Here is a 284,161-nt window from a genome sequence, read left to right as displayed (position 1 = left end):
CCACTATAGCTAGTGACCGTGGGCAAGCTGGGAAACAGAGGTGATGGTACTGCCCCCCGGGGTGGTTGAGAGTGCTGGTGTCTGAGCATTTGGTTCTCTGGGCACCACTGAACTGTGCTCACTCTCTCCACCCGTCGGAATCCAGAGGCTTCCATATAGCTCAGGAAGTGGGAGGGGGATTTGGGGTCCCCCAGGTTCCCGCCCTGAGCTACTCTTCCTTGGCCCTTCACTAAATAGCACCTTTATCACCGGCTGGGCCGGAATCTGGAAGGCGTCTCTTTTGTGTCCAGCCGGAACATTTTTCATTTCAAGCGTATTGTTGTCCTGGACAATGGCATAAAGCCGAGATTAGGTGGCTCCGGAGAATAGAAGAAGCCGGTGAAAAGCCTTCCGAGCACACTGGCACCTTTGAGCAGCTGCCCCTCCCAGCCCTCCTTGGGGCCACCTGCACCCTGTGTCAGCAGGAGAGGCCTGGTAATTAATTTTTAAATGTGCCATTATCATGCATTTAGGCAGTGGGCTGAACTTCCAGGTGGCTTTGACCTTTCAAAATGTTACAAGCATTATCAGCCTTTCTCCCAGGGAAGGACACTGACCCAGAGGCTACGAAAAACAGCAGCCTCCAGGGAGGGTCGGCAGCATCCTTTCAAATTCCTTTCCTTTCCCTTCATTTCACTTGTCATCTCTATAAAAGAAATCCACACACGCGTGCAACGCACTCTTTTATTTTTCTGGAAGTGAGGTACATTTCCATCTTTCCTGTTCCATATCCAAAGTAGCTGTCACACATACTTTTTCCAGTCCGCCCCCCCCCCACACACTTTCAAATTATGGTAAAATATGCATTACATAAAACTGACCGTCTTAACCATTTTAAGTGCCCCATTCGGGGACAGCAAGGACACCGCCACCGTTGACGTGCACCTGTCACCACTGTCACTCACCGACCTTTTCCATCTTCCGAAACTGAGACTGCTCCGGTTAAGCAGTTAAGCCTCCCTCGTCATTGTCACCTCCACTCTACTGTCTGTGTGATTGGGGCTCCTTTAGGAGCTCACTCACATCCACGGAGTCACACTATGACCAAGTTGCCTACTCCACACATCGTTGTGTCCCCAAGGTCATCCCGTCGCTGTGTCAGAATGGCCTTCCTCATCAAAGGTGGATAGCACCTCATTGTGCGGACCCCTCAAGCTGTTGGAAGCGATCAAAGATCCTCAGTAGGGGCTGGGGAGATGACTCGGGAGCTAAAGCGCCTGCCACTGAGCATGGGGGCCCAAGCTAGAATCCCCAGCACCCACGTAAGATTCCAGGAGGTGTGGTAGTTACCTTCTCGTTGCTGAGATAAAGCAGCTGATGGCAGGAAGGGATTTATTTGATTTACAGTCTCCATGGGCAGCTTCATGATGCTTCATGACGGCAGGAGAAAGTGTGGCATGAGCAGAGACTGGACATCACCTCTGCCAAAGCCGGTGGAAAACAGCAGCAAGAAAGTGATCCAAGGGGCTGGAGAGATGGCTTAGCAGTTCAGGCTCTTGCCTGCAAAGCCAAAGGACCCAGGTTTGATTCCCCAGAACCCACATAAGCCAGGTGCACAACAGGGAGCATGCATCTGGAGTTCATTTACAGGGCAGGAGGCCCTGACGTGCCCATTCTCTCTCTCTCTCTCTCTCCACCTGTCTATTTCTGTATCTATCTCTCCCTCTCAAATAAAAATAAAATATTTTTTAAAAAAGAAAAGAAAGTGAGTCAAGCTCTGGCAAATGGGGAGCTGGCTAGCACACCCCTAAGCCCAGCCCCAGAAACACACCTCCTCCAGCAAGGTCCCACCTCCCAGATTGCCACCACCTAGGGACCAAGCAATCAGACTGTATGAGTTTATGGGGGGCACCTGATTCAAACCACCACAGGTGGCATGTGCCTATAATCCCAGAGCAGGAGACAGGGAATTCCTGGAGCTTACTGACTCGGCTGCACTGGTGAGCTCGGGGTTCCTTGAGAGACTCTGTCTCAATAATGATGTGGAGAATGACCACAGAAGGCACCGACATCCACCTCTGACCTTCACATAACCACAAGACAAAGAAATAATTTAAAAGATTCTCAGGGCTAGAGAGATGGCTCAGCAGTTAAGGCGCTTGCCTGCGAAGCCCAAGGACTCATGTTCAAATCTCCAGATCCCACATAGCCAGACACAAGCACACAATGTCACACATGTGCACAAGGGGGCACACGCATCTGGAGTTCATTCGTAGCAGGCTGAAGGCCCTGGCGCCTCTCTCTCTCTCTCTCTCAAAAAAAAAAAGGATTCTCAATAATGAGTATTTCACTAGTTTTCAGGTTAGAAAGTTTTCTCCACACATTGCTTCACTGAGGCGCTGCAGTTCTCCTCCTGTGAGTCCCAGAGAACCTGCCCCATGTCCACGGCACACTGGCCATGCGGCTTGCTGTGGTGGGCAGAAGATGGAGACGAGAGAATCTAGGAGCTTGTGACAAGGCCGAGACTCCGGATCTTCCTACTGTTGCCACCCCAGTGGGTTTCAGGACCCCTTCTTGGAGTCCAGGAACAGGATTTGCCCTACCTCTGTACCCAGACCACTATCAGGGAGGAAGCTGTTGGTAAGATGCATTAGTTTTCCACTGGAGTTAAATAAACCACAGACAGTTCCAGAATGCCTCGCCAAGTGCCAGGATCCAGTAGGCCCTGGAGACACAGGGGTAAGGAGACCTGACTGTGACTAGAGGGAAGACTAGAGACAGGTCCACACGGTTGCCACACAGACCGTTCCTGGTGGCTGAGGGAAGAGCAGAGACAGAGGTCATATCCTGCCAAGGCAGGAGATGGCACACTCAGGGAGGCTTCACGGAGGACAGTCAGAGCAGGTCTTTGGGGACAAACTCTAGGCATGGAGGCAGGTGGCACATCCAGCAGAGGGGACAGGTCATGCATGGGCAGGCAGGACGTCTGCTGGGAAGGGCTGGCTGGCAAGTGGCAGGAGATGTTCCAACAAACAGGCAGGTGCCACCCTCTGCAAGACCCAGGAGGATGACAAGCCTGGAGCTCACACTCAAGCTTGAACACAACGGGAGCCAGGCAGTTTTGAAGGGAGACTCAGCAGTGGTGGCCTCCAAATGGCCACCACAAGGGCATGGAGAAGACGAAGCAGGAGCCATGAGGCCACTAGACCCACCCGGCCAAGGCAGGAAGAAAGACTGGCAAGATGGGCCAATCTTTTGAGGACAGACGTGTCCTCAGAGCTGCAGACTCAGAGCAGCGGATGTGTCACCAGCCTCTGCGGCCTGGGCAGAGGAGATGCCATGCACGCCAGCTCCTGGGGGCTGGTTGTACTTGCCCATGAGAGCCGTGTGTGTGTGTGTGTGTACATGCACATGCTCCGTGCACAGGCGTGTGGAGGCCAAGGAGAATTGGGGTGCCCTCCTCTGTCACTCTTGTGATTTGTTTCCTTCCGACTGAAGCTGGAGCTGCCATTTTGTTGCCCAGACTGGCTGACCAGTGAGCTCCAGTGGTTCTGTCTACCTCCCACAGGACTGGCATTACAGGCAGGCATAGCCACCCACAGCTGATTACGTGGGTGCCAGAGCTGGAGCTGAGGTCATCTCAGGCCCACTCAGGCTCTCATGCTTGTGTGGCAAGCTCTCTCACCCACCCTGGCAGATGGTGGCACCTGCCTGTTTGCCAGAACATCTCCTGCCACTTGCCAGCTAGCCCTTCCCAGCAGACGTCCTGCCTGCCCATGTATGACCTGTCCCCTCTGCTGGATGTGCCACCTGCCTCCATACCTAGAGTTTGTCCCCAGAGACCTGCTATGACTGTCCTCCATGAAGCCTCCCTGCGTGTGCCATCTCCTGCCTTGGCAGGGTATGACCTCTGTCCCTGCTCTCCCCTCTGCCACCAGGAATGAGCCATTTCCCCAGCCCTAAAGGGTGACTTGAATAAAGCAACAAGGCCAGGCAAGCTTGGCTGGGCTCCTCTGAGTGAGTCTGGGGATGTCATTTGGGAGCTGTGGAACCTTCTCTCCCCACCATCAGTTCAGGTTCATGCCTCTGATATTGGACACGTCCTTTCTGAGCATGAACTTTAGAAGCAACAGTCAACCTGGCTGTGAGCTGTGTGACCTCTCCGAAGCATGGTTTCTATAAGAAAATGACCATTTTGTATCCCAAGGCCAGGATAAGGGCAACTCTACTCCATGGTCCACCTTAATGATGATGTCCTCATCCTTGTTGCCATGGTCACACTACCCTGAGAGGTACATGTTCCCCCCCATTCAGTGCTCTGGTAATAGCTAGATGATGTCCAGCCAGCTGAAGCCTGGGCTCAGTGACAGCAGGAGAGTGAGTGAATGCAGACAAAATGTGATGCAAAGCAAGTCAACCCAGGGCACACCACACAGCCCACCCTCTGCACCCACAGGCTTCGCTCTGGTTGCACAAGTTCCTAAGGGGAAAAAAGTCCATGGTATTTATGAGCAGGTTCATATGAGCTCCAGGCCCTCATGATGTGTGTGTGTATGAAAGAGAGAAAGAGAGAGAGAGAGAGGGAGGGAGGGAGGAGGGAGGGAGGGAGGGAGGGAGAGTGCATGCAGTGGCAGCCATGCTAGAGCAATTTATATCATGGTAATTGCTCAAATCAGGGTGGCTATTTCTCCCAAGAGAACTGATGATTAAACCAGCATACCTCTGGCTAAACCTACAGCCCTGCTGGGTGACCAAGGACACTCTTCCCTTGGGTATATGCCTAAGAGAAGTGAATCCCGAGACCCACCTAAAAGCAAGTGCAAAGCTACTCTGAGTGGCTGGGCTTGTCACAGACCAAGTGCCCACTGACATTTTGAGACATCAAGCCAGCATAGGTGTTTACAGAGGATGGGAAGGTAAGAGGTCCGTGTCAGCTCGAGGCATGGGTGGCAGGCAGGGCAGTGGACAGGCACAAACCAGAAACTGCCAATTGCCCGTACAGCTTTGGGCAGCAGGCCCAGAACCGACGTAATGTAAACAGGTGGTACAGGACTCATGAAGATGCCTCAGCGGATGTGCAGGAGCTCTCAGACACAGTGTCCTGTACCCCCATACCAAGCGACTTGTTCTCAACCAGCCTTAGAGCCCAGCGTTCACACACGGCAGCTTCTGTGCCAGGAGCTGGACCAGGAAACCAAGACGGCTGTCCTCAGAGACAGCAGGAAAGAAAAGGGGCCATTACCCTCTCTCTGGCTCTGATGTCCAATTCCAAGTGTTTTCTGCACCGCAGCAACAAGGAAAACAGGAAGCACCTATTAAGGCTTATAAAGTAGAGACTCCCTCCAGCCACAATCAGGGTGGTCAAAATGAGCAAGCAAGCGACCACCCCGCTGTCAATGCAAAACACAGCTGTGCACCAAAGAGAATAAGAGGTCGTTTATTCTGTGCCAGATATGAGGAACTAGGTTGCTCTGAATAGAATGTTCTCCTGTGGAAGGAGGTTATGTGAACTTTTCTAGTCACAGAAGGAAAGACCGTCGCAAATGGAGGTATTTTCCAGAAACTTCAGCTAGGTGGCTTATTGCCGAGGGGGAAATCTCTGATAGAGGTCTGCTGACATTCTCAGCTTTAGGGTTTGTGGGGGTTTGAATGTAAGATGTCCTCCATAGCCTCATGTGTTTGTGATTAAGCCTCATATCCAGTCCCCAGCTGGTGGCAGTTTTGGAGGTGAACAGCCTTGCTGGAGGAGATGTGCCACTGGGGGGGGTGGACCTTGAGGTTTATTAGCCCAGCTGACCAGTGCCAGCTAGCTCATTCTCTTGCTATTTTCTGCCTACTGCTATGTCAGGATGTGATGCCCAGCCTCCGCTCTGCCATGCCTTCCTGCCATGATGAAACTTCCCCTCAAAACTGTAAGCCTGAAGGACAGCCAGGCCAACTATATCAACTGGGGCAATGGCGGCATGTCTGTTATGGGGGAAACCAACTCCTCCCTGGTTGGCATTGAGGCCTGCTCCACAGGAGGGGATTCCTGCCTGATACTGAAAACCTAAGTAAAAGCTTACGGCTTGGGAGGTCATAAGGCCTGGGGCGGGGGGAGGGACTACTACTGTTGTCTGGCTAAGTGGGTATATTATGCCCACAGATCTGCCCTCTAACTACTTGTGTTTAGAAGCTTACTCTAGATGGCATGACCACTGGGGAGACTCAAAACTCACCAAAGTGCTCAGAAGAAATGACAATGGCTTGTTTAGCAGTAAGTAAGACACCTCTATCACACCTCCCGAAGCTCAGGGACCACTGCAGAACAGGTGGTGGAAAGAATTTAAGAGCCAAAAGAAAGGGTGGAGGTGCTTTGCAATATTCCAGACACAAAGTGACTATGGTCTTCACGACCTCACCTCACAGTGGCTAATACTACCGACACAAAACCTATATAACAGGAAGGAAAAAAATGATGACATCAAAATAAAAGAGAGTCTAGTTGGAAAGAAGAGATTTGGTGGAGGGGGACTTGGGAAGGGGGAAAGGGAGGGTCGTAGGAGGGAACTATGACCATGGTATATTGTCTTTATGTGTGGAGGTTGTCATAAAAAGTAAAAACAACAGGGAGTGGTGGTGCACGCCTTTAATCCTATACTTGGGAAGCAGAAGTAGGAGGATTGATATGAGTTCAAGGCCAGCCTGGGACTACAGAGTGAATTCCAGGTCAGCCAGGGCTAGAGTGAGACCCTCCCTCAAAAGACAAAACAAAAAACTAAACTAAATGTTAAAACAACAACAAAAACTCAGGCTGAAGAGATGGCTTAGTGATTAAGACACTTGCCTGTAAAGCCTAAGGACCCAGGTTCAATTCCCCAGTACCCAGGTAGGCCAGATGCACAAGATGGCACAAGCATCTGGAGTTTGTTTGCGATGGCTAGAGGTCCTGGCATGCCCATTCTATCTCTCCCTCTCTCTTTCTCTCTCTCTCTGGTAAATAAATAAAATGAAATATTTTTTTAACTCTAAGCCTGAAATAAATCCTCCTCGAAGCAGCACCTGGTCAGGTGTTTTGTCCCAACAACGAGACTATAACTGCTCCAGGTGATGGAAGCTAGTGCTTGGCTGAGCACAAGGATAGATTCCAAAAGCTTAACTTCACAGTCACAAAGAAGTGAGGTCAGCGCACAGGCTGACAGGAAGCGGCTATCAAAGGGCTTTAGTAGCTCAAGTTCCTTTTGGCTCTCAATCTGCAACATCTCACCTCTTCGTAATCAAAAGTTCTAATCAGCCTCCAGGAGCTTCAACACAGTTGTGGCTCTTTTAGGGAGCCTCATTTCACAACACAATCCCTGCTGTGAGGCCTCTGGGCCTAGAGGGGTCAGTGCTAACACACCAGGTCTCACAATCAAAGGCTGGAGATGCCGGGTGTGGCGGCGCACACCTTTAATCCCAGCGCTCGGGAGGCAGAGATAGGAGAACTTCATGAGTTCAGGACCAGCCTGAGACTACACAGTGAATCCCAAGTCAGCCTGAGCGAGAGCGAGACCCTACCTCCAAAAAAAACCAAAAGGCTGGAGAGACTGCTTAGCAGTTAAGGTGCTTGCCTACGACAAAGGTGAGGCAAGCACAAGGTCACACGTGCCCACCAGGTGGCGCAAGTGTCTGGCATTCAATTTCAGTGACTGAGGCCCTGGCACACAAATTCTCTCTCTCCCACAGGCTTTCTCAAAAATAAAAAAAAAAAATTAAAAAGAGTCCCATCAAGCTTCAGACAGCAAGGATCTCACCTTCTGTTCACTGCCCCCCACTTTGAGAACAGAACCTGGTACACAAAACATCTGAGGTGATTGTCAAGTGACTATGTCCATTCAGGAAGCTAACCCTGCCAACTACACCCTGAAACCAGTCCCTGGACCTCGGCAGGGTCCCCAGCGTGACGAACACCACGCCAGCTCCTAGCATCACACTTACTCATTCCTACTCACTTGCCCAAAGTCCCAGGGGAGGGGCTGTGGGTGGGGGAGGGGCCCGGCTTCCTGAAGCTGTGAGATCAAGGCCGGAAGGAAGGTAGTGGGTGGAGTGACAGATGGACCTCCTCAACCGGGCCTTCACTGTTCAGCCCCTGGTAAGACAGAAGGACAACATTGGAGGATCCCAGTGAGGACCAGGAGGTTGCTCCGAAGGTGAGAAGCAGGCAGGTGTCAGTCCTGTTTTATGGGCTGCTCAGCTTCCTGTTTTGAACCAAGAAGAGGGACCTGAAGGAGTCATAACAATAGCAGGGAGGCTAATAGTCACTGAGCACTTCTGGAATGTTCTTTTTGCCCACATTTGACAGGTTAAGGAAACTGAGGCTCATACAGAAGAAGAAACTTTCCCCTAATTTTATATAGCTCCAGGAGCCCAGGCTCAGGATCTGAGCCTATTTCCCCAGCTAGGAGTCGGGAGGCTGTAGGGGAGGCAGGCAGGGTCCACAGAGGCAGTCTGGACAAGCCCTGGATAGGCAGTGAGTGCTGGGGAATGAGGCACGAGGCACAGAGAGGCTGGCATGCAGTAGGAGCCACCCACGGGACTGCCCTGGATGTCTGCCCTGGAAACTCACAAGGGAGAAGGAAGGGAAAGTTTGGGGCCAGCAGCTGGGGAGATGGCTCAGTGAACCTGAATTTGGATTCCCCAGCACCCATGTAAATGCTGGGCATGGTGGCACATGCCAGTAATCCCAGGGCTGGGGAAGCAGAGAGAGGAGGATCCCTGCGGCTTCTTGTCTAGCAAATCGGTGAGCTCTAGGTTCAGTGAGAGACCCCATCTCCTAAGATAAAGTAGGTAGTGATTGATAAGTAGACCTGACATAGACCTGTGGCCTCTACCCACATGCACACACATGCACACACATGCACACGCACCCGTACACATGCACCCTCCCACATGAAAACACATACACACACACACACACACACACACACACACACGCATGCAAACCACATCCACATAAACACACTGAAAGTGTGGAGTTACCGTAGAGCCTTCCTGGCACCTAGCGAAGTCGCCCACGCGCTTCCGTGTCTATCAGATGGGCTTCAGCAGTGCTCAAGGCCCAGAATCTTCTGCAGGTTCTGCTGGTAAGGAGCGGAGCAGTGCAGTGCTTTGCAACACTCCAGTTACCATCTCTCTACTGCCATATTCCAGCACCTACCTGAGTGTAGCTAATCCTGTCCCAAGGACCTGGTCTGGCTCCCTAAACCCCAAGAGACCAGAGTGGTCCTGATCTCGCCTGCTTTCCCCCACCTTCCCTGCATCTATCCTGTGTCCCGGTGCTGGCGACAGGTGACCTGTCAGCTTGCCAGCCACTCCCCGTGCCAGTGGAACTGACTATCACCTCTCTCAGCTCCTGGCATGGTCAACCTGGTCACTTGGCCCTCTGTGTGGGAGAGAAATTATTTTAAGATTCATCACATTGTCGGCAAACACCCCGCTCCTTCCTGCCGGAGAGGTGAGAGTTAAGCTCTGTTTGCTGTTATTTTCCACATTAACAACTGCTTTTTAAACATACGTAGAAATAAAAAGGGCTTATGGTACATTCGTTTTATCCTCCCCCGCCATTCTTTTTTTGTTTTGTTTTGTTATTCAAGGTAGGGTTTCACTGTAGCCCGGGCTGACCTGGAATTCACTGTATAATCTCAGGGTGGCCTCGAACTCACAGCGATCCTCCTGCCTCTGCCTCCCGAGTGCTGGGATTAAAGGTGCTCGCCACCATGCCCCCCAATTCTTCCCCTTAACCACAATGGTCACTTCTGTGAATATACAAGGTCCCATCATCCTGCTCCTACTTCCTTTCTTTTTTTTTAAATTTATTTATGCTTTTAGTACGTGTCTCTCTGCATATGTCCATCTTCCTCTTTTTTTGTGTGTGTGTCTGTTTTTCCGAGGTCGGGTCCTGGGGGATGTCCCTGGGTATCAGGGCTTGTAGTTGTTGGGGGAAGGGGAGTTGTGGGATTTTTTTAAAGATGTTTTTTTAAGGTAGGGTTTTGCTCTCGCCCAGGCTGACCTGGAACTCACAGCGATTTCTCCTGCCTCTGCCTCCCAAATGCTGGGACCAGAGGTGTGCACCACCACACCCAGCACCCTGGGTGTTAGTTTTGATCCCATCTTGATGGAAGGTTAGGTTGCCTCCATGCTGTAGTGTATTTTGTAACAAGTTCCTGGAAGTAGAATGGCTGGGTCAAAGGTCACGAGCCTCCCTGGTTACCACCTGCTGGCTCAGCCCTTCAACCTACCCTGTGCAACCTACCCTGTCCGCCTCCCCTCTTCCCATGAGCTCCAGTGTAGGTCTCATTGACAAGCCCATCTAAGGTTTGGCAGTCATGCATTTCACGCATTCATTCATGTTCTACTTTTAGCTAAGCTTCTCTTCAGGTCCTGGAGACTCACACAAGACCCCGCCCAGCCTTTAGAAGCCAGCAGCCTAGGTCTGAATCCTCCTGCTCCGTGAAATCTCCTGGGGCCTCCACCTCCCTCCTCCCCCATAAGGGGCCAATGTCCCCTCCCCAAGCCCCACAGCAGTCAATAAGGAGTTTGCGCATTGTCACATGGCTGAGGGAGATGTGCACCAGCATCCTCCTGAGAGACCTGTTCTGCGGCCAGGGACACAGCACTCCTGCTGGTCTTCCACTGATGGGACCAGGGCTGCTCAGACTTTTGTCTTGGGAGATGCCATATGTTCGCAGACAGTGCCGGGCTTGGAGGACACAGAGTTTGGGGTAAGAGACAACCTAAGGCCATGTTGCACTTAGCTTCATGTTGTTGACAGAAAGCACCTGACCAAGAGCAGCCTGTGGGAGGTAAGGGTTATTTTGGCTTACAGACTCAAGAGGAAACTCCATGATGGCAGGGGGGGAAACGATGACATGAGCAGAGAGTGGACATCACCTCCTGGCCAACTTTAGGTGGACAACAGTGTCAGGAGAGTGTGCCAAACACCGGCAAGAGGAAGCTGGCTATAACACCCATAAGCCCGCCCCCAATACACTGCCTCCAGGAGGCATTATTTCCCAAATCATCATTAGATGGAAATCTAGCATTCAGAACCCTAAGTGTATGGGAACACCTGAATCAAAATACCACATCCCACCCCTGCCCCCCACCAAACTGATAACCATACATGATATAAATGCAATGCATTCACCCAGCTTTAAAAGTCCCCACAGTTTTTAATCAAGCCCAATGATATTCAAACATTCCCATAGTCCAAGATCTTTTAACTGAGCTGCAATACCAAACAACAAACAAAAAAGAACCATAATGGCACAAAATAAACATAAACACTGCAAATGATAGCAAATAAATATTCAACAAATACAATATTTAATCAAGGCAAACATCAAACTCTGTAGCTCCAAGTCCAAGTGATAAGTCTCCAAATCCAATAATTCTAACCAGTGACAGGTCTCTGGAATTCCACTTCTGCCCCTCCAGCTAGGCTACTCACAGTCCCAAAAAACTTCATCTGGTGTCAGCAGCTCTTCTTGGCAGCCATCCCATAGTCCTGGCATCTCAGTTGGGTCTCCACTGCAACCCAAGGTTCAACCTCATAGCTCCATTGAGCTCACACAGGTAATCCAACAAGCCTGCTTCACACTGCCCATGGCCATTTCCAAACACAAAAACCATGTTGCAAATTCAATGACCCTCTCTTTTCTGCATTTGTTACGCTCCATAATACCAGGTGGGCTGCCAATTTGTTAATCCAGGGGGGAATAAAGCTGACTTTGGAGAACAGGACACTCCTTCAGCAATCAGGCCTCTTCCAAAGAGTCTGCATTCTTCCTGCTGTCCTGATGCAGGTCAGCTGGCCAAATTTCAATGATTATAATCTCTCAAACAGTTTCAGCTTAATGGACAGCAATTTCAGCCCAAAGACTTTATTTTTTCTGTGCCATATCCCTCTGTTCACACCAGTCCATTTCTACAAAATGCAACCATGCACAACTTCTCAGGATATGGGCATAACAGCAAGCCTCTCACACAAACTGCTTCTAGCCCAGTCCTCATAAGTCCTCATAAGTCCTCACCCTCATAAGCCCAACCTCACAGTCCATAGTTCTTACTACATTCAGGTCCTTCAACTCTGACCAGAATAGTCCATCAAGCTTTTAGAAATGCTTTGCAGGAGGATGTAGATGAACTGAAATCTTAACACTTCAAGGCGTCTCTTAGGCCAAGATTTCAGTTCATCTACATCCTCCTGCAAAGCATTTCTAAAAGGCCAAAGCCACAAAGTCAGGTTTCCAGCAGCAACAACCCCACTCCTGATACCAATTTTACTGTTGCAGTCAGGTTCACATTGCTGGCAGAAAACAGCTAACCAGGAGAAGTTTGTCAGACAAAGGCTTTATTTTGGCTTACAGACTTGAGGGAAAGCTTCATGATGGCAGGGGTAAATGATGACATTACCAGAGGGTGGACCTCACCTCCTGGCCAGCATCAGATAGACAACAGCAACTGAAGAATGTGCCAAACACTGGCATGAGGAAATTGGCTATAACACTCATAAGCTACATAGTGAGGTAAAGGCCAAGCTAGGCTACAAAGTCAGACCCTGCCTCAAAAACACAGGAGGACTGGGGATATGGCTCAATGGGTAAAGTGCTTGTAACTCAAACATGAGGACCTGAGTTCAGAGCCCAGGTAAAGTGCCAGACATGGTGGTACAGGCCTGTAATCCCAGTCTGGGGAGGTGAAGACAGGGAATCCCTAGGACTCACTGGCAAGGTGGTCTAACTAAATTAGTCAGCTGTAAGTCCAGTGAGAGACCCTGTCAAAAAGAATACAGTGGGGACTGGAGAGGTGGCTTAGAGGTTAGGGCGCTTGCCTGTGAAGTCTAAAGACTGATGTTCGACTCTCCAGGTCCTACATAAACCAGATGCACAAAGGTGAGGCAAGCGCCAGGTCACACATGTCCACTAGGTGGCACAAGCGTCTGGAGTTCGATTGTAGTGGCTGCGGCCCTGGCACACCAATTCTGTCTGTCTCTCTATCTAAAATAAATAAAATAAAATATTTTTAAAAAGGAATACAGTAGAGCTGGAAAGATTACTCAGTAGTTAAAGGTGCTTGCTTACAAAGCCTGATGACCCAGGTTCCATTCTCCAGTACCCACATAAAGCCAGATGTGCAAAATGGCACAATGCATCTGGAGTTTGTTTTCAGTGCCAAGAGGCCCTGGCATGGCCATTCTCTCTGCAAATAAATAAATAATTTTAAAAAAGAATAGAGTGGAGAGTAATTGAAAAAGACCTCAACCTCTGGCTTCCACATACACACCCACCAATGTGCCTGTGTGCTTACACACATACCAATATATATCACATTCAAATATAACACAACCATCTCTCTCTCTCTCTCTCTCTCTCTCACACACACACACACACACACACACGGATCCATGCTGAATCAGGTGGGGTCTGCATAGAGCATTTCTCAGGGATGGAAACCCATAAACAGAGCAAAAGCACAGACTACGCAGCCCGGAACCGCCCCAGGAGCGCTGAACCTGGCAGCCCCTACTGTGCCAAGCCACGGGGCTGCGGGCCTCTTTGCAGCCATGCTGGGCCCTTGAGGCCATGGGTGATGAGGAGGAGAGGCTTCTGGGAGCAGCCTCACTCCAGAACCAGCACAAGTTCATTGTCCTTGTAAGGCTCCTGCAGTGGGGGACAGGGACACCGTGTCTCCAGGCTGTCGCGGTGGCAGAGGCTTATGTAAGTTAAGAGGTGGGAACGTTTCCTCCCACAGTAACATTTCACAACCCGCCCTGCTCCCTGCTCCACCCTGTCATCGTGAGGAGCAGGGCCGCTGTCAGGGTGGAGGGGGTATTCAAGGCCCAGGTGGCCCTCGTCCTCATCTTGAGAGGGCCATCTGGGTCCTTTGTCGTCCCCCACATGGACTCCTAGAATCTGGAGTTCACTTGCCCCAGTCACTTGAGACTGTTTGCCGATGGATCCTGTCCTGACCCTGCTGGGGTCCTCCCCCAGCCTCCTGCTGTGGGCCCCCAGTGAAACAGACCTGATGGGATGCCCCTTCCGCGGAAGCGGTGTGGGTGGGGACTCGGGCTGTGCGGCCTTCTACGGCAATGGCGGTGCTGTGCCCAGCAGGATGCGAGGCAAACCCGCTGCTGGCTGGGCAGGTGTGGCCTTCAGCAAAGAACCCAGTGAGGCTCCTTCATGCCCTCAGGGCAGGAGAGCTGGTTCCTAAGGAGCAGGTCCCAGGAGCTGAAGGGAACAGTGGCCCAAGGAGCACTCCCAGGCTGGCCATCTTCTCTCAAGGCCCCGCTGGCTCTAGCATAGCCATCTCGGTTGTAAGGCTGGATGTCTCACACTGTCTGAGATACTCCATCCAGTGTGTTTCCTGCGACAGGAAAGGATGGGTGAGTCTGGGACTTGGAGCAGGGCTAGAATTCAGGAGAGACAGGACATTGGGGACAGACAGATCCCAAACAGGTGATAGTTTCACGTTGTGTAGTATAGGATGGCTGTTTGCAACTCAGGGAGGGCTTCCTGGAGGAGGAAGCGCTGGGCTGTTTCCTGGAAGACCAGCAGGAGCTGGCAGCAAAGCTCAGGGAGAAGGAAGGCGAAGCGCCCCAGGGAGGGGAGCCGAGGACAATAAGGAGACACACTGACTGGCCCTGGACTTCATGAGAAGCCTGGAAGAGTGAATTGGGGAGAGAGGGAGCCCTTCTGAGAAAGGTGAGAGGAGAGGCCAGTGTCGTTGACAGTTTCATTTGCCCTAACTCCTGGGTTGGGGGGAGGGGGGGCTGGGGAGAGATCACTGTCCCACTCGGCCAGCCAGGGGTCTTACCAGCAGAGACATTGAAGCCACAAAGTTGTCAGAGCTAAAAGCTCAGAGTCTGTGGCTCAGGGCTGGAGCACCGACAACTAGAGCCCAGGTCTCCAGAGCCTGGCTGGGCATCAGACTGCGGGCGGCACTGGAGAGGCAGTGAGAGTCAAAGGAAAGAGGCTGTAGGCCAAAACCATTACACAGAGCTCAAGGGAGGGAGAGGCCCCTGGGGCTATTAAATCCGGTCATTAATTTAAGAACAGATATAAACTTCCCTCTTGATAGCCACCGGCTGTCCCCAGAGGCCTGCTGCTGGAAGGCTGGATTCTGCTTGTCAGCGGCAGACGACAGGAACGCCATTGACATATGACAGCCTCAGCCCTAGGAATCTGCTTTCATGTCCTGAAGACAACAGATAGATAGTCCTGAAGACCTTCCTGTGGCTGGTGTTAGCACTGAGGGCTGAGGCCGTGTGTGAAGGGTCTGGGCAGGTTTGTTTGTTTGTAAGGTGCTTCAGGATCTTTCTCTAGGAAGAAGATGTGCCCAGGCAGAAAAGTGGCTCTGCCCGCATTGAAGCAGGCTTACATACATGGGTTTTACTTAACATGGTCCAACTCTGGGACCCATGTGGAGACTTCGACGCTCTGAGTAAAACTGAGAGACCTGGGCTGGAGAGATGGCTTAGTGCTTAAGGCGCTTGCCTGCAAAACCAAAGGACTCGGGTTTGATTCCCCAGGACCCAAGTAAAGCCAGATGTACAAGGTGGCTCATCATCTGGAGTTTGTTTGCAGCTCCTGGAGGCCCCTGGCCTGCCTGTTCTCTCTGCTTGTCTCTCTTCAATCTCTCAGCCTCTCTCTCTCCTTGCAAATAAATAAATAAAATAAAAATAATTTTTTTAAAAACCTGAGAGGCCTGAGGGAAACCATCCGAGTGGGCTGGACTACAGGAAGTGCTTCTACCCTAGTCGGCTTAGGGAAGCAGGTGGCCCTGGAGAAGCAATGCTCAGGTGAGGGGCTGTAGGAAAAGGGGCCCCAGGACAAGCCCATCCGGCTCCTGCTGAGAGCCCTTGAGGTCGCTGGACCGGCAGCGTGTAAGGATAGCCAGGACACGCAGGCATGGAGAAACAAAGTCACCATCTAGTCAAAGGCTGCAGCCACCGGCACAGAGCCAGACCGCCCCCCCCCAAGCAGCACGCCCCTTCCCACCTGTTCAGTGGGCTGCCCATAGGTCTTTGATGGGTGATGCTGATGAGAGAGTTTTAAAGCCCCCCCCCCACATACACACTGGTCAGAACTTCTGTGAAATGGAAGCTGGGTGTGTTTGGGGAGCTCCGTGAAGGTCATTAGAGCTGCATGATGCCTCCAATCCCCACCGACCCATCGGGACTCACTTCATTTTCTTCATCACACACCAGCCTCCTAGCCCATCCCTCAAACGAGCAATCTTGTTTGGATGCATTGGGCTGCCTCTGCCTTCCCCCGTTTTGTTTTGTTTTATTACTTTCCCCCAAAGTCTTTGCTGAAAAAAGAATCCATATGGGAGCCAAGTTGTGCCCAGTCTCTCTGCAACTGGATATGCTGCATCCCAGATCTACTCACACCTCCAGGGAGCCAGAAGATCACCCTGGGAATCCAGAGACGCGACCAGAGCCTGCTCTTGTCAGGGGATCTGCCTGGGCTGTAGGGCACAGGTTGGCACCTGCTCCTCAGCTGTCACCGCTCACTCCTGTCTGCCGAGCACCAAGTTCCATGGGGAATGAAAAGCCGACAGATGAATAGCTGCTGCTATTCTGTGCCGGTGAGGAAAGGGGGGGCTGCGAACAGAGCAAGGCTGCAATAAGCAAGGCCCTGTGGGGGGCGGGGGCCCAGCACAGGGACAGGGCCTCCGGGGTGGTCAAGCACAGGCTAGCCACTTTCTGCTGGCTGAAGATACGTGGCCACCATCGCATGGGGCTCATTTTGCATGAGGAGGACATGGTCCCTTGTTTACAGCCCACACGCCTCAGCTAGATTCGGGAAAAGAGCTCACCCAGGCATGTGCGAACAGCAGCTGGGGACAGGCTGGACTAAACATGTTATGGCATGTTCAGTGTCCTATGACCTCAATCGCTGCAATTCACTTGCGATCACATCACTAACAGAGGTTACTGAACCAGGCTGGCCTTTCTTCAGGTGAGGTCTACACTCCACCAGGGTTTGAGGGGGGGCCAGGGGGAGGCGGGTAAGAGAATGGTGCCCTTGAATCAGAGCCCACAGGGTTCAAACCCACGTAGCAATCACATGCCTTGGACAAGCTCTACTCGGGCCCCGGCCTCTTGCACACCAAGGCAGACTCACTGGTGACGCTGAGGGTGATCCATGTGGATATGGGTGCTCTGTGAAGCTAAGCTGCAGAGATGCCTCCAGGGCTAGGCACAGGCAAGAGGACCTTGCCCCGTGGCTCCCTCCCCCCAGCCCCCTAAACCTCCAGGGAAGGCGCAGCCCACGCACCACTGTCCAGGCGCAGAGTCAGAGCTGAGTCAGAGCTGCTGCTGCTTCCAAGTGGGAGCTGGCCTTGTCCAATGACTCAGCACATGGATGAGGGTGAGGGTGAGCGGGTGGCGGTCTAAATGGGGGGAGAACATGAGCTGTGTGCTGCCTGGTCATTGATTTGGGGAACTTCAACTCCCCACTCGCAGTGGCTGCAAACGAGTTCAAGATGCAGCCGGCTCTCCCCAGAGTGGTGGGCCTTCTGCAACCCATCTCACCAAACGCTCTCATGAACATGGCAAAGTGGCCAAGGAGCATGCCTAGACTTCTAGTACTTTCCCTGGTGGAGGGACATCCATCAGGAAGCTTTGGGGTTCCTCGGCAGAACCAGAATTTACTTCAGGAATCCCAAGTAGAAAACTGGTCAAGACTGGATCCTCATGCTGCCTGCATCCCTGACAGTCACCTGTGCCCCAGATGGCCACTGCTGCAGGTGCTGGTGCCTGCTGGTCCCTCCCATAGGCTCTAGGTTGAGGACAGTCACCAAGGATAGATTGATAGGTATGTTTAGCACTGAGAAATCAAGCTGAGCTGAGCTGGATGCCTCTTCCCTGACTAACCGTCATAGCACTGGAAAGTGTTAAGCAGCCTGCTGGGGGAGAAACGTCATCAACAGTCTTAAACAGCAGTGGCCCTGCAAGCTACATGGGCAGCCAGCCAGGCAAGATGTGCCAACTAGTGCAATGATGGCATGTCTGTTATGGGGAAAACCTATTGCTCTCTGATTGGACTTGAGGCCCACTCCTTGAGAGAAAGTCCCTGCCAGGTACTGAAAACCTAGTCAAAAGATTATGTCTGAGTGATATTAAGCCCTGGGGTGGGGGGTGGGGGGATGGGGAAACTACTGTTTGACTAAGTGGATATATTGTACCCACCAAACTGCCCTCTAAATATTTATACCTGTGTCGATATATAATGCTACTCTCACTTTGAGCGAGACACGCTTCTCTTTGCAGATAATGGTGACCATTGGGGTGACTCAAAAATGGCCAAAGTGCTGAGAAGTTGAAAGTGGAGTGTTCAGCACTAGGTGAGACATCTCTATCACACCCTCCAAGCCTCAGGGGCCATTATGGAAGAGGTGGCAGAAGTAAGAGCCAAAGGAATACTGTCTTCCAGACACAAGGTGTCCACTGCATTCATGACCTCACAGTGGCTGACACTACCTACACAAGGCCTGCGTAATAAGAGGTGGGGAGAGATGACATCAAAATAGAAAAGGGACTAATTAGAAATAAGGGATTCAATGGTGAGGGAAAGGGGGGGGAAAGACAAGGACAAAGGAGGGTGGTGGGAGGGGTGATGGTTAGGGTACACCGGGTATAAGTAGGGAGGTTGTCCATAAAAAGTTTAAATTATTTTTAAAAAAGGACTGGAAAGATGGCTTGCCTAAGAAGCCTAAGGACCCATGTTTGACTCCATGTAAACCAGATGCATAAGGTCACTATGATAGTTAAGGTGTTGTCAACTTGATCTGTTTAGTAATCCACAGAAATCCCTTCTGGGTGGGTCTCTAAGGTTGCTTCCAGGAAGGATCAACTGAAGGAGGAAGTCCTTCCCACAGAGTGAGCCCTTCATCCAGAGTGGGTGGCCCCTCCCAGATGGGGACTTCACATAAGGAAGCTCTGGGTGAAGAGAGCTCAGGACTGCTGAGGCATCTGACCATGTGGACTGAGCAGCTACCAGGTTCTGTGATTCTCGGGCCTGCAACTGCTATTGGACTACCGTAAACTAATCCAGTAAATTCCCTTTTTAAAATAATTCATTCTAGCAGTTCTGTTCCTCTAGAGAACCCTGACTAATACAGTCACGAATGTGTACAATGTGGTGCACACGTCTGGAGTTCAATTGCAATAGCTGGAGGCCCTGCATGCCAATTCTCTCTCTCTCATTAAAAAAAGATAGGTATCTTTAGCTTCCACTCCTCCCAAGGTCCTAAACCACGCTGGCAGCTTTCTTCCTCAAATGACTGTCACTCTTGGGGGCCCCAAAGCCTCCTCCCAGAGACAGCTGTAGGTATTTGCTGAAGGCTAGAGCTGATCCGCTTCAGGACGAGGTGGCCCAGAGAGAGGACGGTAACGTCACAGTCAGCCGTGGCTGCAGACAAATGGTCTTGGGTTTAGTTGGATTCTGCCTCCTCTGTAGATCTCCCGCTCCTGGCCCATCAGCGTCAGTGATTCAAGCAGGCAGGCCAGGCTCCTGCTGCCAGAGCTGCTTTCAGCCTCACGGGCTTTACAGCCAAGATGTCTTTCTGGTATTCGGCTCTGTTTCAACCCATTATTCCTCATTACTCTGCTGAGCCGCTCTTCATCAAACTTCTCCCTCCTCTGCCTTTGTGCCCTTCAAAGGCCTATAACAGGACTCATTTCTTGGCTAGGGGACAGGGCATCCATCTTCTTAATCTTCCCTCGTCTATCAACCACCTGGGCAGCCAGCAATGCCCACCTCCACTCAGAACTCTAGGGGAAACCCTCAGACCCCTAGCTCCCTCCTAAAAGGGGACTTATGCCCCCCTAACCTACTGGCCCCTTCATGGCCTATTTCCCATATTGGGTGGGGGGCCTGGCAGCTGCTCCCATGGAAGGCTCGCCAGCAGCTGCCGCTGCTGTCAGCAGAGCCTTCTCCTGGAACGGGGATGTCTTAAGCTTGTTGGGATCAATTGCCCGTGGTGTGACACTTAAGACCCCTGCCAGGTGGTTGACAGCTTCAGCAGAAGGGAGGAGCAAGGACTTTGTGGGCTCCCTGAGTCAATCCAAGAACCATGGCTTTGGGGGAAGGGAGTGGAACAGGGAGAGATGGAGTCTGAAGAGGGTGAGAGCTCAAAGATGTTGTCCTGAGCCCATGACTCCTCATCTTTAGGAAAAGTGCAGGACCAAGGCCAGCAGAACAAGCCCAAGGCTCTTTAAGATTTGTCAAGCAGTGGCAGATTCCTGCCCAGAACTGCAGAAAGGTTCAGAGTACGTGGGTAATGACTCCGGGTAAAGTGTTCGCTGCTCAAGTGTGAGGACCTCAGTTGGGATCCTCAGCACCCACATAACAAAAGGTGGGCATGGGGCTGGGTGAGGTGGCACATGCCTATAACCCCAGCACTTGGGAGGCAGAGGTAGGAGGATCGCCGTGAGTTCAAGGCCACCCTGAGACTACATAGTGAATTCCAGGTCAGCCTGGACTAGAGTGAGACTCTACCTCAAAAAAAAAAAAAAAAAAAAAAAAAAACCAAGTTGGGCATAGGGGCTGGAGAGATGGCTTAGTGGTTAAGGCACTTGCCTGCAAAGCCTAAGGACCCAGGTTTGATTCCCCAAGACCCACATAAGCTGGATGCACAAGGTGGCGCATGCATATGGCGTTCGTTTGCAGTGGCTGGAGACCCTAGTGAGCTCATTCTCTCTCTGCGTGTGTCTCTCTCTGTCTCTTTCCCTGTCTCAAATATATAAATAAAATAAAAGTTATTTTTTTAAAGTTGGACATGGAGGCATGAACATATAACCCCAGCCCTGGGGATGCAGAGACATGCAGATCTCTAGTTCTCCCTGGGCAACTAGCCTGGTCAAATCAGTGAGTTTCAGGTTCAGTAAGCCTTTATTTCAAAAAATAAGTTGACTTCTCTTTCTCTGCCTCCTTCTCTCTCCTTTCTCTCAAATAAAAAGAAATAAATTTAAAAAGGGGCTGGGAAAGATGGCTTAGCAGTTAAGGTGTTTACCTGAGAAGCCAAAGGACCCAGATTTGATTCCCCAGGACCCATATAAGCCAGATACATTAGGTGGCATGTGCTTCTGGAGATCGTTTGCAGTGGCTGGAGTCCCTGGTATACCCATTCTCTCTGCCCCCACCCCCCACCATCTGCCTCTTTCCCTCTTTCAAATAAAAAAAAATAATAATAAATTTAAAAAATAAGCCAGGTTTAGTGGTGCACGCCTTTAATCCTAGCATGCGGGAGGCAGAGATAGGAGGATCACCGTGAGTTCCAGGCCACCCTGAGATTACACAGTGAATTCCAGGTCAGCCTGAATTAGAGAGAAACCCTGCCTCAAAACAAACAAACAAACAAACAAAGCTGGCAAGCCAGCTATTGGGGAAGACACCGGATATCAACATCTGGTCTCCACCCACATGCACCCTCACATATACACATGCACCCACTCACATACGAGCACACATGCCCAGATGCACACATATCACATACACAGACACATGCCAAAGGAATTCATAGAGGTTCAGCTGGTTGAGCATCTGCTGTTCTGAGCAGAAGCAGTGAAAATAGAGGCTGTGGCAAAGATTGCAGCGCATGCCCAGTGAGCAGCCTGGAGGAGGAAGGATGACTCTGCCACAGACCCAAAGGACTTGGGCATCAGCAGTGATCCCCACACCGCGACAATGCTTGTCGGCAAGGCAGAAGCTCAGACCAAATCCGAATCCAGCACTAGAGCGGGGCCAGCTAAGCACCACTTATGGACAGGGTTGTGGAAAGGCCTCACTCCAGGGAACCACAGCCTGAGAATCTGACAGGAGCAAGGGTCCTGGCAGCCTTTGGAGGGCTCCGGCAGAGAGACGTCTGTCATCCTGTGAGTTGGCCGTGTGAACTTGGGACACAGGAAAATCAGGGAACATTGCTAGAAGAATCTACAAGTTTGTGTGTTTCTCTAGAGCACATCCCAAACAATCACCCTGGGAAACCAGCATCTTTGATCTATTTCTTCTCTCCCCTATACCCCCCTCCTACCCAATCACACACTATGCTAATTGCTCTGCAAAGCGAGCATGTGTTTAAATCTCATCACACATTTAGCCTTCCCTCTGCTCTCCGGGTCTTGCCTCTTGGACCTTCCTGTCGGAATTATTCCCTTTCCCAGCATGGGTCTCCCACACTTGACTTCTGTCAGAAGATGTCTTCATCTTCCTGCTAGCTCTACTCCATAGACATGCGAGGTGCACAATCGTCTTATTTGTGTGTTTTAATAATTTATGATGTCATTTTCCAGACTTCTGGCCTCTAGTCTTGCTGGTGAGGTCTTCATTCTAACTACCTTTCATGGCTAGGAAAGGTGTCTCCTCACTGGCTTCTTTTAAAACTTTATCTTTAAGCTGGGCATGGTGGCACATGCCTTTAATCCCAGCACTTGGTAGGCAGAGGTAGGAGGGTGCCACCTAAGACTCCTTAGTGAATTCCAGCCTGGACTAGCATGAGACCCTACCTTGAAAAACCAAAAATAAATAAATAAATAAATAAAATTAAACTTTATCTTTGCTATTCAGCATCACTATTATGGATCCAACCACAGATTTTTTTTAGAGAAAAAAAAAAACGCTTGCTTCAACTTTATTGTGCTGTCTGAACTGAAGTTCATGCCTCTTAACAATTTTGGGAGATTCTCAGCCATTATCACGACTCTCGTCTCATTCCGTATGCTGGAACTCCAAGTAGACCTACTTTATTCTTACTCCGGCCATCTCATCTCCATTTTCTATTTTCCCCAAGTGCTGGTCCTCTGTCCTACATTCCGGGTTCCAAGAATGGCTTTGGTTCCATCTTCATCTGCAATTCCCTTCTGAACTGGCTCTCCTCATTGCCCAGCCTGCCCACTGGCTTTCACATGCCAATTAGCATAGCTTTCATTTCCCATCATTCCCCTGGGCTCTTTTGACATCTCTCCCACCACTTGCAGAGTCTGCCTTTTCCTTATCCACACTTTTCACTTTTATTTCCTTAAAAATGTTAATTTGGCTAAAGATGTGGCTCTGTGGTAAAGTGCTTGCCTTATATTCCTGAGTCTCTGAGTTTGATCCCCAACCCAAGCCCCCCCAAAAAGAGGAAAAGAAAAAAGTTAACTTTTTAAATTCTTGATCATTCAAACATCTGAGCTCTTTTGATGCAGTTTTGCATACGGGGTTTCTGCTAACACAGGCTCACCAGGGATCGCTTCTTCCTGAGGTCTGCAATTGGAGAAGGTAAGTGAGTGTGTCGTACAGGAACAAGGGGACCAGGACAAGGGGATGTTCTGCCCTGTGACCAGGCCCACCAGCCCAACTTTACACTAATTTCTTGGGCCACTCAGCTTATGAATCTGAGCCCCAGCCCCAGTGAAAGCCAACCCAGGCTGGCCCATTCTCCAGAAGGATTCTTTGCATCTTCAATTACAGAGGCGGAGACAAACATGCATTCTTGTGATCTTTCTTTGCTAGGTGGTTTTTTTTAAATTTTCTATTTATTTATTTGCAAGCAGACACAGAGAGAAGAGAGACAGACAGAAAGAATGGGCATTCCAAGGCCTCCAGCCACTGCAAATGAACTCCAGATGCATGTGCTACTTTGTGCATCTGGCTTTACAAAGGTACTGGGGAATCGAACCCCTGTCATCAGGCTTTGTAGGCAAGTGCCTTAACCACTGAGCCATCTCTCCAGCCCAGTGGTGTTTTTGTTTATTTATTTATTTTTTTAATTAATTAATTTATTTATTTGAGAGTGACAGACACAGAGAGAAAGACAGAGGGAGAGAGAGAGAATGGGCGCGCCAGGGCTTCCAGCCTCTGCAAACGAACTCCAGACGTGTGCGCCCCCTTGTGCATCTGGCTAACGTGGGACCTGGGGAACCGAGCCTCGAACCGGGGTCCTTAGGCTTCACAGGCAAGCACTTAACCGCTAAGCCATCTCTCCAGCCCTTTGTTTATATTTTTTGCCTGTGTGCATATGTGGAGGTCAGAGGACAACCTTGTGTGTTAGTCCTTGCCTTATGACTTTTTTTTTTTTCTTTTTCTTTTTCAAGATAGGATCTTACTGTAGCTGGCTCAGGCTAACCTGGAATTAACTATGTAGTCTCAGGCTGGCCTCAAACTCTCAGTGATCCTCCTGCTACCACGCCTGGCTTGCCTTCTGCCTTTTTCTTTTTTTTTTTTTTTTTTCTTTATTGCCTTCTGCCTTTTTTTTTTTTTCTTTCCTTTATTGCCTTCTGCCTTTTAACGAGGCAGATTCTCGTGTTCACAGCTGCATTCTCCGGGGGAGCTGGCCCCCTCTCCACCTCCCTGTCCTCTGGAGGTACGCTGGGATCACAGATGCCCACGCCATTCATCCAGCTTTACATGAGTTCTAGGATCTGAACTCAGGTCATTGTGCATTGCACTGAAGGTGTTTTTGTTGGTTTCGTTTCAATAGCTCCTGCTCTGAGGGCTCAGCCTTTGTCAAGGGAGGAGGCAGCACGTGAGTGGAGGTCAGAGGACAACTCCAAGGAGTCTGCATTTCACCTTCTTTGAGACAGGCTGTCTTGCTACTACAAACAAACCGCCAGATTTCAGATTAACATCACACACGCTCTTGGGCATCAGCCTCTCCAGCTCCACGTCTCGTTGAGGATGCGTTAGGATCACAAAACATGCGCCACTTTGCATTCAGATTTACATGGGGGCTGGGGAATTGAACTGAAGCCAGCAGGCTTTACACACAAGCACCTTTTACCACTGAGCCATCTCCCCAACACCCTGCTCCCAATCTTTCAAGCTCAGAACAAAAGCCAGACGTGGTGGCGCACGCCTTTAATCCCAGCACTCAGGAGGCAGAGGTAGGAGGATGGCTGTGAGTTCAAGGCCACCCTGAGACTACATAGTGATTTCCAGGTCAGCCTCGGCTAGACTGAGACCCTACCACAAAAAGTCAAAACAAAACAACAACAACAAAAAAAAAAAAAAACAAGCTCAGAACAAGCCAGTACCTGCCGTTCAGTGCATGGCATCAAAACCCAGGAAGGCTGCTGTCCTCAGCCAAAGCCTTGGGCACCAAGAGGCCAGCTCTTGCTTCTTGCTCATTTCTGGATCATAGGAATGTCTCTTACTTCCTTCCAAAGTTAGCTCTGGTTGAAAGAAGAAATCAGGTATTTTCTAGCAGAAGGATTCTGTAGTCAAATCCCCCAGGAGTTTTGACTACAGAATAACGGGCCTCACTGCCTCACTTTCTTCTTCCCTCCAGGCCCTCAGCTGGATGGCATCCCCAGCTTCCCTTGCAGCTAAGCATGCTCACATGCCTGTGTCCTGTGGTAGAAGCAGTGGGTGCCATTTCCAGGCCTTGCTCATAAAACCCTCTTAGGCAACTGTCTAATCATCCAAACTCACAAGAAATGCATCTGGCTCCCTGGTCTCTGAACCCTGCTTAAAAGAGAGCTACCCAGGCTGGAGAGATGGATTAGCAGTTAAGGCACTTGCCTGTGAAGCCTAAGGACCCAGGTTCAATTCTCCAGGTCCCAAGTAAGCCAGATGCACATGGTGGCACCTGCATCTGGAGTTCATTTTCAGTGGCTAGAGGTCCTGACACACCAATTCTCTCTCTCTCTCTCCCTCTGTCTCTCTTTATCTGTCTCTAATAAATAAACTAAAAAAAGTCAGCATAAAAAGAGCTACCTGTCATGCTGGATATCACTTTAGTATAACCACTGAGACTTGGGGATACCTACCACAGAAGCTAGCACACCTTAGCTAACAGTCCCTCTTGTTGCTAGAATTAATATCTCACCTTCAGTGATCCTGCGGATTAGTACTGTCCATAGAATCTCTGTAAGGCTTAGAAGCATCCAAGGTGTTTATACAGCCCAGCTCTTGGGAAGCAGGACCCAGTCACAGGGCCTGAGAGTCCCATCCCACCACTGCTGCAAATGGAGCTGAGAAAGACGCCCTTCCGTCCTGGCATCTCAGAGCCCTGGGCCATGCCCTGAGTTGGCACAGGGTTTATAGATAACACGTGCATGACTGCTTTTAAGTAGTTCCCAGGTAGTTCAGGACATGGATGTAACACACAGGTGATGCCAGGACAAAAGGATGGTGGCTGTCATAGGTCTAAGGACAGGGGCTGCCCCACAGGACATGGTGCATTCAGGCTTCACTCCCAGAATTTGTGCTTAACACAGGAGCCCTTGTGGTCCCGAGCACTGGAGAAAGAGAACCAGGCAGGCCCTGCCTAGGTTGGAGCAGACGGGACTCTTAAAAGCAGCCAGGCTGGGCTGGAGAGATAGCTTAGCAGTTAAGCGCTTGCCTGTGAAGCCGAAGGACCCCGGTTCGAGGCTCGGTTCCCCAGGTCCCACGTTAGCCAGATGCACAAGGGGGCGCACGCGTCTGGAGTTCGTTTGCAGAGGCTGGAAGCCCTGGCGTGCCCATTCTCTCTCTCTCCCTCTATCTGTCTTTCTCTCTGTGTCTGTCGCTCTCAAATAAATAATTAATTTTTTAAAAAAAAGCAGCCCGGCTGCTCCTGGAGGGCCTGGGGCATGTTTTGAAGGTGGGTTTGAGGCCCAGAGCTTGCAAGACTACTCCATGCTAGAAAAATCTTGTCTTCACAGCCTTTAATGACAGCTTGGCAGGTGGTAAGTCTGTGTAAACATGTCAGGAGACCATCAGCCCCGCGATCGCTGTGGAGGTTCCCGTCCCAGCATGTACACTACCTTCCAGCTGCTGGGGACATTCCCGAGCCTGGCCTGTGATGACAGGCAGGAAGAGGACGCCCAGCGAGGACCTGACACTCACATCCTGCTCTGCCCCTGTCTGCAGCCGTGCAGGGGCATTGTCACCGCCTCAGACTGACCGGCTGGTGAGAGTCAAATGTAGTAAAACAGGCCACTACCAGCGAGGCTGGAGCTGGGATTTGAGCCCAGCCTTGACAGTTGCTTACATGTCAACCTAGATAGGCTACAAGGTTTGATCAAACACTAATCTAGGTATTTCCATGGAGATGTTTTGTTTTGTAGATGTTTTGATCTTCTGTGAGTTTACTGAAAACAAAGGAGATGGCCCTGGTGATGTGGGTGGCCTCATCCATCACTTAAGCAGGGATTTTTTTTTTTCCCTACTTGAGTCCATGGCAGGAAAATCTGCCCAATTTGCAGCCTGCCCTGCCCTGCCCCCCTCCCTAATCATGTCAGTCAGTCCTCCACCTCACCTCCATGTATGAAGTCATGTGTTGGCTAGTGATGTGGGCACATAAATGCATCATGGGTGACTTTGTCACAGTGCAAACATCACAGGCTGTCCTGACACCCACCCACGCAGCACAGATGCCTGCACACTCATCTCTATGGCACAGCCACCATATGCAGGCCATCCGTCATTGACAGGAATGTCGTTGGGTGGCACATACATGTCCTGTGTTGGCTTCTTTTTTTAAAAAAAATTATTTATTTATTTATTTCAAGCAAAGAGAGAAAAGAGAAACAGAGAGAATGAGTGCATCAAGGCCTCCAGATGCTGTAAATGAACTCCAGGTGCATGCACCACTTTGTGCATCTGGCTTTATGTGATCCTAGGGAATCGAACCTCGGCTATTGGGCTTTGCAGGCAAGCACCTTAACCGTTGAGCCATCTCCCCTGCCCCTGTGTTGGCTTCTTCTGCAGCACTTTGACCAAAATACCTGATGGAAACAGCCGAAGGGAGGAAGTGTTTAGCTGGACTCACAGTTCCAGAGGGTTTCCACCCATTGTTGCCCCATGTGCCTGAGCAGGCCAGCCTGGCATTGGGAGCATATGGCGGAGGCTCCTTACATCATGGCAAACTCAGGGGGGGAGACCAGCGGCCAGACCTCCAAAGGCCTGTACCCCCACCCCCGTGACCTGCTTCTACCAGCCAGACCCCACCTCTTAAAGATTTCTCAGCCTCCCAAAGTTATGTCATCAGCTGGGTAGAGAAGAAACAGTTCAAGACATGAGCCTGAAGGAGACATTTCAGATCCAAACCATGTCTTATTTCTTTTTTTAAAATTTTATTTATTTGCAAGCAGAGAGAGAAAGGAGATAGACAGAAAGAAAACAGGCATGCCAAAGCCTCTTGCCACTGCAAATAAACATGGGTCCTGGGGAACTGAACCTGGGTCCTTTAGCTTTGCAGGCGAGTGCCTTAATTGCTAAGCCATCCCTCCAGCCCCCATGTCTTATTTCTATGGAGACCCCTCCGTGATGGACCTCTGTACTTCCCACCTTGCTGCTGCCCTCTTAGCTGAACCAGTCTTGTGTAAACCTCCCGGAACTGAGCACTGGGACCCCAGGCACTGCCTTTCAGAAGATTACGGTCTGCCTCTGCCTTGAACTGAATGTCTGTGCCCTGCCTCCGGAATGTACATGTTGAAGCCCAAATTCCCAAAGCAAAGGCTCCCCAAGGGGACTTTGGGAGATGAGTCCATGAGGTAGAAACCCAATAACGGGAGAAGTGTCCTTAGAAGAAAAAGAGAGGGGCTGGAGAGACGGCCTAGCAGTTAAGGCCTGTGAAGTCTAAGGACCCAGGTTCGATTCCCAAGAACCCATATGCCAGATGCATACGGTTGGTGGCACATGTGTCTAGAGTGTGTTTGCAGTGGCTGGAGGCCCTGGTGTGCCCATTATCCACGCCCCCCTTACCTCTCTCTCATAAATAAATAACTGGAGAAACTAGAACTGGCTCTCTCCTCACAGGCACAGGGAAGAAGGCATGTGAGGACCTTAGAGATGGCACTTTTGCAAGCCAGAAAGACGGCTTCCTGAGGAATCTATCCGATGTCTCAGCGTCCACAACTGTGAGAAATAAATGCCTGCTGTTTAATGCCCCTTTCACCCACTCAGCCCCCTGGCCTATGGCAGGTTGTAACAGTAGCCAGAGCTGACTGAGAGAGTCCGGGAGGGAGAGTTCAGATTATACACCATGCCAGCTCCCACGAGTGCCAGGGAAGGGGGCTGAGAGAAAGAAGTGGGAGGCAAGCTGTGGCACAGCTAATTTCACCTACTTGATCTGTGAAGGCTCAGGAACTGGGTCTTCAGGAACGTGGGGTGATAGGGTGCCATGCAGGCTGGCAACACCATGGGCCCAGGCCAGGCCCCAAGATGTGGAAGTCCCAGGCTCAGCCAAGTCCGAAGGCACCACGATGTCCAGGAAGTTCTGCCAGCTTGGACTACGGGCTGACAACTTAATGGCTCTGGAATGCTACCTTCCCCATCCCATCCCCAGCTCATCCCGGCCTGACCCTCGCCCATCCAAAAGATAGGAACTGCAAGGTCGGAGACAGTGGGAAGCAGTGGCTACCCTGGTTGATTCTGGGCCTCTCTCGAGGAAGCAATTGGCAAGAGAAGTTCCAAGCAGCTTGGCTTGGGCTCACCGGGCTCCTGCAAAGGAAGAGTTATGACTGTGCTTGCTCACGCCCAGCCCACAGCTGCCTGAGGCCAGCTGCTCTGGAAATAAAGTGCCACTTAGAAGCTGATCAGCTCCACAGGGCATAAATCCCAGAAGGAAGATGAGGCCCTAGCTGAGAGCTGGGGTCACACCCCAGGTCACCCATCACTCACCACTCCTGCAGAGAAGGCCCCTGGGAACTGAGTGTAGCCTGCAGCACCCCCATCGCACTCCCGCCAACTGCCTTCTGATCCAGATGGGGTTCATGTTGCTCCTTGCCCTCTGGGCACCTCATCTCACAGCAGAGGCTCTGGTTTGTACGAGGTTTAAAAATTTTTAAAAGCCATGCTTAGTGGTTAAGGTGCTTGCCTGAAAAGCCAAAGGACCTAAGTTCAATTCCCCAGGACCCACATAAGCCAGAAGCACAAGGTAGCGCATGGGTCTGAAGTTCGTTTGCAATGGTTGGAGGTCCTGGTGTGCCCATTCTATCTGCCTTTCTCTCTCAAATAAATAATTTTTTTAAAAAGCCATGGAGGACTGGAGAGATGGCTCAGCACTTAAGGCACTTGCCTGTGAAGCCTAAGGATCCATGTTCGACTCTCCAGATTCCACATAAGCCAGGCACACAAAAGTGAGGTCAACGCAAGGTCACATATGCCCACTAGGTGGAGCAGGCATCTGGAATTCAACTTCAGTAGCAGAGGCCCTGACATGCCAATTCTCTCCCTTCTCTAAAATTAAAAAAAAAAAAAAATTAAGCAATGGAGAAGCTGAGGACTCAGGGTCACCAGTGATGAGCTGCCAGATGCACTCAGAAGCCTCAGGGCTCTGACAGGATAGTTCATGGTCACTTACAGTCTCCATACAACCTGTGGAGCCCGGCAGAAAGAATATGGCCCCTATCTGCCAAGCCAGGGCTGGACTCTGGACTTTACCTCCAGGTCAAGAGGTCCTGGATGGTTCAAGCCTCCTCTTTATATATATTTTGGTTTTTCGAGGTAGGGTCTCACTCTGGATCAGGCTGACCTGGAATTCACTATGCAGTCTCAGGGTGGCCTCGAACTCACGGCAGTCCTCTTACCTCTGCCTCCCGAGTGCTGGGATTAAAGGCGTGCGCCACCACGCCCGGCTCTCTTTACCTTTTTATTCCTATGCCCAGAAGTGAGCACACATGTTCACCCTTCTGAAAATGGCCAGGACCCATCCAGTCCACTCTGCCCAGCCCCTGCTCTCCTCGCTCCCTCTGGCCCTACCCAGCTCCTTCTGCAGTGTTCTCTATGCCAGGCCCCCAACTGGGGAGGGGTTTCGAGGTGGATTGACGTTTTCCCCTTGTAACGCAGCTCACGAGGACAAACAGCGTCAAGCAGCGTGCTGGGGAATGAGGCGGAGGAGGCGGATCTGGAGTTGAGGGGTAGAGTCAAGCAGGGGTTTAGGGGCAGCATAGGCTTACGGAGAGGAGAGTCGTCGATTTTTTCCTTCCTTCCTTCCTTCCTCTCTGGCTGCAATAACATGCATCAGAATGCATACTTACAGGGCCGGTGCACTGGGGAAGCAGGCCCATGTACCACTGGGGACACCAGGGACCTTTCCTCTCAGGACAGGCTAGGGTGGACCAAATGCCTTCCCCAGCAGGCACACAGCCCCGGGTTTGATCACCTGTGACTCCCAGCACTGCATAAATTAAGTATGAGATCCTGTTTTCAAAAACTTGGGGTGCGGGGCTGGAGTGGTGGCTTCGTGGTTGAGGCACCTGCCTGCAAAACCAAAGGACCCAGGTTTGATTCCCCAGTACCCATGTAAAGCTAGGTGCACAAGGTGGCTCATGTGTCTAGAGTTCATTTGCAATGGATGAGGACCATTCTTTCTTTTTCTCTGTCTCTCTTTCTCTCACTCAAATAAATAAATAATTTTTTTTTTAGTTGGGGAGAGGAGCAAACTAATATGAGATTCATCACTTTCTCATATTCTGGTAATTGGAAAGGAGTCACTGGCTCCAGCCCTCCCATATAGGAGGGGACTGGACAGGCCATGGGCTCCAGTAGGTGGAAGCTATTGTGAGCCTTGAATCCTTGGGCGGGGCATCTCTCAGAGGTTTTTTGTTTTGTTTTGTTTTGTTTTTGAGACACCTAGGCCTGCCCATCACCAACAAGGAATAATGTTCCTGGTTCCCCTTTCTAAGTATCCACTTGGCCACGTGGAGGGGATTGCAATGGGAGACACGGAACTGTGTCCCTCTATGTGTCCTCCTGCTGTGGAAGAGCCTCTCTCTATGGGTTTGAGGCTATCTGGACCCTGACCTAAAGCCGGCCAAGGCCCTGAGAGCCTGATCTTGCCCACCCTCCCAGGAAGACATGTCCTGTGAGGACACCACATTCAGCACATGTGGAGTGGGGCATCCGGAGGAGGCATGAGGAACCCACCCTGCTGAGCACTGTCTGGGGAGAGCACTCTCCCTCCCCCCAATTTGCAGAATCACGCCGCTCATCATGCCTGAGCTACCCACCAAGGGCCAGTCCTGGGCCACAGTCACCCGGGGAGCGAATGATAGGACTGGAACGAGATCCTGCCTTCTGCAAGGTTGCTGGGGACAAGAGTACGAGGCGGTGCACAGAGACCTCCTGAGTAGACTACGGCTGGCACCGGGCAGCCTTACTTAAGCTGCTGCCTTGGCCAAGATGGCTTGCTGTGATCACACGGGAGGCGAGAGCTGTCTGGGAAGCAGAGAGGAGTCAGACAGAGAGGGAGAGGCTGAGCGCACGGGGTGGGTTCTGGGATGCGATGGACAAGCCACACAAAGGTCAGGGAAGCTGAGAGGCCGCCGCAGGGCAAACCAGAGTGTCAGTGCCAACAGGACTCCCTGCCTCCCTCCTCCTCAGCATCTGCCAGAGGACACACAAAAGCTGCATCCCTGGATGCTCTGTCTGGCCCTGAAGATAAGGAGGCCCTGCCAAGCAGGAGCGGCAGCAGGGACCGTGTGTGGCCCAGCCAGGCCCCGCTGCCGGCTGGGAGGAGCGTGCAGCCCGAGGCCTGGGCCTCACCTCATGCCTTCACCCTGGAGGAAGCCCACGTCTTTGGCCCCAAGACAGCTCCGTTGTTCCTTGGTAGTGTCCCAACTGAGGGTGTGCCTCAGAAAGGGAGGTCTCATCCCACCAACCCTTCAGGGTCCAGGGCATGGGAAACTCCAGGGCTGTGGAAACTGCTCACAAGCTCCTTCCAGGCTGCTCGGGGCCCTGAGGGTCATCAGGAGGTGGGTGATTCCTGTGTCCCAGCACCTCTTCTCTCACTTTTTTTTTTCTTTTTTCTTTTGGTTTTTCGAGGTAGGGTCTGACTCTAGCCCAGGCTGACCTGGAATTCACTATGTTGTCTCAGGGTGGCCTCAAACTCAAAGCGATCCTCCTACCTCTGCCTCCAGGGTGCTGTGATTAAAGGCGTGCGCCACCACACCTGGTTCACGTTTTTGGTTTTTTTTTTTAATTTGGGGGTGTATGAGTGTGTGGTATCCACATTGTCTATGTGTGTGGTGTATGTGCACGTATGTATATTTGTATGCATGTGGGTGCACATGTGTGGATATTGGGTGTCCTCCCCAATCTCTCTCCACCTTATTCATCAAGACAGGGTCTCTCACCGAACCCAGAGCTCACTGATTCAGCTAGTCTGACTAGTTAGCTTGCCCCAAAACCTGCACATCTCTGCCTCCCACATGCTGGAATTACAGGCGTGTGCCACGATGCCTGGCATTTTCTTTTTTTACAGTTGATTGAAATGTATTCTTTCCTCGGATTCAGGTATGCAAGGAGAAGACCAGACCGGTCTGTAAATTTGAAGGGACAGGCACCAGGGCCACCCGAGTAGCAAAGGCCACCCGCTAGGTAGTGAGCGAGACTGTGGGCAGCCGGGGGCACTGCTTGCAGACCCAAGTTCCCTTCCTGCCAAGGGTTCCATTTCATTCATGCCAGGGCGAGGTGGCATGGGTCCTGTCCTGGGCCTCAGTTCCTTCGTGGCTGGCATCTTATATGACTGCTGGTCCTCATGCGTGTTTGGCAAGAGCTTTACCCGGCAAGCCGTTCCCCAGCCCCTCCATCTCACTCCTTGCTTCTCTCCTCCCGCCTTCACAAACGCTCTACGTTCTCTTTGGGGCTTTGGAAATAAAAGTCAAGAAATCTTGACAAAGTCATACACTTTCCCCAGGCAAATAGACAGGCGTGGGCTAAGGAGAGAGGAGGGAAGGATAAGAGAAATACCAGCAACATGTAACCCAGGTGGGAAAGCGAAGGAGCGAGGCTGAGGTGGGAACGTGAGACGGCATTGTGCAAAACAGCGCGGTGCCTCTCGCGTGCCACTGAAGCCCATGATCCCACTGAGGGAATCGCATGGGCAAGAAGCAGAAGCAAGAGCTGACCGGTGGGGGGTGGGGCGTCTTCATGTCACACTCCCATCAGCACTGCTCTCAGCTGGCAAAAGATGACAGCAAGCCAGTGCCCGTCGTGAACGGTGCGGAGCTCACATGCAAAGGAACGTTCCTCGGGTTGGCTCAGATGAACCTCGGGGACACGGTGCAGAAAAAGGACAAACACAAGATTCCACGCCCAAGTAGAACAGGGGACGGCCAGGAAAGTGGGGAGCTAATCTGTAAGGGTGGTACAGAGTTACAGTTTGGAAAGATGAAAGATTTTGGATAGGGAATGGTACTCCTGAGATAGATAGATAGATAGATAGATAGATAGATAGATAGATAGATAGATAGATAGATGTATGTCACAAGTATGCTGACTGCAGCAGAGCTGAGCACTTAACAATGGCTAACATGAGCTGGAGAGACGGCTCAGTGGTTAAGATGCTTGCTTGCGGGGGTTCAGTTTCCCCAGTACCCTCGTAAAGCCAGATGCACAAAGTGGTGTATGCATCTGGAGTTTCTTTGCAGTGGCAAAAGGCCCTGGCATGACCATACTTATTCTTTCTTCTCGCTCTACCCCCACCCCTCTCTCTCTCTCTCTTCTCTCTGTGTGTGTCTTTACAAATACGCATATAAATATGTTAAATGGCTAAGATGGTAAATAAATGTATATGGCATAATAAAATGTCTGTGACTGGATTAGTTACTTCCTCACTGTTGCCATCAAGGACCTGACAAGAAGCACCTCCAGGACAGCCAGGGCGAGGGTGTGGGCCGGGTGCACAGGCGCCGCCACCCCCACAGCCCAGGGTGTGTCTCTGCTCTCAGACAAGCAGTCTGGAGTTAGCAAAGAGTACGCGATGGCCAGTTCGATTCAAATGCCAGGTAGGCAACGAATGACTCGTCAGTGTCACTATGTCCCCAGACTACATTAGACATACTGAACACTACTAAAAAAAATTTTTTAATTTTTTTTAATTTATTTATTTATTTGAGAGCGACAGACACAGAGAGAAAGACAGATAGAGGGAGAGAGAGAGAATGGGCGCGCCAGGGCTTCCAGCCTCTGCAAACGAAGTCCAGACGCGTGCGCCCCCTTGTGCATCTGGCTAACGTGGGACCTGGGGAACCGAGCCTCGAACCAGGGTCCTTAGGCTTCACAGGCAAGCGCTTAACCGCTAAGCCATCTCTCCAGCCCAAAAGAGTTTTTTGTAGTCAATCCGGGTTCATTTATCTGTTTCATTTTGCAGTGCTACGGACTGAGCCCAGGGCCTCATGCACGCCACCACAGAACTCCAACTCCACCGCCTATCTCATATGCAAGCAGAACCGGGTATTTTGTCTGACGATGCCACGCTCCCGAGCCTCCTGTCCCTTATCCGGAAAAGGTCACTGCTGCCATCTAGTCTCTCATCCTTTTATCCAGCAGATCTCCCCATCTTGTCCCCACGAAGACCCCCCTCCCAGGCAGAAAGATGCGCCCTCTGCAGTTACACCTCTGCCCTGCCCCGTCACCTGCATGGCTTTGCGGGCTGATATGACTCACCTGGCGCCTGCATTTTCCTCCCTGTCTATTCTCTGACCCTCACTCCGACGCAGGCTCCACAACCACAGGGGCGCTGTCACCCCCGTACACAGGTCTAGCCTAGTCCTGGCACGCAGTAGACAAATATCCAGCTCATATTTACTGAAAAGATGACAGGGTTGCCTCTGAGGAGAGCCTGTCTACTGCAATCAGAGGAGATGAGGACTAGGATGGGGACTCTGCTCTGCACCCCTGCTGCTTCTGCACCCCCCTCAACTTCAGCCTCTGGCCACTGGGACCCTCTGCTGTGAGGCTCAGGGCTGATAAGGGGCCTGCGGGTCCATCCCACCCCATCCCATAAGCCCAGCCTCTGGTCCACACATTCCAGAGGCAGCCCTGTTACCATGACGACTGCAGCCCCGAGGTCATAGCGCTGGAAACCAGAGGATGCCTGCCTCCCGGAACGCCACCGCGGAGCCACAATCTCATTTTCATTACAGCCACAATAGTGGTTTTGCATAACGGTACATATATTAATACCTAACACGTCTGGGTTTATTTGGTTAAAATTCATGACTTCAGGTCTCAATAAAAAGTGCTGATGGGTGAAGTGTGTCACTTACAGCGGTCTTGGGTTGCTGTTGTCTTAAGCCAATCTCTCCTTGCCTTTGATCCCACAGCGAATGGGGGAAGGAGAGGGAAACGCACAGGGCTCTGCTGCCAAGAGGTTCAGACGAGCTCAAGGTGAGCTTAGTGCAGAGGTGGCCGAGCAGATGGGAGGTCACCCCAACCTCTGCCTCTGTGTGACTCATAATGTGCCATGCACCTCTCTGGGCCTGTCCTTCAGGCACAGGAAGAAGGGCTTTCAAAGCCCCCTGATTCCAAAGCACAGTTGCACAGGCTACACGTACTAAGGCTTGGGGCTGCCCAAGGCCCTGGGCTGGGAGGGGGAGTCATGGTCGTGGTTCTTGACCTGGTTCAGAAAAAGATGCTTATGTTGGGGAGGAAGAGCGAGATGGGGATCCAAGGAGAAGCACCCACCAAGCCATGGGCCACTAGGAAGACTTCCTGGAGGAAGTGGCTGTCGAGCTGAGCCCTAAGGGATGAGTGCTGGAGGGAGGGGGTGCAGGGGAGACTCTGTGTGGGCCCTGGTCCTGCAGAACACTGGAGGGTCCAGGTGTCCAGGGTCATGAGAGCCAAGTGTGAAGCTGGAATGGAGTTAGGGCAGGAGGAAGCCTTCACTCGACGGGCTGAAACCCCCTGGGCTCCAGCACTAGTCCCCACCGCTGCCCACCCCTGCCCACTCCTGCCCATGGGCCTGCGAACAGTAGGTGGGAGCTCAGAACATTCTAGTCTGTCCCGCAGTCTCCTGGCTGGTAAGGAGGGAGGTGCGGAGGCACGGCCACAGGCTGCACTGTTGCTGCTCACGCTGTCACCTCCTGACCACCGACCAGTAAGTGTGTCACAGGGAAGACAGGGAGTGTACCTGAGCCCCTGGTCACTCGGTGAGATGGCACTGGGCATGCACAGACCTCTCCTACCTCTGCCACCTGTAGGTTGAGGAAACAGGTGCCAAGCCAAGCAATCTAGCACTCAAGCAACAGGGATCCTGGGGACGTTGTGGAGCAGGCCTGGAGCCAAAAGGGGCATCCAGGCTGGAGTGGGAGGTGTGGCATGGGCAAGAGCACGTGACAGTCCTCAGCACCTCGCTTCACTCTGGCACCTTAATAAATTAGGGCTCCACAGTGTCTCTGGGTTCCTTGCATCCAGATCTGTCCTTCTCTGCTCCTCTGTCTGCTGTCCACACCATCTACCACTGTGGTGCTTTGATCCAGGTGTCCCCCATAAACTCAGGTGTTCTGAATGTCAGGTTCCCAGCTGATGGAGATTTGGGAATTAACGCCTCCTGGAGGGAGTGTATTGTTGGGGGCGGGCTTATGGGTGTTACAGCCAGTGTCCCATTGCCAGTGTTTGGCACACTCTCCTGTTGCCCTTGTCCACCTGATGTTGGCCAGGGGGTGATGTCCACCTTCTGCTCATGCCATCATTTTCCCTGCCATCATGGAGCTTCTCCCTCAAACCTATAAGCCAAAATAAACCTATTTTTTTTTTCCCACAAGCTGCTCTTGGTTGGGTGATTTCTATCAGCAATGCGAACCTGACTGCAACAACCACCAAGCCCCTCCACTGGCACGTTCCTCAGTCTCCCCTCCAACCACAGAGTCCCTGCTGCCTGGAGCACGAGTCCTAAAGCTGGACGGTCATGTAGGGACGACGATGCGACCTTTTGCCAGGGGCTGGCCTCTCCCAGACCCCTCAGCCAGATAGCCACAGCCCTTGCCTGTTTTCTCTTCCTCTCTTTCCTCCCTCCCTCCTTCCATGTCTCCCTCCATCTCTCCATCTATTCCCCCATCGTTCCATCCATCCAAGTTCCATCCATGGCCCCCACCTGGTCCCACCTCCAGCTCACCTCCAGGACAAAAACAAAGTGCTCTTGGAGCTCCGACTTTGTGGAAGAAACAAGCCTGCACTTGAATCCCCATCATGGCATGGGGGGGGCCCATAAAAGACCACCAAGAAGTAGGAGAACTCACATTCATTCTCAGAAGCCTTCTTGAAGCCTGGGACAGGGGGTCTCAAGGAGAGGACAGATGGGAGCACAGAGCTGGAAGAGGGACTGCTGGGGATCATGTTGGGAGGGGCCAGGATGGTATCTCAGAGCTGCGAGAGGTGAGGAGGCCCAAGGGGCTGGTGGGCACAGACCCCGGAAGTGATGTGAAAATCCAAAACCATTCCAGGCAATGGCACTTGAGTGGGTAGCGGTGACGGGAGAAGCAGAAAGGATGCTTCAGAGAGATGCAAGCTTGGCCATGGGCAGATGTCTGAGGAGCCAGAGGGAGAAGTCGAGGCTGCGCTCGGGCTTCCAGAGGCCACAGAAGTTGGAATATGTCTTCTGAAGCAGAGGGGCAGGAGCGACAGCTAAAGCAGGTCTGAGGCTTCCGTAAGGGCATTTGGAAGAGTCTTCCATGACAGGCTGAAAGAACTGGGCAGGGGGGCTGGAGAGATGGCTTCGTGGTTAAGGTGCTTGCCTGTGAAGCCTAAGGACCCAAGTTCGATTCCCCAGTTATGCACATAAGCCAGATGCACAAGGTGGTACACACATATGAAATTTGTTTGCAGGGGCTAGAGGCCCTGGTGCACCCATTATCTCTCTCTCTCTCTCATAAATAAATAAGTAATAGAACTGGAGAGGAACAGCTTACTGGCAGCCTTTCAGCCTCAGCACCCACAACCAGCCAGGTGTCCCAGGAATGAGGCTCAGGCTGGTGAAACACCGATCCAAAATCACACATCCCAAGATCCTGTACAGAGACTATGCTGAGATTCAAGGCTCTGCCCTGCTCTGTAGAGAGCCTGCTCTGCTTCCACTGTGAAATGAGGGTACGGGCCCCCTCTGGACCCAACCAGGCAGCCTGGGAGCTGGGGCCAAGCCTGCTCTCACCAACCCTGGGCAATAGCTGGGGTATGCACCAACACACACACACACGCACACACACACACCCTCAAACAGGCAAACACACGTTCCAAACACAGCCCCACTGACCCTGCCCCCAGCAATGCAGACATCTGTAGTAGAAAAGGCCTTTCCTGGGCTGGAGAGATGGCTAAGTGGTTAAGGCATTTGCCTGCCAAGCCAAAGGATCCCGGTTCGACTCTCCAAGACCCACATAATCCAGATGCACAAGGGGGCGCATGCATCTGGAGTATGTTTGCAGTGGCTGGAGGCCCTAGCATGCCCATTTCCTCCCTCCATCCCTCCCTCCCTCCCTCTCTCAAATAAATAAATAAAAATATTTAAAAAAAAAAAAAAAAAAAGAAAAGGCCTTTCCTAATAGGGCTTCTGACCGTCTCACTGATGGAGAGGAAATGAGGTTCTTTGCGCAGTACTGCAGTCAGCTCAAGTACCCACTGTGGCCCTGGCCTTGGCCTTTCCATCCAGTCACCAGCTGCACCAATTTCCGTTGTGTTCAAGAGCTTTTATAGCCTCTAGAAAGGGGATCCCAATGCCAAGATACAGACAGCAGAGGCACGCAGACCATGGGTGACATTGGGGCAGGGTTCCTAGCCTCGGGTCACCCCTTCCTCCAGGGTGGGCAGAGCCTTGGTCAGGTAGGTGTCATGCTTGCAGCCACACCTGCCATCCTGGTGTACCCCAACCCTGTAGTACCCAGACCCCTGTCAGCCCCTGAGAAAAGGTGACATGGCAGGGACTGGGGACAATCATAAGAGGCTAACGTCCACCTGGGTCCGCTAGCTGCCAGCTTGGCTGTTTCTATGCTTGCAGCTGGCCACCATCCAGTTAACTAGTCCGTCACAGGCCCTCTTGGCCTCCTGCTGAAAGGTGGGGTTGACAGCCGTGGTTCCCAGTGGGAGGGGAGAGCCCTGGAGCTCACTGCCTGGCACTCATTCCTTCCTCCTGGCAGGCCCATGCCATTTCCCGGAACCTTTGCTGCCTTTCTCCCTTGCAAACCATGGTGCAGGGACCAGACCCTCCCTGGATCCCAGAGGGAGCATGGGGTTCAGGTCTGTCCTAGGACAGTGTGTCCGTGCCATGGCATACACCCCAGTCCATCCTGAGGATGGCTGAGCCCGCCTCTTGCCCTAGGTCGTTGCCAGGCTGCCCAGAGAGAGGCGGGAGACATAGATGGTTTGAGCCCATGGCTGCTGGTGGCTTCTGGGAGGAGGGACCACACATAGAAGCAGTGGGGCCAAGAGGTGGAAGGACTATGTCTGTGACGCCTACAGCCCTTGACCCAGCTGCCCTGGCTTCTTTTTCTTCCATCTTCCTCTTCTCTTCTTCCTTTTCCTGCATTCTCTTCTTTTTTAAATATTTATGTTTATTTTTATTTATTTATTTATTTGAGAGTAACAGACAGACAGGCAGAGAAAGAGGAAGAGAGAGAGAGAATGGGCGCGTCAGGGCCTCCAGCCACTGCAAACGAACTCCAGATGCGTGCGCCCCCTTGTGCATCTGGCTTGTGTGGGTCCTGGGGAATGGAGCCTCTGATGGGGTCCTTAGGCTTCACAGGCAAGCGCTTAACCACTAAGCCATCTCTCTGGCCCTCTCTTTTCTTTTTAAGCCCACTTGAGTTGGGTTTTTGTCCTTTGTGACCAGGAATCCCACAATAGGAACTTGGGAACCAGGGTCAAAGGCAGATTTGTCTTTCCCCATGCCACCCCCCCCACCAAGACCCTGGCCACAAGAGGACCCTGACATAGGGTGTACAGAACCCCAACCACACAAGATAGCCACCCCTCCCCTGGGAAAAGCCCGGGCAGTCATGACACCAACCAGGTAGACAAAAAGCAGAGGCACACGGAGATACGCTTCTGGGGTTTTATTCAAAAACAACAGCGGCGGAGGCGCCTTGGTTTCTCTATGCCCGGGCCGTGTGGGCCAGCAGGGACCAGCGCGTTCAGCAACTAGGAGGGAAATTCATTCACGCTGTAGAAACTGTACAGTGAGTGGCCGGGAGTGCTAGAGTCACAGCAGCGGAGCCAGGCCAGGGACTCCCTGGACAAGGTGGCCTCTGCCTCCTCTCCCAGGCCCCAGCTTGACCCTGGCTCTGCCAGGGACACTGATTATTGCACAAAGACAAAAAAAAAAAGGGATATGTGTATCCGGGCTAAACAGCGGCTTCTAAGACCCCCCCCCCCAAGCCCTTACACAGCACAGCAAAGGGGGCTGGAGGAGGCCCTGGGAACAGTGACCTGCGGGGGGGGGATTTGGGGAGACAGGCAGGCAGGCTGGTGCTGCTCCCGCTCTGACCTCCTCTGAGGGGCTGCCTGGGGGCAGAAGGCGGAGAACTGGACAGGAAGTGGCGAGGGCGGGTCCCATCTAGCTCCGGGGCCCCTCTCTGCACATGTTGTGGTACGTGCCAGCCTCTACGCCACGTAGCCTGGCAAACAAGCGGCTTTAGGGTATGGCACCTGGGTCCCCATCCTCCCCACAGCCAGGCCCATGTGGATCGGGGGAGTTTGTGCTTTGGTGATGGGCAGGCATGGGCTGAGGCCACAGTCACAGGCCACAGTGTTAAAAGACAGGCCATCTGGCCAATCCTTGTCCATTGGAGCTCATCCTAGCCAGTGACTCAGAACGTCCCTGCTCCCAGACACCCACAAGAGCAAGATCAAATGTCTGGGGCGGGCCTTTAGGACCCTCTGGAAGCCCACCCTGGGTAAGACCTCTACCTCTAGGTGCAGCTATTCCTTCTGTGTGCACACTCTTCTCCTCCTGGCCACGGTCTTTGCTCACGCCTGTCCCTCTGCCTAGAATACCTCCTCCAACACATCTGCTTGCTCTGGGATCACACGGTTCAGAATAAAGGTTACAGATGCCCGGAGGTTGTTCCTGCCCAGCCACGAAGAGCCAAGACACAGGGAGACTTTCAGCTGCAGTGTGTGCACACAGGGCCACTCTGAACAAGATGACAGATACTGGACCCAAAGGACTGGATGGCATGACCAGTGATCCCCGTGAAGCCGGAGGGGGACAGGCTGGCCCAGCCCTAACTGCCAAACTGGCCCACTCCCAACGAGGACCTCCAAGTCAGCCTTTCACAGCCCAGGCACACAGGTCTTCCATAGGCACCCTGGGCTCTTTGTTGCCTGGGCCTTGAAAGATGTCAGATGGCCACTTTATTTCACCAGGGCATTAGTGTCCCCAGGTAAAAAGTAGTCCTGACAACCCTTTCCCACCACTCAAACCCTAAAGAGAAAGGACACTGTGTGCAACGTCACCGTTGCTGTTTGCTTCTTCCTCATTTCACTACAGTACTGAACCCCTGGGCCCCTGGGCCAGCCGGGAAGACAGCAGCATTGTTAACACAGCCCACTTATCATCAGCCTGGCTACAAGCCAACAAAGTCGGGGTCTGGAAGCCCAAGGCAGTCCCTGGAAACTGATCACGCATCTCACATTCCTGCTCTTACCTGAAGACCACCAGTACCCGCACACCCACAGTCTTGTTCTCGAAACCCAGCCACCCTTCAGAGCTTAGCCTGGTCCTAAGAAATGGTCCTGTTAAGTTACAGGTTCAATGCCTTGTATTTTTTTTTCCCCAATAAATACTGAAATAAATTCAGATAAAATCACTGATCCTGAACTCATTTGGGAAGCACTAGTGTGGCATGACCTGCAGGTAAGGGACAATGAGACACACCCAGAGACGGGCAGAAAGGGAGTTGAAAGATGTGAGCATCCTGTGACTGGGGTGGGAAGGACCGACTCCAGGGCTTGCCGATGTGATCGGAGTCTATTAGACGGGCTGTACTCCAGACTCCCCTGGGGCAGGGACAGTGTTGCTTGGGATGAGTGACCACAATCCCCAGCGGTGACTGCAGCTCAGGCGTCCACATTAAGGGTAAAAGACAGTAAGTTCCATGCACCTGACTGCCCAGACCCAAGGGCACCTATGCGGGCCAGCTGGGACCACCAACCCTTTCACTAATCTTCTCTCTTGTGGTAGCTATTCCTGCTTGCGGCCCTCCTGGGGCAGAACCACCCACAACGTACGCACAGAGGTCAGGACTCCACCAGGCACCAGAGGTCCCTCTCCATCCTCGGAGCTGCCCTGTTGGCCACGCCTGCCCTAAGAGATACGACTACTCACCCCTGGTTTTCCTAAGGAGAACATCTAGCCGGTTAACTAAGAAAGTCTGTGTGCTCAGGGGTGTCTACAAAAGACCTCACAACAACAAGATAGTCGGAAGAACAAAACAGACACCCTGACACATGGGTGGTGCTAGGGGAAATCTTAGCAGCGTCTCTTCTTTAAAGGGGGGGAAGTGCACCCTGAATTTCCTCTCTGCTCTCAGGCCCACCTTCTGGACCCGGAGCTTTCTCTGGAAGTGCTCCCAACCCAGGGAGACACCTAGAACTGGAGGTGACAGCACCCCAGCAGAAACACCTGCCTGCCTAGGCCTCCATCCCAAACACGAGACAAGACCCCCGACTGGGCCCTGGCCTGCACCCCCAACTTTTAGCACTTTCTGGAAGTCATAAGCTCTCAGTAAAAAAAATAAATAAATATATATGTCTGTCTATATATATAATATTTATATGTATGTATATATCTGCATATATCTGCATATGCACTGGAAGGGCCAGTCCTGGCCGCGGCTGGGGGCCACATCTGAGCCTCGACCAAAGTAGATCCTCCTGCTCAGCGGCCTGATGCTGACCGGCCCCTGTGCCTCTCCCAGGTATGGACAAAGTATTGCTGTCTGCTCCCTGGCTCCTGAGGTAAAAGAAGGCAAGACGGGGCAGGCGGGTGGACGGCGGGTGGCAGGGTCCCCCCCCCCCCGTGGCCCCCTGCGGCCCCTCATCTCTTCCTCTTGCTTGCAGCATCGGTAGGCTCCAGCTCCCCGGGGGGTGGTTGGGGTTCAGGCGCTGAGGGGCCCAAGCCTGAGGCCAGCTGGGTCTGGCCCAGTGGGTCCTTGCTGCAGTCCGCCGCCCACGAGGGACTCCGGACCAGGCCATGGGCCGTGTCTGCGGCAGCACGGGAACGGCCAGGCCCAGTGGCCAGGCTGCTGGTGCTACTGAACTTCCTGGCTGGTGTGAAGCCAGGTGGCGGCGGGCAAAAGAGCGAGGTGAGGGACAGGCTACTGAGCGTCTCCGAGTGCTCGCTGCCCGCGCCGCCGCCGCCCGCGCCGCCGCGGCCCTCCTCATCTGAGGGGTCCATGGAGTCATGGTGGGTACAGCCTGGGCTGGTGGAGCCCCCACTGCTGTGGCTGCGCTGATGTGCCCGCAGCCCACGCAGGCTGAACAGGCCACGGCCCCGCAGGCTAAGACGGCGCCGGGTGGCTGGTGACAGGCCAGCATGAGGCCCCGGTGGGATGACCGGTGGCCCCAGGGCACGCCGAGGACTGTCACTCAGGGTCAGGCTGTCCTCCAGTGTGGTCTGCAGGCTGCCAGCCGAGCTGCTGGGGCTGGCATCCAGCGACGTGTCGCTCACGGTGGCCTGCGGGGAGGCAGGAAGGGATGAGGCAACCTGTATTGTCCCCCGGCCTGTTTGCTGGTCCCTGGTGACAGCCTGGCGATGGGACCAAGGACATCATCCTTCCTAGTCCCTCAGGAGCTCCCTTCCCAACAAATGTAGGATCCCACAGTGTCCCTTCTACCGCATCTGCACCTCTGCGGGGTTCTTGCGGCAGTGACCATAGAGGGTCCCCGCTCCCTCACCATTCTAGACAGCCAGAGTCATTCTTCCCCATCCCAAGTCATAGCCAGGCTGACCTCACAGAGGCCTCCCAGCCAGCCTTCACCCGTGCCTCCAGGGTCACTGTCTACCACTCCCTCCTACTCACAAGCTCCTCCAGGGACCCTGCCTCAGGCCCCGGATGCACCCACCCTCAGCTTAGAAAGGTCTCTCAGGCTCCTCCTGCTCTGCAGTCCCTACCTCGCCTCGCAGCCCTGCACCCCATTGTCCCAGATGCATTCTCAGGAACTGGGTTCCACCACAGCACCCACCCCCGTCCCCCGCGCACCTTGACACGCTTGTTCTAAACCCTGAGCCATCGCTCTGGGGGGCAGCACGTCTGTCACTTGATGTGGCACGCAGTCTGGCAGAGCTAGAGGTCATCCCTGCCCGAATGAATGAGCGGCCACAAGAGCCTGTCTCTACCATGACACGGGATCAGGCACGGCCCATCTCTGCCCACAAAGGGAGCCGTCAATCTGCTAGGACTGCTGCGCCCCGTTTTCCTGTGCTCAGGTGACACAGGGGCTGTGGCCCCAGCCAACCCAACCCAGAGAAGCCTGCAGCCGAGATCACTCATCGCTCAACGTACCCCTCTGCTCGTTTCTGGCAATCAGTCCCCTTCCATTCCCACCCGGGGCATCAAAGACACCATCCCCAACACCATGTAGCCCCAGTGTCCTCGTTCCCCTCCGCAAGCTAAAGCTCACTCCCCCATTAAGGTACTCTAGAACCTCCACTCTGACCCCGGGCACACCAGGAGCTGGCCTTGCCCATCTTCACGGCTGGTGTCACCTTCCGCTTCAGATTCCAGCATCCCCCTCCCCCAGTTTCCCCAACCACCCACCACCACACAGCTGTATCTTTGGTAGACCCCCACCCATCACCCCAGGTTCCAAAGACCCCACGGAGGAGCCCTGAAGGTGCAGGTACCTGGCGCAGGAGGGCGCAGTTGACACTTGGTGATCGCAGGGATGCCCAGGAGCCCTGCAGCGCGATCTTAGGGAGGGTACCCGCCTTCACGTCCGGCTCCTGCCCCTTTTGGCTGGCAGACACAGCAGGGTGGAAGAACTCAGTAGGCATGGGCAGAAGAGGGCTAGAGGCATCCGGGGAGAAGGGACTTGGGGGAGCTGTAGGGGAAGAAGAGGCAGAGCTGGGGACAGCCCTGGATGGTGGGCACAGTGTGCCAACTCTCAGCAGACTGGCAGTAAGAGGCTGCCTAACACTCGCTGTAAGACTGTGGGCAAGTCACTGCTCAGAGCCTCTGTTCTGCACTATAACAGCAAGAAATACTGTGACTCCCGGGGTGACAGACACCCTGAGCAAAGGCACCACTTTCAGAGCCACGCTTTCTTTCTGGGTGACCATGAGAAGTGTGTGGCAGCCGGTTCCCCTTTTCATCCCAGCACAAAGCTTCCCTTAGCCTAGGCTCCCGCCAGCCTTGTCTCATTTGGTTCATGGTCTTTTGTCATTATTCAATCAGGCTCCAGGCCTGACCTGGGGGTCTCTTCCTCTGGAAATGGGGACAGACATACCCCCCAGCGGAGAAAAGGCTATGGGAATAAGCCTCCTGGACCAGTACCATGCATACAGTAGGCACTCAATGACTAGAATTCATCACCCTTCAGTCCCCCACTACTCCATGGAGACTGATCAGGCCTTGGACCCTGTCAGACAGCAGGCATGTGAGGTCCCAGTCCTGGGCCAAGCCCTGCAGTGACTGGACAGAAGTTTCCAGATGATCGTGGTCTGCTCTACCGGGGACAAAAGAAGTAGACCAGGCTGGGGGTGCCTGAGGCTGCACAGGCATCTGAGTTCCAAGAACAGGGCCAGCAGTAGCCACCTCTGCCAGTGGACCCCTTTGCACCTCAGAGTGGGAAGGGAGTGTGGGGCCAGGGAGTGGGTGCCAGGATGCTGCACAGGTCATGTGTCCCAGGTGGGGTGCTGGTCCCCACTGCCATGTTATTGTGCAAATAACAGGTTAGAGGAGATGGGATTCCATTATAATGGCTCTGGGATCAGGAAATCTGGGGTCTTGGCACCTCAGCCACCATGCCCAGCAGAGGCCACTGACTCTAGGGTGGCTCCAAGGAGAAGCTGGTGGGCAGCAAAAAAGGTAGAAGAACTCAGCGGGCACAGGCAGGAGAGGGCTGGAGGCAACCAGGAGAAAGGGGTCCAGCTTCTGGGAGGACCCAGGACAGATGTCCTTAGAAGAATACTCGGGGTGAGCTCAAGGTTGTAAGAACCCTCTTCCTCTACCAGTGTTGGGAAACCAGATTCCTGTTTCCCTCCAAGAAGGAGCCCAAGTGGTCAGCAGGCCAGCTCAGTCCCCTGCCGCATGTCCATAGCCGTGACCCCAAATGCAAACTGCTCATCAAAGGATGTTGAAGGTAGAGCCAGAGGGATACTATCAGGACATTTTATCGAAGGGCCTTGACACTACCTGATTTCCTGCTATCTCAGATCAAAACGCCCCTCAAATTCTGCTGTACTTAAGCTCAACAATCCACAGCTTTCTTTCTGGGTAACCATGAGAAGTGTGTGGCAACCGGTTCCCCTTTTCATCCCAGCACGAAGCTGCCCTTAGCCTAGGCTCCCACCAGCCTTGTCTCATTGGTTCATGTTCTTTTGTCATTATTCAAGCAGGCCCGAGTCTCTTCTTGCCAGAGAGCTATCTGGCTCTTTCTAGACTAAATACAACGATCTGGACAAAAAGAAAGAGATGCTTAAGATGAGAGCTTGGGGAGCTGGCCGGATTGAGCCCCTCACCTTGGCTGCTCTCATGTTTCAGCCAGGACCGGACAGGGTTACGGGGGAGGGCCTCCATCTCGTGCAGCAGGCTCCCCGGGCCCGCCGAGATGGCCGCACTGGCAAAAGGGAAGAAGCAATCGCCCAGGTCTCCCACCTGCACGGGCTCGGGAGGCTCAGGTTCACCCTGCAGGGGAGGGAGGGAGATGGATCAGGAAGATGGAGGGGAGCAAAGGCAGGGCCCCACGGCTGCCTTCACAGTCCTGAACAGCCCTCCCATCCCCACCTGAGGGGCCCTTCCTCTCCCTTCCTCCACAAGGCCAATAATCACCACCTTTTAGTCCCCAGGAAGCCCTCCTGGACATCCCCAGGCAACTGTGGCTCCCTTGTTCCCTCCCCTCTTGCCACTGATGTCCCTGGCTCAGACCAAGACAGTGGCCACATCAAGGGTGATGAAGGACCAGAACATACCCTGAGGCAGCCCCTTCCCCTTGGCCCAGGCTGTTTCCACATCAATACGTGGAGAAAAGAATCCATCTTTCCTGAGCTATCTGGGGTCTCGTACATGGAGCTGGGGGCCTGGGCACTTCTCAGCCACTCAGCTCAGTAAGTTCTTCAAGATCCTGCCTCCTGTGAGGCATCTAGGCCACACTCCCACGCTGTGACTTGCCCTCTTAATCCCACACACAGTGGGGCCTCCATTAACCAGACTGTGCACTTCCTGAGCCCAACCTGGCCAGAGAAAAGTGGCCACCCTCTCGGGGCGCACAGAGACACAGCAGTGCAGGGCGCAGGGGGCCAATGGGGCTGCTCACCTTGCTGTCTTGGGGGCCAGGCGAGCAGGCTGTAGGGTCCTCAAGACTCAGGTCATCCCCCAGCAGGATGGACGAGGACTTGTCTGAGTTCAGGGAGAAGGCCTCAGTTTCAGCCAGCTGCACCTGCAGAGGGAGGTGGTGGCCTCGGGTCACCCTGGGGCTGGGATGGGGCAGCCTGGGCCTGGAGCGCTGAGCAACAGGGCTCTGAAAGGACATGGGGCACTGGTCAGACCGACCCATGGGCCTGCTGGGCATGGGTGGTGTGTCCACTTTGTGCGGGGCCCCAAGCACATCATGACGACACAGGGGCCACTCCTCATGGACACACCTTAGTGTCTGGGCCCAAGGGCAGGTAAGGCACAGGGAACTCTGAAACTCTGCGTGCCCCAGAACCAAGGGTGCCCTCAGAGCTGGGGTGAGCATGACTCCCTTGAGACCGGAGAAAGTGCGCGTCCCAGGCAAGGGGATCTGCGGGGCCTGAGACACTGGGGAATCTGCAGTGGCCTCAGTGCAGAGGAGTTGGGCAGCCGAGCCATTCAGCTCCTACAGAAGGCTCCTGGGGACAACCTCACAGCCACCTGAGGCTGGAGCAGCGTGGAACGAACCCAAGAGTCCATGCAGGTTGCCTGAGCCTACCAGAGACAGACCCAGTGGATAACCTGAGCAGGATGGGGGCTGAGTCTCAAGGAATAGCCCAGGGCAGGACCCTCTGGACAAGGCTCTGGGGCACTTGGTGGGATCAATGACCACAGCAGAAGAGCAGGCACACAGAGCTCCCGCAGGCAGCAGCAAACCACAGGAAGGTGAGCCGCTCCTTCTGACTGTACAACATGGTGCTCACAGAGCTGCACCTTGCAGATAGACAAGCGAGCCAAGACCGGGTCAGACCATCTGTCTCGACCAGTGGGGTCACCGTGCCCCTGGGGCTTCCCCCATACCTCAGCTGCTGCCCCGCCCCACGCCAGCCTCTCCCAGTCTGCCAGTACCTCTTGTTTGTCATGGTGACACTTGTCACAACCAGCAGGCGAGGCATAGTGGTGGAAGATGGAGCCAGACAGATTATCAATGATGGTCAGCTCCCCCTCCAACGAGTCCTTGATGATTAAAGAGACGCTGTCCAGCCACAGGGTCTCCTAGGCGGACGGGGTGGGGTGGGGACAGGTGGGATTATCGGCTGGCTCCCGGGACTTCAGGGGTGGGCAGGGCAGAGCTGCCCGCCTGTTCTCTGTGCCTGTGGTCTGGCACCTAGCCCCTCATCATAGTGTCACCCTGTCTTGGAGTTAAGCGTGGTGAGACACCCCCCTCCCTCCCACCCACCCACCCACCCACCCACCCGAAAGACAGATGGCATTTTCAAGCTCCACGGCTTCCACCCTCTGCACCCCCATTGACCTCTGGGCCCTACCTACCCACCTGGGCTGGAGAGTAGCCGTGCTGGCAGAGGCGGCCTTCGGCGTCGCCCCCACCGCCTGACCCCCCCGGCCCGTGGCCTGGGACCCCCGGGGAGCCAGTAGGCCGCCGCGGGACAGGGGCAGGGACAGGGCCGGGCCCGGGGCCCAGGCCGTGGGCCATCTCCAGCTCGATCTCGGCGTCCATCTCGGCGTCCTCCTGCGCCTCTTTGTTGCTGTCGTCCAGGTGCTTCATGAGCACGGCCACCACCACGTTGATGAGCACGAACTGAGCGGTGAGCACGAAGCTCACGAAGTAGAGCGGCGACACGAACTGCAGACTGCTCAGGCAGCTGCGCTCGTCGTGGGTGCAGTCCCGCAGCGTGTCCTGCCGCGGGGCGAGCCGTGAGCACCGCCGCCCGCCGCCAGCACCCAGAGGCTGCCAGGGCACCAGGGCCTCGGGAACCCACGGTGCTGCCACGCAATCCCCTCCCCCCCCCCCGCGCCCCGAGGCTTTCTGGCTGATGGTGCCTTCAGCCAAGTCCCCAGGACTCCCACAGGACCACAGTCAGGCCTGAGGAGCGGCATGGGGTTCTGGACATTGGGGTGGGGTGGGGAGCTGTTCCTGTTTTTCTACTTTTCAGGAGCACCCGAACCCCAGGCCAAGAAGGCCCTGTCTGGCTCGGCTGCCTCTTCACCTTGCGGGGCTGGGGGTTCCCAGGAGAACCCAGGTCTTCTCTGGGGCCCCGAGGTCCCTCTTCTCTGTGCACCAGGGCACTGTGTGTGTAGTGGGGGCTGAGGCCCGGGGACTCCAACCACCAGATTTACCTCCCCCATCCCAGATGGTCCACAAGTACCTTCATGATCCCATTCCAGTTGTCGCCCGTGGAGACCTGGAAGAGCGTGAGGAAGGCCATGCCGAAGTTCTCAAAGGTGGCATGGCGGCTCATGCCTTCACACGGGTTCTCATCGTTGCACACTGAGAGGGGAGGGGAGGGAAGGGGAGGGGAGGTCAGCCTGTCCCACCCACAGGGTCCCCGCTGTGTGGTGCACTCTGAGCTAGCGCCTCTTGGCTTCCTCTCAGACCCCCGACCCACCGCTGCGACCCTCAGAGGCTCATGTGGTCTATGCCCAGCTCACGGTGGGACAAAGCGAGGCTCTAGAAGAAGACACACAAGCTAGGCCTCTCAGACTGGGGGTCTCTTCCACCCAATGACTGGCTCCTGCAGGAGGGTGAGGCCCACGCTTTGGGGTACCTCACTTTCTGGAGTTGATCCTGCTCAGGGCTGAGCTAGGCATGGTCTGCCTTCGTTCACGTCCCAGCAGTGTCTCTGCTTGCTGGGCAGCACTGCCTTGGGACAGGCAGCAGCCAGAAGCAGGGAGGGAAGCTCCGCAGGAGACCAGGCGGTTGGATCCAACCCCCCCCCCCAACGCCCGCACACACAAGGAGCGCACTATTGGCTTCAGAAACCCCTCTCCAACTAGTATGGGCTGTGCATGACTGAGGCTGCCCACTCCCACTCAGAGGTCCCGCTGCATCTCCCCAGCACATTGTCCCATGTGGCAGGCTTCGACCAGGCAGTGGCTCACCCAGCTTCCCGAAGAGCTCCACGCCCAGAGCAGCGTAGATAAAGAAGAGAAGCATGAAGAGGAGGCCCAGGTTGCCCACCTGTGGGGAGAGGCAGGGCGTGCTGAGGGCAAGGGGCCTGGGGATACGTGAGAAGGGGCGTTCTGGGGGGTGACAAGAGGTGGGGGGGACCCTGAGCCAGGAGGATACAGGACATGGGGTGTCCTGGAAAGATTTGGGAAGAGGGGCTCCGGGCCTGGGGAGAATGGAGAAGAAGGGTAGAGCTAAGGGCAGCTGGGAGCCAGGCCAGGCCAGTCGTGTCATTTCACCAGGCTGCGCCCATGTCTGCCGCCCCCTCATGAGCTCCTGAAGGGCCAGGCTGGCGTAGCATGGGGTGCCGAATGAAGATCTGACGTTTGCAAAGGCTGGGCTGTGAACCACCCAGTTCTGAGCACCTCACACTCCGCTCGGGTACCCCAAGATCCCCATTTCTCAAATAAAGAGCATCCAGGGCTGGAGAGATAGATGGCTTAGCGGTTAAGGTGCTTGCCTGCCAAGCCTAAGGACCTGGGTTTGATTCCCCAGGACCCATGTAAGCCAGATGCACCATGTGGTACATGCATCTGGAATCCGTTGACAGTGGCTAGAGGCCCTAGTGTGCCCATATTCTCTCTCTCTCTCTCTCTCTCTCTCTCAAATAAATAAATAAAAAGGAAGAAGAAAAAGAGCATAAAGTCACCTGCCCAGGGACCCAGCTGCTAAGTGACGGGACAGCAGACGGGCCCTGGGATCTGTCACACCACGGCTACTCCGCACACACTGTGTGCTCCCACGGGTTCCACGGGGGAGGTGGGGGGGCGCCTCTCAGCACCAAGGCCACCTCTTCCTTAAAGGTTGCCTGGATCACTCTGGGCGGACAGAATGCAGTCGGACTGTGAGTGTGCACAGTGTATGCCTGTCACTGTCCCCTGCTGTCCTGGGAAGTCCTTGCGGGCAGGGACATGGCTGGATGGAGTCAGATCCGCTCCCACAGACCAGCCTGGGGCCGACCAGAGCAGGCATGAACGCAGCAGTCATGCAACCCGTGAGCCCAGGAGCCTCTTACAAATGCAGCCACCCCCACCCCATGGTTCCCAAGGGACAGAGCACCCCAGATTCCAAACCCAGTTCAAATCCATCCACCTGCCGGGTAAGATACGGCTCAGAGGCGTTCCTGCTCTAGAAAACGAAACCCTGCCTGACCTTCTGACGGCTCCTGGGAGCAGAGCTGGAAGGCACTTGTGATAATCGCTGAAAAGCAAACCCTGTTAATCACAGACTCGGCACCAGAGGGGGGGCTTCCTTCCCAGCTGCTCCGCACTGCGGTGTCTGGCTAATTAATAATGTCCCACTCATTAAGGAAACAAGTACTTAGTGGGCACCACGAGGTGAAGTGTGCTTCCCTGATAGGTGAGGAGGACCAGGCCTGGTGGAGGCTGGCAGAACTCAGCTTCCAGCCCGGCTCAGGCCCGGCTTGCAGCGTTTCTTCCCACCTCCCTCATCAACCTCCTTCCTCTACCTTCAGCCCCTCGGGGCCTGAGAGCCCCAGGAGCCTCCTGGCCTTCCCCCAGCCTCCGGCCTCTGCTCTAGTCCAGTCTCCTCACAGAAGGTGACCTTGTCCGGACCCCTGGAGCACCCAGTGCCCACAGGACAACGCTCGAGTTTACTGTCCCAGCACTGAAGGCCTGCTGTGACCTGACTCCCAAGTCCCCGTCCGGTCTCAACTAACAACTTCCCGACTCCAATCACACGGAGACGGATGGTGGTGCTCCTGCCTGTATCACCCCTCCACTCTCTGACCTGGGTGATCAGTGCCTTTTGTGTGGGTCACCTCCTCTGAGAAGGGTTCCCTGATGACTCCTTGAACGGGGTGGAGCAGAGTCAAGTGGGAGGGGCAGAAGTTTCCTTTTCTTAGCACTTGACATAGAGCTGAGGAAATGTCCAATGTCTGTGCGTCAGTATGGGGGTGGCAGCTGACAGGACTTGAGGGGCAGGCCCATCCCCCATGGCCACATGGCCCTCAGTACTCATTGTTCAACAAGGCGCTGACGTCATTGTCATCACCATCACATGCCTTGCTTGAGCTTGGGGCCTCCTCCACATCTCCACGTACCCTCTGCCAGCTCAGCCCTGGCCTACAGAGCCTTGACAGGATGCTCAGAGGTCAGACCTAAGAGGCGGGGGCAGGGTGTTGCAGGGAGGCTGGGTCCCTACCATTAACCATGACCTCCCCAACCGTCATCCCCACCCACAGAAGACTCTGCTAAGGCACCTCCTTAAGTCGAGTCCTGTTAAGCGCTCTATGTGCTCTAACTACCTGAAACTTCAAAACACCCCTTTGAAATACTGATGTCACCCCCACTTTACAGGTGAGGATGAACAGACGACACATCACATACCTGACCCCCCCTTTGATCCTAGGCTGGGAGGCTCAACTAAGAGCCCCAGCCCACCCCTGTGTGCGGCCCCTATGGCAGCCCAGCATCACCCCATCTCCCACGTATGCATTAGGGGGACCACATCTCTCGGGGAATCAGCCTACTTTCTGTGCAGACCCAAGGACAGCCATATCATTTGCCCTCTGGGACTGGCCTCTTGGGAAGCTCTCACCAAAGGGCAGCATGGAACAGACTGGCGTCCTTGGCCAAGGCCCCCAGAGAGAACTGGCTTGGCCTCCACCTCCCCTGGCTGTTAATCTTTACCCTCCTCTCTGGTGTGCACTTTCTATGTCTTTGATTTCAAGATGCCTAAAGTCCCTTACAACAGAGTCATCACGGGTAAGTGGGTGTGCGTGAAGGTCCCCGGAGAAGGCCGGCACTCAGCATGGGACTAGGGTGGGAAAAACAAAGGTGGCAGAAATACCATGAGAACTAAAAATGCCTCTTCTACGCCAGAGCCCAGCACCCTCCACTGACTAGAGACATTTCTAACTGCTCAGGGTCTTCCATCCAAGTTGTAGCTTCAGTAATGCCCCTCCCAGGAGGTTACATAGAAAGCTCACCATCCAACACGGCCCTGCCTCGCACTGAGCTGCCCTTCCAAATCCAGCTCAAGTGACCCCTTTGCCTTTCCCAGAGAGTGACCTGTCCCTCCTTTCTCCACAAAGTATACCACAGATCTCTCCCCATAAACCCTGAGGTGTCTCATCTAACCATAAATCTAGGGGCACCGTATGGGTTCTCAGAGCAGACACAGGGTGGGCGCTGGCGGCCATGTGGTGAGGTCTGGAAGAGATGTTAGGACCCTGCCTCAAACTTCTTCCCCAGGGATTGGTTTCTACCCTGGCTTCTGGCAAGTCTGAGGAGAGCAGAAGTTGGGGGTCAGCATCCCCTGGGGCCCGGCCCGACATGAGAACCCACAGACCAGACTCCAAAAACGAGGGCGCGCTTACCTGGGGCAGAGCCTGAACTACTGTGTCCAGCAGGGCCCGCATTCCTGTGGCCATCTTCAGCAGTTTCAGCACTGTGGGTGACACCCAGGCCAGCCCTCAGTCCCGGCCGCGAGGACATGTGCACACACAGGTGTGTGAAGATGGGAAAAGAGGTGACACGGGGAGGAGTGTGCAAGCAGAGTCTCCTCTTGGGCACCATGCGAAAACATGGCTGCTGTTGCAGGGTTAGGGTACGTGTGCAAAATACACCCTACAGTGTAGATGTGGGTGCAGAAAAGTCCAAGGGATCGAGGACACACACAGTGAGGGGGAGGGACAAAAAGCGAGTGAACGGATATGTTCTTAACTGTGATGAGGCACAGACAACCCACACGAAAGGACATATCCCTTCCCATGCTCTCTGGCTAAAGAAGGCCCTGGTGTTGCTTGCAGAGTCTCTGCACACCCCCTCCATCCACGGAATAGGCCAACGTGCGGGAGATGGGCACGAAAGCCTGGGCAGCACTGTGGCAGGGAAGTTTTGAAAGACATGTGTCGGGCACTGCCAGGCACAGGCTGGAGCCTTTAGGAGATGGGCCTGAGCTTCCAGGCACAGCTAAGGACCCCCTGGGCTACAGGAGGCCACTCCCTCTCCAAGCCTAGCTTGGACTTAGGCTTTGCTCATAGCCCTGTGACCTTTGGCCAGTTGCCTAGGAAACTCCTTATATGGTATCAGCCAGCAGCCTTCACAGAGACCATCCATCTACGACCCTTTTCCTGCCACTATGTAGATCACCTGACTCCCTACATGCTGGAATGAACATTCCTAGATAAGCAATCTTTGAACCCACCAATCTCCTTAACACCCTCTTTTCTCTCTCTCTCTCTCTCTCTCTCTCTCTGTCTGTCTCAACTGTTTATAAACCCATTTCCCTACTGAATAAACCAAGCTACTCCCTAAAGTCATCTCACGGGTGTATTTCCCGTCATGCTTACGGCCTCTCAAGACCCTGCTCGGCAAGTTGCCTGAATGTCTCCAGGGAACCATGGCCCCAGGGATCCAGGGACCCACAAACATGTAGGAATAACTTTAAGGTAAGAGGGTGGGTTCAGGGGAGAAAAGGGAACATTGAAAGACACACTGAGGACTGTGTGTCTTGGCCACAGCACCGGATAAATGCTAGGAAACATGTGGAACTTGGCTGGAGAGTTTGACTCACAACCTAAGTCTGGGTCACACAGATCGTAATGTGATGAGGAAGTGGGGTCCAAGCATGTGAGAAACGGCAAGGCTTTGGACACAAAAGCATGATACCCGTGAGCTCCTTCTGGCTCCTGCTCAGTAGAGAACCCCTCCTGCCCACACACCCTCTCACTCCACTATAGCATGCTCTCCCTAAGTCATGAGGGGTCCTTCCTGCCCCTCTTTGTCCCCATCCTGCCCCTTCCCCTCCTCTCACCCCATTTCCCTCACCCCGGGCAATTCGCAGCACTCTCATGATGCGGATGATGGTGGGGTTGATGGGCAGGGCCGCGTTGATCTCAATCTCCTCCAGTGTGATGCCCATGACTGACAGCAGCACAATGGCCAAGTCCAGCTGGTTCCACCTGCCCAGCGGTACAGATGAGGCGGGGTGGGAATCGAAGGAGGAGTACACCTGATTCGGGCAGCCTCGCAGTGTTTCACCCGCCTGTGGAGCCCACTGGGCCATGTGGCTACTCTCTCTAACAGCCTCTGTGATGCCACTAGGTCTGGTCCCCTTTTGTACTCCTTAAGCAAGGGACTGGCCAGGCTGAAGAAATATCTCAGGCCCTCTTTAAGGGAAGAGGCATGGGTTCCAACTTCCAAATCTCAATCCTAAGCTATCTCCTCCCTTGTGGATGGTATCTGGCCAGTCTGTCAACCTCTCTGAGCCTCACTGGCTCCCTGTGAAAAGGAAGGAAGACCATGCTCTGTCTTCAGGGTATGAATGACCCATGGGGGATGAGCTAAGATGGCCTAGTGGGATGCCCTGTCCCTATCCCATGAGACCTAGTCACTTCCTGTCCAGGGAGTTATGTAGCAGCCAGGAGGCTCTGGCCATCAATGGGAAGGTGCTTCCTGGTTCTTCCAAGCTGCTCCAAGGGTCAAGACTGCTTCCTCAGCCCCATGCCCTAGCCTGGTCCAGCCACTCACCGGTCCTTGAAGAAACGCCTCAGGCCAAATGCCACCAACTTCATCACAGCCTCCAGCACAAAGACGGTGGTGAACAAGTAGTTGCAGTACTTGAGGGCTGTCTCCAGGGACTACACGGGCAAGGAGAAGCATGGCTCAGGCCCACAAGCTGCCTTACACCCTCCCTACAGCCAAAGAGACTCTGCCTTTTAAGGGGGCAAGTCTAGCCCATTCACGTTTAGTGTAATGCTTTATTCCTTGTTGTTTATGTTAAGTCCCTTTTTATTCCTGATGTTTTAATGAGTGCAAGTGTCTTTATATTACTATACTCTTGGGATGTCCCAGCGGCTCCTCTGTGGAAGCAGTATGGAGTGGTGGTTAAGGATTCCCAAACCAGACTGCATAGATCTGAATCCTGGCTTAGCACTTACTCCCTACTCATTCCATGATCTTGGGGAAAGTGCCTGACCTCTGGCAGTTAGTTTCTTCATCAGAAAATAATATCTCCTGTCTCAAAAAGTTGCTGTGAAAAAATAAGTAAGCTACTAATTCAGTGCTGGGCACAGGAAAAAATAATAATTGATAACTGTGAACTATAATTCCACATCTTCATGTTTATTTGGAAATTCTGCAGTTGCCATTCCTTTGGCCCATGGTTCCCTTCTCCTTTCCTTAATTCACAATAGTCCTCCCTAACAACCAAAATAAGATGCCAGATTTTCACCCAGAGATTCTGCTCCCATCTTTCCTGCCAAGTCCAGTAAGCAGCAGCTTTTATTTTTATTTTTTATTTTTTATAAATTTTATTTTCTTCTGGCTCTCAAAATGTGCATTTAGTATTTTTATTTATTTATTTATTTATTTATTTATTTATTTATTTATTTAAGAGTGACAGACACAGAGAGAAAGACAGATAGAGGGAGAGAGAGAGAGAGAATGGGCGCGCCAGGGCTTCCAGCCTCTGCAAACGAACTCCAGACGCATGCGCCCCCTTGTGCATCTGGCTAACATGGGACCTGGGGAACCGAGCCTCGAACCGGGGTCCTAGGCTTCATAGGCAAGCGCTTAACCGCTAAGCCATCTCTCCAGCCCAAGCAGCAGCTTTTAGAATGCACCTGTCCCTCACGTTCTCCTCATGCATGCTGCCTGCGGTCTTGGGCAGTCACCCTCTCCCTCCCAGGGATGCCTGTGGTGAGCTGCCCCCGGAATGCCCCCTCAACATCCCGAGATACTCCGCTGGCAGTGGAGGCTCCATGGAAAGTTCTGAAAACCTAACTTCCAGTTTTGGCTCTGATCCGACTCTGAGTAAATGGGCAACACTTTCAACTTCTCAGAGCCTCGATTTCTTCATCTAAAAACTGCAGGCAGGGCCTGGAGAGATGGCTTAGCAGTTAAGGCAATTGCCGGCACAGCCAAAGGACCTAGACTTGATTCCCCAGGACCCAGGTAAATCCAGATGCACCACGTGATGCAAGGGAGTTCACTTGCAGTGGCTAGAGGCCTTCGTGCACCCATTCTCTCTCTCTCTCTTTCCTCTCTCTCTCTCTCAAATAAATAAAAAAAATGCAGATAGGGGTTCCTCCAACCCTAAAGTTACTCTGAGATTAAAGCACTCATTTACGTAGTATACCTTGCAAAGAGTCCATATTTGACACACCATGTCATTATCACTCATGTTCTAGGCTGCTGACAAACATCTCCCTCACCCACCAAAAAGCGACCCTTCTCTTCCACATTTCTGCTCTCCTGCCTGTCTTGAGCTTCCATCCTTCAAAGTGCCCAGCACAGGACCAAGCATGGAGGGACTTCACGGATCCTATTATCAGCTGACCCCATCCTCACAACCTGTTACCTTAGGGTGGGGCCCAACTCAGGCCCCGTTCTCATCATGGATTGGGCTGGCAACGTGAAGCTCACCGTAGGCTGGTTGTAGTGCTCCAGGGACATGGTGACCACGTTGAGGCAGATGATGAAGGTGATGAAGATGTCCAGGTAGTGGCTGGTGCACATGGAGTGGATGACCAGCCGGGCGTGACAATAGGTGGCATAATAGGGCAGCCTCTGGGCCTCTGTGGGGGAGTGTGGAAGTGGAACATGCCGTCGAAGGTTGCAGCGAGGGGAGGACGGGGCACAGGGGTGGGAGAGTCACAGGGGAAGCAAGAGGAAACCATGCCGTGTTCGTCCAGCCCTGCATCATACTGGGGTCCCCTCTTCCCAGCCAGGGCAGCACGAGGGGAAGAATGGCACGAACTGGGCGCCTCTGCGGCTCCGACGACCCAAGAGCCTGAGGCCAACCATCCCCCGGGGAACGGCAGACAGCACTCATGACAACGTGAGGGGCCTCTGCTGTTAGTGGAGCTGGAGGGAAAGACTGCCTTTGCCTCTGCCCAGGTGGGCAGTGGTGCCACCCACTGATGGGCTCAGGCCACTTGAACAACCCGATGCTAGGGAAAGGGGCCACAAGAATTTGATCTTTTATTCCCTTCCAGCAAAAAATAAAATAAAATAAAATAAAATAAAATAAAATAAAATAAAATAAAATAAAATAAAATAAAATAAAATAAAACAAAGCCCCAGGAGGGACGGAGAGATGGCATAGTGGTTAAGGCGCTTGCCTGCAAAGCCTAAGGACTCATGTTCCCACGTTCTAGTCTCCAGACCCCACGTAAGCCAGACACACAAGGTGACGCAAGCACAAGGCCATGCATGCACACAAGGTGGCACTGGCATGTGGAGTTCGAGCGCAGCGGCCGAGGCCCTGTGGCGCCCGGTTCCCTCCCCCTGGCCGGCAGGCACGGCAGCGGGCGGGGGGGGGGGGGGGGGGGGGTCGGACCCTCCGGCATCCACTCACTCCGGCGCTTCTTCTCCAGGCGCCGCAGCCGCTTCTCCTCGCGCCGCCGCGCCTCCTCGGCCTCCTGGTGCTGCCGGCACTTGTGGAAGTTCTCCACCACCACGCCCACGAACATGTTGAGCACGAAGAAGCTGACGATGAGCAGGAAGGAGATGAAGTAGAGCAGCATCCAGGGGTTGTGGTTGGTCACAGGCTGCAGGGGAGCCAGAGGCGGGGCTGAGGAGGCTGGCTGGGCACTACAGGGCCACAGGTGGGCACCTGACCTGGCCAAGCCTCCGTGCAACGAGGGGTGAGGAGGGCCTACCCCCAAGGCAGCTCTATGAGATGCAAACAAGGCAGTGGTGGGAAGGGGCTAGCCCGGGCCTACCATAAATAAGTCGCTCAGCAAAGAGCCCCCTTCCTGGATCCCTGGAGAAAGCATGTCTTCCTCTCATCGGCCTCCCACTCACCTACCCATGTAAGCACCCATCCACCCATCTACCCATCCACCCATCTACCCATCCACCCATCTACCCACAGCACCACCCATCTATCCATCTATGTATTCACTCATCCTTCCATCTGCTTATTCACCTATCTACCTCATCCATCCATCCACTTATCCTTCGATTCATCGGTCCCCCCACCCATCCATCTTCTCCTGCCTCCATCCATCTAACCTCCCACCCATCCATCCACCCACTTTCCAGTCACCCGCCTAACCAATTCACCCATCCCTCCATCCGCCCACTTATTAAAGAAGGTGGGATGCAAAGGGGCTAAGCCCAGCCTGGGAGGTCAAGTCCGTTGCTGAGGGCGGGGACAGAACAGACAAAGTGGAGGAAGACAGTTCCAAGCTTTCTCTTTGTCTCTGACCCTCTTCAGCTCTAGCTCCTGGTCGAACCGGGTGGGTCTCGGGAGGCCAGAGGTCATTCGCCGTCCTGGGATTACTCGCAGCCTCCTGCCTTCTCCAGAGTGGACAAAGTCTTCACCTAAAGGCTCTCTTTTCCCACCCACTCCCTCAGATCCCCACATCTGGACAAACAGCCCTGTTCAGCCCGTGTGTCTCATTTCAAGTCCCTGTCTAGACCTAGAGGGACCCCTACTGCCAAAGGGACCTATAGCCAAGACTCAGGCCTTCTCTCGGGCCCAGCCTCCTCCTGACCACTCTTCAACCAGCCCCCCCTCCCCAATTCCATCCTCACCCAGCAACCCATGGGAGGCGCTCATAAGCAACTTGACCAGCAGCGGTATTATTCTTGCTATAAATCTGTCACTAGTTCCCTCTGCCCTCAGAATACTTTTTTTCTTTTTTTTTTTTTTGGTTTTTTTAGAAGTAGGGTCTCACTCTAGCCCAGGCTGACCTGGAATTCACTGTGTAGTCTCAGGGTGGCCTCGAACTCTCCGCGATCCTCCTACCTCTGCCTCCCAAGTGCTGGGATTAAAGGTGTGCACCACCACGCCTGGCTTTGCCCTCAGAATAAACTGCCCCTTGCCATGGCACACAGTGGTATGACAAACCATCCAGCTTGCCTCCACCTACCCCTCGCCACTCTCTTCTCACTTTGCCTCCCTACTCCCGGCTACCCCTGCTGTTTCTCTGACTGCTGGCTCAGCCTCTCTCCTCCCGCACTTGGTTCTCCCCATGCCAGACTCTGTGCCCCTCCATTCTAGCTAGGGTTCTTGTCCCTGCAGAGCAGGGGGACTTGCAGAAACAAGTAGAACATGATTACTGCTGCCCAAAGGATGGTCCCTATGAAGATTACTCAGGCCAGGACATGAGGGTGGTGGCTGATGGTCACTGGGATTGTGAGTCTCAAAGGCATGAGTTTCACACCTCTGGGCCCCAAAGATGAAAATCCCTCCTCAGCACTCAGGTCTGGCATGGCACCGGTCATACCCACCTGCTGGTCCACAGCAACAGCATCCAGTCCATTGTACATGATGTTCACCCAGCCGTCCTTGGAGGCCAGAACGAAGAGGGACATCAGAGCCTGAGAGACGCAGCGAAGGAAGGGCAGTGGTTAGGGATGTGAGTATCTCAGCCTCTGCTGTTCTGCTTTAGGTCTTTACTGCATTGCAGAGCTTCGTCCTCAGCCGACAAAGCCTCTCAGAGGACCTACTAAGAGCCTGGCCTGCCACGTGCCCTTATAGTTGCTGCTGCAAGGGGAAATCCTGAGCGCTAGTATCAGCACCAAAATGAACTGGCTGTGAGATCTCAGGTAAGAAAGTTCCTGCGTTCTTGTCCCGTCAACCATGATAGGCATTAATAAGTGAGGTGACCAGTAAATGTTTAGAAGGGAGCTCCCTGACAAGTGGGAGAGGCAATGCTACTGCCACCCCAAGAGTCCCCAGCACCTGAAATCAGAACTCAAAGAAAAAGAGAGTTAGGAAGCCTTCAATTTGGCCAGCCAGGCCGAATGAGCCAACGGGTGCAATAGTGGCATGGTTGTTATGGGGGAAACCAATTGCTCTGTAACTGGACTGGAGGCCCGCTCCATGGGAGGGAATACATGCCTGATACTGAAAACCTATGATGGGGGAAGTTATGAGCCCTAGGGGTGTAACATCTACTGGTGTTTTGTTAAATGTATATACTAAGCTCATCAAACTGCCCGGTAAGCATTTTTCTTAATGTTCATACCCAGATATTAATGCTACTCTCACTTTTGATTAGAAAAGCTTCTCTTTAAAAATTTTTTTTGTTCATTTTTATTTATTTATTTGAGAGTGATAGAGAAAGAGGCAGATAGAGAGAGAGAGAAAGAGAATGGGTGCACCAGGGCCTCCAGCCACTGCAAACGAACTCCAGATGTGTGCGCCCCCTTGTGCATCTGGGTAACGTGGGTACTGGGGAATCGAGCCTTGAACCAGGGTCCTTAGGCTTCACAGGAAAATGCTTAACCTCTACGCCATCTCTCCAGCCCTTTTTTCTTTTAAAAATTTTTTTGTTTATTTTTATTTGTTTATTTGAGAGTGATAGAGAAAGAAAGAGGCAGAGAGAGAGAGAGAGAGAGAGAGAGAGAGAGAGAGAGAGGGGGAGAGAATGGGTGAAAAGCTTCTCTTTTCAGATGGCAGTGACCTTGAGATGACTCAGAAGGCACCATGGTACTGGGAAGAAGTGACAGAGGAGTGCTCAGCACTGAAATATCTCTATCACACCTTCCAAGGTTCAGGGTTCATTGCAGAAGAGGTGGCAGAAAGAATGTAAGAGCCAAAGGAAGGGTAGGACTCCTTACAACGTGCTCCTCCAGACACAAAATGGCCTGACTATCCATGACCTCACAGAATCTGACACTACCTACACAAGACCATCATAATAGGAAGAAAAGATGATGACATCAAAACAAAAGAGAGACTGATTGAGAGGAGGAAGGAATATGATGGAGAGTGAAGTTGCAAAGGGGAAAGTGGGGGAAGAGAGAGAATTACCATGGGTTGTTGTCTATAATTAAGAAGTTGCAAATAAAACAAGTTATGTAGAGGTTATAAAGAAAGAAAGAAAACCCGGGTGTGGTGAAGCACACCTTGAATCCCAGCACTGGGGAGGCAGAAGTAGGAGGATCACTGAGAGTTTGAGGCCACCCTGAGACTCCATAGTGAATTCCAGATCAGCCTGAGCTAGAGTGAGACCCCTACCTCAAAAAATAAAAATAAAAAATAAAGAGGCAGGAGCCCTGGGTCATAACCCAGATCTGATCTGAGATGCTACAAAGAAGGTGAATCCCCAGGAGACAGGTAGCCAAACCTCCGACACAAACACAAACGTGGGTGGCAGGCCAGCGCCCACAGAGCCCTTCAGCAGGGTCATGGGCTAATCCTAGCCCAGGTTCACACACAGCAGCTTGGCAAAGCTCTTCTAACCTGAACTTGAGTGTGACCCCCCCCCATGCCATCCTTGTAAAACCAAGTGCACGGGTAATTAGCGGGTTCACAGAGGGTCTCACATCACCAGAAGTCACCTGAGGTCACATGTCTTACTTGAGATGGCCCCTTCCCTGGACATAGGGGATAATGGCCTCCTCAGTGCTCCTGCTGCCCTGAGCTAAGAAGTCAGGCTCTGGTAGGCATCCCAGCTCTGCACTGCACATTCTCCTCCCCCAGACAGGCTACGGCTCCCTCCTTCCCCTTCCAGCGCTGGACAGTGCTCAGAGTCTCATCAGGAGAGGGCCATGCAAGGGAGCCCTCCCTACGAGGGAAGCCCATGAGGTCCCTGCATTCTAAGGAATCCGTCCCCAACTGACGGACGAGGATACTAAAACGCAGAGCAGGTCTGCAGGTTGTCTAAAGGCACACAGCTGTTAAGTGGCCAGTGGAGGAGTCATGGGCTGGGAGCCAAGTGGCAACCCTCCCTGTGGCTCTGGGTTGCTGAAGCCAAATATATCCAAAATACAAGGGGCCAGGGGTACATGTAAAGAGGCAAGCCTGCCACTGGACTTCTTGGGTGACTGAGGTCAGGAGCAGATCACAAAAGCACCCCCCCCCCCGCCCCAGCTTCCCTTGGCATGTTTTTTTCCACTGCTTTTCCCACCACTGAGTTGTTAAACTCTGGAAGAGCACGCGTGGGCTGCGGGAGCAACTGCATCTCATGAAGGACACTTCCCCCTAGCCACTCTCGCTCCATGGCTCTCTGCCCAGGTGTGTGGGTGTGACCCTGTGAGAGCCAGCGTCAGGGTATCCACCACAGGCCACCTAGAAAGGGGACACAGACCTACGCCCTGCTTCCTTCCTGCATGCCCTGAGGCTAGGCACTGTGCCTCCACACACCTGCGGAAGGCTCTTTGGAGGCACCTGCTTGAACATTGGAGCAATGCATGATAGGAAGGGGAACCCACCCCAGGCCAAGAGAGCTGGCTCTCACAGCTCGCCTGCTGGGCTATAACATTCCCCTTTAAAAATATATATACATATGTGTGTGTGTGTGTGTGTGTGTGTATACTTTTATTTTATTTATTCATTAAGGAGAGAGAAGCAGAGAGAGAGAATGGGCACACCAGGGCCTCCAGCCACTGCAAACAAACTCCAGACACACGCGCCACCTTGTGCATCTGGCTAACGTGAGTCCTGGGGAATCGAACCTAGTTCCTTTGGCTTTGCAGGCAAGCGCCTTAACTGCTAAGCCATCTCCCCAGCCCAGCATTCCCTTTTGACAGAGAAGGGAACCTGGGCTCACAGAGGACACTCCTACTGGGTGCACACGTAGGAAGGACTGTCAAAGCCCTGTTACAGCTGGCAGGGAGGGCACAGAGGAGGCCAGAACCCAGGCTCAGTGAAGCATCTGCTGAGGGTCACGTGCTCTGCACACGAAGCCCGCCCCCACCCCCCGCCGTCTCACACTTCCTGTGAGCAGCGCACCACCCTTACCCATTCTGCAGGCTGGGAAGCCGGCTCACAAAGCGGAAGTCACAGAGTCAGTCCTGACAGGGCAGCGCTGACACCAGCTCTGTGACCCCAGGGCCATCAGGACAGAAGAGCTGTCTGCCCCAGGGTAGGTAGGCAGTGCTCACCTGGCCCAGGTTGTCAAAGTTGTACTTGTGATGGACCCAGCGGTAGTTGGCGGCCACACAGTCAGACCGGTTGGTGATGTTGCGGGTGTCCACACCCAGGCAGTGGTAGAACTTGCCCTTGAAGAGCTGTGGAGAAGGAGAGCCCCGGGTGGGGGGCGGGGGGAGGGACACAGTCAGAAGAGGGGCAGCCCCTCCCATGGCCCCACGCTCATGACTGTTCCATCAAGGCCACCTGGGTCCCCTGGTGAGGTAGGATGGGGTGGGCGGGAGTTTGCAGCCCCTGCCCCGGCCTCACCTGCACCCCCAGGATGCCAAAGATGATGAAGAAAGCACAGCAGATGAGAACGATGTTGCCGATGGGTTTCAGGGAGGAGATGAGTGTCTCCACCACCAGCTTCAGGCCAGGGGCCCTGCTGATAACCCTAAGGGTGGACACGGAGGCACAGAGCACAGTGAACCACAGGCAGCAGCGAGGCAGCCCCAACTCTGTCCGCAGTCACCTGAGCTGAGCCCCGGGGGATTGGGCGGGCGGTGAAGATGGATGGAGGAGGGAGGAGAAAGTGGCCAGGCAACCTGGGACAGGCGGTGAGCTGCGGCCCCAGAGGGCACTGGCCAGCTCCGCTCCTCCATCCACCGCCACTGCCCTCCCCACGGGATGCACCACTCGCCTCACCCTGGTCTAGAGCGGGTAACAGTGTGGAGACCGACTCCTGCACCCCTCCTCGGCCCAAGGCTCTCCAGTTCCTCTCGCAGCAACAGGGGTCCTTGGCATGGTGCTATGTGAGGGACCCACTCGGACCCCGGTGATTTCCCTGTGCAGTGCCCGGCCAGGGATTCTCACCGCAGTGGGCGTAAGGTACGCAGGAGACGCAGGACCCGGAGGACCCCCAGGATCTTGGCTCCCCCAGCCGAGGCCACGGATACCACGATGTCAATGATGGACACGAAGACGAGGAAGCCGTCCAGCACGTTCCAGCTGCTCCGCAGATAAGCCTGCTCCCCGAAGTACAGGCCCAGAGAGACCACCTGGGGACCCAACCAGAGTCAAACCCCTGGTTGTTTCAGAGCAAGGGGCGGGACCGGCAGACTCCGCCCAGGGGGCGGGGTGATGTCAGGCCAGGCTCCTGGGTAGGATACATGGGTGGGCTAGGCCAATAGTTTGGAAGGGAGAGGGGAGGGGCTTGGGACAGTTCATGGCGGTGGCAGGCCCTGGAGATGGGGGCCAGATAGACAGGAACAGGGTGGGTTCAAGGCCCAGGGTTCAACCTGGTATGTTTTCCCAGCCTGTCTGAGAAACTCCAATCAAATCCACTGTGCAGGGAAGCATCCCAGAGGGGTTTCTGGCAAGATCTATCTCCTAGAAAGCCAGGATGCTGCTGACCCCTTCTGGGTCCCAGAAGCCCATGACAAGTGGAAGGAGGGGGTGGGGCCCGGGTCCCCATAATGGTGTGAAGTAACCAGGCGTTGCCCAGAACAACCTTCAGTGTCATCTCGCCCACAAAGATGGCCGTGAAGATGTAGTTGGACACGGTGAGGAAGATGCGTTCCTGAAAGAGCGGGGAGGTGGTCATGGCTTCCCCCCACGGCCCAGCTGCCGGGTCCCCTCTGCATCAGCCAGGGGCAGTCACTAGAGGCTGGACCTTCTCAGCTTTAGAGAGCCTTCCCCTCCCACAGGCAAGCAACCTGCCACACCTTTCCCGCAGGCCAGCTGCCTGCCTTGGCCTGTGCTGAGCTCCCCGTGGGCCCTGCATACTGACCCCACAGCTAGCCCTCGTCAGCTGCCTCAGCCTGGCCGCTTGGCCCCACCCGAGGGCCGCCGCCACTCACGGTGCTACCGGCCTCGATCTGAGGCCGCTCCAAGGCAATCGTGATGCAGTTGAGGAAGATGAAGGCCAGGACTACGTAGTCGAAGAGCTTGTGAGCAATGATGGTCTGACACATGACCCGGAACCTAAGTGGAACCCGGGACGTGTGTTTGCCTCCCACTCTGACTGGAAGGAAGGCAGAGGCAACACACACACACACACACACACACACACACAGCAGGATAGCCTACGGATAATGACCCCTCTCTGTTCCTTTATTCATACTGCCAAGTGCCAACTTTATACCTCCTCTGACCACACACAATGTGGTAAGGGCACCCATCTGCCTCCAAGGTCCAACAGACGCCCCCCACACCTTGCAGATCTGTCCTGCCTAGTGCCCAGCCCTAGACTAGTCTAGGCTACTGAAATAGCCAAGAACGGGGGGGGGGGGGCGCATTTGGATCCCCCCACCCGGGTAGACCCACCCACCCTCTTGTGTGTGGGAGCGTGACAGGGGGTGCTCTCATACCCCACAGCCTTCGCCCTGGGCGGCGGCCCACCTGTTCTGCGGAGAGAAGAGGTACACCGACCAATCCTCCCGGACCTCGCACCAGTCAGGCTTGTAGACGTCGATCATCTTGCGCACTCGGAAACACAGAGTCTGGCAAGCGGAGGAGAGGGGGATGGGAGGGTCAGCACTGGGCAGCGTGGCCGATCTCTGCCCACCCAGCAACGGGGGTCGGGGGGGGGGGTCGAGCGCCGATTGACTCTCCCCAACTCGCGGCACGCGGGAGGGGTTTCTTTCCCATGGCTGGGTTCGAATCCGGAATGGGCAGTTCTGACCACGCCCCCTCCTGCCCCATCCACAGCTCCTGCCCCGTCGCGCTCCCCACCCACCCCATCTTTCTCAGTCCGGCTTCCCCTGGGCCTGGGGCCAGTGCCACTCACATAGTCGATCTCCTCCTCGTCCTCCCCACGGTCCCGGCGGTCATCCATCTTGGTGAAGACGTCCTTGGCGATGTTGGGCATCCTGCCATTGCAGTCCTCGTGCCCGGGGACCAGACCCCCAGCCCTCCAAGGGGTCCGGGGATAGGCGCCCATGACCGGCACCAACTCGGCCAAGTCCACCGAGTCCCTGGTGTCCAGGGACAGCGTCCGGCGGTGGTGGCGCTGCCGGTGCGCCAGGTGGGCCCCGTGGTGCGCGTGGTGGGTGCGCAGGGCGTGCAGGGGGGCAGAGCGCGGCGGCCCCTCGTCGCAGGTGCCCTCGCAGGCCCGGACGCCGCCGCCGCCGCCGCCGCCGCGCTCCCCCGACAGCAGGGACTCGTGCTCCGCAGAGGGCGGCTTCTGCTTCAGGCTGCTCCAGCTGGAGCGGCGGCTGGCCCAGGCCCCGCGGCGGCCCCAGGGTCCGCAGTAGGAGCTCCGGGAACTGGACTGTGGGGAGGATGAGGATGAGTCCCACCAACACACACACACTCACTCACACTCACACTCACAGTGGGGCACCTGGGCCTGCCCAGCCAGCGTGTGAGCCCGAGGTTACACCCCCCTCTCCCTTCCTTTGAGGAACAATCCAGTAGGTTTTAGGGGCCTGGAAAGGAAACAGGCTCAGAGAAGGGTGGTAAATTTGTGGCTCACACGGCTCAGAAGTGGCAGAGGCCGGCTTCAAGCTCTAATCTATCTCACCCTAAACTCTTGACCTACAAGTAGCTTCCAAATGAAAACCCAGTTCAGGGGCTGGAGGGATGGCTCAGCAGTTATTCCCCAGGACCCACACAAAGCCAGATGCATACAGTGGTGCATGCATCGGAAGTTCACTTGCAGTGGCATAAGAATCTGGTTCGTGTTTGTGTTCTCTCTCTCTCTCTCTCTCTCTCTCTCTCTCTCATAAATAATAAAAAATAAAACCCTGTTGTCTACCTTGGACCTGTTCATTCATTCCTGCTCCACTGTGCACCCAGAAAGGAGGCCCCAGACATGATTCCCTGCCTGGTTTAGGCTACACAGTGTGGTACCACAGCCTGGGCACCAGAGTCTGTGGCAGGTGCTCCTTCCGAGGTCCCTCAATGTGCCCAGCAGGGGGCAGCCATCAGAGAACCCACAGGACTCACCAGGGAGCGCTGATCGTAGCTCATCCGGCCCAGGGACATGACGCTGCTCTTGCGAGAGTCCAGGGCCACCAGCATGGGGTCCGGCTGCAGTGAGAGGCGGGGGGCAGAGCCCACAGCACCGGTGGGACCCAGATGCCCACCCAGGGGGAGGTTAGGATCCAAGTGCCCATTGGGGGTCATAGAGATTGGAAAGAGCTTGAGATCTGGAGGTGTGAGGCGAAGACAGAATGAGGCATGAAGCGGGGAGAAAGGAACAAGAGCGGAGGAATTCATGAGAGATAAAGAAAGCCTTCCAGGCCGCCTCCTCCCCCACACCCCGCCCTGCCCCCTTTGTGGATTCATGGAAACTTTGCCTCTGTGCTTGGGTCAAATTGGTGCCGCACCCAGCAAGGGCACTTCACTCCCTTGTTCATGAGCACAGGGACAGTCTGCCTGGGCTACCAAGGAGGACACTGGGCTTGGTTAGTGGACGTATGGCCCAAGCTACCTAGTGGTATGAGACCAGACTAGAACCCAGGCCACACCCTAAGGTCCCAAGGCTTTAAACAAGAGACCCCGAGGCTCCACTATGGAAAGGGGAGCAGGGAGGTATCCAAGAGGAATCACTTTCTGAAACTGAGTGTCCCTTTCACTTATGACCAAAAACAAAGAGAAGGGCTGGAGAGATGGCTTAGCGGTTAAGCGCTTGCCTGTGAAGCCTAAGGCTTCTGATTCACGGCTCAATTCCCCAGGACCCAGATTGGCCAGATGCACATGGGGCACAGGCGTCTAGAGTTCGTTTGCAGTGGCTGGAGGCCCTGGTGTGCCCATTCTCTCTCTCTCTCTCTCTCTCTCTCTCTCTCTCTCTCTCTCTCTCTCCCTCCCTCCCTCCCTTCCTCCCTTCCTCTTTCTCTCTCTGTCTGTTGCTCTTAAACAAATAAAAATAAGCAAAAAAAAAAAAAAAAAAAGAGAGAGAAGGTTCAGAGCCTGGGCTCATGGAGGGAAGCTAGCCATTGTGACTTGTGTCCACCTGGCAGTCTAGGGAAGGTTCCAGGCCTCCAAGGACGGGGGGGGGGGGGGGAGGGACTTTTACCTCCGCTATTGTCCAGGCCCTCTGGGAGCTTGTCAAACTCCTCCATGTTGGATGAGCTCTGGTCCTCGTCTGAGTAGGAGCGATTGGCGTCACCCTGCGGGATCAGCTCATGTTGGAGCACAGGTCAGCTCAGCCCCCCTTCCCTCATTCCACTCAAATTTTTCAGTGAGTTTTTCCACTCCCATTTTACAGATGGGGAAACCAGGGCTCAGAACAGGAACACAAGAAGCCAATGAAGACTTAAGCCACAAACCCCACTTGCCTGACTGCAAGTACCCGCACAGCCTCAGAGAATGGAAGAAGCAAGGCATGGAAACCCAGATCTTGGGAGCTTTAGAAGCTGAGAGGCCAGTTCAGCCTCAGGTGATGCAGATCCCACGTGCAGTCTGCCACGCATGTGGCCCCTGTGGCGGGAAGCTCTCCATCTCCCTGGCAATCCTCCTTTGAGTGCATGCTGCCTGCTAGAAGTCTGAGCTACACTCCTCCCCTACCCAGCCCCACTCTACCCTGGCCAATGGACCACCCTCCTCCCAGGGTCCCAGTCACCTCTGCCTGGAAGCCCTCCACCAGGATAGCCACCAGCAGGTTGAAGAGCACGTAGTTGCCGAAGGTCATCAGAGCCACAAAGTAGAGGGAGGCCCAGGGAGAGGTGGAGGCCATGCCGTTGTAGAGGACGACGTTCCAGTCCTCCTGAGTGAGGATCTGTTGAAGGGGACTCAAGTCGGCCCTGAGATCTCTCTCGTCAAGCCCAGGCTAGCCTGTCAACATCAGCGCCTCCAACACCTGATGCCCATGGGCTACCCCTGATGTCCAAGGACACACACACACTGCCACTCACCTGGAACACCGTGACGATGGCCCACAGCAGGGAGTCAAAGTTTTTCCTGTCAGGAACTGTGTCTCCAGTGTCCGTTCGGAGGCTGAACTTGCAGCCGAAGATGTGCATCCCGAGGATGCTGGGGGAGGGGTGCGGGTGGCTCAAGGGACTCAGCATGCCAAGATCTCAGCCTGTCACTCCCAAGACCACCCTCTACCTGCGCAAGGGGCAGCCTCGGGTCCATGTTACCCAGTGGAACCCTGAGGCTCAGAGGAAGGACCTGCCCCAGAGCCATCAGAGTTAAATAAATGATGGTGCCCGGATTGCCATCCAGACCCTTGTGGCCGTGCCCGTAGAATGCTCCACTGGACACAACTGCCCCAGGCTCCCACCCGCAGAGGGCCCCAAGGGTGTGGTCCCAGGAGTATGGGGCTTACCTGAAGATGAAGATGAAGAGCATGAGCAGCATGCAGAAGGTGGCCACGTTGTCCATGGTCTTCATGAGCACCACGAGCTGGCGCCGCAGCGCGGGCATGAAGCGCACCAGCTTGAGCACCCGCAGCAGTCGGAAGGTGCGCAGCACAGACAGGCCGCCATCCGCCTGGCCCACGATCTCCCAGATGCTGTGGCCGGCGGGGTTGGGAAGGGCAACAGGCAGAAGGGGTCAGTGGGAGGCCAGGGGAACAGGAAAGCAGACAAAGAAGACAGGGAAGGGAGGATGGAGAGACAGAGAGCTGGCATCATCGCCCATGCATCCACCTACCAAGTTATCCATCCATCCGCAATCACCCTAAACCCATCCATCCACACACACCCATTCACAATCCATCTACACACTCACTATCGTCCCATGGATCCATGCCGAACCTATTCATGCCCCACCCACCCCTCCATCCACACACCTACCCATCCACCCACCATCCATCCATCCACACATCTACACATCCACCCACCATCCATCCACACATCTACTCATTCACCCACCATCCATCCATCCACACATCTACACATCCACCCACCATCCATCCATCCACACATCTACTCACCCACCCACCATCCATCCACACATCTACTCACCCACCATCCATCCATCCACACATCTACTCATCCACCCACCATCCATCCACACATCTACTCATCCATCCACCATCCATCCACACGCCTACTCATCCATCCACCATCCATCCATCCACACATCTACTCACCCACCATCCATCCATCCACACATCTACTCACCCACCATCCATCCATCCACACATCTACTCATCCACCCACAATCCATCCATCCACACACCTACCCATCCAACCACCATCCATCCATCCACACACCTACCCATCCACCCACCATCCATCCATCCACACATCTACTCATCCACCCACCATCCATCCACACATCTACTCATCCATCCACCATCCATCCACACGCCTACTCATCCATCCACCATCCATCCATCCACACATCTACTCACCCACCATCCATCCATCCACACATCTACTCACCCACCATCCATCCATCCACACACCTACTCATCCACCCACAATCCATCCATCCACACACCTACCCATCCACCCACCATCCATCCATCCACACACCTACCCATCCACCCACCATCCATCCATCCACACACCTACTCATCCACCCACCATCCATCCATCCACACATCTACTCATCCACCTACCATCCATCCATCCACACATCTACTCATCCACCCACCATCCATCCACACATCTACTCATCCACCCACCATCCATCCATCCACACACCTACTCATCCACCCACCATCCATCCATCCACACATCTACTCATCCACCTACCATCCATCCATCCACACATCTACTCATCCACCCACCATCCATCCACCCACACATCTACTCATCCACCCACCATCCATCCATCTACACATCTACTCATCCACCCACCATCCATCCATCCACACATCTACTCATCCACCCACCATCCATCCACCCACACATCTACCCATCCACCCATCATCCATCCATCCACACACCTACTCATCCACCCACCATCCATCCATCCACACGTCTACTCATCCACCCACCATCCATCCACCCACACATCTACTCATCCACCCACCATCCATCCATCCACACACCTACTCACCCACCCAACATCCATCCATCCACACGTCTACTCATCCACCCACCATCCATCCATCCACACACCTACTCACCCACCCAACATCCATCCATCCACACATCTACTCATCCACCTACCATCCATCCATCCACACATCTACTCATCCACCCACCATCCATCCATCCACACATCTACTCACCCACCATCCATCCATCCACACACCTACTCATCCACCCACAATCCATCCATCCACACACCTACCCATCCACCCACCATCCATCCATCCACACACCTACCCATCCACCCACCATCCATCCATCCACACACCTACTCATCCACCCACCATCCATCCATCCACACATCTACTCATCCACCTACCATCCATCCATCCACACATCTACTCATCCACCCACCATCCATCCACACATCTACTCATCCACCCACCATCCATCCATCCACACACCTACTCATCCACCCACCATCCATCCATCCACACATCTACTCATCCACCTACCATCCATCCATCCACACATCTACTCATCCACCCACCATCCATCCACCCACACATCTACTCATCCACCCACCATCCATCCATCTACACATCTACTCATCCACCCACCATCCATCCATCCACACATCTACTCATCCACCCACCATCCATCCACCCACACATCTACCCATCCACCCACCATCCATCCATCCACACACCTACTCATCCACCCACCATCCATCCATCCACACGTCTACTCATCCACCCACCATCCATCCACCCACACATCTACTCATCCACCCACCATCCATCCATCCACACACCTACTCACCCACCCAACATCCATCCATCCACACGTCTACTCATCCACCCACCATCCATCCATCCACACACCTACTCACCCACCCAACATCCATCCATCCACACATCTACTCATCCACCTACCATCCATCCATCCACACATCTACTCATCCACCCACCATCCATCCATCTACACATCTACTCATCCACCTACCATCCATCCATCCACACATCTACTCATCCACCTACCATCCATCCATCCACACATCTACTCATCCACCCACCATCCATCCATCCACACATCTACACATCCACCCACCATCCATCCATCCACACATCTACTCACCCACCCACCATCCATCCATCCACACATCTACTCATCCACCCACATATCTACCCATCCACCCATCATCCATCCATCCACACATCTACTCATCCACCCACATATCTACCCATCCACCCACCATCCATCCACACATCTACTCATCCACCTACCATCCATCCATCCACACATCTACACATCCACCCACCATCCATCCATCCACACATCTACTCATCCACCCACCATCCATCCACCCACACATTTACTCACCCACCCACCATCCATCCATCCACACATCTACTCCCCACCCATCATCCATCCATCCACACATCTACTCCCCACCCATCATCCATCCATCCACACATCTACTCACCCACCCACCATCCATCCATCCACACATCTACACATCCACCCAGCATCCATCCATCCACACATCTACTCCCCACCCATCATCCATCCATCCACACATCTACTCATCCACCCTCCATCCATCCATCCACACATCTACTCATCCACCCTCCATCCATCCATCCACACATCTACTCACCCACCCACCATCCATCCATCCACACATCTACTCACCCACCCACCATCCATCCATCCACACATCTACTCCCCACCCATCATCCATCCATCCACACATCTACTCCCCACCCATCATCCATCCATCCACACATCTACTCACCCACCCACCATCCATGCATCCACACATCTACTCATCCACCCACCATCCATCCATCCACACACCTACTCATCCACCCACCATCCATCCATCCACACATCTACTCACCCACCCACCATCCATCCATCCACACATCTACTCACCCACCCACCATCCATCCATCCACACATCTACTCACCCACCCACCATCCATCCATCCACACATCTACTCACCCACCCACCATCCATCCATCCACACATCTACTCACCCACCCACCATCCATCCATCCACACATCTACTCCCCACCCATCATCCATCCATCCACACATCTACTCCCCACCCATCATCCATCCATCCACACATCTACTCACCCACCCACCATCCATGCATCCACACATCTACTCATCCACCCACCATCCATCCATCCACACACCTACTCATCCACCCACCATCCATCCATCCACACATCTACTCACCCACCCACCATCCATCCATCCACACATCTACTCACCCACCCAACATCCATCCATCCACACATCTACACATCCACCCACCATCCATCCACACATCTACTCATCCACCCACCATCCATCCATCCACACACCTACTCACCCACCCACCATCCATCCATCCACACATCTACTCATCCACCCACCATCCATCCATCCACACATCTACTCATCCACCCACCATCCATCTTTCCATAGCACTGGATGCTGCTCCACAGAACCCCTAAATCAGTCTCATAACCCAAGCCCATGGACCAGGCCTTAAGATGCCTGTGGAAAGAAGAAAGAAGGAAGAGGAGGAGGAAGATGAAAAAAAAAACAAGAAAAAGAAAAAGAAAGAAGCCTGTGGTGGGGCTGGAGAGATGGCTTGGTGGTTGAGGTTCTTGCCTGCAAAGCCAAAGGACCCAGGTTTGATTCCCCAGGACCCATGTAAGCCAGATGCATAAGGTGGTGCATGCGTTTGGAGTTTGTTTGCAGTGGCTAGAGGCTCTGGTGTGCCCATTCTCTCTCTCTCTTTCTCTCTCTCTCTCTCTCTCTCTCTTTCCCTATCACACATACACATATAAATAAGAAAATATTTTTTTAAATATTAAAAAATAGAAGCCTGTGGCTAAAGTCTATGAAGTCCATGCATGCCACTGTTCTCTGTCTGAGACTTTACCCTTCTTTTTTTAATCTAATTTTCAATATTTCTTTTTTATTTGAAAGAGAGAGAGAATGGGCATGCCAGGGTCTCTAGCCACTGCAAACAAAATCCAGATGCATGTGCCACCTTGTGCATCTGGCTTATATGAGTACTGGGAAATTGAACTTTGGTCCTTAGGCTTCACAGGCAAGTGCCTTAACCTCTAAGCCATCTCTCCAGCCCTCACCCTTCTTTTTTCACTTTTGAAAAAAAAAAAAAAAAGAATTTATTTTGCAAGAAGAGAGAGTGTGTGTGAGTATGGGCACACCAGGGCCTTTAGCCTCTGCAAAAAAACTCCAGATGCCTGTACCACTTTGTGTATCTGGCTTTACATGGGTACTGGGGAATCGAACCTGGGTTGTCTGGTTTTGCAGGCAAGTGCCTCAACCATTGCTAGCCAGCAAGCCCCAGGGACTCCCTGTCTCTGTCTCCTTGGTGCTGGGATTAATGGCAGGCACCATACTCTGGCATTTCTCTTGTGTCCTGGGATGCTGAACGCAGGCCCTCATGCTTGCATGGCAAACACTTTACCCACTGAGCATCGCCCAGCCCTATTTCTGAGTGTTTCTGGTGAGCGTCCCCTTATTGGATTGATGGCGGTGTCAGACCTGCTGCTACAACTTGCCATTCAACCCATTCCTCCCGAAGGAGGTGCATTGCTAAATCACATCTCATTTGGGGGCTCTGGGTGCTGGTGAGGGTTGATCACAGCACTAACTCCCCCTCCTTGGCTGCAGGCAGGAGATGGGGGGTTACCTGATGATGACGATGATGCTGTCAAAGATGTTGTAGGGGTTTCGCAGGTAATCAAAGAGCCCGAAGGCGGCTAACTTCAGGATCATCTCCAGGGCAAACATGCTGGTGAAGACCACGTTGCAGATCTCCAGGATGTTGGTCAGCTCCTCAGGCTGTGGGGAGCGGAGGAGTGGGAGATATGTAACCCTCGAGGGTCAGTGTCCTTGCTGGATCTTAGTCATCTGCCCTTGGACCATGGTCCTGAGGGCCCCTCAATTGTGCCAGTTCCGGGTCCCAAAAGATCCACTAGGGTGTGAGGTAGCCCAGAAGTAGAGCTGGTACTGCACACAGGGAGGCACTAGGGCACTGCCCACACAGCACACAGTCCAGCCTTCTCATACCCTGCCAGGGAACAAAGACAGGGCGCCCGCTTCATGCCAGGCCACAGCCACTCCCCCCACACATAGGCTGCCACTATGGTGGCTCTCAAAGAAGACACTAAGAACCAAGGCGGACAAGAAAACAGCCCAAAGTCACCAGCTGGTGAAATTAACCCCTCCAGCTCTGCCTAGACAGCCTTTTCTCTCGGGCTTTCAGCAGCTGGCGGCAATCAATGGCACCAACCCAGGACCCTGTCTTTGAAGCAAGCCCCACTATTAGCTATGAGCAGGGAGGAAGAGTTGTTCCCAGGCTTGATTTGAACGTTAAGTGATCCTGTGACCCCCTACCTCTAAGTCTTCCTCCCCTTATCCACAATCAGGGTGTGGAGTGCATGAGCTCATGCATCTTGCTCAGGGTAGGGTGAGACCCTGGCCCCTTCTCTTCTTAGCACTCTGGGAGCCAGTGAAAGGTTTAGCTTGTGTGCCGAGGGGCACGGTATGTGGGGTGCGGGGGGTGGGGGGTGGATATGGTAGGGCTGAGCATGGATCCAAGCCAGGCTCGTCTTGCGGAAACTCCTCCAGAGCCACTCATTCAATCACTCACTCATTCACTCCTGCACACATCCCACAGGTCTTCTAGGAGCCTGCAAACGTGCCGGGCTCATGTTACAGGGATGCCCACTCTGAGTGACAAAGCCCACAAATCACTCTAAGAAGGCAAGCTGGCACCCACTAATGCCAGGGAAGCTGAGCAAGTCGGCAGACGGTGCCAGGGAGCCAGGCAGGCTCCTGGAGGAAGCAACATCTCATCAGAGATGTAAGAGAAGAGAGCTGGTGACAGGGGGAAGAAGAGAAGGGTGACCAGGCCAAGGGACCAGCCAGAACAAACACTAGAAGCCTGACAGTGATGACTGTGGCAGAGCCATCTCTCATCTGTCAGCACCCCAAGCCCCAGCCCAGCCCCTCCGCTAAGTGGCAGGGAGCCCCAGAGGCCAGCTTTGATTCATGTGACTTAAAAGAAGAAAAAAGAAATTATCCAACCACCAGCTTCCCACCTTGTGCCTGAGAAATCTAATAAAACTGCCAGCTCCTCTCAAGCCCAGATGAAAGGAGAAGGACCCATCTCCATTTGTCATTACAATTTGACTCACAAATGGCCCCCAAAGGAGAGTGGGACCCCCAAGAGAAGTATCAGTAGGGAGGGGGGGTTCAGAAACTGCTCCGCCCACCCTAACCACATCTGTGGAGGGGAGGAAGGTGGCCACTGACAGCCCATGATGGCCGTCCCTGGCTCCTGGCCACACAGCTCCCTCGATCCATGTGCGGACCACTGATCCGTGTGTGGACCACCATGCTCCAGAAAGGTCATCAGCTTGCCTTCCTCCGCCCCCGCAACAGCTGTTTCTCCAGGCAGCACACACCTGTTAATCTTTCTCTAATGGGCCATCCATCACTCCCGAGAGCATTTTTCTGGGAGAAAGACAGGCTGGAGATTGGCAGACAGATGAACATAGACAGGCCAAGTGGGAGGCCAACGGAAGGGATGGGGCGGAGATGCACAGAGAAGGACAGAGACAAGAGAGGAATGGATGGATGGGCAGAGGTGTGGGGAGGGAAAGGCTGAGGCAGACGCACTGAAACAGACATGAAAAGAACACAGTGGGCTGAGGCTATAGCTCAGTTGGCAGAGCGCTTATCTAGCATACAGGAAGCCTGGGTTCGAGTCCCAGCACCGCATAAAGCAACGTGACAGCACACGCCTGTAATCCCAGCACTCAGGAAGCTGAGGCAGGAGGATGAGAAGTTCAAGGTCATCCTCGTCTACATACACCCAGTCTGAGCTACATGAGACCCGACTCACACATTACACACACAGAGAAAAGAACACAAGACAATGATCCAGCCGCCTGGGGAAAAGGTGGAAGTTACAGACGCGTCAGAAAATGAGACACACAAAAACAGCTGGCAGACAAAGTGACAGACAGCGGGGAGGCTGCCGGGAATGGCCAGCATCTGTCCAGTAAAAGAGCAGCGCTTGGGGGGAATCAGAAAACACCAGCTTAAGCCTGGAGGGCACAGGAGGCTCATGCCTGCCTCATGCCAGGCTTGGTGGGCCCAGGCTGCCCAGCCTCTGTCCACCTCCACAGTACTTTGATGAAAGGTTGGACACAGATCCTTCAGCTGGCCCCCAGATGCCCCTCAAGCCCAGCCTAGCCCCATGGTTGACAATGGCAGCTAGTGCTGGTCAGGTGCACATCTGGTCTTCACCTCCACCAGCCTCACTGGGCACAGGACAAGTGCCCGCCCCGGGTCACGGCCAGGCTGTGGTGGAGTCCGATCCAGAGCCCACCGCTCCTCCCTCTTGCTCCGTCCCTATCCTTGTGAACCAGATGTCATCACCTGCCATGTTTGGGAAGAGGTCCCAGGGCAGTAGACATGCCATTCCCCTGCTTTCAATTCTCCATGGTTCCCTGCTGCCCTAAGGATCAAACTGGCCTAAAAGCCCTTTCTGGGTAGACAGTCCTTCTGCCCCTGGGCACATATCCTTCTCCAAGACTCATGGTCCATTGGAGGGATGTCTATGCCTCTGATCCATATACCTGTCTGTCTCTCTGATAAACTCAGGATCTACCTCCAGTGTCATCACCTCCAGGAAGCCTTCTCTGACTGCAGCCCATGTGAGTCTCTCTCTCACTCTCACTCTCACTCTCTTGGTCCATTCAGGACTAGAATGTTAGCCACTAAGCCACCCCATATTCCCCTTTCCAGAGTGGCCCTAGGCCTGGGCTGTCAGTGCCTTGATGGGGGCTATCAAAGGGAGAATAGAGCAGGCTTTGGGAGCTGAGGCCAGTGGCTCTCAGTACCCTGGGTCCATTCAGGTGACCAGCCTCCGTCTTCTGCTCCCACCTTGATCAGCCTTCAATTTTCTAAGGTAAGGTGAGGCCGCAGGGCAGCCCTGCCCAGCTAGGAGTCATGAAACTGGCCAGGGGTGCTCCGGGAGAGCAAGAAGCTGAGGCAGAGACGGCTCTGAGAACAGTGTCCCCCTCACCCGAGCCGCTCCTCCACTGTAGACACCCACTGCGGCCCTCTGTGCCCCGGAGCCCGCTCTCCCAGCTGCTTGCCATTGTACCTCACTCACTGAGCCTCAGTTTCCCCGTCTGCCCACCTTGCCTCTCTCCATCCCCCTTCCCCCCACCCTGCCCACTCAGGGCTTCTATAGAGTCTGGTTGCCCAAGCCAACCAGACCCTCTTTCTGGTCACACGGCGCTTCCCCCCCCACCCCACCCCCCCACAAAGGACCATTCCGCTCTCACTCTCCCCAGCAGGGTATCCTGGGTAGAGATTTCATGAGTCTCCCATGAATTTCTTTCTTTTTCGGTGCTGGGGATTGAACCCAGGAACCTGTGCATGCTAGGCAAGTGCCCTGTGCAGACATCGGCCCCCACTTCGTGAGCACATGCAGACCCCCCTGCCTCGCTGACCCTCTTGTATCTGTCACCTCCTCCCAGGTTAGTCCCTCCCAGAAACAGCCACAGAGCCAGGAGGAACCCAGACACATGACTGTCCCCAGGGACGGGCCCCGTTATTTGAGCAGCAGCCACGCTAAAGGCATGAGCATCTGTACCGAGCAGCCTATAACCAAGAGACCTTACGCCCCCCTACAGTGGCACACTGCCTTGTCCTGCACCCCTGCCCCAGGCCCGCCAGGGGGAGGGGTGCAGGACAAGGCAGGGCAAAAGGGCCAGCTGTTGGTGTTTTCCCCACTCCCTCCCTTGAAGTCCCCGAGCCATCTCTTTGCAGGCACCACCTCAGCAGGGGCTGCTCAAAATAAACCCGGGGGTGGACACCAGTTCCCACGGAGCCATGTCTGGGAGCCCAGAGAGAGAGGAGCGAAAATACCAACAGGCCCTGAGCAGAGCCGGGCCAAACAATGGCTGCCGCTCGAAGCTGCTTTAAAAAGCACGGTTTAAAAATGCCTCCTCCTCCTCCTCCTTAGTTCTTTAATTAATTTTTGAGGCTCCAGAGAGTGAATGGTAAACACACCCAGGCTGGTGGCAGAAGGCTCGAACAAAAGCCCCACCAGTTATGATGAGTCACGAGGGCCTACTTGGCCCCAGAATTCCCCATGCACCTTGTCCTCCCCCATCCAGTCTTTGAGGGAGGGGTCCCTAGAGGGAGGAATCAATAGGCTGGGTGGACACAGTGACTTGCCCAGGGCCACCCTGCCTGAGAGATGTAGTCTCTCAGCAGTGGCCTTCCACGTGTGTGGACCAGAGGGGGTAACAGCTGGTTGAAGGCGGGGAGTGGGGGTGTACAGACAGGGACACCAGATTGCCTCTGGGCCTGGCACTTAGCAGATACCCAATAAGTGGCAGTCTTGAGGGGGGGGGCACACAGTTAGGGGATCAGGGCAGACTATACAACAGGCAGGAGCCTTTTCCAGCTAGGTGGGGGCTCCAGGCAGGAGACAACTCCAGCACCACATGACATCTGCTATCCTGATGGGCGAGGCTCCTGCAGATTCCAGGTTAGGAAGCTTGCTTAGAAGGGCTATGACTGCAGCAAGCCCAGGGCCGGACAAGACTACTGTCCGTGGGCTTAGGCAGGGACCACAGGCTGGAGGGTGGAAGGAGGATGTGAGGAGGCGAGGGGCCACCGGGGTGAGAGCAAACCCACCCGTAAGAAATAGCCCCAATCTGTAGCATCTGCCAAGTTCCATGGTATAAATACTTCCCCATGGCCAATTTTAAACTACCAACTATGTAACTGCTTGCAAAATTCCTGAGCAGGAAAATGTTGGCTCTCACCAGCTGGTTCCAGCCACCCAGGGAACGCACCCAGCTCTGGTATGGCAAGACCTAGACATTGGGGTCAGCGCCCCAACAGCAGCTGCATCCCATAAGCCCTTCCCTAGGAGGTCGATCCTGCTGGGACTCTGCACCCTCGGGCCAGGGCCTAGGACAGGGGTCTGGACCACCTCTCTCACCAGCTTCAAGCCACAGAGATCTCACCCAGCAGCCCTCCCTGAAGATCTTTTTAATTAAGCCGGCATGGCGGCTAACCAGCAGCACAGGCTGAGTGTCGCTGGCAACCTCAGGGGCCACATAGAAGTAAATTGAATGAAGCCCGTTCTTGGCAAGTTAATGAGCACAGGAATGAGAGTGTGGCCCCCTCTGGGCACACGGGGAGGGGCAAGGCATTGCAGAATGAGGATAAAGCCATGAAAGGGGGGGTGGGTGCACACAGAGCTTCTGGCTAGGCACGAGACCACGGGTCAGGGACCCCTTCTGGGGCCTTAGCACAGCCAGGCTGGAGTGCAGGCTTAAGGGAGCCATCCTCCCAAGGGCTGGTGGACAGCAGGAGCCAGAAAATGACATTTTCCCAAATGGAGCCAGGACTTGTCACCCCCAGGGATGGCCTATACACTGGAGACATCTATGCAGCTTAAGAAGGAAAGAACCCCTCGTTCCAGCCCCTACAATTTTCACCCATCCACTCGTTCTGAGGCCAGGCAGCTGCTCCGCTGCGAGGGGCCTCGGGTCATGCCCTGCTCTAGCCAGGTGCAAGGAAACACGGGGAGGCCCTCAGCCAAACCTCGGTGTCCCCTCCACCTGACTGACCCCAGCCTAGCACCCCCACACTGGCCTGTTCATGGTGCTCGATGCCCATGCTGACGGTGTTGACTAGGATGGCCACCATGATGCCCCTGTTGAAGTATTTGCTGTCCACGATGCCCCGCAGCTTGGCTCGCGTCTCCCGCCACACATCCCCACAGAGCCGGGCCGGTCCGTCTGCTTGCTCCTCCTCGTCCTCTTTCCCCAGGTCTGACGACGCCCCATCCTCGCCGCTCTGGGGACCATCTCCATCCGCCTCGGCCTCTCTGGAGCCACCAGAGCTCGAGCTCTCCTGGCCCGAGTCAGTGCTGCCCTGACCTGAAGGCCGCCGGCCCACCTCATGCTGGCAGCGTGGGCAGCTGTCTGTGTCAGAAGCCAGCATGGCAGAGATGGGCTGCACCAGCGTGTGGGGCGTGGGGTCCAGGGGAGCGTGTCGCGCGCAGAGCTCTGAAAAGCAAGCAGAGGGCAGCATTGGTGTCCCAGTCAGACCCCTGCTTCCCACTGGGACATAGGGCCTGCCTGGAACAAACCAGCCCTGCCTGAAGGGGCCACTGGCCGGGGAACCAGCGCCTCCTGGAGACACTTTCTCAGGCTCTCTGCCTTTGTGTGGCCCTGTGCACAAGCGGGGACAGGAGCATCTATGTAGCAGGCTTCAGGATTCTCTTCATTAATATATGTGACTGGGGGCTGGAGGGATGGCTTAGCAGTTAAGGTGTCTGCCTGCAAAGCCAAAGGACCCCAGGTTTAACTCTCCAGGACCCACGTAAGCCAGATGCACAAGGTGGCACATGCGTCTGGAGTTCATTTGCAGTGGCTGGAGGCCCTGGCATGCCCATTCTCTCTCTCTCTCTCCCTCTCAAATAAATAAGTAAAATATATTTTTAAAAAATATGGCCGGCAGTAAGTTAAAAAGGAGACATAAAGGGAAGAGAAAGGAAAGAAGGGGGGTATTTAATAGGTTGATATTGTATATATGTAAGTACAATGATTGTGATGGGGAGGTAATATGATGGAGAATGGAATTTCAAAGGGGAAAGTGTGGGGGGTGGGGAGGGAGGGAATTACCATGGGATTTTTTTTTTATAATCATGGAAAATGCTAATAAAAATTTAAACAATAAAAAAAATTAAAAATATATATATGGCCGGGCATAGTGGCACACACCTTTAATCCAAGCAGTCGAGAGGCAGAGGTAGGAGGATCACCATGAGTTCGAGGCCACCCTGAGACTACATAGTGAATTCCAGGTCAGCCTGAGCTACAGTGAAACCCTACCTTGGATATATATGTAAATAAATAAATAAATAAGTATTTTATATATATATATATATATATATATATATATATATATATATATATATATATATATATATGACTGGCCTGGCACAGTGCCTGGCACACATCCATGCCAACTACTGGTCACTTCTGTGCTTGACCCTAGGCTGGTCACTCAACAGCCCCTCCCGAGTGACCCCCTCTGGAGGTGATTGTGAAAAAGCCAGGTCCACATGGGCAGCAGGGGCTCCTCCGAAGAAGTCAAGGTGGCCTCCATGTTCCTCTGCCTTCCCGCCAGCCTGTGGGCCTAGTTCCCAGGGAGGAGGCATGGAGCCCAGGCAGGGAAAGGCCCACCTTCTGGATGCTGCCCACAGGACTTCTTTCCACACCAGGAGGAGTCAGGCTGGTTGGTGGCGGGGCAGGCAGGGTGACAAGCTGACTGGGGCGGGATGGGGGGGAGGGGGGAGCTTGCTTCGCAGCTGCTGCAGCCCAGAAGCACTAAGAGGTTCTGAGCTGGCCTGAGATCCGCAAACCAGTTCAGAGAGGTGTCAGAGAGACCTCCCTCTAGCTGATTTGGTTTCTTCTCTATGCTTTTCTGTGTTTCCTAGAATAAACATGTTCTGCTTGTGTAAGCAAAAAAAAAAACAGAAAGAAAGTAGCGCTGAAAGGAAAGAAAAGCATGTTGCTCTTCATTCCACACTTGCTTCCAAAGACCACCAAACCCCGTGAGAAGACTTTCACTTCATTCACCACTCTGTTCTGGAGCGAGGGTGGGCAAGCATTAGCCTGGGTAATCCTACGGTGGCCCTAAAGGACAGATCAAAGGCCATCCCAGCCTGCTACACTTCTCCCTTCTGGAGGCTCAGAGGCCCTGGAGGTGGGGGTAGTAACGCCCCCTGGGGAGAGGTTGATGGGCAGCAGCAAGAAGTCCCTCCAAGTAAACCACCCGCCCCCACGTGCTCTAGGAAGATGGGGGCTGCCCAGACCCCAGCTCTCCTATGCCCAAGCTGGGCCAGCCCACAGGCCACCTGGAGCTTCCTCCAAGACCAAACCTGGACGCCTGGCATCCGAGGAGGGTGGGCAGCAGCTCCGAAGAGGAATTTTCCTGCTGGCTTCCTGAGAACCTCAGCTTGCCAGGAAGAAAGAGCTGAGGGCGCCAGACTTGCTGAGCAGGAAGTGGCACACCGACCCAACCCGTGGGTCCTCCGAGCCCCGCTCCGCAGGAGTTGAGGCGTCCTGCGGTGTTCAAGATCACATGGAGAGCAGCATGTGCTCTGCTCCTAGGGTGTTCCAGGGAACGGTTCTAAAGCCTGCCAGCTCCCCTGCTGCACCCGCTGGGCAAAATGGAGACCAGGCCTGGGGCCTCCCCAGTGGCCCTGAGCAGCCTCCTCCCAGGGTCAGGTGCATTTGCACCTGGAAGCAGATGCTCAGCCTGTGCCCAGACCTCTGACACTTGGTATGACTGAGTCTTGTCACTGACTCACTGAGCTTGTACCTTGGTTTTCCTGCCAGAAAATTGGAGATGCACTGGACACAGTGGTGCATGCCTTAAATCCCACCCAGCATCGGGGCGGCAGAGGTAGGAGGATCACCATAAGTTCAAGGCCACCCTGAGACTACATAGTGAATTCCAGGTCAGCCTGAGCTAGAGTGAGACCCTGCCTCAAAAAACAAAAGATAAATAACTAAATTAAATTAATGAATAAATTTAAGACCACCCTCAGACTCCATAGTGAATTCCAGGCCAGCCTGGGCTAGAGTGAAACTCTACCTCGAAAAACAAACAAAATAATTGGAGATGCTATTACCAGTCTGTTCCCTTTTCAGAGCTGTTTCTTGAAAAAAAAAATTAGCTGAGGAATGAGAGCAAAAGCGGTCTCCTTCCTTTCTTCCTTCTTTCTTTCCTTTTTGGGACAAGGTCTCATATAGCCCAGGCTGGCCTCAAACAAACTCCTGATAGCCCCCTGCCTCTGCCTCCCAAGAGCTGGGATTCAGCATGCACGGCCACACCGGTTGAGGCCGCACTTGGGATCTAACTCAGGGCTCTGCGCACACCATGCAAGCAAACCGAGCCGCATCCCCACCTGGACAGCACCAAGCTAAACACTAAACCCACAGCAACAACGCAGGAGCTCTCAGGCACGAGGCAGGATCACAGCACAGGAGGCAGATGGCCCAGTGTGCCAGGCCTCCAAGGGGCACTCCACAGTCCTGTGTGCCAAGTACCTGATCCCACGCATGCGCAGGTGTGCCTGTGAGTGAGGGACAGCGACTAGAGCCCAAGTAAAGGGTGACGCGTGTGGCCATGAGGAGGGAAGCTTATCTTCCAAGGCTGAGGACAGATCACTGCGCACTTGACTTTCAAGCGGGTGCATGAGAGTGGAGCCCAGGTGTGCAGGCACATAGGTCAAGGGAACTCCTCTAGGGGGAGAGTGGATCCCCCACAGAGCCTGGCCAGGGGATGCAAGGAGAAGGCGGGGCAGCTGACACCTGAAGCATCTTGGCCTTAAAGACAACACCAGAGCCTGAGAAGGAGACCCACGATCCTGAGCCTGCTGGAGCCTCTCTTGTAGCCGGCAGGTGTGACCCATTTGCAACAACAGTGCCATTCTCAATCCTTTGGTGGCAGCACATGGGCCACACGGGCAGGGCCACTTACTGCAGTGGCTGGGCTCCTTGGCGTGGAGCCCGGGCTTGGCAGGGGCTGGTGCCCCTGGGCCCAGGGCATGGCGCCGGCTCTGCACAACCTGGTAGAGACCCAGGGCACGGCGCTTGGCCTTGCGTAGGATGTGACAGACGTATTGGAAGATCTCCTCGTAGCAGTCGCCGGGTTCGGCGTAGCTGGCCACCGTGCTGGAGGACAGGTAGCGCTGGCGCTGTTCCAACATCAGGCGGTGCTCCCGCTGCTTGGTCTCCGAGAACTGGGTCGCTATGACAACGAGGCACAGGTTGATCATGAAGAAGGAGCCCACCTGTGACCAACGGGAGGAGAGGGACAGAGACGGAGGGGACAATGGGACGGGAAAGTGGGGGTGACAGGAAAGTGGGGGTGACGGGGAAGGCCAACAGGGTGACAAGAGTTCCAAGAAAAAAGAAAGGGGGAGACAGAGATGGAGACAGATGAGGGGACACAGAAGCAGAAATGGAGAGAAAGAGAGAAGGATGGGGATCGATCAGAGACACAGAAGAAAGTGGACAGAGCAGAGAGAGAGAGACAGCCAGGGGTTCAGAGTCCAGAACAAACAGTGTGTGGGGGAGAAAAAGAGAGGGAAAGAGAGAGAGAATCCAGAGAGAACGGAATTGCAGGTGTAGGAGCCACAGAGTTGCAGGATAGAATCAGACAGGGGAGGGTGGACAGAGGCCCAGAGAGACAGAGGCACAGACACAAATGGGGACAGGAAAAGACCACTGAGTCCTTGCAGGGGAAGGCGAAGCCTGAGAGAGTCCCCAGATTGGACTGGGGCTGTTTCCAAGCCAGGCAGGCCCAAGGCCTGGCCCTACCCACCATCCCACCTGGCACACCATCCCTGGGTGAGGGAGGTCACAGGCCCTGGGGATACAAGAGCCCTGAGTGCTAGTTTCTAGCTTGGACCTTAGCTGTGTGTGCTTGGAAAGGAAGATGGGGACAGGCAACCCCCTTGGGTTCCTTCTTCTAGGGCCAGCAGTCACCCTTCCCCCCCGCCCCCGCCAAGATAAAGAAGCCTTCCTATGTGCCCTGTCAGGCTGCTATCTCCCTGGCACTTGCCCATCCTGAATGAGCTCCACTGGCCTCACAGGAGGGCCTAGCATCCAGCCTCCTGGGATATCGCCAGCAGGCTGTACAGAGGCAGCAGCCCCAGTGGCTGCTTCTGACTGATAAACTGAAGTGGGGAGCGGGGCTTCCTGGCCCAGAGGACTCTGGGAACTTCCAGTCCAGCAGTCCCCTACTCAGCCGTCCCCGTTCACAAGCATTTCTCAGACAGCTGCACTGCACCAGGCTGGTTAGGGACCCAGGTCTGGAACCTGCCCTCTGCAAGCTGGCCCCCCATCAGGCTCCTGCCAAAACCAGCTGAGGCTGTCTTGCGTGATCTAGGCAGGCTTCTCCCCTTGGGACCCATGCTTTCCATCAGTAAAGTGAGAGGTCCACGCAACTTGGGCCTAGGGCTTTACTAACCAGAAAGAGTTCCAAGGACTGTGCATGAAGGGACCCAACCCTAGAAAAACTCAGCACCCATTGACCTGGACAGAGCCACCTGGAACCTAGCAAAGTGACCTCCCCCCACTCAAAAAAAAAAAAAAAAAACCAACAGGGTGCATTCATGAAACACTTACTGGGGACCAAGAGGATGTGGACTTCTGGCTGTCTCTTCTAACCCTTCCTGGAACCCAGGAGCTAGGTGCTGACACTGTCTCCACCTTTCAGAGACCTCAGGCAGCCCCTTAACTCTGGCAGGAGCAATAGAGCCCTCTGCAGACCCTCTGAAAGGAATCTGAGACCAACAGCAGCCCTAGGGGGCTGTGGCCCCTCTGTAGGATTCTGACACTCGGGGCCTCTGTCAGCCACCTCCATACAGAAGGCCCCTCCCCAACCTTCACCCCAATGTTCAAGGCTCAGTTCTGATATTGCCTCCTCCAGAAAGCCTCCTGTTTTCCTTCCCTCCTTCTGGAGCTTGCTCCTGCGGTGACCGCAAAGCTCCTCATGGTCACTGTCCCCAGTCAGCCCCGTTCCTTGGGAGACGGTGAGTTCCTGCGGAACGGCTCCCCGCTCTCATCCTAGCACTCAGCCCATCTCTTCTGAAGGCTCTGCTGAATCAGTAAACAGATGAGTAGATGGTGAGGCAGAATGAAATCTGGGCCCCTCTCTTTGACTTGGGGTGTCTCCTGGGCCTGAGGCCCAGCCTCCCCAGAAAAGCACAAGAACTACACCAACAGCAGGCCCTTCACCCCCTGCCTGTCCTGACTCCCCAGCATGGGCCAGGGAGCCAGTTTGCCCTAGCCCACCATCGAGAAGCCAGAGAAGGGCTGGTGAGCTTGCTTAGTGGTTAAAGGTGCTTACTTGCAAAGCCTGTTGCCTGAGTTCAATTCCCCAGTACCCATATTAAGCCAAATGCACAAAGTGGTATATGTGTCTGGAGATTGTTTGCAGCAGCAAGAGGACCTTACACACCCATTCTCTATCTGTCTCTCCAATAAGTGAGTAAATATATTTTTAACAAAAGAAGCCAGAGAACCCAGCCTTGTAGCTCTGAGGAGTGATTTGCCTTGGCCCCTGACCCCTGACCCCTGACCCCTGACGATTGTGTAGAGGTTGAAGGGTAGTCAGGCAAGGTGGATGACACTGGAGAGGGAGCAAGAGGGGCTGGCCTAGGAGAGTAGATAGAGCCCACCTACATCGCCGGATCACCCCCACAAGGCACTGTAGAGAGGCAGGTGTCCCTCCCCAACTGCAAGAATTCCAGAGAACTCCGCCAGGCTGCCACCAAGGCCAGCCTCCTACACTATGTCTTGTTCAAGAATCAGCCCCACACAGTCAGAATATCACTTCACGGCCCAGAAAAACGGGGACTATCTAGAACCCTGGAGAAGCTCTGAGCAGGGCTGCACCCCTGGCGAAGGTCATGGGAAGTATATATTTCTACGGGTCGGGGAGAGAGTTTGGTCGGTGAAGCGCTTGCCCTACGAGCGTGAAGACCCGAGGTCATCACAGAACGAATGTGACAAAAGACCGGCTGAGGTGGCATGTGCTTGTACAGGGCTGGACAGATGGAGACAGGAGGATCCCTGGGGCTTCCTGGCCGGCCGGTCTAGCCTAATTGGTGAGCTCCAGCCAGTGAGAGATCCTGTCTCAGAAAGAGGTGGACAGTGCCTGAGGAATAAAACTCAGGGTTGTGTGCTGTTCCCCCATCCTGTGTGTGTGCACACGACACATACACACACACACTATTTAAAAAAAAAAAAAAAAACCACAATCCTAGACATTCTGGCAGAGAACGATAAGCATGAGCAACAGATAGGACATGAATGCCTGGAGATGAAAAATGAAGGCAATGAGAGGTGGTGATAGATGGATGCTTCTAGCAACCACCATGACAAGCCCCCTCAATCACTCACTGGTCAGCCATGATTAAAAACACAGCCTCTTAGCCAGGCGTGGTGGTGCACACCTTTAATCCCAGCACTTGGGAGGCAGAGGTGGGAGCGCCACGAGTTCGAGGCCACCTTGAAATTACGTAGTGAATTCCAGGTCAGCCTGAGCTACAGTAAGACCCTACCTCAAAAATAAAAATAGGGCTGGAGAGATGGCTTAGCGGTTAAGCGCTTGCCTGTGAAGCCTAAGGACCCCGGTTCGAGGCTCGGTTCCCCAGGTCCCACGTTAGCCAGATGCACAAGGGGGCGCACGTGTCTGGAGTTCGTTTGCAGTGGCTGGAGGCCCTGGCGTGCTCATTCTCTCTCCCTCTCCCTATCTGTCTCTCTCTGTCTCTCTCAAATAAATAAACAAAAATTACAAAAAATAAAAAAATAAATAAATAAAAATAAAAATACAGCCTCTTCTGCTGCCTCCCACCATGCTCCCCTGGCCCTGAGGCCTCGCTCCCTGGAGACCGGAAGTCCCTTCCCTCACCCAGCGTCGTCTTCACGGCCCCGAGCTTGCTGGGACACTTACTATGATCAGCAGGATGAAGTAGATGAAGTTGTAGAAAGAGTGAGCATCCATCACGTAGTACATGATCTCCACCCAGCCTTCCAGAGTGATCACCTGCAGCGGGCACGGGGACAGGAGCAACGGCTGAAGGGAGATGGCAGACAGAGGCCCTACTGCGTTCCAAGACGCGCGGCATACACCTTGTGAGGGCCGCGGGCAGGGTAGCATCTCGTGCCCTCAGCGCAAGGCTCTAAGAGGCCACGATGGCACTCACGCAGTATCGCCCCACCACGCAGGGAAGGAGTGGGCACTCAGCCCTGGCCTCACGCCCTTCCAAGCCTGGCATGGGGGTGGTAGACAAGAGCAGGAAGCCGAAGGCTCACTCGCTGGGCCCCTGCCCTGCCCTAAGCCCCCGAGCATTCGGTGTGCAGCTGACAGAGACCCTGCAGGGCTGTGCCATGGGTCAGCTGAGCGGGCAGGGGTCCCGGATGGGGCTGCCCTGACCCTAGTCCCTCCCTGCTCCACTCCAGGGAGGGAGCCGGAGCCACTCAGGGAGAGACAGGCTCCGGGGTTCCCCAGCACCTCTTCTTCTCCAAGGAACCCAAGGCAGCCTACCACCCTGTCGGCCCCAGAGCACGGCCACTGGGAGTGAGCACAGCTCTGCCTAGCAGCCATAAATCCCCGATGCTGCAGCTTCCAGAGCAGAGCAGGCGCTCCCTGGCCCTCCTTCCTGTCTTCCTTCTGAGGACAGCAAGAACACCCCCTCGCTGCAGGAGCGCTGACTCCCCGGTTGACTGCATCTGGGTGAGCGGGATGTTAGTAAGCCCAGTAGAAAGAGGAGAAGACTGAAACCCACAGAGGGGGCCAAGCAACACCCCCCACGGTCCTTAAACAAGCCCTGCCCCGCCTTCTGCAGAGTGCCAGGGTGGAGTCTGCCCGCAGCCACGGTATTCTGAATGCCCCAGCACACTGGGGCACACAGCGAAGGGCATTCCCTACAGACTGGTCAGTCGGAGCAGCATCCGGCTGCCTTTGCAACCAGGCTGGGGTTCAGGCTGTCACCTCCGCCAGGAATGACCTTCCTCCCCACAGTGGGCCCTGCCTTGCCTCAGCCAGCCCCGCCAACGAAGCTACATCCTGCCGCTGTTCCCTGTGAACAAAACTCCCTGCGGGGACTCAGGCCACCTGGGAGTTTGCAAAGACTGCAGGGTTGGGGGTTTGGCCCACGTGGGTTAAAATCCATCCATCTCTGCTTTGAACCTCGGGCTTCCTGCCTGTAAAGTGGTCAGGGGGAAGGCTACCATACCAGCACGCTGGGCACATCACGGGGAGCAGGGACGCGTCCTCCAGCTCAGGACCCTGCCTACCTGGCGGGGCTGCCAGTCCTGCCGTCCTCACCCTCTCCCCCACCGGCCAGATAGATAGCCCAGGGCTGAGTGGCCTCACCTGGAAGATGACAATCCAAGCATAACCGATGTTGTCGAAGTTGATGGCGCCCTTGTGGGGGTTGGCGCTGCCCGTGCGGCACACGTTGTAGTAGCGGTTCCAGTTGACACAGAGGCCGCTGGCATTAAGGTCCTGGCGCCCTGCCCCAAAGTCGTAGACATCATCCTTGCTCAGGCAGCACTCTCGGCCCTGCTCCTTGAGAGGGGGGATCTCGTGGCAGCCCATGATGCCATTGTCTCCCGACAGGGAGCAGATGAAGGGCATCTCATCATCCTCTTCCGGCTGGTAGTAGGGCGGCAGGGCCACGTCCCCCTGTCTGCTCCCAGGGGAGGGCAGGTAAGGAAACACAAAGGGAAGGGTCACTTCCAGGAGAAGCAGAAAAGGAGAGGACGGGCCCAAAGATCCCGCTACCGCCACCAAGCCCGGGCACACATTCCTCCTGCCTAGGGTACCGTTTCCTACTTCCATGATGGGCACAAATCCCCTCCAGGCCCACTGTGGCCCTCTTCCGGGATCTCTCCTTGGAAAGCTGGTCTGTTCCTCTCTGGACGTGACAATCCCTGCCCTAAGCTTCCTGTACATTAGCCTAAAACTTCACACAATCCCAACTGAAACCCCAGTGGGATTTGATCCATGGAACCTGGCCAGATAGTGCAAGGCTTTGGTCCGGATGGGGAAAATAACCCAGGCTGCGTGACCAAGGCAGCAACAGTGCAGGTGAATGTGGAAGTGTAAGATGCATGACCCTTGCAGAGGACAATTCGGCACCATTACCAACAACTAAAGTATCATATCCTGGCTGGAGAGATGGCTTAGGGGTTAAGGCGCTTGTCTGCGAAGCCTAAGGACCCAGGTTTGATTCCCCAGGACCCACATAAGTCAGAGGCACATGGTGGTACACACATCTGGAGTTTGTTTGCAGTGGCTGGAGGCCCTGGTGTGCCCGTTCTCTCCCTCTCTCTCTCCCTCTCTCCCTCTCTGTCTCTCTCCAGTAAATAAATAACTTTTTAAGTGTCACATCCACCCAAATGCATACAACCATCTGTTTCCAACAAAGGTACATTGAAATTTCTTGGAGAAAGGCTAGACTATCAACAAATGACCCTAGGACAGTAGAATATCCATGAAGAAAATAAATCAATCTTGACATTCCTGCCCCACCACACACCACAAAGACGTGGAGCTGGAATAGACCCACCTGTGAAAGGTGGAGCTGGAATGCCTCACACAAAAAGCACTGCAGGATGTTCTCTTGGCTTTAGACTAGGAGATTTCAACCGGACACAAAGGGCAATGCTAAAATCATGATGGCTAAACTCAACTTCAGTCTTGGACCAAGGGACTGTTCAAAAGACACTAAGAGGCCAGAGGGATGGCTTAGCGGTTAAGGAGTTTGCCTGCAAAGCCAAAGGATCCAGGTTCAGTTCCCCAGGACCCACGTAAGCCAGATGCACAAGGTGGCGCATGCATCTGGAGTTCGTGTGCAGTGGCTGGAGGCCCTGGTGTGCCCATTCTCCCCCCACTTCTTCTATCTGTCAAACATATATATATATATTTTAAAAAATACATTAAGGAGAGGCTCAACAGTTAAAGGTGGCTGCTTGCAAAACCTGTCTATGTGAGATCACCTGCAGGCCTTTCTGGTGTCTCATTCATTTATTCATTCACTCAGGCACACATTCATTCATTCATCACCCACTCTGTCAATGCCTACTTTACGAAAGGCACTATGCTGAGAAGACCCTCAGAGCTCACAGCCTGGCAGCAGAAAGACTGGGGATCACCACGTTGAGGAAAAGGACTGGGCTTGAGGACACATCTGTAAAGCCAGACCCCAAGTGGCACATACAACCATGATTCCAACTTGTCTATGACAACATGAAGTGAAACCAGGGGACTGTGAAGCTTGCGGACCAGCCAGCCTTGCATTTGTAGAAGCAAGAGACCCTGTTTCAAGGAGGGCATAAAAAGAGCACAGATGGCCAGGCGTGGTGGCTCACACCTTTAATCCCAGCACTCGGGAGGAAGTAGGACCGCCATGAGTTCAAGGCCACCTGGAGATTAATTGAAACACTGCCACCCCCAGAAAAGAGCACAGATACCTCAAAGTCGTTCTTTGACCTGCACACACAGGCCATGGTGCACGCATACACATACACACACACACACAGAGTTAGGAGAGTAAAATAGTCCCCTCTGGGCTGGAGAGATGGCTTAGCGGTTAAGCGCTTGCCTGTGAAGCCTAAGGAGCCTGGTTTGAGGCTCAATTCCCCAGGACCCACGTTAGCCAGATGCACAAGGGGGCATACACATCTGGAGTCATTTACAGTGGCTGGAGGCCCTGGCATGCCCATTCTCTCTCTCTCTCTCTCCCTCTCTCTCTCTCTCTCTCTCTCTCTCTCTCTCTCTCTGCCTCTTTCTCTCTCTGTCACTCTCAAATAAGTAAATAAAAATAAACAAAAATTTTTTTTAATAAAATAGTCTCTTCTTCCTGTGAGTTCATGCGTAAGTGATCATACCGCTACGTATTTGTCCAACTTGTTTCTTGGTTTGGGGCCCTTGTGACTCATAACTATTCTTTTTTACTATTTTAATTTATTTGAGAGAAAAAGAAAAAAGTAAGTATAGGCACGCCAGGGCCTCCTGCCACTGAAAACAAACTTCAGACATATGCTCTTCTTTGTGGTCTAATTTTACATGGATCCTGGGGAATTGAACCCTGGGCCATCAGACTTTACAAACAATTGCCTTTAACCACTGAGCCATCTCTCCAGCCCTCATAATGATTCTTACTCACATCCTTGAATGGGTACAAGCCACCTTTCTTCTTCTTTTTATTAAAAAAAAAAAAAAAAAGTTTTTTCAGAGACAGGGTCTTACTCTCTCTAGCCCAGGCTGGCCTGGAACTCACTTGGTAGCCAGGCAGTCCTCAAATTCCTGGCAATCCTGCTTTAAACACCCAACTTCTGAGATTACAGGCATGTGCCACCCCCACCCCTAGCTAAGAATCAACGGCTATGAGTCCTTTGCAGTACTGGGGATCAAATTCAGTGCCTCATGCAGGCTTGGAAAACACTTTACCAAATGAGCTCCATCCCCAGCCCTATCCGTCCTTTCTCCCCAGCAAAGCCTGGCGTGGCGTGTCAGGGCTGAGCTTGTTGCCTGTGTGTTAGGTTGTCCGGCCTTCCATAGTGGATGCGTGGGACCTCCGTCAGCGCAGCCAGAGAGTCATGTCACAGCAACCCTGGTCCCTGTCGTGTTAACCACCCTGATGGAGTGTCCTAGCACCTTACCCTTATTCCATTTGCATCTCCCTGAAGACCAGGGGTGGGAAAAGCCTTTTCACATGCTCAGCAGACACTCGTGGGGACCCCTGGGAAGCACTTGGGAAGGCCTCTGGGACCACTTTTAACGACAGTGCCTTTGTATTTCTTATCACTTTGTTCTAAGTCTTCATGCAGCCTAGATTTACGGCCTCTGTTGGATGGATGGATTGTAGATATTGTATTTCAAACCGTGTTTTCTGTTTTAGACTTTATCGCTCCTGGAAGTCTACAAATGGAGTTCTTTTTTATTGTTTGTGTTGACGATGGTGATGGTGGTGGGCGTGTGTGTGTGTGTGTGTGTGTGTGTGCGCGTGTGTGCTGGCACACACATGTCACAGCATGCATATGGAGGTCAGAGGATCCCCTTGGGGTGTTGATCCTCGCTATCCACCTTGTTTTTTGAGACAGGGTCTCTCCTGTGCTTCTGCCCCTGGAAAAGCCAGACTAGCTGGTCCAGGAGCTTTAGGGTCCCCCCAACCCACTTCCCATTGCCATTGGCACGTTATGTTAGCGAGATGTGCGTCACTCTGCATCTGGCTTTACACGGGTGCTGAGGACTGACGCTCTGGTTGGCAGGCTGGCAGAGCAAGTGCCAACCACCAAGCCAGCTCCCCCGTACTGTCGGGGGGGGGGTCATTCTAGTCTACCATGGACATCAGCCCAGGCAGGGCTGCGGCTTCCTGGCTCCTTGGGTGCAAGACAGAGAAGCTCAGGAGAGCTGGGACTCAGGAGAGGGAGGAGTGGGGCGCCATGCATGTCTGAAAGCCGATGCCTACCAGGCTCTTCTGCCAGCCCTTGTGCTTTCTGCCAGGGAAGCTTGGGCAGCTATGTCTGGACCCCGCTTGCATCTAGGCATTGGTTCAAGTGAGTGTTCTCCCACATGCAGCTGGTCAGTGCCACTGGGCAACTCAGCACAGTTCCTGTGGCCATCCCCGGCCTCCAACCACTTAAGCACAGCTAAGCCACCCCCTCCCGTGGGTTCACCCCACTCCCGGCCTTCACTCAAACCTCCTCCCTCCTCTGCTGCCTGACAGTCCAGATCCAAGCCCTGTAGCTTACACATCACATGCCCTTGAGCAAGGATGACGGACTAGATGGGAGATGGCTCAGTGGCAAAAGAGCCTGCCACATAGCCTGAGTACCTGAGTTCAGGACCCTAGACCCCGTATAAAAATGAGAAGAAACCATGGCAAGCTTCCATAAAACCAGCACATCTGGGCTGGAGAGATGGCTTAGCGATTAAGCTCTTGCCTGTGAAGCCTAAGGACCCCGGTTCAAGGCTTGATTCCCCAGGACCCACGTTAGCCAGATGCACAAGGGTTTGTTTGCGGTGGCTGGAGGCCCTGGTGTGCACCTTCTCTCCCCTTCCCTCCCTCCCTCTTTCTCTCTCTGTCTGTCACTCTCAAATAAATAAAAACAAACAACAACAAAAAAACCAGCACATTTATGGCAATATGGGAGAGAGAAGCAGGAGAACTTCCCACAACCTCCTAGACCAACCAGCCTAGTGAATGCAGCAGTCAACACCAAATAATAATCCTCCTGCCTCACACAAGGTGGAGGATGAGGACCCACACCTGAGGTGGTTGTTGGACCTGCATGCTGTGGCCCATACTCACATGTGCTCTCTCTCTCACACACATCACACACTCATATACATACAATGAAGAAATATTTAGGGCTGGAGAGATGGCTTAATGGTTAAGGCACTTGACTGCAAAGCCTAAGGACCCAGGTTCAATTCCCTAGTACCCATGTAAGCCACATGCACAAAAGGTGGCACATGTGTCTGGAGTTCATTTGCAGTGGCTAGAGGTTCTGGTGTGCCCATTCTCTTTCTCTCTGTCTCGGTCTTGTCTTTCTCTCAAATACATGAATAAATAAATATTTTTAAAAAGAACGAAATGTTTAGGGAAAAAAAAAAAAAACTAAGGCCAGGCATGGTCATGCACACCTTTAATTCCAGCACTTGGGAGGCCAAAGTAGGAAGATCGCTGTGAGTTCAAGGCTACCCTGAGACTACATAGTGAATTCCAGGTCAGCCTGGGCTAGAGTGAGACTCTACCTCAGGAAAAAAAAAAAAAAAACTAAGGATGGGCTGGAGAGATGTCTTAGCAGTGAAGGTGCTTGCCTGCAAAGCCAAAGAACCCAGGTTTGATTCCCCAGGACCCACATAAGCCAGCTGCACAAGGTGGCAAATATACTGGAGTTCACTTGCAGTGGCTGGAGGCCCTGGTATGCCCATTCTATCTCTCTCTCTTTTTCTCTCTCTCTCTCTGTCTCGCACACACATACACACACACACATACATACACACACATAAATAATAAATATATTTTTTTTAAGTTTGGAGAAGGAATAAAAAAACAACCACTAAGGATGATAGCATGCTTCCCCTATGGGATGTCGGGAAGGTCACTAAGCTAGCCTTCCTAGGCTCCCTGAGAACACCAGCTGTCCAGCTGTTGTTCCAGAATCAGCCTTGAGCAGGCAGGCGCTGGCACTGAGGCGGGCTCACCCGCCCCTGTGGCTCCAGGTGCCATCTCAGCACTGGCCTAGTAAATGAACAACGGTCCCCTGCCACCAGGAGTTTCCCAGGAGAGAGGGCATGCACAGCCCCTGGGCAGCTGCTGGAACCAAGCAGTGGCTCACACTTCTGTGCTTCCCGGCCCCGGGCACTGTTCTCGGACCTGACATATTCTGACTCGGGTCATAACATATTCTGACTCAGGTCATCCTCAAAACAACCCTGTGGTCAGCAATCTGAGGCATGGAGTTTCAGCCATCTGCTCTCAAGGTCACATGGCGAGCAAGCGGCAGAGGTAGAATGTGACCCTGGGGGCCAGGCTTCCTGGTCTCAACCTCCAGCGCCACCCTGCGATGTGGGGACATCTATCACAGACAAGCTCCCACCTTACCTCCCCCTCCCACCTGCCAGGAAGCTCTGTTCTTACCTTTGCATGATCAGCCCAAGGTCATATCCTCAGATGTCAGAAGTCCTCCCCACTCAGACCCAGAACCCTGAACCCCAGCTATGTGCAAGGCTTGCTCCTTGCTGGACCTCATGCTCTTCCCTGGGCCTGGGCCAAGGCCAGGGCCCAGCTTCAAAGTAGCATGTAAATGTTGGGTTAATATCCACACCGCCAGGAGGAGGATGGATGCTTGGCAGGAGCCTCGCTCTGCAGCCCTTCATAAGCCCTTTTCCTCTCAAGGCCTCAGGCCCCATCTGCACAGTAGCGGGTTGGATAGAAACTCCAGAGAGCCCAACACCCACCATGTTCCATCCAGAAAGGGTCTTGCTCAGTCGGCCACCCTGCGAGACTCAGCCTGTCTCCCAGGACCCAGTGGCCAGGAGCTGGGATCCAACACAAGGCCGCCAGGCAATAGGTGAGACGGGGATATACTAAGAGCTGGCAATGGGGAAATTCCCTAGGAGGTGCCCCTGTGCTAGACTCAGCCCTGCTCCCCAAGTCCCCAACTTCAGTCTCATCAGAGCCCAGCTGTCTGAACCCCAGAACTGACCTGCTGCCTCTTTGCAAGTCCCTACTGCTGCCCGTGCTGCTCCCCATCCTAGGCTAAGCATTTTGGGTTGAGGTCTGACTCCACTGTCCTGTGTGTGGCTCTCAGATCGGGGATGACCTTAGCCTTGCCCTCCCCATCCAGACTTGGACGTTACTGACCTCTTTCTTCCTGGTGGGGTCTGTAAATCAAAGCCCCTTGCCCTTAGGGCATGAAAACAAGAACTCTGGAGGACAGTGGTTCACCTGGTTCACACCAGCTAAATCGTGCCCCCAAGGCTCTCTGGTTCTTCAAACATTCATTCCTTCATTCTCTCATTCATTCGTGCCATCCTTTATTCCCAACGAACAGTTAAGGCCCTGTTTCAGGCCCTGGGAAAAGTGAAGAATAGGTGTCCCTGGAGACTTCTTCTTAGGGACCAACCCCCCCCCAAAAAAACAACTGAGTAAAGTAGCCCACAGATAACCAAGTATGCTAGCTGACAAATGAGTCCCCTGGAGGAGGCAACAGGCTAAGAAGGAAGCCTAGCAGGTAGAGCAGTTGCATGTTCGGGATCATGGGGGTAGGGGGAGGTAAGGGTTTGGGGAACGAGGCCACCAGCAGGGGATGATATGGGAAAATCCACTTTGGAAACTTGGGCCTGGATACATTAGGAACCTCCAAAGCTGAACGCTCACATCTGCCGCTCTCTTTGAAGGCCATCCCCCTTCCCAGGCCCCAGGCGCACTTGACACCGGCCTCCTCTGAGTGCTAACATAAATGTAAAAGCCCCTCCCTGATACCTCATGGTCCCCTCACCCACAGGCATGCCCCTCCCCTGGCCTACCCAGTTATCCCACTGCTCCCCATTGCATAGCGACAGGCAGGTGGACCAGTCACTACTCAACCTTCACCTCCCCGTCCTCCACCCCGTCCCCAGCCTCCCAGGCCTCCAGGAGGAGGCTCAGTCTACCCCCGTCCATCCCTTCATCTCCTTGGTCCAAAAACAAGACACTCAGTCGATGCCTTTGTGGCCAACCCGCAGCCTGGCACTGCCCATAGTAAGAGCCCTGTGCTAACTCAACAAAGGTAGCCCCTGGGCACATCGGCCAGAGGAGGAAACAGTTCCTACTGCTTTTCCGGTTCACCCTCCTCCCCCCCCCCAACCCCTGCGGGTTCTGGCACACAACAGGGGATCAGAGTTGCATATGCAAAATGGAAGCATAGAGGCAGAAGGATCGCTGTGAGTTCGAGGCCAGCCTGAGACTACAAAGCAAATTCCAGGTCAGCCGGAGCTACATTGAGACCCTACCTCGGAAAACCAAAAGGAGAAAAAAAAAAAAAATGGAAGCATATTTACTTTCAAACACACAATGTTCAGGTAAGTTGGGGAAGAGAGGATTCTATAGACTAAACCCACTTCCTCCATGGGCCAAAAGTTGATTTATGGGCTTGTTTGGGGTGGGGTGAAGTGTGCATGGTCACGTTTGTGTCTGTGAGTGCAGGCCTTGTGTGTGGAGGTCAGAGGTCACCCTCACTTTCCTCTTGTCTAGTCCTCACTTTCCAACTTGTCTAAGGCAGTGTCTGTCCCTGTTCACCAGACCAGCCGGCCTGCGGGCTTCCAGAGGGTTCTCCTATCTCCACCTCCCTCCTCGCCATAGCTGCACTTGGATTCCAGATACCAGCACCATACCACCCAGGTTCTGGAAATCCCAGCTTGGGCACACTTGTACAGCAAGCGCTGTGTTCACTGAGTCACCTCCCCGCCCTGGTTTATGTGGATGTAGCTTCTGCCAATCTGCTCTGAGGGCCACCTCGGCTTCTGCTCCAGACCCAGCGTGAGCTGACGGTCCCTTGATGACACGGGGACACCCGCCTCCCCCACAGGCAGCTTCGACTCTGTCAGTTCTGATTCCCAGTGAGCTGGCAGGGTGAGGGGGCCCGAGGGAGCGTGGGGCACGTGGGGCACATGGGGCGCATGGGGCGCATGGGGCGGGGCGAGGCTCACATGGTGAAGTTCTCCTCCAGGAAGCAGCGGTTCCGCAGCAGGCCAGCCCACAGCTGCACGCCGATGATGCCAAAGATGAAGAAGACGAAGAAACAGAGCAGGAGGACGTTCCCCAGCATGGGCAGGGTGTCCAGGAGCAAGTTGACCAGGATCCGCATGCCTGGGAGGGCAAGAGCGGAAGCTTCATCAGACAGAGGGCAGACAGGGTGGGCAGCTGAGAGACAGAGAAAGGATTAGCCAGAGGAGGAATGGGGGACACCCGCTCCAAGCTCAAGTGAGGTTGGCTATATCCTCTCTGTTTTATAAAGGAGATGACAGGAGGGACTGGAGAGATGGCCTAGTGGTGAAGGCACTTGCCTGCAAAGCCTAAGAACCCAGGTTTGATTCCTTCCTACCCATGTAAGCCAGATGCACCAGGTGGCTCAAGTGTCTGGAGTTTGTTTACAGTGGTTAGAGGCCCTGGTGTGTCCATTCTCTCTATCTGATTTTCTCTCTCTCTCAAAGAAATAAATAGACAGATAGATAGACAGATAGATAGATAGATAGGTCGATAGATAGATAGATACACACACACACACACATATATATGTTGGTTTTTCAATGCAGGGTCTCACTCTAGCTCAGGCTGACTGAAATCCATTATGAAGTCTCAGAGTGGCCTCAAACTCACAGCGATCCTCCTACCTCTACCTCCCAACTGCTGGGATTAAAGACGCGTGCCAACACACTTGCTAACAACTAAAATGTTTCTTAACAGGAGGTTCGGAGAACCAAAGCCACTTGCTCCGGGTCACACAGCTAAGAACTGGCATGATCTGGATTGAAACTGGAGGACCTAACACCAAATCTGGCCCCCTTTCAACAACCAATTCTCTTTGTCTTGTTTGTTTGTTTGGGAGGGGGAGGTTCGAGGTAGGGTCTCACTCTAGACCAGGCTGACTTGAAATTCACTATGCAGTCTCTGAGTGGCCTCGAACTCATAGTGATCCTCCTACCTCTGCCTCCTGAGTGCTGGGACTAAAGGTGTTAAGCTACCACACTCAGCTCCACAATCAATTCTTTTAACCAAGTGCTGTTCAGTCTTCTTGGAAGACCCTGACAAGCTCCTGTTCAACCACCTCTGCCATGTTAAATCACATTCTGTGGAACCTTCCAGGCCCAATCTCATCCTTTCTGCTGTAAGCCATCTCAGCCCCTCGGACCCAGCCTGGGCCACCACGGACATTAAGCTGTACGCTGCCCAGTCCAGAGAGGTTCCATTTACATGAGCGTCCAGCCTGAGTGTTCTCAAAGCCGAGCAGAGCCTGGGCCAGAAAACAGACTCAGCAGTTTGTGGCGCTCATGAAGAAAGCGGAAGACCAGAGAGGGGAGGTCAGAAGGATGGGGACAAGGAGAACCAGGGGCAGGTCCAGATCTGTATTCATTCCAGAGTGCTGCCGAGGTGGTTATTAATGAGGGTAATTATTTTTGATTTGCATCACCAACTCTGCGTGGAGTGATTTCTGATCAATAATTAATGCCCACCCCCATCTTCCGCCCCCACAAAACTAGGTCAGCGTCCTCTCAGGAAAGGCAGTTGGGGCTCCCTGGTAGGCTGCTTCTTCCAACTGAGATCAGCCCAGGCCAGGGCTCAGGGCCCCACCTCTCTACACCCAAGAAACAGGGGAGAAGGGGAATGCAACGGGGGAGGCAACAAAACAGGACAGGCCCCTGTGTGATCCACCCAGATGGATCCAACAGACTTAGGTCGATCACCTGCAGGCCCTTCTGGTGTCTCATTCATTCATTCATTCACTCAGGCACATATTTATCCATCACACTCTCTGTCAATGCCTTCTGTAACCAGGCACTGTACAAAGAAGACTCTCAGAGCTTGCAGCCTAGCGGCAGCGGGACACAGGATCACTGCGCAGAGGAAAAGGACCGGGCCTGAGGGCACATCCGTAGACAGGCTGAGATGGACCTGGGCCCTACAGGATGTGAGGACCCTGTCAGAGGACTGTGCGGGCCGAAGCATGGGCTTTGAACATGCACAGCTGCCTGGAGTTTCTGTAGATGGGTCCACAGAGTAAGGGGGGGGGTAGGTCTGTGCAGATGGCTACTCAGAGGACTGTGTCATTGTCACCAACAAGCAGACCCCTAAGCAGTCACAGCCCTTGAGTGGCCGGGTAGAGGTCGAGGTGGACATACAGCCAAACACAGAGGTTGTCCCGGCAAGAGCTGGACCAGAACCATATGGAGGGTGCTGCCCACTGCCCAGGGCCCACTCCACTGCTCACTAGCTCCGAGTAGCAGCCCAGCCTGGCTGCTCTCTAGGGCTGTCTTTGTTGCTCAATTAATTACATCTCCCTTGTTCTCCAGGTTATTGAAATTCTGAGCCGCTGGCTGGCTTCCTTGAATGGCAGCTCTCCCCACCCTTCTGCTTCCCTCTGCCCAGAGAGCCCAGCTCCCCTCACAGGCCTCCCTGAGGCCCAGCGAGTCCTGAGGCCACTAAGCTAAGTAATTAGCTAATTAAGAGCTTAGTAGGAATCTATTCATTCCCATATCCCAAGGAAAGGAGGCCATAGGATTGGGACTCAGGTAGAGCCCAGGGGATCCTGGTCAAGCCTGCTTTTCACAGCCTCAGTCTAGTAAGTGGCCAAGACAGACAGATGGACAGGATGGTGACACTCTTCGCTTTGTCCCCTGGTGCTGTGCACAGGAGGTAGGGAGAGGATGGAGGGCTGAAGAGATGGCTTAGAGGTTAAGGCTCTTGCCTACAAAGCCCAAGGACCCAGGTTCAACTCTCCAGGTCCCGCATTAGCCAGACGCACAAAGGTGAGGCAAGTGCAAGGTTGCACATGCCCACTAGGTGGCACAAGCATCTGGAGTTCAATTTCAGTGGTTGAGGCCCTGGCGTGAAATTTCTCTCCCCCCCCCCCCACTTCTCTCTCTAAAATAAGAAAAAGAAGAGATGGAATTCATACAGAGAGAGACAGTTGGAAAGGTGGTGGATGTGTGCATAGATGAGAGAGTCAGAGAGAGAGATGAAAGCCAACACCTACAAGTCACCGTCACCACAGTCCATCCTTTCTACCTGATCTCCCCTGGCCCTCCTTCTCCCCCAGGCAGCCTTCCTGGATCCCCCCACACACACTTGGAGTACTCTAGTCCCTAGCACCCTCACTGTAGTCTCACCCTCTCTCAGTCAGAGCTTTCTTTTAGGGCCTCAAGCCTAGGTCAAAAGCCAAGTGGAAAGCCAGGTGTGGTGGCACATGCCTTCAATCCCAGAAGACAATGGGACTGGGTCCAGATTCTGATAGCTGTGGAGCGACGATGTAGGGTGAATTCTAGAAATACCAGCAACGTCCACCCATGGGAGGAAGGATGGCTCCAAAGTCTGGGGTCACAGCTGCCACCAAAGCCATGGAGTGGCCCTCAGTTGAGATGGGGTTTCCACACAGACATGTGGAGTTTGGGGTGCCTGCCAGCTATCCTCAGAGTTGCTTCATTAGGTCTGGGGTTTTTGGGAGAGGGCTCTGGCCTGGGAGCCTGGCATAGGAGGGGGAGGGCATCAAGGTGGATGGCCTAGATGGTGTAAAAACTGGCACATGCCAGACAGGAAAAGGGACTGGGCAGCTCCACCCGTGCTTTAAGGGGTAGAGACCCCACAGCAGGACCTGTGTTTCAAGGGAACCAGGGTAGCAGCCAGGCAGGGGGTCCTTTGGAGGCTGTGGTGGCGGGGGGGGACGACAAGAGGCAGGGACACTTCCTGGCAGCATGTCCCCTCAAGGTTCGGTGTACTCAGCAGATAGAAGCTATCAGCCCAGATTAGCCCAGCCACTTCACCAGGCCAGCTCAAGTAGAAATCACACAACACGTGCCAGCCTCACCAGGGGCACAGCCTGTGGCCAGGGGGAGGAATGGCCTGGCCCCCAAGGGCTGCACACTTTCTGGTCTGGCCAGGTCAGCAGAGGGGACTGAGCGGCCAGGAGAGGCCGTCTGCTGCTCCTGTCATCACCATGCCAACTAATCAGGAGCACAGCAGGCACCGGGGTGGCCAGGCCAGGCAGCAGACGGGCCAGATTGTCAGGGTCACAGTTGCTGGCACCAACCCAGTCAGAGAAGGGCCTATAGGCTACTGGAAGGCACTCTGTCACAAAGCATCTCACCTAGTCCAACCCAGAGGCCTTGGGTCCCTCCCCAGAGCTATAGGTGCCCAGAATCTGGGGCCCCCACCCGTGATGGCCCAAACAACCCTTAGTCATCCTTCCAATGCCCTGTCACCCTCCTCTGTGAAAAGTCCCTGTGGTGCTCACAGGAAGGGGCTGTGGTTGAATCTTAGCTTGGACCCACACCTGGCCCAGGGCCCAGCCTGGTGATGCCAGGAGGTGTAGCTTCAGTGAGTGGATCTATCAATCAATCATGCAGCCAATGCAATGCCCCCCTCTTACCACCTCACTGCCCGGTCCAGGAATCTTCCAGATCAAATCTGGAATTGGACCCTGAGCTAACCGCCCTCACCACCCCTCTAGCACTTCCTACAGTCCCCTCTGCTTTTTCCTTCTCAGTCCTCTCGTTGGCTTCCACCAGATATCTGACCTGATATTCTCCCACTCACCCCACTCTTCCAGGAATACAGTAGCTCTGAGCAGAAGCCTCCACCTCTCTTGCTCTCTCTTTCTCTCCTTCTCTCTCCCTCCCTCCTTCCTTCCTTCCCTCACTTCTTTCCTTTCCCCCTCTCTCCCCTACAGAGTCTTTCTCTACCTCCCCCCCCCGCCAGGAGGAGAGAGAGAGAGACCCTATGACAGACTATTCTAGAATCTCAGGTGTGGCAGAGCAGGGTCAACCCATAACCTTCCTTCTGCCCACCCTAAAGCTCAAGTAAATGCACACATCCGGGGGAGACGCCCAGATGCCCGCTGGTGGTAAGGTGTGAGAAGGTTGTGGAACCTTTAGGAGGTGGAGCCTTGCTGGAGGAAGCGTGCCACTGGGAGCAGGGCCTCGGGGTGTGACAGCCCAGCCCCACTGCCCGTTCACTTTCTGCTTCCTGACTGCAGTGTGCCACCTGCTTGGCACCCCCGCCGCCACGCCTCTCCCGCCGTGGAACGGCCCCTTGGAACTGTGAGCTGAGGACAATCCCTCCCCTTCCCTAAATTGCTTCCAGTCAAGTTCTTGTTCACAGCAGTCAGCTTCTACTTCCCGGGCTTCTTTCTCCGAAACCTCATTCCTCACCCCAACAACGCTCTGGAGGTCCTTTGGAGAAGTGCCCCTGGACCTGTCTCTGCCTCTGCAACACGGCAGTCCTCACAGTGACCCGGCTGGGCCCCCACCCGTGCAGAAAGAGCCAGAGAAGACTTGGACATGAGGACAGGCCCTTCAACTTGCAGAGGGCTCAGCACCCCAAGGACTGTCTCTCTGTTTCCCCCATCTGTAAAGCGGATGTCACATGGTCCTAACAGCCTATATGTCATAAAGATGAAATGACATACTCCTGGGAGACAGCGTGAAGGGCTTGGCCTGAGTACCTGGAAAACGACAGCGATTTGTGAGTGAATCCCAGAAGGTGTGAGCCTTCTGCTCCCCCAAACTACAGTCCTCCAAGCTGCCACACCATTCCTGGGACACTCCCATCTCCCTATGCCAAGCCCACCTGCCCGATAGCCCCCAGCAATCCTGTGTGCCCCTGGTGGGCTCTTCCAAAACAAATCCCTGCAAAGGCATCCCTGACACCCCTTCACCTGTCCTCCCAGCCTCTCTGCCTCGCCCCAGCATCCACTCAGCAGCCCTCCGTCCGGGGCCCCACAGGAGGCGCTCTGCGCCCCTCCCCCATGCCACTCCAGCCACACAACAGGAGGGGAGCTGAGACAGTTAAGTGAACTTTCTTGTTAGAGGGATCGAAGACAGACAGGACACGGCTTGCTGGGATCCCACAGCAGGTGAGTGGAGGAGTTGAACTTGAACCTGGGGCCAATGCAGTGAAACCTACAGCTGGGACTCCCCACAGACTATCAACATCACCACCCAGCCCCATCTGTGGGTCCCCTCAGCCACCTCCTCCATTCTGCATGGTCTCCCGTCCAGGGGCCCCTACCAGAGGTGGACTGTGACAGAGCCAGCAAACACGAGCCCAGGCCCAGGGACTGCTAACAGCTCCCCAAACAGACGCTCTTTGCACAGCCTGGACTGACTGCCTGAGTTTAGGGGGCTTTTTTGTTGTTGTTTATTGTTCTTTTGGTCTTTGGGTTTTTTATTTTTTTGAAGATAGGGTCTCACTCTAGCCCAGGCTGACCTGGAATTCACTGTGTAGTCTCAGGGTGGCCTCGAACTCATGGCGATTCTCCTACCTCTGCCTCCTGAGTGCTGGGATTAAAAAAGGCATGCACCACCACGCTCGGCCTGACTGCCTGAGTTTTTAACTGGAAGGAAATGTACTTTTCACGTTGAAAGAGTTTAGCCAATGGGCTTAGAGAAGCACGTGGCAAGAGGTGGGCCTGGAGGAGGCTGGTGCCAGGCCAGACAATCCAGATGCCAATACACAGAGAGGGCAGTGACTGACAAGAAGTTGGGCAGCAAGGAGCCGGCCGGCCTCTGTTCCCCCGCCCCCCGCCCCGCCACCTTCTCTACTACCCTTGTCCATCAGAAGCTGGAGCAGAAACTGCAAGCGTGGCCATGTTTTACAAGAGTCCATAGAGAGAGACGACCTTCAGGTCCCCCACCCATTCCTCGACCAAGCTGAGAGTCAATCACACAGCTAACCCAGCCCCCTCCTGCTCTGCGCAAGTGGGGAAAACAAGGCCCAACTCACAACAGGCTGATAACAGCAGAGACCAGAACTTCCAGCCCCTGACCTCCTGTTGAGTCTTCTTGGATGATCACATTGGGATCATCTCGCTCAACTGCAGTTCATAAAGGTCAGGTAACCCACTCTCCACTGTTATGCAATTAATAACCTGTAATTGGACTTTGCCTATAGAACTGGCTCTCTCTAACATGCCATCTAGTGGCCTAGCTGAGAGCTACAGGCTACTGCTGGAACACATCCCAGAAGAAATCACAGCTGAGAGCCCAGGCGTCCTCACTCATTCCCTGGTGACTTACAGCAGGGGACAGGGCACGTGGACACAAAGTGGCCTCTCATGAAGAATGACAGGCTAGACCAGTGGACCTTAGAGTACCCTGTACAGTCCCATGCTCCTGTGGGTTAGTTATTTAAGAATGTGCATTTAGTGAATGCATTGTGCCCATCTAATTGCCCACTAAATATTTATGTTTATGCCCATACATCAGTGCTGCTCTCACTTCTGGCTACAGGACCTTCTCTTTCCAGATGGCAGTGACTACTGGGGAGAGTCATGACTCATCAGAGGGCTGACAAGAGATGACGGTTGAGTGCGCAGCCCTGAGTAAGATATCTCTGTCACATTGTCTAAGAGTCAGGGGCCATCACATTAGAGGTGGTGGAAAGACGGTAAGAGCCCAACGATGGGGAGGAGGGCTGTGCCATGCTATCTTCCCAACACCAAATGCCCATTGTATTCATGACCCCACACTGGCCGATGTTCCCTGCACAAGACCTACGCAATATTGGGCCCATCAATATGATGATATGGGTGATGGAAGAGGGAAAAAAACAAAAAGACATCAAAACAGAAGAGAGACTAGTTTGAAGGAAGAGGTGGTTCAGTGGAAAACGGATAGGTGCAGAAAAGAAAGTAATGACAGGGGATTATAATCAAAATATGTGTATGTATATATACATATATATGTGTGTGTGTGTATATATATATGTATACACACACACACACACACACACACACACACATATAAATACACACATAGCCAATAGAAAAAAATTTTTTGGGGGTTTTCTGAGGTAGGATCTCGCCCAGGCTGACCCAGAATTCACTATGCAGTCTCAAGCTGGCCTCAAACTCACAGCGATCCTCCTACCTCTGCCTCCAGAGTGCTGGGATTAAAAGTGTGAGCTACCACAACTGGCTTAATAAAATATTTTTTTAAAAAATAGGCCTGTAGATGTCCCTCAACTGATCAGTGGATAATGAAGATGTGGCACATTTATACAATGGAGTTCTACTCAGCAGTAAAGAAAAATGAAGTTATGAAATTTGCAGAAAAATGGATGGACCTGGAAAGGATTATACTAAGTGAGGTAACCTAGGCCCAGAAAGCCAAGCACCACATGTTCTCTCTCATATGTGGATCCTAGCTACAGATGATTGGGCTTCTGCGTGAGAAGGAAAATACTTGGTAGCAGAGGCCAGTAAGTTAAAAAGGAGACATAAAGGGAAGAGAAAGGAAGGGAGGAGGAAACTTAATAGGTTGATTGTAATGGGGAGGTAATATGATGGAGAATGGAATTTCAAAGGGGAAAGTGTGGGGGTGGGGAGGGAGGGAATTACCATGGGATTTTTTTTATAATCATGGACAATGTTAATAAAAATTTTAAAATTTAAAAAATATAGGGCTGGAGGGATAGCTTAGCAGTTAAGGCACTTGCCTGCAAAGCCAAAGGACCCAGGTTCAATTTCCCAAGACCCATGTAAGCCAGATGCACAAGGTCACACATGCATCTGGAGTTCATTTGCAGTGGCTAGAGGTCCTGGCATGCCCATTCTCTCTCTCTCTCTCTGCCTCTTTCTCTCTCTCTCTTTCCCTCTCTCTCAAATAAATAAAATAAACAAATAAATAATAATGTACATGTAAGCTTGGCATGGTGGTACATACCTGCAATACCAGCTTTCAGGAGGTGGAGACAGGAGGATCACGAGTTCAGGGCCAACCTTGGCTACATACAGAGTTGTAGGTCAATCCCAGATCCATAGCAGGATCCTGCCTCAACCCCCTCCTCCCAAAAAAAGAATGTGGTCATTTACCCCACGTTTATTTTTCAGTGTAACATTGGTGGTTTCCCAATCTGGCTATATTTTCTATCCTAAGGGGAGCGGGGGTAATGTTCCCAGCATCTCCCCAACACTGAGCTCTGAGAGATGACAGTTGACATCCAATGCTTCCCACCGGAGTTATTAGCAGGAAGAAAGTCCTAAGGAGCAGCTGGACTCCTCACTAGTTTCCTGGGCACAGAACCTCTGTAATTGGAACCGTAAGGCGTGTGGGGGTGCTGGGCTCAGGCCAACTCCGGCCTTTCCACTGAGAACGAGCAGGCTGACCCGGAGCACAGTGACTGCCACGATCCCGAAGCTGCCTAACAAGCACTGCGTTCAGCCAGTCAGGGTGTGGGAAGAGCTTCTGGGGGACAGGAATAGCCCGGGTGCCACACAATCCTGTGAGTGACACGGGTGCACATGCGTGTCCACACTCACGTGCACACACACACTCTCCCATGGACACATGCAGGTCCCCACTGCCACACAGGCGGAGGCACAGACTCCACCGGGCAAGAGTGAGACCTACGCCCTGTGTGTCTGCCCTCCCCCTCGGGGACCCTCCAGTTCTCAAACGTCCGATCACATCGCTGTCCCCATGCTTGTCAGACCCCGAGGCCTGCCGTGGGGTTAAGACGCGGGGTCGTGGTCAAGCGGCTGCCTCGGCTTGCTCATCCTGGGATAGAAATAGGGGAGAGAAGGGCCTCCCAACCTGCCCTCATGGCTCGAAGGCCTCTGCCTCCAGTCTAGCTGTTCAAGTCAGACGTGGGCGTCATGACTCCCAGGACCCGGATGGATCCAGAACCACCCAGCTCACCCAGACTCCTGCCAGCAGTGTGCGTGAAACCCTCCCTTGCGAACCTTGCTCAGGGCTCGCCCATCCACACCCTGCGCTTTCCTCACCTGTCTCAGTGCCCCTCTGAGCCCTCTGGCCCCAGCGGCCAGTCCCCTGATAGCCCACAGTCGGAAGCCAGAGGCCTCCAGGGTTTGCTCTGGCCTTGCCCCCTCCCTCTGCCTTCCAGTCTTTTCCTGCTGCCAGCTAATGCCCAGTCTCAGTGGCTCTCCCCTCAAGACCACAAAGCCCTGTTGCTCTGCCCGTCCAGCTCAGTCTGGACACTAGAAATCTCGTGGCCCCACCAAGTGCATGCATCTCATATATGTTGCCGGGGGTGGTAGGGGGTGCTCCTTCGATGCTTCTCGGAACTAAGTAGATGAAATGCAGATTTGGGTCCATTTCCCAGTGAAGGAAGGTGGGGTCAGGAGAGGAGAGACAAGAATGCACACTGCTGGGGAATGGGCAATGGCTGGAAACCACAACACTGCTCTGGTCCCTGCTGTGTAACCCTACCTGGTGGTCGCCCTCTCTGGGCCTGATTCCTTGTTTGTTAAGCAGACTAAAGATAGTTTTGAGCTAGATGCTTACATTTGGATATAAAGTAGCTCCAAATACTCAAGCTGGGGCTGGAGAGATGGCCTAGCGGTTAAGGTGCTTGTCTGCAAAACCAAAGGTCCCAGGTTCAATTCCCCAGAACCCACATAAGCCAGGTGCATAAGGTGGAGCATGTGCCTGGAGTTTGTTTGCACTGGCTAAAATCCCAGTGCACCAATTCTGTCTCTCTCTCTCTCTCTCTCTCTCTCTCATTTCTCTCTCTTATATACACACACATAAATAAACATTTTTAAAAATACTCATGTTGGAGGCTTGGTCCCCAGCTGGTGGGTCCCACCATTGAGAGGTGATAGGACCATGAGAACTCTGATGTCACCATTGGATTAAGCCCTCAATGGACCTATAATCAGATGGCTTCATTGCAATGTGTGAAAAGTATGTGGGATCTAGCTGCAGGAGTGCCCTGAGGGAGTATCCTAGAATCTGGACTCCTCTCTCTCTGCCTCCCAGCTGTCAGGCCGTCACGTGGTGAGACACTCTCCTCCCCATCACACTCTGCCTGCGCACAGGCCCAGAAACAACACAGCCAGCCAACCACAGACTGAGTGAATCCTTCCTCCCCTTTAAGTTGTTTGTATCAGACATTTTGTTATAGCAATTAAAAAAATCAACATAAGGCTCTTTTAGGGATGGTGTAGGCTGAGAAGATAAAGAAAAAGCCTGTCACAGCCTCTATGATGTCCCTTCCCTGCCCCTCAGAGGATGCCCCAGGGCGGTGGGTGAGGGAAAAAGTGGCAGAGAGGAACTGTTCCTTTCCGTCTTTGGGTCCCACTGACCCTATCTTGACTCCAAATCTCCCTCCCACACTCTCACAGCAGCTCTGAGAACACCCTGGAACTTTCTGTCATGTCAAGGTTCATGTTTGGAGAACTGTCCCTGGGTGATGGTTTGATCCAGGTGTCCCCCATAAACTCAGGTGTTCTGAATGCTAGGTTCCCAGCTGATGGAGATTTGGGGATTAACACCTCCTGGAGGCGGTGTATTGTTGGGGGCGGGCTTATGGGTATTATAGCCATCTTCCTCTTGCCAGTGTTTGGCACCCTTTCCTGCTGTTATTGTCCACCTGATGTTGGTCAGGGGTGATGTCCCTCCTCTGCTCATGCCATCGTTTTCTCCTGCCATCATGGAGCTTCCCCCTTGAGTCCGTAAGCCAAAATAAACCTTCTTTCCCCACAAAGCATCTCTTGGTCGGGTGATTTCTGCCAGCAATGCGAACCTGATTGCAACACGCTGTTTGTGTCCTGGGAAACTCCAAACCCCTAGGGCCCTTCCATGCACTGGTGCCCCTCAGCCTGTCCATGCCTCACTGCACAGATTGAGGCCACCCCCCCCCAGGCTGGAGCCCCTCCCGGTCACCTTGCACCACAAATATCCTGGAGCGTGCCTTTCTCCGCTGCCGGCTGGCCAGCCCCAGCTGACCACCATGCTCTGCTGGCCCAGGTCAGGCCAGCTCCACAAGGAGTGGCAGGGCTGGGTGAGGCAGGAAATCAGACTGCAAGGTCCCAGGGCTGGGAAGAGGGCCCAGGGCTAGCACTAACTCTTGAAGCACATAAGGAGCAGATGGGCGGGGGTGGGGAGGGAATGGAGGCTCAAGCAGGGAAGAAAAGAGCTAGGCTTATCCCAGCCAGCACTCTGTTCCGATCCCTGCCCTGCCACTGAACTGCTATGTGACCCTGCAGAGGTCAGGTAAGCTCTCTGAGCTTCACACGGGTTGTTAAGAGGTTTGAATCTGCCAGTGCCGGGGTCACAGGAGGTGGGGAGGCGCTTATGAAAGACCCTGTCCTTCCCAAGCAGGTCTGAGCCCCATGGCCACAGGGCCCTCCTCCCCTCCCCTACTCCTAGTGCAGGCAGTGGAGGAAGCAGAGACAAACTGACTCCTGTGGCTGCTTCTCACCGGCAGTGCATATCAGAGCTTCTGCGTGTCTAGAGTGAGAACAGCCCAGCTCCAGCGCCAGGTGACAAGGCTCCAAAGATGGCAGCGGGGATGCAGACTGAACAATGGAGGGCAGATATCGGACCTTGTGGCTTCAAGATGACCTCTCTTAACATGCAATGGGGTGGGTAGATGGATGGATGACTAGGTGGATGGATGAGTAGACGAATGGATTACATGAAGAGATGGATGGGTGGGTGGGTGTGTGAATGGGTGGGTGGATGGATAAACAGGTAAGTGACAAGTGGATGGGCAGGTGAGTTGCGAGACAGATGGATGAATGGGTAGATGACTAGGTCAGTGAGTGGGTGAGTAGATATATGGATGGGTGTGGGGAGGTGGCTAGGTAAATGAGTGGATGGACCAACAGATTAAATAGAAAAATGAAGAGCCGGGCGTGGTGGCGCACGCCTTTAATCCCAGCACTCGGGAGGCAGAGGTAGGAGGATGGCCATGAGTTCAAGGCCACCCTGAGATGACAGAGTTAACTCCAGGTCAGCCTGGACCAGAGTGAGACCCTACCTCGAAAAACCAAAAAAAAAAAAAAAAGAAAGAAAGAAATGAAAAATGAGGGCTGGAGAAGATGGCTTAGCGGTTAAGGCATCTGACTGCAAAGCCAAAGGACCCCGGTTCAATTCCCCAGGACCCACATGAGCCAGATGCACAAAGGGGTGCACGCATCTGGAGTTCATTTACAGTAACTGGAGGCCCTGGCGCGCCCATTCTCTCTCTCTTTCTTTCTCTCTCAAATAAATTAATTTATTAAAAAGAAATTTTTAAATAGAAAAATGATAGGCAGATAGATAATAGGTACATAGATAAATGATAGATAGCTGAATAAAAGGATGGTGAGTAGAAGGACAGACAGACCGAAGGATGGATGAATGGATATCTGAAAGAGTAGCTGGGTGGGTGGGCAGGTGGGTGGGCAGGCAGGTGGGTGGGCAGGCACACGGCTCTATAGGAAAGCGGCTGACAGAGTTCAAGTTCTTGTCAGCACACAGGGACAGTGGGGACCCACTGGGCCAGTGAAGTTCTGAGCATGCCCTCCCTCAAGACTAGCAGGGGGTTTTCATACCTGAGACCCCCACGACATCTATGTAGACCACCTCCAAAGAAGCTTATCCCTGAACAGTCAGGCTTCCGGGTGTGCCGCAAACCAAGTTATTCGGGGGCTCTGGGGCATAAAGGCCACCCCCCCCCCCCGAGCACCTTCGGGCACACACGCTGGCCCCTCGGTGCCCTGGAGCACATCTGTGCATCACTGCCAGCACAGGCCGGCCCAGTAAGGAGCTGGTCTGTCTGCTTTGAGGGAGTGAGCCGGGCTCGGCGGTGTGCTAGGGATGGGTGGGCAGAGAGGACCAACTCACTGGGCACACGGTTGATGGCTTTGAGGGGCCTCAGGACACGCACAGTGCGGATGGCGGACAGATTGATGTTCTGAAGGTCCAGTGAGTACTCGACCATCCTGTAGAGAAAGGAGAAAGTGAAAATGACAGTGCAAGGGAGTCGTGGGACCAGGGGCCAGGCTTGCGGGGAGGGGAGGTTTGGGGCCACTGAGCCCACCCATACTGCCTGGAAGGATGAGGAAGGGAGTCAGGATCCAGCTGTGTCTCAGACAGCACAAAGCCCTAGCCCTTCCCTGGACCTCGGTCTCCTCTGTGAGTGGGGCAGGTGGCAGTGACCCCTCCCACACACCATTTGTCATGAGGACTCCACAGATGTGGTCGGGGACAGAGGGAGCAGAAAGAATGGGGACATCAGGCCCCCATTACAGAGTCAGCACCACGCTGGGTGGCCTCTTTTGGTCAAGCTGACCCATGAGCCGGGTTAGCTGCGCTTCTAGAACTCTCCCACCCTGCTAGGCCCATTCGACCTGGAGAGCTGAGGGATCACAGGGGACTGGCTGGCACCATTACATCGTGAGCAGCTTCATGAGGCCCCCGCCTCAGCTACGGGGCTGAGAGACGTCCCGTCCTCTCAACAGTGGGCCAAGCCAGAGGCCAAAGCCCCAGTGAACAGGTGAGAAGTTAGGAGAGATGATGTCATGGGCTTGAGTGGCCTAGAGAGCAGGCGGGGCTCAGGTCAGGCATCCTACCAGGCCTGGCCACCCCCGTGCCCATCCCTTACAGGAGGCTGGACATCTGCAAGGCATCTGCTGGGATGGAGAGTCAGCCTTACCTTGTGGGGTCTCTAGGGGCTCCACCCAGCCCAGCACCTGGCTCCCACCCCAGGCTCACTGTGCTGCCCAGCTCAGGATCCTGCCCCATCTCATGACGAAACCTTGCTCAGGCTTTAAGCTCCCCTTCAGATAACCCTGGAGTCCTCAAAGCCTCGCACTGAGTCCACAAGGAACCCGGCCAGTCCCATGACACTGGACCCAAAAATGTCTGGGCCCCAGCCCTACCCTCAGGAACACACAGACAGGCAGGGATGCAAAAGGGCAGACAACCCTGGCGCCCTCTCGCCGCCCTGGTCCCCTCCTCAGCCTCACTGACCACACTCCACTCTCGCTGCAGCTCTTTGCAGGCAGTTCGCCTCCTCTAGGAAGTCTTCCCAGATCTCCCAGGGGACAGATCCCCAGAACCTTCCACAGCTCCCTGTACCTCTACCGCATCCTTCCTGCTGTGGGCCCACTGACCCCAGATACCCACCGCTCAGAACCCCCCACCCCCACCCCAAGCTGGCTCCGGCTCCACTGCCAGCTCCACCATCAGCGGCAGGGGAGATGAAGGCTTTCCTACACACCCAGCAAACCTGTCTGCCTGCTGGGAGCCGCCGCCCCCTCCTGCAGCTTAGAGAGGAATGGAGTGAAATCTCCTTCGCCTGAGATGCCCCCGTCCATCCCCGCCCTGAGCAGCCTCCCCCCCTTCATGTGCACACGTGAGCACAGCGGTCCGTGTGTGCACATTCATGCCACAGACACTCTCAGGCACGCACACTCCTGCTCCAACCCGAATCAGATGGGGATGACCCCCCCCCCAAGAAAAATACTGACAGATTATTAGAACCAGAGCTACAGACCTTGGGGTGTAGAGGAAGAGGGAGGGGAGAAGGGGAAAAAAAACGAGGGGTCCAGGGCAGCATCCAGCAGAGGCGGTGAGCTTGAGGCCTGGCCGTGGGGAGGACGGAGGGGCTCTGTGCGGGCCATGTGAGGATCCCGTGCGTGGGTGAGCCCAACTGTCATTTTCGTATTGTGTAGAGAGAGCTCTCCAAGCAGGCAGCTGGGGGACACGTGTGACGGAAGTGCTGTGGGGGTGGCACATGCAGGCATGCACATGGGGGCTCACCCTGGCATACACACTCGCCGTCACACGCATGCACACGCCACACCCTGTTGTAGCCACCCGCCCCGAGGACCCTCTTCCTACCATCCCTGACTTCTCTGCATTTGGCCAGGGAGATCACACCAGCAGTGGCCGGGGCTCTGGGGCTCAGGGGTGCTTATGCTCTGCTGGGGGTGCTGGAGGTAAGGTTCCCACGGGCTGCGCCTGCGGCCCGGTAGCACACCTGCCTAGCTCCCACACAGCCGCTCCTAGACCCATACAGCCTGGGAAAGATGAACGGGGGCTTGGTAGACATTGGTAGGCAGGGGACTTTTGGAGGTGCACTGTGTGTCAGGAACTTCCTTGCGATCATTCCCACATCTGCAGGCAGCCACTACTTGGAAGCCATCTCAGCCCCTGCCCATTCAACCTGGGACAGAGTCCCTTCTCCCGGGCACATCCAGTCAGCAAGGGGCACCTCCCTTCCATCCCAGACTCCCTGCCCCTCAGGCTCCATCACCCCTCCTCAGGCCACCCCCACCCGGGCCCACAGCCCAGGACCATCAGTTATTAGTCCAATGCGGGGCCCTGCTTCAGGTTGAACTGGGCATGAAGATGCCCTGTGCAGAGAAATCATGTTCTCGAACACTCTGTTTTTCCACATCCAGGAGTTGCAGGAAGAGACACTTCCCTTTCCCTTCCGCCAACCCCTTCCCTGGGCCCTGGGTGGAAAAGCAGAGGCCAGAATGACCCGCTCGTCCCCTTCCCTCCACTCTGGATCTGAGCCCCCAGGTCTTCGCGTGAAAGCGCACTTTGCACAGCCCGCAAAAGCCCCCTCATCAGTTGCGACCGGCAACTGATCTCTGGGGTCTCTAATGAAATGTATCTCCCTCAGATGAAACTACTGGTAGAATTTCGGGTCGAGATTTGAATTTTGAGCCTCCTGGCAGCCAAGCTGAAAGGGAAAATGTGACGTTACTGAGCGCTTAACAACATCAAAGATACCGTGGAGTCCTTCAAGGAAGCCATCTGCCTACTGGTTCCCCCTGAGCCCTCTCCTGTCTGTCTTTGTCTCTGTCTCTCTGTCTCTGTCTCTCTGTCTATCTCTCTCTCTCTTTCCCTATTGGGGAACATCGTGTCGCAGATCCATCTCCTGTCTAGGCAATGCAACTGTGTATAAATGAGCTTGGTAAGAATGACACATTCGGCCGATCATGGTGATGCACACATGCCTTTAATCCCAGTACTCCGGAGGCAGAAGTAAGAGGATCGCCATGAGTTCAAGGCCGCAATAAGAATGACACATGGGTGCGGGGGGGGGGGGGGGGTTAAGCAGATGACTTAACGGTTAAGACACTTGCCTGCAAAGCCTAACAATCCAAGTTCAGTTCCCCAGTACCCACATAAAGCCAGATGCACAAGGTGGTGCACACATCTGGAGTCTGTTTGCAGCAGCTGGAGGCCCTGGCATGCTCTCCCCGCCCCCCGCCACTTCTCTCTCTCTCCTTGAAAACAAATATATACGAGGCTGAAGAGATGACTTAGTGGTTAAGGCATTTGCCTGCAAAGCCTAAGGACTCATGTTCGACTCTCCAGGGTCCACAGTAATGCAAGTGCACAGTGTTGCACATGCGCACAAGAGGGCGCACACGTCTGGAGTTCAAGTGCAGTGGCTGGAGGCCCTGGTGTGCCAATTTTTTTTTTCTCTCTCTCTCACACAAGAAAAGGCCAGTCTGTTGGGCTTGCCTCACAAAAGAAAGGAAGGAAGGAAGGAAGGAAGGAAGGAAGGAAGGAAGGAAGGAAGGAAGGAAGGAAGGAAGAAAGGAAGGAAGGAAATAAATATATATGCATGGAATGACACCTTCGGGCTGGAGCGATGGCTAAGGCGATTGCAGCATAAGCATGAGGGCCCAGGTTCAGATCCCCAGCCCCCGCGTAAAAGCCAGCAGCTGCAGCGGGCTTCCGCCATCCCAGCATGCCTACAGCTAGGTGGGAGGCCGAGAGAGGAGAATTTCCCAGAAGCTCACAGACCTGCCAGCCTGGCCAATGCAGGGCAGCAGGAGGCCAACAAGAGACCCTGCCTCACACGAGACGAAAGGCCAGCACCCAGCTGAAGAAGCCATCCGCTGACCTCCCCACGCAAGCGTGTCACGTGCGTGCCTGCGTGCGCACACACGGCGAATAAACAGGCACCACACGTTAGTGAACCCAGTGGCTCTCACTGCCCTCTGAGGGGAAGAGGACAGGAAGGGCGGGCGACACCGGGCGAGAGCAGAGGGGACAGCAAGGCCATCCGACCGGGAGGAAGGAACGGCGCGTGTGAATCCCCGCCTCGGGAACCTCGCTACCCTCACAGTGACTCTGGCACCAGCAGCTCCACCTGGGACAGATGCTGACCCCTCCACTTTCCCTGCCGTGACGAGATCCTGCCACCGAACCTGTCATCGTCCCTCTCCTGACAGCTGCGACAGCCTCTCTCCTTCTCTCTCCCCCCAGCCCATCTACAGTCAGATCTCTTCAAAGACTCAAATGGAGTCTGGCGTCCTTGAAACTCTCCATGGCTCCCCACCACTCTCAGGGCAAAGTTCAACACCCTCAAAAGCCTGGTCCCTGACCAACCTCCCGATCCCTTCTCCTGCCCCTACTCACCCTAGGTGCCAGGCCAGGCCACCCCAACAGAGCACCTCAAGAAAATCCTCTTTTCTCCTCCCTTTTCCAGGAAATCCTGTTTTTTGTTTGTTTTGGTTTGGTTTTTCTAGGTAGGGTCTCACTCTAGCCTAGGCTGACCCAAAATTCACTCTGTAGTCTCAGAGTGACCTCAAACTCACGGCAATCCTCCTACCTCTGCCTCTCTGAGTGCTGGGATTAAAGGTGTGTGCCACCACGCCCGGTCAGAAAATCTTTTTCAAAAGTATTATTTATTTGCACATGTGTGTATGTATATATGGGCATGCCACGGTCTCTTGCCACTGCAAATGAATGCCAGATGCTTGGCCATGTTTTTTGGTGTCTGTCTTTGCATGGGTGCTGGGGACTTGAGCCCAGGCCAATAGGTTTTGCAAGCAAGCACGTCTAACCACTGAGAAATCCCCCCAGCTCCTATGAAATCTTTTTAATATTTATTTAATTATTTATTTATGTGACAGAGAAAAACAAAAAAGACAAAGAGAGAGCATGGGTACACCAGAACCTCTTGCCATTGCAAATGAACTCCTGAATTCATGCGCCACTTTGTATATCTGGCTTTACGTGGGTACAGGAGAATTGAACCTGGACCACCAGGCTTTGCAAGCAAGCACCTTTAACTGCTCAGTAATCTCCCCAGCCCTCTTTTGCTGTTTGTTTGTTTGTATGCTTGTGTGTGTGTGTGTGTGTGTGCGCGCGCGTGCGCACGTTGACAACGTTAAGTGTTACTCCTCACTTTCCACTTTGTTTGAGGTCTCTTGTCCGTGTTGCTCACCACAGCATTCAGCAGGCTAGCTAGCCCACAGGCTTTGGGAAGATTCTCCTGTCTCTGCCTCACTTTCCTGCCAAAGGCACGCTGGGATCACCAGCACCTGTTCCAGCATCCAAACTCTAGCACTCACATGGCGATAAAGTAATCCGCTGAGCCACCACCTCAGCCCAAGGAGCCTCTCCCCTCTGCTACCTGCAGGCAGACCCCCGCTGCTCTGCTCTGGCCTCCTCCACCCTGCCCACACCTCCTCGCTGGGATGCGGACCCCTTCCACAGACAGTGGACCAAGGACACAGAAACGTCGCCATTTCCTCAGGGGGCAAACCCAGGAAGAAAGGAGATGAAAGAAAAGCCAAAGATGGGCTGTTGGCAGTGGTCACGGTTGTGAGCGGTGTGTCAGGCCCAAGCCCATCTGGGAGCCCCGGGAGGCCATGCACAGCCCCTGACCGTCCAGAGGCAGAGTGCTTGCCTGGCATGTTCCAGGCCCTGGGTTCCATTGCCAGCCTGGGGGCAGAGCATGTGGACCCTACCCCAACGGCATCTGCAGGGCAGCTGCCCCCAGAGGGTGCTGCAGCCCTGGGTGTGCCCTTCTCCTCCTCACACCCTCAGGCCCCAGCTCAACTTGCTGCCCACCACCCTTGAAGACAACCCACCTAGCACGAGTGACACCACCCGCTGTGCGCCCAAGGCCACCTGTGACGGGAAAGACATCTCTCCTTTCTCCTAAAGAGACAAGGTAAGAAAGGAGTGGGTGAGTAACCACAGGGCTGATGTCCCTCGGGCCCCAAGGAAAACATCACTTTCGAGAGTGAGAAATTAATTCCTAATTACACAGTTATTTTATCACGCAGCTTCAGTGCTAAGAGTCTAAAAAAAAAAAAAATCAACAAAACCCCCACCCACCTCCTGCCAGCTCCCAGGCGCCCAATTAGGTAAGCAATTTTGCTTGAAAGGACACTTCCACCCTGGAACCACCCCGGGACAGGGACTGAACTCAGTTCCCAGCTCTCCTCAAGGTGCAACCAGGTTTTTCCAGGGGCAAGCGGGGAGGGTGACAACGATGATACTTCAGGGCACTCTGGTGTGACTGCTAAAGAGGACCCTCCCCCCACCCCACTTCTGGCTCCTTGGAGAGGCAAATGGGGACACCGTGTCCCTCTGGATTGGCCGCTATGGCTTGGTCAGAATGGGCGTGTTGCTCCTGAGGGAAACCCAGCTCTTGAGACCCCGACTGGGACTTCAGGAAAGAGGTGGTCATCCTGCTGCACCGCCAGGAAACCCAGAGGCTCTGGGGCCACCTTACCCTCCTGCTAGCCTGAGCATTTTGCCAACACAGAGGAAGGCTAAGGCGTGGACCTACACGGCCTGAAGCAGCTCCCTCCTGAATCCCGCTTCTGCCTTGGGACCTGGGAGCCTTGGGTTCCTGCTATTCACAGCTCAGTCCCTGCTAGGTTCAAAGAGGCTCCCAAACACATTGTACCGAGGGCTTCCCACACTTCCTCAGGCAACCTTCCCACAGTCGGGCTAGGGGAGCTAGTGCGGAGAAGGAAGCTGAGGCTCAGAGAGCACCCAGGGGACAGCCAGGTGTGGGAGGACCACCCCATTGCCATCTCACCTCACCCCGGCTCACGAGCTCCCCCTCAGCTGGCTGGGGGTTGGGGGGCGCTGCTGAGCACAAAGTGCTGGAGCAGGGGGCTTGGCAGCATCCCTGGAGCCAGTGTGTCCAGTGGTTAGGACGTGGCTCTGGGTTCCAGTCCCCGCTCACTGCTAGTGTGCCGTGTGACTCTGGATAAGTCACTCAACTGAGAGGAGTTTATAAGCAGATTTGGGGACTGAAACAGGGCTTGGCACAAGAAGAGCCAAGTAACCGTGAGACATGGTTACACCGGACCCCTCGTGGTTGTTTCTGTCCACACTTATCCATGAGGCACACCATGCCTGCCTATGCCCTCCCCTAGGTCCCAGTGCCTCAGAGGCCAAGCCAGGTCCCTAGTGCCAAGCCCAGGCAAGGTCCTTATGTAAATTTGCAGAACAGATTACCTTGAGGGATGAGATGAAAATTAAAAAAAAAAAAAAAAAAAAGAGCTTAGAACTGATGAGAAGCAACATAAAATGCCTGAGATCAACACCTCTCCAGGAAACACCCCACCCAGGGGTTGCATCTGGGTGCCGCTGATAAAAATAGGGTGTTTCCTCGATCTTTGCAAGGGGCCCACGGGGGCTTTCTTAAAACGTAGTGGAAGATGCAGCTAATGGCAGGGAAGCTGAGACACTGGCGACAGCCTCACCTATCGGGAGGCAGCTGCGGATGACTCAGCCTATGTTGCCTGACAACCAGACCACCAGCCTGGGATGCCAGCCGGGCACCTAGGACACACTCGGTGTTCACTGGAAAGAGCACAGTAGAAAGGAAGGCACTACCAGGGAGTGACAACATGGACTCTTGACGGGCTGGCACCTTACAATTCAAGGGTCGCATTATCCACTGCTGTAGTCTGTGTCCCCTAAACGTCCTATGCTGAAATCCTAATGCCCAAGGCAATGGCATGATGAGCCGTGACCCTGGGGGCACCCCAGAGTGAGATTGGAACCCTTATAGAACAAGCCAAACAGAGCTATTCTCCTTTTCTCCCTGTGAAGACTCACCAAGATGATGGGTCCAGAGGGGAGCAGGCTCCAAACCCACCCATACTTCGGCCTTGGACTCTCAGCCTCCAGAGCTAGAGAACTGCATGACTGTTGTTCATAGCGCCCCCTCCTAGCCTGTAGTATTTTGTTACAGCAGCATACAAATACTAAGATGTCCCTAGTTGCTCACAGGTCCAGAAGGTTGGAGATTAGCAAATCCATGATAAAGAAAGTAACTACAAAATGGGCGTGGTGGCACACCACTTTAATCCCAGCACTTGGGAGGCAAAAATAGGTGGGTCAGGCTGGAGAGATGGCTTAGCGGTTAAGCGCTTGCCTGTGAAGCCTAAGGACCCCGGTTCAAGGCTCTATTCCCCAGGTCCCACGTTAGCCAGATGCACAAGGGGGCGCACGCATCTGGAGTTCTTTTGCAGAGGCTGGAAGCCCTGGCACGCCCATTCTCTCTTTCCTCTCTCTGTCTTTCTCTCTGTGTCTGTCGCTCTCAAATAAATAAATAAATAAATAAAATTAAAAAAAAAATAGGTGGGTCAGCATGAGTTCAAGGCCACCCTGAGACTACATAGTGAATTCCAGGTCAGCCTGGGCCAGACTGAGACCCTACCTCAAAAAAGAAAGAAAGAAAAAGAAAAGAAAAACAATGCATGATTATTTTATTTGATTTTGAGAAAGAATCTCACATAGCCCAGGCTATTCTGAAACTCACTCTATAGCCTAGGATGACCTTGAATTTCTGATCCTCTGCCACCTGGACGCTAGGATTTCCAGTGTGTACTACAGCACCCAGTTTATGCAGTGCTGGGGACCAAAGGCAGGGCTTAGTGTAAGCAAGGAAAACATTCTACCAACCGAGCTATATCCCAGACCTCTGGAGACATGCCGGCTTTTTCTGAGACAAGGTCTCACTCTATAGCTCAGGCTGGCCTCAAATTGCAGCAATCCTGCCTCAGCCTCCCAAGTGCTAAGATGACAAGCATGAACCACCACATCCTGACCAATAATACCTGATCTTTGGGGTATGCCCTCACACCTTTCACACCTGCCACCCCTCCTTGCAAATAAATAAATAAGAATAGTTTTTTTTTTTTTTAAGAAAAAAGAAAGAATGAGCAGAGCTAGGGGAGGCAGCACAGTTTGGGACTCTAGAACAAGCCATCATATAAAGTAGGAACCCCCTTGGCTTTTTTTGCTTTTTAAAGTTTTTGTTGCTGTTGTTGTTGTTTTGTTTATTATTTATTTATTTGAGAGCAACAGAAAGAGAGAGAGAGAGAATGGGTGTATCAGGGCCTCCAGCCACTGCAAATGAACTCCAGATACATGCACCACCTTGTGCATCTGGCTGACGTGGGTCCTGGGGAATCGAGCCTCAAATGGGGTCCTTAGACTTCACAGGCAAGCGCTTAACCATTAAGCCATCTCTCCAGCCCCCCCCCCTTTTTTATGAGAGAGAGTAAGAGTTAGAGCAAGTGAGAGAGAGAAAATTGGCACACCATGGCCTTAGCTACTGCAAATGAACTCCAAACATGTGCACTGTCTTGTGCATCTGGCTTTTGTGGGTTCTGGGGAGTCAAACCTGGGTTCTTAGGCTTTGTAAGCAAGCACCTTAACCGTTAAGCCATCTCTCCAGCCCTCCCCCCACCCCTTGGCTTTTAAGTAGAGACTTGTTTCAACCTTATGACTTGACAACTATACGAGTTAGTTGACCCTGCCTAACTCATGTCTGACTCCTGGGTTGAGCCTCAGGATCTCTGGCAACTCCCCAACCCCCTACGGTGGCTTCCATCCTGTTTCCATGGAAATGGGCCTGCATGATGACCATCATCAGCTCAAACCTGCCCCATATGCAAATGTGATAAACATTTTTGCTCAGATCGTGGCTGAAACCTTCCCAAGTCCACATCCTTGATGCAGCACTACCTAACAAAAGTGGTTCTGGGCACCCTCACCCACTCTTCAGATGGAAGAGCAATGCAGCCTCCCTTGCCTCTCCCCCGCATGGTCTTGAACAGGGCCCAGCTCAGAGTCTTGTCCTCAGAGAACAAACAGGCCTATCACGTCCAAGGAAAAACTGTCCTTGACAAGGTCCCCAGCGTGCCCTGGGCCTCCTGACATTGAGAGCCTTGAAGGATAGAGGCCACTGCACAGATGCTTCTTGGGTATGGAGGGGAGGGGAGTGTTTGTGTGCATGTGTGGAGAGGCCAGAGGACACCCTCTGGTGTCATTTCCTTAGGTGCCTTTTGGTCTTTGTTTGTTTGAGATAGTCTTTCACTGGCCTGGAGCTCTCCAAGTAGGCTAGACTGCTGGCCAACAAGCCCCTTACAGACTGAGCCATTTCCTCAGCCTTCCGCAGACTTTTGAAACCAGCCCCACTGACGACCACCCTGTGACCCCTGGCCATGGCTGACCCTGAGTCGGCCTTCCCAACCCCTAGCCCCGTAGCTGAGTTCACATATTACTGTAATCTGTATTACTAACTTTTGGTGTCTCATCAGAACAAAGCCCCTGCCCAAGCAGCCGGGTAGAGTTACAAGGAAGACAACCAGGGGCCATGGCTTGGAGAGGAAGACACAAGTGAGGCCCATGGACGAGGTGCCCACCTGACATTCATCCTCTGTGCCTCAAGCCAGCCTGACCCCACAGAACAGCTCTTGGGGGATTGAGCCAAGTTGAAAGATGTTTTTCTGCTTCGCTCGCCTCCCTATAGCTAAGGATAGCCGTGAGATCTGGTTCTGGCCAAGAATCCTGGGAAGGGAAGGATCTAGAAGAGAAAATGTTTTCCTGATACAAATGGACAGGCGTGGCTGGCATAGCTATTTCTCTTCAGAGCTTCCTTCTGGCCTGAAATTCAGACCCAGACACCCACCGCTCCAGCCGCTGCCTTGTAGCCATGAAGAAAAGGCTTAGAAAAGCACAAGGATGGCAGCCTCCCCAGCGCCGTTCCTTCTCCAGCAGCCACCAACCTCAGAACTCGGTGCTGCAACCGAAAAACACCCAGGACCCAGCCGTTGTCAGCTGGGTTTCTATTACTTGCAGACAAATGCATCTCCAGTAAATATGCCCAGCAAATCACACAGGTCCCCACACCGCCACCCCGCCCCAGCTCAACTCCTAACTCTACCTCTGACCAACCTGTGACTATGGGCGAGTCACCACGCCTCCTCTGTGAAGAGTTGCTGACCACAGCCCCTCCCTCACAGAGCTCATGATTAAACCAGATGGCGCCCAGTGACAAGCACCCCGTGAACACTTGGCAAACAGTAGATTTGTTCCTATTTTGATCACACCCCTAGATGGTACCTAAGAGGCTTCAATTTCGTTTGCTTTTTTTTATATCCCACTGATGGGGCACGCTGGACAAAAGGCACTTTCAGCCAGCAACCACAGAGGGAGACACACCTGCCTGGTGGGTTAGAAAGCTCCAGGCCAGGGCTAATGAACAATTCTTACTAACCTTCTGCTTCTGAGGAGCCTGTGAGAGTCAAGGTAGGGAAGTAGTTCCCTACATGCACAAGGGAGAGGATGCTTCTAGAATACAGTAAATCCTGATCTGACCCTGAGTCCGCCTTCCCAATCCCTGGCCCCGTAGCAGATTATATTACTGTAATCTGCCCTACTATGATTAATGAGCACAGGCATTCTTATGTGTGTACTATGTCAGCATGGTGGGGTTTTGTTGTTGTTGTGTGTCTGGGGTTTTTTTTTTTTAAATATTTTTTGTTCATTTTTCATTTATTTGAGAGCGACAGACACAGAGAGAAAGACAGATAGAGGGAGAGAGAGAGAATGGGCGCGCCAGGGCTTCCAGCCTCTGCAAACGAACTCCAGACGCGTGCGCCCCCTTGTGCATCTGGCTAACGTGGGACCTGGGGAACCGAGCCTCGAACTGGGGTCCTTAGGCTTCACAGGTAAGCGCTTAACCGCTAAGCCATCTCTCCAGCCCTGGGGGTTTTTTTGTTGTTGTTGTTGTTTTTAAATATATTTTATTTATTTATTTGAGAGAGAGAGACAGAGAATGGGCACACCAGAGCCTCCAGCCACTGCAAATGAACTCCAGATGCGTGTGCCCCCTTGTGCAGAACTGAGATCCTTTAGCTTTGCAGGCAAATGCCTTAACTGCTAAACCATCTCTCCAGCCCCTTTTTTTAAATTGTATTTATTTGCAAGCAGAAAGAGATAGAGAGAGAAGAGAGACAGACAGAAGGAGAATGGGCACTCCACGGCCTGTAGCCAGTGCAAACGAACTCCAGATGCGTGCGCCCCTTGTGCATCTGGCTTACATGGGTCCCGGGAATCAAACCTGGGGCCTTTGGCTTCATAAGCAAATGCCTTAACGGCTAAACCATCTCTCCGGTCCTATTTGTTTGTTTTTTTAATGTTTTATCTTTATTTATTTTTTTGAGAGAGATGGGGGGAGAGAATGGGACACACCAGGGCCTCCAGCTACTGCAAGCGAATTCCAGATGCGTCTGCCACCTTGTGCATGTGGATTACATGGGTCCTGGGGAACTGAACCTGGGTGCTTCGGCTTTGCAGGCAAGTGTCTTAACCGCTAAGCCGTCTCTCCAGCCCCCAAGCCTGGTTTCTCCATGGGTTCTGGGAAGTTGAGCTTGGCGGTCTCTAGCCAAGAGGCCCTCCCGCTCAGCGGCATGCACGCTCGTCCGCTAAGCCACCTCCCCAGCCTCAGCACAAACATTCACACGCAGGGTCCCCCCGATCCGCTCACAACTTGGATCTTCCACGAGCACTACTCAGAAACTGGACAGAGATGCAGGTACGGATGGAGCCTCCCCACACAACCTTCCCTTTCCTGTGACTTCCATCCAGAACTGGGGATTGTGATCTCCTTTTAGGGCTTCCCACAAAGGTCAGAGGAGCCAGCTTCCCCAAGGGTCGCCATACATCACTTCAGCAGAGCCCTTGAGCCTTGAGCTAATGATGCTTCTAGGCTGGACCCACATCCTGGGAGTGGGGTTCAGAAGCCTGCATTTTAACAGCTGCTTCTGCAAGTTTCGAAGTGTGGACAAGAGATGAAAGCTGTGTTTTAAGGTTAGAAAGGTCACCCATCCTGGCTTGTGAACATCTTGCCCATTTTCAGCTGCTCCATTTTCCACATGGAGGCTCTGGCCGCAGATGCTGTCACAGCCACCGGCTTTCAAGGGCCTTCCAAGGGATGGCGGTGGCGCCCACTCCTTGCACTCACCTACCCGAGGGCCGTGAGCAGCCCAGCTCCACCCCAGGCCCGGGCTCCCCCAGGGATCAGCTCTGGAATTCATGCAGAAGCTTTTAGCAGAGGTGTCTGTCCCCTCCCTGCTGCTGGCAGTGGTCACTTCATGATTTGCATAGGGATGTCTGCCACGGGTGATATCCAAGTGAGGACCATCTCAAGTTCAACAAAAACATAAATGAATATTTCATGACCTCCTAGCCTAATGCACACGGCAGGAGAGGGGAGCTTAAGTGATAAGGCTGTGAGGTGGTTCAGCCACGCCCAAAGAGATGACCACTGCTTTGTCATGGGAGGAAAGTAATCATCCCTGGGCTCACTGGGTGAGTACAGGGAATGACACAGAGCCACTGGACCCAACCTCCAAGAGCCACTCTCCTAAGAAAACACGAGTACAAAATGTGCTGCCTGAGTTTAAAAGCCATCTGCTCTCAGTGCCAGGGAGGGAGAGACCAGCTTGGAGGATGAGTGTGACCATGAGAGAGAGAGAGAGAGAGGGAAGCCACCAGAAGCCTACACCTCCTCTCATCACCACAAAGTCTGGCTAGGACCCCTTCACCAAGGCCCGAGGCAAATCCAGCAGGTGAGGCCTCTGGGAAGGTTATCCTCTGACAAGTGGCCGGAAGACTGGGGACATTTCATCCTGAAGGGAGGATAGAGCCACCTTCTGACTTCTTTTTTGGTTTGTTTGTTTGGTTGGTTGGTTTGGTTTGGTTTTTTTTTTTTTTTTTTTTTTTTTTGGTTTTTTGAGGTAGGGTCTCACTCTAGCCCAGGCTGACCTGGAATTCACTATGGTGTCTCAGGGTGGCCTCGAACTCACGGCGATCCTCCTACCTCTGTCTCCCGAGTGCTGGGATTAAAGGCGTGCACCACCACGCCCAGCTCCTTCTGACTTCTTAAGGACAGTAGAGAATCTGTCAGCTGTCCCCTCCCTGTAGCCTCAGTCTCCCCATGTGACAGGCCCCTGCCCTCTCTCTGACCTCATCTCTCAGCCCCACATGCCCAGGACACCAGGCTCCAACATCTTCCCACTCTCCCTCCACAGCTTCAGGCCAAAGCCTGGTGGCCTCCACATGGGACAGCTGCTGTCCCCAGCTCTGTCCTCCTCAGAGCAGTTTATGCAAACCCTTGGTTGAAATCCAGTCCTTAGTCCATGGCCCGGTGGTCCTTTTGTACTTCTTGGCAGCGTCGCGGAGCCCTGTTAAGAACTGGTCTGTGGTGATCCGTCTCATATCTGTTTTCTGCACTGTGAGTTCCATGAGATTAGGAAGAGTGTCTGTCTCCATCATCGTGTCCCCACTGCCCAGCTCAAGCCCAACATGACATGTAATAGGCCTTCAATGGCTGCTGACTTGGTGAGTGAATGGTGAAGACAAGCTTCAGGTCAGAGAAAGAATTTAATAGCACGTTAAGCTGATCTCGGTGCAGCTCGGCTGATGTGGGGGTGAGGACTGTGACCTCTAAGGAACCTTCCAGCTCAGAGGTTCTGTGTCACCCTGAGTAGCTTGGAAAACAGCAGCCAGTAATTTGGGGAAAGGGGAGGGAAGGTAGGGAGGAAACATCCTTAGGGTGTCAGGCCTGTTCCTCTGCAAACAGGACATTTATAGTACTAATGGGATTGTGCGGGTTGGGTGGGCAGCTCCGTCCTCTCCCTCTCTCTCAAATAAAAATAAAGAGCTGGAGAGATGACTTAGTGGTTAAGGCACATGCCTGCAAAGCCTAAGGACCCAGGTTCAATTCTCCAGGTCCCATGTAAGGCAGATGCACATGGTGGCACATGCATCTGGAGTTCACTTGCAGTGGCTAGTGGCCCTGGTGCACCCATTCTCTCTCTCTTTCTCTCTCTCTCTCTCTCTCTCTCTCCCTGCCCCATGTCTCCAAAAATAAGAATAAATCTTTTAAAAAATAAATAAATAAATATTAAAAAGGGATCCTTGGGACCCTGGGGACAAGGGTAGCTCTACTGAGTAGATCACAAGCCAAGACCAACTGCATCATCCGTGGTGCCCAACATGGGGTATCCTAACTCATACACTTAGACTGTAAATGCATGCATTCCATACAAGCCACACACCAGCCTACCCCCACCCCGACCTTGGGAGATGTGGCCAGTAGATCTCACTCACTGGCATGCATACGCACACATGCACACTCACACCACCCTCATCCGAAGGACCAAGGGAAGATATATCAGCCTGAGACCTCTGCATGTTGCTGGATGCTAAGGCTGGTTGCCCCTCCCCTGCTCAGCTCAGAGCTCTATGGTCTTTGTTTACAAATTCTATTTACAAATGAGAGGAGACAGGAGCAAAGCACTAAGCATCTGCTCCAGGTCCAAAGGGCAAGGTGGGGGGGCTCTGGAGCAGGGAAGGTGGAGACAGCCAAAATAACGACATACCTGAGACAGGACTCGGGAAAAGGTACTCCCAAACTCACAAACAGGGCTTTGGGAGAGAGGATTTGACGGTGTCACTTTGGAGCATGCTCTAACTGGCCTAACTGCTAATTATTTCAGTATCTAGGGACCTATACCTTTGTTTGATTCACTCTTCCCTGTTAATTAAAGGTGTGGATGCTGTGAAACTGAATTTAACGTGTGGGTTTTTAACCAGACAGAGATGGATGCTGCTTCAGCCCAGCAGAAAAAGATGTCTGCCCATCACCAGGCCATGGGTTTCTTCACTGGAGGCCCCGCCCAGCTCTGATGCCCCGTGATCCTCTTGCGACATCCCTTCTCTGACACATACCCCTCCCATGCTGCCCACCTCCATCTTGACTCAGAGTTGAATCGCTGGCCATGCACGATACAGAGGCACCCTAAGATTTGTAGGAGGGTCTTTAAAAAAGAAAAACTTTGACCCACGGTTACTTCCAGAGTCAAAGACTCTGCAGAAGCCCATGTAGTATCCACACAGAGACGTGGGTGAGTATCACCTCCATAAAACAAGAACAGACACTAAAGTTTCTGAAACAGGAAAACACAAGGACAAGGAGGCTGTTGCAGAATGAAAAGACAAAAAAAAAAAAAAAAAGTGGGGGAGATGAGGCCCTGCTAGGAGTCCACAGGCATCTCGCAAGGCCACAGCCAAGAACCCACTCCCATTCCAGGTGAAATCAGAGGAGAAAAGGCAAAGGAAGAAAGATCCAGCCACAGGTCTCCAAGGATGAAGTCGGGTTACAGGCAAAGTTACTGAGGAAAGAACTGAAGAACTTTGCTCAGAGCTGAAGGAAAAACTCCAGACCTGTTTTAGACAAAGATCTGAATTCTGAAGATGAAGAGAAAATTCAACCAGCTTCAAGGCAGAAAAAAGCCAACTGCCTTCCAAGGAAAGTGTTGGCACTGGGCTCACAGCAGCCCCTATGCAGTCAATTTGCATGCCACAATTCGGCCAGTTCTGAGGGAGAAAAATCGTGACCCTACCACAGAGCAGACACACTGTCCTTCTTCCTTGGAGATCAAAGGGATGAGTTTGCACAGCCAATACTAAAAAATGATACTATCCAAAACTCTTTTCTTTGGAAACCTACTTAAGAGTAGTTTCCAGCCAAGCCAAAATGAGAATGCCTGACAAAGGGGGTGACCCAATCCCCCAGAAACCATGCCAGCTCATCTTCAGGCAGGTCCAGATCCCTGAGGCAGGGTCCTGGGAGTCTGAAGAGCACCATCAGAAAAGCATGCTTGGAAGAGGCCAGATGACACAAGCTGCCACTCCACAACAGAGGCCCTGATTCAGTCCACGTCGGGGGCCTGCACACCTCAGTTCTCACAGGGATGTGCAGGTGACCCTCACTGCCCTTCTCCACGGTGACGCACACACTCCCACATACTCTGACTCACACACACACACACACACACACACACACACACACACACACACACACACACACACACACACACACGCTCCTGCACACAGCCGCCAGTCTCCTCTTCCCATCCCGCCTCATCCCTGCCCTGCTGACCCATGCCTGCGCATGGTCAGTGCTTGATCATCCTTTACCTCCTGTGTGCCACCTCCTCAGGACAGTACTTGTGCCCACGTCCTCAGCCTGGCTCTGCCATGCTCCTGAGCTGACAACAAACCATAGCGCCTTGCCCAGATCCCTAGTCCCAGTGTGGGCAGACGCTGCCGGCAGAGCTGCTGGACACTGTCCCAGATGGCACGCTAAGGAGGCCTGGCCTGTGTGTGGTCCACTCTTCTCACCAGCCTCTAAGGTGGTGCCCACACTCAGCAAAGCCTTCTGTGTCCAGGGTGTTGCTTGGTTCTGGGAAAGCAGGCCCAAGGGCCTGGCAATGCTCAAAAAAGGCTAAGAATGACCCTGACTGTGGATTGTGACCTTTTTGGCGGGGAGGGGTCAGGTATCACTCTATGTCACAAACTAGCCTTGAAATCCTAGGTTCCTCCAACCTAAATTCAGTGTGTCTCGCTAGAAACGACTAAGCTGGAGCCGGGCGTGGTGGCGCACGTCTGTAATCCCAGCACTCACACTCAGGAGGCAGAGGTAGGAGAATGGCCGAATGTTCGAAGCCATCCCGAGACTCCATAGGGAATTCCAGGTCAGCCTAGGCTAGAGTGAGACCCTACCTCGAAAATCAAAACAGAAGAAGAGAAGAAATGAAATGACTAATCTGGAGGCTGGACAGTACTTAACTACCCTCCATCTCTGACTTGCTGAATGACCATGATGATGGTGATGATGGTGGTGATGATGATAATGGTGGTGATTAGGTGATGATGGTGATGGTGGTGGTGATGGTGGTGATGGTGGTGGTGGTGGTGATGATGATGGTGGTGATGATGATGATGGTGATGGTGGTGGTGATGGTGGTGATGGTGGTGGTGGTGGTGATGGTGGTGATGGTGGTGGTGGTGATGTAATGATAATGGTGGTGGTGGTGGTAATGACGTAATGATGATGATCAGGATGCTGGTGCTGATGATGATGGTAAGGATGATAATGACAATAACAGCAACTGATTTCTCTGTGGTAGTTTTGATAAGGCTACTATATTCACTCTCATTTTACAGACAGAAAAATGGAAGCTTAGCCAGAGCAAGTGGCTTTCTCAAAGGCATACAGTTAATCAGCGTACAACACCAGTCTCAGCTGGCGGCACAGGAGAACACACACTTACCACAGATGGGAGGAAGGGACACCTGTCTGTCAAGGCCAGTCAGCAGAGTGCTGTTCCTCCCACCCCTGGGTCAGGAGCCCCTACACTCCCATACCACATCACTGTCATCTCCCAGAAGACCCCGGCTAACTACCCGGCGGCTGGTGGGCGTGCACTGAGGGCCAGGTCACCACCTACCCTGCCATGACGATGAAGAAATCCAGGCGGTTCCATGTGTCCCCGAGGTAGCACTTCTTGCCAAAAATGCCCAGGGCCACCATCTTGAGCACCATCTCCATGGCAAAGAAGATGAAGATGAAGTCATCAAAGACCTGCCAGGGCAGGAGGAAAACAGCAGAGGACAGTGTGAGGTCTCAGAGCACACCATGGCGGCTGCAGCCACCGCGTGAGGTGAAATATGGGGCAGGAAGTGTGCCTCGGAGGCCCTGGTCTGGTCAACCACTTTCCAGACAGGAAGCTGAGGCCCAGAGAAAGGATGGACTTGCCCGAGACACGCAGTCTATCTTCTTGGCTTCCTTAGCCCAGGCTGTGACAAAGACTGCAGAATATCCCATATTCTCTCTAATATTTGGCAAGCACTGGACCACACAGTGGACCTAGATTCTTGCTTCTAATTCTCACAGTGACAACCCTCCCCACTGGGTAGCCCCATTTTATAGGTAAAGAAACAGACTCAGAGAAGTCAAGCAACTGGCCCTGGGTTACATATTAGGTAAGTGACAGGATCGGGTCTGGCTCCATGTCCAGCCCTAATCAGTTGTAATGGGGTCTGAAGCTGTGAAGCCACGCAAAGACTGGGAATGGATCACGGCTGTGGATTTGAACACGTGCCCCAGGAGATGCTGTGGGCCAGCCTCTGGGGAGCTGCTGGGTGCCAGATGTAGAAGCCAGCTCCTCCCAGGAAGACTGCCCCCGCCCCCAGGGAGGAAAGGTGCTTCCTGCGTCACAACCAGCCCAGGGCTATGTAGATGCCAAATCAGTTCCCACCTGGGGCCTGGGACCTGGAAGGTGAGTGCAGGAGACACAGGAGAGAACATTCCTAAAGAGCATGGAGGTTCTAAGGAGCCAAGGCAGGCTATAGGCAGAGGAGCATTGGTCACTGTGCTTTAGGGGTAAAAAGCCTCGGTTAGGAGCCCAGAGAAATCTCCTGGGGCTCTCAGGTAGAGGCTGGACTAGAGCAGTCCCCTGAGATGGGGGTGGGAAGAAGAAGGGGGCAGCCTGGTGCCTCACCTGCAGGATCTTGCAGCGATCTGACAGGCAGTCCATGTCGTCGCACGGCTGGTACATGCCCAGGGTCACGCAGTTCAGCAGTATGACCAGCATGCTCACACATTCAAACCACGTGCTCCGAGTCAAGGAACAGACAGCAGAGGCAAGACGCGAGGCCCTGCACTTGGGACCAGCCATCCTAGCCGCAGTGACCTCCCCAGATGTGCCTCGTGATGGCCGGTGCCCACATTTTCAAAGACAGTGCCCCAGCAGGGGCTGCACATCCCAAGGGACGAAACCCAACAACCCTCCTGGGCCCCATCTAGGAAGAAGCAACTCCCAACTCCCACCACCCCATGCCTCCCCCAGCTGTGACTGCCTCCCTCCTCCCCGCTCCCCTTCCTCCCCTCTCTGCACTCTGTAGCCAATGGAGGACCTATAGTGCAGTGGACACTCGCTGGACACCTGCCCATCATCCCCTGGTTAGAACTCATCGCCATCCTCCCACTACTGCTCCCAGGCCAGCCCCACTGAGGAGGGACTCAGCTGCCTCAGGATCTGCCCAGGCATAAGGTTGTCATCTGCACCCAGCAGGGGCTGGGGGTGGGGTGGGGGGTCTGGAAACCAGCTCCTTACTGAGATATAAACCACAGGCAAGGCCTGTGGCACCAGCTAGGAGCCAGAATGAAGGACACTCTGTACCCAAGACAGTGAGAACACCTTATAAAACACCCCTCCTGGGCTGGAGAGATGGCTTAGTAGTCAAGGTGCTTGCCTACAAAGCCTAAGGACCCAGGTTTGATTCCCCAGAATCCACGTAAGCCAGACGCACAAGGTGGTGTATGCATCTGAAGTTCATTTGCAGTGGCTGGAGATCCTGGAGCTCCCATTCTCTATCTGTCTCTTTCTTTCTCTTTCAAGTAAATAAATAAAATATTTTTAAAAAAAAATATATCCCTTCTCCCTGCTTGTGACTCTGTCGAGGCTACGGCAGGCTCCATCTAAGTCCGTGGACCTCAGTCTACCCAACCAGGAAGGTCAGAGTTCGAATGAACCTTGAACCAGGTAGGGTGGTGCACGCCTTTAATCCCAACACTCGGGAGGCAGAGGTAAGAGGATCGCCGTGAGTTCAAGGCCAACCTGAGACTACACATAGTGAATTCCAGGCCAGCCTGGACTAGAGCAAGAACCTACCTTGGGAGAAAAAGAAAAGAAAAACCTTGAGGCTGTATCACTCATATCTCTCCCCCCCACACACACACACACACATCGTAAAACAACCTGGAGAGAGCTGGAATCAGCTCATATCTCCCAAACTGGTATCACCCTGGAGCCTGGTGCCTCACCTGCAGGATCTTGCAGCGATCTGACAGGCAGTCCATGTCGTCGCATGGCTGGTACATGTGTCCAGAGAAATGTAACCCAAGGTAAAATAGATTTAAGCCACACACAGCTGTAAATGACTGAGGTCAGACCCATGGGTGAACCTCCTCACAGGCCTCAGGCATACTCCAGTTCAGGGCCTTTGCATAAGTGGCCCCTCCACCTGCAGCCTCTTCTCAGGACCCTCCAGGGCTATCCCTTCAACTGCCACCTCCTCTAAAGAGTCCCACCCACCTCCTGAGTCCACAGTCCTCCTGGCTTGCAATCTCTGCAGGCCCTTGCAGACCACGGCCAGAGTGGTACATCCCTTGTCCCGTCTCCTGTTAGCACTGAGCTCGGAGCACAGGGATTCACACTCACAGCCTTACAGTAACAGCAGATGCCTAACCACAGCTTGTTGAATAAAGAAGTTTTTCTCTGGGGTTCTAACCACTGCAGCCAGACCTCACACAGCCAACAGCGTCCTTCCTGCCTGCTGAGAGACCTGACCTGATTTCCATGGCAACGTTCCCCTCTCCTACTCAGGCCCTGCTCACCTTGGGAGCAGCCTTCTCCAAGGCCCCCACCTCTATCCTGCTCCTTCCTGTCCCCCACCTCCCTGCCACTCTCCCACCAGAGCCTGTAATTAATTTCAGTCACTGCCAGGCCCCCTCCCAGCCCCAGCATCGCTCCGGCAGCAGCTTCATCATTAATTAACTTTTTTGAAGTTCAAACATTCTAATTACCAGCGAGCATCTCCGCTCCCCTCGCACTCTCCGACCTCCCTCTCCTTCGGTCCGGCTTCTGCCCGTCCCACCCCAGCGTGCCGAGCAGGTGTCTCCTGAACCCAGTGCCCACCCCCGGCCCCGCACCACGGGGTCAGTGAGTAAACTGAGCTTAGGGGAAATCAGGGCCCTCGCGGCCATCCCGGCTGGGAAGCAGTTTATACCAGGTCTGCTGGGCTCCGGAGTTGGTGTCTCCTCCTGGGATGTTCACCCCACCCCTGTCCCACTTCCTCTTCCTCCCTGAGCCCTCAGGATGTCACTGGCCCTGTGCCAGCTTCTCAGCTCGCTCCAGCCTCTGCGGTGGCCAGGCACCCGCGTGTGCACAGTTTCCAACTGTCACCTGGCTGAATCCTCGGGACACTTTCAAATGAGGAAACCAAGTCAGACACACAGGGGAACAGATCTGGCCCAGCACAGTGGCCAACACCCAAGAGGCTGAGGCAGGAGGATCACAGCAGGTTTGAGGCCAGCCTGAGTTATCTAGCAAGATCCTATCTCAAAAAGATTTAAAAAAAAAAAACAGGGCTGGAGAGATGGCTTAGCAGTTAAGCACTTGCCTGTGAAGCCTAAGGACCTCAGTTCGAGGCTCAGTTCCCCAGATGCCCAAGGTGACTCATGCATCTGGAGTTCGTTTGCAGTGGCTGCAGGCCCTGGAGTACCCATTCTCTATCTATCTGCCTCTTTCTCTGTCTGTCTGTCACTCTCAAATAAATAAAAATAAACGAAAATAAAATTTTTTTTAAAGATTTTTTAAAAAAAAAGGGGGATACAAGTTTGTCCGAGGTCACCAGCTTGCAGAAGCAGAGCCACATGTTAAAAGCGGTAACCTGCTTTTCCTAGCCCCCAGGCGACTTGGTTGCTGCCTGATTCACCTGCCCTTTTCCTACTGCAAACCCTTCCGCGGCTCCCCGTCAGCCCCTTAGCCTGAGGCCGCCTATGCTCTGACCTCAATGGACTCCACTGGCTAAATTTCTCCCTGGCCTGAGCACACACTGCGATTCTTGCCGTCCCAAAGCACACACTTTAAGCAGCTTTCCCCCTCCCCCACCGTAAGGCAAATTCCTGCCCACCTTTCCCAGCGCTCTTCTGCTGTCTCTTTCTAGAAGCTTTCTGCAAGGCAAGCACCTTTCACCCCTCCCAAGCTGTTGCTCAGCTTCCCCACCCACCTGGTCTAGCACATAACACAGTAATGAACTTGGCAGTCACCACAACTGCTGCTGCAGGCAGGCGCCCCAGGGACAGGACCTTAACTGTCACCACAATCCATCAGGGAGAGATGAGGAAACAGACCAGGAGGGTTGACGTGACGCTCCCCACACACACACACACACCCAAGGTCACATAGCAACTCAAAGTGGCGCTGCCTGGGTAGCTTATCCACCCTGCAGCACAGGGCTGTCCTGAGTGGGGGAGACAAAGTGACTCTAACCCTGCACCGCTCAGCTCAGCCCTTCAGGGATGGACCTTCGGGCCACAGGCGCTCGGGGAAATCCCAGATGGCAGAACCTGGGCTCCTTCCAAGAGCAACGAGCCTCAGAAGTCAGGCCAGAGCTGGCACTGCTGCCCGCCCGTGGCTCCTGACACACTCCCGCTGGCTGTGGGATCAAAGGCTCCGGCTCCTGGAAGCCAGAGGAGACCATGCTGTGAGGGGTCAGAGCTGTCAGAGGCAGTCACAGCCTCCAGGCTGAGCAGCTCCTGCCTCGGCCCATCGCCTACTGTTCACGCGCCAAGGAGCTCAGGCAGGCCAAGTCTGCGGGAGTGGAGGACGGAGGCCGGAAGAGGTCAGAATTTCGAGGTAACAGAGGAGGACGGGGTGGGAGGCAGGGCTATTTCCACAAGGGCGGGGAGTCATCAGTGGTTTCCCATTGCCCCTCACAGCAAGACGCAAACCTCCCAAGTGGCACCTGAGACTGACCGGCCTACTTCAGTCCCAGATTCTCAGTCCTTGGGGGTGACCAGTGTCACAGAGCAGCTCACTACAATCCATGCACGCACGCATGCACGCACACATGCACGCACCCATGGGAATCAGGAACAGGGACTTAACCGAGCCACACAGACAGCCTAGAGCAGAAATAACACTCAAGATATACCCCACCTGTGGGGGGGGGGGTCCCCAAGTCATGCCAGCAGCTTTGCAGAACCACCTGGCCTGTGTCTCCCTACATGTCCAGGCTCTGCATTTGGCACTTCGAACCGCCTCACAGCAGGTGGCCCCCGTGCTTCTGAGAAGTACCAATGGAGGAAACAATCAATGGCACCAGATCAATACCGTTTCCTCGGCTGGTGAAGAGACCCAACTCCAGGACTCAGGAGAAAACACCCAAGGGTCCTTGGATGGAAAACACTTGCTTTGTGACCTTGAGTGGCTGTTTGCTAACAAAGCCAGATTTATCTCAGCAAGCCAGCCAGATGTGGTGACGCAGGCCTGTACTCCCAACATTCAGAAGGTAAAGGCAGGAGGGAGGGCCAGAAGTTCAAGGCCAGCCTAGAATACATAGTGAACTTAAGGCTACCCTGGGTTACATGAGACACTGTCTCAAGAAACAAACAAACAAAAAATTAAAATAATAAATTAAAAAAAAACCATGACAGAGCCAGGAGGCCTTGGCACACAGAGCTGCCAGGCCCAGGCCCAGTAGGTCAATGGACAGAAAATTCTCTTACAACAGAACAACAGCCAGGGCTTGAAGGGGGAAAGCCAGAGACTGTGGGTATAGCTCAGTTGGGAGAATATCTGTCTAGCCTTCATGAGGCCCTGGGTTCAATTCCTAGTGGCACATAAACTGGATGTGGTAGCACACAGCTGTAATCCCAGCACTGGGCAGGTAGAAGAAAGAGCATCAGAAGTTCAAGGTCATCCTTAGCTATCTAGGAAGGTAATTCAGCCTTGAGTAGAAGATAAAAGTTCCTTTGCAAGTCCTCTGACTGACAACCACCTCAGCAGTGATCGCTACTTAGAGCCACTTAAAGAGAGTTAGCCTGGCCAACAGTGTAGGCACCTTCAATCTCATCACTGAGGACAATCACCAGTTGAGGACCAGCCTGGGCTACATAGTAAGAACCTATCTCAAAAAATAATAACAGGGGCTGGAGAGATGACTTAGTGGTTAAGGCACTTGCCTGCAAAGCCTAAGGACTCATGTTCTACTCTCCAGATCCCACATTAGCCAGACACACAAAGGTGAGGCAAGCATAAGGTCACACATGCCCACTAGGTGGCGCAAGCATCTGGAGTTCAATTGCAGTAGCTGAGGCCCTGGCATGCCAATTCTCTCTCTCTCTCTCTCTAAAATAAAACAAATAAAAAATATTTTTAAAATATAAATAATAATAACAATAAAAGGATCAGCCAATCAACTGAGGCCCAGGCCTGAGCCAAGTGTCCAAGGATCTCTGCAAAATTCCCCAGCCTGTGAGATATGACCATTTCCTCCACTTGACAGAGAAGGAAAGCGAGACAGTCAGGGCCACGGTGTACGGCAGGACGGGACTTCTACCACCTTTAGTTGGCTCTACATCCTACATCCTGTCTCAGCACCTGAAACTTGGGGGGCCTTTTTAAAATACTTTTTAAATTTATTTATTTGAGAAAGGGAAAGGTGAGGGAGAGAGAGAGAGAAAATGGGCACTCCAGGACTTCCAGCCATTGCAAACCAACTCCAAATGCATGCGCCACCTTGTGCATCTGGCTTACGTGTGTCCTGGGGAATGGAACCGAGGTCCTCTGGCTTCACAGGCAAGCGCTTAACCGCTAAGCCATCTCTCCAGCCCGAAACTTGGGGGTTCTTGATGGTGTCTGTGGACCCCTTCTTTGTCCTCACCTGCACTGACTCCTCCCGGGGCCCAGCCAGGCAGACAGAGATGACTGTGGCCATCAGCACAACTAGCTGGGCCCCGTAAGATGTCCAGGCCTGGACTGTGTCGTGGGGCCAGCAAAGGGATTCTCTGCCCACCAGCTGCAGGGGAGGCAGCAAAGAAGCCTTACAGCTGGAATAGGTGGAGCTGGATCAGAACACAGAAGTTCTCTCCTCGGCTCAGCCACTGAATCCTAAGAAGGCCCGGATGTGAGCTAGAGTGTGGACAGAGCCACTTGGGACGCCACCATGCCAGGAGGCCCTCACACCTACCAAGGCCCAGGCAGAAGAGAAACCAGGTGGAGGGAAGGTGCCCTTCTCCTAAGCAGGTCCTTCGGGGCATCCTCCTCTCCAGGAGCAGCCCGAGGCCCCACAGTTACCATGGCGACCTCCGCCCTCCTTCCCGCCTTGCTGACAAGCTCAGTTTCTGTACTAGGGGGCCTCTGAGTGGGGGCAGGAGCGCTGGGCTTGCGGGGGCGGCCAAGTTTGTTTGTATTTTTGTCAAGTCTGAAATCGGATCCATTTCCCAGGGTTTGGCTCAGTTGTCTAAACATGTCAAGTGAAGGAAGGGATGAGGAGTGGGTAAGGCTGGCAAGCCACCCCTGCCCACCAAGCCCTCAGTCTCCAATGTGCTGGGGACCTCTGGCGCCCGAGTTTGCACACGCTCTGAATGAGGTGCTGTGCTCCTGGGTCAGGGCCCCGAGTGTCTATAGAGCGAGCGCCTGCTGCACACTGGTGCATGCACCCACGGGGGTGGGGGTGGCTGCAGATGAAGCAGGTTTAGCTTCTTCCCTGGAGGGACCCTAAGTCGGACTTGTTCCAAAACCCAGAGGTGACACGCAACCACGCTGCACGCGCCACAGAGACGATGACTGCCATGTCTGAGCGCCGCCTGTGTCCTGGGCAGGACCTGGAGCTTGGAGGATGGACAGCCGTGCTCTCCCTTCCCTGATCACTGATCCACCCATGTGACTGACCCTTATGGGCTCCACTTTGGAAAACCATTTGTCAGTGTGGGCTAAAAGTGGACACAGGCCCAGGCTGGGGGTGGGGTAGGCCCCGGGGTCTACTAGCCAGAGGCTATGGATACTCCAAACACCTAAGGTGCGCAGGACAAGGGAGCAGCCAGGCTAACACGTCAACGGAATCAAGGTCAACAGAATGAGGAACGCTGTGGGATAGAACGCTACACAGCCAGCAAAAAGAAAGGCACCATGAACGGACTGGTGCTCTCATGACCCCTCACTGGTTACCAACACCCCCACAAGACCAGCCCGGTCCTGAGCCCATGGACGTTTTGACATGGTGGACAGAGAAGAACAAAGGAAGGAGACATCAAAAGGAAGGACTACTTGAAAGAGGAAGGTCTTCAGGACATTGGGGGAGGGAACGAAAGAGAACAATGGGACAGGAACAAGATCAAATTACTGCATGTTCATAAATTAAAATTCCCAATTAAAAATGAAAGGGAGCCGGGTGTGGGTGTGGTGGCACACACCTTTAATGCCAGCACTAGGGAGGCAGAGGTAGGAGGGTCACCATGAGTTCTAGGCCACCCTGAGACTACATAGCAAATTCCAGGTCAGCCTGGGCTACAGTGAGACCTCACCTTTAAAGAAATGAAGAGGGAGCTGGAGAGATGGCTTAGCAGTTAAGACGCATGCCTGTGAAGCCTAAGGACCCCGGTTCGATTCTCCAGATCCCACATTTGCCAGATGCACAAGGGGACGCATGAGTCTGGAGTTCATTTGCAGTGGCTAGAGGCCCTGGAGTGCCCATTCTCCCTCTCTTCCCCCCCCCTTCTCTCTGTCTCAAATAAATAAATAAAAATAAAATCTTTTTAAAAAAATGAAGAGGCTGGAGGGATGGCTAAGTAGTTAAGGCACTTGCCTGCAAAGCCAAAGGACCCAGGTTTGATTCCCCAGGACCCACATAAGCCAGATGCACAAGGTGGCACGTGCATCTGGAGTTCATTGGCAGTGGCTAAAGGCCCTGTCATGTCCAATCTCTCGCTCTCTCTCTCTCTCTCTCTGCCCCTCTCTCTCAAGTAAGTAAATAAAATTTTTCAATTTTTTTTAATATTTTTATTTATTTGAGAGAGGGAAAGAGGCAGAGAGAGAGAGAATGGGTGCACCAGGGCTTCCAGACACTGCAAACGAACTCCAGATGCATACACCACCTTGTGCATCTGGCTGACGTGGATCCTGGGGAATCGAACGGAGGTCCTTAAGCTTTGCAGGCAAGCGCTTTAACCTCTGAGCTATCTCTCCAGCCCCCGAAAAATTTTAAAATATTTTTTAAATGAAGAAAAACAAGGAAAAGAAAATGAAAGAAAGCCCCTCATTACACAACCATATGAACAAACATCCGTTGGGTAAAGAAGGTAGACGTGGGCTGGGAAGATGGCTCAGTCAATAAGGTGGTTGTCACACAAGCATGAGTTCAGATCCCACAGGAACGCCAGGCATGGTGGTGTGGGCCTGTAACCCCAGCACTCAGAGAAGACAAGCGGATCCCCGAGGCAAAATGGCTAGCTAGTCTAGCCGCATCAGTGAACTCTGGGTTCAACGGAAGACTCTGATTCAATAAATAAAGTAGAGATTGATACAGGAAGTCACTTGATGGCAACCTCTGGCCTCCCCATGCACACACAGACACACGCACACGCACACACAGCCAGACACAACAGATCAAATAGTGTATTGTACAATTTTATGAAGCTTAAGAACAGGCAACAGTTACTGGGGAGATGGCTCAGCTGTTAAAGGCACTTGCTCACAAAGCCGGCCCATCCAGGGTTCAGCTCTCCAGCCACCCACGTCAAGCTGGTCATGAAAGGTGGAACAAGTGTCTGGTGTTTGTTTCCAGCAGCATGAGACCCTGGTGCACCCACAGACACACATACACACACACACACAACACACAAAATTTTAGCTAGGTGTGGTGGTACACGCCTTTAATCCCAGCACTCGGGAGGCAGAGATAGGAGGATCACTATGAGTTCAAGGCCACCCTGAGACGACATAGTGAATTCCAGGTCAGCCTGAGCTACAGTAAGACCCTACCCTGAAAAAATAAAGAAAAAAAAATAAGAAAGAGAGAGAGAAAGAATTTTTCAAAACACACACATAGGCAACATGCTAGAATGCCCACTGGCTGTAGCCTCCACTCCCAGTAGCCCTGTGAGGAGGGCATCACTCCTGCTCAGGAACTGGCCCACAGCTTTCTCTAAGAAAGGGCCGTGCTGGGCTAGAGAGGTGGCTTAGCAGATAAGACACTTGCCTGCAAAGCCAAAGGACCCAGGTTTGATTCCCCAGGACCCATGTAAGCCAGATGCATAAGGTGGCACATGCATCTGCAGTTCATTTGCAATGGCTGGAGACCCTGGCATACCCATATTCATTCTCTCTCTCTCTCACACACATATGTGTGTGTGTGCATGTGTGTTTAAACACCAGGCCAGGCCAGCATTTGGGCCTTACACCATTCCTCATCTGTTATTTAGATACGACCCACCCTGCCCTACCCTCTGAAGACAAGCCCAGCAAACATTCCTACACTCACTTCACAGACACAGAAAGGAAGGCCCAGACGGCAGAACAGGCCCCAAATGGTGTAGCAGTTGAGCTGGGACAGAAAACCACACCATAAAGTATAGGTCCCAGCGCGCCGCCCCCCCCCCCCTTGGCTTGCACGCTTACCAGTGACCAGAAACTCCCTACAGGACAGACTGCCAGCTCCATTTGGATCTGCTTACAAGCCCTGGTGTCCCTTAGGATAGAAACAAGGGAGTGAGTCCACTCCCGTCTCCCTCCCTTCCCATCCCTATTTCTCAGAGTCTCCATCCTGTGAGAGCTCATTGGATTTGTCTGGTCTCTTATTCCCAGATGCCCGCTGGCAAGCCACAGTGCCCAGCTGGAGTGGGGGAGGAGAAGAAGAGGGGACAGGGCTGCTGGCCTGGAAGAAAACCCAGGGAGGGTGACCGACAGGAAGGAAGCTCTGTCCAAAGAGACACCCTGCCTGGCCACTGGTGAAGTGAGGGCGGGCAGGGGTGGGGGCCAAAGAGGCCCATGGGTGGATGCAGCCTTGAAGCCCAGCTCAACGGAGGCGCCCACGCAGGCCCTCCCGTGACTGACTCCCGGAGGCCGTGTGGATGCCTCGGCTGGGACGGCCCCGCCCGCTCTGCTGCTCAGACCGGGGCTCCTCGCCCCAAACACACTGCGCACCTCGGAACAGAACGTGGCCATTCCTCTCCCACTTGGAGTCCCAGTGAAGCAACTGTGCGGGGGGTCTGCAGCCTCAAGGGAGAGAGATCCTCGTCACTTGACACACCAAGGGGGCTGAGGCGGGGACGTTACAGCTCACCTTCCCATCTGTCTCCTCTCTTTTTGGGTTGTTTTATTATTGTTGTTGTTATTTGTTTTGTTTTGCTTTTTCAAGGTTGAGTCTCTCTCTCTAGCTCAGGCTGACCTGGAATTCACTATGGAGTCTCAGGGTGGCCTCGAACTCACAGTGATCCTCCTACCTCTGCCTCCCGAGTGCTGGGATTAAAGGCGTGTGCCACCACGTGCGGCTTCCTCTCCTCTTTCAATGCCCAGCCCTCTTGCTTCAACACCACTTGTTATTTCTACAGCACCCCCTCACCGAGGCCTTCCTCTAAGCCCAGCACTTGGGAACCAAAATGAAGGGGACTTGGTCTCTGATTCCAGAAGCCACAAGGAAACAATCGGTGGACCAGACAGAGCTGATCACACTGTGCCCGTGGGTTCTATATCTGCCCCAGAATACACACTTACACACTCACACCTGCGGCCCCCACATATCTGCACTGACACACACAGGTGCAGCAGGCTCCTGTCCTCCGGACACCCACCTCCTCCACACCCCTCAGTCACTTAGGCCAGGGCCTGGATGCCCCTTCTCCTTCTAGAACACAGCTTCCTCAGACCTGCTCTAGGCTTGACCTCCAAACTGTCCACAGCCCTTTCTTCACCTTTTCTATGTCTTAAGAATCTAAAAGTAGGGCTGGAGAGATGGCTTAGTGGTTAAGCGCTTGCCTGTGAAGCCTAAGGACCCCGGTTCAAGGCTCGATTCCCCAGGACCCAGGTTAGCCAGATGCACAAGGGGGCGCATGCGTCTGGAGTTCATTCACAGTGGTTGGAACCCTGGTGCGCCCATTCTCTCTCTATCTGTCTCTTTCTCTCTCTGTCTGTCACTCTCAAATAAATAAATAAAAATGAACAAAATATGTATATATATGTGTGTGTGTGTGTGTGTGTAGTGTGTGTATAACATTTCAAAAAAAAGAATCTAAAAATAAATAAAGAAATAGAATCTCACAAGCCCCTACTCAGAATGACTGTTTATTTTGTTTTGTTTTGTTTTCTTTTTAAGTTAAGATGTTAGATTAAAGCTAATGGCTCTTTTCTCCTTCTCATGTATATATGCATGCCGGCACACGTGTATGTGTGAGTATGTATGCATATTCATGTGTGTGTGCACTGGTACAGGCCGGAGGACAATCTCAAATGTTCTTCCTAAGGCACCCACATTTACAAAGCCTCTCACTGACCTGGATCTTGCCAATTACACTAGACTGGCTGACCAACAAGTCCCAACCACCCAGCTACCTTCTTCTTCCCAGCACCAGGATTATAAGTGCTGCTTGTTTTTTTTGTTTGTTTGTTTGTTGTTTTGTTTTTCAAGGTAGGGTTTCACTCTAGCTCAGGCTGACCTAGAATTCACTATGTATTCTCAGGCTGGCCTTGAACTCTCTGCAGTCCTCCTACCTCAGCCTCCCAAGTGCTGGGATTAAAGGCGTACGCTACTCTTTTTTTGTTTGTTTGTTTTGTTTTGCTTTTTGAGGTAGGGTTCACTCTAGCTCAGGCTGACCTGGAATTCACCATGTCATCTCAGGGTGGCCTCAAACTCATGGCGATTCTCCTACCTCTGCCGAGCGCTGGGATTAAAGGCGTGCACAACCATGCCTGGCTTTTTTTAAAAACATTTTTCTTAATTTTTTGTTTGTTTTTATTTATTTATTTAAGAGCGACAGATAGAGAGAGAAAAAGACAGATAGAGAGAGAGAGAGAATTGGCGCAGCAGGGCCTCCAGCCACTGAAAACGAACTCCAGACACGTGCGCCCCCTTGTGCATCTGGCTAACGTGGGTCCTGGGGAATCGAGCCTCAAACTGGGGTCCTTAGGCTTCACAGGCAAGCGCTTAACCACTAAGCCATCTCTCCAGCCCTAAAAACATTTTTTTTAATTCACTTGAAAGAGGCAGAAAGAGAATGGGGGACACAGAGAGAAAGAGAATGGAAGTGCTAGGACCTCTAGCCACTGCAAACGAACTCCAGATCCATGTGCCACCTTGTGCATCTGGCGTACACGGGTCCTGAGAAATAGAACCTGGGTCCTTAGGCTTCGCAGGCATGTGCCTTAACTGCTAGGCCATCTCTCCAGTCCCCTTTTTCTCCATGGGTACTACAGATCAAACTCAGATCCTCATGCTTATAAGGCAAACACTTTCACTGACTAAGTTATCTTCCCAGTCTGGAATAATACCTTTTAAATATATAAATTTTTTAAAGCTTAGGAATAGAAAAGAAGCCTGTTATGTTAATATAGTTATCAACTCTATTGTGTGTGGGGTTTTTTTGTTCTTTTTGAGAAAAAGCCTCAGCCTCCCAAGTGCTGAGACGGCAGACGTGAGTCACAGCACCAGGCAAAAAATATGTATTTTTGATAAATATTCGCGCTTTGTTATCAACACAATAAATAACCATATCCAGCATGGGTCTGAGCCTTTGTGATGATCTGCGACCATGGTGGATGCATGTGACACTCCAAGAGTGCTGTGGTGACCCTGATGTGACAAGAGGGCCCTGGTGATCTCTCCAGGCAACGGCAGCAAGGGCTGTGCCTGATGCCACTGCGGTCTTGTGACCTCTGTTCTCAGATAAAACGCTCAACTTGAGCCACAGGTCAGTGAGACAGGTACTTACTATTCCTGGCCAAGCTTATGAAGCCCAGGTTAAGACCTCTGTTCTGGGAACTCTCCTGGGGTCCCAAGAGCGCATCCAAGTCCCTGGACTGGTCCTCCTTCTTGCTGTGCTCCTCTGGTGCCGGATCCCAGACACCCCACCTTCAGCCCCATCTCTCCTCTCCCAGACCCCACAGCTGACAGCCTTCCGTGGGGTGACTGGAGTCCCAGGCTGTCCAAGCCTCCAGAATCTGAGCTGGGGGGGGTCTCTGTCAACCCCAAGTTCATCACATGTGAAAGGAGACCTGCTGACATGTTCTACCCTGACCAGCACATTTTCTCCCGTGCTTTCCACCCTGCAACCAGTCCTGGAAACAGTCCAAAAAAGAACTTTCTGGAACCCCGCCAACCCCGTCCCAAGTCCCATGGCCATCTTGGAGACCTGCCCATCTCGTCACCTTAGCCGTCCTCTCCACTGACTACTCTGAACCTAATTAAATCGGCTGTACCCTCTTGAGTTTCCAAGCGGCCTCCTGAGCCTCACCTCCTGCGAGGAATCCTCCACACAACGCCCAGACGGCTCTTCAAAACCAAGGGTGTGGCTCCCCACGGCCCCGGCTCCTCAGTCCCCAACACTCGGCTTGGCGTTCCAGGACCTTTGCGCCGGTACCCTCGGCCACCATCCAGGTTCACCTCTATTCCCACAACCTCCACCACTTCACCCTTGCCTGCGAGGATGCACGCTTGGCCACCCGCCTGCTACGGAGGGACCTGCGGGGAGCCAAGGCCTAGAAAAGAGATGGACATCAGTGAAATGTGGGGCTCGTCCACAAAGACAGTGACAGACGTATCAAAGGCTCTCGGTAAGAGACTCACAGGGAGGGTGAGATTCCGAACATGGGGTTTGGATGGATGCTCAGCAGGGCGTGGGAGGGGTGGGAAGTGGGGCAGGAGCCATCAACTAGCATCTGTCACACATGAATGTGGGGCTGGTGCGGCACGTGGCAGCGGGCAGGGCTGGGCCTTCAGGTCGTGGGCCAGGACTATGGTGGGCAGGTGGTTAGAAAGCATGAGTACCAGCAGGCAGATTAGTGGAGGGACAGGTAAATGGACAGTGAGATAGAAGACAGGGAAGTGGGTGGGTGGACACATGGACGGACGGGAGGACAGATGAACGGATGGGCTGACAGATGAGTGGACAGATAGAAGGACGAATAGGTGGGAAGATGAATAGATGAATGGATAGATGGATGACGGATGGGCAGGCAGGTGGGTGGATGAAGGAATGAATGGGTGGGTGAGTGGGTGGATGGGCAGGTAGGCAGATGGATGGAGGAATGGATGAGTGAGTGGGTGGATGGATGGAGAAACGGGTGGGTGGATGGATGGATGGATGGATGGATGGATGGATGATGGATAGACAGGTGGACGGGTGGAGGAATAGATGGGGATGACTGGACAGACAGGCAGGTAGATGGATGGATGAAGAAATGGGTGTATAGGTGGATGATGGATGGACAGGCAGACAGATGGATGAGGGAGTAGATGGATGGATGGATGGACGGATGGATGAATGGGAAGAAGAATGTGAGTGGATAGGCAGGAACAGATGAACAGGTGGGTACCTGGGAAGTCCTGGGCATCAAATAAGGCCTGTGTGGCCACAGGAAACCATTCACTTGGCACTCAGCATGACCCTCCCACCTCCTTGAGACCTCACTCTCAGGCCCCCCCCACTCTCAGGCTCCCCAAGCTCCACCTCACACTAGTCCTATCCTTCCAGAGCCCCAGGAAATCTTGCCAACCTCTTCCAGGCCTGGGGTCCCCACCCTTAGCCCTAGTGACTTCGGGCAGTTCTCACGATGGACTTCCCTGAACACCACAGAAGTTTCCCTCCAGACATTGCCAAATCAGCCCTGACCACCCCCCCCCCAAAAAAAAAAATCCCTGCCACAGCAACCTGTCCTCTTGATTTTACAAGTGAGGAAACTGACATGTTTGTGCCAAGCAGAAAACAGACCAGCCCTAAGGAAGGATAGCCAGGCCACCATCACCATCACCTGGCCATGACCAGGGACCGGGCTCCATGCCTGGCACTGCCCCACCACACAAGCTGGAGTGCACCTCTGCCCCAAACAGATGCCGTCTTAGAGAGACCGAGGTGTCCGCTCCATGCCACACGGCTCTACCACCAGGCAGACGGGGGCTGGGACTGTGAAAGACCAGCCGGCAAATTAAAAAGGCGTATTGATTCCTCACCTAGGGAAACAAACAAGGCCATTTGTCTCCCAACAGGATCCTGACAGGTCTGAAGGAAGTGGCAGGTCAAAGTCTGCTCAAAAGCTCAAGCAAGACGTCAGAGTGAGACTCCAGTCACATCCAAGTCCCACGAGGGACAACTCCTTCAGCCTGCCAACCTGCCGCCAAGTCCAAGAGCAGCCGGCTCATGACCTCCTGTAACCACCGCCACTCTGGGTGACCCCCGCAGGCACTTCGCCCCAGGCCCCCTTCCCTTCGCAGCCCAATCAGGACGAGATGGCCTCGCCATCCTCTGTCAGTGCACCCTGGGGCCCCTCTGCCCAGCCCTTCTTCCATGCTGCTTCTCAGGAGGGCAATTCAAGTGCAGCTCTGCCTCCTCCGTTGAGCTGGGGACCCCTTCTGGGTACAAGACTGAATCACTGGGCAACCTCCACTCAGAGCTGGCAAGACCCAACTCTCACTGGATGGATAACTGACCGTCAAGTGATCACACACTTAGTGACTTCCTGACGAGGCCCAGCCTCGGTCTCCGCCTCAGACACTGGCCCTTGCTGTAAGAGCCGACCTTCAACAAGTGGGGATGCAAGCTGGGCGTAGCGGCACATCCCAGCGCTCAGCAAGTAGAGGCAGGAGGATCAGGAGTTCAAGGCCAGCCTTAGCTACTTGGATAAGCTCTCACCTGGCATGTCACCCCCTGCCCCCGCCTTACGCTGCTCTAGCGCCATGAAGCTCTTGACTACTCACTCCCTCGGCCAGGAACCATCTCCTCAGCTGTCCTGGAAAAATGTTATTGACGCGACAAGACCCAGATCGAAAGATCCCCTCCTACAGACAGGCTTCGCCAGTGACGTCACCTGCAGGCCTCGACACAGAACTCTTCAGGCCTCTACAAAGAACCCTCCAGGATCCAGACCTGAGGCTGTCCTTACGGGGTCAGGGTCTCACCAGCCCAGCCAGGCTACTTCACCTGGCCGTCAGCCCACCTTGTCACCAAGAACACAGCCTCTACGCTGGTCTCCAGGAGCATCCTGGGGGTGGTGCTTAACTCTGACTTTAATATCTGAGAAAAACAACTTTCTCCACACCAGATGGAGGAAATGGACAATGTCCTAGGCATGTGTGACTTCTCCCAGCGATGCCCACCACCGTCTGGACTGTCCCCAGCAGGCCAGGACTGGAAGAGGAGGCGACACCTCCGCCTTAAGAAGCCCCTCCTACCACAAGCAGGCTGGGCCAGAGGGTTCTCTGTGCTGGGCTCCAGGAGGCCTGGCTTCACCTCTTACTCAATGGGTGACCCTCGGCCAGTCACACTCCCTTCTGGGCTTAGATGTTCCAGACATGCTGCCTGTCAGAACTTAACAGAGGCCGGGCGTGGTGGCGCATGCCTTTACTCCCAGCAGGTAGGAGGATCGCTGTTAGAGGCCACCCTGAGGCTACAGAGTGAATTCCAGGTCAGCCTGGGCTAGAGGGAGACCCTACCTTGAAAAAAAAAAAAAAAAGAACTTTCAGAGCAGGATACCAACCTGCCGTGAGGGCCAGGCCCATGCAGCGCCTCAGAGCCACAAGCCCTGGCCTCCAGGCCTCTGGGGAAGTCGGGCCTTTGGGGCTGATGGGATGCAGAGTCCTAGCAGGGGGGACAGGCAGTGCAGTCCCCAGAGGGCAAGAACACACGGGCAAGCATAGCAGTGAGTCTGGGCTTCAGGACAGGACACAGAGGAGTGTGGGAGTGGGCACTGGAGGACAACAGGACTGCCAGGGTTTAATGGCAGAAACCTCGAATCCAGGCCATCACACTGCACCAGGCCCATGGCAAACACTGAAGGCTGACTGGAGAAGATAAGCCACCAGTGAGGGAGAGAGGGAGGGGGACAGCAGCTCCTCCTGGGCATCTTCAAAGGATGACACACTCCATGCCCTGGGGACCCCTGTGAGAAAAGGCTAGGTGGGGAGGGAGCAGCGGATTCCAGCAGGTGCTGCAGAGGTGGCACCCCATGGGCTCCTGGCCCACACTGTCTCTGCTGCAGAGGAGGGACAAAAGGAAAGGACACCCACGTGGGGCATGAGGGGTGAGGTCCAGGGATTGTCTGTGGAGCTACAAGAGCCCAACCCCAGCTGCATGCAAGGAACCCCAGAGAGAAGGGGCTCAGGACCACAGGGGCAATAAGGAGATAACTTCCAGATGGCCTGGAACCCACAGAAGGTCCTGGAAGCCTTTATTTGGTGGCTTAGGTGAGGTCCTGTCCAGTTCAACAGAATTGAGGGGCAGCCAGCCCAGAGGCAGGGGGATGGACTGGACGATCAGGACAGACACGACAGTGACGGGGACAGGGCCTTCCGCAGGGCTGGCCCTTCCCTCCCCCTCTGCATTTACAGTGTCCTGGCACACATATGTCCACACGCACACACATGTGCTTCACACATATCTGCTTCATGCTCTTCTACCTTTGCCAGCCCCTGGGCCTCTGAGCCGGTTACCAAGGACCCAGGGCTCACCTGCCACGGACACCTGCAGGGTCTGTCATCCACTCTGGGGTGTGCAGAGGGCCGTAGTACTAAGCAGCCTGCCCAGCACTGACCTGGAATTCTCCCTCCACACCCATGTTCCCAAACAGGTTTCACCATTTCACAGATATACCAGCACAAGCAAGGCTCAGCCAGGGCCCTGTCCTAGGCCACTCCACAAGTAGCCAGGCACACACAGGTCTCCATTCCTCAGCTACCAAGACACAGCACCTCGGGTCATCCTGGTCCCCTGCTCCCAACACCATCCCCAAAGGCTGCCATGGTCCCTTCCTCTCTGGGCTCCTGGCCTATACGCTAGTTCCCCATCACTTGTCATCATGGTCCCCAAGCATTGTTTCCTATGGGGTCTCTGGACCTAGAGCCAAGAGCAAATGTAGTCATCACACCACTGTCCCCCGGGAGTCACCTGGCACTCGGCAGAGATGCCCCAGTGCAATAACGACCTGGCCAGTGAGTGGGGATGACAAAGTCCACTCGTTCCCTGGCAGAGCTGAGCCTCGCTTGTCCCTGTGGCTATGACCACACCAAGGCCTGCGTCTCTCCTGTCCAGAGACAGCTCGCTCAGTAATTCCCTAGGCAGAGTCTCAGCCAGAAGCACCGAACCTAGCCACTAGCCATAGACTCAGCCCCAGCAGGCAACAGGATGGAGGCTGGCAAGGTGAACTCATCCCTAAAAAGTGTAGCAGGGAGAAGATGCCAGGCCCCCTTCCAGACCATTGCCTGCCCCGCCATCCTGCACACAGGGAAACCACGGGCACCAGAGGGCAGGGACTTATCCAAGGTCACTGAAAAGCTGGCGGGTCCAACAGAAAGGAATCCTTCACAGACGGCTGGCTTCCCCACCATGCATGGCTGGGTCCTGCCAAGGGTGTGACACCAGCTCAGCTCTGGCTGAAAGGCAGCTCAGGAGCGTCCTAGAAGTGTAGGGGGAGGGGGCCACAGCTGGCTGCAGCCCGGAGGCCCCTAAATGTGCACACTGGAGCCTGGGAGACCCTCACCCACCCTGCTACCTGGACTGCCAAGCAAACTTCTTGGCCCTGGTGGAATACGGCTGGGCACAGCATCCTGGCTAAAGCTGGGGCTGGGAGGTGAGGTCCCATAGAAATTGAGGTTTCACCAAGCATAGTGGCGCACGCCTTTAATCCCAGCACTTGAGAGGCAGAGGTAGGAGGATCACTGTGAGTTCAAGGCCACCCTGAGACTACATGGTAAATTCCAGAACAGCCTGGGCTAGTATGAAATCCTACCTCGAAAAACCAAAAAAAAAAAAAAAGAAAGAAAATAAAACAAATTGAGGTTTCATCCCACCCTGCCTATGAGACCCTAGGTAAAAGTTACTCGACCTCTGTGAGCCTCACTTTCTTCAGCTATAAAATGGGACCATTGAGCCTCACTTTCTTCAGCTGCAAAATGGGACCATTAAGCCTCACTTTCTTCAGCTGTAAGATGGGACCATATGAGCCTCACTTTCTTCAGCTGTAAAATGGGACCATTGAGCCTCACTTTCTGCAGCTGTAAAATGGTACCATGTGAGCACTCACCTCTGAGATGGCTAAGGTGGATTAGACAGATCCACACACACACACCCAACAACCCATGGGGTGTGGACCCTGGAGTCCTCACGGGAACTACCTCCAATCCTCTGCACTGTCCCATTGCAGAGATGAGAAGAGTGGGGCTCTGGGACATAAGAGAGATCCCTTGCAGCCACTCATACTTCAGGCAGGCTCTGACAGCCCAGGCCGGCGTGCAACATGGATTTCCAGCTGATCAGTCATGGCTGCCAGGGCCACCCAGCTGGTAGGAGCTGTGATTGATTAGCAATGCCTACACCGACAAGGCTTGGCCATGAGCAGCCAAACTCGCACCAATTCAAGTAAATAACAGAGACTGAATCAGATTTTCCTCAGGAACAATATCCTCAGAAGGTGTTAGGTTCCATCCAGAGACCTGTTGCCCGGCGTCTTATTGAATCTACCGCAGAGTGTGTGCCCAGCCGTGCAGGCGTGAGGACCCCCTTCACACCCACAGTGACAGCCATGGGCTTTCAAGCTCCATCGAAATATCTGCTTACCTACATCACTGGTCTTCAGTGAGCTGGGAAGGAGACACCACCACCCACTTTCTACAGGTAGGGAAACTGGAGCTCGGAGGGGTTGGGACCCTGGCCATACCACACAGTAGAAGTAGAGAGAACCAGGCCCAGATTGTCTGACTCAGGTGGCCAGCGACTTGCACGGACCCCGTGAGTCAAACAACAAAGTCTACCCCTGGCACTGCAGACCCAGCAGCCTGCCTTTCCCCTGCCAGCACATGGCCCAGGCCCAGGCCGGGGGCTGACACCTGAGTGAATGGGCCTTTCCCGACTGCGAGAGTCCCCACAGCCCAGTGAGTGACTCAGGCAGTGACTCAGGCCTGGCTCTGAGATGGGGGAGGAACTGAGTCAGGAACACCAAGTTGCCAAGGGCAGCTGACTCTGGGCCAGGCTACCCACCCCCTACTCCTGGTACCAGGAACACCAGCTCAGGTTCGTCTGCTGGGGGTGGACCCCTCACTGCCTCAACCCACCTAAGGCTGGTGGTCACAGAGTGGCTGCCCCTCACCTGGACTAATGCGACAAGCCGCCGCCCCTTTGGGCTCCATTTCCAATACGGAACCACCATCCATCCGTGGTGACAACGCGTGGGAAGGATGCCATTTGGTGGCCTCAGTGATTGAGAGATGCTGCTTCCATACAGCGCCCAGGGACCAGGAATGGCTGACATCCTGTAATATGCAAGTCCAAAAACCACTGGCAGCTCAACATCCAAATAGGGTTCCACTGAGGAGTACGAGGCTCAGCACCTCCCTTATTCGCACCCACTGAGGAGCACTAAGCACCACCTGACCTCCTCCCTCTGAGGAACACCAAGGACACCGCCCTCGAAGCCCTTCCACTGCGGACTAGGTTAATGTTGCCCAACATCGCGTCGCTGAGGAGCACCCGTCCTGACTTCTCTCGTTGAGCGACACCAGGTTCAGCACTGCTCAACGTCCCTGTCACCGAGGGACAGCAGAGAAAGCCCTCTCCCTGACGTCCTTCCACACAGCGCGGAAGGGAGACGCCATCCAGGCCGAAGCAGCATGCCAGTGTCTTGGCACCTGATGGAACACACCCAGGTGTCCACACACAGACCATCTCCTGGCGCTTGAAGCCTGCTCTGAGCTCCCCACGACCCCTGTGGACACAGCAGTGTCCCCACTCCTGCCTGCCCTGACTGCTTGAAGACCTTAGCGGCAGCTCTGTGGTCACACATCCCCACAGACCACAGACACACAGCTCCCAGCATGGACTCACACCTTCGGGAAGCAGGCTATTTCAGCGTTCGGGACACCAAAGTTTTCGTGCCACCCTGCCCTAAATCTTTTGCCTGTGAACTTGGAGACTCAGTCATGGAAGTCAATGATGGAGTCCCAGAGCCTGGCATCCCTGACCTGACCTTGCTCTGCTTTGAAACTACCACGGCTGTGATCAGAATTACTCCGCCCCACCCCAGCAGCCCCTGGCCTAAGGGGCTTGGGGGAAGCACCTTCCTCTGACAGCACACAGGGCTGTGAAGACCCTCAAGAAGGAAGGAAAAGGATGAAAAATGAACAAAAAGGATGAAGGAAGGAGGCTGAGGAGATGGCTCAATGGATAAAACACTTGCCACACAAGCAGGAGGGCCTGAGTTCAATCCCCAGACCCCCACATAGAAGTTGGCAGCTGGCTTCTGTACCCGGCGCACCTATGGCAAGAATGGAGACACACACAGGAGAACCTCCTGGAAGTTCGAGAACAGAGCAATGTGCAACTTCAAAATAAGGTGGAAGGCAAGGACCAAGCCAAGATTATCCTCTGACCTCCATACACATGCTATGGCAAAATGTATCCACACTCATGTACACACACACACACAACAGATAAGTAAAAAGAGAAATTAGCAGCCAGGCATGGTGGCGCACGCCTTTAATCCCAGCACTCGGGAGGCAGAAGTAGGAGGATCGCCATGAGTTCAAGGCCACCCTGAGGCTACATAGTGAGTTCCAGATTTCAGCCTGAGTTAGAGCAAGACCCTACCTCCCTACCTCAAAAAAAAAAAAAAAAAAAATGGAAAATGTTAATAAAAACTTAAAAAAACAAAGAAAGAAAATATCCTCAACAACCCCTAGACTCTGACTGACCTGTTCATTTGATGTGCACATTTATAAGCTTCACTTCAGCTCTGGTGAGATGCAGAGAGTCTCTCGCCCATACAGAGATCTCTGTCCTGCCCATTTATCATGTTTGCAATAAACAGTTTCCTTCTGTTGCAAAAAAAAAGAGAGAGAGAGAGAGAGAGAAATTAAAGTAATAATAAGGGATGAAGGAAGGACAATGGAGGGAGGAGGAAGAGAAAGAGGATGGAGGATGGGGGAAGAAGGAGGAGGACAGAGGAAGGGGAAAGGGATGGAGGACTGAGGATGAGCAAGGGTGATAGGGGAGGGACAGAGGAGAGAGCAGGTCTCCACCATTTGGTCGTATGTCCTTTCCCGCCCTTCCTGGGCCAGCCCCATAGTATCTCCACTCAGACCATTTCACTGAGAGGAGGGGAAGGGGAGGGCAAAGGGCAGTAGGCTGGAGGGCTTTGTGTGCCCAGCAGGACCCAAGTATGGTCTCTGAGCCTATCTGGATGGTAAGAGCCTAGGAGCCGAGCTCCGGGGCATAAGAACTGCCCTACCTGGGGGAGCCTGGCTGGTGGGGGCTCTCTGAGCTGGAAATGGGCATGGCACCAGCCTCCCCTATTCAGATGAAGACACTGGGTCTTGGAGAAAGGGACCAGTGAAGTGACAAAGCAGTCAGTACACTAGTCAGCCCTCGATGCAGGAGGCTGCCTATGACACTTGGGCCAGAGTGTGCCAAGTCATGCCAGTCTGTGCTTTCAGAGCCCATGGGCATCAGACCCCCTCAACAAACGTCATGAGCAGTTCAGAGTCACGTTGACCATCCTGCCACCTGAGGCCCAGAGCAGCAAAATGACTTACTCAAGGTGGCACAGCATCTAAGTGACAGAGCCCAGAATGCACCCTGCATCTGCCTGGATAGGCCTATGACATCGTCCCGCTGCCTCCCCAGCCCGGTGGGTGGCCCTTCTCTTCCTCAAGGGCCCGAAGCTCCTTCAGTCATTCCAGCTCACAAGCTTCAGACCCCTAAGATCTTCCCAGCACTTTGTACTAAAACTACCATCGTGGGTGGTGCCCGCTCCCTACTTCTAGGAGCTCCCTGGGACACACGTGTCTGTCCCCTGCATCCCCAAGGAACATACCAGAGTGACAGTGAACAAAGTTGCTGAGCAAAAGCTGGGCGTGGCGGCGCACGCCTTTAATTCCAGCAGTCAGGCGGCAGAGGTAGGATCGCCATGAGTTCAAGGACACCCTGAGACTACAGAGTGAATTCCAGGTCAGCCTGGGCTAGAGCAAGGCCCTGCCTTGGAAAAAAAAAAAAAAAATTACCGAGCAGACCCTGTCCCCATATCTGAGACCTCGGAGACATCAGTCCTCCAGGTGAAAACTCAGATCTCAGCCAAGGGCACCTGGCTCTGGCCCTGCCCAGTGCAGTGGACTGCCTGCTACTTTCTTTAAGGTGTCCAGGGCCATCACCCCAGCCCCTCAGCAAGGGCCTCCTCCATCGCCCAGCGTGGAGCTCAGCCCTGCAGTTGACTCACCAGTACACCCTTGCCCTGGCTTACTCTGGGTGGGTTTTGTTCGGAGGTCTCAAAGCCATATGATGCAGCCCCTAACATCTCCTGCTCCTGGTCCAGAGTCTCCTGTCACGCAGCTCCGTGCCACAGCTCAGGTCCCTGCAGCCTATGCTTGAATCTGCAGCTCCCAAAACACAAGCTGACTCTTCATGGGACCTACAGGGCCCAGCCAGGTCTCCCTGGGCCCCCTAGCCAGGCCCCCAAGCTCCTCCCTTCTTAAGTCCAGCTACCACTGTACTGGGTTGTGGGAGGGGGGGCAGCCCCTCCTCCCTACCTATTCCTTAGTGAGGCTCAGCAAGATGTCGTCCATCACACCCAGCAACCCACCGTCGGACCCCCACAGGGGGCCAGCTACCCACAGGACCCCATCCCCGTCGTCCTGGTTATCTGGCAGTACCAAAGAACGAAACCAATGGGCTGGAGACGCAGTTCAGTAGGTAAGCTGCTTGCCTAGCATGCAGGACGCCCTGGGCTCTACCCCCAGCACTGCAAAAAACTGGGCGTGGTGGTGCATGCCTGTAATTGGGCAATAAAAGCAGGAGGACCAGGAGTTCAAGGTCATCCTCAGCTATGCAGTGAATTCAAAGCCCATCTGGGCTACATGAGACACTGTCAAAAAAGAAAAGAAGGAAAGAGGAAAAAAGTCAAGATGAGTGTGGTAGCACACGCCTTTAATCCCAGCACTCGGGAGGCAGAGGTAGGATTGCCGTGAGTTCGAGGCCACCCTGAGACTACATAGTGAGTTCCAGGTCAGCCTGAGCTACAGCAAGACCCTACCTTGAAAAAACAACAAACAAACAAAAAAATCTACAGCTAGATGTGACATCACACAATGAGCACCAGTCACAGCCAAGGGCCTCCCTGAGGAGGTGACTTTGAAGCAGTCAAAGGCCAGGTCAGGAGGGAAGGGGAAAACATGTGGGAAGCCCAGGGGTCCGGAAGTGCCCAGGGGAAACACAGCCTGGAGAGGGAGGCCGGTCAGGGCACAGAGGACCTGGTGAGCTGGGTTAGGACGCTGCTCGGAACCCTCAGGGTCCGCGGGAAACCATGAAGGATTTTGAATGTGTCCCACAAAGTTCATGACTTGCTAACGTCATCCCCAATGCAACGGTGTTAAGAGGCGGGACCTTCACGAGGGGATCAGGGCACGAGGCTCCACCCCCAAGCGGATCAATGTCACCAGCCATCATGGAGGGAGTCGGTTCCTTAGCCAGTGAGAGAGCTGTCCTGGCAGCGAACTCAGTCCTCCCGAGCTCTCTCTCTCCGTAGCCTCCCCACTGCATGGTACAGCAAGAAGGCCCGCAGTAACTGCAGGATGCCCACCCTTCAAACTTGAACTTGCCAGCCTCCAGATTCCTGAGAAATAAATCTCTCTTCTTGACCAATTGACCACTACAATGCTGACAAGGACAGGTCTCAAGCACAGGTGACAAGGGCGTTGCCAGAGTCAGCACTTGAAGACACTGGAGGAGGCGTCTTGCCGCTGCCTCCTTAGCCTAGATAGAGGGACACAGGGACACGAGGCGGAGCGGGTCCCACAGCTCTCTCCATCATCATAGTCCCCGGCCACTAACAACTCAGTCTCCAGGGTCCCAACCCAGCACAAGGCTAGGGACACACCAAAGATATTCTCAGCCACACGGCCACTGGACTGACCCCCCACAACCATCAGCACCTTCGCTTCAGCAGCACCCCAGGTCCAACTTCTGCTCTCTGATGTCCCCCCAGACTTTCACCTACCCTACTCACCCCTACCAGGGCCCAACAGTCTCTTCACAGACCCAAGGTCTTCTGGTCAGAGGACAGTTGGGCAGACAGGCCATCGGAGAGCAGCCGCACCCGGCCTCCCTCAGCTTGGCCTCTGAGCAGGGTGTGGACACAGCAGGCCCCCAAAGGATATGGGTTACACACCATCTTGATGCACCAATTCCGGGGGCTGGTGGTCTGGCGCAGGCAGAAGAAGGCAACGGGTGCCAGGTCCGGGTGGGGGACGTCAGGATCAGCTCCATCCAGGGGCTGTTCCAGGCCCGGAGGGGACGGAGGTGGACTCCGGGCCCCCGGCTGCTCAGTGATTCCTGGTTCCTGTGCCGCCGCTGCTGCAGACAAGGGCGGCGAGGTTCTGTCAGCCATGGCAGCATGGGACAGGGAGCCCTGGGGAGTAGAGAGAGACGTGAGCGTAAGGAGCGAGCCTGGCACCCACGCCCCAACCTGAGGAACACGCGTATAAGGCACAGGCCTGGCACCCACTCCCCAACCTGCCCCTCTATGCTAGAGGACACCGCTGGTTCAGGCAGCCCAGCTGCAGACCTCAGAGGCCACCAAATACAGGTGATGTCATTTTTTTTGTTTTTAAACTCATTACTGCGGATGGAACCAACAGCCTCACATTTTTTTTTTTCCTACCAGTCCAGAGCTGTGGCTAGGGATAGAGGGTCTATTTAAGTATGTGTGAGACCCTGAATGCTATTTCCAGTGCTGAACAAAGAGAGAGAGAGAGAAAGAGAGACTAGAGCCACAGTGTATCTGTTGAATTATTTAAAGTGAATCAAACTTTCAAGAAATCAGAGGTCATTCCTGTAAACACAAGCTTGGCTTCACGGAGAATGTGTGCTACAGAGAGGTTGAATATGGTGGAATCAGACACTGGGGGACTCCAGTGAGACAGGAGGGAAGCACGGGAGACTTCCTGGAGAAAGTGACATTGAGACTTCCAGGGAGCTACTGGGCCAGGAATCTCACATAAACACACACACCACCACCACCAAGATGATCCCAGGAGTCTTCAAGACTAAACTCTCTCCTTTCCAGGTGTAGAAACTGAGGCCTCGGACAGACACACAGCCCGTAAAAAGAGAGCTGGCTTCAATCAGGTGGCTTACCCGGCTGCTTCGCTGCTCTGAAATCCTTAGCGCTCTACCAAGAACCTTGCTTCCTCTTGTCTTGGGCCTGTCAATCACACTGCCAGCCCTTGATTGTGGCTCAGGGATTGTTCCACACCCTGGTCCCCTCAGCTGCTCTCAACCACCTCCCATGCCTATTATGCCCACTTGGCCAACAAGGAAACCGAGGCCCATGGTGGGAAGCAGTTTACCAAGGCCACATGCCAAGCCAAGTGTAGAACCAGGAGGAGATGGGAAGCCAGAATCCCACTTCCACATGAGACAAGTGGCAAATAGCCCTGGTTTAGTCCACCCACCCCCACGAGGCTAGAAAAAATAGCCACCCCCAGTGCCTGGCCCCGTAACACCTTACCCTAGGGGGGCTGCTTGTCTCTGAAGTCCCCAGGCACTAGTGGCACCAGGCTGGGCAGTGGGAGAGGGCAGGGAGACGGTGTGCCTGGCCCCTACTCAGCTGTTGCTGGCAGCGACAGAGCAGTTAACGGAGCCACCCTGAGCTGATGCATCTGGACAGCCCCTTGTTCCCAGGGGCACACGGCGGAAGCTGACGCTTCCTGCCACTTCGCCTGGCTGGTCAGCACAGCATCGCTTTCTCCTGAGCTTGGAGTTTTGCTCCGGTTTCCAGAAAAACAGCCAAGAGCCTTACATAAGGTCTAGGCACCTTGGTCGGCCACGTGTCAAGCACCCAGGTAGAACAGTGACCTTTTGGAGGTTGGAGCCCACCACCCCCTCCGCTGGCCACTTTCCCTAGCCAAGTGGAACCTTCCAGGTCCCTAGTGCAGCTGACTGCTTCCTCCAGGCCTTCACTCATGCTACTCCCCCTTGAGAATGCATGCTCCCTCTGCCTCCCATCGCTGCTCTTCCAAGGCCCTGCTGGTTCCTTCATCCACCCCAGCACTATTTCCTGAGCACTTAGTACGTACGGGTTCCACAGGTATGCTGGTGAACCTGGTACCAGCCCTCACATTCCACGCAAGAAGCACGATGTGCCAATCAGCGCACTTCTGGCTTTCCACCGCCCCGTTCACTCAAATGTAGCATGCAATTATTGAGTTATTGTTTTTATGTCTGTATGATTTGAAGCCTGTCTCTTCAGCCTGAAAGACAACTGTAAGCCAGCAGCCTGTTGCATTCACTGACAAATCCCCAGCACCTGGAACAGTGCTTGGAACATACTAGATTCTCAATAAATAAAAAGGGCTGAGGGCAGGGCCGCGCACTGGGGAGACAGCTCAGTCTGTAAGGTGCTTGCAGAGCATAAGAACCTGAACTCAGTCCCCAACACCAATATTTTAAAAAGCCAAGCATGGGGGAGGTCTGGAGAGATGGCTCAGTGGTTAAAGGCGTTTGCAAGTCAAGCCTGATGGCCCAGGTTCGATTCCCCATATAAAGTACCCATGTAAAGCTGGATACACAAGATGGAACATGCATCTGGAGTTCGTTTGCAGCAGCTAGATGTCCTGGCACACCCATTCGCATTCTCTCTCTCCCTCTCAATCTCTCTCTCTCTCTCTCTCTCTCTCTCTCTCTCTCTCTCTCTCCTTGCAAATAAATAATTTTTTTTAAATGCCAAGCATAGCCCAGGCAAGGTGGTGCACGCCTTTAGTCCCAGCACTCAGGGGGCAGAGGTAGGAGGATCACCATGAGTTCAAGGCCACCCTGAGACTACATAGTGAATTCCAGGTCAGCCTGGGCTAGAGTGAGACCCTACTTCGAAAAACCAAAAAAAGAAAAGAAAAATGAAAGAAGCCAAGCATGATACCATGAGCTTACATCATGCACAGCTGAGAAAACACAGACAGAAGAGGTTGTGGGTGAGTTCCAAGCCTCTCTCAAAAATAAGGCATGGTGGCACATGCCTCTAATCCCAGCACTCGGGAGGCAGAGGTAGGAGGATCGCCGTGAGTTCGAGGCCACCCTGAGACTCCTTAGTGAATTCCAGGTCAGCCTGGGCTAGAGTGAAACCCTACCTTGAAAAAGGTGGGCTGGAGGGAGGTCTTGGTGGGTAAGGCGCTTGCAAAGCCAAAGGACCTAAGTTCAACTTCCAGGACCCATGTAAGCCAAATGCACAAGGAGGCGCACGCATCTGGAATTCATTTGCTGTGGCTGGCCATATACTCTCTGGCACGCCCATTCCCTCCCTCTCTTTCTCTCCCTCTGTCCTTCTCTCTCCCTCTCCCTCTCCCTCCCTCTCTCTCTCTCTCTTTTCCCATCCCTCTCTCTTTCTCGCTCTCTCAAATAAATAAGTAAAAATGTTTAGAAAGCGGAGCTGGGGAGATGGCTCAGTGGCTAAAGTGCTTACAGCAGGAGTAGGAAGACTCGCATTGGGGTCCCCAGCACTCATGGAAAATGTCGGGAGTGGCAGCAACATGCGCTTGAGCCCCTGCCGATGCTGGGGAGGTAGAGTCGAGACAGGAGGAGCCCTGGGGCTTGCTAGCTAGCTTGTCTAGCCAAATCAGCGAGCTCTGGGTTCAGTGAGAGATCCTGTCTCAAAATAAACTGGAGAGCAATAGAGGAAGACATCTAATATTGACACACTCCCACACACATGTGCATCCACACGCATACCACCAATATGTGCACATGCACACATACACACTTAAAAATAAACTTTTTTTTTTAATTAAAGAGACTAGAGATGGCTCAGTCAGTAAAGTGTTTACCACCCAAGTTTGAGTATCTGAGCTAAGATTCCCAGCTCCTGTATATGCTGGGCTCACGTGTAGCCAGCCTAAAATCCCAGTGGTGGGCTGGAGAGATGGCTTAGCAGTTAAGGCGCTTGCCTGAAAAGCCTAAGGAGCCATGTTCAACTCTCCAGATCCCACCTTAGCCAAACGCAAAGGTGAGGCCAGCTCAAGGTCGCACATGCCCACTAGGTGACACAAGCATCTGGAGTTTGATTTCAGTGGCTGAGGCCCTGACACACCAATATTCTCATTCTCCCTCTCTCTCTCCCTCTCTCTCTCTCTCTCTCTCTCTCTCTCTCTCTCTCTCTCTCTCTCTCCCCTCTCCCTGTCCCTCTCCCTCTCTCTCTCTCTCTCAAATAAAAAATAAACAAAATTCCAGTGGTCAGCAGATCTCTGGAGCAAGCTGGCTGGCTAAACTAACTGCATCTGTGAGTGTTAGGTTCAAGTGAGAAATATGGCCTCAGTAAGGTGGAAAGTGCCTGGGAAGACATCATCCCACCTCCTTTCACATGCACACGTGTGTATGCGCACGCACACACACGCACAACAAACATACACATGCAACAAAAATAAATAAAAAACAAGTAAAAGTGGGCTGTAGAAATGGCTTAGCAGTTAAGATACTTGCCTGCAAAGCCAAAGGATGCAGGTCTGATTCCCCACTAGCCACATAAGCCAGATGCTCAAGGTGGCGAATGTGTCTGGAGTTCAACTGCAGTGGCTAGAGGCCCTGGCACACCCATTCTCTCTGTCTGCCTCTTTCTCAAACAAATACATAATAGCCAGGTATGGTGGTGCATGTCTTTAATCCCAACACTTGGGAAGCAGAGGTAAGAGGATCACCAGGAGTTCAAGGTCAGCCTAAGACTACATGGAGAATTTCAGGCCAGCCTGGACTAGAGTGAGACCTTACCTCGAAAAACCAAAAATAGTAACAAATTTTTTAAAGTAGAGCCAGAGGGCTGGAGAGATGGCTTAGCAGTTAAAGGCATTTGCCTGCAAAGCCAAAGGACTCAGATTCAATTCCCCAGGACCCATGTAAGCCAAATGCACAAGGTGGCACATGCATCTGAAGTTCGTTTGCCGTGGCTGGAAGCCCTGGCGCACCTATTCTCTCTCTTTCTCCTCCTCCCTCTTTCTCTCTCTCAAATAAATAAAAATTAAAATCAGGGGCTGGAGGGATGGTTTAGCAGTTAAGGCATTTGCCTATAAAGCCAAAGGATCCTGGTTTGATTCCCTAGGACCCATGTTAGCCAGATGCACAAGGGGGCACACACGTCTGGAGGTTGTTTGCAGTGGCTGGAGGCCTGGGCACACCCATTCTCTCTCTCTCTGTGTCCCTCTTTTTCTGTCAAATAAATAACTAAACAAAAATATTATTAAAAATTAAAATTATGGGGAGGTAATATGATGGAGAATGGAATTTCAAAGGGCACTGAGGGGGGGAGGGAATTTCCATGGGATTTTTTTTTATAATCATGGAAAATGCTAATAAAAAAAAATTTAAATTAAAAAGGTAGGGCTGGAGAGATGGCTTAGGGGTTAAGGTGCTTGCCTGCAAAGCCAAAGGACCCGTGTTCAACTCTCCACATCTCACATAAGCCAGACGCACGAGGCAACACAAGTATAAGGTCACACATGCACACCATGTGGCACACACATTCGGCTGGAGGCCCTAGCACACCAATTCTTTCTCTTCTCTCTCTCTCTCTCTTGCACTCTCTCTCACTCTCTCATAACCAAAACAAAAAGTAAAATAAAAGGTGGACGACACCTATGAAACATCCAACGTTGTCCTAAGCCTTCACACACAAACACGAATACGCACGCACGCACGCACGCACACAGTTCTGGGAAGTAAATAAGGGAGAAGGTGAGAGTGCAGAAAAACCACCTCCTCCTCTTTGAAGAAGAGACCTGCAATGGAAAATCAACAGGCATCGGGAGGCTCCGCCACGGTGATCTGCCGAAAGGGCTCCAGACAGGAGGAACGGCACGTGCAAAGGCCGGGAAGCTGGAATCGGCTCGGCGCATTGAAGGAACAGAAATGAGGCCAGCGCAGCTGAGTCTGCAGCAGGGGAGGGAGTGACATTGGGGATCTGGGCAGAGCCCCATGTGAGGAGCCCCTGCAGGAGGACCCCAAGTGCAACAGAAGCCACTGGAGGATTTTAAGCGGGGGACTGGTGTGTCCCGGGCTGTTTCTAATCCTCCAGGGAGAAACAGAGGTGCAGAGAGAAGGCGAGGAGGACCAAGGGGGCCGGGCGTGAGTGGGTGGGCTCCATCGGTGAGGTGGAGGCTCCTGTCCTGCTGTCCCTACGGCAGCCTTCGCCAACCCTTCCCCAGCCCACCCCCCCGGCCCAGCACTGTAACATCCATCTGTGGCCATACAGGAGGGAAGAGCTGCCAGCCATGACGACCACACACAGCTACCTTCCTCCTGCTCCTCCACCTGCTGGTGCCTGTCACTCTGGGTCACTGTGTAATAGCTCCGTCCTCATAGCTCTCCTAGAGACCACCGCTGCCAAGGCCCAACTCCCCAGCCCACTCCCCAGTGGCAGACAAGCCTCCCCACCCTGACCTACTCCCCAGCACCTCTCTAGCCTCCATATTTTTTTTTAATATATCTTTTTTTTTTTAATATATCTACTGGGCTGCAAAACCAAAGGACCCAGGTTCGATTCTCCAGGAACCGAACCAGGATCCTTTGACTTTGCAAGCAAATGCCTCATCCGCTAAGCCATCATCTCTCCAGCCCCTAGCCTCCATCTTTTAATCCACTCTCACTCCCAAAGCTCCCATGCCCAGCTCAAAATCCTCTCCTTCCTGTTTGTAGCCCCGCTTCTGTCTGTCCCTGACCATCAGTGCCATATCTGGAAGCCCTTGAGAGACTGGCAACCGGGATCCCAGGCTCCCACCCAAACTACAGAGAGAGCCTCACCAACCAAAGGGCACGCCGAGGTGACGCCAGTAGATTTGAACATCAGACCCCAGAGTCTGAGCCGTCTCCAAGGCTCCTCCCTCTCGCTGTTCCCTGGGCCCGACACCGACGCTCCTGCCCCTGTGTGCCTGCCAGGCAGCGGCGCGGCAAGGGCATCTGGGCCTCAATGAGCAGAGGCAGAAAGAGAGGCCCGCTGTGTCTGGAGCACACATTACCCAGTCCAGACTCTACCAAGCTCTTGGAGCCTTGATTCTCTCTGCGAAGTTTAGCCCTGCCCCTGCCTGCGTTAGCAAGCCCTGTGAGGAGGTGCTGTGCTGTGGATGGCAGGCACACCGGGACCCATGAAGACAGGTGCCCGCACATGCATGGTACTAGCAGTGCCATCCTCAGAGGTTCTTGCCCCAGCTCTCCCTCTGTCACTACCATTATCACCACCATCGCTGTCACTGACACCATCATCATCGTCACCACCACCACCACTGCCGCCATCACCAGGCAACGATCAAAGTCTACCTGAACCGTCTGTGTTAATTCCCACCACAATCCCATGGTACCGGGACCCAGGGGAGCCCAGCAGTGCCCGGTGCCAACCAACTGGCATGAGGCAGAGGTGAGTACTAGCTCAGGTCTGCCCATTCCCAAGCCCAAGCACTGATCCGTTACAGTGCCAGCCCGAGTGAGTATTCAGGAGCCAGGTGCTCTAGAAACAGCTCTCTCCTTCCGGCTGAGTCATCAACTGCTAGTCCTGACAAGACCACCAAGTCTTCCCAAGATACTGGGAAAAGCTGCCTTCCAGAATCTTCCCATGCAGCACTCGAGAGTTCTTAGAGGCCTTGTGCCTCCAAGCTCAGTGCCCCGATGGCACCCTGAGGCCCGGCCTGACCACCCAGAGCCTGTGGGTGGGTGTGCACATACATGTGTTCACACGGGGAGGCAAGGGTTTTTGTTCCGTTGTCAACAACCACATAGCAGATAATGCCAATGTCACTGCTAAAAGCACGGGCTATAGATTCGTTCAGGACTGCGGGAGTCCAGGAACCACAGCAGCAGAAGATGTAGCCTCGCTCAGAACCACAGACGCCCAAGGCATGAGCCGTGATCGCCTGAGAATCTCCGGTGTGGCATTCCTGAGGACAGGCACCACAAGTTGCACCCTATGTTCAAATCCCAGCTCTGACACCAAACCAACTTGGCAGGTGACAACCTGGAAGTGCCACCTGCCTAGAAGATGAGCTGAGGGCTGCTGCGAGGCGGGTCTGCCTCGAGGGTGAGCGGAGCTCAGCCCAGCAGGCACAGGGCGCGTGCACAGGGAGACCCCGGGCTGCGCCCCCATTCTCCACAGCGTCAGCCACAGAATTGTGCAGTCCTGGGAGCCGGAGGGCCCGGGAACAGGGCCTGGCTGCGGATGCTCATGGTCTCCACATCTTCACGGAAGGGTTTTCCGGAAATAAACAGAATCCCTTGCCACGCACACTCGCAGTCACACACACATGGTCTCATGTCCGCAATCCTGCTAACTGTCACATGCTGGCACATTCCCACTCCCATGTGGACACACAATACCCACTCATGCAGACACAACACACAGTCAGACGCACACCCAGCATACAGTCCCACAAACATATCTTCACACACACCGCACAGACAACATGGAACATTCACATACACAGAGAGCCACTCCACACACAATCACATGTATATACATCTACACTCATACATGATTTCCCACAGACACCCAGCACACACATAGTATATTCACACCATAATTCCTACACATGCACCACACAGTCACAAACATACCATAACATTCACAATCACACAGAAACACATGCCTCACACACACACACACCTTGCACTCACAGACACATGCTCACATACATGAACAGTGCAGGCACACACATACACACCGTGTCCCACACTGGGACACACTTCTCACACACATGATCCAGGGCAAGGCCTGTATGTGGGGGCTGAAGCAGAGTCCCGCGGGGCTGCAGGAAGGCCGCCTGCACGAATCTTCCAGCCAGCATCCCAGCGGCCCTGGAACCCTCTGTCTGCTCCGTCTTCCGCATGACAGCCCTGCAGACGCATGACGACAGCCCGCCCACCCCCGAGCCTCATCTGCCCCCCGCCACTTGTCACCAGCTCCCCCAACCATTCCTGCGATGACAGTCTGCAGGTTGCCTGCCACCCTAGAACCCCTCTGCAATCCTGCCTGAGCCCACTTCCCTCTGCAGGGTCACAGCCATATTTGCACCAAGGCACCGGGTCACCGGCCGCTGCAAGCTGGGCCTCCCCAGGGCATCCTGGAGTCCCAGAGGCCAACGACAACCAGTGGTCCACCAACCCCCTGGTATCTCCTTCTGAGGAAATGCGACGTGGCGAAACGGGGGAACAGCTGGTGTTTGGGCCCCAAGTTTATGACCTGACACCATGTTTGCTCTGGGCTGGCCCAGCTGAGTAAGCCCGTGACATAATAAACGCAACTCGGTCCTGTCTCCAAAGTCGACAGCTGGCCCTCCCAGTTTGCAGTGCATTCAGGAAACTGGATCCGCAGCCCTTTCCTGGGACAGCTAACAAGAATCACAGCCAACACGTTTTTGTGAGCACTTACAGTATGCCAGGTACCTGGGCACAAGCCAACAGACATAAACATGCTTGCTCTTTCTACAGGGAGGAAACTGAGGCAGAACGGAGAAGGGACTTTTCCTCCCAAGGTCAGCACCACTAGTGGGAGAACTGGGATTTAACTTGGAGAGCTCAGACTCCGGGTCACCAATTAAGGGTCTCTCTGCCCACCTGGAGTCCCTGCCCACATGTCCCCGGGCACCGTTGGGGTTTGTTTCCCGTGGTCCTCAGCCTTGAGCTGAGCGCTGGGAAGTGAGGCTGTCTGACTCTCTCCATCAGTGTGTTTGAACATCTCTCAGCAGGCGCCTCTGCCGATCCTGTTTTACTTACTCTGCAGTAATTAGGGTTGTGGGTCTTACTTCACTTAACAAATCAGGGTGCAAGCGGTCCCTGATGGGAGAGGGGGATCCCAGGAAGGTGAGTGCTGGACCAGGAGCCCCAGGACCCTGACACAGGCCCCAGATCTCCCCCACATCACTCTGCATGTCCTTTAGTTAAGGAAAAAAAAAAAAACTGCTAAGGGCAATGCCTTCTCTCTCACACAAACCAAATAACAAACTGAAGAGATTTGAAAAGTACCTTAATGAAAAGAAAACAGCTTCAACCTCCAAGGCCCCATGCTAGGCACTGCAGAGACACTTCTGAGTCTGGCAAAAATCCTTTAAGGTGGAAGTATTATCCCAATTACAACAAGCTGAGCCCACGACCTGCCCCTCCAGTCCTTTCATCACGGACTTGCTCATCCCTCTCCCAATTAGGACAAGAGCTGGAGGAGCCCCAGAGGGGGCGTAAGGGCCCCTACGTCCTTGTCATTCATGAGGGCAGGACACACAGCAAGAGCCCAATGTCCCCTCTCATTATCCCAAGCCCAAAGAAAGGGACAGCTAGCCCTACCAGGGGCCCAGATGAAGGTCTCCCATGACCCAGCTCTGAAGAGACACTGAAGAGATTATCAGCGAATATGTGCTCAGCCCTCCTTGGCAAGCAGCCCCATGTGTCACCCACAGCCCTTCTCAGTCCCAGAGCACGAAAGGAAACAGGACTCACAGGCACGCCCACAAAGAAGCATTCGGCAAGGAGAGCAGACCCTGCCCTACAAGCATGGAAGTCCCCAGATGGCCCCTTCAGTCTGCTCCCTTCTGTGGATCCCAGTGACCTGAGGGAGACCTCATTCTCAGGTAGGTGCTTAATGATGAGAAGAAAGAAACAGCCGGGTGCAGTGGTGAACACCTTCAATCCCAGCTCTCGGGAGGCAGAGGTAGGAGGATCGCCGTGAGTTCAGGGCCACCCTGAGACTACATAGGGAATTCCAGGTCAGCCTGGGCCAGAATGAGACCCTACCTCAAAAAACAAAAACAAAAAACAGAAGAAGAAGAAAAAGGGGGGCTGAAGAGATGGCTTAGCGATTAAGCACGTGCCTGTGAAGCCTAAGGACCCCGGTTCGAAGCTCGATTCCCCAGGACCCATGTTAGCCAGATGCACAAGGGGGCGCACGTGTCTGGAGTTTGTTTGCAGTGCCTGGAGGCCCATTCTCTCACTCTCCCCCCCCCCTCGCTCTCTCTGCCTCTTTCTCTCTCTGTTGTTCTCAAATAAATAAATATTAACAAAATAATTTTTTAAAAAGAGAGAGAGAGAAGGTGATCTAAAACTCAGGTCTCAGGTTTGATTTCTTCCCTTCTTCAGCAGGCAGCTAGGATGCCCACATCTTCCGGATATCAAGATGGGTAAGCCCACAGGCAAACAGGCGTGTGTGCCCACAGGTACATGTGGACCTGGGCCCGCTGAGCCCCAGCACTCCTGAGAACACCAGGGTAAACAGGGGGCATTAAACATGGCACACTATGGGAGCATGTGGGAAGAAAACTTTCTACAAAAAGAAGTAAGGGACTGGATGTGGTGGCACATGCCTTTAATCCCAGCACTGGGCAGGCAGAGGTAGGAGGATCGCTGTGAGTTCAAAGACAGCCTAGGACTACAAAGTGAGTTCCAGGTCAGCCTGGGCTAGAGTGAGACCCTACCTCAATAAAAAGAGAAGAGGAGGAGGAGACTGAGGGAAGGGGCTGGGGGGAAAAAAAGTGGAAAGGAGAGAAAGAAAGCAGAGCAAAACGAGGAGGAATTGGGGAAGGAGAAGGGAGGGAGGAGCCGGAACCAGGGGTGGCAAGTGGGCCCCACTCTCTATGCAGCCAGTGGGACCTCTGTGGATACCCACCCACAGTTTAGCACTCCTTCCAGAATGGCTTTCTTAGCAGCCCAAAAGTAAGGCTTGGAAAACAGCCACGCAGCCGTGAGAGACTGAACGGATTTGAAAACCACACCAGAGCCGGCATCCCCTGGGAAGGTGCTCTAACATGCTGGGGCAGGGCTCTGGGAAGCCTGTCCTGGAGGCGGCACTTGGAGTGTGGGGTGAAGGTGGCGCAGAGGGCATGGGGTTAGGGCACCATGAGGTTCTGGGGAGGCAGAGTCCAAGGGAGCAAGCCCGTGTGCTCCAGGTGGGGGTCTAGGTCCACGACAAGGCTGCTCTGTGCTGTGCTGGTTGCTGAAAGGGCGCCCAGGCTGGCTGCAGAGGAGGGTCAGGCCGTGTAGGGCCAAGGAGAGGAAGATGGGTGAGCAAGAGGTTCCCACTGCAAAAAACTCACCCACCTGCCCAAGGTCAAGGGGAGTTAATCCACAGGGACAAAGGCCGCCTGGTGCCCCCTGGCGGGCTGAGGAGATGCCCTGGGGAGACTCAGGCGCACAGAAGCTCCTGGAATGGAGACAGAAAGGGAGGAAGGAAGCAGTGAGGATAGACAGGAACTGGGGCAAAGGGGGACAGAGAACCTCCATGAGGGGAAGGGGAGCCCCTTCCCTGAGCTGCCCCCGGCAAGCTCAACACCGAGACTGGGGCGGGAGGAAGGAAGTGTGAGGCCCGGGCTCTCAGAGGCGCTTGGTATTGTCTTCCATCCCCTCATCCACCTGCACACTGCAGCCCTAGGCTGGATTCCTGTTCAGTGTCACCCTGACTTCTCTCCCCCACCCCCCAGCCCACCCCGCAGCATCCCTTGCCTAGGTCCACAAGGGATGATGCCCCAGGCAAGAAGGGGGGAGCGTTTTCCACTGCCCAGGCCAGCCTGGGACCCCCGAGCCCAAACAGAAAGTTTATCCCAAAGGGTGGAGATGAGACAGTTTCTAGACTGAGTCCTTGGAGCTGAGAGGGGTGGGGGAGGGGGGATGTTGATCCTAAAAGTGACTCAAGAGCATGGGCAGGGTCCAGGGACTGAGGTGACGGAAGGCAGGTCTGAACTCCCTTACCAAACCCTTTCCCCCAAGCATTGCCCCTGGACTCGCACCAGTCTGTGTGGCATCTGAGAGCCCAGGGAGTGCCAGGGTCTGTAGGTGATGAGAGACAAAAGCACGGACAGCCTGGTCTGGCCGGCCTGAGTCCTCCCAGCCTAGAACCGCTGCTCATATGGGAATCAGACCTTATCATAGGATGCACACAGACACACACAGGCTTGGGCTCAGGCGCGATCCCTCCCCCCACACACACACACACCTGGCCTGAAACACAGACTCCCAACGCCAGAACATAATTCGGGGATCCCTCCTAGACCTCAATCTAATCCGCAGCCCAGGAGACCACCCCCCTCCCCCAGAATCCTGCCCAGGAAAAGACAGCACACGGCTGGTGAACGTCTGGGCTGAGTAAGTCCAGAACCCTTTCCCCCCACCCCACCCCCAAGCATCATGACCTCCCCAAAGAGGTCTTTCCACCCCCTGCCAAGCCCTCTTGGCCCCTCACCACCCCACACACACCACCCAACAGATAATTAAAACCCAATCATCACAAACATTCATTATATAACCATCTCCCCAGCAGCTGAGGATTCCGCTTGGCCCCTGGAGTCCTGGCTCCCACCCGGGGCCTGGCTCCATGCTGCGCAGCCTAGGTCAGCGCCGGGGTGACCGGCCAGGGAGGGGGGCCCTCCAGCACCCAGCCTGGAGGAAAGTTAAACCGTGCTTAGGGTTTCCCCCACTCAAGCCCCGCGGCAGCTCTCCCTCCCTGGCCAACGCTCCCAGCTCAGCCCTGCTGGACACACTGGCACCCCGGTCTGGTCCAGCTGGTCACAGAGCCGCAGCAGCGGAGGGGAACAGCGACACGGACAAACAGCCTGGGCCCCCGTCGCCCCGGGCCCCCGGCAGCCTGACTTGTTGAATAAATTTCTGCAGCGCTGGCTTAGCCGGCTTTGGGCTTCAGAATTGGCACCAAAGAGAACTTTCATGGCCTTGGATAGGGACCCGGTCAAAGTTCCCTGTCCTTCCTCCCAAGGCAGGGCTCCCCCACCCCATGACATACACACACACCCAGGCACGGGATATGGTGCCCACCTGATGGGCACGCGCGGGTGGGGTGGTGGTGGCGGGGTGACAGGTCCCCAGAAATTAATAAATAAATCGTGGTCCATAAAGAGCAAGCCCAACGCGCCCAGAAGCCGGCCCCGGGCGGCGGAGGGGGGGGGGGGTGCTGAGCCCTCCTCCGGGCCTCGCCTACCTTGGCATGGACGTGGCAGGGCAGCGGGGTCGTCAGGAGTAAGAGACGGCGAGGGCGACAAGAGTCCCCTCCCCGAAGCCGGCGATCCGATCCAAGGGGACACCCCCCCCCGCAACACACAGACACACGCGCGCGAGAGCGAGCGAGCGCCCCGCCGCCGGCCCCACGCCGCCTTGGCTGGAGATCAGCTGCGCCCCCGGGAAGCGAGGGGCGGCGGGCAAGGGGCGGAGGGCCCGGGGGCGCGGGCCATGGCGGGGGCGGCGCGGGGCGGCGGAGCGGGAGGCGCGGACGAGAGCAGGACCGCGCGGAGTTGGAGCGCGCGGCGGGCGGGCGGGTGCGCGGCGCTCCGGGCCGGGGGCGGGAGCTCGGGGCCGGGGTGGGGGGGAGTCCCCCGCGGCGGCCAAGTGCCCCGGAGGCGGGGTGCGGAGAGGGATGGAGAGAGAGGTGGAGGCCACGCGTCCCTCCCACGCGTGCCTCCCTCCCCCCGCCCCGGGCCCGGGCTCCAAGCGAGCGCCGGGGTCTGCGCGCCGCGGGGGCTGCGGAGGAGCCCGAGCGCCGGGCGGTGCGGGGACGTGCGGCGGCGGTGGCGGTGGCGGCGGCGAGACCGAGCCGCGCCGCGCCGCGCCGCGTGCGAGGAAAAGCCGTCCTTATACTGACACCAAATGTCTTCGGGGAAAGCTGCAGGCGCGGGCCGCTGGAGGGGGGGGGAGGCGACACACACCGAGTGACGGCGGGCGGACACAGGGTACGGAGCCCACCCCCTACCCGCCCGGCCAGCCCTGGAGAACCACCTTCTGCAAATTCAGCGGGGCGCATCCTGGGAAGGGTCCTGACCACCACAGCCCACCCCACTCCAGCACTCGGCTGCGTCACGCGTAAAAAATAAATAAATAAATAAATAGAAATTTAAAAGTAAGACCTTAAGGCTGGAGGGATGGCTTAGTTGTTAAGGCATTTGCCTGCAAAAGCCAAAGGACCCAGGTTCGATTCCCCAGGACCCATGTTAGCCGGACGCATAAGGGGGCGCACACGTCTGGAGTTCGTTTGCAGTGACTGGAGGCCCTGGAGCTCCCATTTTCTCCCTCTCTCCCTCTCTCTCGCGTTCGCTCTCGCTCTCTTTGTCAAATAAATAAATATTTTTAAAAAATTTTAAGTAAGACCTTAATAATGACCAACCCAGGTGCCTGTTGGTCTGGTCACACTAGATTCTCACTGAGATTCCAGTGGGGTTGTTCTTATTCCTCTATCCAGACGCCATCCAAATCTTAACCGGCTCTCACTGGTGGGGTTCAGCCAGACCCTTGCTTCAAAGGTCCCTCAGCCACCCTGCTTCCTCCTGCCCTTAAGGTTTGACAGAAAGACCGCCTCCTCCAGGATGGTTTCTGAGCAGCACCCCCATTCCCTGGCTGCAAAAGTGTCCCTCCGCCTCGCCATGCCCTGGGCAGCCTCAGGAATTGGGGATCCCCAGCTTTTCTTCTTCAGTACCTCCCACCTTTTTGCCCTTCGTCTCTCCCCTCCTCTCACGGGCTGTAGATTGGGAGGAACTGGTCCCCTCTTACTGGTTCATGCGTCCGCACTAAAATGCAATGCTTTTAGACCCTTCCACAGGCCAGCCAAACGTTTGCTCATCTGCCACTCTGGAAGCATTCCGTGAACTTTACCCTGAGCAAGGGGGCTCCCCATTTTACTGATGAAAAATCTGAGAACGAGTTACTCAGGACCAAGGCGAGGAGACGTCCTGCAGTGTGGTCAGGGCAGGCCAGACAGCAGCCCCAGGAGGGGGCGTCGGGTCACAGCTTCAAGGAAGGCTCATCAACCGCAAGACACTTGAACGTCCCGCTGAACACAATGGAGACAGGAGGAAAGATGGGTGAAGCGGTGACGAGGCAAGAAGCAGTAAGACACATTTGGTGACAAAGGCAGGTGCATGGAGGGGGGAAGAACCCAGGCTTCGGGGCAAGGAGATCCCGGCTCTTCTCCTCTGGAAACACTATTGTGTCGCTCCAGAGGCCAGCATAATCTTGAGAAGCGACCTGGGGGTGAATTAGGAGGTCGGGGCCCTCAGCGGCTTCCTGGAAGGGTTGCCTGGTACGCAGGGCGAGGCACACCTCACTTCCTCTTGGGGCAGCTCCTCTGTTCTCTGGGCATCTCAGATCCTCAGCCCACCCAGCCTCCAAGATGGTGAGTGTGTCCTGGACACACAGGGGCTGCAGATAAAGAAGTCCAGGAAGAGAGTGGGCGTGAGAGGGGACCTGTCAACCTGCTGGGGGTTGGGAGTGTGACTCTTGTCTCGCAAGAAGCAAGGCTGGGGCGGTCCCTCCAGGAGGCCTTGCTGGCTGCTGGAGGTTCATTTATTCATTATTGCTATTTATATTGCGCTGGTATTTGCAGAAGGCTGCATCAGCCGCACACACTCATTAGGCTTCGCAGAGCCCTGGGAACAGAGCCTGCCAGGTCCTGCCCGGAGGTGAAGTGGACGGCACTCTAGAACTCTCAGTGCACCCACCTGAGTGCTGGCCCAGGGTCCCCGGCACTTCCACAGATGCCCACTTCCGGGGGCAAGACTCAGCTTTCTCAGTACTCCAGCACCACTGGGCAGAGCAGGCACACACACACACACACACACTTTCTCACAACTGCAGTGGCCAAACATGTAGAAGGCATCTGTCACAGGGCCTGGAGGAATCTGGGAGAAGATTATTTTTTTAAAAAATCTTAGCCAGATGTGGTGGTGCATGCTTTTAATACCAGCACTAGAAGCCAGGTGTGGTGGCACACGTCTTTAATCCCAGCGCTCAGGAGGCAGAGATAGGAGGATCGCCGTGAGTTCAAGGCCACCCTGAGACTCCATAGTAAATTCCAGGTTAGCCTGGGCTAGAGTGAGACCCTACCTTGAAAAACCAAAAAAAAAAAGAAAAAAGAAAAAAAATACCCGCACTAAAGGGGCAGAGATAGGAGAATCGCCATGAGTTCGAGGCCACCCTGAGACTACATAGTGAATTCCAGCATAGCCTGAGCTAGAGTGAGACCCTACCTTGGAAAAAAAAATTTCTGAACCTAAAGATTCTAAAAGACATGGAGACAAATCTTCCAGTTTCTTCAGATTCCACACTGGTTTATCTCGCAAATGCTCACAGATCATTTGTCTGTAGAAGCCCTTGGCAAATACTAACACTCTAGTCCTTGTAAAAATCCTTGCTACTGTTTCAAAGATGCGGGAGCACTGGTACAGAGAGGTTAGGTCACTTGCTCAAGGTTGCAGAGCTAATAACTGACAGAGTGGGAAATTCAAGTTCAGAGGGCCTGTATTCTGAACTAGGATTCTGCATTCTAGAACCCCAAAGCTCTCTGAGTCAAGAATTCTGGGATTCCAGCCGGGCGTGGTGGCGCACGCCTTTAATCCCAGCACTCGGGAGGCAGAGGTAGGAGGATCGCCATGAGTTCAAGGCCACCCTGAGACTCCATAGTGAATTCCAAGTCAGCCTGGGCTAGAGTGAGACCTTACCTCAGAAAAAAAAAAAAAAAAGAATTCTGGGATTCCAAGCTAAGAGGAGAGAGGCTTTTGGGTCGCCTGGCACCCTGTCCAAGCACAATCCTCTGGTGGCAGGAAAGGACTGCTCCCACCTGCTCTGCTCCATCCCCAGACATCCTTGCCCCTACACCTAAGAACCAGGCCCAGACCAGAGCTCTGAGGCCCAGCTAGCCAGGCCCTGAGAGCAGCCCACCACAGTAGGAGGTAGGGATAGGAGGACAGACAGAAAGAGAACTTCAGGGCTGGAGAGACAGCACAACAGTTAAGGTGCTTGCCTGTAATGCCTAATGACCCAGGTTCTATTACACCCAAGTAAAGCCAGATGCACAAAGTAATGTATACATCTGGAGTTCATTTGCAATGGCTGGAGGCCCTGGTGCACCCCCCCCCACCTCCTTGCAAAAAGAAAGAAAGAGAGGAAGGAAGGAAGGAAGAAAAAGAGCTGGAGAGATGGCTTAGTGGTTAAGGTGCTTTCCTGCAAAGCCAAAGGCCTCGGGTTCTATTCCCCAGAAGCCGTGTAAGCCAGATACACAAGGTTGGTGCATGAGTCTGGAGTCCGTTTGCAGTTCGTTCGCAGTGGTTCTAGAGGCCCGGGCGCGCCCGTTCTCTCTCCCTCCCTCTATCTGTGCCTCTCTCTCCCTCTCAAATAAATAAATAAAAATAAAATCGTTTTTTCAACAAAGAAAAGAAACAGAACTTCAGCCTTCCAAAAGCATCTATCTGGTTCCAGGGCTGAGCCAGGGTGGAGGACGTGCCTGATGGAAGTGCTGACTCTGGGAAACGGAGATCTGGAGCAAGGCGGGGGGCGGGGTGGGCAGGCACTGGGCTTCTCATATGGGTGGGTTTGCAAAGGCTCCAGGGCTCCAGCAGAAGCTGGGAGCGTGTAGGGAAAGAAGAGAAGAGAAGAAACTGGAAGACAGAGAGGTGAGATCACATGAAGGGGAAATGTGCTTGGAAAGAACCCTGAGGAGTCATGACTTCTGGGGACCACTTATGTAGCTAGTGTCCCTCTCTCCATACCAAGTCACTAGGAAGAGCCTCTAAATGGACAGGGGGCTGTTTCAGTGGGGGGTTGTCATGTGTGGGTGTCAAGAAAGGAATCCCCTCTGCTGGGCATGGTGGCACCCGCCTTTAATCCCAGCACTCAGGATGCAGAGGTAAGAGGATCACCATGAGTTCGAGGCCACCCTGAGACTGCATAGTGAATTCCAAGTCAGCCTGAGCTACAGCAAGACCCTACCTCGAACAAAAAAAAGAAAAAGAAAAGGAAAGAAAAAGAAGTCCCTCTAAGCTTATATGGACAAGAACAGTCCTAGACAAGTCATCTCTTGACTGGCCCAGCCAGCAGAAGCAAATGACCAAAGTCAGGTGCCCACTGGCATCCACAGGAAGCCCTACAGCAAGGGTGTGGTATAGACGGCTTACCCGGCCTAAGGAGAAACTAGTATTTCCTCCCCACTGACAGGTGCCCACTTGTTTTGTTTTGTTTCATTAACCCACTTAACCCACCATCAGCCCAAGGTGACAGAGATGCGAACCTGCTCATGCTGCTGGGAAAGCCAGAATCTATCCAAATTAGGTGAATTGCCTTGGGTCACACAGCTAATGAGAGGCAAAAACTGCATTCTATGCCAAATTGAGAAAGAGAAGAGAAGAGAAGAGAAGAGAAGAGAAGAGAAGAGAAGAGAAGAGAAGAGAAGAGAAGAGAAGAGAAGAGACGTGAGAGAGGCCTTCTCCCACCTGTCTGGGACACAAGATGAAAGGGCAGAAGGCAGGTGTCAGAACCTCAAGTCCTTTCAGCCAAAAGTGATACTTGATGCCTTAGATGCTTTCTGAATGGGGCCTGAGACATCAGTTCTGGATGCTTCCAAAAGGGCTACATGGGGGCTTGGGAAATGGCTTAGCAGTTAAGGCATTTGCCTGTGAAGCCTAAGGATCCCAGTTCGATTCCCCAGGACTCACATAAACCAGATGCACAAGAGGGCTTAAGAGGGTACTGGAGAATTGAACTGGGGTCTTTAGGCTCTGGAGGCAAACTCCTTAACTGCTGAGCCATATCTCCAGTCCTATATTTGTTTCGTTGATGAAGTTGAGGTCAAGAGATGTGACGCGGCAGTCCAGTGAACCAATCAGGATTGTTTCTTGAGCCCCTGTCACGTGGCATGTGTGAAGTGCACAAAGACGCAGCCAGCGGAGGGCAGGCGTGGCCACTCGAGCTAGAAAGCACAGGTTTACTCTTGGTTGAGAGCTGGGACACCCAGGACGGGCCGGCGGGGGGGGGGGGGGCTCACGGGAGGCAGAGCGACAGTTCAGTGGCTTGGATGGGCCCATGTTGAGCTCTGAAGGGTGAGGTAACAGCAGAAGCTACAGCCTGAAGACATCACAGGAGGGAAAAGAGGCAGGGGCAGGAGCTGAGCCCAGTGGAGGAGTGACAGAACCAGGGGGTGGTGGGAAAGTTCACCATGGGAAAATGGGGGACCCCCTCACCGCCAGCTCCTTTCCATCTCTCTCTCCCTGGCTGTGGATGTCTTGCACCTACTTGTCTGTTTGTCTGTCTGTCTGTCTCGCACTCTCTCTGTCCTCGAGTGGCATGTGTAAGTCTCACGCGCTATCATGTGTGCAGTCTCACGCGCTATCATGTGTGCATCCTCTCTCTTCTCTTCGCTGCTCCTGCTGCTTGGAGAAGCAATAATAGAGCCAGACATTGTCCCTTTTATCCGTGGAGGACAAAGGCTGGCACCCAGCAGTCAGGCCTCCTGAATCCACCTCCCATATCACCATCAAGGAGGGACAATGGAGGACCGTGCAGGTGGGCAGTAGCAGGCCCTGAGCTGGAGGAACCAGCCTGGTGGTTCCACGGTCATGACTATCATAAGGTCTGCCCCCCCCCACACCCTACAGACTTTTCATCCCTGGCAGCTCCCTTGGGAACTATAGAAAACAAGTTAGTTTTGCCCAGAGCCAGGGTGGGCAGCACCCAGCCTTCCAGAGCTCCTGAAACCCCTTTTTGGGGCATGTAGTGTTCTTTATAAAGAGTTTGGTGAGAATGAAAATACTTAGTAGCAGAGGCCAGTAAGGTAAAAAGGAGACATAAAGGGTAGAGAAAGGAAGGGAGGAGAGTACTTAATAGGTTGATATTGTATATATGTAATTGCAATGATTGTAATGGGGAGGTAATATGATGGAGAGTGGAATTTCAAATGGGAAAGTGTGGGGGTGGGGTGGGAGGGAATTACCATGGGATATATTTTATAATCATGGAAAATGTTAATAAAAAATAAAAAATAAAAAAAAGAATAATTTTAGGTGTATAGAAAAATTACAAAGGTAGCACAGAGTTTCCACGTGCCTCATACCCTGTTTCTACTATATTAATGTTCTATTAGTACAGTTCTTTTGTTTTTATTAATAAACCATTTTTTTCCTTTTTTGCAAAAAAATAAAAATAAATAAAAAAAGAAGAGTTTGATCTTTCTTTCTTTCTTTTTTCCTTTGGTTTTTCGAGGTAGGGTCTCTCTCTAGCCCAGGCTGACCTGGAATTCACTATGTAGTCTCAGGCTGGCCTCAAACTCACAGAGATCCTCCCACCTCTGCCTCCAGAGTGCTGGGATTGATCTTTCTTAAAGCTGGAACCCCTGAAAAGGGCCACTGATTCCAGATGGCAAGCTCGGGGGGTGGACAAACTCTGTGAACACAGTGACGCTGCGTGTCAGAGAATAGCCCCAGCTCTGCCCTCTGTTTGGCGTGATCTCCTAGGAGATAGGAAACACCATGCTCAATGCTTCTACTTCAAAAGTACCCTGTCATCCTTAAGTCTTAGACACATCCTTCTCCAGAACCCACACCAACAGAGTTATAGTCCCTGGCTCCGGATATCCACCCTGCCTTGCTGGTGGTCTGCCTCTGCCCTGACCTGCCAGGCTCAAGCCCTCCAAGGGGAGGGCCTGTCTTCGCAGACTAGACCTGGGCACAGAATTAATGCTGGAGGGTCTGCAGAATGAATGAATGGACAACAGCCAGAGCCAGGCACCCCTGTCAACAGCTCTGTCCTGTGTCCCTCTGGCAGGTGCAGGTCCAGGCTCAGGGCACAGCAAAGACATGAGGAAGTCTTTCCTGGAGGAGCTTCAGCTTAGCAAGGAAGTCAGGAACTACAGAAGATGAATAAACTTGCAGTGCGTTAGGTGGCGGCCAGTGCACAGGGTGAGGAATAAAGCAGGGAAGTGACAAGGTGGTCGTCTTTTTAAATTTCTTTTTTATTACCGATGACTGAATTTGGGGCCTAACACATGCTAAGCATACGCTCTACCACAGAGCCATATCCCCAGCCCTGGGGTTGTCATTTTAAACGAAGTCAGCAGGGACACGATGTGACTGAAACCCTGTGACGGCGGTGCTGGCCGCTGTGAAGCGAATGGAGGGGGAGAGCCACGTCGGTCACCCTCCCGGATACGACGCTTTCTCAGCGCAATCCTAGGTCTCTGCTGAAGAGGACTGTCTGCCATGTGTGCCCTCTGACCAGCTGAGGCATTGCTCCATTCGAGATGAGCAGCTCCTGAGGTTCAAGGCAGCCCTTGGTTTGTCTCACCCCCTCTTCCATCTCCCTCTCTCTCTCTCTCTCACACACACACCTTTCCCTGAAACATTTCTAGGAGTCACACACACAGACCATGTGGGGGTGAGCAAGGAGGGGGGTAACTGGAGGAGACTTGCACAGCCTTGGGGTGATTTGGGTAGCTTCATGCAGAGAATCTTGCAGGGTGTGCCTTGAGAACTAGAGTGATCATCCTTTGATTGGGAAGAGGGCTCTTGCAGTGTGTGACCGGGCCTCCAGTTCTGTTTGAAAGTCAGTATCAACTGTACATATTGTACATCAGCAGTGGGGAAACCAGCAGGGTCCACCCACACTGAAGCAGAAAGAGCACTAAGAGGCCTCACAGACGCCAGGTGACTTGGGTGTCCTCACTATGCCAGTCAGCCACCCTCATATCTGGAAATCTCTTGACCCCCCCACACACACCCAAGTCTGGGGGGGTGAGCAGTCATCACACACCTCTGGAAGATGCAGAAGCCGGGACCGAATAAGCCCAGAAACTTGCCCAAGGTCACACTGCAGGGAGAGGCAAGGCAAATTTCAAACCCCAAGCCTGTGTCCACTCTACTCCGTCCAGCCTGGCTAGGTCCATTCAGCCTGCAGTCTCTACTCCCAAGCTGTAGAGGTCCATGGATCTTCTCTGCCCTCACCCCAGGAAACTGGGGGTTCTTCCAATGTCTGACCCAGAGCACTCACTCCCAGAACACAGTTACCCTCTGAAAGGAGAAGACACACGGAGACAGACAGACACACCCTCACTTGCACACAGCAGGTAGAATTCCTATTAAATGCGCTCGATGAGACACCGATTCGCCTAGATGCGTTCGCATTCCACTAACTTCTCGTTCACACGAACACAGGCGCCAATGAGCCCTTCCCCAAATGCTCTTGGGAAGTGGGGGTGGGGGGCATTGTCCACAGAGACAGAAGGAAAGCTAGAGAGAACAACAAGGGGGGAAAGGCAAGGAGAGAGAGGAAGAGGAAAGGTTAGGGGACTGACTGATAGAGAAGGAACAAGTTCAGAGCTTCAAAGGAGAGAGATTACAGGAGAAGGATGGGAACAGAGGGGAAGATGAAGAAAAGATAAGGAGATAAGACAGCAGCAAGGGGACTGGAAGGAAGAAGAGGAGGGAGAGTGAGGGCGCTTGTGATTGGAGCCTAACTTTAGCTTCAGCACAGCTATGACTCACACTCGGGGTGGGGGGGGCACTGAGCAGGCTCCAGTTTTCTGTTTATACCTCCACAAGCTAACTATGCAGGCCAAGGGGGTCTTCTATTCTAGTCCAACAGCTCCCTGTGTTCTCTCCCTGCCCTCACCTACACACACGCACGCGCGCGCGCACACACACACACACACACACACACACACACACACACAGCCCCTGCCTCCTCTCCCAGGGCCCTCCTGTGGCCATCAGCCTACATCAGCCCTTGCCCCTGGCTCTTTCCTCTAGGGTATCAGCTGCCAGGAGCTGACCATGAGGTTTGGCACCACGCTCAGAAATAGGGCACAAACCACCCCTTTTCTAGAAGCCAGGAGGTTGAAGCGGAGGATAGCCCAAAATCACACAGCATGTGGATGTGCCTGACCAGAATCTCCATGGCTTCTAGACCAGAAGCCCCCTGAAGGAGAAGGAAGGAGGGCCTGGAGAAATGAACTGAGTCCCAAAGAGCAGACAGGTGGAAGGGGAGAAGGGGCGTGGAGGCAGACCGCAGACTGAGAGGTGGATTGTGAATGCACCTGTATGTGCCACATGCACGCGAAGGTTTCGGGGACTTGAGAATCAGTGATGAGGGGGGTCTTGGAAATGAAGACGATTCCATTGCATGTCCTTCCTGGACTCCCAAGGAGCTCCTCCTGATGTGGGCTCCGTCAGCGCCACACACGCTAATCTCCAGGGTGACCAGTCCAGGCCACCTCTGACAGGCCCGTTGTCGCTGGCCGTGGTGCTGAATTCTCGCCTCCCTCCCTCCCTCCCTCCATGGCTGTGAGTGCCACGACCTCTCCAGCACAATAGGACTCCGAGAAGAGACTGCAGCCAGAGGAAGAGACGAAGGACAGGGGTTGTGGGATTTTCAAAGGGAAAGAGTCGCAGCGAAGATGGCTGACAGATGGGACAAGCAGAGCCCGGTGAGTCTGTGCACCTGGCTCCAGGAAACGGAGAGTTGACACACACAAATGGATCAAAGCCAGGGAGGAAGGCTGGGCAGAATTGAAGTAAGGTCCTCTGCTGAGTCAAACAGAAACGCTTCTGTCTTCCTGGGCTCTCATTCCCCACCTTGATGGAGAGGTTGTGAGTTTTCACACTGCCACAGAACAAACAGAGCCGTGACTTCTGTTTCCCAGGTGCGTAGCTGTTTTATGTAGTCTTGACAGCTCCATTGCATTGCTGACATGTTCGAAAATTTTGTTTTCCTCAGGGAACGTAGAGATGTGCAAGCCCCTCCTTCCCCATCACAAGCCCAGCTCAGGGCCTCACTCCCTGGCCTACGCCTGCCCCCCAGTGGCTCAGTGCCTACCCCCCCCATCCTCTGTCTCCAGCCTCCAGGCCATTGTACAAACTGTCACCCCAGCCTGGATGCCTCCCTTTCCCATTTCCCCATTCTCTCTTTCAAGGTCTAGTTCCCCTGGATGGAGAGCTGCTAGAAGGAATAAACCCCATGAGTCACCATGAGCCAGGACCTCCAGCACCTGTCCCAGTGATGGCCTGGAATATGCCCTTGCTTGCCTTTCCTGGGCTGGTGTACAAACTGGGACTTCAGGTTAGACAAGCATTGCAGGTGTTGGGGGGGGGTGGTTGATGTTTTTAGATAGAAATTTACTGCTTTAGGGGCTGGAGAGATGGCTCAGTGGCTAAAGACACTTGCTTGCAAGCCCGCCGACCCGAGTTTGATCATCTTCAGCACCCATGCCCATGTAAAGCTGGGCACAGTGTCCCACACATCTATAATCATGACGTGCCTACGGCAATAGGATGGGGAGCCAGGAGAATCCCAAAGCTCAAAGCTCATGAGCAGAAGCAGAAAGAGAGATCCTGTCTCAAAAGAAGGGCTGGAGAGATGGCTTAGTGGTTAAGGCATTTGTGTACAAAGCTAAAGGACCCAGGTTCAATTCCCCAGGATGCATGTTAGCACGTTAGATGCATAAGGGGGTGCACACATCTGGAGTTCATTTGCAGTGGCTAGAGGCCCTGGTGTGCCCATTCTCTCTCTCTCACTCTCTCTCTCTCTCGCTCTCTTCCTCTCTCTTTCTCCTCTTTCTCTCTTTCAAATAAATAACTAAATAAAAATAAAATATTAAAAAAGAAAAAACAGCACTGAATTAGAAACATCACTATTAGTTTAAAGCCAGCCTAGGCCACAGAGTGAGTTCCAGGTCAGCCTGGGCTAGAGTGAGACTCTATCTCAAAAGAAAAGGAGAGAATTTAGGTGGAATTACTACTTTAAGGGGTAGTCATGAGCCCTAGGGATATAATGTCTGCGACTGTCTGTCTAAACGTATATACTATGCTCATCAAACTGCCCAATAAGCACTTCTCTTAATGTCTACATACATAGATAGATAGATAGATAGATAGATAGATAGATAGATAGATAGATAGATGTATTTGGTTTTTCAAGGTAGGGTCTCACTCTGGTCCAGGCTTACTTGGAATTCACTATATAGTCTCAGGGTGGCCTCAAACTCTCAGTAATCCTCCTACCTCTGCCTCTCGAGTGCTGGGATTAAAGGCATGAGCCACCATGCCTGGCCATACCCATATATTAATGCTACTCTCTGACTTTTGGTACAGAAGCTTCTCTTTTCAGATGGCAGTGACCTTGGGATGACTCAGAAAGCATCGTGGTGCTGGAAAGAAGTAACAGGAGTGCTCAGCACTGCAACATCTCTATCACACCTTCCAAGACTCAGGGTCCATTGTGGAAGAGGTGGCAGAAAGAATATAAGAGCCAAAGGAAGGGTAGGACTCCTTACAAAGTGCTCCCCCCAGACACCAAATGGCCTGGATATCCATGACCTCACAGTGCCTGACACTACCTACACAAGACCATCATAATAGGAGGGAAAGATGATGAGATCAAAATAAAAGAGTGACTGAGAGGGGGAGGGGATATGATGGAGAGTGGAGTTTCAAAGGGGAAATTAGGGGAAGGAGGGCATTACCATGGGATGTTGTTTATAATCATGGAAGTTGGTAAGAAAAAAAAAAAGACCTGAAAATAAATTAATTAATTAAATAAAAAGACTTAGTGCTTTAAGCCACTTTGAGGACAATGTGATAAGATCTTTCCTCCCCTTGGGTTCCATTCTGCAGATGACAGGAACAATGAGGCTGAGTGAGGAACAATCTTGCACGAGGTTATTCAGGGCAAGGGTGGGTCTAGTGGAGACACCAAAGCTGCCCAAGAGTGCAGGTGGGAGACTAACGTTCTCTGCAAGGCCCTTGGGCTCTGGTCTGGCTACACGCTCTCTGCCAGGATAGACTCCTTGGTCCCAGGCAGGAAGACGGCCATGCCTTCTTTTGTCTCCTCCACTACCCTACCTGCCAGAGGATCCTAGCCTTCAAATAATGAACGATTCCTAATTTAATTACATCTTTAATTCATCTGGGTCTCAGAGGAGCTATGAGCTGGAGTCTGAGGAACTGCTCAATAGTTCCCGAGGGGGAGGGAGGATTTCCTCTCTGTTTGAGGGGCGGGAGGGAGGCTTGGGCCGGCTCCTGCTGGTGCTTGCCCCTGCCTGCCCTGTGTGACTGGCTGTCAGACAAGCAGAGTTCTGGGAGAGATCCACAAAGGTAACAGACTCCAAGGAGAAGAAGTGATCTGTCCAAGGTCACAGGCTAGGAGAGAGGCAGACTTGGGTCTCCAAAATGCTTCTGCTAGCTGGAAGCCCCCGCCCCTGCACACAAGCTCTACCTCTATGGAGACCTTTGGCACCCACCTTCATCTCTGACAAGGAATCTGGGGCACATCTAGTCTGAGGACCAGCACCAACAGGCCCCTTAACCTTCTGGAAGGGTTTGCATATTTGCAGATATTTAATAGTAACAATAATAATAACAACAACAAAGACCATCATCATCACAGAAAGACTGACTGGGCTTTTATAATATTCCAGCCTGGGCTGGAGTGATGGCTTAATGGTTAAGGCACTTGTCTGCAAAGCCTAAGGATCCCAAGTTTGATTCCCGGGGACCCACATAAGCCAGATGCACAAAGGGGTGCATGCATCTGGAGTTCATTTGCAGTGGCTGGAGGCCCCCGTGTACCCATTCTCTCTCTATCTGCTCCTTTCTCTCAAATAAATGCATAAAATGTTTTTTTAAATAATGTTCCAGGCTGTACTAAGTATTTTTCACATTTGAGGTCATTTCCACCTCACGGCACCCCAGCAGGTGGGGGCTACCTCCCCCAGCCCCCACCGTCCAGAAGAGGAGCCTGTAGCCCAGAGAAGCAAGCCACTTGCCTAAAGGCCCCACACACACCAGGAAAGGGGGTCCTCAGAAACTTGCAAAGGGAGGCTGACAATGAGGTTCTGAAGATGGGGGCCCAGGCTTGGAAAAAGAGGCACTGCCCCGGGGATACAGACATTGCTGTCTGGCTCTGAAGCGGCAGCCTCTGCACTCCATGGAGCAGGTGCGGGGCTCCTTCTCCGACTGCCGGATGGGCCACAGTGTCCCAGAGTCCGTGTGAGGGTCTGGTCGTTTGCTTCAGGCGACCCCATGAACTTACATGTTCCGAATGCTTGATCTCCAGCTTGGGGCAATTTGGGAATTGGAGGTTCCTGGAGGTGTGGTGTTGGGGGCGGGCTTACGGGTGTTACAGCCAGCTTCCCCTTGCCAGTGTTTGACTCACCCTCCTGCTGCTGCGTGCCACCTGCTATGGCAGAGGTTACTTCCAGCCCCTGCTTATGCCGTCCTTTTCCCTGCCATCGTGAAACTTCCCCTGAAGCCTGTAGATACAGTAAACTCTTTCTTCCCATCGGCTGCTTTTGGTTGGGTGCTTTGTGCCAGCAACAATAAGCTAACTGCACCAGAGGGTGAGGCCATCATTGAGAAAGATGCTGGGAGCGTGGGCACTGCCATGGCTGGGATCAGGAGTGTTCCCCTAAAGGCTTAGTACTACTGGAAGAGGTGGGCCGTTAGGAGGTGCAGCCCGTGGGAAGTCACCTTGTTATTAGGGGCAGACCCTGGAAGGAGATGGTGGGACATTGCTCTCTCTGCCCCACCCCAGCCATGAGGCAAATGGCTCTGTGCCATCACGCTCCTGCCCCGGTGCTCTGTGTCCACAAGGCCCAATCCCGTCATGAACTGAAACCTCCAAAAGTGTAAACCAAACCAAGCCTTTCTTCTTCTTTTCTTTCTTATTTTTTTTTTCCAAGGTAGGGTCTCACTCTAGCCCAGGCTGACCTAGAATTCACTATAGAGTCTCAGGCTGGCCTCGAACTCACGGCGATCCTCCTACCTCTACCTCCTGAGTGCTTGGATTAAAGGCGTGCACCACCACACCCAGCCAAACCTTTCTCCTTCGAACTTGATCATCTCAGGTATTTGTCATAATAACTGGAAGTTGACCCATATAACACCAAAGACAGGAGAGCTCGTTTCAGAAGGTGTGAGGAAAAAAATGATATAATAATAATAATAACGGTGTGAGAACCTGCTTACTTAACACTCCTAGCCACCCCCAGGGTGGGCATCCAGGGAAAGCGGGTAGAGACACAGCCAGGCCCTAAAGAACACCAGAAGAGGCCACTTGGCAGAAAATATGGAGAAGGCAGGCTGGAGAGATGGCTTAGCAGTTAAAGTGCATGCCTGCGAAGCCCAAGGACCCAGGTTTGATTCTCCAGGTCCCACATAAGCCAGATGCACATGGTAGCGCATGCATCTGAAGTTCATTTGTGGTAGAGGCCCTGGCATGCCCATTCTCACTCTGTCTTTCTTTCCCTGTCTCTGTCTTTAAGAAATAAATAGATAAAAATAAATCTTTGAAGCCAGGCATGGTGGCACACGCCTTTAATCCCAGCACTCGGGAGGCAGAGATAGGAGGATCACCGTGAGATCGAGACTACCCTGAGACTCCATAGTGAATTCCATGTCAGCCTGGGCTAGAGTGAAACCCTACCTCAAAAACACAAAAAATAAAAATAAATAAATCTTTGAAAAATAAATATTTTTAATATTTTATTTTTATTTATTTATTTGTGAGAGGGAAAGAGGCAAAGGGGGGGTGGGAAATGAGCATGACAGGGCTTCCAGACACTGCAAACAAACTCCAGATGCATGTGCCACCATGTGCATCTGGCTTACATAGATACTGGGGAATCAAACCGAGGTCCTTTGGCTTTGCAGGCAAGTGCCTTAACTGCTAAGCCATCTCTCGCCCCCCCCCCCAAAATAAATCTTTAAAAAAAAAATATATATATATATATATATATATATGGAGAGAGAGAGAGAAGGCTAAGGTAAACTGGCAGACACTCTCAGTACCACAGTTGAGTTGGCGCAAGCTGCCACTTGATTCCCTAGTACCAATGGGTTCTGTCAGCCTCTCTATGCCCAGACTGTGGGGACTCAGCACAAATAACTTGCATAAAGGGTTCCCACCCAAGGCAAGAGAGGAGGTAGCAGAAACCCTGAAGGCCCCCTGGGCCACTGGCTAGGCAGGCAGAAGCAACATGCCACTCCCCAGCAGGGTCTCTGTGGAAACCCCTGGCCTAGGTGGCCTCTGAAGGACCAGCCAGAGGCAGAGGGGACATCTGTCTGGGAAAGTGAGTGGTGCTTGGGCGGGTGGAGATGGGCGAGTTGAAGCTGGCAGGAGGTTGGGTAAGCTGGAGGCACAAATGAAGGAATGGGGGTGGGGGATATGGCAAGTGGGTGAGACAGCGGGAAGAGCGAACGTGTGGGGAGCACAACAGCTCTATTGGGGGGATGCAGAATAATGTGTCCCACCGGCTGAAGGGCTACAAATCTGGGGCCCCCACAAGCGGTCTCAGCTGACCCAGAAACCCCACTACACAAGGATCCACGGACTCCACGGCCTTTCTTGCATACATTTCCCAAGAAAGAGGTGGTTGGGCAAAGCTGCTCAGGATCCCCTGGGGCATTTCTCACCCCCTCCAGTCTCAGCCTCAGTGGGGCGGAGCAGGGATGGGGGGGACACCCCAAGGATCTCTCCTGAGTGGTGCTGCAAGTCACCCGTCCTACACACAGGCACCCATCATGGTTGGCAGCAGCCCTGCTGTAGAAAGAACAGCTATCTTTTTGTTTTGGTTTGGGATTTTGGTTTTTTGAAGTAGGGTCTGTCTCTAGCCCAGGCTGACCTGGAATTCACTATGCAGTCTCAGGCTGGCCTCGATCTCGTGGCAATTCTCCTAGCTCTGCCTCCCGAGTGCTGGGGTTAAAGGTGTGTGCCACCATGCCCCGTGGCAAGAACAACTATCTTAAGTCCATCCTGGCAGAGAAACAGGCTGCCTGCCAAGGGCCATTTCCCCATAATAGGTCACAGCCAAACAGCGGGAGAACACTCTCATCTTCCCGACAGCCCCTCCCACCATCTGCCCCAGAGTCTGCCCCCTAACACCCCTCTCTAGGCTTTGGCATCTCTGTCCACACTAGCACCTGGCCTCCTCCCTCACTTCCTGCTTCACCCACCTCATGCCAGATTCTCAACACACCAAACATCCCTTGGCACATAGTAGGCAGTCAATGCATTTTTTTAATATTTTATTAATATTTGTATTTCTTTAATTAGATAAAGAGAGAGATAATAAGGGTGTAACGGGGCCTCTAGCCGCTGCAAACGAATTCCAGACATACATGCCACTTTGTGCATCTGGCTTTACGTAGGTACTAGGCTGCCAGGCTTTGCAAAAACACCTTTAACCACTGAGCACTCTCCCTAGCCCCTCATTAAACAACAGCGTCTGGCACGTAGACGGGAAGGTGCCACACAAGGACAGGAACTATTCCTAGAGCAACAAGATAGGCAGTGCCCTGTGGTGCTGCCATTCTGATAGGCAGGCAGCACAAGAACACAGGTAAGAAGTGGAGGGCCAGCCGGGCGTGGCGCACGCCTTTAATCCCAGCACTCGGGAGGCAGAGGTAGGAGGATCACCGTGAGTTCGAGGCCACCCGGAGACTACATAGTGAATTCCAGGTCAGCCTGAGCTAAGTGAGACCCGACCTCGAAAAACCAAAGGAAAAATTTTTTTAAAGGAGGGGCTGGAGAGATGGTTTAGTGGTTAAGACACATGCCTGTGAAACCTAAGGACCCAGGTTCAATTCTCCAGGTCCCACGTAAGCCAGATGCACATGGTAGCACATGCGTCTGGAGTTTGTTTGCAGTGGCTAGAGGCCCTAATGTGCCCATTTACTCTCTCTCTCTCTCTTTCCCTCTCTCTTTCTCTAATAAATAAATAAAATTTAAAAAAGAAAAAGAACTCAGAATCAGGTGTATCCGGCAGTCACTTCTTCCCACTGCTCCCTCCTGTCTTGGCTCTTGTATAAACCCATAACCACAGGGATTACTGAATGAAAGGTTTGCAGAGAGTAGCCAGTCTGCTCACTCTCTCGCTCTCTTGCTCTCGTTCTCTCTCTCTCTCCCTCTCTCTGTGATATAATTGCTAATTTATAATTTATGTGCTCAACTATTTCTAAAGAGGATTCCTTAAAAAGTAAAAGAAAACTCAGAAATCATGCCAGGAGTATGAAGTAGAGGCACTAGAAAGCGGAGACGAGTATTTATTGCACGTTGAATAGGACAGTAGTGTGATTCCATCACGCAGCAAGTTACACCTGCGGCAGCCGCGCTGTACTTGCCAATCTGAGCTTCCTAGCAGGAGAGGGGAAAAGAGAGAGAGAGAGAGAAGGAAAGGAGAAGAAAAAAGAGAGGGAAGGAGGGAGGGAGGGAGGAAAGAAGGAAGGAAAGAAAGAAAGGAAGGAAGAAGGAAAGGAAGAAAGAAAGAAAGGGGAAGAAGGAGAGAAAGGAAGGAAGAAGGAAGGAAGGATGAAGGAAGAAGAAAGGAAGGAAGGAAGGAAGGAAGGAAGGAAGGAAGGAAGGAAGGAAGGAAGGGAAACTTCCTCCATATATTTATCCCCTTCTGCTGCTTCTGCTAGCTCTCCCCTTTCTTAACTTTCTTCTTTTTCTTTTTCTTTTTTTCAGAATAGGGCCTCACTCTAGTCCAGGCTGCCCTAGAATTCATTGTGTAGTCTCAGGGTGGCCTCGAACTCACTGAGATTCTCCTACCTCTGCCTCCTGAGTATTGAGATTAAAGGTGTGCGCCACCACAGCCAGCTACAACTTTTCTTCTTTTAATCCTTTGTTTTTAGATCCACTGGAAGCAGGAAGCCTCCCCTTCCACACCTTGCCATGCCCATTTTAGATCTCCACAGCCCCCTTGCAAGGGATGGGTAGCATAAAGTAGACGGCAACCACATGGGTATGAAGGCATGAAGGGATTCAGTCTGAAGGGCCCCTCCTGCACACCAGCTTGGGGCTTCTGGTCCAGGATGGAGCGGGGGCTTGGGTGTCCAAACTCAGGGAGGAGATGAGGCCACAACTTCACCCAGTGCCCAGTCCAATACCAGAGACAGACCCATTTCCCTGATGGCCCGAGATGCACTCACTGAATGCTCAGAGCAACCGTGCAACACAGCCTTGTTATCCCCTGTACATGGATGGGAAAACTGAGGTCAGGAACGGAAAATGGTGTGCGCATGGTTCCCCAGATCTTCCTCCTGAAGAGCCACCTTAGGGAAGGCGGCCCCAAGTCTTCAGTGACATGCCACATGCAAGGACAAGAGGGACTTCCAGACAGGCCCCAGCTTGGTCTGAAAGGATCAGAAGATGGAGATGGAGACCAGTTCCCCCCTCTCCACCCCAGACTCTGGTTGCCATGACAACAGGGCCTCCATTCCTGGTGGTTGTTGGAAATTTGCATTTTAATGGAGACATAATTAGAAAGGAAGAGCTGTGGCTAGAAGGGACAGAGCACTCTCCACCAGAACCCTGTCCCCTTGGGAGCCAGAAGCCCCCATTCCAGAGCCCACTGAGGCCCAGAAACAGCCTAGTACCACCTCATCCCTCACCAAGCCTTCAGAGACATCTTCTCCGCACGGAGAAGTGAGGGGCGGAGCATGCCCTCTGCCTAGATGGGAACCCTGAGGTCCAGAGGATGGGCTGCTTTTTGATTTTACAGTGATGCCACATACCCAGGGTAGGGGCTCCAGCCACACCAACTAAGGTCCCACCTGACTCCTCCATAATGGAAAATGACTCTGGTTCACATTGGCTGGAGGGAAGGAGAGGGTCAAGTTCTCTCCCTGAGCCTTCTACACCACTCTGGTTCCCACCATAACCTCTAAGGAGCTGCAGGGAGGGGGGTGGTCCTGGGAGGAGTGAGGACCTGCCCATCCTACCTCAGGGTCACTGAAGCCCAGGTAAGCAAAGTGTGTACCTATGTCATACAGTATCTTGGTAGCAGAGTAACACCTTGGGTGACCTTGAGTAGAGCTATTAAAAAGACCCTCCCTCCCAGAAATGCCACTTCAGACCATTAATCCCAACCCTTGGGAGGTAAGAAGATCACAGTGAGTTGAAGACCAGCTTGTGCTACAAAGTGAGTTCCAGGTAAGTTCCAGCTCAGCCTAGGCTAGAGCGAGACCCTGCCTCAAAAAGACATAAAAGGACCGGGAGGGATGGCTCAGTGGTTAAGGCATTATTCTGCAAAGCCAAAGGACCCAGGTTCAATTCCCCAGAACCCACGTAAGCCAGATGCACAAGAGAACACACAAGTCTGGAGTTTGTTTGCAGTGGCTGGAAGCCCTGGTGTGCCCATTCTCTCTCTCTCTTTCTTTCCCTCTCTCTCTGTCTCTCTCTCCCTCTTTCTCTGTCAAATAAATAAAGATATTTAATAAATAAATGAATAAATAAATAAAAAATTTAAAAGACATAAAGGACCTCCCAGTGGCTGACAGCTACCTACACAAGACCTGCATAATAGAAGGGAAAAAAATCCAAAGTCATCAAAATAGAAGAAAGACTCTTGAAAAGAAGAAGGGATTCAATGGAGGGGGAATTTGGGGGAGGGGGAGGGAAGGAGTGGGAAGGAATTATGATGATGGTATATTGTCTATATTTATGGAAGTAATCAATAGAAAAGGTTTTTTTTTTAAAGCCAGATATGGTGGTACATGCCTTTAATCCCAGCACTTGGGAGGTAGAGGTAGGAGAATTGCCATGAATTCAAGGCCACCCTAAGACTACATAGTGAATTCCAGGTTAGCCTGGCTAGAGTGTGACCCTAACTCAATCCCCCCCCCCCGAAAAAAAGAGCTGGGGAGATGGCTCCGCTGCTAAAGGCACTTGGTTGGAAAGTCTGCTGTTCTGGGTTTCATTTCCTAGAACTCATATGAAGCCAGATACACAAAGTGAAACGTGTGTCTGGAAGTCATTTACAGTGGCTAAAAGCCCTGGTGTGCTTATTCTCATTCTCTCCCCACCCCTTCTCTCTCCCTCTCTTTCATAAATAAATAAAAATATTTTTAAAAAGCCAAAAAAAAAAAAAAAAGGGCCAGGCATGATGGCACGCACCTTTAATCCCAGCACATGTGCGACCTTGCACTTGCCTCACCTTTGTGCATCTGGCTAACAGTGGGGTCTGGCGAGCCCAACATACATCCTTAGACTTCCCAGGCAAGCGCCTTAACTGCTAAGCCATCTCTCCAGCCCCCATTGCACCTTCAGTGGATTTGTGAGACAGGTGCCCAGCCTGAACCCCCAAGCTCAGAGGGGCTGTGCTACCCAAACTCAACCCTCTGGCTCCAGGTTCACAAGTACCACTGCCAGTGACCTCTGACCTCCCCCCGTGCTGTCACCTGGAGATCCCGGTCCTACAGACAAACAGGCACATAGTCCACTGACCTGCAGACCGTTCATCTACAGATTCATAGAGCTTACTCTTTACCCACTTCACGTTCAGTCCCTACAGCAGCACCATAAGGTGGGGTTACATTTAATCCAAGGTGGGAAACTGAGGCTCAGAGAGGGTTGTTTTGGTGACTTACCTGTGAGACATGGCCGAGGTCCAGGTGGTGAGAACAGGAGTGGGGTGGGGAGCCAGAAGCTCAGGGTTTACCCCCCAGCCCCGGGACGAGAGTGGGATCCTCCTCAAAAGCGAACTCTCAGGGGAGTCAAGAGAGGCCGAGAGAGGGAAGGTGGCTTGTTTGAAAACATACGTTGTATGATATGAGCTTAGTCCCTATGACAGCCCCAGACCCTGGGAACCTAAAATCTCCTGTACCCCCTCCCCCATTACAGGAGACCTAGGAGGAGTGATTGCTGGCATCAGAGTGGTCAGGGAGGGGCTGGAGAGATGGCTCAGCAGCTAAGGTGTTTGCCTTCAAAGCCTAAGGACCCAGTTTTGATTCCCCAGTACCCATGTAAAGCCAGATGCACAAGGTGGCACATGCGTCTGGAGTTCATTTGCAGTGGCCAGAGGCCCTGGCATTCCCATTCTCTCTTCCTCTCTCTCTGGGAGCACATGGGTTTCCCTTTTGTCGGTGACCTAACGGTGCTGACACTGGCCAGAATTCAAATGGAGTGCTGGACCCCTGTGGCCAGTGGGAAAGGCAGCTGCAAATTTCATTTAGTTTTCATTTTCAAGGTGGAGAGAGAGCCAGGAGCTGAGGGACAGGGTGGAGAGACAGAGGAGTCAGAGGCGTGACACACAGAACCAGACAGACAGCAGGCGGGGAAAACTGAAGGGTAGTCAGAGACCCCGAGAGACCCGGGAGACAGAGACCCCGAGAGTCCCGGGAGACAGAGACCCTGAGAGACCCGGGAGACAGAGACCCTGAGAGCCAGAGCCAGAGGGAGGAGGAGGTGAAGACACTGACATGGAAAGACAGGTAAAGAAAGCAACAACTTATTAGACCCCCTAAACCATGATACACACATGTGTGCAAATGTCCCGAAAAACCCCACCCAATAGTTAATATGCTTTAATAGCTGGGCGTGGTGGCGCATGCTTTTAATCCCAGCATTTGGGAGGCCGATGTAGGAGGATCACTGTGAGATCAACACCACCCTGCGATTACATAGCGAATGCCAGGTCAGCCTGGGCTAGTGAGACTCTACCTCATAAAACCAAAAATAATAATAATACGCTTTAATAATGTTTGTTAGCCAGGTTGTGGCGGTGCATGTTTGTAATTGCAGGCCATCCTCAGCCACAGAACAAGTTCAAGGCCAGCTTGGGGATATATGAGGCCTTGTCTCGTAAAAGAAATTGATTAATGTTGTTATTATTGGCACAGGATCTCTGTAGCTCTGGATAGCCTGGAACTCACCGTGTAGCCCAGACTAGCCTCAAACTCAGGGGAATTCTCCTGCCTTAACTTCCCAAGAGCTAGGATAATGAGTGTGAGCTACCATGCCTGATTAATCATTATAATTTTTAAAAAAATGGGGCTTAGTAGCTAAGGCACTTGCCTGAGAGACCTAAGGACTCAGGTTCTATTCCCCAGGACCCACATAAGCCAGATGCACAAGGTGGCACATGCATCTGGAGCTTGTTTGCAGTGGCTAGAGGCCCTGGTGTGCCCATTCTCTCTCTCTCCCTCTCCCTCTCTCTATCTATATATCTTCCCTTCTCTCTAATAAATAAATATTTCTTAAAACAAAATGTAAGGGCTAAGAATGTGACTCAGTTGCTATTGAGTGCTTGCCTAGTTCGCACCAAGCCCTGGTTTCCACCACCAATACTGCGTAAGCTGAGCCTGGTGGCACATGCCTGAAATCCCAGCACTGTTGTTTTAAATCAAATGAGGACGCCAAGTGACTCAACACGTAATTCAAAAAGAGCAGCTGAGATAGGTGCGGTGGTGCACCCCTTTAATCCCACACACTTGTTCCCACTCACACACTCACATGTAACCGTGCTCACACTCACATGCTCATACTTGCTCCAGACTTGGGGTTCTAGGCCTGACTGCGGGAAGCACTGTGTGTCCTTCAGAGGGGAGGACACGACAAAACGGCTTCACGGAAGTCTGGAGGAGTCAGGGATGAGGCAGCACAGCTGGCCACAGGACGGAGGTGTTGCGCCCCTCCCGCCAGCAGGAAGAACGACAACAACAGGATTCTTCTCAAGCACACTTTATTGGGAGCTCCAAACTGAAAGAGAGAAGGACCCCCGACCCTACGGAGCGCCAAGCTTATATACTTATGGTCATGTGATTGTATAGCGTCGTCTGATTGGCTTAAGTCTCATCAGATGATTTTGCATCACCCAATCGGGATGGGTGAGCAACCATATTAGAATAACATCATGTGCTCATGCGCAGACAATTAGGATACAAAAGCAGTAAACAAGCTGACGCAGCAAAGCCTGACGAAGCCAGCATGGCTTCCCACAGTTCCCCCTTTTAAAATTGTTTTGAACCTCAGGATACCCGATCAAGGACCAACCCTCATGATGGCCAGTCCGATCGAGGGTAGAGCCTAAGACCAAAAACTTGCTTAAGCACCTTCCCAAGTGCAATGAGAAAAATCCCTTTGGGGTGCAAAGGCTGCTCATGCAGGGATGTAAGCCTTCCAAGGTGCAATGACAACAAGGTCACTTGGTGTACAAAGGCCTTACATAAGACAGGGTGAAACTAACCATTACGCAGGCTAGCCAGCCATACTTGTGGAGATGCTCCTTGATCCAAAGCCATAAGTGCCTGAACAATCTTTATGTTATCCTGCTGACGTTGTCGTCTGATTCGACAGATAAGCCAGAGACAGAACACCATACCACACAAAAGGGCTGCTCCGAACATAGCCACCCCCACCCATTCCTTAAAGAAGGAAAATGCAGAAGATAGCCAAGAAGTAAAATCTCCCAAGGAGATTGGCTCCAGATGAATTCCATTCAGCTGTACAATCTGGAATAGTAACTTCCGAGATAACTGCTCTCTTTCAAGTGTCCAGTTTCCTGCCAAAAATTCAGCTAGCTTGCGACTCGGTACCGCCGCTCCGTGTGTTGAGTTCTGAATCCTCCCTCGGAAGTATCCTCAGGGGTCCTCTCAACTGGCCGTTTGCTGACAAATTCCCGGGTTTCGGCACCACTTGTTGTGCCCCTCCCGCCAGCAGGAAGAACGACAACAACAGGATTCTTCTCAAGCACACTTTATTGGGAGCTCCAAACTGAAAGAGAGAAGGACCCCGACCCTACGGAGCGCCAAGCTTATATACTTATGGTCATGTGATTGTATAGCGTCGTCTGATTGGCTTAAGTCTCATCAGATGATTTTGCATCACCCAATCGGGATGGGTGAGCAACCATATTAGAATAACATCATGTGCTCATGTGCAGACAATTAGGATACAAAAGCAGTAAACAAGCTGATGCAGCAAAGCCTGACGAAGCCAGCATGGCTTCCCACACGGAGGGTGGCTGCTCACCACGATGGCTTCTCTGAGGCTGAAGTGCCAGCACAGCACTGTCCCCAGGTGACCTGGGAAGGCACCATGTCACAAAGGAATACAGTCCCAGCACTCAATGGGGCAAAGGTAGGAAGATCACCGGGAATTTGAGGCCACCCTGAAACTACATAGTGAATTCCAGGTCAGCCTAGGCTAGAATGAGATACTATCTCAAAAAGCAGGAGGGGGGGTTGCTGGAGAGACAGCTTAGCAGTTAAGGCATTTGCCTGAGAAGCCAAAGAACCCAGGTTCAATTCCTCAGGATCCACGTAAGCCAGATGCACAAGGGAGCACATGCATCTGGAGTTCCTTTACTGAAGGCCCTGGCATTCCTAGTGTCTCTCTCTCTCTCTATGTGAAATAAACAAAAAAATTTTAAAAAGAGAAAAGGAAAGAAGGAAGGGAAGGAGGGAGGAAGGGAAGGAGGGAGGGAGGGAGGGAGGGAGGGAGGGAGGGAGGGAGGGAGGGAGGAAGGAAGGAAGGAAGGAAGGAAGGAAGGAAGGAAGGAAGGAAGGAAGGAAACAAAGAAAGAGAGAAAAAGATGAAGGAAAGAAAGGAAGAGAGCTACAGGTACAGCCTAAGGCTCAGAACAGGGAAGTGGCTGTCCAGAGTCACACAGCCAGGCCAGAAACCAGCCTGAGACCTCTGGACCCGCTCACTTATTAGGGAGTCCAGCAACAGGAGGCATCTGCCCTCCCTGAGCCTGAGCCTAAGGGCGCTGGACAAATCCCGCAAGAAGCAGGCGCCCACAGGTGGGCCTCATGCCAGCGTCCCACCCACTTGTTCTTATAGGAGCAGAACACAGTGCCAGTGCAGAATGTGTCTGCAACACAGTCCCCAAACAACCCACCCCGGGGCCTCTCTCCCCTCCTACTTCAGGTACTTCAGGAGTGCCTGGCACCAACCCTACAAGGAAGTTGCTTCCAAGCCCCATATGAGGAAATTGCTCTGGGGCTGCCCAGGGATTCACAGCCCCCTGCGAACTCCCCAGCACTAGACACTCAGCTGCCCTGTGCACACTTCTGGAAGCAGATCTAGCCTCTGTCCCCAACAGCCCAACCTGCTGGCTCTGCCACAGCTTCTGACCCAAGCTAGACCTGGGAGGCCATCTGGCCACCAGCAGGGAAGCCTGCGCCATAGAGACACCGGGGAGTCAGGCCTTGCTGTGCTGTCTGCAAAAATCTACTCATGAGTTATGGACCCCATAGGAAGGTGACAACAAAATACAGAAGCGGACCCCCCCACCCAGGTCCGGAGAAACCTGTCCTGCGCCGCCACCTAGTGGTCTTTGGACAAAGTGCCAGAGGCCCGCCAGCTAACTCAGGGTCCACCTGGCCTGGACACTTCAGTTCTGAGGACTTTGGACTTTGAGTTAGAAAGAATTCCTCCACCCGGAGACACTGTGATCGCAAGCCCAGATCCAGAGGAGGGCAGCTCTGTCCTTTGCCTGCTGAGAGGTGGGCTTCTACATTTGCTGCCTAGCCTGTGTAAGGATAGGTCCCACTGCCAATACTCCCAGCACTTGGGAGATGGAGACAGGAGGATCAGGAGTTCAAGGCCAATCTTGGCTACACAGCATGTTGGAGGCCAGCCAGGGCTACATGAGATGCTGAATCAAAAAAACAAAAAACAAAAAACAGACGGCCGGGCATGGTGGCACGCACCTTTAATCCCAGCACTCAGGAGGCAGAGGTAGGAGGATCACTGTGTGTCTACTACACTACCACACAATGAATTCCAGGTTAGCCTGAGCTAGAGTGAAACCTTACCTCAGAAAAAGAAAAAAATCCAGCCCCTAAATAGAAATTTAAAAATTAAGGACTGGAGCTGGGTATGGTGGCACATGCCTTTAATCCCAGCACTCAGGAGTCAGAAGTAGGTGGGTTGCTGTGAGTTCAAGGCCACAAGGAGACTACATAGTGAATTCCAAGTCTGCCTGAGCTAGCGTGAGGCCCTACCTTGAAAAACAAGAATAAATAAATAAATAAGGACTGGGGCTGGAGAGATGAGTAAGTGGTAAAGGCACTTGCCTGCAAAGCGTAAGGACCCAGGTTTGATTCCCCAGTGCCCACGTAACGCAGATGAACAAGATGACACATACATCTGGAGTGTGTTTGCATTGGCTAGAGGCCCTGGCCATTCTCTCTCTATTTGCCTCTCTCTCTCTCTCTAATAAATGAAAATAAAATAAAAAGTATTTTTAGGGCTGGAGAGATGGCTTAGTGGTTCAGGCACATGCCTGCAAGGACCCAACTTGGATTCCCCAGGACCCACGTAAGCCAGATGCACATGTGTCTGGAGTTCATTTGCACTGGCTGGAGGCCTTGGCACACCCATGCTCTCTCTCTCTCTCTCTGTCCCTAAATAATTATTTTTTTAATTTAAGTATTAAAAAAAAATAAAGACCAGAGTGGTGGGCAGGGTGCTGCACACCTTTAATCCCAACACTCGGGAGGCAGAGTAGGAGGACTGCCATGAGTTCAAGGACACCCTGAGACTACATAGTGAATTCCAGATCAGCCTGAACTAGAGGGAGACCCCACCTGGAAAAACCATTAAAAAAAAAAAAAAAATTAAGGACTGGAGAGATGGTTCAGTGCCCACATAAAACTAGATGCCGTGTGGCATATGTATCTTGAGTTTGGTTACAGTGGCCGCAGGCCTTGATGTGGCTCTTTTTCTTTCCTTTTCTTTTTAAGTATTTTATTTTTTATTTACCTATTTTTTTTTTTATTATTTAAGAGAGACAGAATGGGTGAACCAGGGCCTCTAGCCACTGCAAAAGAACTCCAAACACGCGCACCACTCTGTGCATCTGGTTTATATGGATCCTGGGGAATCAAACCTGGGTCCTTTGGCTTTGTAAGGCAAGCGCTTTGACTGCTCAACCATCTTTCCAGCCCCTCTTTCCTCTTCTTTATTTTTTCAAAAAAAATATTTTTACTCATTTAGTTACAAGCAGAGAGAAGAGAGGCAGAGACTGGGCGCTCCAGGACCTCCAGCCATTGAAAACGAACGCTAGATGCATGCGCCACTTTGCGCATCTGCCTTTACGCGGTTACTAGGGAACTGAACCCGGGTCATTAGGCTTTGCAGGCAATTGCCTTAACCGTTGAGCCATCTCTCCAACCCTTCTTTGCTTTCTCTCGCTGCTTGAAAATAAATAATAATCTAATTTTGGAAAAAAAAAAAAATCCAGCCCTACAGTCTCTTTCCTCGGATTGAGACCATCAACGTTTGGCCAGCGACCTCGCCCGCTTCGGGAGGTAGGGAGACGGCTTCGAGGAAAAGAGAGGCGCTGGGAGCGGACCCCGGCGCGTGTGCATCCCAAGGCGGGCACTTCCGCCCGCCCGGCTCCGGAACCCGAGGCTCCAGCCCCGGTTTCCGCCGAGACACCGAGCGCCGCCAAGGCGGAAGTAGCGCGGCGCGTGGGCGGGGCCAAGCCCAGCATGTCGGCGGCGCTGCTGCGGCGGGGTCTGGAGCTGCTGGCGGAGTCCGAGGGTGAGGAGGGCTTGCCGGGGGCAGGACTGCGGCGGGGCAGCGGGCCCAGGTCCCGGGTGGGAAAGGGAGGCCCGGGACGAGCCCTCCGACGGGGTCCGTTATCGCTCTTCCCCTGCAGCCTCGCGGGCCCCGCCGAGCCAGGCCAAGGCCAGCGGGGCTCGGGTGAAGCGGACCGGGAAAGCCAAGGCCAAGGCGCCCCAGACCCAGAAACTACGCAACTCAGCCAAGGGCAAGGTGCCCAAATCGGCGTTAGGTGAGTTTGGGGTAAGCGTGCATCCTCGGGGCTTGGGGGGGGATGCCCTTCGAGCAGGAGGAATAGCATGTGGCGAAGGCATATGTAGCGTGAACACTGATTCTGGGGAGGTGAGGGATGCCGATGAGCGCTTGCTCCCCCCGGGAAAGGAACGCACGACAGACCAAAAGCCTAGTTCGTTAGGGCAGTCAGCTCATGAGCCATCGCAACTGCTTCTGTGTGACTCAAGTCGGAAAGGAGCTTGTCGGTTTGGGGCATTTGGAAGGAAGGCTGGCAGAAGGGGCATGTAGTGAGAAAGCGTCAAGATGGAGCATTTAGGCCAACGTTGGATATCCCGGGAGGTCACTGTCCCTGGGCTCTGTCCAGGTGGCGTAGGGGAGCACAGGAATGTACAGTCCCTTTCCACAACGTTGGAGATGAAGCTGGGCCTTGAGTCTGCGCTTGCATATTCCTACAACTTCTCAGCCCTGTGGACCATGACTGAGGAGATAAACCATGCAGGAAACAAACATATCACCCGTTCTTTGCGTCATTCACGATTAAGAAGAAATTGCCTTGGCCCCAAACTGTATTGATTTGTTTTAAAAATCGTTTAAAAAAAGAAAAAAAAAAAAAAGATGGAGCATTTAGCAAACAGTTTCGCACTCTGTGTGCGAGGTGCTCTTCTAGATTCTGTAGAAATGTTAACTCCATTGACCTTCACAGCAACTCTGTGAGGTCAGTGGTGTCATCAGGTTCATTGGACAGTGCAGAAACACGCACCTGTCCAGGTGGTACAGGTGGAAACCAGGCAGTGGGTCTCCACATTTGCTCTGACGTGCTCCTCTCAGGTGGAAGTACCTTGGCAGGGCACCTTCTACAGTCACAACAGGACAAACAAGGGGATTGGGGAAGGTGAGGCCGCGTGTGGGAGCGCACACCTTTAGTCCCAGCACTGGGGAGACAGGTAGGAGGATCACTATGAGGCGAGGCCAGGCCAGCCTGGGACTACTCAGTGAGTTTCCAGGGCATCCTGGGCTAGAATGAGACCCTGCCTTGGGGGCGAGGGGGAGTTGTGAAGATGGAAGACATGAAGCAGCAGCACAGGTGGGCTCTGTGGTGAATTGGCTGCAAAGTGAAGCCTTGCTTCTAGTAGAGTATCTGGAGGCGTGTGTCACCTTTACGACAAAAAGACTTGAGGGGCGGAAGTGGGTAGGATGGTGAGCTTCTCTCTGTCTTGGAGTCCATGGGGCTTGCTGCATAAAAGGTGGTCAGGTACTTGAAATTTTTGGTTTTGATTTTGTTCATGTTGGGTGTTGGGGGCGGGGGGTTTTGAGACAGAGTCTCGGTGTAGCTTAGAATAGCCTCAAGTTCACAGTGGATAACAGGCCTGCACCACCACCCCACGCTTGTATTTGTTTAAAGAGGTATCGGGTTGGGAAGGTGGCTCAGCAGTTAAAGGAACTTGGCTTGCAAAAGCCACCTGGCCCAGGTTCAATTCCCAAGCCAGCATTGAAAAGCCAAACATAGCAGAGCATGGAAGTGCACACCTTTAATCCCAGTGCTGGGGAGGCAGAGGTAGGAGGATCACTGAGTTTAAAGCCACCCTGAGACTATGTAGTGAACTCCAGGTCAGCCTGGACTAGAGGGAGACTGTACCTCAGAAAAACAAAAAAAGAAAAGCCAAACAAAAAGTGGCCCATTTCTGCCAGTCGTGGTGGCGCACGCCTTTAATCCCAGCACTCGGGAGGCAGAGGTAGGAGAATTGCTGTGAGTTCAAGGCCACCCTGAGACTACAGAGTTAATTCCAGGTCAGCCTGGACCAGAGTGAGACCCTACCTCGAAAAACAAACAAAAAAAAAAAAAAGTGGCTCATTTGTTTGCAGCAGCAAGAAGCCTTTGGAGTGCCCATGCATCCACACACATGCAAATAACTTTATTTGTGAGGAGAGAGGGAGAGAATGGACACACTAAAGCCTCTAGCTGCTGCAAATGAAATCCCAGCTCATGCACCACTTTGTGCATTTGGCTTTATGTGTGTACTGGGAAATCAAGCCCAGGCCAACACTTTGCAATGCAAGCAAATGCTTTTAACCACTGAGCCATCTCCCTAGCTCCACACACTTAAAAAAATAATTGTTTTAGAAAAGGAGATAGCAGCTGGGCATGGCAGTACACGCCTTTAATCCCACTACTTGGGAGGCAGAGGTGGGAGGATCATATGAGTTTGAGGCTGCCCTGAGACTACATAGTAAATTCCAAGTCAGCCTGGGCTAGAGCGAGACCCTACCTCAGAAAACCAAACAATAAATAAATAAAATTAAAAAATGAGATAGGGGACTGGACAGATGGCTCAGCAGTTAAGACACTTGCCTGCAAAGCCTAAGGAACCAGTACCTAGTTCCCTAGTACCCACATAAAGCCAGATGCACAAAGTGACAGATGCATCTGGAATTCATTTGCAACAGCTAGAAACCTTCGTGTACCCATTCTCTCTGTCTCTCTCAAATAAATTGAGTAATTAATTAAAAGGAGATGAAGTTCAAAGAGAAAGTACAACATGAGCAAAGACAGAGACAGGAGAGGCCTTTGTGAGGCCTAAGTGTAGGGTAATGTTCCTCTCACATCAAGGTACCTCGCTGCCCCATTACTGAGGTTCCCTGTGATGCCTTCCCTAAGGGACTGGGAGCTCCTCAAGGCATAGACCTTGTCTGCGTCCCTGATGTCTACCCAGGGCCTGGCACATAAAGGATGGGTCAGAATAATAGGCCACAGCAGCTAATCTGCAGAGACCTCTGTGGCCACCACCTTGATCTGAACCACTGTCTCTCTCACCTGTATTACAGAAGCTTCTCGCTGGTCTCGCACTTTTTACATACCCCTCCTCCAGCAATCTTATTCTGTGCAGCAACTGAAGTGACCTTGTAAAGTCAGCAGTCATCCTCGCATATTTCCCCTTTGGTTCTTGTTTCTTTCTGCTTCAGGGTCTTAGCCCTGGGTGTTCCCTCTACCTCAAAAGATGTCCTTCCTCTAGACACCCACTACTCTGACTTTCAAGTCTCTGCTCAAATGTCATTTCAGTCCTTGTTTAAAATTAACAGCCCTTAGCCAGTCATGTAGTGCACACTTCTAATCCCAGCACTGGGGAGGCAGAGGTAGGAGGATTGCTGTGAGTTCTGGGCCACCCTGAGACTAAAATCACAGCCCTTCACTTCTAGCACTCCCTTTTATCTCAGCTGTTCAGTTTTTCTCTAGAAAATGGATAAACTTCTCTGGGTGGGGGGAGGGTTTCATTTCTGTAGTCTCAGCACTCAAGAAATACAAATTGCCATGAATTCTTTCTTTCTTTTTTATTTTTTAATGCAAGGGAGAGAACTGGCACGCCAGGGCCTCCAGCCACTGTAATGAAACTCCAGATGCCGTGTGCCACCTTGTACATCTGGCTTACGTGGAATCTAAAGAGTTGAACATGGGTCCTTAGGCTTCACAGTCAAGCACCTTAACTGCTAAGCCATCTCTCCAGACCTGCCATGAATTGTAGATTGCCCTGGGCTACAGAATAAGATCTTGCCCCCCCCCCCAGAAAAAAAGAACTTCTAAAATCCAGTTTGCCTTTCTCCTCTGCAGCAGCAGTTCTCACTAGCCCGTTACCTGCCAGAGTCCAGCACCTAGAACAGAGCCTGACACTGACATGCAGCTCGAGACTTACACCTTGTTTCGTTTTAGAGACTGGGTCTTGCTCTTTAGCCCTGGCTGATCTGGTACTCGGCCTCCCGAGTGCTAGGATTACATGTGTGCACCACGACACCCAGCTTAGAACAGCGTTGTGGAATAAATGACTGAGTCACATAACTTAACTGGCAGCCTGTCAGGCAGAGGAATGTGGGGCTTCCAGCGGGACCATTAGGGTGTGTGGATTTGGCTGGGAAGAGCCCACTCTGTTGGAAAAAAGAGATGGTGGGGTCTTTAGCATGGCCAGGGACGGGGACCCAAAAGGCCAATGAGTGAGTCTAAAATGATGCACCTTGCCTGCCACCCACAGCTGAGTACCAAAAGCGAGAATGTCAAGACCACCTCAAAGCAAATCTGAAGTTTATGACCAGCACGAGAAGCGCTGTGGCGGAGTCTGTGACTCAGCAGGTTTGTCTAGGGGTGTGGGCTGTAGGAAGGGACATGGGGTGAACACTGAGGCTGTTGCCCAGGATCCCAGCCCTGAATATAGAGTGGAAAGCGGTCCACCCCTCCTTAAGTCATATTCCCTTGTGACCCTCATGGGCTTCCATCTGCCTTCTGAAAATGGAGTGGTATGTCCCTGCTCTGGCACCTCCTAGATTCTGCAGCAGAACCAGGGCCGCAAGGCATGTGACCGGCCAGCAGTCAAGACCAAGAAGAAGAAGGCGGAGGGCACTGTGTTCACTGAGGAAGATTTCCAGAAGTTCCAGCGGGAGTACTTTGGCATCTAGGCTCCCTGGAGGCATGGGGGTGGAAAAGGTGGCTGCCGCCTTTGACTTCCTCTGCCAGCTCTGAGGCCCTGAACTGCTGTGCAAAGGGCCGCCAGCAGGTGGCGATGCAGGTTCTGCCTGACTGAAGCTAGCCGTGGAGCTGGATTCAGGAAGAGTGGGCGGAGCTGCAAGCCGTAGGGCAGATTTGCACTTGGATTGGGGCTGACTTCTGCAGGCTTGGGTGGAGCTGATGCACCTGCCAGGGTGGGGTCTCCGTTTATGTTGGAAGAGGGCCAAGTTCCAGACCTTCCCAGGCCACGACCCCAGAAAGCTTTTGGGTGGTCTTCTAGGTTTAAGTAAACGTGGGCACAAGCAGTATGTCTGCTGTTGATCTGACTTACATGTGCCCCTTCTCTGACATGGGTCTAGAACCCCCCATCAGAAGTCCTCCAGTCTGATCCCAGTGAACATGCTGCACACCAAAGAGGCCTTCCTCTTGGGATGGGCACAGCTGGGAAGGTGGCACTTAGGGCAAAAAATGGCACCTGCAAGTTGCAGAAGTTGTTCCCGGAAGTGGAGCTGTCTCAGCCCTCCCCTCATGAGCATGAAGTTTGCTGTAGCACCAGCAGAGTGAAAAGCCAGCTGGGTCTTTCCTGTGTCACATGGGGTAGGGGCATAGGTCATGATTTTCAGGAATCCCGTACGCGCAGAGTTCACTTAGGTCTATACCTCAGCAGACAGCAGCATTGAAGGTCGTGGCTGTGAAGCCTGGGAGCACAAGCTGGTCCCTTTCCTGCTGCCACAGGGACAGGAGTTGAAGGGCCTGATGAATGACTACACTAGGGAATGAGTGATGCTGGTCTTCATACAAGAGAAGCTGCGTAGAAAGTGGAAGTCCCTGCAGTAGAGCCAGGCGGAACCCCAGAGGGCAAAGGATCCAGTTGACCTTAAGCAACTGCGGCTGCTCCTGCCCAAGGGCTCCTCTGGTCATAGATCTCCTGGGGCTGTGTCTTAGGGAACTAATCTGCCTTGATGGGCCTGACAGGAAAATGGTGGGTTGCACTCTGCACAAGGAGCTCACTGTCCCTACTGCAGGCATCTCTTCTCACATTAGCCAGTTTTGTATCCTGAGCTGGGGCACAGGACAGACCACCTGAGGCAGAGTGCAGTTAGGGTAGGTCGGGTCTTCAGATGGCCACCCAGGGACAGGAGGGGTGCTGCAACTATATTCCAGTGACTGGAAGCTCCCTCATGTGGGCTGTTGGGTAGGAAGGCACATGCTGGTCTTCTAACCAGCCACTCCTTCCCACCTACTGACCTTTGCTGACCCCTGAGATAGGGCAAGTCCAAGTGTTCTTGGGTGCTCATTTCCTCCCATCCTAAGCCACTTAGCAAGAAATCAGCTCAGTGTTTGCTGAGTCACTGAAGAAAAGGCCTAACCACAATCTCCATGGGCCCTCTAGGGAGGGCACACCTGCTGTCACAGTTGCCTCCATTGTCCATCCCTTCCAGTTGCTCCTGGACAGAAGGCACTGGGGGACTCCCAGTGGTGTGCTGTCACTCTCAGGCCCTCCAACTAAGTAGCAATGCCACTCAAGCCCAAGCACCCAGGAGAGCAAGTCTTCCTGTTGATAAAGCACCGCAGGTAGCGTTTTGAGGACCCATGCTTGAAAGGCCCCATCCATCCTACCTGTGGCTCTTGGGGGGTGAGTAGACTGCTATAGGGGACACGATCCCTGTCCAGACTGGCCTACTGGAGATGATCGTGGCCTGGGCAGGTGGGGTTGCATATAGGTATTTGTCCCATACTTTCCACATCCTTAGAGGCCCTAAGTGAGGGTCCCCTGAGGTCCCCTAGCCTAGACCAGCCTGTCTCCTAATGCCTCCACTTGGAATTGGTCCACTGTCAGCTACAAATAAATCCAAACCGAGTATATGATGGTACATGTCTGTAATTTCAGCATTTGGGAGGATGATAAATTCATGATCAGGCTTAAGAGATGGCTTAGCAGTTAAGACCCTTATCTGCAGAAGCCTAAGGACCTCCTGTGGTGCCCGTTTCTGGGTAGCGTACTCTACCATGTCCTCGGAAGGCGAGGTCAGCTGCCTACTAATCACTGCTGTGCTAGCTTGAAAGATCTCAAAACCCCGGTGAGGCTGAGCAGGGTTTTGAAGGGGAAAGTCGGGGAGGGAATTATCGAGGCTCAAGCATGAGAGCTGTCAATAAAAAATAGGCAAAAAAGACCTAGTTGGGCATGGTAGTACACGCCTTTAATCCTAGACCATAGTCATGTCCAGGTCAAGTTTTCCCAAAACCTTACCTGGAGAAAAAAAACTAGCCGGGCATGGTACCACACCCCTTCTGAAAGTGACAAGCCTAACTAGGCCCCAAGTGGGCTCTAGGTTGACCCTGAGGAAGGCAGTGCTGTTCTGAAGGCCCAGCTGTTTGCAAAAACCTTGAGGCAATAGTGTGCCAAGACTCTGGAACCAAAATGCTAATCCCAACTTTTTTAATTTCCCTGAAACCATTTTGTCCCTGAAGCTTTCTGAGGCTCTTTTTTTGGGGGGGGGAGGGGGCAGAGAACATTTGAGATTAAGTTTTGTGTGCTCCATTATGGTCTTATCTGGGTAAATACGGGCACAAGGCCAGTCAGCAGGTGAAGCTCAGGGCTGTTCTCTCAGGCAAGCACAACTAACCTCCCCCAGCCGCCTCCTTGCACTGAAGGCTGGGGAACTCCACTACTGGCCCCACATCTTTCAATCGTAATGAAAACCAGGACCCACAGTAGTGATTTGTCTTGATCTCACGGGGTTTGGTCTCTAGCTGGGGGTGGTTAGACAAAAATGACACACCAGGGGTGTATTGTACTTTCACTACAAAATAATTTATTACAACACAAGCATTAGCACAAGACTCCTATGTACAAGCCCAAAGCACTCCGGACCACCCAGCTAGGGGACTCTCTTCTTCCCCCTTGCCTTTCGGACCTCTTCTATCAGATCTTTTAGATACTGGATCTCTTTGGCCAGAGAATCTGCCTTCTCTTTCAGAGCTTCGTTCTTTTTTTCTAGCTCTTTACACTCCCCAGTGAGGGCCTCCTGCTCTGCCCTCTTTTTCTGGCGGTACCTAGTGGCTGCAGTCTTATTTTGCTCCATTTTTTTAAGTTTCTTATCCAACTTTTCAACCTTGATTTTTGCAGTCATCTCCCCAGGAGGATCATAAGGTTTGGGACGGGTAGACCCGCGGGGAACACTTGGAGATGGCAGACTACTTGGAAATCCCCCAGAGGTAGAGGGACTGTGCTGGGGAGAGCCAGGGTAGGACTCAGGGCTCATACAGATGCCACTGTCATTATCTGAGGGGGTGTCTTCCTCCTCTACGCACTGAGGGGTGATGGAAATGTAAACCGCGGTGTCAAGCTTCCTATCTCCTTCAGAAATATCAACTTCACTGCCTAGTTCTAAACTAAAGGAATGATCTGGAGTGGAAGACAGGACCCCTGGAGAAAAGGAAAGAGGTTGCAAGAAGGCAAAGGGAGTAACCTGGTCGACTTTTGTTGAACTTTCTGGGAGATGGCCAATTGGGTTCACTGTCTGGGGAGGCTCCTTATCAGTCTCTTGGACTAGGGGGGCAAATAGATCACATGTGTCATCAAAAGTATCCAAAAGCTCATCTGGCATGGTTTCCAAGTCACCCATATGAAACAGGGCATCAAAATCAAACTCCTTCAGATCCATTTTCTCCAACATCCAATCTGTCCCCGAGAAGGGATCCTCTGTAAGAAAGATTCAAGATTGACAGGGTTAATTCAAACATCCAAGACAACAATCCCTCACAACAGCAGACTCCACAATAAAAGGACACTTAAGGGTAGGGGGCCCACTCACCCTTGCCGGTGTCTGAGGCACTGACCAACCCATCCACAGCCAGCCATTCGGAGGTGCCCGCCTTAGCCTTGTCGCCGGAGAACCCATGAGGTTTGAAGTGCTTGGCCACCTCCAGGTAGTCGTCTAAGAGACCTAAGCTTTCTTCAGCCCCCAAACCCGACGGGTCGAAGGGGGACATCAAGTCCCCCGCCAACACCTCGCTGCTCAGGAAGCTCATCTCGGTCATGTTGCGGGGTTTTGTTGGAATCGAGGAATGTGCTTATTTCGAAGGTGTCTTTGTCGGTTACAGCAACGCTGCTGCTGGATGTCGTGAAAAGCCTGCGGAGGGTTTCCAAGACAAAGCGCATTAGAGGTGACCCCGTCTAAGAACTTCATCCTTCTAAGCAGGACAGGACGGACTCGGGAATGGGGAGAAAGCGGCTACGGCCACAGAATTAACCTAGCCAGCTTCCGGCTCGGGTTGCACAAGATGGAGGCCCGGCCATATTCCCTAAGAGGTCGCCCAGCGGCGGCAGCCGGTCAAGTCCAAGTACGGTCAAGGCCGCCGCGCCGCGCCCGCCCCCGTGACTCACGCCCCGCCCTGCCCCGCCGCCATCTTGGCAGCCGCCACGTTCGCAGGGTGACACCGGGGAGCCCCCCCACACCGCCCGCGGCCCACGGGGAAGGGCGAGGTCTCCCGGACTGCGCCCCGTCGCCCGGCCCGCAAGCGTCGGTCTGAGCGATGACCAACAACCGCCCGGCGTCGGGGCGCTCGTAAACCCGCTTCCCCATCGGCGCCCAGGCCGCGCGTCGCCCACGCCCCGGGCGGCCGCCTCCCTACTCACGCCATGGCTTAAGCCGGTGGGGGTTGCCGCTGCAGAGCCTGGTGCTGCTGCCGCCGCTGCAAAGGCCGATGCTGCCGCGGGCACTGCTGCCTCTAATACGCCATGGTGGCCGCACACCCTGCGGGCGGGAGGGAGGAGGGACAAAAGCTGGCGGATAGCACTACATGGGTCGGCGGGCGGAGCAGAAATGGCCGGGGCGCGCCCGAGCCGCCTCTTTATAGGTTTTGTTCGAGGGACGCAGCGCAGCGCGCATCCTTCCGCCGCGGCCACGTGACCCTACGGCCGCCTCCCTCCTCGCGTCCCTCGGGCACCCCGACCACCCGCCCCGACCCTCCTCCGCCGTGCTTAGGGGACAGCCATGAGGTTACGTGATCTTATTCTCAAAGCCTCCGAGCAGGACAACGGCGCACTACTTGACAGGCCTACGATGCTGCGGTCACGTTCCCCGCCGGCCGCGGAAGGATACCCGGCCACGCCTCGCTTCCGGCGTTAGCTCAGAGGGCGGGAGAAGTCTTTCTCTCCAAGACAGCGTTCGTTAGGAGGCCCCGAGAAGCCAAGCTATCGCGAGATCCCCGCCACGAGCTGATTGACCCACACATGATGACTCGTATAAACCTCAAGCTCCTATTGGTTCCTGGTCTAAGGTTGGCCTAACAGGAAGCCGGGGGCCTGCGGGGGTTCGGGGAGGGGCTTTCGGCACTGTTCTGGCCGCGGGACTGTCAGGTCAGCCAGGCATTTGGGGTGACCTGTTTGCAGAGGGCCTCCTCAGTCCTACTGTTGGTTGACATGTACATAGTGGCTTCAAGGCTTGACTCCTGCGGCTTCTTCCTGCTGCCTTTAAAAGTTCCGAACTAAAGCCGGGCGTGGTGGCGCACGCCTTTAATCCCAACACTCGGGAGGCAGATGTAGGAGGATCGCCGTGAGTTCAAGGCCACCCTGAGACTACAGAGTTAATTCCAGGTCAGCCTAGACCAGACTGAGACCCTACCTCGCAAAAACAAGGGAAAAAAAAAAGTTCCGAACTAGACACCCGAGAGCACCTGGTGCTCCCCTCCCCCTTCACGCTGGAGCTGCTGACTTCTGACCTGGAAGTTCCCCCACCCCCAAGTAACCTGGTTTGAGCCTTGATTTTTCCAGAGCATTCCACCGCTCGTGCCTGCTTTGGCCAAGAGAGGTTCAGGGATGGGGAGGACGGGTGCTCGTTGAGAGATCACCTGGTCCCTGCCAACACTACGTGAAAGATGCCGAAGCTAGGGTCTGACTTATTTCAACAATGCCCGTCCCGCTAAATCCGGGTTTGCTTCTCCACGTAGCTATGCAGTTGATCATAAGGGTGGTTTGGGTTTATGTAGGTTGAGTTCTCTCAAGAACAGGCGAGGGTTATTCAACTGTCTTACAACTCAGCTCAAGTCTGTAACTTGCAGAGGTATAATCTTCCCAACAAGTCATCGTAATGGACTTGTGATCAAACGTTTGAAAACCCATGCCCCCTCCCCCCCACTTGCTAGTGAGTATTGTTTGGAGGCCATGGTCCTGGTCTGGTGAGGGAGATGTTTCAGGAGTGCTGAGAGGCCCCATGCCCCTCCAGCCTTTCCAGACTCTGAAGGCAGAATCCCTGCACTTCCACCTCCACTGAAGTGGCCTGGCCCACGCAAGTAGTTCTATGAAGTCTGGCTCTGCATGTAGCTAAGTGACTTAGGAGTCTTATGACTTCCTTGTCTGCAAAATTAGGCTGTCTGGCCCTAGAAATAAGATCTATGTAAAGTAACTGCTACTTAACTGTCCAATATACTCCCAACACTCAGGAGGTGGCAGCAGGAGCTCAAGGACACCCTTGGATACAGGAGGCCCTATTTCCAAAATAAAAAAGAAAGGAGGAAGCTGGGCGTGGTGGTGCACGCTTTTAATCCCAGCACTTGGGAGGCAGAGGTAGGATTGCCATGAGTTCAAGGGCACCCTGAATTCCAGGTCAGCCTCTAGAGTGAGTGAGACCCTACCTCGAAAAGTAAAAAGAGAGAGAGGAAGAAAATGGGGCTGAAAAGATGGCTCAGCAGTAAAGGTGCATGCCAAAAACCCTAACGACCGACCCCGGTTCAATTCCCCAGTACCCACAAAGCCAGATGCACAAAGTAGGGCAGCATCTGGAATTCATTTGCAGTGGCTGGAGGCCCTGGCACACCCATTGTCTCTCTCTCAATGCTTGCAAATAAGTAGTATTTTAAAAATATTTTTTAAAAAATCTGGTTACTCGGGCTGGAGGGAAGGCCTAGTGTTTAAGGTATTTGCCTGCAAAGCCAAAGGACCAAAGTTCGATTCCCCAGGACCCATGTTAGCCAGATGCACAAAGGGGCACATGCATCTAGCAGTGGCTGGATGCCCTGGCAACCCATTCTCTCTCTCTCTCTCCTTTCTGTGTCATAAAAATATTTTTAATAAAATAATTTTTAAAAACTGGCTATCCTAACACATGTCTTCTGAGCCTGGGCTTCCAATTACCTAGCACATAATTCCATTATTCATCCTATTTCCTCAGAGCAAACTTTACTATTACTGAGATGAAACCAAAACATAGAAACTGATATGCACAAGGTCTTAGATAATGGGATAAAAATTCTTTCCCTCAGGAAAACAATAAGTATGCATCTAAACAGAGGTTGTCTAGTCTTTTGATTGCAAAGGCAGTAAGAATTCTGAGCCATTATCCATGTCTTCCTAGAGTGAGCCATGTATATCCTTTTGCTCTAGCTCATTAGAGGGTTCTGATGGAGGTAATGCAGGTCAAGAAACACTGCCTCCCCCCCTTTTGGAGGTAGGGTCTCACTGAAGCCCAGGCTGACCTGGAACTCACTCTATTCCAGACTGACCTCAAACACATAGCAATCCTCTCTCTGCATCCCAAGTGCTGGAATTAAAGGCGTGTGCCACCACACCCAGACTTGCCCCAGTTTTTGACAGCAGAACAGAACAAGCTAATGGCTGCTGGTCCTTCCCAATCCACTATGGTGCTCAGGCCAAATGCTTCACAAGTTCTCTTGGCTGAAAATGGAGACGTGGCACCCTTGTAGGAAAGTTTCATGCCACACAAAAGATGTTGGAAAGGAGATTTTTATTTTCTTCTTCCTGGGCTGCAGAAAGACACTGGGTTCCTATCTAATTTCCTCCCTCAAGGAGGAAAGTAATAGTGGTTCTCTGGATCTCAGGGTTAAGCTGATCCTATATGGACCCAGCCAAGGCAGGACACAGCACAGATTGGTGAGATTCCAATTCTACCACCTAGCACACCAACCACCACAGAAGGGCAGATAAGTGACTGGGAGGCAAGTTGTGGAGCTGGCTTCAGAGATCAACAGTTTTAAAGACAAGGTGATCAAAATGGAAGGAAAACACTCCAACACCCACCAGTACACAGCTAACTGCAGAACCACTTCTCTGGAATGTTGGCTGTTTTAGAAGAGAACTGCAGCCTCCCAGAGTGGTATAAGGGTCAGCTCTAATCCTAGGTGTCTTATCATTTTACTTGACCTTGAGCTTCAGAAAAAAAAGGGAGGGCTGCAATTCTAACAGGTACCCTGAAAGTGGAAGTTCTCAGTCAAGCCAGTATCTGGGAAAGGAGAGCCATGGCAGAGGTTCTGGACATGCAGAGTGTCCTCACTTACAGAACCTTGACTCTGAAAGTGACTCCTCATCTACGCATGTAAGCTCTTGGGATGAGAGAGGCTCACCTAAGTAACCACATGCATAACCAGGGTCAAGCCCCAGGGGATGGTAGGCCACCTCAACAGCTTTTCTAAGCATGAGCTTCAACCTTTATTATTTAAAAATCACAACAGAGTATATGAAGAAAACTGCTGCTATCCTGAACTCATTTTCTAGGAAAGACCAACAGGGAAAAACCAAAATAAACGTATAATTTACTAGGTTTTCAAGTTATCAGCTAAGTATGTGTTTTGCTAATGTAGATGGTGCCAGAAAGATCTGCAGAGAGAAGTGGAGGCACAACAGTGGCTACTCCTGCAGGCAGAAGCGGGGTAACTAAACAGAAAGGCAGACGCCACAGCATCTTTCCCCAAAATGTTTGGGGGGGGGGTGGACACAGAATATTATCTTATGACAGCAAACAGGCTGGCCTGCCCAGTCAGCAACCCACCCGTACAGGATTAAGATCACACCTCTCCTCGTTCTGAGAACTTGTAAGAGGTTCTTGCTTGGAACATGGTCAAGTTGTGATTCTGAAGCAGTCAGAAGTCAGAGAAAGAAATTCAACTCTTCTTAAATTCACAATGACATAGGCTGTGACAATTTAGAAATGTTTAAATTTAGAGGGTCTTTAAGCTTTTAGATTTGTTTGAGCTCTTCCCGGTATTTCATATGGAATTTGGTCAGAGATGACAACTTGAGAACGTTTTAAAATACTTATGATGGGGAGAACAAATCCCCATCTCACGAGAATCTGTTTCACAGCACTTTATCAAGCCTCACCTTCAGCACACACTAGACGGGTCCTTGGAGTCCTCGGTATCAGCCCCTCTATACACGGGCAGACGTGTTTTAAATTCTTATTTCATTCTAATAAACAACCTCAGTAGTACCTTCCTTGGCCTTATCTTTTCAGTTTCCTCCTAGCATGTCATAGTGAAACACCCCCCTTAAGGAGTCCTTGCTGATGTGTGAACAAGCAGAAAGGTTAGGGCCGAGGTTACCCTCTCAGCCTCCTCACCCATGACACAGCACACAGCGAAGGCGTCTATCCGTCCACTGCTCAAGGGCCAGCGCTACTTATAGTCGTTTCACGATGCTGGCTCCAGGAAGGGCTGAGGCAGCGGCAGAGCTTCACCAGGATCTCACTGGTGGAGAGGTAGTAAGATAAGGTGACAGGAGAACAAGACGGGGTAAGCGGATCAAAGTCAGAATTACTGTCACAAACAGGAAACAAGAAAAAACAAGACACACTGACATGGTATATTAACACTCCTCCCCACCTTCAGGATACATTTCCATTGCCATAAGTAGTGCAACGTTAGCAGCGACACGGGAAGCCCCTCCCTCCCCCTCCCTGTGTTGAGTATGGTGATCTCTTCCTAAGTAGCACCAATCTCCCCCGGTGCCAGGTGAGCTGCAGGGTGAGGGGTGAGGGCTGGCATGCTCACGTGCCCTTTGGCCTGTGGAAGAGTCTGGGGAGCTCAGCTACACGGTCCCCAAGAGCTAGGTGTTGGCCCTTGGTGTGTTCTTGTGCTAGGGCAAATTCTAGAAAGGCAGGGCCTGACCAAGGAAAGTATGGTCACAGAGTCCCAACTAGTAACTTGGTTTGCCAGCTGACACTGAGCCTCCAGTTTCCATCCCTCAGTCTCTACTGATAAGCTGTTCCTGCAAAGCCTGCTGGGAATAAAGGAAGAAGAGGTGATGCCAGCATTCTGGGGGGTGAGGCCTTCCTCATCTGACTGCTGGCCACAGATGATACACAATGGGCACACACGCCCTCTAAACCAGCTTTGGACCTCTCAGCCCTGCGCTCTCACTGATGGAAACACAATCTCCAATAACTCTACATCCAGTTTCTCCTGTGTGACTCAATGAAGCCCAGGAGAAATGTTCTCAGTACATATGAACAGGAACTGTTGGGGAAAGGGGTGCCTTGCTTCCCGGGAGACAGGGACAAAGGCTGGCTCTTTGCCAGCCTCACCCTAGAAATCCTAAAAATATACTGTCTTGGCACTATCCTGCAGAGCTCAGCGTGGAATCATACAGTCACAGCTCTTCTTTGACATCAACTGAAAGGCCACATCTTGATTAGGCAGATCTGCTCCAGAGACAAGAGCAAACAGGCATAAGCAAGACAAGACAGACACGTAGTATTAAGAGGCAAAAGGGCAAGGCAGACAGAAAGGACAGGGCCAAAATGGCAAACACCCAGCAGTGTCAACAGCTCAGGCCAGCACCTCTACCTCAAGCGCTCATTCCAGAAAAATCAGCCTGAAGCAAGGGGACAGTAGAGAGCACAGTGTTTGGTAACAAAAATAGGGCCGGGTGGGCAAATAGGAAACCAAAGAGATGTCATTCTAATTAGCAAGAAGTGACCACAACTATGACCAGCAAGACAGGAGGCACCTAGGGACCCTGTGAGGCACCACCACATAACCAAGTGTTTCTAAGAGACTCTGGGTCTGACCGCCCAAGCCCACTCTGGCTTTCACCTGCCCTACGTCTGCAGCAGCACCTCTGGCTCAGACAATGAGCAGTACAGAGTGTATCCCAATTCGTCTATTTCTTCGGGGGTGAGCTCTGCAAATAAGTTCACCTTGGGGTTTAGGGCACTGGGCAGGACTCCAGCCTCCAAGTAGCTGATAAGACCCCTCAGGGCCTGCAGGAAACGATCGGCCAGCACATCTGGAGACCAGTCAGTCTCCTCCTGGGCCAAGTGGAGGATGACATTGGTTAGCTGGCTGGCAGTGAGGTGGCCCAGAGCTGGAGTGGATTTGCATATAGCCTTGAGGATCTTGAGGCACAGAGATCGGCAGCCCGAGTCCGCCTGGTCCAAAGCCCGCAGGCGTGCTGTCTCGGCAGGACGAAGGCTCAGCCGCCATAGGTTGTCATACTGAGCTAGCCGGTGTGGTCTGGCCACCAAGACAGTGTCACCAAGGGTCACTGATGGCAGGAAGTCAATGACGAGATGTTTGTCCCGCTCATACTGCACTTCCAGTGTCAGGGCCTCTGGGGGTGGTGCTGGTCGAATCACATAGTCCAAAAGGGACCCTATGGCGGGCCAGTTGATAGAGCCTGCCACTACCTTCTCAAAAGTGTCTGCCACTGTCTTTGGGGAGAGGTAACCCCCTACAACACAGCGATCCCAGTAACTGCTACCACGAGGAAAGTACTCTGGGTTCTCACGGCGGACCAGGAAGAAGCCAGGGATGTTCATGATGGTGTCCTCACCAGGTATGCAGGACCACAGGTTCTGCTCTAACACGAGGGGCACGATGAGTTGGATGTGATCAGCTGTTACCACCTGTCACAGAAAAATGAAAACGGCTTTGAGGGGCTTTATTCACTTAAGACATATGCTCCCCCAACACGGATCCTACCACCTTGCATACTTCAGTAAGAATGGAAGCTAATGGGCTGGAGAGATGGCTTAGCGGTTAAGTGCTTGCCTGTGAAACCTAAGGACCCCGGTTCGAGGCTCGGTTCCCCAGGTCCCACGTTAGCCAGATGCACAAGGGGGCGCACGCGTCTGGAGTTCGTTTGCAGAGGCTGGAAGCCCTGGCGCGCCCATTCTCTCTCTCTCCCTCTATCTGTCTTTCTCTCTGTGTCTGTTGCTCTCAAATAAATAAAAAAAAAAAAAAGAATGGAAGCTAAGCGGGCTATAGTCGTGCACACCTTAAATCCCAGCACTCGGGAGGCAGAGCTAGAAGGATTGCTGTGAGATCAAGGCCAGTCTGGGTGAAAGGGAGGCTCTTCCGGGAGGCTGGGGTAAGAGATAGTAGGTGACACCAGAGCAGAGAAACAATACACAGGACTCTTTCCGGCAAGCCAGGGACAATGGCTTTCTTGTGGTTGTCACAATGCTGAGAAGCATGTGATCCATGCCAAGCCCGAACCTTCGTCACAACGGTCTGATTACCTGCAGATCATCATAGAGGCTGCCACTCAAGTACATTTCCCGAAGTGGCATATCAGGCAGCTTGGCCCGCAGGAATCCACGGAGCTCGGCACATATATCCACTGCAGCTTGCTTGGCCCGAGCCTGCTCTCCAGCAGGGATGGCTGCCCGCTTCCGGTAGTAAGAAAGAAGTTTCTCCTGCAGGGACATGCGGAGGCGTGACTTCTTCAAGTCTACCTGGCCCTTCCTGGCCAATGGCTTGGGCCGGGGTGGGCAGAATGTATCTGCCAAGGCAAGAGAGAGAGGCACATGAGCTCTTCCCATGCTTGCTCGGGGACAAAAGCAGCCTCAGCCCGAGGAAGAAGGGCTATACACGAAAACCAAGTGCTTGGCACGTCCATGCTGAGAAACATCTGTGCTCCACACAACACTGACGTCTGGAGGCAGTGCCCAGAGGGCTCCCAGCCTTTCTCACCTGTGTCAAAAGCCGAAGGGTCTGTGGGAAGGGTCTGCAGGGACCGGCTCAGGCCTGCCTTCATGTCCTTGTTCAGTAGCCGTGGGGAGCCCATCCAGTTTGGTTCTTCCCAGCTCCTTTTCCCTGAATGGCTCAGGCGGGTGGGGCTGGTAGGGGCACTGATGGCCCGATCATACATCTGCAATACCAGAGGGCCCAGGACATAGACCAGCTTTCCGTTACTTCCTTACAATGCCTTCCTCAGATGCTCTGCCCCAGTGAGTTCAAGACTTTTTTTATTATTGTTTATATTGCGGGGGAGGAATTCACATGAGTATGTATATATGAATATGTATGTGTGTATAGATGCACACTACAGCATACATGTGACTCAAAGGGCATCATAGAGGGGCTGGGGAGATAGCTTAGCAATTAAGGCACTTGACTGTGATGCCTAAGGACCCAGGTTCGATTCCCAAGAACCCATGTAAGCCAGATGCACACGGTAGCACATGCATCTGGAGTTCATTTGCAGTGGCTAGAGGCTCTGGTGCTCCCATTCTCTCTCCCACCCTCTCCCACGGCCCAATCTGAAATAAACAAATAGTTTTCTGGTTTTTTTTTTTTTTTTTTTTTTTTTTTTGAGGTAAGGTCTCTTACTCTAGCTTAGGCTGACCTAGAATTCACTATGTAGACTCAGGGTGCCCTCAAACTCATGGTGATCCTCCCTTCCTCTGCCTCCTGAGTGTTGGGATTAAAGGCATACACCACCACGCCCTGCTAAACAGATAGATTTAAAGAATGTGTAATTATTTTTTTCTTAAGGCTACTCTGTGACTCCATAGTGATTTCCAAGTCAACCTAGGCTACCTCAGAAAAAATTTTTTAAAAAGTCTTAGATGCCTCAAGTCCCTTATATAAAATGGCACTGTATTCAGACATGGTGATACTTGTCTGTAATCACAGCACTCAGGAGCCTGAAGCAGAAGAAACACAAGTTCAAGGCCAGCCTGGACTACATACTGAGATCCAAGCCAACCAACACTACAAAAAAGGCATCATACTTGCATATAACTTATGAACACTCATAAGTATTGTAAGTAGATTACTTATAATACCAATACAATATAAATCTATGTATATAGGTGTTACACTGGTCGTTTAGGGAACAATGACCAAAAAAATTCTGTATAGGGCTGGAGAGATGGCTTAGTGGTTAAGGCACTTGCCCGTGAAGCTAAGGACCCACGTTCAATTCCCCAGAACCCATGTAAACCAGTTGCACATGGTGGCACATGTATCTGGAGTCCATTTGTGGTGGCTAGAGGCCCTGACGCACCCAATTCTCTCCCTCCCTCCCTCATAAATAAAAGCAAAGGGCTGGAGAGATGGCTTAATGGTTAAGGAGTTTGCCTGCAAAGCCAAAGGATCCCAGTTTGACTCTCCAGGACCCACATAAGCCAGATGCACAATGGGCGCATGTATTGCAGATCATCTGCAGTGGCTGGAGGCCCTGATGCACCCATTCTCTCTCTTTCTCCCTCTCAAAAAAATAAATAAAATATAAAATAAATAAAAGCAAAACAGAAAAATTTTTTAAAGTCTGTGCATGTTTAGTACAATTTTTTTATTTATTTCTGTGGGGGGGGCATGGGCACGCGCCAGGGCCTCTGCCACTGGAATCAAAATGCCAGGCTCTTGTGCCGTTTTTTGTGTCTGGCTTTACATGGATGGCAAGCAAGCACCTTTAACCTCTAAGCCATAACTCCAAAACCACCCCACATATGCAATTTTTAAGAAAGTATTTTTTGTCTGTGGCTTGCTGAATCCATGGATGTGGAACCCATAGAAACAGAGGGTACTCTGTATTTACAGGTTGCTGTATGCTGGCCATTGTTCTAGATACTATGTTCTAGGTTATAGGAACTTCCAGTCCAGGAAGACATGGGCAATACATAAGAACAAGTTAAATAGAAAGAATACAGACTGGACTGGATGTGGTGGCACACACCTTTAACCCCAGCACTCAAGAGGCAGAAGAAAGAGGATTGCCATGAGTTCTAGGCCAGCCTGAGATTACATAGTAAATTCCAGGTCAGCCTGGGCTAGAGTGAGATACTACCTCAAAAAAAAAAAAAAAAAAAAAAAACAAGGACTGGAGTGATGGTTTAGCAGTTAAGGCACTTGCCTGAGAAGCCTAAGGACCCAGGTTCAAATCTCCAGTACCCACGTAAGTCAGATGCACAAGATGACGCATACATCTGGAGTTTGTCTGCAGTGGCTAGGAGCCCTGAAGCACCCATTCTCTCTCCCTCCTTCCCTTCCTCTATCCTCCCTCCCTTCCTCTCCCCCCCCCCACCCCCTTTCTCTCTCAAATAAACAAACATTTTTTTAAAAGTATACAGACTGGGCTGGGCATACAGCTCAGTGGTGAAAGGCGCTTGTGTGCAAAGGCTTCCCAACCAGGTTCAATTCCAAACACCAAATAAAACCTGGAACGAGCATCTGGCATTCATTTGAAGTAGCAAAAGACCCTGGCACATGTACACACATGCACACATTTTTTTAAAAATTTTAAGGCACATGCCTTTAACCCCAGCACTCTGGAGGCAGAGGTAGGAAGATCGATGTGAGTTCAAGATCACCTTCAGACTACATATTGAATTTCAGGTCAGCCTGAGCTACACTGAAACCCTACCTTGAAACTCAAAACATAAAAAAAATTAAGAAAGCAAGCCAGAAAGAGTGGGGCACACTTTTAGTTCCAGCACTGGGCACGCTGAGGTAAGGACGATTGCCTTTAGTTTCAGGTCATCTTGGGCTACAAGAGTGAGCTTCAGGTCAAATTGGGCTAGAGCGAGCCTGCCTGAAAATTTAAAAAAAAAAAAAATTGAAAAAGGAGAGAAGCTGGGCATGGAGGTACAAGCCTTTAATTCCAGCAGAGGTAGGAGGATCGCCATGAGTTCAACGCCACTCTGAGACTCCATAGTGAATTCCAGGTCAGCCTGGGCTATAGTGAGACCCAACCTCAAAAAAAAAAAAAAAAAAAAAAAAGAGAGATACAAACAAACAGAAGCTGGGCATGGTGGCTTACAGCTGTAATCCTAGCACTCCAGAGGCTAAGACAGGAACACTATGAGTTCAAGGCCAGCCTCAGCCTTGAACCTCAAAAATAAATGATAAAATAGAACTGGAAAGGGAAACAGGAGCATGTATGTGGTAAAGCTGCTATTTTAAGTAAGTTACTCAAGGAAAGACACTTGGGTTATTTGCTTTCTAGGATAAGCTGCTTTATTTGTATCTCCAGTGATTTCTTTATGGCAGCGTCCTAGAAGCAGACTTGATGAGTTCCTTAGGGACTTATCTAATCAAGTCAAGTGACTGAATTACACCCTCATTAACAGCATCTAAGTCTGTTCAGAAGAGCTCCACTCTGACACGCCTGCCTTAGCCCCTGCCAACCCTTGGCCCTAGATGTATGCACTTACCCGCTTAACTGCCAGTGTCGCAATGCCCAGCATGGCTGCTCCACCCACCCCCAGCACCAGCCGGGCATTGGAAAGCACAAAATCAATGGCTGTGCCAATGCCATTGTCATCCTTCTTGCCTTTGCGCTCACCAGCGCCTGCCATCTCTCACCTGAGAATGAAGACACAGTCCAGCTGTCAGCATGTAGAACCTCAGTAACTGGCTCTTCCCTCCCTTTCCCATCAAGGTTAGGGTCCCCACTGATAATGTGGACTGTGTGCACAGTGGGCAAACCTTGCAATGGACCTACTGAATTATAGAAAACAGTAAATTCATTCTATTTCCTTTGAACTGCAGCGAAGTATGCCAACACGATACCACCTTCCTGTTCCTTCGCAATGGTGTGATGCAGACAGGGTATTTCTCCCTTGAACACTGCTTTGTGGAATGTTAGGACTAAGTATATGGGTGTGATGACACACACATGTAATCCCAGCACAAAATAGGGGGAAAAAAGAATAGACTGTCAAGTCAGAAAATACTCTTTCAAACCTCAAAAATACACAACTTTGGCACTTCCTTTTTTTCTCTGCCAACAAAAGTATGACTTAGGGGAAAAAATGAGTGACTAGGGTTGGAGAGATGGCTTAGTGGTTAAGCACTTGCCTGTAAGGCCTAAGGACCCCAGCTCGAGGCTCTATTCCCCAAGACCCACGTTAGCCAGATGCACAGGGGGCATACGCATCTGGAGTTCATTTGCAGTGCCTGGAGACCCTGGAGTGACCATTCTCTCTCTCTCTCTGCCACTCTCAAATAAATAAATAAAAATGAACAAAAAATATTTTTAAAACTGAGTGACTATTTGGCCAAACCAAATCGATTCCTACTTCACATGCACAGAGCAAGTGAGCCAGGAAGAGTTCAACTTGGTGTCTGCATGTGGGTCAGGCAGAACAGCTCCTCGCCATCGCTCCAGGAGCCACTGGGGCATAAAAACCCAGGTTAGGCAGAATGATCCAATCAGGACAAGGTGGAACATTCATATTTCCACACAATTAACACCAACTTCTATTTTAGTTTTTAAAGAACCTTTTCTGATACGTTTGCAGTAGGAAGAAGCACTGAATGTGGAGCCCTCTTCACTATCCTAGACTGAAGCAGGAGGATTAGAAGAGCACTTCCTCCATCTTACCAAAAACCAGCAGGGCCAGGTACGGTGCCAGATGTAGGAAGATCACTGTGAGTCTGAAACCACCCTGAGACTACATGGTGAATTCCAGGTCAGCCTGAACCTTGGGGGTAAAAAATAACCCAGCAGGTACCTCCTGGGCTTCTTAGTCCTTGGCCCTCCTGATGACTGGGAAGAACAAGGCACAATAAGAGAGCATGGGTTTAGAGTCGGAAATCCTGGGATGGAGTACTTGCCTAAGCTAATGAGTTGGGTGACCTCAAATGAGTGTGACTTAACCTGTCAGCAATGCAAAGGGGATAATGATCCCTGCATGGCCCAAACCACAGAGCTGTACTGAGGAAAAACATCTGCTGCAATACTGTGTATGAGCACCTTATACACTATAAACATGCTCCACAAGTGAGACCTGTCACTAAGTCTTAACAGTTCACCCTACTGGGTAAGAGATCTGCTTACAGAAGGCAGTGGGCAACACAGACTGTGTAGAGTTAGTTACACTGAATCTTTTGGGATGGAGCTCAAATTGCCTCTAAAACTCACACTGAAACTCTCCCGCGCTTAAGATGAAAACTGTTAAGTACAGCAGATTTAGAACTTGGATTCGTCTGGCCTAAGCTTCCTGAGTGCTGGAATTATAGATATGCACTACCATATCATACCTGGCTTTTAACTTTTCCCTTGATGGCAAGGTATAGCACAACTCATAATCAAAACATTTGTGATTCACTACTCCTTTGGACCCACTACCCTCTGCCTTGTACAGACAGACTCCCCTGGGCATCACCCCACTCTGGCCCTGTACTGCCAAAGGCAGATCTACCAATCAGCAAAGGGCTAAGGAGAACCAAAACCTATTAGGTAAGGCTCCTCCCCCTGCTGCTTTCCCTGTCAGGGAAACACCACCCTCTACCCAACTGGCAAGCCTCATACTGCAGCCACTCAACATCGTTGTTTGAGGTATGATCTCCCTTTAGCCCAGGATGACTGGAAATTCATTATGTAGGCCAGGTTGGCTTCACACCAATGATCCCCCTGCCTCAGTTTACAGGGTACTGAGATTAACGTCTTCTACTTCCACACCCAGCTTTGTCTCCACATCTTTCACTATTATTTCTTTTTTCAAGGTAGGGTCTCACTGTAGTCCAGGCTGACCTGGAATTCACTATGTAGTCTCAGGGTGGCCTTGAACTCATGGCGATCCTCCTACCTCTGCTTCCCAAGTGTTGGGATTAAAGGTGTGCACCACCACACCAGGATATATTATTTTTTTTTGTTTATTTTATTTATTTATTTTTCCAAAGTAGGGTCTCGAACTCACAGTGATCAAACTTCTGCCTCCTGAGTGCTGGGATTAAAGATGAATGCTAGGATTAAAGATGTACATCACCACACACAGCTTAAAAAAAAAATATTTTTAAGAAAGAAAGTTCTAGGAACAAAGGCTCACCTACCTGAGGCTTCCTAATGCATCTGTGAAGTGGGGGTGGAAGAGGGCCAGAGTGTCTAGGAAGGCACCTTTGTCCTCTTCTCTTTGGAATTAGGGTAGGAGGGGGGAAAATAAATAGTATCCTAAACAAGACCCCCAAGTTTGCTATGGAGAAAGACCAGGCCCTTCTCCAGCTGCTTCTCCCGGGCGACTGGATCCTGGAGCTTCTGATTTTTCCGGAATTCCCGGCGGACAGAGGCAAAGTAGAAATCTCTATCAGTGTAGCGGAGCTCTCGGCCCTGGCGCAGCAGAGCCCGGTACAGACTGAGCACAGCCTCTCGGCTCCACGGGGCCATGGGGGACTCACAGGGGCTGGGTGCCACACTCTAAACAGAAGGCAAGACACAGATCCTAAAGTCAGAATTAATGAGAGCACGGCCTCCACAGACACTGTGGATCAGCAGTTTTTGGTCCCAGACCCAGAGACTTCCGTCCACGGTGACTTTCTGGCAGAGCTAGGACTAAATCCCTACCACCAGTTCCCTGTCACAGCTTGAAGCCTGACCACCACTTAGCTACCACATAAATTTGTATAAAGTACTAAATTCAGGTGAGTGTCTGCCTCCTTACTCGCAAAAATAAAGATAACCATGACATTCTAGTAACTACCTCCAACAGAGGGCGATGACCATTTTGAGGAGTGCTTGTGTAAAGCACCTGTAATGGGACTCTACCACAAGGCATGGCCTGGAGTGGTTGAAGATATCCCTTCATATTTGAATCCTGGCATCACTATATATGAACAGTATTACCTTAGGCAGGTTTCTTTCTCTTCTTTTGAAGGTCTTATTTTTATTTATTCATTTATTAGAGACAGAGAGGATGGAAGAGTGAGAATGGGCACATCAGGGCCTCCAGCCACTGCAAATAAACTCCAGATGCCTGCGCCACCATGTGCATCTGGCTTATGTGGGACCTGGAGAATCGAATCTGGGTCCCTAGGCTTCACAGACATGCGCCTTAACCGCTAAGCCATCTCTCCAGCCCTTAGGCAGGTTTCTTAATCTCCCTGTGCCTGCCTCAGTTCCTCATCTATCAAGTGATGATAAACTTGTGTTTTGCCCAAATGGTTGGTCTAAGCATTAAATGAGTAACAGTACGTGACCGGGTATGAAACAACACTCTATGTAGTGAGCACTCCATCAGGGAGAGCTATCAATAAGTCATACTCAGCTATTCCTTAAATGCCACCACTTTGCTTCAGTAGCAAGCCCATACACACGACCATCTGTAAAGTGCTTTGTCCCCATGATTACATTTAAACTATGAGCCTAGGAAGTGGTCGGGGTTCATAGCAAGTGATCTCTCACTGAGGGGCAGCTGTACACCAGTAATGTTGTGCCCATACCACACGTAACTATGCACTGTCACCACTGTCCCCATTTCAAGTGGAGGCAAGGGGGATCCCTGAAGGAAGTTAACTTTCCCTCAGGCCCCAGCCATGTGAAGGGGAAGGCAGCACTCCGGATGCCAACTCGACCTGCCCTGCAATGAAAGTTACCAGGCTTCTGGGGCCTTACAGATATGCAGCACCTCTGGGTGCTCAATAAACTCGCCCATATCGGGGTCTCAAAACTGCTTCTGTGGAAGAGGGACCCTTCCCAATGGCCCTAGGTGGAAGAAATAATCATCCCGTGCATGAGCTGGGTATTTGGCAGAAAAGGATCTGGACTTTGTACCCAAAGTCAGGATCCACAGCCACCGGCCTTGCTAACTTCCTACGTGAGCCTGGATTAAGCATTTGTGCCTGTTCTTTTCTCCTCCGCTGCAGAAGAGTTCATCTAGACCCCTAAGGGCTTCCCGGGACGGAGAGATGCAGACAAATAACGGAGGTGTTCGGTCAGCCGGAAGGCGGCCGTCACGCGGGGGCTCTGAGTACAAGGTCGCTGAGTGACGGGCAGTGTGTCGCGGGGCCCGGGGCGCGGAGGGATCGGGCGGCTGAGACGGGGCAGGGCGGCGGAGAGGCCTCCCGGGCAGAGACGCAGGGCGAGCCCCGCCGACGCAGGCCGGCAGCCGGGGTCCGGCTCGGGTGGGCGGCCTGGGCAGAGGCGCGGTGGATCCCCCGGGCCGCCGGCGACCCTCACTCCCTGGCTCACTCACCCGCGGGGAGCGCTCGCTACCACTCTTCAGGACTCGCCTCTCTTCCCAGTACCTCTCTCGGGGTCACCCATCAACATGGCCCCTTTACTTCCGGGACACGACCTTGCGCACCCGGCCGAGGGCGGAACTGAACAGAGCACGGAGCCGAGCAGAGGCGGAAGGACTTCCGGTCCGCCCGCCCCACCCTCCGCCGAGCTGCGAGAGGCCCCACCCCTCTCAGGGTTCCGCCCCACGCGCCGAGCCGGCCACGCCTCCGCGCGTGACGACGTCACCGCGTCCTGCGGAGGCTCCGCCCCTGAGGCTCGCGGTCCCGCCCTTCGCCGGGCGTGCTGGCGCACTTTATTCCCAGTGCTCGGGAGGCAGAGGTAGGAGGGTTCCCGTGAGTTCGAGGCCACCCTGAGACTACACAGTGCATTCCGGGTCAACCTGGGCTAGAGTGAGACCCTGCCTCAAAAGAAAGAAAAAAAAAGTCCAGGGCCCTGGGCAGTGCGGCCGTTTCTGAGTGGGTCTGATGAAGCTGCAGTGCCCGGTAGGTCCTCCACCTGCTATACCACCCTCTCGCCTGCCAGAGGCGCTGGCTAGACTCTGCCGTGTCTGCGGATCTCGGGCAGGAACCCCCTGAACGATTCTAACGTTAGTACATTTTTTTCCTGTTCAGTCTCATGACCTTCGGAGGTCTTCCAAATCCATGGCTTTTGAGGTAGATTTTTCAACGTGTAGCATAAGCTGGCCTCAAAGTCCCAAGCCTCCCGCATCAGCCTCTTTATCCTAGGATCACAGGCACGTGCCATCACCAACTCAGATCACATTCTCTCTCCAACCCACCCTGGTATTCATCTCAGAGACACTACCTACCCTAACTTTGAAGTCTACCTCAAAATGTACCAGCAGAAGCCGGGCGTGGTGGCGCACACCTTTAATCCCAGCACTCGGGATGCAGAGGTAGGAGGATCGCCGTGAATTCAAAGCCACCCTGAGACTCCATAGTGAATTCCAGGTCAACCTGAGCTAGAGTGAAACCCTACCTCGAGAAAAAGGGAAGAAAATGAACGAGCCTCTCTTCTGGTTTTAAACCTCTGCCTGCCTCTGTTTCCAAGCTAGTGGTGGTTGAGTGCCTGCCTCGATGCTCTATTAGGCAGTCCTTGCATTGTTTGCATTTGGCCCTGGCTTTTTACCACTGCCATGATAGTCCTTGAGTCTCTGTGGTTGGACTAGTTTTGGAGACCAAGTCTCTCTGTAGCCCAGAACTGCCCAGCACTGCCTCGAATTCTAGGCGGGTCCTCCTGCTCCAGCCCGCCCCCCCACACACACACACACTACTGACCTTGCAAGCAAGGTCCACTACATCCTCCCTAACTTTTCATTCGAGTTAATAGTTCTGAGTTTGGGGGCTGGGGAGATGGCTTAGCAGTTAAGGCACTTGCCTGCAAAGCCAAAGGACCTTGGTTGGATTCCTCAGGATCCATGTAAGCCGTATGCACAAGGTGGAGCATGCATCTGGAGTTCTTTTGCAGTGGCTGGAAGCCCTGTCACACCCATTCTCATTCCTCTCTCTCTCTTTTTCTCTCTCATAAATAAATAAATAAGAATAAAATATTAAGAGTCCAGAGTTTTGCAGCACAATTAAATACATTAAAAAGATGACAAGTCAAGCTGTTGCTGTCATTATAGTTAGGGGTCACTTTTAAGGGCTGTAGGGTCATCCTAGGGATCATTTCAGACCCAAAGCACAAAGCTGGCAAGTTTCTTCCATGACTTAAAATACTTTGGAACAGTCCTGTAAAATGGTGACGTTCCTCGGACTGGTCCTTGATCATGGGACTGGATGGAAGCGTCCCCAGCCAGTTACCACTAATGTGTTTGGAAAGCACTTCTGTTGTTTTTGGAGTCTTGCTTTATGTAATCAGCATTGAACAAGTCACCCCTTTCTTCCCCCAAACACAGCCAGCCAGGATTAATTTCATAAATAAGCATTAGATTGCATAACATGTATTGTCCACTGTCTTGGTATATGTTTTTTTTTGTCATTGGTTGGTTGGTTGGTTGGTTTTTTGAGGTAGGGTCTCACTCTAGCCCAGGCTGACCTGGAATTCACTATGTAGTCTCAGGGTGGCCTCATACTTTTGGGAGGTCCTCCTACATCTGCTTCCCAAGTGTGTACTACCACGCCTGGCTGGTATATCTGATTTTAAAACAGCATTTATTCTATACAGAAGCAGCTTTGTCATTTCAGGAACTTTAAGGGCAGGACACACTTTTCTGACCTTATCATACTTGTAACCTGATGTCCTTGTATCCAAATACACCACTAGTCATAATTCTTGGCGTTTAAAGGTATTGAAGATTACAAAAGAAGAGAACAAAAGAAAAGAAAAAAGAAAATGAATAGAGGAAAAGATAAATAAATCGCACTATGGTAATGGCGTGATGGCTCTTAGTCCACTCAATATGAAGCCTAGAACTTGGTTTTTTGTTTGTTTGTTTTTGTTTTGTTTTGTTTCAAGGTAGGGGCTCACTCCAGCCTAGGTTGACCTGGAATTTACTATGTGGTCTCAGGGTGTCCTCAAATTCTCATAGAACCTGCTTTTGCCACTGTGCCTTCTAGAAATAGATAAAGAAAAGTCCCTAGATTTAAGGACAGATCCCTGTAACCGCTCCCAGGGGCTGACTAGGTCAAACCAGGACTGCTTGGCCCTTTGTAGTCAGGACAGCTGCCCTGTGGCACATTCCCTACCTAGCCTTTCTCAGCCGAGGACTGCTGTGATTAGTAAACAGTGTCTAGCAGGAGGGCTAGCTGTCCAGACAGCTGATCCTGCCAGAAATCCTGGCGCTCTGATACGCTGAGGAGCCAGGAGAGGGGATGGAGCGAGGGCAGCTGGTAGACCAGGAGAGCTTGCTTGGTTTACATAGCTCTTGCAAGGCCTGTCTGCTGAGACAGCCTCCCAGGGAAAAGCATTTCAGATGAAGTTCAGGTGGTCCCTTCTGCCTGGATTCTTCTGGAGCAACCGAGGGCCTGGTGGCCAGGTTCTTATCAGGGGAGAGATGTGTGAAAGGTTTAGAGCCAAGGGGTCTGTGAGTTTGGAGCCCAGAGCAGCAGGGATGGCTACTGAGGAACTGAAGAGAGCCTGGGATGAAGCAGGGAGACCCCATAAGAGGTGCAGGAGGCAGAGGATAGGGGTGCCGACCCGGGAGGTGGGGAGACAGTGAAGGGGACAACACAGGGTCAGTGGCTTCGGGTTTCTGCCTGAGCATATGGCCTGTCCCCCTCCTGCTCCATCCTGTTTAGAGACACATTCGAGGTTTTCCAAAGTGCCTCTTTCCAAGGTCTGATGTCCACTCAGTGTGGGAGGGACATAGGGAACCCCAGAAGTCATGGGATCACTAGAAAAGGAAGATCGCAGATGGGGGCCTTAAGAAGGCCTATAACTTAATTGGCATAGTGGATATGAAGGTCAGGACTTTAAGAAACACTTCCCCAGGCCTAGCTTAACTGGAAGCAGGTATGCATAGGTATGCATTTCAACAGGCCCCACACCGCAGCTGCCTTCATGGAGCTCCCACGGTGTCCCAGACCCTGGACTGGGAACTTCAATGTCCTGTGTCCAACCCAGCATCCCCATGTAGAAGGTATCATTAGCCCAGTTTTACTAGAAAAGCAAGACCTAAACAGGCTTGGTCCTTTCTCTGCACTCTGGGCTGGGCTGGGCAGAGGCCAGAGTAAGTCTGTCTTACTCCAAGGTATGTGGCTTCCATTCTTCCAGGCTGTCCTACTTTCTCTCTAAGGAAATAATTGTGTGACCCCAAAAAATAATTGGTCACATTTCTAGCTGGAAGACCAGGTAACCCTCCCTCCTGACCTGCCTTATCCATAGAATATTATTTTTGGTAGAGAAACATAATGGGAGACCCTTGAGGGAGTTCTACTCTTAGAATCAACCCCCCTCCAGAATCATCTGGGGTGTCAGGGTCTTGTATTTGCTTTCAGACGCACAAGGCCCCTATGATAGGGGACTGGCACTAAGACATCATCTGTCACCTACGTGTATCTGTGTATCTGTGATTGCCTTATAGGCCAGAGACCCACAAGGGCCACTGACCAAAACCTCAGGGCTCTGCTGGGTTTCAGGACAAAGGCATTCAAGGATCCCCTGCACTGAGGGCTTTTTGTTTGTTTGTTTTTTTATTTTTGGATTTTTGAGGTAGGGTCTCCCACCAGACCAAGCTGACCCGGAGTTCACTATGTAGTCTCTGGCTGGCCTCGAACTTACAATGATCCTCTGACCTCTGCCTCCCAAATACTAGGATTAAATGTCTGTAGCCAGCCTTTTTTTTTTTTTTTTTTTTTTGAGGTGGGAGTTCAAGGCCAGCCTGGGAACTACAGAGTGAGTTCCAGGTCAGCCTGAGCTACAGCTAGACCCTATCTCAAAAAAACAAAAAAGAGCCGGGCGGGGCAGCACACACCTTTAATCCCAGGCAGAGGTAGGAGGATCGCCATGAGTTCGAGGCCACCCTGAAACTACATAGTAAATTCCAGGTCAGCCTGGGCTAGAGTGAGACCCTACCTCAAAAACAAAGGGGGAGGGGTGGCTGGAGAGATGGCTTACTGATTCAGGTTGTTGCCTGCAAAGCCAAAGGACCCAGATTCGATTCCCCAGGATCCACATAAGTCAAGATGGCAGACTTCTGGAGTTCCTTTGCAATGGTTGAAGGCCCTGGCATGCCCATTCTCTTTCTCTGTTTCTACCTGCCTCTTTCTTTCTCTTGCTCTCTCTCTCTCTAAAATAAATAAAATAGATCTGAGTGTGATGGCTCCCGGGAGGCAGAAGTAGGAGTTCAAGGCCACCCTGAGACTACATAGTGAATTCCAGGTCAACCTGGGCTACAGTAAGATGGTACCTCAAAAAAAATAAAATAAAAATAAGGGCTAGAGAGATGGCTTAGCACTTAAGGCACTTGCCTGCAAAACTAAAGGACCCAGGATTGACTCCCCAGGACCCACATAAGCCAGATGCACAAGGTGGCACATGCATCTGGAGTTTGTTTGCAGTGGCTGTAGGCCCTGGTGCACCCAGTCTCTCTCTCTCCCTGCCTATTTCTGGATCTCTCTCTCAAATAAATAAATAAAAATAAAATATTTCTTTTAATTTTAAATAAAATAAAATTAAAAAGGAGAATGAGACTAGGCATGTCCGAGCCTATTCAGACTCCAGATGCATGTGCCACTTTAGTACATCTGGCTTTATATGGACTCTGGAGATTTGAACCTGGGCTGTCAGGTTTTGCAAGCAAGCTCCTTCAACCACTGAACCATCTCCCCAGCCCCAAAGATTTTTTTTCTTTTGTTTTGTTTTCTCGAAGTAGGGTCTCCCTCTAGCCCATGCTAACCTGAATTCACTCTGTATTCTCAGGGTGGCTGCAAACTCATGGTGATCCTCCTACCTCTGCCTCCTGAGTGCTGGGATTAAAGGCCTGAGCCACCATGCATAACGTTGGCTCAGAACTCGTGATCTTCTTACTTCCACCTCTTTAGTACTACAAATACAGTGTTGGCATGACTGATCTCTGAGTGGCGGGAATAAGATTTGTACTCCCTCCTAGGCCTCCAGACTCTCTGCAGAATAAATGAAGTCACCCTTGACCAGGGCACAGAAAGAGGAAAAGGGGGAGAAGCGCTGGGGACACTGAAATCGAATGCTGAAGAAACAAGACACCAGGAAGGGACAACCAGAAGACAAGGTATCCAGGAGGCTTGGTGACAGAGGGAGACCATGGTCACAAAGGGAGACATGGTCACCAAAGGAAGGAGGGGTGTGATCACAAAGGACTCTGCCCTCCCCTCGGCTCACAGATTCAGTGAGAGATGGAGCAGAAGCTCCCGGGGGCTGGAGAAGGAATGGGAAGTCGAAAGGGAGAGAAGGATTTGGTTGGGAAATGAAAGAACAGTTAGAGAGCCAAGTGTGGTGGCACATACCTTTGACTCCAGCACTGGGGAGGCAGAGATAGGAGGATCGCTGTGAGTTCGAGGCCACCCTGAGACTACATAGTGAATTAGTGAATTCCAGGTCAGCCTGAGCTGGAGTGAAAACTCAAAAAACCAAAAACAAAAAGAAAGAAAGAAAGAAAGAAAGAAAGAAAGAAAGAAAGAAGGAAGGAAGGAAGGAAGAACAGTTAGAGGACTGTGTATGCTGTGCCCTGTTGGTTTGGCTGGAGGTGGCCAGCGCTTAGTCTAGCCTTCTGGAGGAGGGGCAGGGGAGCCAGACTGGGAGGGAAGTTGACAAAGTGGAACAGGGAACCCCAGCAAGATTTCACAGGGGAGCCAGGGGCGGGGTGGGGGGAGAGAGCAGGTAGGTGCCATTTCTCTGCACGTAGCTCACTTCCCATTCAGGCAGGAGCCTGCAGCTTGAACGCCCTGTCCCTTTACTTTGCCCAGTAGGATGTCTTAGGAAATTGAGACCCTCAGTAAATCCTTATTGCCCTGAAATGGTGGGAAATTGCTAGTGGATGACAAGACAGGCTGTTCAATGAAGCCCAGCCTGCTTCTGCACACCCCCCAGGGGATGGCCCAGTCTGATGGAGCGAGGAGGGACTGACCGTGAACGGAGCAGCCCAACTCCGCGGTGTGCCTACCCCTGGAAATCACTGCCACAGAGAGAGCCACCGTCCTCTCTTAGTGGCATCTGTTGTCATGAGACATCGTCAACACCGTATTCACGGGACTAAAACTCAACATCTCTGGGCTGGAGAGAAGGCCCTCCATTGGCCTATGAAATCTCTGCAGCCCACGCTGTGCCCGGGTTAGGAAGGGCAAATGGAAGGTGTGCTGATTCTCTGGACTCTGCCTTGGCTGCTCAGCAAGGCCAGAGCTTGGACTTCTTGGAGATGTGAGCTCTGAACCCAAGTTTCCCTTCCCCAGGTCTCGCCTGTGAGGCTGGGCTCGGGGCCTGGATCTAAGCGGTTGCTGCAAGAATGACCCCCTAAGCTGGGCGAGGTGGCACACGCCTTTAATCCCAGCACTCGGGAGGCAGAGGTAGGAGGATTGCTGTGAGTTCGAGGCCATCCTGAGACTACATAGTGAATTCCAGGTCAGCCGGAACTAGAATGAGACCCTGCCTCAAAAAAAAAAAGAAAAAGAAAAAAGAGAAGAGAGGAGGGAAAAGGAAGGGAGGGGAGGAGAGGAGAGGAAAGGAGAAAGAGAAGAGAAGAGAAAAGAAAAGAAAGACCCCTAGTGGGGGCTGGAGTGATGGCTTGGCGGTGAAGGCGCTTGCCTGCAAAGCCAAAAGACCTCCATTTGACTCCCCCAGGATCCACTTAAGCCAGATGCACAAGATGGCGTCTGGAGTTCATTTGCAGTGGCTGGAGGCCCTAGTGCGCCCATTCTCTCACTTTCGTTCTCTCCCTCTTTCTCAAATATTTTTTTTTAAATTTTTTGTTCATTTATTTGAGAATAACAGACAGAGAGAGAAAGAGGCAGAGAGAGAGAGAGAGAAGGGGTGTGCCAGGGCTTCCAGCCACTGCAAAGGAACTCCAGATGCATACGCCCCTTTGTGCATCTGGCTAACATGGGTCCTGGGAAATCGAGCCTTAAACCGGGGTCCTTAAGCTTCACAGGCAAGCGCTTAACCGCTAAGCCATCTTTCCAGCCCTCAAATAATTTTTTAAAAAGCATTTTTTTAAGTAGAATGGCACTAGTGGGCTTCCTCTTTCCTCCATCCCTACTTGTCCACGCACACATTTGACAGACAAGTTCACACCAGCCAGCCTGAGACTACATGGTGAATTCTAGGCCAGCTTGGGCAAGAGCTCAACCCTACCTTGAAACCTCCCCACAACCCCCCCCAAAAAATCAAAATTCAGATGGGCGTGGTGGCGCACGCCTTTAATCCCAGTACTTGGGAGGTGGAGGTAGGAGGATCACTGTGAGTTTGAGGTCACCCTGAGACTACATAGTGACTTCCAGGTCAGCCTGGGCTTCCCTGCCTCAGAAACAACCAAACCCAAATTCAGTGGTAGAGTGATTGCCTGTATGTATGAGGCTCTGGGTTTCTATTTCCAGTGACAGACAGACACAGATATCCAGGCATGGAGAGGCTCCATACTGAATGTTTGATGGACTAGAGGACAGCCTGACCTTGTCCTGTCCTGTGACCTTCCAGAAGGCTGGTGTGAGGCATGTAGCATACAGCGTCTTAATGAAATGAGAAGGCTGCTTCAGTGTGACAACTGAGCAGAAGCGGTGAATCTCAGCCAGCTTGGGCTGATGACTGGGGGCCACTGATGCCGTGGGGAGGCTTGCCAGAGGAGAAATCCAGGTGGAAGAAGAGCCACTACTCTTGGCTGCATGTGACAGAACCAGTCTTGGAGCGAGTGTGTTGGGTCATTCTGGAAGCAAAGTATCAGGGAAGTCTGGGCATTGGACTGCACTGGACACAGTGCTGGGTTCAAATCCCAGTCCCTCCACCTGTAAGCACTGTTTGCGTGTGGTGATTCACCCTACCAAACAGCTCTTGAGTTACACCAGGAGCTACGTGCCCTCAAATGTGGGCTGACAAACACAAAAACAGGCAGTGATGGGCTGGAGATGTGGCTCAGTTAGTCAAGGGATTGCCCAGCACACAGAAAGCCCTAGATTCTGTCCTCAGCATCACATAAACCACGTGTGGTGATGAATTCCTATAATCCTACAGAATTGGAAGTTCAAGGTCATCCTCAGCTACAGAGACCAGCCTGAACAACAGGAGACCCTGTCTCAAAAGGCAAAGAGACCCAGATAATTGTAAAACCACATGAAAAGGGCGTACTGAGATGTTGAAAGCATCGCTGAAGCCCAGAGCGTCAGTGCCCATAGCCCATGTCTCACAGGCCTCCTGGAAACCTGCCACTGAGTGGGCGGAGCCTTAGAGAGAGAAAGTTACATGCAAAATGATGGTAGGTTATGGGCCAAGAGGATGGTTGGTGTGCAGGAATTCACCATGGGCAGTTTTCATTAGATGACTTGGAATGCCTTGGATAATAAACAGCAGAAAATCTCATACACAGTGTCTTAAGAAAAAGGAAGGTGTGCAAAGTGGCAGTGCCAGTATTAAGGAGCTCGATGCCCCTGCCCTGCTGCTATTGTTTTCCTCAGTGAAAAGAGGGAGCCCACACTGTCAGGTTGGCTTGGAACTTATGATCCTCCAGAGTGCTAGGACTTCAAGTGTGTGCCACCAAGCTCAGTTTCTATATTATTTTATATTTATTTATTTAGTTCATTATTTTGTGGGTTTTCGAGGTAGGGTCTCTCTCTAGCCCAGGCCGACCTGGAATTCACTATGTAGTCCCAAGGTGGCCTTGAACTCATGGCAATCCTCTTAACCTCTGCTTCCAAAGTGCTGAGATTTAAAACATGCACCACCATGTCTGGCTCTCTTTTTTTTTTTTTTTTTTGCATATTTTATTTTTATTTATTTGACAGAAAGAGGGAGAGAAAGAGAATGGATGTACTAGGGCCTCCAGCCACTGTAAACGAACTCCAGATGCATGCTCCACCTTGTGCATCTGGCTAACGTGGGTCCTGGGGAATTGAACCTGGTTCCTTTGGCTTTGCAGGCTAGCGCCTAACCGCTAAGCCATCTGTGGTGTTTTAATTCAGTGTCCCCCATAAACTTAGGTGTTCTGAATGCTAGGTTCCCAGCTGATGGAGATTTGGAATTAATGCCTCCTGGAGGGAGTGTATTGTTGGGGGCAGGCTTATGGGTGTTATAGCCAGTTTCCCCTTGCCAGTGTTTGGCACACTCTCCTGTTGCTATTGTCCACCTTATGTTGGTCAGGGGGTGATGTTCACCCTCTGTTCATACCATCATTTTCCCCTGCCCTTATGGAGCATCCCCTCAAGGCTATAAGCCAAAATAAACCTCTTTTTCCCATAAGCTGCTCTTGGTTGGGTGATTTCTACCAGCAACGCAAACCTGACTGCAACACCATCTCTTGAGTCCTTTTCTCTCTTTTTTTTTTTCTTGCTCTTTATTTTAACTGACAAATAATTACAAAAATGTGATATTTCATTTTATGCATAAAATGTGTAATAATCAGAGCCAGTATTTGGCACCTCCAACATTTATCATTTCTTTTTTTTTTTTTTTGGTTTTTCGAGGTAGGGTCTCACTCTGGTCCAGGCTGACCTGGAATTCACTCTGTAGTCTCAGGGTGGCCTCAAACTCTCAGCAATCCTCCTACCTCTGCCTCCCGAGTGCTGGGATTAAAGGCATGTGCCACCACACCCGGCACTTCTTTGCTTTTTTTAAAGACTGAAGACCTGGCTCTAGCCAGCAGAAAGGACTTCGAATGTTACTAACACAAAGAAATGATAAATGCGGGCCAGGCATGGTGGCACACGCCTTTAATCCCAGCACTCGGGAGGCAGAGGTAGGAGGATTGCTGAGAGTTTGAGGCCACCCTGAGACTACAGAGTGAATTCCAGGTCAGCCTGGACCAGAGTGAGACCCTACCTCGAAAAACCAAAAAAAAAAAAAAAAAAAAAAAAACAAGAAGAAGAAGAAAAGAGGATGCCGGGTATGGTGGTACACACACATTCTCTCTCTTTCTCTCTAATAAATAAAATAGTTTTAAAAATATTTTTTATTTATTTCAAAGATCCCCATTATTGAAGGGGTGCATGGGAGAAAATGAGGCTAGAAAGACAACCAGGAAGCCATCGAAGAAGAAAGAGGAAGAAAAGAGCCCTGAGACACTTGAGTCACAGAGGCTGAAGGAAGAAGTCTCGGGAAGAGACGCGTGACCCATGGGTGATGTGTGCCACATCAAAGGAATTGGAGGGTGAGGACAGGGTCAAGGTATGTATGAAACTCTCAACAATCCCTAGACCCTGCAGCAAACTCTGAGTGTCCTTTCTAACCACCTCCTGAGGTCACTGCTACGAAAACCCTATTTTACAGATAAAGACCTGGGAGAGGAGACTGGACCGCTGAGCTATCTCTCCAGCTCCATTATTATTTTATTTTATTTATTTTAATTTTATTTTATATTTTATTTTATTTATTTATTTATTTATTTGGTTTTGGAAGTAGGGTCTCACTCTGGATCAGGCTGACCTGGAATTAACTTGTAGTCTCAGGGTGATCTCGAACTCACTGCGATCCTCCTACCTCTGCCTCCCGAGTGCTGGGATTAAAGGTGTATGCAACCATGCCTAGCTTCCATAATTTTTTTAATACATGTGCATGTGTCTGTATACATGTTTGTATATGTGGATGTGCAAGTGTATGCCAGGGAACAACCTCATGTGTTATCCTCAAGTACACCTTTTTACAAATTTATTTTATTGTTAAATTTATACATGTAGACAATGTATTTTGGCCATAGTGACCCCTATTGTCCTTTCCTACTCCTGCTAATCCCCTTCTTCTTCCCAGCTAGTCCCACCCCTACTTTGATTTTTTTTTTAAATTTTAAATGGATCAAAAAAAATTTTTTAGCCACGTGTGGTGGCGCACACCTTTAATCCCAGCACTTGGGAGGCAGAGGTAGGAGGATCACCATGAGTTCGAGGCCACCCCGAGACGACATAGTGAATTCCAGGTCAGCCTGGGCTTGAGAGAGACCCTACCTCGAAAAAACAAAAAGAAAAATTATTTTTATTTATTTATTTGAGAGCGACAGACAGACAGAGAATGGGTGCATCCGGGCCTCCAGCCCCTTCCAAGGAACTCCAGACACATGCGCTGCTTTGTGCATCTGGCTAACATGGGAATCAAGCTTTGAACAGGGGTCCTTAGGCTTCACAGACAAGCGCTTAACTGCTAAGCCATCTCTCCAGCCCTGATGTGTTTTTAATGACACCCCCCCCCCCGAGTTCTATTAGGACTGCCTGAGTAAGCATGGGTAGAGGGTTATTTGCTGTGGCATGGGCAATTTATCAATGGCTACACCCCTTTGAAAAGTGTCTAAGCCAGGTATAGTGGTGCACACCTTTAATCTGAGCACTTGGAAGACAATGGTAGGAGGATCACCGTGCGTTTGAGGCCACCCTGAGACTACATCAGCCTGGGCTACAGTGAGACCCTACCTCAAAATCAAAAAAAAAAAAAAAGGGGGGTGGAGAGATGGCGTAGTGTTTAAGTGCTTTTCTGTAAAGCCTAAGGACCCCGGTTCGAGGCTCAATTCCCTAGGACCCACATTAGCCAGATGCACAAGGGGGTGCACGCATCTGGAGTTCGTTTGCAGTGGCTGGAGGCCCTGGCACGTCCATTCTCTCTCTCTCTCTCTCTCTCTCTGCCTTTCTTTCTGTGTCTGTTGCACTCAAATAAATAAAAATAAACAAGAGCCGGGCGTGGTGGCGCACGCCTTTAATCCCAGCACTCGGTAGGCAAAGGTAGGAGGATCACCGAGAGTTCGAGGCCACCCTGAGACTACATAGTGAATTCCAGGTCAGCCTGAGCCAGAGTGAGACCCTACCTCAAAAAAAAAAAAAAAAAGAAAAAGAAAAAGAAAAAAAAATAAGAAAAAATTTTTAGCTTTTTTTTTAAATTATTTATTTATTTATTTGAGAGCCACAGACACAGAGAGAAAGACAGATAGAGGGAGAGAGAGAGAATGGGCGCACCAGGGCTTCCAGCCTCTCTGCAAACAAACTCCAGACGCGTGCACCCCCTTGTGCATCTGGCTAACATGGGACCTGGGGAACCGAGCCTCGAACTGGGGTCCCTAGGCTTCACAGGCAAGCGCTTAACCGCTCAGCCATCTCTCCAGCCCCAAGAAAAAATTTTTAAATGTCTCCCCCCTTTTTGAGCAACCATTAGCTGCTACTAGCTGTCCAAGAAGGGGTGGTCCTCACTTCCATTTTCCCTATCCATGAAGAATGGTGAGGGGAGCTGGAGAGATGGCTTAGCGGTTAAGCACTTGCCTGTGAAGCCTAAGGACCCCAGTTCAAGGCTTGATTCCCCAGGACCCACGTTAGCCAGATGCACAGGGGGTGCATGCGTCTGGAGTTTGCAGTGGCTGGAGGCCCTGGCGCGCCCATTTTCTCTCTCTCTATCTGCCTTTCTCTCTCTCTGTCATTCTCAAATAAATAAGTAAAATTAAACAAAAAATTTTTAAAAAAGAATGGTAAGGGGCCCAATCATATGGCGTTTGCCATGTCATGTCTGGAAGACAGTGTTCCACAGCATTCCTTCCTTATATTTTCTTTCCACTCCCTTTCCACAACATTCCCTGAGCCTTGTTATCCCACTACTTATTTATTATTTTTTGAGGTAGGGTCTCACTGTAGCCCAGGCTGACCTGGAATTCACTATGTAGTCTAAGGGTGGCCTCGAACTCATGGAGATCCTACTACCACTGCCTCCCAAGTACTGGGATTAAAGAGTGTGCCACCACACCTGGAAATATTTTAAAAATATATTTTGGGGGGGCTTGGGGGACTGGAGAGATAGCTTGGCAGTTAAGACAGTTACCTGCAAAGCCAGCTGCACATGGTGGAGCATGCGTCTGGAGTTTGTTTGTGGTAGCTAGAGGCCCTGGAGTGCCCATATTCTCTTCCCACTCGCCCTTTCTCTCTTCCTCTCTCTCAAATAAATAAATAAAATTTTCAAAAGAAGTTTATTTATATATTTGCAAGGAGAAAGAGAAAACAGATATATATATATATTTTATTTACTTATTTGAGAGGGAGAAAGAAGCAGAGGAAGAGAGGCAGGGGGAGAAAATGGGCGCGCCAGGGCCTCCAGCCACTGCAAACGAACTCCAGACACATGTGCCACCTTGTGCATCTGGCTTACATGGGCCCTGGGAAATTGAGCCGTGAACAAAGGTCCTTAGGCTTCATAGGCAAGTGCTTAACCGCTAAGCCATCTCTCCAGCCCTGCCAGTGGCGTTTTAATGGTAGATGTTGACAGTTGTCACTGATGTTGTCCCCTGCTCTCCCCTCCAAAAGAATGTTTGCTGACGTCATTCCTCCCCTGTGCTTACTAAAGCACCACATGGGCCATATTTAGAGGCCAGAGACATCTGGAAAAGGACACCCCCCCCCAGGGTAGGGAGGCCTGTGGATGTCCCCACACCCACCCACGTGGCCAGTGAGCGTGCTCAGACACAGCACGACTCGTTCCCTGCGCTGTGACACTGCTGAGTCCGCTCTCTCCATTCCGAGCCGGTGCTTGGCTGTGTTCTCAAAGATGGTGAGCCCCTGGGGAGCACAGCAGACCCCCCTGTGTCCTCTGACCTGGCTGGAAGCTGGAGCTCTGTCATGGCGCCGTCCTCTCCTTTGCCCCTTCCCCGCGGTCCTCCTCGGAGCACATGGTCATGGATGAAGGGAGCACGCAGCTCTTCAGTGGCATCAGCCTCTGGCCATAGGTGAACTTGGAGCTGCCATGCTGTGTGACAATGCCAAAGGCAGGGTGAGGTGCCTGCACCTCACTTGTCACATCCACCAAATGAGAACGATGGGGAGGGAGATCTTTCAGACCATATCTGCCAGGAAGTGAGCCCTTCGTGAGCAATCTCTGTAAATATTGACGATGGCCATGTGGATTCACCCTAACCATAAACGTGTTGCAGAGTAAGTCAACATCGCCCTCTTCTGGCCAGATTGGGATATCTACATCTGACCTTCCTCACTCTGCGGAATCCCCCTGACGCCATCCCATCCCAAAGACCTTTCTTGGGCTTTTGGAGTTTAACCAAGTGGGGCAGATGGTTCCGACCTCAGGCACAGGGCTGTCCCTCCTCCTCCGGCCTCTGGTTCTGCCTCTGGTTCTGCCGTGTGGTCTGACGCAGAGGTAGCACAGCTGCCCCACAGTGGACGTTTCTGCTAGACGCCAGCTCCCATGCAGGGAGGAGAGAACCCGCACTTTCCCAGACTTTGGGAGCTGGTCCACCACAAGTCCAAGGCCGGTACCAAGGGAAGGAGATGTTGCTCCAGGAGGGGAGGCCACTGTCCCTCCCCAGAAGGCTGGAGGAACAAACACCCATGTGACCCTGATAGAGGCATTTAGAACCCCTGGGGAGATGGCTCTGTGGACCTTGCTGCTCAAGCTGCAGTGCCAGGAGTCAGACCTCCTCCCCGGGCTCCACATGAAAGTTAGGGTTAGGTTTCTGTATCACAGCACACTGGTGGTGAGAAAGGGAGGTGCAGACAGAGGTTCCCAGAAGCTCATGAATGGGCTAGACTGGGGAACGCAGCAGTGAGTGACAGTCTCTGTCAAAACGATTTCTTCTGCCCGACCTCCGCCCTCCATATGCACATCATGGTATGCACGTGCCTGCACCGGCACCTATGGACACTCAAACACATGAACACACACGTGCCCAGGAGCCTTGACAGGTGGGAGGGGGAAATCAGAGGCAGGAGCCCTTCATTTGACCCGCAGAGTAGAACTGGAGGAGGCACGACCAGAGACTCCGCCCAAAGTTGCCACCAGTTCGAGGACACAGGCTCCTGTGTTCTTCCTCCTGTGGACAGACGCCCAGCAACCCAGGTGAGAGGTGACTGTATCCTTAGGTGAAGGAGCTGGGTACAGCATCTTCCCCTTTCTCCCCATGCCATCTGGTCAGACCAAAGTCACCCGTGCCCACCCCCGCTGCCCTGGGACACTCAGAAACTGGCCACACACACACACAGCCTCCAGACTTTGCAGCTGTTTTTATTATTAATATTATTTTCTCCTTTAAGCATCCCTTTAAGGGTGAAATGAAATTCAACCATTTACAGAGAAAATGATTTCAGAATGTACATATTGATTTTCCTTTACAAAAAAAATAATACTATTATTATTGGTGTCCTTAAATTATACATTTCCCAGGACCCTGCCTTCTGCCTGAAGGAAGCCTGTCTCTCCATCTCCTGGATCTCACCATTGCCCCCAAAGCTTCGTCATGCCCATTCCTGGAACAGACATAAGCCCAGAGTGGACGAGGTTAGTGGACCCCTGGTGCAGAGAGGCCTCCTTGGGTCCAGAGATCACAGGCCAGGGTTTCCCAGGGGCTGTGCCTGCATTCACATTCATCTTGGTTTCCCTTCATAAGGGGGTAGTGGTCCTGGGTTCTCCTGCCCCTTCCCCCCAAATTCCCAGTGTATGCTGTGGTTATATGTGAAACTCTCTGACTCCAACCCTAGCCCCCACCCCTCACAGCAGGCCTCTCAGCCCATGGCCAAGCCTCCTCCTGCCCAGCTGTGATCATGACCAGTTGCTCCCACGGGTCTGAGGGGGGAGGCAGCCCCAGCAGGTCTGCACTCTCCCCTTGTCCTTCTCCTACCTGTATGGGTCAACTGTGGACATGGACTCTGGGGTCTGGGGAGGGGCATCCCTGAAGCAGCCGAGGGCTCTAGGGGCACGGGTGAGGATGGAATCCGGGACAGAGACATGACCCAGGAGCCCTGAGACAGCCTGTCATGGAATGAGTAGAGGCAGCTAAAGGAAACTTCCCCAGCTCAGACCCACCCGGAGTCACAGAGACATTATGAATCCTGGAGCCAGCCCTCAGCCCCAAGAGGAACCAGAGAGGAATGTTACTGTGAAGGGGAGGGGAGGCTTCATGGGAGAGGGGTCACAGAGCCCCCCCCATCATCCTGCTTCATGCCTGCCCCATCAAAACCGCTCCCCACATTATGCCCCCCCCAGACACCCACCCCCAGACAGAGCTACAGCAAAGGAGACACTCAGGAAGCCCCCATATGAGATCCATCCAGGAAGTGAGTGGCTAATGGAGAATGTGGTGGGCCCGGATAGGGTGAGGGGTGGGGGCCTCTCAGCTGCATAGCTCTCTGGCAGGGAGGATTCTCATTCCTCGCACTGAAAGACACACAGACAGACCGACCCTACACACCCCCTTCAGCCTTGCTTTTGAGGCTCCCCGAGGGGAGCCACAGGAGGTGCGGGAAGAGGACACCCGGGGCCTGGGTTCCCACACTCACACGCGAGCGTCTCTGTACAGGGACACATGGAAACAGACATGTACAAATACACACCCAGCATGCACCCATGCCCATAAATATACACACACGCACAAACACGGACCATTCCACAGGTAGCCCTGCATACTGGCATGGGGGGCCGTCTGAGAAGCCATGGAGAGGGGCACTCACTCTTCTCACAGCCCCAGGCAGGCAGGGAGAGCAGTCAGCTCATTTAGGGAGCTCTGAACAAGAGCAGGATCCCATAAAGCAGTCATTTGCACCCCTCCCCAGGTGCTGGTGGTTCCTCACAGCCATCCTTCAGTAATAAAGAGAAATCCCATGTCGAGGCAGGTAGCCCAGCTGGAGACTACATTTCCCAAGTTTCCTTTTAGCCTTGCTGCTACACCCTGACCACCGAGATGCCTTCAGAAGTGACTGCCATTTCTGGCTCATGCCCTTCACAAGGAAGGATGCTTCTCCTTGTCTTCCCGTGCTTTGTGGAGGCACATGTGCATGTGTGTGCATGTGTGTGTTCTCAAGTGAGCTGGAGCAGTCACTATCCAGAACTGAAAGGAGTGTAGCTCTTGGCCATCTCCCTCTGGAAAACTTAACTTAGAAACATACTTGTCTAGTTAAACCACCGTTTGCTAGGACCTCTTACAACAGCTTAGAATTTGCTCCAACAAATCCATCTTTTGCCCCTGCAAGGCAAACAGAGGAAGGGGTTCACATACAACTAACCTTAATGTCCCTTCTTCCGCCCAATCAAGTATTGTGCCTCTGCCCCCTTCCTGGCCCCTAGAAAGGACACAAGAATGATTCCACCTGGGACGGCGGATGCTCGAAGTGAAGGGGAGGGGGAGAAGGAAGGTTGTTGGGGTCTTATGTTAGTCTCTTCCTCGTCCAGGGCCCGCCTTGCTATGCAGACTATCCAAGCAACCCCCAGCTCTGTCCTACCCTGAGAACGGGACTCCTGGAGTCCTCGCAAGCAGCTGAGCCCACGGGACAGCAACAGAAAAAGAAGGCCATCAAGGCCGGATTTAGAAGCGAAAGTCTCCTCCAGGTTCCCCCGGCCCAGACATGTCAGCTTGCAGGGGCACCGACAGCCTCAGGCATCGTCCTTCCCAGCTGGCAGTGCCTCGACCCTTTGGCTCAGCACTTTTGAGGACAATGGGAAGTATCCCCGATTTCCTCGCAGCTGGGTGCTATCTTCCACTGCTTCTCTCTCAGCCTCTTGGCTAACTAAGGATCAGGTGTGGATGCAGTTTCCAGTACCTCCATGCTAAGTGTCCCTTCTCACTGCTGGCATGGCACGCCCACCCTTTGCCACTGCAGTCCCAACTCCTGGGGATGCCAAAGGTGGCCTTCCTTCAACGAGGCACAGCCCCACTCGGCTCTTTGCACCCTTCCCTGCCCCCAGAAACCCTCAACTGTTCATCAGCAGTACCTCCTGGCCGCAGGGCACTCTATTCAGGGGCCAAAGGGCTGCATAGATGTCTGCGCTCGTTCCCCCTCTCCCGACAAGAGGTTTATAAAATTTCTTTTTATTTTCTCTTATTGTTACTATTATTATTATTATTTTATCCTTTTTGAGCTGAAAGACCTGATCCTGGATTTGCAAGGGCTTGAGTGGTGACGGATTCCCACTCAGCCGCTTCAGGTCCTCCTAAGAGCCACCCTGCCATAATGCTGGCAATGGCCATCACTCCACCCTGCCTTGACCCTGCGAGATGACCTAACACTTGCTATTCCTCCACCACCTCCAGTTTGCCCCTGGCGGCGAGCGGCCTTCCGGCTGGGCTCGGGTTCCGCTGCCAGCCCTCGGCCGTGCTCTTGGGCTCCTGGTAGGGGTTGTCCAGCAGGTAACGGAACCTGTCGTAGTTCTTGAGCAGGTACTTGGGGGCGTACATGTGCTCGCCGGGGTCGGCGGGCGGGTACTCCTGCTGCGTGCCGTCGAACCAGCCCCCGGTGCGGATCAAGCTGCGGATGTAATTGAGGTCCCTCTTGTCCTCGTAGTCGCCCCAGCGAGGGAAGTCGCCGTTCTGGGCGGACACGAGCTTGAAGTAGATCCCCTCGGGCGTGAAGCACCAGGAGCAGTGCCAGCCGGCGAAGTGCAGGGGGCTGCCGAGCGACCACTGCACCAGGATGTGCCCGGTGCGGTTCTCGTACTGGCGGAAGCCGGGCATGGTGTAGTACTGGCGGCGGCGCAGGCGGATGCCGTCCAGCCCGTACACGGCCTGCAGCATGTCCACCGTGCAGCCGGACACCACCTCCAGCGTGCCGGGCTGCTTCCAGAAGAAGCCGTAGAGCGACTTGCGCATGTGGAAGGCGAAGGGCTCCGTCCAGCCGTCGTAGAGCTTCAGGAAGAGCACGCCGTCGCGCGCCGGGATCTCGTCGGCGTCGTCGATGATGAAGACGTCGTCGGGGCGCAGGTTGCGCAGCCGCGAGACGCCGTCCTGCGTGAGGAAGGTGCGCAGGTAGTCGTCGGCGATCCAGCCGTCCTGCCGGCCGCCCGGCGGGAAGTGGTCCAGGAAGACGTAGAGCACCTTGTGGCGGATGTACTCGAAGGTGCCGTTGGTCAGCATCTCGCGGAACTTGAGCGGCCGCGGCTCGCCGTACGCCGTGAAGTTGGACTCGCACACCACGAACGCGTCCACCACGTCGCCCAGCTCGTGGAAGCGCACGTCCAGCAGGTCGAACTCGTGGTTGATGTTGATGGCGTTGATGACGCGCCGCGGCACCTCCCTGGGCACCAGGCGCTCCTTGGTGGGCAGGTTGGAGTATTGCACCACGGTGGGCACGCCGCAGCTCGGCCCGTGCCAGCCCGGCAGGCACACGCACTCCACCCACTTGCGCCGCTTGCCCCGGACGCCGCCGCCGCCGCCGCCCCCCGCGCGCTCCCGGGTGCTCAGCACGTGCCGCGGGGGCCGCCGCGCGGGACCCCGGGCCGAGGAACCCTCCGCCGCCACCGCCGCCGCCGCCGCGTCGGCCTTCTCCTCCGGCCTGCCCGACGGTGGCTTCTCCAGCATCTTGGTGCCCGGTTTGAAGCAGACGCCCCCGGCTTTGGTGCGCACGAAGTACTCGGCGGTGTCCTCGGGCAGCACGAAGTCGGCGCGGTGCAGCTCCTCGGCGGCCTTGCTGGGCGGCAGGGGCTGCAGCAGCGGCGAGTGGGAGTAGAGCGGGGTGCGCAGCAGGTCGGGGCCGCCCGGCTCCGGGCTGGCCTGCGGCGTGACGGGTGCATTGTTCCAGAAGAAGCTGGAGACCAGGTTGGGGCTGAGGGAGGCAAGTTCTCGGGGGAAGGTGACGTAGGACAGGGTCTTAAAGAAGTGCAGGAAGGAGATGAGGCACAGGCCGGCCATACAGAACATGAGAAAGAGCTTGTAGCGTCTCATCTTCATCCTGCGGAAAGGGAGAGCGCGAGAGGTTAGGGGCTGCCCGGGTGCAGAAAGGGTACTGCTACCCACGGGAATATCAGGCACAGTCCGCTACCCGAGGGTTCCCCTCGCTGCACCAGGTGTCCTGGAAGCCCTAGAATAAAAAAAATAAAAACTTGCCCCAGGGCTCTCAGGGCCTACCTCAGTCTCCCCGACCACACGGCTCCTGGGCAACCTTCACCTCCACCTGGTGACCCCATCCTGGTTATCAGCAGAGCTAGGCTTGGCGCAGGGAACAAAATAAAAGCCAAGCAAAAGCCCTCGCCTGGAAGGTGATGAGCTCCAAGGCTAATGTAGGCTGCCACAGGGTCCTGTCCTGGCACCACCTTTCTTTTCTTTCTTTCTTTCTTTTTTTTTTTTTTTTTTTTTTTGAGAGTGACAGACACAGAGAGAAAGGCAGATAGAGGGAGAGAGAGAGAATGGGCGCGCCAGGGCTTCCAGCCTCTGCAAACGAACTCCAGACGCGTGCGCCCCCTTGTGCATCTGGCTAACGTGGGACCTGGGGAACTGAGCCTCAAACCAGGGTCCTTTGGCTTCACAGGCAAGCGCTTAACCGCTAAACCATCTCTCCAGCCCCCTTTTCTTTCTTTTTTAAAAAAATATATTTTATTCATTTTTTATTTGAGGGGCAGAGATAGAAATAAGCAGGTAGAAAGAGGGAGAGAGAGACAATGGGCACACCAGGGCTTCTAGCCACTGCAAACAAACTCCAGACACATGTGCCGCCTTGTGCATCTGGCTTACGTGGGTCCTGGGGAATTGAACCTAAGGCCCTTTGGCTTTTCATGCAAGTGCCTTAACCGCTAAGCCATCCCTCCAGCCCTCTGTGTCTGTGTGTGTGTGTGTGAACACAAAAGCCTTTTCAGTACTTTTTCACTGGGAAAAAAAAAAAGACAAGATTTCACTGTAGCCCTGGCTGGCCTGGAACTCACTATAGCCTAGGTTGGCCTCAAACTCATGTTACTTCTGCCTCAGTCTCCCAGTGCTGGGATTACACGCATGGGCAACCAAGCCCCAGCAATTCTAACCTTTTATAAATGAATCACAGTTCCTGTTCACTGTGCTGCACTGATCCCCAGGCATAACCAATTGGAGGTGTGCCGCTGGTTTGACCTGCAAGTTTTCTGCGTAATTTTCACCGATGTTATCACGTGAAACACAAAGTTCAAGTTGTTCTCCTCAGTCAATGACAGATCTAAAAGATTTTCCTGTTAGTGGAGATAGATCTCCAATTTTATTTTAAGCACCACATAATACACTCAGGATACTTCGGGTAAATTACCTGTATTCATGAGTAATGTGTGAACTAAATTTAAAAAAAAAATTCTTTTGGTTTTTGAGGTAGGAGGGGTCACGCTAGCCCAGGCTGACCTGGAATTCACTATGTAGTCTCAGGGTGGCCTCGAACTCACAGCAGTCCTCCTACTCCTACCCCCCAAGTGCTGGTATTAAAGGCTAAATAAATTTTTATTTACTTGCAGGCAGAGACAGACTGAGCGCACCAGGGCCTCTAGCCACTGCAGATGAACTCCAGATACATGCAACACTTTGCACATCTGGCTTTACGTGGGTACTGGGGAACTGAACCTAGATCATTAGGCTTTGCAGGCAAGCACCTTAACTGTAGAGCCATGTACCCAGCCCCCATTTGTACAGTTCAATTTACCAGTTACCTTGTGGCTGTAGAGGTGGGACACAAGGTCCCTTGCTTACCTCACCCAATCTCCTCTACTGTTAACATTCCATGACAGTACAACTGTCACGAGGAGGAAACTGGTGCTAGTGTGGGACTATGAGCCAGGCTCCACACTTCATGTTTTTTGTAGTCCTACTGGTGGTGTTTTGGCACTGGGGATAGAACCTAGGGCCTCAAGCAAGCTCAGCCAGTACTCCAGCGCTGGCTAGGCATAGGGGAGGATGTATTTGCTCTTGAGTGTCCGTCAGGTGAACAGCCCTTCTTAACCCGGGAAGGTTACATCGGGCTGGGGCAGAAACCTGGCCTTCGGCATCTGAAGCTGACCTTCTAATTAACATCCTTTCCCTTAAAACATTTCTTTCAGAGCTGGACCTAGACTAGAGTGCCTGCGTGTGCAAGGCCCTGGGTTCAAATCCCAGTAACACAAGAAAAGCAAAACGTACCTTTCTGGTTTTGGTTCCTTCTCCAGGTTCTCTAGTGGCCCCTGAAATACCACGCCCTTGTTTCCTGAGGGCAGCTGGGTGGAGTGGAAAACTAAACACTTGCTTCTTTGTTTCAAGGTAGGGTCTCACTCTAGCTCAGGCTGACCTGGAATTCACTGCGGAGTCTCAGGCTGGCCTCAAACTCAGTGATCCTCCTACCTCTGCCTCCTTGAGTGCTGGGATTAAAGGCATGAGGCACCACGCCTGGCTAAACACACCCCGAGGAAACTCTTGCTTTTGTCCCTTACAATGCTCCAGCCTGGAAGCTCCCCTTCCCCCCACATAATCTTCTCTTAGCCACGGAAGGCAGACTTCTGACACACTTGACGTGGAAACCAGCCTTTCTGCACCGGGACCCGGGATCAGCTCAAGGTGACAAGGCTGAGCAGGCTGGCCGCCTTCACACACTCAGAGACCTCTCCTCCTCCAGGAGGAGCCCTGAGCAAGCAAGCCAGGAACAGCCCAGCTGCTGCTGCTGTTTGGTGGGGGGGGGGGGGGAGGGCCTGTACCAGAGACCTGATGGGTCCCTAGATCTCCAGTTCAAATACCTGCACCATCAGCTGTGTAAGTGAGGCTTGCACAGGTGACTACAGGCTGTCCGCGGTGGCTTTGGGGAGGGAAGGGCCATTCCTGGAAGCATTCCAAAGTGGTCTAGGGGTGCTTTCTGCAGGCTGCATTCAACCCTGGTCTGAAGGCATGAGAGTAGTTAGACCAGGCCAGCAAGAAGGGCAGGAAGGACCAGGCCTGACGAAGGCAGCAGATAGGTGTGTGGCGACCAGGCAAAAGGGGTACTGGAGCCCGAGGTATACACAGGTAGAAGCTTCACAGTGACCCATGCCAGTGGTGCAGGCCTGGCATGCAATCCTGAGCCTCCTGGAGGGTGGTTTCTCTCTACCAAGGGTCCACCCCGTGCTGGATCCACACCCCAATCCAGGCTGGGTTAGACTGAGCTGGCCTATGAGCTATGAAGGGCAGGGTGGGGGCTGCCACCCAGGCTAAATTCCCTGGCAGCAGCAAACACTAACCCTGGCAAGGGGACCGGAAGGGGATGTCCTGCTTGCTCAGATAGGCCTCTGTGGACCCAGGTCAGCCTGACCCCGCTCCCCCTGGGCACCTGGGTTAGCATCAGGATCTGGTTATGCATGGCCAGCTGTGCTTTTTGGAGGACAGGCTTGCCACATCAAGGGTCTCTGCTCTGACTCTGGCTCCCTCACAACGGGGTGTCTTGCTGAGTCGCATGGAACTATTAAGCTTCCCCACATCAGTCAGGCTGGTAGGAGGCACAAAAGCTCAGACCAAGCCAGCAGCAACTAAAAACCATGTTTTCTTAGACTCCACTTACAGGTTTTTTTGAAGTAGGATCTCACTCTAACCCAGCCTGACCTGGAATTCACTCTATAGTCTCAGGCTGGCCTTGAATTCATGGAGATCCCCCCCTACCTCTGCCTCCCAAGTGCTGGGATTAAAGGTATGCACCACCACACCTGACTCAGTCACAGCTTTTTGCTTTTCAACCTTCTTCCTCCTTAGCTCGACTCTTTTTTTTTTCTTCCTTCCTAACACAAATGAGCATACCTTGGCATCCAGGGTCTCCTGTAAGTCTCTCTCAGCCACCCCTGGAAGGTCACTGTGACCATTATATTTACAAATGTGAAAAGATCTCCCCGGAGGATGTCACGGTGACAGGTGAGTCAGGAATGACACAGAATTGTGTAGGTCCCCATGCCAGTACCCCTCCCTCAACAGTGCAGGTAGCCTGACCAAGGATTAAAGTCACAGTGCTTACAGTCAGCTTCATTTGCATTACAGAGTACCACTGAGAAAGCAGCAGGTGTGACAGTAACCATCGCTGATACTACATGAAAGCTAGTGTCCTGAGCACATTACACATAGCAGGTACCCTTATCACTCCCATTTTACAGATGAGAAAACTGAGGCCAGGGGATGACCTAACTTTCACGTTGTCAAACAACCAGTCAACATACTAGATTCTGCAGAACCAGCCATGGCATTTCATCGTGGAAAAGCTCGCGTGAGCCCCTTTTAGCTGTCAAGAGGAGTCCCGAGAGCAGTCTACCTCTGACTAGTGAAGAACAGCCAGGGGACAGCATGCCAGCATCACCTTTAACCCGTGCTCGCCTACCCTGTTGTCAAGTACTTCCTCAGAGTCTACTCTATATTGGCACCTTTCTGGGCACTGGGGAGCACATGTGACAAATGGACCTAAGGTTATGAGGTAGAGACTGCGGTCCATTGCTTATTGTCACCCAGCAGGGACAAAGGACTGGCGTGAGTGGGCTCAGAGTCACATGGCGTGGCGGGGCAGCTGCCTGAGAAGTGACTTTGGTGGTTAACTTTGTTTAGGTGTCTCAAACGGATACTGCCCAGAGGGCATGGGGAAGATCCACAGCACTACAGGCACCAACCAACGGACAGGGGGGAAAAGGTAAAGCAGTGTGAGGTCCTCTTCTCCAGAGCTGGGGCATTCTCCTGCCCTTGGAATCAGAACTCCAGGTTCCTGGCCGTGGGACTCTGCGTTTCATCAGGGGGTCCCCTAGGTTCTCCATCTTTTGGCCTTTGATGATCACACCACTGGTAGCTGCTGCTCAGTGTCTCCAGCCTATCATGGGGCCCTCGGGCTCTACAAGTTGTAGTCAGTCCTCTGGCAGACTCCCTCTGTGTTCCATCTATGCCTCCCTGTCCCAGCACGGTGACAGCAGACCTGAGAAGCGTCAGGGCTTGTGGAAGAATGTCCTCGGTGGGAAGAATGAATGTTGAAGGCAGGAAGGAAGGAGTATTTGGAGCAAGTGAAGAGCAGCAGGGAGGGTGGGGAGGTGAGTCTGGGAAGACTTGAGAGGAGAGGCGGGCCCTGGGCCATGGTTGGAAGCGTGGTCCAGGGCTGGGGATGTAGGCCTCAGAGTCCTCAGCTGATGTGCAGAAAGCCCTGGGTCCTATCCCTAGCATTGCGTGACCTCACCTGGTGACGTACAACTGTCATCCCAGCACTGGGGGCGGGGGCAGAAGAGGGGGATCAGAAGTTCAAGGTCATTATCAGCTACATAGTGAGTCTGAAGCCAGTCTGGGATACACACACGCACACACACACACACAAATACATCCCCCACCTTATAATACATCCCCCACCTTATAAGCCTGACTGGTTGGAACAGTCACTATTGCTACCGCCAAGAACTGACTGTGGCCTCCAAGGCGGCATGGGGAGGATTGTGAAAGGCAAGTGCTGAGTGCAGTCACACTCTAGGGGAATCTGGGGCTTAACCGGACAGGAAGCATGGGAAGAGTCATGTTTACAGTCCAACTAGAGAAATGGCCTAGCCTTAGGCTACAGAATGCTACTCCTGTCCAGTCTGCATGGGGCCGGGCAGATGTCTGTCCAGGGCACCCTACACTCCACCTGCAGGCTCCTCACCCTCCTCCTCAAACCAGAGCATGCCGGGAGGGAGGGCAGGCCACCATCACACGGCTGCTGGAGCCCATCCCCAGCTCCCTTCTGCAGCACCCTCTCCAGAAGAGCTATGTGAGGAATGGGGTCAGGAGTAAGGCTTTGGGCTTGCAGTCCTCTTGTGAGCCCCGGAAAGGAACCGTGGGACACTGCCTCACTCCCGCTCTGCTTCCCAGGATGCACTTGGCGGAAGTCCCTCTGGGAACTTGCAATCCCAGGAGCTGTCTGAGAACCAAGTTTAGCTGAGAAAGGACTTGGACCTCCCACAGGCTGAGCTCCTAGTCCTTGAAGCAGCTCTCTGGGGACAAAACCTCTTGTCCAGGCCCTTTAGCTATCAAGTTTTATCTCACAGTTTGGGGGCTATATTCAGGTCCCATTCAAGGCAATACAATTCACTTGAGCATGGGCTGGAGGGATGGCTTAGCTGTTAAGGCGCTTGCCAGCAAAGCCAAAAGACCCAGCAGGTTCAAATCCCCAGTGCTCATGAAAAGCCAGATGCACAAAGTGGCATATGCGTCTGGAGTTTGTTTTCAGTGGCTAGAGATCCTGGTGCACCCAATCTCTCTATCTGCCTTTCTAATTAATTAATAAAATCCAGAACTGGGCGTGGTGGCACACACCTTTCATGCCTGCATTTGGGAGGCAGAGATAGAAGGGTCACTGTGAGTTCGAGGCCACCTTGAGACTACATAGTGAATTCCAGGTCAGCCTGGACAAGAGAAACCCTACTGCGAAAAACCAATAAAATAAAATTCAATGAGCAAGTGTCAGGGGCCTCTGGAACCCCTCACTGTCCAGAGAAACCGCCAGGTGCTCTGTCACTTCCACAGGTAGAGACTGCCCCACTCAGACCCCAGTCTGCCATTTGCTGTGTGTGTGTGTGTGTGTGTGTGTGTGTGTGTGTGTGTGTGTGTGATGTGTATCACCATCCTGTTGCTGCACTGTCTCATCTAAGAGTTGGATGAAATGCCAAGTGCAGGGTCCAGGACGCACTAAGTGCCCAATACACGCTAGTTCTTTTTACCCCTGTGGTTAGTCCCCAGCCTGGCAGAGAGGAGAGTGCCATCAGGTGGAGGGCAGAGGATGCAAAGGCTTGGCATGGAGACCCAGCCAAGACCCCAGCTCTGGCAGGCACAGCAATAACAACAGAGTTTAGGGTTCCACAGTGAAGGCCAGGCGAAGCTTGAGCCTGCTGGGGTGGGGGTGGGGGCTAGAACACAGCGCCATGCTTTCTGGGGCGTCGGGGAAGCAGGTCTGAGATTCCCTGGAAGAACCCCACCTGTCACACCAACCCACTGCCAGAAACCGTGAGCTACATCCCACCCCAGGGGCCTGAACATGAGGGGCAGGGGGCCAAGCTAGAGTGGCAGCTTGTGTTGGTGCCCTTGAAAGTTTGAGCTGGGCGGGCTTTCATCCTTCCCTCCCTCTTCTACCTCTCCCTTCCCTCCTGTGCCCCCTCCCTGGCCTCTGCTCGGAAGGCGATGGCTGGAGAGGGAATCTAACGAGCTGGAGCCCGGTGGCTGTGTGAATCAGGGTTCTCCAGACCAGAAAGAGGATTTATTAGGGCTAAGTGGCTCACTTGGTTATGGATGCTGAGAAGTCCGGCGACAGTCCTCTACCAGCTAGAGACCCTGGGAGACCTGGTGGGTTGGCCTAGGCAAATCCAGAGGCCTTAGAGCCAGGGAAGATGATGGCGTAGTCCTCAGCACAAGGTTAAAAGTTGGAGAAAGCATGGGCCACTGGTGGGAATTCTAGCAGTCCAAAGCTGGAGTCTGGCACCCCAGCCCCGTGAGAGGGATTCATGGCCTTTCCTCTTCTCAGGCCTCCAGTCCATCAGGCAGTGCTCTCCCATGCTGAAGCGGACCTTCTTGTCCCCAGCGCACCTACTTCCTGGCCAGTTTCCTCCAGAAATACCCTCACAGACACTCAGAAATAATGCATGGCCCCTTCTCTGGGGATTTCCTAATCCTAGCCAAGGTGACACCTAAAACTAACCATCACAATGACCCAGTCATGACCTCAGAGTCAGGTTCAGGTTGAGTCCTGCCAATGCCCTCTGGAGGCTGTGGTGTGGGGCTGGCTAGGCGGGTAGCAGCTCTGGGGTACAGCTGTCCTAGGGGTACAAGAAGGCACCCATGGAGCTCTCCGTGGTCCTGAGATTGTCTACGCTGACCAGGGTCCTAGGTTGGCCCTAGGGTGCCTTTGGCTGGTGTGGCCCCTGCCCCTGCTCTCTGCCCTTCTCTGGTTCAGATGGCTCATGACACTTCCCTTGTGTGCCCCTGACCCTCAATGCCTGGTCCTTGGCATCCTCAGCTCTGGAATAGCAATGAGGCCTCTATGTCCTCCAACTGGGACAAGGGGCCAACCTCCACTAGTGGACAGGCCAACACCCTAGACACTCTTGAGGTGTCCATGAGATGGAATCTGGAGGTGTCCTCGGCCTCCATCTACAGCCACCAGCTTAGAAACAGTTCAAGGATGGACCTCACTGGTATCCGGGACTTGGTCCATATACTTAAAAGGCCATCTTGACTGAGTTGTCCTCACTCTCCATCCTGTGCCAGGCCCCTGAGCCCTCTGCCCACCTCCAGGAGCAGAGCAGAAGTGTCTGCTGCCAACCTGTGTGGGTAGCGGCTACACTCTTGCCTGTGGCTTGTGGAGTTACTCCGTCTCCCTGCGCCTCAGTTCCCCTTCCATTAATCCAGGCAAGTGGCTGGCTGGAAAGCCTTCCTAGGCACCCAGCGGGTTGCTCAATGAGCACTGGCCTCCAGTGTTACTGGAAGTCTGCGGGATTTGATGCTGTAACTGGGCGGTGAATGTCCTCAGCAGTTTACTGTGCCTGAGCCTCAGTCTTCGCAGGGGAAAGAGATGCCCTGTCTTGCAGTTTGTAGAGCCATGGTGTCAAAAATCCTGGCATTAGGAACTGTTCTGTAAATGCTCGTCCTTTTTTTTTGGAGGGGTGGGCCCTTCCATGTGGGTCTCCTGCCAGGCAACCAAATGCAGATGCCCTGCAGGGCATGCCTCGCTCTGGTGGGCTTTGGGAAAGGAACGGACCAAGCGGGGACTGCTTGCCACTGACTGGTGACTGGAACCCATCACTCTACGGGCCCATGTTTCTGCATCAGTGTCCCTGGAGCTCCCACAACTAATTCCCATTTCTCCCCTGGGATGAAACAGCAGGTCAGTGTCCAGGGCTCAGAAGACAGCGACCTCCTCCTCTGGTCTTGGAGACTAAATGAGGATTCCCTGACTTGAAGTTTCACAACACCACATGTGGCGACAAGGCACAGCGGGTGGCTACAGACCACAGCAGAGTCCCAAGCAGGACTGGAGGAAGAGCTAGCTAGCGCTAGCCACTAGTCATTCCTGTGGGGAGCAGGCAGAAGGCCAGGCTCCGCATGGGTTGTGGCTACATGCGATGGTCACTCTACTACCCATGTGCCATCCAGACTGCACGTGGACATTCCTAAGCAGCTGGGCATTTCTTTCAAATATTTTGTGTTTATTTATTTGAGAGAGGGAAAGAGGCAGAGAGAGAGAGAGAATGGACACACCAGGGCCTCTAGCCACTGCAAACGAAATCCAGATGCACGTGCCACCTTGTGCATCTGGCTTACGTGGGTACTGGGGAATTGAACCGAGGTCCTTTGGCTTTGAAAGCAAGCGCCTTAACTGCTAAGCCATCTCTCCAGCCCCCGAGGTGGGCATTTCTATAAGTATAAGAGGAAACAGAGGTTGAGAGAGGCTGAGCACCCACCCAGCCACAACCTGCTGACGAGAATGAAGGCAGGGGAAATCGACCCCCCCGCCCAAGGCATCCTGCGCCAGCCCACAGAAGGCCTGGCTGAGGAGGGCCGGGGTCCCAGGAGGCCAAGTGTGGTCAAGAGTGCCATCCTCCTTGGATGACCAAAGGGTCTTTGTGAATCCTGTGCACCAGGGGACAATTGCCACTGTGTCCATCCACGGGTGGAGAGGAAAGCTACACCAGTGCTCGGGAAGGTGGGTGCCCAGGCCACCTGGATCCCCACCAGAGGCATTCTACCTGCTGTGTGGCTTCAGCTCCAGGGAAGAAGCAAGCCATGCTGACAATTCTCAGTCCCTCCGCCACCTCCGGCGAGCCCCACCGCTGCCCACGGCCTTTCTCCGTCCAAATCCTCTGCACTATGCACTGACCCAGCACCCTGCAGGCCGCCAAGGAACTCTCCCAGCGGGGCCCTGAGTGCCTGCGAGAGCTGGTTCCCAGGCCTGGGAGCGGCCGCCCCGGGACTCTCTCCTTTCCCAAACTCCCAACCTGCACATCAGCTTCCACTCCCCTAGAAGCCCATGGACAGAGACAGCGGAGTTTGACGCCAGCCTGGGACTGCACGGGAAGTTCCAGGTCAGCCTGGGCTACAGTGAGACCACACCTTGGGGAAAAAAAAATTAACTACAAGCTGGGCGTGGTGGCGCACGCCTTTAATCCCAGCACTGGGAGGCAGAGGTAGGAGGATCTCTGTGAGTTCAAGGCCACCCTGAGACTCCATAGTGAATTCCAGGTCAGCCTAGGCTAAAGTGAGACCCTATCTCAAGAAACCAAAAAAAAAAAAAAAAAAAAAAACTACTGTTAAACATATGATAGTAACATTTAAGGATAAACAGTTTTTGATGGTTATTCTAGGAAAAAAAAATTTTTTTTGAGGTAGGGCCTTACTCTAGTCCAGGCTGACCTGAAATTCACTCTATAATCTCAGTCATGGCAGTCCTCCATCCTCCGCCTCCCAAGTTCTGGGATTAAAGCCATGTACCACCATGTGCAGTTTAGGAAACCTTTTTGTTTGTTTGTTTGTTTGCTTGTTTTTATTTTTTCAAGGTAGGGTCTCACTCTAGCCCAGCCTGACCTGGAATTCACTGTGGTAGGAAACCATTTTTTGAAAGATGAACATTGCTGACCTCTCTGGTGAAAAAGACAAGAATATACCTTGTGTTTTCTTTCTTTATTTCTTTTGTTTTTTGAGGTAGGGTCTCACCCTAGCCCAGACTGACCTAGAATTCATTGTGCAGTATCAAGGTGGCCTTGATCTCATGGCGATCCTCCTACCTCTGCCTCCTGAGTGCTGGGATTAAAGGTGTGTGCCACCACACCTGGCCAAAAATATGCCTGTGTTTTCATGCATGCCTTTTCAGTATTATGCATTTATAATTGGAAGAAAATTGTGGCAACAAATTTTATCAAGCCATCACAAGGCAAAGGCAATGGAATAAATTTATACATAATTAAATTCTCACAACCCACCATCCCACTTTACAGATGAACTTACTGAAGTTTAAAAAGTTTCCCAACATTAGGTAACCAGTTAAGGGTCAGTTTCCAGCCCAAGCCAACAACTTAAAACTCTGAAGTTATAGCTGGGCGTGGTGGTGCACGCCTTTAATCCCAGCACTCTGGGAGGCAGAGGCAGGAGGGTTGCTGTGAGTTCGAGGCCACCCTGAGACTCCATAGTGAATTTCAGGTCAGCCTGAGCTAGAGTGAGACCCGACCTCAAAAAACCATAAAGAAAAACCTCTGAAGTGATTTTACTGTCCTGCATTTACTCTGAATGATTTAGGATTTGGAGAAACAAATTTAAGGCAAGTGGCTACATGGGTCAGTCATCTGGGTAGGTCAGCTGTGCTCAGAAGCCCTCCTGGCTCCCACTACCTAGCTGTGAGGCTGTGGCCTGCTGTCCACGGCATGGCCCTGGCTCACCTTCCACATGGTAACAGCAATGACCGCCACTTATCGCAGCCTCACGGGGCGCCAGGAAGAGACTGGGGGCTTCCCACATGCTTTGTCCTCACAAGCACCCTCAGAGGGGTAAAGTGACCGCGAGACCCCTCCTCTGCTCAGCCATGCAGACTGACCGTCCTCCCAGGTCTGAGACCCACACCTCCCCCACCCAAGTGGGAGGGAAGAGGCAGGCCTTGGAATGGAGCCCCAGAACAACCTGGTAGGCCTGCGCCCATCGATGCCCAACATGCCCAGCTTCCGTGCTACCCAGCAGCACTTCTGTGACTGCAGAAATGTACCTGGCTTGCACTGACCGCTAGCCCCGTGTGGCCATCAAGCAGTTGAACTTGGCTGCAGCAGCTAACGATCTCGCTCTCTCTCTCTCAAGAGAAAGAGCAAAGGGAGAGAGAATGGATACACCAGCGACTCTTGCCACTGCAAATGAACTCCAGCAGCATGCACCATTCATGTGGATACTGGGGAACCGGACCCAGGAATCAGCCTTTGCAAGCAAGCACTTTTAATTGTCGAGCTGTATCTCCAGCCCAGGAACTGACTTTTACTTTGATTTGATTCTAGTAGCCACACATGCAAGAGGTACGGTAATGATATGCTAAGGTATGGTATCGTAGCTACTGTATGGAAACACACTTTAGATTGATCTGAGTACTTAGGCAGGAGCCAGCTGGATCCATTACACCAGCCACACTGGAATGATGGGGCCAGATGAGCCAACAGCCAGCCAGGATGAAAGGGGGGGACCTCAGTATGAAATGGCAGTGAGGCTGATGACAAGGTCTCAGCACAGTGGTGCCCTACAAATGCTAGGTGACTATAGAGGGAGGAAAGCTGCCTGGCACCCTGGAACATTAGGCAAGAGCCCAGAGATGGCAATCTGTGCCCTAGAAGGGATGAAGGGGGCCAGCAGATCCATGGGGAGGTGGGTGTCAGGGGCTCAGCAGTGCCTGATGTGCAGTGAGGTTGGGAGAACCCCAAGTGACCCAGGCCAGGGGAGGGGGAAGCAGTGGGGTCAGAAGAGAGCAGGTGAGGAAGGAGAAGGGACCCTGGAGCCTTGCTCTACACAGAGGCAGCCCAGGCTATATCCAGACCCTGAAGCCAGACTGCCGAGGTTCTCCATGTCCCCAGGTCTCAGCGACTTCCTCATTTTGCCAAACAGGGCTATGATGAGTGCTCCAGGAATGAATATAAATATTTGTATGCATATATGGAATTGTTAATACTTATTTGAGACAGTCAGAGAGAGAATAAGGGCTGGAGAGATGGCATAGCAGTTAAGGTGCTTGCCTGTGGAGCCTAAGGACCCAGGTTCAATTCTCTAGGTCCCACATAAGCCAGATGCACATTGTAGCACAAGCGTCTTGAGTTAGTTTGCAGTTGCTAGAGGGCCCGGCAAGCCCATTCTCTTTCTCTCTCTGTCTCAAATAAATAATAAATAAAATATTTTTAAAAATAAGTTATAGGGCTAGAGAGATGACTTAGCAGTTAAGCGCTTGCCTGTGAAGCCTAAGGACCCTGGTTTGAGGCTCGATTCCCCAGGACCCATGTTAGCTAGATGCACAAGGGGGCACATGTGTCTGGAGTTTGTTTGCAGTGGCTGGAGGCCCTGGCACGCTCATTCTCTCTTTTTCTCTGTCTGTCACTCTCAAATAAATAAATAAAAATTAAAAAATAAGTTGTATTAAAAAAAGAGAGAGAGAAAGCCGGGTGTGGCAGCACACGCTTTTAATCCCAGCACTCAGGAGGCAGAGGTAGGTGGATCGCTGTGAATTTGAGGCCACCCTGAGACTCCATAGTGAATTCCAGGTCAGCTTGGGCCAGAAGTGAGACCCTACTTCAAAAAACCAAAAAAAAAGAGAGAGAGAGAGAGAGAGAGAGGGGCTGGAGAGATGGCTCAGCAGTTAAGCACTTGCCTGTGAAGCCTAAGGACCCTGGCTCAAGGCTCAATTCCCCAGGACCCACATTAGCCAGATGCACAAGGGGGTGCACGCATTTGGAGTTCGTTTGCAGTGGCTGGAGGCCCTGGCGTGCCCATTCTCTCTCTCTCTCTCTCTCTCTCCCCCTCTCTTTCTCCATCTGTTGCTCTCAAATAAATAAATAAAAATAAACACACACACACAAAAATTTTTAAGCATGAATGGGAGTGCCAAGGCCTCTAGCCATTGCAAATGAACTCCAGATGCATGTGCCACCTTGTGCATCTGGCTTATGTGAGAATCGAACCTGGGTCCTTAGGCTTCACAAACAAGCACCTTTAACTGCTAAGCCATCTCTCCAGCCCTTGATTATTTTTAATATCTCTATTTTATTTGAGGGAAAAAGAAAGAGGCAGATAGAGAAAGAGAGGGAGGGACCATACATATAAATTTTGCAGTACTGGGGACTGCATCTAAGGCCTCAAGCAGGCTTGGCAAATACTCTACTACTAGGCTGTATCTCGAGTGCCAGGCATTGATTTAAAGTGCCAGGGCCTGGGCCTGGCAGGACAAGCACCAGGTGCGCACGTGAAGCGAGGCCTGGAGAGGGCACACGGCTGAGGGCCTGCGAGAGGCTCTGCAGGGAGAGCAGGGTTCTGAGTCGGGGCAGGGACCCAGGGTAAGAACGGACGGTGACTTCCTTACTCCATGAACAAGCGGATGGGGCTCAGACATGGGCAGTGACCTGGCCAAGGCCACACTGCAGGCAAAACCCAAGGCTCTGACTTCAGGGGATGATGCAGTGCTAGGCTGGATTTGCAGCCGCCAGCCTTACAGGGGATTGTACGAACTATTCGGAGGCGACATGGACGACGGATACCCTACTTGGGCCAGTGGTAACTGGGTCCTGGCAATTCTTCTTGCCTCGTGCACACAGCCTGGTCTGAAGCTGCGGGCAGGGAGAGAACGAATAGCATTCCAAGCACAAAGGAGTGGGACAAGGCTACTGCCTCAGAGTGGGGACATGGAGGTGGCCAGGCCAGAGTGAGGGAGTCTTCGTGCATGCGAAACTTGCAGGCCTAGGGCTGGGACTTCTCGGGGATCCGGTCCTCCTTCATGAGGGCTGTCTCTCTAGCAGGGCCACATGCCCAGTGAACTGGCCGGATGATGAGTGGAGCTGGCCAGGGTGGAAGAAGGTGACTCGGAGCTTTGAGAAGGCCGGAGGGACCTGAGGACTCTAATCTGGGACGCCGGTGCTCTAATGAGCCGGACAGAAGGACGAGGCCCTCGCGAAGCTCAGCGCACAGGGGGATGGAGGGCAGATGAGAGTGAGCTGACAGTGTGCGACAGGCAGCCCGAGGAGGACCCTTAAGCCAAGGCCCCGGGTAGAGGAGCCACTGCAGAGGGCACAGCAGCCCGCGCAGGGCAGGCTGGAGACACGAAGGTGGACATATGAGAAACCCCCAGCCCAGTGTAGTGGGTAGAGTTGAGTATGAAACCCTTGCACGGACCCTTGAGGGTGGAGCGAGATCAGAAGCTCTAAGCAGCTAAGCCCTCCGGCCAGGCAGAGGCGGGTGGACGGGGCAAGCACCTCCCAGGAGATGGTGACTCCCTTCCACTCACCTTCATGACAGCCCAGCGCTCTTCCTTCTCTCTCTTCTTCCTTCCCCTCTTCCCTCCTCCCCTCCTCAGCCAGAGGACCTCCCCTAACTCACAGCTGACTGGTGACAGCAGCAAGTTTCACACTCATCTGCCATCTGGGCTCCTCACTCAGGTTTTGGGGACAAAGTCCTCCCTGGCACCCTGATGCCATCAGGGTTCACAGTATGATCTGCTTCTACCTCCCCAAGTGCTAGGATTACATGTGTGACCCTAAACAAGCCATCTCCCTGACTCCGGCCAGTGACTGGGCAGCCACAAGGGCCCCCACACCCAGGAGAACTCCACCTACCTGCCCTACCAATGACCCCCCTCATTTCCTTGTCCGAGGCCTCCCTTGCCAGCCTGGACCAGCGTGAGCCCCGAGGTACAGCAGTCAGGCTTGGCTACAGGATTTTCTTTTTTTTTTTTTTTAAGAGATAGATAGCAAGACAGAGAATGAACATGTCAGAGCCACTAGCCAATGCAAATGAACTCCAGACACATGCGCCATTGTGCATCTGGCTTTAGGTGGCTACTGGGGAATCAAACTCGGGTCCCTAGGCTTTGCAGGCAGTCTCTCTCGAGACCAGGCAGACCTGGAACTCACTCTGTAGCTTAGGCCAGCTGCAGAGATTTTTTTTAAAACCACGTTCACAAAACCCTAAGTCCCCTACAGAAACAAAGGGCTGCCCAGCAGACCCTCACCTTTACCCAACACCAATGGCAACAGGTCACTCTGCATCATGCCACCAGCAGCTTGTCACAGAGCTGGGGAGCGACAGTACTCGAAAAGGCTAGGGAAAGTCCAAAGTAAGGCCTAGGCTTCAAGAGACCAGCAGGACGTGGTCACACACGGGGCAGACTCCTGCCCAGGCTGCCCCTGCCGTGCCATCGCCATCCATCCCTCCTTGCCCACATCTCTTCTTCCTCCTCCCCTGCACTGCACCCTGGCCCCCGGGGGTGGGGGGAGAGGGGGGGACTCACCAGTAAGAGAGAGGCCTCCTAGGCTGGTGCACCAGCGCCTCCGGAGTTAGTCTGCTTGCTGTGTCAAACCAACACCCACAAGCGCCCCAGAGGTCTGCCACACCGGGGGCGTGTCTAAGACCACCCAGAGCTGCCCTCCAGAAGTTTGCTCAATGGTCCTGGTTGCATCCTATGCCAGCCTCCCTTAACAGTGAGGAAACCGAGGCACAGATGATAAGCCTGAGCTCTCCCAGTGAACGTGGCTCCCCACACGCGTGGGGTTACTGCCTGCTCCTCTCCAAGCCATTGCCCCCAACTCTGCCGTCACCTGGGACCCGCCCTGAGCCCTCCTCCCTCAGCGCTCAGTCCCAGCTGCCACTGAGGACTCTGGGTTTAGGGCCTGGGTTTTATGACGGCTGTTCTAACTTCCCTACGCAGAACTGGGTGTCAGTAAGTGACTACATAGAGGATGGCCCTGGGCCAGACCCAACGCTAACCCTGCCCTCCAGCTGGGACTGCCTTCCCAGCTGGGCACCTCACCTCTCAGGTCTCCTCATTTGTAAAATAGGTAACCCTGGAGAGGCAGCCCCACCTTCCTGGGCAGGGCAGGGCAAAGATCTGGAGTCAGGTGCCCGGGTGGGGGATGGGGAAGCACCTGCACGCTCCCAGCCTGGAGCGAGCTGTCAAGGCCAAGTGCAGATAAACTCACACCTGCCTCCTCAGATCCTCACCCCAAGGGCACAGGGTCCTAGAACTGTGCCCTGGTCCTCCTCTGGGGGGCTCCTGGGCACTCTCATTGAGGCGTGGATGGAAACTGAGGAGCAAGTGCGGGTACCGAACTCTCTCTCCTGTCTTGTTTGTTTTTCTCTTTTGAGGTGGTTTTTTGTTTGTTGGTTGGTTGGTTGGTTTTTCGAGGTAGGATCTCACTCTGACCTGGAATTCACTATGTAGTCTCATGGTGGCCTTGAACTCACAGTGATCCTCCTACCTCTGCCTCCCGGAGTGCTGGGATTAAAGGTGTGCGCCATTCTTCTAAATTTTTTTGAGGTAGGGTTTCCGCTGTAGCCTACGCTGACCTGCAGTTCACAATGTAGTCTCAGGGTGGCCTTGAACTCAGGGAGATCCTTCTTGGAACCTCTGCCTCCCAAGTGCTGGGATTATAGACATGTGCCACCACACCTGGCTTTCTCCTGGTTGTTTTTGTTGTTGTTGTATTTTATTGTGTGTGTGTGTGTGTGTGTGTGTGTGTGTGTGTGTGTGTGTGTTTTGAAGTAGCGTTAGCGTCTCACTCTAGCTCAGGCTGACCTGGAACTCACTCTGTAGTCTCAGGCTGGCCTCAAATTCACATTGATCTGTCTACATCTGCCTTTAGAGTGCTGGGATTAAAGGCGTGTGTCACCACACCCAACTTCCTGGTTTTTTTCTTTATGTTTTTATTTATTCATTTGAGAGACAGACAGAGAGAGCAAACAATTGGCACACTGGAGCCTCCTACCAGTGCAAATGAACAAGAGACGCATGTGCCAGCTTGTGCATTTGGCTTTACATGGGTACTGGGGAATTGAACCCAGGCCAATCAGGCTTTGCAAGTAAGCACCTTTAAGTGCTGAGCCATCTCTCTAGCTCTTGCTTATTTTTTTTTTCTGTTTTTTAACTATTTTGTTTATTTATTTGAGAGAGAGAAGGAAGTACATAGAGAGAGAATGGATGTGTCAGGGCCTCCAGCCACTGCAAACTCCAAACACATGTACCACCTTGAGCATCTGGCTTACATGGGTACTGGGGAATTGAACCTGAGTCCTTAGGCTTTGTAGGCAAGCACCTTAACCACTAACCCATCTCTCCAGCCTCTCTTTTTTTTTTTTTTTTTTTTTTGAGGCAGGGTTTCACTCTAGCCCGGGCTGACCTAAAATTCACTATGTAGTCTCAGACTACCTTTGAACTCAGCGATCCTCCTACCTCTGCCTCCCACAGTGCTGGGATTAAAGGCGTGTGCCACCTGGCCAGCCCCTTCTCCTGGTTTTTTGATGTAAGATCTTATGTAGCCTACGGTGGCCTTGAACTCATTACATAGTAGAAGATGATCCTGAACTCCTGGTCTTTCTGCCTCCACCTCCCAAGTGCTGGGATAGGTGGAGCTCTACCTATCTACCTAGGTGAGCCCACACATCCATGGGATGGGTGTCATTAGGGGGTCTCAATACACTGGAGCAGAGCTGGGCTCCCTGTGGTTGGCCATAGGTGAGAAATAAGGAGCGTAGCAGAGATTCCCCAAACAGCTACTATCCTGCCTGGCACCAAGCTCATGAATCCTCCCTTGACAGGACCCTCTCTTTCATGCTCTGTGGGGTCCCCCTAAGAAGAGGAAAACATAAATTAGGCCCCGGTGGGGAAGGTGGCTGCACCAAGCTCAGAGCATTCCTGTTGCGAGAGAGGCCGGTCGGGCTTTGCACACAGTGTCCCCACACTGAGGGGGGTCCCCTCCCCCTCTTTGTGCCTCAGCTCAACCCCTACCTCCTTGGTGTGGGGGGCAGCCTTCAACCCCAGGATTCATGGTGTCATGGACACTTCAGGTGGGCTCAGTGGCCTCCCTCTGCGGGCAGGCTGTGAGCACCAAGCTCAGGTCCCCAGGGCTGACATGCATGAACATGGCTGTAGTAAACAAGATGCCCACAGGCCGGCGGCCCTGACCTTCTGTGCCCAGCATCTCCGTTGGGCACATGGATGGCTTGTATGGACCCCAGCTGCTGAAAGTAGTCATTGTGGAGAATCAGGAGGTGTCCAGCAGGCGAGGGGCTCCACAAAAGCCCTGTCCCCTCTGTGGCCGGAGGATGGCTGGGGTTGAGGGGAAGGGCAGGGTATGGGCTTAGGCGCAGCGAGGGGCCAGGTAAGTGGGGGGGGACAAGAGGTTAATGATTAACATCTTCTTTTAGAGGAAGGAAACCTTGGCTCCAACTCACACTCCACCCAAGCTGAGCACTCATTGAGCCCCATCCTACCCAGGCTTATCATGGAAGCCCTCAACTTGCCAGAGGCCAGTGGGGGACAAATCTGCCAGGAGGCCCTGCCCCATGGCTCTCCGCCACCCTCAGCCACACGCCCTTCCAGACCTTAATCAGTGGTCTCGCCCTATCTACGGCAGGGAAGGGGAGAGCAGCTGTCTCAGAGCCAGGCTGGGGTTTTGCCGTGGCTTGGTTTCTGTGGCCACAGAGTGGAGAGCAGAGTGCTCCCTCCCTCCACCAGAGCGGTGCTCCACATCTTGGGGATGGAGGTAGGTGGTGATCTGAGAGAGCGCGGCCCTCCCATCTTACCACAGTGAAGAACAAGCAAGGCTCGAGGGCCCAGGGCTGAGCTCCTTGGGCTGTGACAGGTGAAACACCCGCCTTCCAGCAGGAAAACAGTGCTGGGGGCGGGGGCTTCCTGGGACCCAGACTCAATGGGCCTGTATTCAAATCCTGGCCCTTCTCAGTGATGCTAGTCTTCTAATATCTGTATCTGTCATATATCTACCTGTCTGTCATTTATTTGCAAGCAGAGAGACAGACAGACAGACAGAATGAGAATGGACGCACCAGGGTCTCCAGTACTACAAATGAACTCCAGGTGCTTGCCCCATTTTGTTCATCTGGATTTACGTGGGTACTGGGGAATCGAACCTGGGTCATCAGGCTTTTCAGGCAAGCACCTTAACTGATGAACAATCTCTCCAGCCCTCATCTAACATTTTGTTGTTGTTTTGTTTTTGTTTTTGAGGTAGGGTCTCTCTCTAGCCCAGGCTGACCTGGAATTCACTATGTACTCTCAGGGTGGCCTTGAACTCATGGCTATCCCTCCTACTTCTGCCTCCTGGGATTAAAGGCGGGCGCCACCACGCCCGGCTCGGTTGCCTCTCTTTCTGATGTCACTGGTGTGACCACTTTCCTGAGCCCTGTTCCCCAATGGTCCTCTCTCTAGGTCTCAGCCCTCCGTTCATCCCTGCAGGGAGAAGCAGTCCCTTGTTTACGTCTTCCATCCTCCAGGAACAAAACCACAGGGAAGAGGGGTCACTGTAGCTCCCTACCCCCCACCACAGAGCTTGGCCGGGCAGTAAACAGCTGCTGAGGACCAAACAGTCCCAAGGCCCAGTGAGCAAGGACTCACCCCAGCCCCAGGGCCAAGAAAGCCCTCTCAGCCCCTCCCCTCCCCAAGCCAGCAGTCAATCGTCTCAGCCAGCAGTGCCAGCCCCTCCCACCAAGGCCCCTTGGGCCTCTTGGGACAATGTACAAAGGGCCACTTCAGTTCGGAGCCTTAGCTCTATGGAAGCTGGAGAAGGGAGGGGGTTGTTCTCCCCCCCACACCCCGCCTCTATCTTCTCAGGGCTTCTCTGGTATGGGGGTGGCTGACAGAGTCACTCTTGTGAGACAGCTTTGCCTTGTCCCTAATGCCATTGTCCTTGCGGTGTGTGTGGGGGGGGGGCATGCACAGGGAGTGCAGTGGGCACTCTCACTGGCACAGGCAACGGGGGCAGGTAGTGGATATCCTAGGGCAGCCAAGGGGACTGACTGCCAGGCTGGAGGAGAGTAAGCTGTAGAGCTGACGGCATGATGAGGGACGGACAGCCAGCCAGGAGGAAGCGGCCAGAGCCGTGGGTCACACAGGCCTCCCTCCAACCCCTCCAAGCAGCTTGCATGGCCTGGCAGCCTCCTCGACGAGCCAGACGCAAAAGGGCCTCTCCGCGGTCTGTATCAACAACTGAGCTGATAACCCGTGACCCGTGCCTGGCACCAAAAGGTACCCTTGACAACATCAGCATACCCAATGTCCCTTCTTCCGGACCGTGTCAGAGATATGACTAGCTGGCTAGCCACACACATATACCAGGCCACCCCCTGGGGGTTCCCCCCATCCCACACACACACACACCCATCTTCCTGCTCTATGGTCGCCTCACCTATCATGCAGTGCCCTGGCCAGCCAGGAACATCTCAAACGCCCTCCTCCCCAAGCCCACACCCCAGGTAGGTTGGCCCACCAGCCGTGCTCACCAAGATGGCAATGCAGCCTCTCTGAGACTCCTAACCCGGACTCTGGGAGCCAGTCATACCCAAGCTACTGCTGCTCTCCTTGGACCCACTGGCCCAGGGATAAAGTCCAAACAAGCTAGGAGACTGGGAACTCCAGGAAAATCTCTCTCCCTGCACCCATCCCTCCAGCCTGGACTGCCTGCTGGCTTCTGAGCTGTCATCATGCTGTGTCTGCTCCCTAGAGGCCCTGCACTATCTTCTGACCTGACCTGTGTCCCCAGGCCCAAGTACAAGCAGACAAAGGAAGCAATGGAGCATGATCTGCTGAGTGAATAAATGACTCTCTCTAAGGCCACCCACAGCCTCCGACGAGGCTTCTGGGTTCCCGGGCCTGGTGTGCAGCTCAGAAAAGTGGTCCAGGGTCCTTCTGTTGCCCACAGTGCCACACTGGCTCCAATGAAGTGGTTCAGTTCCATGAGTGCTCCAGGGGTCCCCTCTAATGGGAGAGACGTTGATGGCACAGAGGGAAGACACCGGGAATGACTCCAGCCTTCAGGGCACAGAGTGAGCTGCGCAGGGCTCGGAGGAGCTTGGGGAAAGGAGGAACGCGGGGAATGGCTGAAGCAAGTGGGTGAGTATTCTCCTCACTGTGCCCACGCTTCAGCACATGCCGTGGGGTCACGGCCCAAGCCCCCGTCACTGCAAAACGAAAGAGCAGGCTCTGTCCCAGCAGGATCTGAGATGGCTGGTCCGCATCACTCCCGCTATGGTCTGGGAACCTGAGCGTCACAGTGAACCCGGACTTGGCGGGGCTCATGGGCGCCGCTGGCTGGGCACCCTCCGCTTCTCCCTTCCCAAAATACTCTGGGTCACTCTGCTCTGCTCTCTGCCTGGGGTTGCAGCAGCGAGCCAGACCTAGGTCTGGAAGTTGGCCGTGTAGACCCTAAGCCACCACGGGGTGATCTTCCAGGTGTGGCACCCTACATCTACCGCCATGACGTCACAGTCGCAGGGTGCCATGCACGCCGCCTAGCCCAGCGACTGGAAACTAGCACTTCCTCAAAGGACATCCGAAAGTGTCACATAAGATCCTGAGGCACTAGGGAGCCCAGCTTGATATTGTGGGAGGGTATTTCTGGGTGACAGCAAGAGCCAAGGGGCAGCCACGCCCGGCGCACTGGGGGCAGGTTGGACGCTTCTGTGATGAAAAGCCCTGGACCTCTTGAGTGAATGCTCAACTGTCTCCACCGGAGATTCTCATCGAGACTGTCCATCATCCAAAGGCAGGGATGGCACAGAGCTACAGGGGCAAAGCTGACTGCTACTGAATACCCACTTGTTCTTCCCTATCAATTACTTCATTTCTCATCCAGAAATCCAGAAACTTTTCTATCAGTGCCCACGTGGCCCTGTGACCTTAGGAAAGGAGAAAAACAAAAATACAAGAAAGCCATCATCTCTGCATGAGAAGGTGATTCCAGGAGATGGTGCTGAAGGTATCTCAGCAAAGCCCCGTGACCCAGACTCCCAAACAATGTGACTATCTTGCATCATCCTCAACCCATTTCACAGATGAGGGAGTTGAAACTTGCTGAAGGAATGGGACATACTCCTTACTCTAGCCTGGGTCAAGATCTGCCCTCCCCCTGTCTCAGTTTTCCCATTGGCTACTAAAGGCTGGCCTTAGTGTTCTAATATTTTTTATTTATTTATTTAAGAGAGAAGGGGAGTGGGGAGAGAGAGAATGAACACCAGGGCTTCTATCCACTGCAAACAAACCCCACATGCATGTGGCACCTTGTATATCTGGCTTTACGTGGGTACTGGGGAATTGAACCTGGGTCCTTTGGTTTTGCAGGCAAGGGGTCACTACCCAGCACCTGTCACTGCAAAGCATAGAGCAGGCTCTGTCACAGGAGGATCTGAGAGGACTGGTCTGCATCATTACGCTGTGGTCTGGGGACCTGAGCGTCACAATGAACCCGGCCTTGATGGGGTTCGTGTGCCATCTCTCTAGCCTGACCTTAGTGTTCTATTCTAAAAAGCCCCATTCTCTGTGTGCCATTCCTTATAGTCCCTCTGGAGGGGAGTGTGTGTGTGTGTGTGTGTGTGTGTGTGTGTGTGTGTGTGTGTTGCTAGGGGAAGGAACCACTGAGCCATACCCCCACCTCCAAGCCCCCAGGTCCTCCTCATGAACCTTACTCCATCTTCTCCATGGAAATATAGCACTTCTGTATTCCAGGCACTTTGGTCAGTAGGTGCCATTCCTCTGGCTAGTCATGGAAAGTTCTCTGAGACCTGATTCTATGGACCTTCTCAGGTCTGTGTTCTCTGATCAACCCATTTCCCCTCTGGGACCCTGTATTTTCCCCTGGCACCCAGAGATGGGACTTCTGCTGGCTCCTCCACAACCTGTCACACCTTGGGACATTTTATTTTATTTTTAATATATTTTATTTATTTATTTGAGAGAGAGAGAGGAAGAGAATGGGTGCACCAGGGCCTCCAGCCACTGCAAACAAACTCCAGACATGTGCGCCCCCGTGTGCATCTGGCTGGCGTGGGTCCTGGGGAATCTAACCTGGGTCCTTTGGCTTTGCAGGCAAACACCTTAATCACTAAGCCATCCCTCCAGCCCCCTTGGAACATTTTAAATGGTACATACCCACAGCCAGGCAGGAATGGCCCTTCCCACCCATTCTTTGTCCCCCAACTTTCACCCGCCCATACTGCAATGCCCGTGGACAGGAGCTTCTTAGTGATAGAGAGCCACCGCTCTTCTGGGTCAAGGCCTGGCACTTGCTTGTTGGGCATTCAGTAAACAAGTGCTGAAAGAATCAGCTGGCCAAGTCACAGGTACCCCCAAGAGCGTACCATGTGCTCACGTGTGACGTAGATGTTTTGGCCATGTGCATACACCGATGGTGAGCACCAAGCACACGCCCAGGCACGCAGTCACACCCCGTCACCTCGCCCAGCCCCTGGCACACAGTAGGCACCCAGTGAACCGTTGAATGCTCTATGCCCAGTGCAATCAGGAGCCAGGAGGAGACTGCCAGTCCTCACCAAGGAGGAGGGCTCCCAATGACAACTAATCTCAATGCAGAGCCGGAGCCCTGAGCTGGACAGTGGGAAGGGGCTTAGAGGTCAGTCAAGGGGGACAGCAGCCAACTGCGCCGCTCACATCCCCTCGGCCTGGGGGTGGGAAGGATGAGGGTGGAGAAGGAGAGGAGGGAGGCGGGGGACAGACTGGGCTGGGAGGAGCAGGAATAGCTTCCCCAAGAGGGACAGTACTGGTTGCACCCCAGCGGGGTGGACTGGGGCTTTCCAGCAGGCTGGATTGCCAGGACAGGACGGTAAGAGTCATACACAGGGAACAACACTGGCTCCAGCCTCTGGGCGGGAGCGTGGGGCAGCGGAGGAAGAGGGTACAAAGGCCAGACGGGTGCCCTGCAAAGGTCAGAGGTATATACATGAAATGCCTAGACACTGCATCCCAGTTGCTTCATGACCCTATTTTCCCAAATGAGGGGAAAAAAATAAAATAAGAAGGTGGCACACAGCTATGATCCCAGCACTAAGAAGGTAGAAGAGGAAGTGAGGAGTTCAAAGCCATCCTCAGTTATATATCAATCAATCAATACCTAAATATGAAAGATAGGGCAATTGTCACAGGTACACTTAGGGAACATGGCTGGGGCCCAGGCAATTCCTATTCCCACAGCCAATCCCTTGGAGGCGGCCCATAAGTGATGGCCCCCTGAACCAGATAAATGGGGGCGGTTTTCTCAGGAACGTTTTTTCCCCCTTGCCTTTAGAAAATAACTCCATTCTTCTGTAATACAGGTTTCTCACACAAATCTAGAAAATACAACCAAAACACACACAAAAAAAAAAAAACAAAAAAATAAAGCAGGGCAAACTCCTGCCACCCTGGCCACCAGGGACCTGTCACCTGCATTGTCAAGGCCTCTGCACCAACAGTGAACACTGGGGACTGGAGAGATGGCTTAGCGGTTAAGGCGCTTGCCTGTAAAGCCAAAGGATCCTGGTTCGACTCTCCAGGACCCACGTAAGCCAGATGCACAAGGGGCGCATGCATCTGGAGTTCGTTTGCAGTGGCTGGAGGCCCAGGCGTGCCCATTCTCTCGCTCTCTCTTCTCTCCACATCTTTCTGTCTAATAAATAAATAAACAGAGCGAAGACTGTCCTATTCCAAGAGCCAAGTTAAAAAATATTCCAGGTGAGGGCCAAACCATGCACCAGCCCCTTGGCCATTTAGGCTACAGTGAATTCCAGGCTAACTTGGGCTACAGCATGAGGCACTACCTCAAAGTAAAACAAAACAAAATACCCCCAGCACCATAAATATGAGATGCACCTTTGGAACCGTAAACAAGGCTGTCCTAGGCTGTGGTTGGGATATTCCAACAACACCAGACAAGTTGCCTCATTTCTGGAAGCCCCTCCCTGGCAATCACGGCCAACAAATATTTAAGAAATATTTATCAAACACCTTCTGCATGCCAGGCCTGGTGCCAGGTCACGGGGCGTGTCTGTATGCCAGCCCTCCCCATCACTGACAGCTCTCTTCGTGACCTCTTTCCTGGGTCTGTCTCAATACACTGACCACCAGTATCTGCCCGGAGTGCAAGTAAGCTCGGAGGGGGGATCAGGCCTAGCCTGGGACCCGCCTCCACAGGAGGCAATGGGGCTGGAGGACAGCGCTGCGTGGGGAGACCTGGACCGGAATGGCTACAAGTAGAGGTTGAGGCCAGGGTCTCATGAGGCAACATGGACTTTGTGATGGAGTCGAGGACCCTTAGAATTTCCAGGACAGTGATTGTTCCTGCTAGTATGTATAGAGTGTGTGTGTCATACGTCCATGTATGTGCCCTTGTTGTGCCCCATACATTCGCCTGCTGTGCTCAGAGCCGAAGGTCAGGTGTTCTGCTCTTCTTTGAGCCATAGTCTCTTACTGATACCTGAGATCGCTGGTTTTTTATTTTGTTTTGTTTTTGTTTTTCAGGAGCTTGCTATGTTTTGGGGAGCAGTGGTAATTCCTGGTTTCTGCACACCTTTGCCTAACTGGGTTAACAGGCACATGTGGCCACACCCAGCAGTTCACCGGGGATTGGGAGATTGCAACGCCAATGGTTCTCTCAGGTCCTTATGCTTTCTTTTCTTTTCTTTTTAATATTCTACTTACTTATTTTTTGAGAGAGAGGAGGAGGCAGATAGACAGAAAGAGAGGGGCTGGAGGGATTGCTTAGTGGTTAAGGCGTTTGCCTACAAAGTCAAAGGACCCAGGTTCGATTACCCAGGACCCACTTTAGCCAGATGCACAAGGGGGCGCACAGGTCTGGAGTTCATCTGCAATGGCTGGAGGCCCTGGCACGCCCATTTTCTCTCCCTCCTTCCCTCTCTATCAGATAAATAAATAAATAAAAATAAAAATATTTAGAAAGAGAGAATGGGCACACCAGGACCTCCAACCACTGCAAACAAATTCCAGATGCATGCACCACCTTGTGCATCTAGCTTACTTGGGTACTGGGGAATCAACCAGGGTCATTAGGCTTTGCAGACAAGGGCCTTAACTACTAAGCTATTTCTCCTCATGCTTCCTTAACTGCTAAGCCATGTCTCCAGCATTTTTAGTTTGTTTGTTTTGGTTTTTGGTTTGTTTTTGTTTTTTTTTTTCTTTTTTGAGACTTTTTTTTGACATCTCCTGTATCCCAGCCTGGCCTTGAACTTGCTATGAAGCAGAAAGTGACCTTGAACTTCTGGTTCTCCTATCTCTATCTTCTGCATGCTGAGAATACAGGCATGTGCCACCACATTGGTTTATGTGGTATTGAGGACTGAACATATGGTTTCCTGCACATGCCAACTGAGCTACATCACCAGTCCCTAAGATAGCATTTTCTTTTTTTTTTTTTTTTTTTTTTTGGTGATTTGTTTATTTATTTATTTTGGTTTTTCAAGGTAAGATCTTGCTCTAATCCAGGCTGAGAGGCAGACCAGGAATTCACTATGTAATCTCCTACTTCTGCCTCCCAAGTGCTGGGGTTAAAGGTGTGCGTCACAGCTGGCTTTCTTTTTTTTTTTTTGAGACAAGATTTCCCTATGCAGCCCATCCTCTGGATTCAGGCTTCTGAGTACTGGGGTTAAAAGTTAAAGGAGCACAACACCATGCCTGGCTACATTGTGGATTTTGTTTTTGTTTTTGTTTCTGTTCCTTTCGAGGTAGAGTCTCTCTCTAGCCCAGGCTGACCTTCACTCTGTGGTCTCAGGTGGGCCTTGAATTAAGATTTTTTTAAAATTTTTAAAATTCATTTATTTAATTTATTTGAGAGAGAGAAGGAGAGAAAGAGGCAGATAGAGAGAATGGGCACACCAGGACCTTCAGCCACAGCAAACAAACTCTAGATACATGTGTCATCATGTGAATCTGGCTTACGTGGGTCCTGGGGAATCGAACCTGGGTCCTCTGGCTTTGTAGGCAAGCGCCTTAACCACTAAGCCATCTCTCCAGCCCCCAAGATAGCTTGTTGTTGTTGTTGTTGTTGTTGTTTTGGTTTTTCAAGGTAAGGTCTCACTATAGCCCAGGCTGACCTGGAATTCACTATGTCTTCTCAGGATGGCCTTGAACTCACGGAGATCCTCCAACCTCTGCCTCCCGAGTGCTGGGATTAAAGGCGTGTGCCACCATGCCCTCCCTAAAAATAAAAAATATTTTTTTAAAAATGTTATATTGGGCCTGGAAGGATGGCTTAGCACTTAAGACATTTGTCTGTAAAGCCAAAGGACCCAGGTTCAATTCCCCAGGACCCATGTTAGCCAGATGCACAAGGGGGCACACATGTCTGGAGTTTGTTTGCAGTAGCTGGAGCGCTGGTGCACCCATTCTCTCTCTCTCACACTCTTTTTTTCTGTCAAATAAATAAATAAAAATAGAAATATTTTTTAAAACCCGCTATCTTGGTAACCAGGCGTGGTGGTGCATGCACATCTTTAATCCCAGCACTCTGGAGGCAGAGGTAGGAGAATTGCTGTGAGTTCGAGGCCACCCTGAGACTACATAGTGAATTCCAGGTCAACCTGGGCTAGAGGGAGACCCTACCTCGAAAAACCAGAAAAGAAAAATAGAAAAAAAAAAAAAAGGGAAGGACAGATGGATGAAAGGGAAAAGAAAAAGGCAATGGCCTAAGGGCTGAAAGGAGAGATGCCTGAAGCAGGCAGACGGTTGCCTTAGGGGTGTTCATGTCTTCAAGAGCAGGCCTCCTGGGAGCCCACAGGAAGAGAAGGGACAGATCTGTGGGACCAGGGAGGCCCAAAGAGGCAGCGTGAGAAGTTCTGGGGCCCTACAAATGGAACACAACCCCAGCCTTGCCACTTCCTGCCTATGGGCCCTTGTTCCAGGCCTCCCACAGCAAGGGGATAACAACAGTGCTGATACCCGGGCCTTAAGAAGGCCAGCCGTGGGCTGAAGAGATGGCTTAGCAGTTAAGCGCTTGCCTGTGAAGCCTAAGGATCCCAGTTTGAGGCTCAATTCCCCAGGACCCACGTTAGCCAGATGCACAAGGGGGTGCACGCATCTGGAGTTTCTTTGCAGTGGCTGGAGGCCCTGGCGCGCCCATTGTCTCTCCCTCCCGCGCCCCCCCCCCCCCCCCCCCCGTTGCTCTCAAATAAATAAACAAAAAAAAAAAAAGAAGAAGGCCAGCCGTGGGGATAATGCATTCGTCCACATATGCTAAGGGCTTGATGACCAGCAGCAAGCCACTATGACTGGGAGGCCAGCTGGGAGGACACCTAGAAGGCCACCCATCTCAGGGCTCTTCCAGCTTGGTGCTGACCACACAATCCCCTGCTCAGACTCTGCTGCTTCTGAAAAGTTCCCAGCTTGGAGGGATGACTTAGCAGTTAAGGCGCTTGCCTGCAAAGCCAGAGGACCCAGGTTCAATTCCCCAGGACTTATGTTAGCCAGATGCACAAAGGTGGGCACGCATCTGGAGTTCCTCTGCAGTGGCTGGAAGCCCTGGGGCGCCCGTTCTCACTCCCTCTCCCTGACTCTAATAATAATAATAAAAAATGTTCCCAGCTTGCCAGGACAGAATAGCAAGCGGGTAGTCCCCTAATGAAACCCCCATTCTACATAGACTGTTCCAGTCCCCTGCCTCTCCCCTTTGGAGATCCCATTTCAGTGGGAACCAAAGTTTCAGTCATAGAAGCGCTAAATTCATAAACACAAACAAAAACCTGGGTAATTACGTATGTGAATGACTGCTATTGTTGCAATTTTATTTTATCCTTTTTTTATTGTTTTGTTTTTCCAAGGTAGGGTCATACTCTAGCTCAGGCTGATCTAGAATTCACTCTGAATTCTCAGGGTGGCCTTGAACTCATGGTGATCCTCCTACATTTGCCTCCCGAGTGCTGGGACTAAAGATGTGTGCCACCACACTATTTTATCTTTTTAAGAACTATTTAATTTATTGTTATTATTAATAATAATAATATTATTATTGGTTTTTCAAAGGTAGTGTCTCACTCTGGTCCAGGCTGACCTGGAATTCACTATGTAGTATCAGGGTGGCCTCGAACTCACAGCAATCCTCCTACCTCTGCCTCCCAAGTGCTGGGATTAAAGGCGTGCACTACCACACCCAGCTAAAAATATTTTATTTATTACAGAGAGAATGAGAATGGGTGCGCCAGGGCCTCTAGCCACTGCAAATGGACTCCAGACAAATGTGTCACCTTGTAAATCTGGCTTAACATGGGTACTAAAAAAATCAAACCTGGATGCTGGGCATGGTAATAATTTTCTTTGCATTGACTGAAGTGGATATTCCTATGTCAGCTAACTTATTTTCATCTTTTTTATAAAAATAAAATTGGGGGCTGGAGAGATGGTTTAGCGGTTAAGCACTTGCCTGTGAAGCCTAAGAATCCCGGTTCGAGGCTCAATTGCTCAGGACCCACGTTAGCCAGATGCACAAGGGGGCGCACGCATCTGGAGTTCATTTGCAGGGGCTGGAGGCCCTGGCATGCCCATTCTCCCCCTCCCCCTCCCTCCCTCCCTCCCCCCCCCCTCTCTCTGCCTCTTTCTCTCTCTGTCTGTCATTCTCAAATAAATTTAAAAAAAAAAAAAAAAGTAAAATTGTAAGCTAAGTGTAGTGAGACACGCCTTTAATCCCAGCCCTAGGGAGGCAGCAGTAGGAGGATCGCTGTGAGTTCGAGGCCACCCTGAGACTACATAGTGAATTCCAGGTCAGCCTGGGCCAGGATGAGACCCTACCTTGAAAATCCAAAAGAAAAAGGAAAACTCAAAAGCCAGCTCTCCAGCCCTATTTTATTTTATTTTTAATAGTTTTATTTATTTACTTATTTGCAAGAAGAGAGACATAGAAGAGGGACAGACAGAAAGAATGGGTGCACCAGGGCCTCCAGCTGCTGCAAGCCAACTCCAGATGCATGTGCCACTTTGTGCGTCTGGCTTTAAGTGGGTACTAGGGAACCAAACTGGAGTCACTAGGCTTTGCAGTCTCGTGCCTTAACTGCTGGGCCATTTCTCCAGCCCTCTATAAATACAGAGTATTTAAAAAATACTTTTTATTACTATTTATTGCTTATTATTATTATTAATACTATTTATTAGAGAGCAAAAAAGAGGTTGAGAGCGAGGGGTGGGGAAGAACTCCAGATGCATGCACCACCATGTACATTTGGCTTATGTGGGTCCTGGAGAATTGAACCTGGGTCCTTTGGCTTTGCATTCAAGTGCCTTAACCACTAAGCTATATCTCCAGCCCACCAATTTTATTATATATATATATTTGGGGTTTTTTTTGAGGTAGGGTCTTGCTCTAGCCCAGACTGACCTGGAATTCACTATGTAGGCTCAGGGTGGCCTTGAACTCATGGCAATCCTCCTACCTCTGCCTTCTGAGTGCTGGAGTTAAGGTGTGCCATCACCACGCTTAGCTTCCAATTTTATTTTTATAAAAAAAGATGAAAATAAGTTAGCTGACATAGGAATATCCACTTCAGTCAGTGCAAAGAAAATTATTTTAACATCCTGTTAACTTCCATGGACTCCCTGGTTAACTCCATGCAAGACTATGAGGGGTGGCTATTCCACACTGTCCCCAAACCCTGTCTCCTTTGGAGAGATAGGGACAATAACACATGACAAGCAGGATTCCTGTGACTGACTCTCTCTCTCTCTGCAGTGTGAAGCTGCCTCCTGGAGGGTCAGCCTCTCCACTAGGGATGGAAAAAGGGGCATAAAGGGCAGGATATTGGCGCCAAGGCTGAGAACCAGTTATTCTTCACATATTACCAGTGTCCCCTCAGTATATCTGTCGCTAATTGTCTGTACATAACAACGGACACTCCAAGGCAACAGGCACGTGCTCTGTGAGTTGACAGCAAGGACCAGGACTCACATGGATTTTTCTGACCCAGTGAGACTCAAGCTATGAAAGGATGGGTCAGTGCAAATAGAAAGTTGTGACTCAGTGTCCCCTTCTGTAGAGGACACTTTCATGGTACTTCTGGCATGGATGACTTCACGGACACCATCGGTGTAGCTCTTCCCATGGACAGACATGTTCCTCTGAAGTGGTGCATGAACGGGACACGGCAGTGGAGAAAGGTCTAACCGTCCTGGGCTGGAGGCTGGCATCACAGGAGAGGCACACTGGGAAGCTACTGGCGGGCAGCAGGGCTTTAGGGGCCACAGGAAGGGACGGCACAGAATAGGTATTCGGGTAGAAAGAAGAGCGTAAGTCAACGACTAGAAGCCGAGCCGTAAGACCTGTTCAGAGCTCATCTCAGAATTCCTAAATTATGCCAGGCATGGTGGCGCACGCCTTTAATCCCAGCACTAGGGAGGCAGAGGTAGGAGGATCACCGTAAGTTCGAGGCCACCCTGAGACTATATAGTGAATTCCAGGTCAGCCTATGCTAGAGTGAGACCCTATCTTGAAAAAAAAAAAAAAAATTCCTAAGCTATAGTGTGGGGTCCAGTTGGGCCATTCTGTGCAAAAAACAAAATCCAAGGCCAAGAAGAAGCCAAGGTGGAGGGAAGCCCCTGAGAGAGGGGGGCCTACAGCAGGAGGAAGCAGGTTCAGAGATGTGGAGGGCGCCTTCAGCTCTCTGCTCCCCACTGCAGAGCAGGTTCTTCCCCCGATCTTCCACCACCTGCCCTCAGGCCCCTCACCTGCAGCCCTGCCTGACAGCTCCCCGGCTCCAGCTCACCAACAGCCTCGGAGGCTTTTCCCCCTTGGTCGACCACAGGGACGAGGCACGTCCTGAGTGCCTGGGTGCTGAAGCTGGCATGTCCCCCTCCTACTATGAGACTCCTATGGCACCTCTGGAGGGAAAATTTGCACCACGGGAATTGGCCAGCGCTCCTCAGCAGGTGTTTTCTGTTCCCAGACAACCAGATGTGAACATACCATGGCCCTCTGTCTGAGGCAGGGCCACCCCAAGGAGACAGGGACGGGAGACCCTCCTGTCGTGGGGCAGGCCGCACAGCCTCTGAGGAGGCTCACTCTGAAATCACATCAAGCTGCTCAAATGGTTCACAGGCACCTCCCCGTTTTAGCCAAAGCAGCTAAGGTCAGACAGAGATGCAGCCACCCAGTGACAAGTGGCCAGGGTCTGAATCGCGCGCTGTATGCAGAGGAAGGGTGTGCAGTTAGACACTAACTTCCAGAAGTCCTGTGTCTTCTCTACCCAGACTGTACCTCTCACCTGAGGACATTGTATTCCTTGGCCTGAACGTTTGAAGTAACTTTCACTCAAGGCAACCCTCGACCCTCTGAGGAGGGCTGGCTGAGAGGGCAGTGCATCACACAGTATGGCGAACAAAGGGGCTTTGCCCTTGCAGAGTTCAGTAGTACACCCCAAATCTCACTGGGGGAGGAGAAAGAAAGGAGCAAGTGCCCACAGGGCCAAGAGGAGGTAGTCTGCAGACCACCCTACAGCCAGTCACTCCTCACCGCTTACTTCCTCTGAGGCACAAGAGACACCCCCCCAAAGGATTTTCAGTTATACCCTGGCCTGGCCCTGAAGCTGGCCTGGCCGCCAGCTGGCGTGGAATGTTCTTGTTTTACAGGTAATAATACCAATGCAGCGTCCAACAATTTCCCGTAAGGTTCAGATGCCAAGCGTTCTACATGCCTCCTCACATTCAACCTTCTCGGAACTCCTGGGGAAGATGCTTCCCACTCGACAGAGGTGAAAACTAAGGTTCAGACCACCAACTGCCCGAGATGGGCCCAACTACTATATCAAAGGACAAGGATCAAGGGTGTCTGGCCAGGCCTGAGGGGTAGCTGAGCCAGTTTGCTCACTCTCTGCCCAGGACAGCTCCCGGCTGTTCTCAGGAGCCAGAGCCAGCTAGCTCCTTGGTGAACCCTAACCTCACCTCCACCTGGCCCTGAAGCCTTGGCTTTCCTCTCCAGCCTCTGCCCTTCTTTAGGTCACTTCTCACATGGTGGCTCCCCGTTCCCCATCACGCTGCACCCCATTTCGGAACAAATGCCAGTTGCTCACACCCCTAACCCCTTGTTCACACCATTCTGTCTGCCCAAGACACTCTTCCACCTCCTGTCATCTCTTCCAGTAAATCCCCTCTCCTCTGGGCAGGGAACCCCTCTTTTCTAACTTTCCCAGGACCCCTGCCTATCGCCTTAGCATTGGGCAGCATTAATAACCCTGAAGCTGCCAGGTCCTGGGGTAAGGGGGTCTTGTTTTGCTTTCTCTGCCATCTTCATGCTTGGCCCAGTGCCTGGACCTTTCTTAGCTGTGACCCTCCCAGATGACATATCGGTATCCAGGACCCCCCATCAAGGCATATTTGGGACTGGTGTCCCAGCAAAGAAGAGAGACCACAGAAGAATCCCCCCCCAGGGAAGTGTTCCTGCCTACAATCCTCCTGGGGTGCCTTCTGGAGCAGGCAGAGCAGACTGGGCCTCAGGCACCTCTTCTTACTGTGCCCCAGCTCAGGAACTGCGTCCCCCCCCCCCCACAGCACGCTCCCCTCCCCACCCCCGGTTCCAGAACTCACTATTTGCAGATATTTATAGCGCCCTCCCCCAGCCAGGAGCCCTCCTCCGCCCCGGGCAGTGCAGTGCAGAGGGAGGGCCCCTCCTCCAGGAAAGAAGATGGGGGTGCTCTCTCATCACTAGCCTTTGCCGGGTCCCCATCAGCAGCTACAGCTACAATTCCAACCCCCGCACCCGCCCAGCACCCCGACCGCGCCTGGGCCTCGGCCGCCCGCCGCCACCGCCGCCGCTGCAGCAGCCCGGGGTCGGGGGTGGGGAAGGCAAGCGCAGAGGCCTCTCGCCCCCAGCCCCGCGCCGGGCAGGAGGTGTCGGCGGGGCGGTGGGGGGTGGGGGTAGGTACGGCGCACAAAGCAGGACTGGAGCCCCGGGCCTCGGAACGCCCCCCAGCCCGCCGCCCAGCCAGGGAAAGGGGGTCGCCGCGCTAAGGCTCGGCTCCGAGGCCAGGGACAGAGCTGCGGGGCGCAGCCGGGTTGGGGGAGGGGGCGCCGGCTGAGCAGCTCCCCGCTTGCATCCCGCCCCATCTCGGCCCCAGAACCAACCCCCCCCCCCGCAGCACGCCGACACCCCGCCTTCAGGACCGAGCTCTCGGAGAGGCTGGGGCGGGAGGAGGGGGAAAGAGCCGCGCGCGGAGCTTAGAGGCGAGGCCCCGGGGCGCGCGGAGGGGGGAGGGAGGGATGCAGGGCTGCGGCGCGGGTCCCCGAACAGCACGGTCAACTCACCATGCATCGCCCGCTGGGTCTCAGCAGCGGCGGCGGCGGCGGCAGCAGCAGCAGCAGCAGCAGCAGCAGCGGCGGCGGCGGCTCCGCGGCCCCCGGGGCCCCCGGCGGGGAGATGCTGGCGTCCGCCGCAGCCTCTCGCCCCATCCCCGGCTCCGGCGGCAGCGGCTGCGGCGGGCGCCCGGCATCTCAGGCGGCGCGGCCCCGACCCGATCCCCGCCCCCCCTGCCCCCCACAGCACCCCCACCCCCACCCCACCTCCACCCCGTCCCGCGAGCCCGGCACGGCCGCGCGGAGGCACCCCGGGGCGCAGGGGGGCGCGGCGAGCGTGGAGGGAGCGCGGCGCGCCGAGGTGCCCGCTTCCCACCGGTCCCCAGCGGCTAGCGCCCCCCCTTCCCGCCCCGCTCCGCCCCGCCCCCGTGCAGCCCCGGCCCCTCCTCCGCCTGCCGGGCTCGGTGCACCAAGCGGCGCGGCCCCCGGGGGCGCCTGGACCGCAGACCCGGGCCGCCGGCTCCGCGCCTCCCGCCGTCCGCTCGGGCGATCAGACGTGCGAGTGAGTGTGCGCGCGCCCTGCGGGTGACCGTGCGTGCGCCGGGCCCACGGCCCCGGGCGTCCTGTGCGGGTGTGTGTGTGTGTGTGTGTGTGTGTGTGTGTGAGCGCGCGTGCGGTGGGAGGCGGGGCCCGGCGGGCAGCGTGCGTGCGCGCTTGTGTGTGTGAGTGTGTGTGTGTGCGTGTGTGCGTGTGATGTGCCCGTTCTGCAATGTACTTGGCTCTGTCAGGTGGGTTCCTTTGTGCCCGTGGACGTGTAGTTGCCACTGTGGCGTGTGTGCCCGCCCGCGTGCCACCCAGACGGACCTTGCCAGCTGTGTGCAGAAAGTCCCCTGAGGACCTGTGTGGTGCGTGCCTGGCTGGGGCGCCCGCGATGGAGTGTGCAACACGCAGCGGGGAGCCTGTGCCCAGGCCTGGTACCATTGCCCGGTGTGCGTGGTGCCACGGGGGTCAGCCGTGGTCTGTGCGTCTTGCTTGTGGTGTGTCCTTCATCCACGCACAGCTTCCCTCGCTGCTCGCTCTCCTCTCTCTCTTTTTCTCGGTCCTATGGGCCTTGCTCACCTCCTGAACTTCCACTCGGCCGCTTGGGTTTGCCAGGCACCCACAAGCTGGCACCCTGGCCCCTGAGGCCCTTTGCCCGCCCTTTCTCCCACTCTTCCTGGAGGTTTGGTTATGAAGAGTCGCTTCCGCCGCGTGGGCACTCCCTGGGTACAGGGCCTGCAGCTCCCACACAGGTGTGCCACAGACGACAAGGGTCCTGTGCTTCCAGACCCACTTAAGGCAGATGTGCTGCCTGGAACTGGTGCTGCGCCAGATGTTCCCAGGCCCACCTTCCGTCCTTGTCAAGCAGCCAGAGTGGCCACGAGCAGTCACCACAGCAGGTCCCCATCCTTCCTTAGCCTTAGACAGCTTGGGCCCAGGGTCTGGGCAGGACACAAGGTGGTCTTAATGCTCCCTGACTCTGCCTCCCTCTCTCATCACCCCCTCTCCCCTCTCCCTCGAGGCTCTCTGAGTCAAAGGTGGACAAGCAATTTTCTGTAAGGGCCAGGTTGTAAATATTTTAGGTTTCGCAAACTATCAGGTCTGCTGCTGTTATTTAACTCTACCACTGTAACAAAACCAACCACAGACAATATATGACAGGATAAGGAGGGCTGGGTTTCAATAATACTATTTTACATTTTTTTTAATATTTTATTATTTATTTATTTGACAGAGAAAAGGCGAGGGAGAGAGAGAGGATGGGCGCACCAGGGCCTCCAGCCACTGCAAACAAACTCCAGTCGCATGCGCCCCCTTGTGCATCTGGCTAAAATGGGTCCTGTGGAATTGAACCTGGGTCCTTTGGCTTTGAAGGCAAATGCTTTAACAGCTAAGCCATCCCTCCAGCCCTTAAATTTTATTTTATTTTTTAATTTTTGTTAACATTTTCCATGATTATAAAAAAAAAAATCCCATGGTAATTCCCTCCCCCCCCCCCACTTTCCCCTTTGAAATCCCATTCTCTTTTTTGGTTTTTTTTTCTGTTTTGGTTTTTTTCGAGGTAAGGTTTCACTCTAGCCCAGGCTGACCTGGAATTCACTA

General features: G+C 53.0%; 6 protein-coding genes and 1 pseudogene across 9 annotated transcripts; 2 read left to right on the top strand and 5 right to left on the bottom strand.

Annotated features, from left to right (window-relative positions):
• Nucleotides 1-40,723: 40,723 nt before the first annotated feature.
• Cacna1i (calcium voltage-gated channel subunit alpha1 I) lies at nt 40,724-173,364 on the bottom strand. The gene is made up of 37 exons (XM_045152580.1): nt 173,204-173,364; nt 159,426-159,676; nt 134,018-134,129; nt 132,965-133,098; nt 114,432-114,529; nt 100,794-100,953; nt 91,962-92,277; nt 90,537-90,629; nt 86,553-86,865; nt 82,650-83,065; nt 76,645-76,796; nt 71,260-71,445; nt 70,844-70,961; nt 70,552-70,707; nt 70,006-70,099; nt 68,934-69,136; nt 67,774-68,256; nt 67,386-67,486; nt 66,845-66,968; nt 66,496-66,564; nt 65,859-66,043; nt 65,313-65,439; nt 65,018-65,143; nt 61,415-61,504; nt 59,532-59,724; nt 58,598-58,749; nt 56,702-56,811; nt 56,000-56,133; nt 54,547-54,617; nt 51,140-51,218; nt 50,407-50,528; nt 49,575-49,937; nt 49,148-49,294; nt 48,162-48,284; nt 47,368-47,533; nt 45,532-45,728; nt 40,724-44,361 (listed from the first exon to the last, which is right to left on the bottom strand). Exons 2-37 carry the CDS (start codon nt 159,653-159,655, stop codon nt 43,723-43,725), a joined length of 6,582 nt encoding a protein of 2,193 aa, XP_045008515.1. The 5' UTR covers nt 159,656-159,676; nt 173,204-173,364; the 3' UTR covers nt 40,724-43,722.
• A 27,875-nt stretch (nt 173,365-201,239) lies between these two features.
• On the top strand, nt 201,240-206,349 carry Rps19bp1 (ribosomal protein S19 binding protein 1). The gene is made up of 4 exons (XM_004650606.2): nt 201,240-201,297; nt 201,416-201,550; nt 205,572-205,669; nt 205,861-206,349. Exons 1-4 carry the CDS (start codon nt 201,246-201,248, stop codon nt 205,990-205,992), a joined length of 417 nt encoding a protein of 138 aa, XP_004650663.1. The 5' UTR covers nt 201,240-201,245; the 3' UTR covers nt 205,993-206,349.
• Nucleotides 201,870-202,060, top strand: LOC123461905 (annotated as a pseudogene).
• Nucleotides 206,350-208,837: 2,488 nt separating the features above from the next.
• Atf4 (activating transcription factor 4) lies at nt 208,838-210,876 on the bottom strand. Its single transcript, XM_004650329.3, has 3 exons — nt 210,684-210,876; nt 209,860-210,177; nt 208,838-209,747 (listed from the first exon to the last, which is right to left on the bottom strand). The coding sequence occupies exons 2-3, from the start codon at nt 210,083-210,085 to the stop codon at nt 208,924-208,926; spliced, it is 1,050 nt and encodes a 349-aa protein (XP_004650386.2). The 5' UTR covers nt 210,086-210,177; nt 210,684-210,876; the 3' UTR covers nt 208,838-208,923.
• A 2,896-nt stretch (nt 210,877-213,772) lies between these two features.
• On the bottom strand, nt 213,773-222,366 carry Mief1 (mitochondrial elongation factor 1). 2 transcript variants are annotated; one of them, XM_004650328.2, is made up of 4 exons: nt 222,223-222,366; nt 218,756-218,933; nt 218,302-218,564; nt 213,773-217,686 (listed from the first exon to the last, which is right to left on the bottom strand). In XM_004650328.2, exons 1-4 carry the CDS (start codon nt 222,364-222,366, stop codon nt 216,880-216,882), a joined length of 1,392 nt encoding a protein of 463 aa, XP_004650385.1. In that variant the 3' UTR covers nt 213,773-216,879. The 2 variants fall into 2 exon arrangements, with proteins under 2 accessions (XP_004650385.1, XP_045008509.1); XM_045152574.1 differs by lacking the exon at nt 222,223-222,366 and having other exon boundaries at nt 218,302-218,478; nt 218,756-218,897.
• Nucleotides 222,367-224,963: 2,597 nt separating this feature from the next.
• LOC123461579 (MIEF1 upstream open reading frame protein) lies at nt 224,964-227,146 on the bottom strand. Its single transcript, XM_045152575.1, has 2 exons — nt 226,981-227,146; nt 224,964-225,206 (listed from the first exon to the last, which is right to left on the bottom strand). Exon 2 carries the CDS (start codon nt 225,174-225,176, stop codon nt 224,964-224,966), a length of 213 nt encoding a protein of 70 aa, XP_045008510.1. The 5' UTR covers nt 225,177-225,206; nt 226,981-227,146.
• Nucleotides 227,147-242,597: 15,451 nt separating this feature from the next.
• Nucleotides 242,598-282,107, bottom strand: Mgat3 (beta-1,4-mannosyl-glycoprotein 4-beta-N-acetylglucosaminyltransferase). 3 transcript variants are annotated; one of them, XM_045153314.1, is made up of 2 exons: nt 282,032-282,107; nt 242,598-247,267 (listed from the first exon to the last, which is right to left on the bottom strand). In XM_045153314.1, exon 2 carries the CDS (start codon nt 247,264-247,266, stop codon nt 245,614-245,616), a length of 1,653 nt encoding a protein of 550 aa, XP_045009249.1. In that variant the 5' UTR covers nt 247,267; nt 282,032-282,107; the 3' UTR covers nt 242,598-245,613. The 3 variants fall into 3 exon arrangements, with proteins under 3 accessions (XP_045009249.1, XP_045009248.1, XP_045009250.1); XM_045153313.1 differs by lacking the exon at nt 282,032-282,107 and adding an exon at nt 268,252-268,350; XM_045153315.1 differs by lacking the exon at nt 282,032-282,107 and adding an exon at nt 263,249-263,365.
• Nucleotides 282,108-284,161: the final 2,054 nt, after the last annotated feature.

This window comes from Jaculus jaculus, chromosome 6 (genome assembly GCF_020740685.1).
Source record: "Jaculus jaculus isolate mJacJac1 chromosome 6, mJacJac1.mat.Y.cur, whole genome shotgun sequence".
Classification (NCBI taxonomy): Eukaryota; Metazoa; Chordata; class Mammalia; order Rodentia; family Dipodidae; genus Jaculus; species Jaculus jaculus.
The sequence above is the reverse complement of the archived record's forward strand: the minus strand, read 5'-3'. Positions and strand labels throughout refer to the sequence as shown.

Coding starts and splice junctions, on each gene's coding strand:
- Cacna1i (XM_045152580.1), bottom strand. CDS start 159,655: ATGGCTGACAGAACCTCGCCGCCCTTGTCTGCAGCAGCGGCGGCACAG. Junction 92,278..100,793: donor CTGGAGGAGAACTTCACCAT/GTGAGCCTCGCC, acceptor CCCTGGGAGCAG/ACAGGGGGACGTGGCCCTGC. Junction 65,440..65,858: donor CGTACCTTACGCCCACTGCG/GTGAGAATCCCT, acceptor GTCCACCCTTAG/GGTTATCAGCAGGGCCCCTG.
- Rps19bp1 (XM_004650606.2), top strand. CDS start 201,246: ATGTCGGCGGCGCTGCTGCGGCGGGGTCTGGAGCTGCTGGCGGAGTCC. Junction 201,551..205,571: donor GGTGCCCAAATCGGCGTTAG/GTGAGTTTGGGG, acceptor TGCCACCCACAG/CTGAGTACCAAAAGCGAGAA. Junction 205,670..205,860: donor CGGAGTCTGTGACTCAGCAG/GTTTGTCTAGGG, acceptor GGCACCTCCTAG/ATTCTGCAGCAGAACCAGGG.
- Atf4 (XM_004650329.3), bottom strand. CDS start 210,085: ATGACCGAGATGAGCTTCCTGAGCAGCGAGGTGTTGGCGGGGGACTTG. Junction 209,748..209,859: donor TGCCTCAGACACCGGCAAGG/GTGAGTGGGCCC, acceptor TCTTTCTTACAG/AGGATCCCTTCTCGGGGACA.
- Mief1 (XM_004650328.2), bottom strand. CDS start 222,366: ATGGCAGGCGCTGGTGAGCGCAAAGGCAAGAAGGATGACAATGGCATT. Junction 218,934..222,222: donor CGACACTGGCAGTTAAGCGG/GTAAGTGCATAC, acceptor CTGGTATTGCAG/ATGTATGATCGGGCCATCAG. Junction 218,565..218,755: donor CCCTTCGGCTTTTGACACAG/GTGAGAAAGGCT, acceptor TTGCCTTGGCAG/ATACATTCTGCCCACCCCGG.
- LOC123461579 (XM_045152575.1), bottom strand. CDS start 225,176: ATGGCCCCGTGGAGCCGAGAGGCTGTGCTCAGTCTGTACCGGGCTCTG.
- Mgat3 (XM_045153314.1), bottom strand. CDS start 247,266: ATGAAGATGAGACGCTACAAGCTCTTTCTCATGTTCTGTATGGCCGGC.